Here is a 241908-nt window from a genome sequence, read left to right as displayed (position 1 = left end):
TATCTTTTAATTTGTTTATTATATTTATCAGATAGAGACAGCCAGAAATCGAGAGGCATGGGGGAGATAGAGAGGGATAGAAACAGAGAGACACCTGCAGCCCTGCTTCACCACTCACAAAGCTTTCCCTCTGCAAGTGGGGACCAGGGACTCAAACCAGAGTCCTTGTGCACTGTATTGTGTGCTCAACCTGGTCCCCCATCCCTCTCAATTTTTTTCTTTCCTTTTTCTTAGTGAAAAAGACCACAACTCTGAAGCGTCTCTCAATGCACTATGGGCTGGTCTCAGACCTCAAACCTTGACCACCTACTGAGCAAAGCAACACACTATCCCAAGAGAGCTATTTCACTGGCCTGTGTCTTTCATTTCTTATTTCCCTTAGTATAATCACCTCCAGTCCATCTGTTTTGTCCCAAATGACACAATGTTATTTTTGTAATATTCAAAACACTATATTGGGGGGGAAATGATGATGTATGAGATAGTTGCATAATGAGTAGTATAGTTTGTTAGCTCCCCATGATAAGTGAAGAAAACCTATTTTAGTCTAAGGAATTTCAAATAAAATCCTGTGTTAAGGGGAGTCGGGCGGTAGCGCAGCGGGTTAAGCTCACATGGCACAAAGCGCAAGGACTGGTGTAAGAATCCTGGTCTAAGCCCCTCCCCCCCGCTCCCCACCTGCAGGGGAGTCGCTTCACAGGCGGTGAAGCAGGTCTGCAGGTGTCTGTCTCTCTCCCTCTCTGTCTTCCCCTCCTCTCTCCATTTCTCTCTGTCCTATCCAACAATGAAGACAGACAACAATAATAACTATAACAATAAAACAACAAGGGCAACAAAAAGGGAATAAATAAATATATATTTAATAATTTTTTAAATCCTGCGTTAAAAGATAGTTTATTACATTTGAATGATTATAAAAACTTGTCTTCTTTCTTGACTGTTTTAAGAAAATAATGAACTATTTAATGTACTTTCTATTTATAAAGTTTCTGTATGTATATTTAGAACATTTGGGGGAGAAGAGCAGAAATGCATAAGACAACAGCAAATTCAATCCCTAATTATTGGATAATCCTTGCTGTTCTATGTTTAAGATAATGTTTTCTCATTTAAATGGGACATATTTGTTTTCTGTAGGAAGAGAACATATTATAATTATGGTTTGATTACACCTTCAAAAGCCATGCTAGAAAATATACAGCAATGTTAGCACTATACCACTAGTAATTTACTGTGATTTTTATTGAATAGTGACAAGAAAAAAAAAAGTCTACATGTCTGGTAGAAACATAAATATGTTGGGTCTAAGTATTGATATATAATAAAGTGAATACAGAGGGCCAACTGTATGTTCCTTAATTGGTTTTTGAGTGAAAACACATTCTACAATATTTACATCTTTTCTACCTGTTTTTATGTCTTCAGTGTAACCATGATCTGTGCCCGCTGAGGCTCATGGGAAACATTTAAGAACATTTGTGGTGGGACTGACTGGTGCCATATCAGTAAGGAACATTTATAATATTATGAGGACCTGGGTTCAAGTCCCCAGCCCCTCCCCCCACCGGCAGAGGAGAAGTTTCAGGAGAGCTGGAGCAGTGCTGGCAATGTCTCCTCCTGTCTGTCGCTCTCTGTCTCTCACCCTTATTAAAAAAAGAAAAATTGGTGACCAGGAATTGTTGAGCCATGTAGACACTGAGCTCCATAACTGGTTGTAAAACAAGCAAACATCAGTGAGAGTTATTAGAAATAGATAAAAGTGGGCTGGGGAAACACCATAATGTTTTTGGGGTTTTGTTTGTTTGTTTATTTGGTTTTTGTCTCCAGGGTTATTGCTGGGGCTCGGTGCCTGCACTATGAATCCACTGCTCCTAGAGGCTATTGTTCCCTTTTGTTGCCCTGTTGTTTATTGTTATTGCTGTCATTGTTGCTGGATAGGACAGAGAGAAATCGAGGAAGGGAAGAAAGAGAGGGGGAAAGGAAGACACCTGCAGACCTGCTTCACCGCTTGTGAAGCGACTTCTCTGTAGGTAGGGAGTCTGGGTTCAAACCGGGAGCCTTAACGCTGGTCCTTAAGCTTCGCGCCATGTGCGCTTAACCTGAGTGCTACCGCCTGGCCCCCTGTTCTTTTTTTTTAAGTTTTTAAAAAATATTTATTTATTTATCCCCTTTTGTTGCCCTTGTTTTATTGTTGTAACTATTATTGTTGTTGATGATGTCGTCGTTGTTGGATAGGACAGAGAGAAACAGAGAGAGAGAGAGAGGAGGGGAAAACAGAGAGGGAGAAAGAAAGACACCTGTAGACCTGCTTCACCGCTTGTGAAGCGACTCCCCTGCAGGTGGGGAGCCAGGGACTTGAACCGGGATCCCCACGCCGGTCCTTGTGCTTTGTCCCAAGTGTGCTTAACCCGCTGCGCTACTGCCCAACTTCCTTGGTTATTTTTTTGTTTGTTTGTTTTGCCTCAAGGGTTATCTGGGCTTGGTGCCTGGACTATGAATCCACTGCTTCTACAGCCTTTTTTTTTTTTTTTTTTTTTTTTTCGTTTTACTGGATAGGAAAGAGAGAAATTGCGGGTGGGGGGAGATAGACACCACAGGGATCCTTGAGCAGGTTCTTGTGCTTTGTACTATTTGCACTTAACCTGATGTGTTACCGCCTTCCCCCTGACAGCATGTTTTTGCAAAAGACTCATGCTTGAGGGTCCGAGGTCCCTGGTTCAGTTCCCAGCAATAAGCCAGAGCTGAGTACTGCCCTGGTCTGTCTCTATCTCTACTATTAAAATAAAAATGACTAAAATATTTTTAAAATATATTTTTAAAAGAAATACATAAAAGCACAACAGCTTCTGGCTTTAACTTTCATCCAATGTGTTCTTTTTTAAATTTTTTTATATTTATGTATGTATTTATTCCCTTTTTGTTGCCCTTGTTGTTTTATTGTTCTTGTTGGATAGGACAGAGAGAAATGGAGAGAGGAGGGGAAGACAGAGAGGGGGAGAGAAAGATAGACACCTGCAGACCTGCTTCACCGCCTGTGAAGCGACTCCCCTGCAGGTGGGGAGCCGGGGTTTAAACCGGGATCCTTATGCCGGTCCTTGTGCTTTGCGCCACCTGCACTTAACCCGCTGCGCTACTGCCGGATTCCCCATCCGATGTGTTCTTATATTCAAGCTTGTTTGATTCAATTAGGAAACTTGCTGGAAAATAAGCCAGAGTGGTGGGGCGGGAGGTGGCACACTGTGTTAAGCACACTATGTACAAAGTGCAAGGACCCACACAAGGATCCCGGTTTGAGTCCTGGGCTTCCCACCTGCAGTGGGGTTGCTTCACAAGCAGTGGAGCAGGTCTGCAGGTATCTTTGTCTCTTCCTATCTTCCCCATCCCTCATAATTTCTCTCTGTCCTAACCCCCCCCAAAAAAAAATGTAAAAAATGACCAAAGAAGCAGTGCATTTTTTTTAACCAGGAGCAGTGCATTTGTAGTGAAGGTACCAAGTCCCAGCGATAACCCTGGAGGCAAGAAAAAAAATACCCCAGAATGGTGATTTGTTGATGTAAAAACAGCTCACTACTAGCCTTGTGGGGCAAGTTATCCTTTAGTCTCTCTCAAATCTGTCATTTCTCCCTCTTGGCTCTTTGACATCTTCCAATCACTTCTACTGATTGAGGATGAGCTCACTGTTTTCTTTTTTCCTGGAACAAAAGCTTAATTGTAAATCTAAAATTTTAAAGAAAAGTAAAATCTCACATACTTTTTACTTTAATGGTTTTGCTTTGTTTCTTCAATATAAATATGACATTTTCTTTCTTTCTTTTTTTTCTTTCTTTCTTTTTTTCTTTCTTTTCTTTTCTTTTCTTTCTTTTTTTCTTTCTTTCTCTTTCTTTCTTTCTTTCTTTCTTTCTTTCTTTCTTTCTTTCTTTCTTTCTTTCTTTTCTTTCTTTTTTTTTTTTTTACCAGAGTACTGCTCAGCTCTGGTTTATGGTGGTATGGGAGACTGAGCCTGGGACTTTGGAGCCTCAGGCATGAAAGTCTCTTTGCGGGGGTCGGGCGGTGGCGCAGCGGCTTAAGCGCACGTGGCACAAAGCGCAAGGACCGGCGGAAGGATCCCGGTTCGAGCCCCCGGCTCCCCACCTGCAGGGGAGTCGCTTCACAGGTGGTGAAGCAGGTCTGCAGGTGTCTGTCTTTCTCTCCCCCCCCTCTGTCTTCCCCTCCTCTCTCCATTTCTCTCTGTCCTATCCAACAACGAACAACATCAACAATGGCAATAATAATAACCACAAAGAGGCTACAGAACCAAGGGCAACCAGGAAAAAGGGGGGGAAATGGCCTCCAGGAGCGGTGGATTCATGGTGGAGGCACCGAGAGCAGCAATAACCCTGGTGGAAAAAAAAAAAAGAAGAAAAGGAAGAAAAGAAAGTCTCTCTGCATAACCATTATGCTATGTACCCTCCACCCCAAATATGACATTGTCATATTAAGGAAGAAGAAATTGGAATTTTTTCCTAAGTATTTAGAAAGCATTTCATTTGTGTATCTGGATTGGGTTTATTTATTTTTCTTTTGGCCATCAAAATGATTACTGGAACTCTGTGTATGACAATTCTGCTGCTCCCAGTGACCTTTTTTATTTTTGTTTTCACTTTTTTCTTTTGTCTCTGTCCAGAGACAGAGAGAAATAAGGAAAGAGAGGAGAAAGAGAGATGTGCATCACTGCTCCACTACTCCTGAAGTTCCCCCCCCATGGGGACCAGGAGCTTGAACCTGGGTCCCCACATATGGTAATGTGTACTCTCTAGGGAGTGCCATATGGCCTCCAAAATGTTTCTTTTGTAAATAAAAAAGGGGGTGGACGGTAGCACATCGGGTTAAGTGCACATGGCGCAAAGTGCAAGGACCTGAGTTATGATCCAGGTTCAATCCCCCCGGCTTCCCACCTGCAGAGGAGTCGCTTCATAGGCAGTGAAGCAGGTCTGCAGGTGTCTATCTTTCTCTCCCCCTCTCTGTCTTCCCCTCCTCTCTCCATTTCTCTCTGTCCCATCCAACAACAATAACAGCAATGGCAACAATAACCATAACAACAAGGGCAGCAAAATGGGAAAAATGGTCTCCAGGAGCGGTGGATTTGTAGTGCAGGCACCAAGCCCCAGTGATAACCCTGGAGGCAAAACAAAACAAACAAACATACAAACAAAGAGTGCAAGGATCCAGCTTTTTTTGCCCCCCTGACTACCACATGGAAACACCGTGTTCCCGTGCTGTTAGAGAAGCTTACAGGTCAGGCTACTGAAATATGCACTTTACATGCAAACTCACTTAAGCAGGCAGTTATGGTAACACCAGCCTCTGTTTGTCACATATAAGATCTCATTTGATCCTTTCAACAACTTTAAGAGAGAGGTACTACTAGTACTATTCCTATTCCTGGTTCTATGATTGAGAAAGTCAAAGCTCAGAGAGATTACCTAACTTACCCATAGTCAAACTAAACTAAGCTAAGCATTTGGACCTGGGGGCATAAAGGTCAATTTAACTCCAACAGTCTGATCACAAAATTAATCATCATATATCCCACAATGGCTATTACAGGATATTAAGATAATTTAGCTGTTTGAAGAAATCAATCCCCTGCTTTAGCTATTTGATATCCTAACTATCAAATAGAGGATGATCAATGGAAACTGATCTTTGCTTATTATAGTCCTCTCCATGCCTTCAATTCCCCAATCACTCCCATTTTCCCACTCCCTTACTTCAAAGTTTCAAATTCTGTCCTTCCAAAGTTTTACAGTTAGCATACAAAACCCTGAAGTATTAATTTTCTTGCATCGTATCTTTCCAAAATGATACAGAACTTGCTGTAAACAGACACCAAGACCTCTCTGTACCTGACCTCTCTTAACCTCAGACAATCCCCAGGCAAATAAACGCTGTTTAGCTGATCACAGCATGTTTGAGGGTTTCTACTGCTCTAACGCCACTCAGCTAGAAACTTAACTGATTATCAGTATGAAATGAACACTGGAGGAGGAAGCTAGGAAAATGGAGGGTATTGTTAGCAAGGTACCAAAAAGAAGAAAAAGAACATGTTGGGTCCTGTAATGCAGTCTTGAAGTAGGCAGATCTGCAGATCCTTGACTCCACAGTGTTTTTAAATTCCAAGGCTCTTTGTAGCTTCCAGCACTGCCAAGCTAAATATGTCTGTTCCACTTCATCATAAAAACAGTAACTTGGGGGCCCGGTGGTGGCGCAGCGGGTTAAGTGCACATAGTACAAAGTACAAGGACCAGAGCAAGGATCCCGGTTTGAGCCCTCGGCTCCCCACCTGGAGAGTCGTCACTTTGCAAGTGGTGAAGCAGGTCTGCAGGTGTCTTTCTCTTCCCCTTTCTGTCTTCCCCTCCTCTCTCAGTTTCTCTCTGTCCTATCCAGCAACAACAACAATGGAAAAAAGATGGCTGCCAGGAGCAGTGGATTCCTAGTGCAGACACCGAACTCCAGAGATAATCCTGGAGGTAAATAAATAAATAAATAAATAAGAACTAATGCCACTGAGAATGGTGAAGTTATGCACGTGCTGGTTCCCAGTAGTAATACTGGTGTAAAAAAAAAAAAAAGCTTATGGGGATTAGGAAATAACTCAGCCAGTAGAGCACATGCTGTGTTGTGCATAAAGCCTTGAGTTGAATCCCTGGCACTGCCTCAGAGCAGCATGGATGGATGGCACTGGGGGAACTCCATAGTGCTAAGGTGATTCCTCACCGACCCCTCTAATTTTTGCCTCCAGTCACTGGGGCCTGGTAATGGCACTACAAAGCCACCGCTCCTGGCAACCATTTCCCCCCTCCATTTTATTAGATATGGCAGAGAGAAATTGAAAGAGATCAGGGAGACAGAGGGAGAAAGATAGACACCTGCAGACCTGCTTCACCACTCATGAAGCAGATCCCCTGCAGGTGGGGAGAGAGGGCACAAAATCAGGTCCTTAACCAGGTGCACCATCGCCCCCTTGCCCAGCCCCTCCTCTACCCTCTCTCCCCAATATTTTTATTGATTTATTATTGGATAGAGATAGAGATATATTGAGAGGGGAGGGGAAATAGAGAGTTAGAGACAGAGAGACACCTGAAGCTTTCCCCATCCAGGTGCAGACCAAGGGCTTGAACCTGGGTCCTTGCGAACAGTAATGTGTGTGCTGTGCTTAACCAGGTGCACCACTGCCTACGCCCCACCCTGCCCCACCCCGGACAGATTGACTGATTTACAGTTTAGTCTTTTTGTTATTTTTTTAAAATTTCTTTACTGGGGACTTAATGTTTTACATTTGACAGTAAATACAATAGTTTGTGCATGCATAACATTCCCCAGTTTTCCATATAACAATACAACCCCCACTAAGTCCTCTGTCATCCTTCTTGGACCTGTATTGTCCCCACGCACCCACCCCAGAGTCCTTTCCTTTGGTGCAACATGCCAATTCCAGTTCAGGTTCTACTTGTGTTTTCTCTTCTGATCTTGTTTTTCAACTTCTGCCTGAGAGTGAGATCATCCCATATTCATCCTTCTGTTACTGACTTCTTTCACCTAACATGAATTTTTCAAGGTCCATCCAAGATCGGCTGGAAACGGTGAAGTCACCATTTTTTACAGCTGAGTAGTATTCCATTGTGTATATATACCACAACTTGCTCAGCCACTCATCTGTTGTTGGACACTTGGCTTGCTTCCAGGTTTTGGCTATTATAAATTGTGCTGCTAAGAACATATATGCACACAGATCTTTTGGGATGGGTGTGTTGAGTTTCTTAGGATATATCCCCAGGAGAGGAATTGCAGGATCATAGGGTAGGACCATTTCTAGCCTTCTGAGAGTTCTCCACAGAAGTTGGAGCAATTTACATTCCCACCAGCAGCACAGGAGAGTTCCTTTGACCCCACAACCTCTCCAGCATTTGTTGCTGTTACCTTTTCTGATGTCTGACATTCTCACAGGAGTGAAGTGGTATCTCATTGTTGTCTTGATTTGCATTTCTCTGACAATCAAAGACTTGGAGCATTTTTTTTTCATGTGTTTCTCAGCCTTTTGGATCTCTTCTGTGGTGAATATTCTATCCATGTCCTCTCCCCATTTTTGGATGGGGTTATTTGTTTTCTTGTTGTTGAGTTTGGCAAGCTCTTTATATATTTTGGTTATTAAGCTCTTGTCTGATGTATGGCATGTAAAGATCTTTTCCCATTCTGTGAGGGTAGTGGGTTCTTTCACTATGCACAGTTTAATCTTGATTGTTTGTTTTTTTTAGTTTTTTTCATGGAGTTGGAGACTCACACATCAACAATTTCATTGATCCTGGGTTGATTTTGTCACTAATAGACTCAGGCTTCACTGCTCCAAGTCAATTTTTTTTTCTGATAAAGGAGAGACAGAGAGGGGCAGATGGTCATGCACCTGGTTGAGCACATACATTATAGTACACAAGGTCTAGGGTTTAAGCTCCACTCCTCACCTACCAAGGGAAGCTTGACAAGTGGTGAAGCAAGTCTGCGTATGTCTCTCTGTCTCTCCCTCTCTATCTTCCCCTTCCATCTCAACTTCTATCTTTATCCAAAATAAATAAGTGAAGGGAGTCGGGCTGTAGTGCAGCGGACTAAGCGCAGGTGGCGCAAAGCACAAGGACCAGCATAAGAATCCCGGTTCGAACCCCGGCTCCCCACCTGCAGGGGAGTCGCTTCACAGGCGGTGAAGCAGGTCTGCAGGTGTCTATCTTTCTCTCCTCCTCTCTGTCTTCCCCTCTCTCTCTCCATTTCTCTCTGTCCTATCCAACAACGACAACAACAATAATAACAACAACAATAAAACAACAAGGGCAACAAAAGGGAATAAATAAATAAAATAAATATAAAAATTTTTTAAAAATAAATAAGTAAATACCCTTTCTGCAACCTATCCCATAATACTTACTAAAAAAATAAAGAACAGGGGAGTCGGGCAGTAGCGCAGGGTGTTAAGCGCAGGTGGCGTAAAGTGCAAGGACCTGCGTAAGGATCCTGGTTCAAGCACCCGGTTCCCCACCTGCAGGGCAGTCGCTTCACAGGAGGTGAAGCAGGTCTTCAGGTGTCTGTCTTTCTCTCCCCCTCTCTGTCTTCCCCTCCTCTCTCCATTTCTCTCTGTCCTACAACAATGACATCAATAACAACAACAATAAAACAACAAGGGCAACAAAAGGGAATAAATAAATTAATAATATAAAAAAATAAAGAACAGAAAGAGGGTCCAGTAGTAGCGCACCTGGTTAAGTGCACACATGACAGTGCACAAAGACCCAGGTTCAAGCCCCTAGTCCCCACCTGCAGGGGGAAAGCTTTATGAATGCTAAAGCAGGGCTGCTGGTGTCTCTCTGTCTCTCTTCCTATCTCCCCCTCTTCTCTCAATTTCTCTCTGTCCTATACAATAAAATGGGGATGGCCACTGGGAGCCATGGATTCATAATGCCAGCACCAAGCCCCAGCAATAACCCTGGAGGCAAGAGAGAGAGAGAGAGAGAGAGAGAGACAGAGACACAGAAGGAGAGGCACCATAGTACCACTTTGTCACTCGTGAAGGTACCCCCTTGCACTTTCCTCCCATGTGTTGTCCAGGGGGCATGTCAACCACCTCTTATTGATTTATATCATATTTAAGATTAATTTGAGAGAGAGAGACCAGAGCACCTCTAAGTTCTAGTTTATGGTGATATCATCCAGGGATTGAACCTGGGACCTCTGGGGCCTCAGGCAGCGTATCCTGTGCTCTAGTCCCCATCACTGATTTTTATTGTGTGAAATCTAGAAAATGGAAAGAAAGGAGGAGGAAGAGAAGCTTTGCCACGAGCAATGATTTTGCTTCTTACTATTTCTCAGCCTTTTAAAAAAGAATATTTTATTTATATTCCAAAGAGAAAGAGAGAGAGCGAGAGAGAGGAGTCCAGAGTATTATTCACCTCTGGTTTATGGTGTTGCTGGGAATTGAACCTGGGAACTTTAAGCCTCAGAGACAAAAGTCTTCTGCAGAACCATTATACTGTCTGCCCAGCCCGTCTTATATATATATATATTTCCCCTTTTGTTGTCCTTGTTGTTTTTTTAATTGTTGTTGCAGTTATTGTTGTTGTTATTGTTATTGATGCTGTCGTTGTTAAATAGGACAGAGAAAAATGGAAAGAGGAGGGGAAGACAGAGAGGGGGAAAGAAAGATAGACACCTGCAACTTGCTTCACCGCTCATGAAGTGACTCTCCTGATGGTGGGAAGCCGGGGGCTTGAACCGGATCCTTACGTGGGTCCTTGCGCTTCGCGCCACGGGTACTTAACCTGCTGCGCTACCACCTGACTTCTTTTTTTGTTTTTTAAATTGCCACAAGGGTTATCACTGGGGCTTGGTACCTGCAGGACAAATCCACCATTTCCAACAGCCATTTTTCCTTTCTCCCCTCCTCCTTTATTTTTTTAATTTATTTTTATTTTTTAGTTTTTATTTATAAAAAGGAAACATGTCTGCTACGCCAAGGTGCTGCCGGTTGTGTGGGCAGAGCATATGGACGCCACCTACCCCTTCTGGCTGGGAAAAGATGGTCAACGTCTTAAAAGGGGTGCTAATAGAATGCGACCCCACCACGAACCAGTTCCTGTTCTACCTGGATGAGTCCAACGCCCTGGGCAAGATGTTCATTATCCAGGACCTTGATAACACGCACGCCTTGCACGTCTTAGTCATCGCCGAGCTGGTGGGTGTCCTGCAGGAGCGCGTGGGCGAGCTCATGGACCAGAACGCCTTCTGGCTCACCCAGAAGTGAGCCACCCTGTGTCCTGGGGGGCTGGCGGGGTCAGTCACGTGTAAGCCACTGTGGCCCTGGACTTCTTTTGTCACCCTGTTCTTTTTGTTCATTCTCCTCAGTATGTATGCCCTAGGATTAAAAAAAAAATTAGGGGAGTCGGGCTGTAGTACAGCGGGCTAAGCGCAGGTGGCGCAAAGCACAAAGACCGGCATAAGGATCCCAGTTCGAACCCCGGCTCCCCACCTGCAGGGGAGTCGCTTCACAGGCGGTGAAGCAGGTCTGCAGGTGTCTCTCTTTCTCTCCTCCTCTCTGTCTTCCCCTCCCTCTCTCCATTTCTCTCTGTCCTATCCAACAACAACAACAACAATAATAACTACAACAATAAAACAACAAGGGCAACAAAAGGGAAAAATAAATAAAATAAATATAAAAAAATTTTTTTAAAGGAAACACTGACAAAAACCATAACCCCTTTCTTTTTTATTAGAAAGGACAGAGAGAAATCGAGAGGAGGGAAAGATAGAGAAGGAAAGAGAAAGAGAAAGACCCCTATAGACCTACTTCACAGCTCATGAAACTCCTTCTGCCAACCCCTGCAGGTAGAGAGTCTAATTTCAAACCCCACCCCTCGCCCATAGTAAAGTGTGTGCTCAGTTGGGTGCACCAGCACAGGACCCCATTTCTCTATATTTGTACTTTTGGTCCCAGGCACCTGTTTCTGCCAAGTTGCACCACTACCGCCTGTTTGCCATGACACGAGCAGTTTAGAGATATTGCCTCTGGTTTCATCAACCAGAGGCCCAGCCCAAACAGATACAGTCCCCCGTGCTTGCTGAAAGTATCTCGCTGCCTGAATCAAGGTGCCATTGGTCCCGCTTTACGAATCCAAGAAAAATAACACAAAGCACAACTGGTTCTGTGTTTGGTGTATTGCACCAAAGTAAAGGACTCTGGTAGTGGGAGGTTCAGGTCCCAGTACACGGTAGTGGAGGAGGGCATAGGCTGGAGGTGAGAGTGTTTTGCAAAAAACTGAGGAATTTTACACATGTGCCAACAACTCTATTTACTGTTGACTGTAAATCATTAAACCCCACAATAAAGAAAAATTAATGGGGGGGGGAAGGCAGTGTTTCAGCTTGTTGAGAGCACATGTTACAGCACTCAAGGATCCAGGTGAAAGCCCCCAGGCTCCAGGATCCAGGTGAAAGCCTACAGCCACCTGTAGGAGGAAAGCTTCACAAGCAGTGAAGCAGTACTACAGGTGTCTCTCTTTCTCTCTCCCCCTCTCTTCTCTCTGCCTCTCAATTTATCTATGTCTCTATTCAATAAATTAAATTAATAATCAATTAATTAAACCAAGAAAAACAGGATTGCCTTAAAAGTACATTTTAAAGTCCTCATGTCTCCCAGTGTGGGATTCTCTTGTCTGAGACAAAAGTCTTTCCTAATCCCTCCCTTATATTAAAATAAGAGGTGACTAGGGGCCAGGGCTTGTGTGAGGATCCAAGTTCAAGCCCCTAGTTTTCACTTGCTGGAGGGAAGCTTCATGAGTGGTGAAGCAGTGCTGCAGGAGTGTCTCGTTCTCTCCCTCTCCCTCTCTCTGTCTCCAGGGTTATTTCTGGGGCTTGGTGCCAACACTTCGAATCCATTGCTCCTGGTGGCCATCTTTTTTCTATTGCTATTGTTGCTACTACTGCTGTTGATGTTGGATAGAACATAGAGAAATTGAGAGAGGAGGGGAAGACAGACACCTGCAGACCTGCTTTACGTCTTGTGAAGCGACCTTCCTGCAGGTGGGGAGCTGGGGGCTTGAACCGGGATCCTTGAGCCAGTCCTTGCACTTTGTACTATGTGCACTTAAACTGGTGTGCTACTGCCCGGCCTGTGTCTCCTATTTCTCTCCAACTCTATAAGAAAATAGAAAGAAAAATGGCACCAGGAGCAGTGCAATCATCGTCCAGGTACATGATTCCAGTCATAACTCAAGAGGCTAATAATAATAATATTAATAGGACGTGACATTAAGCTGCAGGCAGGTTGGCACTGCCTCATTTCTCCTTGCTACTCTGCTAAGTACAACCCAAATTCCTGGAAATAATACAAAAGTCTGCTGTGAAGACTCTGGTAGTGGAAAGAATGTGGGATGGCTAGGGAACTCGGGATTTAAGGAAACACAGCAGTGGTTTCTCAATAGCCTAACTGGGTGCTGAAGAACGCCACATACCTAGGATCTGCAGAGCAGACCGATGATGATGATGATGATGATGATGATGATGATGATGATGATACTGACAAGAAGCAGATCAGCAAAATAGCTCATGTGCATAGTGTGCTGCTTTGCCATATGTGAGACCCAAATTCGAACCCCTTTCCTACGGCATTGGAGGAACCCTCAGTGTTGTGGTCTCTCTCTCTCTCTCTCTCTCTCTCCTGTCTCTCTCTCTCTCTCTCTCTCTCTCTCTCACACACACACACACACACACACATTTTCCTACCTGAAAAAGTCAGACGGAAACCTCATTGGTGACCAAAAACAAAAACAAGAAATCCCCATCTCAATCTAAGCACAGAACCAGAAAAGAAGAGAAAGACCCAGTCTGGTGAGAGAAAAACTATTTTTTATTATTTGTTTTCTATTTTGTGGACAACACCTGCCTTACCCTTGAACGCCTCGAACGCCGCCGCCACCAACGCCGTGGGGTCAGCAGAGGCCGGACAAGGACTATAGACATTCAGTAGCTGCAGGTGGCTGGGAGGAAGGCTTTTCTTTTCTTCCAGGAGCACAAGCCTGTATTGAGTGGCCCTCCCGGCAGTCCCAGCTGGCTTGGGCCAGTACTTGCTCCCCCCACCCTAGCAGCACGCGCCTGCCTGCCTACCCGCTCGCTAAGAGCTGAGTGGGGGACCCTTATCAGCAGGCAGAGGCAGGGGGCAGATACCCCAGCAGGAAGCCACAGTGCAGGGGGTCCCACCCAGCTTGAACTCCCGCAAGCCTGGCATCTCTCAGACCCCCACCCAGGCTTGAGGAGGCAAAGGGTGTCCCGACCACCCTCCCCAACCACCACCACCACCAAGCAGCAGGTGGCAGGGGGGGAGGGCTGTCAGTGGAGCCCAGACATCTGCTGCTCTCCTCCCACCTGGCATCAGCAGAGCATCCACAGCCTTTTCTCCACCCCCCTCCCTGTTGCCATGTCAGTGGAGACAGCGAGGAGGCTGGACTTTCACCCTGTTTGCCAGTGGCAGCTGGCGCCCCTCACCCTCCTGATGGGAGAGCGAAGGCCGGATCATAGAGAGGAGGGAAACAGATCCACGACTGTAGCTGCAAAGTCCTCAGACCTCTGCTCAGCCGGAGACTTGCTAGACAGAGAGCCTGCAAACTTACACAACTTCAGCAATGCCATGAAGCCACAGGGTCTGATGTATAGGATGCTACAGCCAGTGAAAGCATGGCAACCTTATGGGGTTTTTTTTTACTGTTATTTGTATTGATTTTTAGTTTGTGGCATCACTGAGGGCTTCACTGCTCCCAGAGGACTTTGTCAGATAGAGAGAGACTGAAACAGATAGACAGGGAAGCCTATAGGCAGAGAGAAAGCGATCATAGCACCAAAGTTTCCTCTAAATGCCTTGGGGGCCAAGCTTAAATCTGGGTTATACACATGGCAAATCCACACACCATCCAAGAGAACTATTTCACCAGCCTTCATGTTTATTTTTTAAACTGTGTTTTAATATTTATGGAATAGTCACCAATATCTTACTCTTGGTTATGAGTTAAACAGCAATAAGATGGAATAATTGAAATCAGAGGGGTGGGGCAATGGTGCTCCCAGTTGACTGTACACATTACCATGCACAAGGACCAGGGTTCAAGCCCAGGGTCCCCACTAGCAGGGGGAAAGCAGTGCTGCAAATCTACCTCTCTCTCTCTCTCTCTCTGTCTCCCCCTTCCTTCTCTTTTTTTTTAAAAAAATATATTTTATTTATTAATGAGAGGGATAGGAAGAGAGAGAAAGAACCAGACATCACTCTGGTACTCGTGCTGCCGGGGGTCAAACTCAGGACCTTGTGCTTTAAAGCCCAATGCTTTATCCACTGTGCCACCTCCCGGACCACCTCCTTCCTTCTCGTTGTCTCTATCCAAAATAAAACGTTACAAAATAATAATTTTAAAAACTTAAAGCACAAAAAATATGTTCTCTGATCATAATGGAATCCACGACAGAAGTCAGTAGCAAGGCCAAAAGGAGAATTCCCAATCCTTGGAAACCAAATAACACATGTCTCATTCATCTGTAAGTCAAAAACGAGAAAACAAACAATGCATTTCTCACTAGCCCTTGGGTCAAACAGGAAATCCCAAGGGGAAATTAAAAAATAATAATACAGTGAAATAAATGGAAATGTCTCATAAAAATGGTGGAACACAAATAAGATAGATCTAAAGTGGGAACTTCGAGCACTAGGTGCTTATATCAGCAAAGAAGATAGGCAGGAAGATAGCTGACTTGGTCGAGTGGGGTTTGCCTTATCATAACGGAGGCCTCAACACCACATGGGAGCACCATGCACACGAGGATGCTCCATAGATGGTGGAGGGATGGTGTGGATGCTCTCCTTCTATTTATGTATCAGAATATTAAAAAAAAAAAAAATGAGGAGACCTGGTGGTAGGGCAGTGGGTTAAGCGCCCATGGTGTGAAGCGGTGAAAGGACCGGCGTAAGGATCCCGGTTCGAGCCCCCGGCTCCCCACCTGCAGGGGAATCGCTTCACAGGCAGTGAAGCAGGTCTGCAGGTGTCTATCTTTCTCTCTGCCTTCCCCTCCTCTCTCGATTTTTCTCTGTCCAACAACAATAGCAATAGCAATAATAATAATAACAACGATAAACAACAAGGGCAACAAAAGGGGAAAATAGCCTCTGGGAGCAGCGGTGGATTCATAGTGCTGGCACTGAGCCCCAGCGATAGCCCTGGAGAAAAGAAAGAATTTTTTTTTTAATGGGAAAAAAAATTGCTTGGGACAGTAGAATCGTGCATGGCAAGTCCACATGATTTTACTGGCACATTCTACTGAATACTTAAAGAATTAACATGCACACAAAAGAAGAACTAACAGCAATTATACATGATCTCTTCTGGAATACTGAAGGGGATTCTTTAATATTCACTGCATGTGTAAGGAATGAAAGAAAGAAAAGGAGGAAAGGAAGGGAAGTGAAGAAGGGAGGGAGGGAGGGAAAGAAAGAAAGAAAGAAAGAAAGAGAGAAAGAAAAGAAAGACAGAGAAAGAGAGACGTTCAGAAGGTGGTGCAGTGTTGAATTGTCAGACATGAGGTCCCACGTTTGATACCTGGCATCACATGTGTAGAGTGAGGCTCCGGTTTTCTCTCTCCTCTTCTCTGTCTCTCATTAATAAAAATAAAATAGATCTTAAAATAAAAAAGAGGGACCCAGGCGGTAGTGCACATTATGTGAAGCCCAAGGACTGGCGCAAGAATCCCGGTTTGAGAAGCAGGTCTGCGGGTGTCTATCTTTCTCTCCCCCTCTCTGTCTTCCCCTCCTCTCTCCATTTCTCTCCATTCTATCCAACAGCAGCAGCAGCACCAACAACAATGAAAAAAAACAAAAAAGATGGCCACCAGGAGCAGTGGATTATTCTTAGTGCAGGCACAGAGCCCAACAATACCCTGGACACAAGAGAAAGAAAGAAAGAAAGAAAGAAAGAAAGAAAGAAAGAAAGAAAGAAAGAAAGAAAGAAAGAAATAGAAAGAAAGAAAGAAAGGAGAAAGAAAGGAGGGAGGGAGGGAGGGATGGATGGAAAAAGAAAGAAAAGAGAAGAAAAGAAAAGAAAAGAAAAGAGAAAGGAGGTGGGGAAACTTTCAAATTAATTATGTAAGTTCTAACTTCAAGAGACTAGAAAAAAGACAAAATAGAATTTACTTAAAGTCAGCAGAAAGAAACAATAATAAAGAGCAGAAATCAATGAAATTGAAACAGGAAGACAATAGAGAGATAGGGGAGACAGCATAATGGTTCCGCAAAATATTTTCATGCCTGAGGCTCCAAGGTCCCAGGTTTAATGCCCTGTACCACCATAAGACAGAGTTGAGCAGTGCTCTGATATCTCTATCTTCACTATGCCTCTCTCTCACACAAAAATACATAAATTAAATTAACATTAAAAAATAAATCCTAGGGGGTCGGGCGGTGGCGCAGTGGGTTAAGCGCATGTGGCGCAAAGCGCAGGGACCAGTGTAAGGATCCCGGTTCGAGCCCCCGGCTCCCCACCTGCAGGGGAGTCGCTTCACGGGCGGTGAAGCAGGTCTGCAGGTGTCTATCTTTCTCTCCCCTCTCTCTCTGTCTTCCCCTCCTCTCTCCATTTCTCTCTGTCCTATCCAACAACAAAGCAACGTCAACGATGGCAATAATAACCGCAACGAGGCTGCAACAACTAGGGCAACAAAAAGGGGAAAAAATGGCCTCCAGGAGCGGTGGATTCATGGTGCAGGCACCGAGCCCAGCAATAACCCTGGAGGGAAAAAATTAAAAAATAAATAAATAAATAAATTTTTAAAAAATCCTAGCAGAACTTGGACTGGAGTTGGTGTACTGCACCAAAGTAAAAGACTCTGGGATGGGGTGGGGGGTGGGGGGCTCAGGTCCTGGAACATGATGGCAGAGGAGGACCTAGTGGGGGCTGAATTGTTATGTGGAAAACTGGGAAATGTTATGCATGTACAAACTATTCTATTTTACTGTCAACTGTAAACCATTAATCACTCAATAAAGAAATTTAATAAATAAAGCCTTAAAAATAATGAAAAAATTCAATTAAACTAAAAAAATTTTTCTGAAAAGGTTAATGGGGAGATAGCATAATGGTAGTGCAAAGAGACTTTCATGGCTGATACTCTAAGGTTCCAGGTTCGACCTCCAGAACCAACATAATAAGCCAGCGCCGAGGACTGCTCTAGGAAAAACAAACAAACAAACAAAAATGCTCAGGTGGTCCAGGAGGTGGCGCACTAGCTAAGGCACTAGACTCTCAAGCATGAGGTCCTGAGTTCAATCCCCTGCAGCACATGTACCAGAGTGATGTCTGGTTCTTTCTCTCTCTCCTCCTATCTTTCTCATTAATTAATTAATTAAAATGCTCAGTAAAAGTGCCAGGATGGAACTGGGAGCCTCAGACATGCATGTCCTGCACTCTACTAGTTGAGCTATTTCTTCAGGTGCCAGGTCCGTGTGTGTGTGTGTGTGTGTGTGTGTGTGTGTGTAGTGACAGAGAGGCAGAGATACCACAACAGCAAACAGCAAAGTTTTTGTTTGTTTATTTATTTATTTATTTATTGCCTCCAGGGTTATCGTTGAGGTTCCCTGCCTGCACTATAAATCCACTGCTCTTGGAGGCCATTTTTTCCCATTTTGTTGCCCTTGTTGTCGTCGTTATTGTTATTGTTGCCGTTGATGTTGTTGTCGGGTAGGACAGAGAGAAATTGAGAGGAGGGGAGACAGAGAGGAGGAGAGAAAGATAGACACCTGCAGACCAGCTTCACCGATTGTGAGGCAACCCCCTTGCAGATGGGGAGCCGGGGGTTCAAACTGTGATTGATCCTTACACTTGCCCTTGCGCTTTGCGACATGTGCACTTAACCCGCTGCGCTACCGCCCAACCCCCAGTCTTTTTTTTTTTTTTAATGCTGTGGGGCCTGGGCTCAAACCTGGGTCATGCACATAGCAAAGCAGCACACCATCCAAGTGAGCTATTTTTTCTTTTAAAAATAATTTATTGATTTATTCATAAAAAGATAGGATCGAGAGGAAGAACCTGGTACATGTGCTTCTAGGGATTGAACTCGGGACCTTATGGTTGAGAATCCAATGCTTTAACCACTGCACCACCTCTCAGACCATGGGAGCTATTTTTCTGACCCAGGTCAGATGGTCTTTTATTATTATTTTTGGGGAATTCTATTAAGCATTTAGAGAACTAATCCCCCCAAATATATTAATATATTTTTAATATAAATAATATCTGACATGATCTCTTCTAGAATTCCAGAGAGGATGCTAACAAATTACTGTATTAGGGAACCCCAAAACTTGCTAATTCACCAGAAGGATTCACAGAACCCAGCAGAGGGTTAGGCCCATGGCAATTGTTTATTAGGATAAATGAATACAGAGAATTATCAGCAAAAGGCAAAGTCACAGAGAGTGAAGGTCAATGAAAACCGGGCACACATCCTTCTAAGAGTCCTCTCCCACTGGAGTCACACAAAAGATACTTAAGACCGCCAGTAACGAGTGGGAACAAAACATGTGAAATGTTATCTCCCATTCTGTTACACTGCTGGTGGGAATGCAAACTGACACAGCCCTTTTGGAAAACTATATGAAAAGTCCTTAGACAAATAAAAATGGAACTACCTCATGCTCTAGCAATACCACTCTTGGGCATTTATCCAAATGACATACAAACACTAATTTGAGGGGGCACATGCACCCAAGTTTTTTTCTCCCCTCCAGGGTTATTGCTAAAGCTCAGTGCTGGCACTATGAATCCACTGCTACTGGCAGCCATTTCTTCTGTTTATTTAATTGAATAGGACAGAGAGAAATTGAGAGAAGTGGGGAAGACAGAGAGGAAGAAAGATAGACACCTGAAGACCTGCTTTACTACTCGCGAAACAACGCCCCTGCAGGTGGGGAGTTGGGGGCTCAAACCAGGATCCTTATGTGGGTCTTTGTGCTTTGTACTATGTGAGCTCAACTGGGTGTGTCACTACCCTGTACCGCCTCCCAGCAGCCCTATGTTCATAGCTGCATTGTTGACAATAGCCAAAGAGTGTGGAAGCAGCCTAAATGCCCACTGACTGGATAAAGAAGTTATGGCATATATACTCCATGTGATATTTCTCTGCAATCAAAAAACTTATATTCAGGGGCTGGGTGGTTGCACACCTGGTTAAGTGAACATATTATAACGCACAAGGACCTGAGTTCAAGCCCCCAGTCCCTAACTGCAGGAGGAATGCTTCACAAGTAGTGAAGCTGTGCTGAAGGTGTCTATCTCTCTCCCTTTTTATTTTTCCCTTCCTCTCAATTTCTGTCTCTATCCAATAAATAAAGATAATAAAAAAATTTTAAGATGATATTGTGCCCTTTGGGACAAAATGGATGGAACTGGAAGTGATTATGGTTAGTGAAATAAGTCAAGAGATGAAAGACAACTACCAGACAGTTTCACTCATATGTAGAATCTAGAGAATTTGAACACATGAGCTTAAAAAAAAATTCAGGGAGTCGGGCGGTAGTGCAGCAGGTTAAGCGCACGTGGTGCAAAGTGCAAGGGCTAGTGTAAGGATCCTGGTTCGAGCCCCCGGCTCCCCACCTGCAGGGAGTCACTTCACAAGCAGTGAAGCAGGTCTGCAGGTGTCTATCTTTCTCTCCCCTTCTCTGTCTTCCCCTCCTCTCTCCATTTCTCTCTGTCCTATCCAACAACGACAACAACAATAGTAACTACAACAACAATAAAAACAAGGGCAACAAAAAAATAAATAAATAATTTTTTTTTAAAAAAAAGGAAACATTTTAAAAAATCCAAAACATGCAAACAATTATTTGAAGGGACACATACACTCCTATATTCATAACTGTAATATTCACAATAACCAAGAGTGGAAGCAGCCTAAATGCCACGGACAGATGACTGGCTAAAAAAGTTACGGGATATATATTCCATAAACTATTATTCTGCAATCAAAAAGATGATATTGTGTCCTCTGGGACAAAATAGATGGAACTAGAGGTAATTATGCTTAGGAAAATAAGTAGAGACAAAAAAAAAAAAAAAACCTACCAGATGATTCACTCATGTGGCATCTAGAGATCTGAATCACATGAACAACAAAAACAAAAAAAGCAGCAAAACACACACATACACACACACACACACACACACACACACACACACAAACAGAAGCAAGCAAACCATTTCTAAGACTTTGTGAGAACTATTGATGGTTACTAGTGGGAGGGGTAACAAGACATTAGTAGTGGGTGCAGTGTGGTTTTACAATCTTTGAAACCACTATTAATCACAAATAAAAATATATTGGGGAACCAGGCAATGGTATGCATACATTACCATGCGCAAGGACGTGGGTTCAAGCCCCTGCTCCCCACCTATGGGGAGGTGATATTTCATGAGCAGTGAAACAGGTCTGCGGGTGTCTCTCTCTACTCTCTTTATCTCTCACTCCCCTCTCAATTTCTCTCTGTCCTATAAAAAATAGAAATAAAAAATGGCCACTGGGAGTGGTAGAATCAGAGTGCTGGCACCAAGCCCCAGAAAACACCCTGGTGGCAATAAAAATTTACACACACACACACACACACACACACACACACACACACACACACCCGATTGGGTGGTAGTACAAAGATCCCTATTTGAGCCCCTGGCTCCCCACAAGAAGTGAAGCAGATCTGCAGGTGTCTACCTATCTTTTTTTTAAAATTATTTTTATTATTGGATAGAGACAGAGAAATTGAGAGGGGAGAAGGAGATAGAGAGGGAGAGAAACAGAGAGACACCTGCAGGCCTGCTTCACCACTCATGAAGCTTTCCCCCTGCAGGTGGGGGCCAGGGGCTTGAACCTGGGTCCTTGTGCATTGTAATGTGAGCACTTAACCAGGTGCGCCATGGCCTGGCTCCCAGGTGTCTATCTTTTTCTCCTCCTCTCTGTCTTCCCCTTCTCTCTCAATTTCTTTGTCTTATCCAACAGCAATAGCAGCAATAACAATAACAGCAACAACAATACCAAAAACAACAACGGAAAAAAAAAAAGATGGCCTCCAGGAGCAGTGGATTCGTAATGTAGGCACCGAGCCCCAGCAATAACCCTAGAGGAAAAAAAATACACACACACTTGCTAATTAGAAGGAAGGAAGGAAGGAAGGAAGGAAGGAAGGAAGGAAGGAAGGAGAGAGAAAGAAAGAAAGAAAGAAAGAAAGAAAGAAAGAAAGAAAGAAAGAAAGAAAGAAGGAAGGAAGGAAGGAAAGGAAAGGAAAGGAAAGGAAGGAAGGAAGGAAGGAAGGAAGGAAGGAAGGAAGAAGGAAAATGTTGTTTCCAAGGCATTCCCCTTCACCAAACACCAGAATTCCAGACTCCCAGAAGGACAGCAGGTGTTTATCATAAACCACAATGTTTACGCAAACTGTTTAGGGACTGAGAGCCACTCTTATCAGTCCTGAGGGTGGTGGGAACAGGCCACAAATCCAGGTTTCCAGATGTCACCCAAAGACAGACCGCACACCCAGATCTTGCAAAGGACAGCAAGCTTGCGATGTTAACTCTTCTGCATGGCTTGGACGTTGAAACACCTGAATTCTAGTTGCAGCATAAAATATATTTATCCAAATGGTTTAGGTAGGGTAAACCATATTTATCACTTCTGGGAATGGTGGGAACTTTCTTGAAACCCAAGTTCCCTGCCAAGGGGTCTGCTATATTAACTCTTCTCTGTACAACTTCCCAACTCATTCTTATGAGGTCAGCTAGCTATATCAAAACCAGACATAGCCAGTCTAAGGAGGAAAAAAAAACACACAAAAAAAAACTAGGCTTATCTCTTGTGTGTTTTGACATAAAAATCTGCAACAAAATATTAGTGATGTGAAAACCAGAAAGGCATGAAAAGAATTATACCATGGTCAAGTGAGTCTTCTTCCGGCAAGGCAAGATTACTTCAAAAATCAAAATCCACTCCACAGGCTAAAGAAGAAAAATGTGATTGTGTCAATTGACACAGGAAAAAAAACAAAAAAAAAATTTGACAAAAATCAGTATTCATTTACAATAAATTGCTCAGTAGACCAGGAGCAAAAGAGTATATTTTCAACTTAAGAAGAGCATCTAAAAAGATAAAACAACAACTTCAGCTGTTTTCCTAATGGTGAAAGATGGGATATTTCCTAAGATAAGAGGAAAGTTCTAGTCATGTCATTCTTATTCAGCATGTTATTAAGAATGCTAACTGGGGCGGGGGCGGAGGGTAGATAGAATAATGGTTATGCAAACAGACTCTAATGCCTGAGGCTCCAAAGTCTCAGGTTCAATCCCCTGCACCATCATAGGCCAGAGCTGAACAGTGCTCTGGTTAAAAAAAAAAAAAAAAAAGAATGCTAACTGGGGATGTGATTCAGTGGGTAAATCACTGGACTTGCATATGAGGTCCTGGGCTTGATCTGTGACACCATATTTGCCAGCATTACTGTAAGGAAGAGCTGAACATTAATTACTCTGGTAAATAAACAAATAAATCCAGGCCTGACAAAACAGCTCACCTGGATAGTGTGCTGATTTGCCATGGCTACTTACTCAGCTTTGAGCCCACACTGAAGGAAGCTTTGGTGCTGTGATCTCTTCTCCTTTGTTGTTGTTGTTTGTCTCTTCAGGGTTATCGCTGGGGCTCGGTGCCAGCAATACAAATCCACTGCTTCTGGAGGCGATTTTTTTTTTTAATTTATTGAATAGGACAGAGAGAAATTGAGAGAGAAGGAGGAGATAGAGAGGGAGAGAAAAAGATAGACACCTGCAGACCTACTACACAACTAGTGAAACAACCCCCCTGGAGGTGGGGGTGCCAAGAGCTCCAACCAGGATCCTTACACGGGTCCTTGCGCTTTGTACTATGTGAGTTTAACCCGGTGTACCACCATCCCCCTCCATGGTCTCTTTCTCTATCTCTAAAAATTAATTAATTATAGCCTTACGATATGGCAAGTAAAGGAGACAACAGACATACAGATTAGATGGAAAGAAGTAAGACTGTCTGTATTCACAGATAGCATGATTGTGTAGAAGACTTAAAAAAAATTACAAAAGACCTAGAACTAATACATGCATTCAGCCAAAACAAAGGGATGCATTGGATCGACCTTCCCGTGGTGCATCCCGTGAGTACCCATTTATTGGGGAAACTGATGATCCTTCCTAGCCGACTGAATCCACATGGATCCCAGTCACTTTCAAAGCCAGCAACAAGCAGCTCCTGACAGCTTTCAACCTGACGCTGTTGACTGGCTACGGAAGAAGGGCAAACGCCAGAAGAAGCCAAAACAAAGAATGCGCCGTCAACACACCACACACACACACACACACACACACACACACACACACACACACACATTCCCTATTCCCACTGCTAGGAATTTATCCAAATGATAAAATAGCACTGATTTGAAGGGGTATATACAGCCCCATCTTCATAAAAGCTTTATTCGGAACAGCAAAAACTTGGAAACAACCAAAATGCCCATTGACAGATGACTGGATAAAAACTATAGAACAGTGGTCCGGAAGGTGGCTCAGTGATAAAGCTTTGGACTCTCAAGCATGAGGTCCCGAGTTCAATCCCTGGCAGCATGTGCCAGAGTGATGTCTGGTTCTTTCTCTCTCCTCCTGTCTTTCTCATAAATAAATAAAATCTTAAAAAAAAAACTTATGGAACATATACTCAATGGAATATTACTCAGCAATAAATAAAAATGATATTGTGTCCTTTGGGATAAAGTAGATGGAATTGGAGAAGAACGTGCTTAGTGACGCAAGTATGGAGGTAAAGGACAACAGAATGATTTCACTCGTGAAGAATATAGAGAATTGAACATACAAATGTGAAAAAAAAAAAAGCCAATCTATATCTAAGACTGTTATGGGTGCCGGTGGTGGCACACCCAGTTAACTGCAGTTAGTACTAAGCCCAGAGACCTGCACAAGGGTCTGAGTTTGGGCCCCTACTCTCCACCTGCTGAGCTGTCCCTTCATGAGCAGTGAAGACAGCACCCGCAGGTGTCTTTCTCTCTCCCTCTATTTCCTCCTCCTCTTTCAATTTCTCCTTTGTCCTATCCAATTTTTTTTTGCCTCGAGGGTTATCCCTGGGGCCCGGGGCCTACAATACGAATCCACTGCTCCTGGAGGCCATTTTTCCCCATTTTTGTTGCCCTTGTTGTTGTCGTTATTGTTATTGTTGCCATTGATGTTGTTGTTGGACAGGACAGAGAGAAATGGCGAAAGGAGAGGAGACAGAGAGGGGAAGAGAAAGACAGACGCCTGCAGACCTGCTTCACCGCCTGCTAAGAGACCTCCCTGCAGGTGAGGAGCTGGGGGCTTGAACTGAGATCCTTACACAGGTACTTGCACTTCGCACCGTGTGCGCTTAACCCACTGTGCTACCGCCCAACCCCCGCATGTCATATCCTATTTAAAAAAAAAAAAGGAAAAAAATAGCCGCCAGGAGCAGTGGATTCTTAGTGCAGACAACAAGCCCCCTGGAGACAAAAAAAAAAAAAAAAAAAAGGCTGTGGGAGAACTATAATGGTTAGCTATGAAGGTGGGGATGGGGACACAGACCTTCGGTGATGGGAGTGGTGATAAAAAAATTATGAAAGTGAATTTTTTAAGTTATTTTATATTTATTTTCCCTTTTGTTGCCCTTGTTTTTTTTATTGTTGTTGTAGTTATTATTGTTGTTGTTGATGTCGTCGTTGTTAGATAGGACAGAGAGAAATGGAAAGAGAAGGGGAAACAGAGGGTCAGAGAAAGACAGACATCTGCAGACCTGCTTCACCGCCTCTGAAGCGACTCCGCTGCAGGTGGGGAGCCGGGGGCTCCAACCGGGATCCTTAAGCTGGTCCCGGCGCTTTGCACCACCCGCGCTTAACCTGCTGCGCTACAGCCCAACTCCCGAATTTTTTTTTTTTTTTGCCTTCAGCATTATCGCTGCAGCTCTTTGCTAGCACTATGAATCCACTGCTCCTGAGGCAATTTTTTCGATTTTTTTTTTGCTAGGATAGAGAGAAATTGGGGGAAAGAGGCTCAGGCAGTAGCGCAGTGGGTTAAGCCCCATGGCACGAAGCGCAAGGACCGGAGTAAGGATCCTGGTTCGAGCCCCTGTCTCCCCACCTGCAGGAGGGTCTCTTCACAAGCGGTGAAGCAGGTCTGCAGGTGTCTATCTTTCTCTCCCCCTCTCTGTGTCCCCTCCTCTCTCGATTTCTCTCTGTCCTATCCATCAACAACAACAATAATAATAACTACAACAATAAACAACAGGGGCAACAAAGCCTCCAGGAGTAGTGAATTCATAGTGCAGGCACCGAGCTCCAGCAATAACCCTGGAGGCAAGAAGAAAGAAAGAAAGAAAGAAAGAAAGAAAGAAAGAAAGAAAGAAAGAGAGAAAGAGAGAGAGAAAGAAAGAAAGAAAGAAAAAAAGGAAAGGAAGAAAGAGAGAAAGAAAGAAGAGAGACAGAGAGAAAGAAAAGAAATTGAGAGGGGAGGGGAAGATAGAGAGGGAGAGAGAAGGATAGCTACCTGCAAACCTGCTTCACCGCTTGTGAAACGACCCCCCCCCCCAAGGTGGGGAGGCGATGGCTGCAATGGGATCCTTGCGTGGTTCCTAGAGCTTAGTACTGAGTATGCTTATTAACCCATTGCCCCACCGACCAGCCCCCATCAGTGGAAATCTTAAAGGGTCTTATAGGCTATAGCTCAATGTGCTTTACCACTTTGAAATAAATATAGATCCAATTTTGACATTAAAAAATATCAACTTCATTCCTATGTACTAGTCATAAACAATGAATAAGGAAAGAACTTAAAAAAACACAATTCAATTCCGAAAAAGAAATATTGAGAGGGGCAGGGGAGTGGTGCAGCAGCTAAGTGGGTTTGATCCCTGGCACTGCATAAAAACAAGAAAACAAAAACAAAAAGAAAAACCCTAAATGATAAAGCAGCATTTTGCTTTCTCTTTTTCATTAAGAAAGCAAGGAAAGAAGAAAGGGTGGGGGTAGTCAGTATAATGGTTATGGAAAGAGACTCTCATACCTGAGGCTCCAAATACCTAGCTTCAATCTTCCACAACACTATAAACCAAAGCTGAGCAGTGCTCTGGTAAAAATAAATAAGTAAACAGGAAGAAAACAAATGTATGGTATACATTCACGAAATAAGTATGGAACTGTACGCTGGAATTTTTCCAAATGCTGATGGAAGAATCAAAGAAGCTCTAAATGAATAGAGAAGCACACATGCCATATTCACAAAGTGGGTAAGTCAATATTATCGGAAAGATGTCAGTTCGACCCCCAACTGGTACATAGGCTTAACATAATTCCTACCAAAATTCCAGCAAAGTTTTTATAAATGGAAACATTCTAAAACTTAGACTACCGATTGGAAAGGAAGCTCATTTAAAAATTAGTATGGAGTGGTGGGGGAGATAGCGTAATGACTCTACAAAAAGTCTTTCAAGCCTGAGGTTCCAGAGGTTCCAGATTCAATCCCCAGCACCACCATAAACCAGAGCTGAGTAGTGCTCTGGTAAATAACAAACAAACAAACAAACAAACAAATAAAGTATGTATAAATATGTTTTTTTCCACCCAGAGTGGAGAAACCTTAAAGATGATAAAATACATACATATATATATATATATATGGTTAAGTGCAGGTGGCACAATGCACAAGGACTGGTTTAAGGATCCCGGTTCGAGCCCCCGGCTCCCCACCTGCAGGGGAGTCGCTTCACAGGCTGTGAAGCAGGTCTGCATGTGTCTGTGTTTCTCTCCCCCTCTCCGTCTTCCCCTCCTCTCTTGATTTCTCTCTGTCCTATCCCCCAACAACATCAATAACAACAATAATAATAACTACAACAATAAAACAAGGCCAACAAAAGCGAATACATAAATATTTAAATTTTTTAAAAAATTATGCACACATACATGTGATTTGTATGGCTAAAATATTTTTTAAGAAAAATAAAGTGGAGGAGTCCGGCGGTAGCGCAGCGGGTTAAGCGCGCGTGGCACAAAGCACAGGGACCAACTTAAGGATCCCGGTAGGAAACCCTGGCTCCCACCTACAGGGGAGTTGCTTTACAAGTGGTGAAGCAGGTCTGCAGGTGTCTATCTTTCTCTCCCCATCTCTGTCTTCCCCTCCTTTCTCCATAGCTCTCTGTCTTATCTAACAATGACGACATCAACAACAATAATAACTACAACAAGAATAAAAACAAGGGCAACAAAAAGGAAATAAATATTTTTTAAAAATTTATTAAAAAAAGAAAAAGTAAGCGATATTCTTCACTCTGTCCAATTTTTCTTTTCTTTTTTCTTTCTTTCTTTTTTTTTTTTTTGGTATTCACAAGGATAAACATATAAAACAGAACAGAGAACCCAGAAACAGCCTCACACAAATAGCCTGATGTGAACAACAGAGTTCGACAGAGGTGCAAAAACAATTTAATGGAATAATGTTTAGTGCTGCCCCTATGGGAAACAGCTACAAAATTCCTTTAAAAAGAAAAATGGGGAGTTGGGCGGTAGCGCAGCAGGTTAAGAGCACGTGGCGCAAAGCACAAGGACTGGTTTAAGGTTGAAGGATCCTGGTTCCAGCCCCCGGCTCCCCACCTGCAGGGGGTCGTTTCACAAGCAGTGAAGAAGGTCTGCAGGTGTCTGTCCTCCCCATCTCTCTCCATTTATCTCTGTCCTATCCAATAACAACAACAATAACTACAACAATAAAAAAAACAAGGGCAACAAAAGGGAATAAATAAATTAAAAAAACACTTTCTTTAGAAAATAAGAAAAATGGACATATTTTATAATCTTGCAATACCATTCTTAGGCAATTATCTAGAAGATACAGAGACAGTAGCTTGAAAGGATATATATATGTGTGTGTGTGTGTGTATATATATATATATATATCCATATGTTCATAGTATCATTTTTCATAATAGCCAAAATATAGAATCAACCTAAATGCCTACTGACAAACAACTGGATAGAGAAACTATTGGGTATGTACTCCATTACTTGCTAGTTAAAATTACTTGCTAGTTAAAAAAGACATCATGTCTTCCCAGACAAAAAGGATGACACTCGACGTGCTTATACTAAATGAAATAAGTAGACAGTGTAATGGTTCTGCAGAAGGGTTTCACTTTCATGTCTGAGGTTCCAAGGTACTAGGTTCAATCCCTAGGACCACCAAGGCCAGAGCTGAATGGTACTCTGGTATTTATCTCTTTAAATAAATAAACAAATAAATAAGGGGGTGGGTGGTGGTGCACATAGTGCAAAGTGCAATGACCTGCGCAAAGATCGCGGTTTGAGCCGCGGGTCCCCACCTGTAGGGGCGTCACTTCAAAAGTCCCTTTCTACCTTCCCCTTCTCTCTCAATTTCACTCTCTCTTCAAAAACAACAACAGCAGCAGCAACAATAACACAAGAACAATGGAAAAAAGATGGCCACTGGCAGGGGTAGATAGCATAATGGTTATGCAGAGACTCTCATGCCTGAGGTTCCAAAGTCCCAGGTTCAGTCCCCTACACCAGCATAAGCCAGAGCTGAGCAGTGCTCCGGTATTTCTCTCTCTCTCTCTCTCTCTCTCTATCTATCTATCTATCTATTTATCTCAAAAAATAAAATATTAAAAAAAAGAAAGAAAAAGATGGCTACCAGGAGTAGTGAATTTGTAATCCAGGCCCCAGCAATAAACCTGGAGACAATAAATAAATAAATAAATAAATAAATAAACTGAAAGTTACTAGTTATTTTTTATTCATCTATGGAGTATAAATAGCTAAAACAAATGAACTTGTTTTTTTTTTAAAAAAAAAATAACATTGACAGAATCTGTGCGAAAACTAAGGTGTTTTAGAGTAGAGGGGTCTATGGTTTCATGGCATTGAAATTTTTTTCATTTGTTTTTCCACCAGGATTATCACTGGGGCTCAGTGCTTACACCGTTTTGCTGTTCTGAGTGGTCACTTTATTTATTTATTTATTTATTTATTTATTTATTTATTTATTTAATTAGTTGTTATTATTATTATTATTTTACCAGAGCACTCCTCAGCTCAGGCCTATGGTGGTTTGGGAAATTGAACCTGGGACCTCAGAGTCTCAAGCATTAGAGTCTGTTTGTGTAACCATTATACTATCTCCCCAACCCTCCGTTGTCCTTCTTTTTGATGTAGGGTAAGAGACAGTGAGAAACAGTGACAGAGAGAAGGAGGGATATACCTGGAGCATTATTCCATTGCTCACGAAGCTCTCCCCCCACACGTGGGGTCCAGGAACTTGAATCTGTGGGGTGGGCCCCTGCACTGGAACTTCAGTGGGTGTGAAACTCTACTGCCAAAACCTCATAATATCATAGGCCAATATTAAATCGACTTTTAAAATGAAATTTAAAAATCATGTTTGAGATATCAGACACCCACAGACATAACTATGGTGCCTCCAACCTTAAGTTTCATTCAAAGGCTAATTCAAAATGCATCCTAGCTGTAAAGATAATAAAAATGAAAATACAGGGAGTCGGGCGGTAGCGCAGCGGGTTATGCGCACGTGGCGCCAAGCTCAAGGACCGGCATAAGGATCCCGGTTCAAGCCCCCGGCTCCCCACCTGCAGGGGGGTTGCTTCACAGGCGGTGAAGCAGGTCTGCAGGTGTCTGTCTCTCCCCCCCCCCCCCGTCTCCCCATCTCTCTCGATTTCTCTCTGTCCTATCCAACAACGACAACAACAACAACAATAGCTACAACAACAACAACAAGAAAAAAAGGGCAACAAAAAGGAAAATAAATATTTTAAAAAACTTAAAAAAAGGAAAATACAACTATTCAGAACACATTATGAAAGAAAACATCGGGAATTTAGGGCTAAAAAAATGCAAAAAGCATCAGACATAAAAAAGCATCAGACATAAAAGCAGATATGAGACAGGAGAGACAACATAATGAACATGCAAAAAGACTTTCATGCCTAAGGCTCCAAGGTCTCAGGTTCAATCCTCAGCACCACTATAAGCCATAGCTGAGCAATACTCTGGTATCTATCTTTTATTTAAATAAAATAAATAAAAATATTTTGCCTCCAGAGTTATTGCTGGGGCTCAGTGCCTGCACTACAAATCCACTGCTCCTGGAGGCTATTTTTTTCCTTTTGTTGCCCTTGTTGTTTATCATAGTTGTTGCTATTGCTGTTATTGTTGTTGGATAAGACTGAGAGAAATCGAGAGAGGAGGGGAAGACAGAGAGGGAGTGAGAAAGATAGACACCTGCAGACCTGCTTCACTGCTTGTGAAGCAACCCCCCTGCAAGTGGGGAACAACTGGCTTAAACCAGGATCCTTAATCCAGTCCTTGCACTGTGCTCCATGTACGCTTAACCCACTGAGCTACCGCCCGGTCCCCCAATATATACAGCCTCCAGGGTTACCATTGGGGCTCGGTGTCTGCACTACGAATCCACTGCTCCTGGAGCCCATGTTTCCCATTTTTGTTGCCCTTGTTGTTGTATTTATTGTTCTTGTTGTCATTGATGTTGTTGTTGTTGGATAGGACAGAGAGAAATCGAGAGAGGAGGGGAGACGGGGAGAGAAAAACACCTGCAGACCTGCTTCACTTCACTGCCTGTGAAACGAACCCCCTGCAGGTGGGGAGCCTGGCACTCAAGCTGAGATCCTTACGCCAGTCCTTATGCTTTGTGGCATGTGCTCTTAACCTGCTGCACTACCGCCTGACCCCCTTAAAATAGTTTTTAAAGAATCAGTGCAGATATTGACAAGTGGGACTTAATCACAATTTTGGTCATGCACCATCTCTCTTTTTCAAATTTTTTTTTAATATTTATTATTTATTTATTTATTCCCTTTTGTTGCCCTTGTTGTTTTATTGTTGTAGTTATTATTGTTGTTGTCGTTGTCGGATAGGACAGAGAGAAATGGAGAGAGGAGGGGAAGGCAGAGAGGGGGAGAGAGAGATAGACACCTGCAGACCTGCTTCACCGCCTGTGAAGCGACTCCCCTGCAGGTGGGGAGCCGGGGTTCCAACCGGGATCCTTATGCCGGTCCTTGTGTTTTGCGCCACCTGCGCTTAACCCGCTGCGCTACAGCCCGACTCCCCTTTTTCAAATTTTTTTAAAAATTTATTTATTATTGGGTAGAAACAGAGAGAAATTGAGAAGGGAAGGGGAGATAGAGAGGGAGAGAGGGTGGGGGAGATAGCATAATTGTTATGCAAACAGGCTCTCGTGTCTGAGGCTTTAAAGTCCCAGATTCAGTCTCCCACACCATCATAAACCAGAGCTAAGCAGTGCTCTGGTGTTTCTGTGTCTCTCTCTCTCTCTCTCTCTCTCTCTCTCTCTCTTTGCATCTCTCTCAAAAATAAAATAAATAAAATATTTAAAAATAGAGAGAGGGAGAGAGACAGAGAGACACCTGCAACCCTGCTTCACCACTAACAAAGCTTTCCTCCTGCAGGGGAGAGACCAGGGGCTTGAACCTGAGTCCTTGTGCACTCTAATGTGAGCACTTAACCAGGTGTGCCATCGCCTGTCCCGTCATGCACTAATCTCTTCAGAGGATTAAAAGATCAGCCACAAACTGGGAAAATATGTACAGACTACAAGTCCAACAGAACACTAGTAGTAAATGTGAATAGCAAAGAGCAAACAACAATTATAAAAATAATAATAAATCAAGTGTAAACAATACAATTAGATTATGGGCGAAAAACCGACCACAAATCTGACTGAACACTTGCAGTAGACTAGATCAAGCATTCTCAACTCTGAATAATAAACAGCAAACAAAATAAAAAAAATCAGGCATAAGCAATACAATTGGACTATGGACAAAAGATATGAGCAGATACTTCACCATAGAGAATATATATAAGGGGGCAGGGGTAGATAGCATCATGGTTATGCAAAGAGACTCTCATGTCTGAGGCTCTGAAGTCCCAGGTTCAATCCCCTGCACTACCATAAACCAAAGCTAATCAGTGCTATGGTAAATAAATATATATATTATTAATTATATTATATTATATTATATTATATCATATCATATCATATTATATCATATCATATCATATCATATTATATTATATTTATGTCACACAGGCACGACATCATTAGCTCTTAGGAAGATGCAATTTAAAGAAATGAAATATGGCCACACACCTTTCCAAATGATCAATGTAAAAGTATGGTGAGAATGCCAGATATTGGCAAATGTACAGAGATACTGGATCTTTCATCCATTGCTAGTGTGAACATAAAATGGTAGAGTCTGAAAAATGCTGACAGTTTCTTGTAACACAAAACATACACTTACCCTCCCACTTAGCAGCTGCATGCTAAGGCACCGCGAGACGAAAACTGAAGTTTACATTAAAACAACAACAACAACTCTATATGTATGTCCACTGAAGTCTTATTTATTTATTTAGGATAGAGACAGAGAAAAATTGAGAGGACAAAAAGAGAAGGAGAGGAAGAGAGACAACTAAAACACTGTTTCACTGCTTGTATAGCTTCCCCCCCCCGCAGGAGGGGGCTAGGGGCTTGAACCTTGGTCCTTACACACTGTAATGTATATGCTCTACCAGATGTACCATAGCCTGACCCCCCCAAATGTTTATTTTCTTTTTTTTTAATTTCTTTATTGGGGGAAAAATAGTCTCCAGTTGACAGTAAAATACAATAGTTTATATATGCCTAATATTTCCTTGTTTTTCACATAACAATTTAACCTCCACTAGGTTCTCCTCGGCCATCGTGTTCCAGGACCTGAACCCCCACCCCCACCCACGAGTCTTTTACTTTGGTGAAATACACCAAGTCCAGTCCATGTTCTGCTTGGTGTTTTCCCTTCTGACCTTGTTTTCAGAAGGTTTATTTTCAATAGGCAATAATATTAAACAGTCCAATGTCCTTCCATGGATGAACTGTAGTACATTCAATACTAGCAGTATAATTACCACTCAACAATGAAAAGGAATGAATTGTTCATATATGCAACAACTTGCGTGATGCTCAAGAAAAGTGTGCTGAGTGAAGAAAAGCCAATTTCCAAAAGAATGATTCCATTTAAATTTTTTTTCTTGAAATAACAAAATTATTTAAGGGTTGGGTGGTACAGCATACACATTACAAAGTGTTAGGATCCAGGTTCAAGCCTCCAATCCCCACCTGCAGGAGGGGAGCTTCACAAGTGCTGTATGCCTCTCTCTCTCTCTCTCTCTCTCTCTCTCTCTCATTATTTCTCACCCTCCATCAGAAAGAAGTATCAATAATTGTATTGTAGTCTATTTAGCCCCCCCAACAGAGTAATAATAATAATAATAATAATAATAATAATAATAGAAAGAAAGAAGGGAAAAGATCACCAGAAACAGGAACAGTGGAGTCATGCAGGTATCAAGCCCCAGCTATAATCCTTCTAATAACAACAATAATACAAACAAAACTAATTCATTATTGTTATTATTATTACAGAGGTGGAGGACATGTTAGGAAGGTTTCAGGGGTTAGAACAGGAGAAGGACAGTGACGAAACTGGGTGATAGGAGGAATCTTTATGGTGGAACAGTATTTAACTGTAGCCATTATACAGAAACTACAGATACAGACCATACTGTACACAGAAAAGTGCATGAAAAGCAAGCAAAACCAGAATAAGGCCTATGGCTTACATCAGTCTCTGTATGTTAGCTGTGTAAATTATTACAACTTGGGGAAGAATAGATGAGATTGTCCCACAGTGCTATTTATTTTAGTAGCGACATCGTGGCAGTGAGGCAGGGAAAGTGAAAGACATCACTGCACTGAAGCTTCCTTCAATGTGGTAGAGGCAGATTTAAACCTGAGATGTGCACATGTCAAAGCAACACACTAGCCACATGAGCTATTTCACTAGCCTGTAGTAATTTTATTTTTACAGGCTCCCTGAGTCTATAATTATTTCAAAATAGATATAATAAAAATGAGGTTAAGTCTGAAGGGCTGTAAATATTTTATAACGCACACAGTTGCGGATTGTGAAATAGAGTTTTATCTTTTTTTTTTCTCCCACTAAGTCATTTTATTGAGGAACGTTTATAAATTTGGGGCCTTTTTTATTGTTGTTGTAGTTATTATTGTTGATGTCATCATTGTTGGATAGAACAGAGAGGAATGGAAAGAGGAGGGGAAGACAGAGAAGGGGAGAGAAAGATACCTGGAGACCTGCTTCACGGCTGTGAAGCGACTCCCCTGCAGATGGGAAGTGGGGGCTCCAACTGGGATCCTTATGCCGGTCCTTGTGCTTTGTGCCATATGCACTTAACCCGCTGCACTACCGCCCAACTCCCCTTTATTTATATATTTTTTTCTGTGCATTTCTCTTGACCATTGATGAAGTCAATTTCCTTTATTTCCCTAGTAGTTCTTTGGTGATCTGTACTATAGGCCCTCACATGACTGGGCTTGGACACTGGCAGATGTTCTTAGATGTGAGTTCTCCACTGTGGAGGATGGGGTGAGTCTGAGTAGAATTGGAGTTCTCCCCAGTAGTTAGGGGAAAAATAAGTAGAGGCAACTGAATTGGAAAATCCGAAGCTCTCCAGCCTATGTGGAGGTGGGGTTACGACTATTGATTAGGTCTAGGGGTGTGTGAGGGCGGATCCACTTGGAAATGGCTGGAAATGGCTTGGAAGTGATAGGAAATGAAGCCCAGGCCCATGGCTATTCAGCCAGTCCTCCTCACGAGTGTTCTCAAAACCAAAACGGCAAACAATCCTGTAGTTGTTGTTTGTGTATGAAGTTGTTGTGACTGTAGTGGTAGTAACCAGGGGCTGGACTGGGTTTGGACCCCTACTCTAGTGGCGACTGCTGGATGATCTCCCTATTTGGGTGCAATGCGAGAGGCTGCTAACATACTGGAGCGAGCCTTTGGACACTGGGACCAGAAAAGCCACCAATAATAACCTCCTTCCTTACATAGCAGTTGTAAGGCACACGCTAGAGACTGAAGCCTGACCCTAGAAGTAAATATCCACCAACGTGAGCTTTGAGGTCTAGGCCCCAGAATGGGTCCAATGATGACCCCTGTTCAGGGGTTATTTAAAAAAAAATTTAATCTTTATTTATTGGGTAGAGACAGCCAGAAATAGAGAGGCGAGAGGGAGATAGAGAGTCAGAGAGACACCTGCAGCCCTGCTTCACTACTTGCATGCTTTCCCCCTGCAGGTGGGGACCAGGGGCTCGAACATGGGTCCTTGCACACTGTAACATGTGCACTGAACCAGGTGCGTCACCACCTAGCCCCTGAGCAGGATCCTGGGGGGATTGTGAAAGCCCAGGCAAAGCTGTGACCCTGCGGTAGAGACACGGATGGGTCCACAGGTTTCTCCTGAAGCAAGCAGTGGTACAGCCAGAGAAGAATGCTGAGCCTAGTTACAGTGGAGGTTTCGTGGGTGGGAAGTGGGTACACACGTCCCTCTGTAGACGTGGGAGGGTGCTGATTAGGTCTGGAGTCTTCCCACTGGTATTGTGAATCCTTCCAGGCAGCATTGTGCTAGAGACCCAGATTGGCCCACAGGTTCTCCAGGCAGCCGATCATCAGCTGGGGTTAACCTGAAGTAGAGGCTAGGAAAGGGACCACCAAATCGTCCTGTTGGCTAGGGCCTAGGGATTGATGCCAGGCCTGAACCAACTCCTTGCTAAGTACATCTCAAATGTGTAAGACACGTACGAAAGAATTTAAGTTTTGTTTCGCGTAGAACTGTAAAAGCAAATGATAATGTGGGCTCCTGTAACTGCACGTGGCACGTTTATAAAGCCAGAGAGGTAAACCGAACATCTGTATGAGTCAGGATTCCATCAGAGACGCTAACTAGTTAACAGACAGACACAGAGAATTTATGCATTCATTCACCAGAAGCTCCTGGTTTCCACAACTGTGGGGCTGACTAAGCAAATGTGAAATCTGCCGGGGACGCACCCCGAAAGCAAAGATGGGGCCACCTGGATGATTCAGAATAATCGCCGTTTCTGTGAGGTGATTAAGGGCTTCAAAGTCATCAGAAGACCTACACAATAATACCTAGACAGATATGAATTTAAATCGAACAACTGAGCAGAACCGTAGGCAAAGTACTGAGTCGTCCAAAAGCCAAGACAAGGTCGTAAACCATTTGTGCTTGCAATTGAAGCAACATATTATGCCAATTAACCACCTTGGCCTCGTTATTATAGGCGATTCCAGCACAAACAACCTAAACCAACAGTGGCCAGCAAGGAGTTTTATGCATGAGGGTCCCACTTAGAGAACTTGAGAGTTTGCAGGGTGCGGGGGGGGGGGGGCAGGAAAAGCTAAGTTTGCATTTCCACGCCGCCAAGGCGGGTCCCCGGCCCTCGCTCTTTTCTGGCACTAGGAGGAGCGGAGGGGACGGAGGGGGCGGAGGGGTGGAGGCTCCTCCCGACTGCTAGCAGCGCGCCCAACAGGAGCCCAGCGCAACCCACCTGGAGCCCAGCGCAGCGCGGGTGCGGGAGCACGAAGGTGGGCGGAGCCTCGAGGCGCGCGGCGGTGGCGACAGCGCCCAGCCCGCCAGAAGAGCGCGCGGCTGGCGGACGGCGGGGAGCCAGCCGGGTAGGGCGAGCGCGGCTGGCGGTTGCGGGCGGGTTGGGGGGAGCGAGCGGCAGGAGGGGGGTGGAAAGAAGGAAGGGGAAGAGGCGGAGCGTGGGAGCGCACAGTGTCAGGAATACAATAGTGCTCCGCGCTGTTTCAGCCGCTGCCACTGCCGCTGCCGCCGCCGCCCAACCGCCTGCCCAGCGCTGAGGCCTGACGGGCCGGCGGGGCGAGGGCCGAGAGCCGGAGCTGAGGTGCAGGGGGCGGCCCCGGCGGATCGGGCGGCCGGGGCGGGGGGGTGGGTGGGGGCGGGGGTTGGGAGGAGATTCGGGGGCAGGTGCGAGGGAGCGGAGAGAAGAAAGCGAGGCGTGAGGGGGGCGGTTACCACTCCTCCCGGACTCGCCCGGCACATTGCCTGCTGGGGGCCCGTGTGGGGAGCCGGGAAGGAGCGGCGACCTGGCTGCGCGAAGGTAGGCGCCAGTGAGACGGACGCGGCGCGAGCGGGCTCGTGGAGGGTGTCGCGCCGGCTGGGCGGCGGGAGCGGCGGCCTTGGGGGCGTGTGTGTGTGTGTGTGTGTGTGTGTGTGTGTGTGTGTGTGTGTGTGTGTGTGTGTGGAGCGGCTGGTGGGGGGTCGCAGCGGGCGAAGCGGTGCGCGGTGTCCCGGCCCAGCCGCGCCGCGCTTGGGGTCGCTCTGGCTCCACCGCGCGGGGGCCTCGGCGTCTCCGGAGCCCCGGGGCCGAGAGCGTGTGTGGGCTGAGGTAAAGTGCCCTCTGGCCGGCGCGGGGGGCGGGGGCAGACGCCGGAGCTCAGCTGCAGCCGCGGGCTCGGCTCTGGCTGCAACTGAGCGCCATTAACTGGCGTCCGTGGCCTCCGGTGCCCCCCGCCGGCGCCCCCTCCCTGCCGGCTCTCAGCTTGTGGGTAGGGGGTTCGCGGGGTTACACTCGCGGCGGGAGAACCTGCTCCGAGAGCCGCCGGGGGGCCGGATGCCCCGGGGGGCGAGGGCGCGCCCTGGCTGTTTCGATGTTTGGGGGGGTGGGGCGGGGTGGGGGGCGCGGGAAGAACCGAGCGCCAGGAGCCCAGGGCCGGGTAGTGCGGGCGACAGCGATTCCCTGGGATGAGCCGGGGTGTTCCCCGCGCTGCTCCCCGCCCCCCACCAGCCCCATTCTGGAGCAGGACCGCGGGCTGCCGAACTTTCCCTCCCCCCTCCCCGTTATTGTTCGGCCCTTGTGAGGCCGCCGATGCCGAACAACCCCTCAACCTCCAAGAGCACCAGACTATCCCTGGGAAGGTGGGAGAGCGGGAAGGTTTTTTAAAATTAATTAATTAATTAATTAATTTATTTATTTTGCCAGACTGAGGAAATTTCCCACCGCCGGGCAGAGGGAGCAAAGTTAACTTTGCTCCAGTGATCGAGTTGGTTTGATCCCCCCCCCCCCCCGCCGCCGCCATGGGGAAGACCAAAAATGAGACTTAAGGAGCAAAGCTGCCCTCTCGGGCTCGTTCGTGTGTCGTCGTGTGCTCCCCCCCTTTCCCCCCTCCCCCCCCTTCCTCGAAGTCTGGCTTTTTGAAATGGTCCAGGGCAACCTGTGTTGGTTCTTCTTCTTCACGAGGAGGGAATGGGAGTTTGAGTGAATGGCCGTCATGGTGGTGGTATGCGAAGGCATGTTTCGAAGTTGGGAGCATTGTTGTAGCCTTGGGACATAGGTAACTCTTAGGCGTTTTGCAGGAAACTCGTTTGGCCACTTCTCCAACTTTATTATTATTTTCCTGAGTTGCAAGGAAATCCATGGCTTCAAATGTGCAGGAGATTTCTTCTTTTTCTTTCTTTCTTTTTTTGTGTGTGTTTTCATTTTTGATATGAGAGCCCTTGTATCTGTGGAGCAGGAGATGAGATTCCCCCACTGCCTTCCTCCTAATGCCTTCTGATGGTATCAGAAATCAAAACCGTGCTGATGGTAATCCCAGTGCCTGGGAGGGATCCGTGAACTTCCCCCCCCCTTCATTCCAATAAAGATAACTGTTTGCTTCTCTCAGAACTTGGAAAAGACGGGAAAATAATTAAGGTGAAAACGGGTTGCACAACATTTGGGCTTCCTTTAAGCAACCCAGAAGTCACTTTCCCAGAGTCGTTCTCCTCTTAAATACCTTCTCTGCGGTCACTTCTTGCCAGCCTGGGAGTGTTAGGGAGGGGGTTGAGAGAGGAGTTGGCCTGAACAACTGAGTTGTGCTTTTTATTTAACTTAATACTTTTCATAGCATCTGTACACAATGGGAATGTGGTCCTGGCCACTGTACCCTTTCCATACTGTCATTCTTCTGCTTTTATAAAAGCATGTGACTCTGCGGATATATGAAAATATGTTTTCCTTTTTAAAAATTTATTTTCCCTTTTTTGTTGTCCTGTTTTTTTATTGTTGTAGTTATTATTGTTATTGACGTCTTCGTTGTTAGGACAGAGAGAAATGGAGAGAGGACGGGAGGACAGAGAGGGAGGAGAGAAAGATAGACACCTGCAGACCTGCTTCACCGCCTATAAAGCGACGCCTCTGCAGGTGGGGAGCCGGGGGCTCCAACCGGGATCCTTATGCGGGTCCTTGCGCTTTGTGCCACGTGTGCTTAACCCGCTGTGCTACCGCCTGACTCCCCCCCCCTTTTTTTTTAAGATGTTGTGGAGCCTAGGAGTTTTGTTTTTTGCTTCCAGGGTTGTTGCTGGGGCTTGGGCCACAAATCCACTGCTCCTGGAGGCTGTTTTTCCCCCTTTTGTTGCCCCCCCCCCGTTTTTTAAATTGTTGTGGTTATTACTATTGTTGTTATTGATGTCGTTGTTGGATAAGACAGAGAGAAATGGAGAGAGGACGGGAAGACGGGGAAAAAAAGATAGACACCTGCAGACCTGCTTCACCGCCTGTGAAGCGACCCCCCCCTTACAGGTGAGGAGCCAGGGGCTTGAACTGGGATCCTTATGCCGGTCCTTGGGCTGCGTGCGCTTAGCCTGCTGCACTACTGACCGAACTCCCCCAGGAGTATTCTAACTCCATAACCTATCATTTCTTCTCTTATTTAAAATTAATATTAGGATTTTCTTGTCTTTTTTTCTTTTTGTAATTTTACTTATTTATTTTTCCTTTTGTTGCCCTTGTCTTTTTTTTATTGTTGTTGTTATTATTGCTGTTGTTCTGATGTCATCACTGTTAGATAGGACAGAGAGAAATGGAGAGAGGACGGGAGGACAGAGAGGGAGGAGAGAAAGATAGACACCTGCAGACCTGCTTCACCGCCTATAAAGCGACGCCCCTGCAGGTGGGGAGCTGGGGGCTCGAACAGGGTCCTTGTGCTTTGTGCCACGTGCGCTTAACCCGCTGTGCTACCGCCTGACTCCCCCCCTTTTTTTTTTAAGATGTTGTGGAGCCTAGGAGTTTTGTTTTTTGCTTCCAGGGTTGTTGCTGGGGCTTGGGCCACAAATCCACTGCTCCTGGAGGCTGTTTTCCCCCCTTTTGTTGCCCCCCCCGTTTTTTAAATTGTTGTGGTTATTACTATTGTTGTTATTGATGTCGTTGTTGGATAAGACAGAGAGAAATGGAGAGAGGACGGGAAGACGGGGAAAAAAGATAGACACCTGCAGACCTGCTTCACCGCCTGTGAAGCGACCCCCCCCTTACAGGTGAGGAGCCAGGGGCTTGAACTGGGATCCTTATGCCGGTCCTTGGGCTGCGCACCATGTGCGCTTAGCCTGCTGCACTACTGACCGAACTCCCCCAGGAGTATTCTAACTCCATAACCTATCATTTCTTCTCTTATTTAAAATTAATATTAGGATTTTCTTGTCTTTTTTTTTTTTTTGTAATTTTACTTATTTTTTTTCCTTTTGTTGCCCTTGTTTTTTTGTTTTTTTTTTTTTCTTTTTTTCCTCCTCCAGGGTTATTGCTGGGCTCGGTGCCTGCACCATGAATCCACCGCTCCTGGAGGCCATTTTTTCCCCCTTTTGTTGCCCTTGTTGTAGCTTCGCTGTGGCTATTATTATTGCCCTTGTTGACGCAATTCGTTGTTGGATAGGACAGAGAGAAATGGAGAGAGGAGGGGAAGACAGAGAGGGGGAGAGAAAGATAGACACCTGCAGACCTGCTCCACCGCCTGTGAAGCGACTCCCCTGCAGGTGGGGAGCCGGGGGCTCGAGCCGGGATCCTTACGCTGGTCCCTGCGCTTTGCGCCACTTGAGCTTAACCCTCTGCGCCACCGCCCGGCCCCCGCCCTTTTTTTTTTTATTGTTGTTGTTGTTATTGCTGTTGTTCTGATGTCATCACTGTTAGATAGGACAGAGAGAAATGGAGAGAGGAGGGGAAGACAGAGAGGGGGAGAGAAAGACAGACACCTGCAGACCTGTTTCACCGCCTTGAAGGGACTCCCCTGCAGGTGGGGAGCCGGGGGCTTTAACCGGGATCCTTACGCGGGTCTTTGAGCTTTGCGCCTGCACTTAACCCGCTGCGCTACCGCCGACTCATGGGACTTGCTTGTCTTAAGGGGTGAGAGGTCTACGGGAGATCCTTGAGAAGTGGCTCTCAGTTAATGTTAGCTACCACTATTGTCACATTTTCTTCGACTGTATTCTTCACTTTGGTTTGCTGGAAAATACCACAGTCCACAGTTTTTATCTTTGAATAGTTGCTTGCCTTCATCCAGTTCTAGAATTTTCAGGAGTACAATCCCAGTTCTAGAACTCATATTCAGTGTCGCGGTGTTGCCTGTGGGATCATGTGGAACTTGGTAACAGGCAGAGAAGAGATTCCCACTCATTCTTGAAATGTTTGTGATCATCTCAGAGCCAGAAGGGATTTGAAAGCAGCCTATGTGGTGCCTGTGACCATCCTTCTGGTCTATAGGAAATTGTTTGCAGGAGCGGGACAGAAGAGGGTGTAAGGCCCTTATCACAGTTGAGTTGTTTGGGCTGGTGAAAGGTAAACTAAAGAACAAAGGATGTCGAGGGCTTGTAGGTTGGGTTTGGTCTTCCCATAATGGTTTTCTTCTGTGTTCCACCAACCCATCTTCTCCAAACTTAAGCTAACTATAATACTTTGAGACCTGACCGGAACTAGGCAAGTATTTTGTAGGATGTCAGGGAGGCACAAGTCAGCGGACTTTTGAAGACATGGCATTGCATGGGGACTTTAAAAAAAATATTTATTTTTGCTTATTTATCCCTTTTTTGCCCTTGTTGTCTTGTTGTTGTTGTTGTTAGACAGGACTGAGAGAAATGGAGAGAGGAGGGGAAGACAGAGAGGGGGAGAGAAAGACAGACACCTGCAGACCTGCTTCACCGCTTGTGAAGCGACTCCCCTGCAGGTGGGGAGCTGGGGTCTCGACCAGGATCCTTACGCCAGTCGTTGCACTTTGTGCCACCTGCGCTTAACCCTCTGCGCTACCGCCAGACTCCCGGCATGAGGACTTTTAAAAAGCCTTGGTTGGGGATACAGAGATCACACAAAAAAAGATCACACAGAGTCACAAAATAAAGTTTAACATCATCATAGGACATAATGTACATAATATACGTACTTCCTTGGGAAGTTTATACAAAACAGGAGCTGAGGAAGGAAGCGGTCATATGCCAGCTTACATGAAGAAAACCTCTCACTGGGATAAGTTACTCTGACTTTTACTACCTCACCTTAAGGGTGAGGGGTGGATGTAATGTGCCACCTATCTGGTACTCTCTTAAATGGCTAGTATGCAGACGCTTGCATGATTTACAAGTTTTTACCTGTTGTTCCAGTCACAGTGGCTGGGAAAGTTTTCTGGAGAGCGGAGGGTCTAGGATGAGTGGGTAGAAGGATGAGCAGACCAAAGATGTCTCTAGCAAGTAACTACTGCATTTTGAGTTTTCTGTTTTCTGGAATCTTTGTGACCCTCCCATTGTTATTTTTGCCTCCTCCCTATAGGTCTCCACATAAATAGTAGCAGCAGAGCCCTTACCATCGGAACTGCCTGTGCTTCTTTTGGGGGAACAACAAGATAGAAGAGTCTTGGGGAGAATTCGCCTGACCCCATAGTTCAGAACTCAAGAGGGCAGCCAGCTGAAGAAAGTAAGGGTCCTGGTGTGGGGAAGTGGTACTGGGACTTGACCAGTAGGAGTTACCTATTTGTTCCTTAATATTCTTCAAGTAGTTAGTTATTTCTGCCACAGCCCAGAAGTCATGTCTCAGCCCTGACTATCAAAGGAGCTCCTTATCGCTCTCTATTTGCCATAGGCAAGGAAACCTGAGTCTGGACTGTGGCTTTTGGAATGATTGACAAAACAAAACAAAACAAAACGAAAACATGGTACCAGCATGACCAATATCCCAGATTTTGTATATTGGAATGTCATGGTAGAAAGAATTATTTAGATTTTAAGACTTCTTATTTTTATATTTTGATTAAAAAATGCAAGACTAATACAAAGAGCTTGTGTTTCCTTTACCCAAGGTAACCATTTATGAACAGTGTACTCTGATTGGCTTTATCATTTGCTCTGTTTCTTTTTCTGAGCTATTGAGAGATTGGCATTTGTCAAGGGCATCTCATGCTGAAGGGCGGCCAAGTACTGCCACAGGTCATAGCAGAACATTGGTGGTGTTGAAGCGAGCCACCAGAGGTAGAATGAAGTCCAGCCACAATTCTGAAGCACACATTTGTAATCCCATGGAATTATATCTGGTAGTAGATATAGAAATCATTCTCAGTTATAAATGTGACTAAGAAATTCCCCTTTTTCTCATTTGTTCACTTGATCCTAACTTTGCCAAGCTTTTAATACTTTTGAAAATCCATTCCACCATTCCCCAACTTTGAGACCATAATCTACGTACTCATTCTCTTCCGTTCATTTTCATTCAATTCATTAAGCAAATGTTGTATTGAGTGCCTCCTATTTTCAGGGAGGTATAGGAAGTGAAAGATAATCATTCCCTTAGAGCTCAACACCCAGTGGAAAGGAAGTAAGGAAATGTACCATGACAGGCAGGAAGAAGAATGTTCTGCTCAAGACGTTTACCGGGGTGATGAGAACATCAGATTTACTAAGGGTCTGAAGAGTGGATAGATATCTGGTGGTAGTTGTTTGGAGTATATATGAATATGCAGATCCATTTTTCTCTCTTGAACCATTAGATGCCAAAGTTCATGAGTTAGAGAAGCTTTTGGTACCGTGCACCTAGCTAGCACTGGCTGTGGCGTCAGGCCAACTTGTATTCTAATCTGTTGCTTGATTTTCTCTAGTTATTTCGCTGTGCTCCTGTATCTTCACCTGCCAAACCACATCCCAAAGGTAATAATTAATTTAGGTAATAATTTCTCTGTAAACATTCATTTCATCTTCTCCAGATATACAATATGTAGCGAAATAGCATGCACGGTGATAGTGGTATCCAAGGAGGTGTTTCCATTTTTTTTCCTGTAGATAAACATCAAATTGCTAATTGTACAGGAACTATGATGAGCTTTACTGTATGGGATAACAGGAGCTGCAGTGATTTGCTCTGTGCCCAGGCTCTATGCTAAGTGCTCACTGCATTTTATCTTTTGAAGAGAGGTAAAGCAAAGGTAGCTGGTCCAAGCTCACAGGCAAGTAAGAATAGAATTCTTTTGTAAGGGAGAGCACCAAGGTGTTATGGAGCCTGAAAGATGAGCATTAATAAGCAAGGTAAAAGAGGGATTTCACTAAGCAAAGGGTTGTGAAGGCACTGAGATAGGAAAGAGATGTGGAAAAGATCCACAGAGGTTTGACTTGGCTAGGACCTGGGGAAAGAAATGAGGTAGGTAGGGGAAGATTGACAGGGCCTTGTGGGACCTCGTTAAGGAGCTTGTGTTTTATTCCAAGGGCTTTGGGAGATTGCTAGAAGGTGTTTTTTTTTTTACCTTTTCTTTAACCACATGATGTGTGTTTGTGTGGTGTGTGTGTGTGTGTGTATTTAATCCAGAAAATCATGTAGTGAGGTCTAGATAATAGTGGCTTAAGAAAGACATTTCCTTGCGAACTAACAAATTGTGATATGACAAAAATGAGATTAGTGGGGGGTGGGAGGCCAGAGGGCTGGAATGGCACAAAGAATCACTGGGGCATAGTGAAAAAAATCTGTTTTTATTGCACTGGTGGTACATTCACAGATGTATACAACTGCCAAAAAATTCATTGTGTTGAACTCTAAATGGTTGCAGTTTATTGTATATGCACTATCAGTAAAGCTGACTTTTAAAAATCTCATTTCTAAGCAAGATTTAGACAAAAGTATGACTAACTGCTGTGTTGTTCTCCCTACTCAAAATAAAATTGCTCCTTTACTATGTGGCATCCAGGAAAGCTTGGTTTCAAATATGTTTCTAAAAATTCATATTCACCGTCCCACTTTAGGAGTCAACAGAGGCAAACGTGTCTAATCCTAATGTGTAGCTCTTAAACAGTCTTTACTGTCCACCATTCACATAGCTAAAAATAGTTGCTGTGATGCTGGAAGGGGCTGGCCTTGTAGAATGTTTCTGTCAATAGAAAGCAGTTTAATTAAGCTCCTATAGCTGATGCTTTTTAGGCTGTGCTAAGGAATCTCTTTTAGCTTTTACCAAAGCTTGTCAAATGGGAATAAAAGGTAGAATTAGAAGAAAAAGTAATTCCTGGAAACCTGAGTAGTTGCTCAGTGTTAGAAATGGAAGTCAGGAAGAGACATTGGTTTAAATATATCATGATAACGAGGTTTCAGTGACTAAATGGAAATTTTTGTGTATTTTTTTTTTTTGGTGTGTGCCATCTGTGATGGCAGACAGCACATTTGTGAGAATCTGGGAAGACTTAAGACTTTTTTTTTTCAGTACTTATATATATTTCTTTATTCTCATCCAGGTACTACAGGTTTTTTTTTCTTGTTTGATACTTATGTACCTCGTGAACTCAACAGGAAGAAAACTGTTTTTCTCTTCCCCTTTCCATATTTATTAAACCACAGGCATATCTTTGAAGTAGCCTGTGTCAGTTCATCTTTTTTTGGTGCAGAGGGTAATTAGATAGCATCTAGATGACTCAGATGACCTTCACACCTCTGGTGGTTTGTAGGCTGGGTAGTCTAGGAGGTCTTAAACTGGAGTGGCTCATCTCTGCTCCAAGTGGTCTCTCATAGCTGACTAGTTTGAATCTATTGTGATCTCCAAGAATAGCAACCAAGAGCAAACTACTTCTCCAGCATCTTGTACCCCATTTAATAATGATGGAAGTGCTTTCATAGCCAAACCCAAGGCCTTTGTGGGAGGACACCTTACAAAAGTATGTCTGTAGGATACATAAACCTGTGGGGTTTTGTCCTGCATTCTGTCTTAATGCCTTTAAGCCACCAAGTTGCAGATGCTATCATGTTTCTACTCTGACTTCCCTGGACAGACAACCTCACCTCTCCAGAGCCCTACCCCACTAGGGAAAGATAGAAAGAAACAGGCTGGGGGTATGGATCATGTCCATGTCCAGCAGAGAATTAATTACAGAAGCCAGAACTCCCACCTTCTGCACCCCAAAAAGAATTTTGGTCCATATTCCCAGCAGGGGGAGAGGTGATAGGGGGAAGATGACCAGAGGGCTCTGAACTCCAACTCCATCAGGACTGAGAGAGAGAAGACAAAAAAAGAAAGGACATTCAGACATAGTAATAGGTGTAGATGTTACACAGAAAGGAAGAAAAGTCAGGACAATAAAAAATGGACAAATATAGACACATAGAAATAATAGTTAACTCATATCTGCAACCTTGGGAGAGGGAATGAAGATACAGAACTCTGGTGGTGGGAATGGTGTGGTATTACACCCTTGTTGAGTCACTAATAAAATAAAAAAAACACACCCTCTGGGGTCATAATTAGCATTGATTGCAGCCTCTTTTTCCCTTTGATTAACAAGATTTAGCACCCATATCTAAATAGATACAGTACATTATATTCTTGAGACTACGTAATATAACTGCACTACTTTCTCTTCTACTTAGTGTGGAGTTTCTGTAGGAGGATGTCAGAGGTTGACTGTGGCTGTGAGTGTAGATATTCTTGTGAGTGAGTGGCTTGATTGCTGTTCACTGATCTTCTGTAGCTGTCATTTAAGGAGGCTCTGAGTTTCCTAACCTCTTGTTCAAGCGTTACTACCAAAAAAAGTAGAAAACTACATTGGACTAGATATTATTTACAATCAAGCGAAAAGACAGTAGGTTGGGAATCCATCATTACCTTAAAGAAGAGAAGAATCGGGAGTCGGGCGGTAGCGCAGCAGGTTAAGTGCACATGGTGCAAAGCGCAAGGACTGACGTTAAGGAACCCTGTTCGAGCCCCCAGCTCCCCACCTGCAGGGGAGTCACTTCACAGGCAGTGAAGCAGGTCTGCAGGTGTCTGTCTTTCTCTCCCCGTCTCTGTCTTCCCCTCCTCTGTCTATTCCACTCTGTCCTATCCAACAACAATGACATCAATAACAATAACTACAATAGTAAGGAAACAAACAAACAAACAAAAAACAACCAAGGACAACAAAAGGGAAAATGAATAGATATAAAAAAAAAAAGATGAGGAGAATCTTTGCAGCTTTTTCTTAGAACCTTTGCATGCCTGATAGTCTTCACCCAATGGAAGAAATCCTCTTTTGAGCATTGTAACAGGGACAAAAGATTTTCTGTAGATAAATCACCCTGTAGTTACACTGGAGAATTCAGCATTTTGTTGGGAAGTGAGTGGCCAGTGGCCAGCAATGGTGGAGCATCAACTTTTGACTTTTGTGAAGATTTCAAAGTTTTCCCTTTTACATTAACAAAAATCAGCTTTTCAAGCAACTCATGGCCTAAATTATATTGCACAAAAATTCAGCTGGTACTTGTAAATGTGGGAAACTGAATAGAAGACTTAATTTGTACATCTTAGAAATATACATTCCAGTAGTCGGGCGGTAGCACTGTGGGTTAAGCACACGTGGCGCAAAGCGCAAGGACCGGCTTAAGGATCCTGGTTCGAGCCCCCGGCTCCCCACCTGCAGGGGGGTCACTTCACAGGCGGTGAAGCAGGTCTGCAGGTGTCTGTCTTTCTCTCCCCCTCTCTGTCTTCCCCTCCTCTCTCCAGTTCTCTCTGTCCTATCTAGCGACGATGACATCAATAACAGCAACAACTACAACAACAATAAAAAGACAACAAGGGCAACAAAAGGGAAAACAAATAAATAAATTTTAAAAAATACGCTCCTCTAGAAATTGAGCTCGTGATAGAACCTTAGTTTTTCTTTACTCTTAGTATGAAGTACTTAAAATGAGAAAACCCTGTGACTTAGAAATTGCCATCAATATTATAAATACATCTTTCATTTGACCCAGCAAACATTTCCAGGAATTTATTCAACAAATATTTGCGAATTACTTGGATATTACTTACAGTAGTAAAAAGTCGGTAATATCCTAAGTACCAGTAAAAACTTGGTTGTGCAGTGCTGTTAAAATATTATACCAATGTTGGATGATTTCTAACATATACAAAAGCAGGAAGCATCACAATGTGTATTATATGCCTCCATTTGTACAAAGTAGTGGAGCGGTAAATTGTACACTTGCTTCTAAGACATAAAGCAGTTCTGAAAGAAAATTCAATTGACTGAAGGCTTTGGGAAATTTATGACTAGGGGTAGAGGGTGAGAGAGCTCTTTGGTTCTGAGGCAGTGTGTGTATGTGTGTGTGTGTGTGTGTGTGTGTGTGTGTGTGATTTTACCACTTGGGTTACTTTTTCAGTTATGTAAATATAAAAATAAAACTATATATCTGGAGAGAGGGAGCGACGTCACAACACCAGACGTTTTCCCTGTTGCCAGAGCTTGAAAGTAGGCTGTGCACATAGCAAGGCGCACACCCTACTAGGTGAGCTATCTTACCCCTGTGATGCTTTTCACTGTATAAACCCTATCAGAGCTATCTCTTGGATCTGAAGCCATATGAACATACTACCTTTTTTTCTTTCCCCATGTCATTTCTGGAGTCTCACCAATTTGGACTGATTTCAGATAGAGACAGAGAGGCAGAGAGAAGGAAAGAGATCACAGCACAGAAGTTTCCTCCCTAGTGGTTGGGGCCAGGCTTGCCTATTTTGTTATCTACTGTTTTAAAAGTAAATATATTTCTTTCAAAAGTGATGGCATATGGCGATGCAGACTTCATGGGCCCTCCTCCAAGTTGACCTGGTCAAAACTAACAAAACCTATATCCTTGTTAAAAGAATATTCAGTCAGGGATTTCTTTTTTTTTTTTTCTTAGAAATGTCTCAGGGGACTGCAGAAATAGCTCTCTGGGTAGGGTTGCTGCCTTGCCTTGCATTTGCCCCAGATTTGAGCCTTGGCACCTCATAGGGACAGCTACCGTGGCAGTAGGGTCAGCTCAAGTAAAGTAGTGTCTCCTCTCCTTATCTGAATGGAAAAAGAAGTTGATCTGGAGTGGTGAAATCACACATATATGGGGTCCTAGTGTGCTGCAAAAGAGGAGGAAAGAATCCTCAGAAGAGTGTAATTTATTTTTCCCCCAGGGCACAGCTCTGCTATGGCTTGCAAGTGGTCCAGGGGATTGAACCTGGAACTTTAGAACCTCAGGCATGAAAGTCTGTTTGCAGAACCATTACGCTATATCTCCAACCTTGAATAGTGTAGTTTTTTTTTTTAATGATAGTCCTGCCTTTTTCAGTGTGGTATTTGAGTGGAGTCATATAAGACATGATCTTTTTAGGCATGGATTCTTTTGTTTGGCTTACCCATATTAACTGGGGAGATAGCTTAAGCCTGTTAGAGCACCAGCTTGTATGACTGTGGCCATAAAGATTAAAGGTTCCATATCCAGCACCACCTTATGCCAGAGATGAACAGTATTCTGGTTCTTTTTCTTTTCTTTCTCTCTTAATAAAATAAATACATCTTTAAAAATAAATAGATCTATCCATACTATGTGAATAAATAATTTGTTCCTCCATGATGGCAGAGGACCTGGTGGGGGTTGTATGTTATGCACATACAAACTTGTATATACTGTCGACTGTAAGAACATTAATCCCCCAATAAAGAAATTAAAAAAAAAACTTGTACCTCTTTAAAAAATACATGAGTGGAGTACTGAATCCAGGGCCTCCTACATGTGCTATATTTGAGTGGCTGTCGGGTTCGCTTTTTGATTCTTTTAGATTTTGAGAGAAAAAGAGAGGGAGAGACAGCACAGCACTATTTAATAAGCACAGTGCTTAAACTGGGGGCTCACACTCAGGATAGCACAGTACTGTTACACCGTCCATGGTGTTCCCATGTGGTGCTATTGCTTAAACTGATGGCTCACGCTCAGGAAGGTGTGTACTCACTCTGCTGGTTAAACTAGCTTCTGACCCTTTCTGGATTTTTTTTTTAAATCAGAAGAGTATTCCACTGTGTAGCTCTGCTATATTCATTTATCTACTAAAGGACAGCTTGACTCTTTCCACTGCTTGATGACTAAAAATCAGCCTTGAGGGCCAGCAGGCTAGTTCACCTGGGTGGTGCATTTGTTTTGTGTGCATGACCTAGGTTTGAGCTCAGACCTCAACACAGTGAAGGGAACTTTGATGCTTGGTGCTTTTCCTTTTCTCCCTCTGTCTTTGTTTATCTGGGGAAAAAAATGAGCTCAGATTGGCGTCATGGTAGCATCTGCAACTCCGTGGCTGAGAAAGCAAAATCAATGAAAAAAAAAAAAAAAGAGCTCGAAGTGGTGAAGCCCCAGCAACAATAAAATGAAACAAAGCTTTAATAAATAATACTGAGGTATGAAAATATAATTTACCAGTTTACTTAGATAAGTAACTAGTGGGATTGCTGAGTTTTTTTCTAAGTTTTTTATTAGTGATTTAATAATGATTGACAAGATTGTGAGATAAGAGGTGTACAATTCCATAACAGTTCCTCCCACCAGAATTCCATATCCCCTCCCCTCCATTGGAAGTTTCCCTGTTCTTTTTTTTTTAAGATTTTATTTATTTATTTATTTATTTATGAATAACATAGGAGAGAGAAAGAGCCAGACATCACTCTGGTATATGTGCTGCCGGGGGTTGAACTCAGACCTCATGCTTGAGAGTCCTATGCTTATCCAGTGCTCCCAGACCACAAAGTTTCCCTATTCTTTATCCATCTGGGAGTGTGTATCAATGATCTTTTAATGTTTTTTTTTTAATTTTGCTTTTCCCCCCTTTTGCTACCCTTGTTGTTTTATTGTTGTTATAGTTATTGTTTTTGTTATTCATGTCGTTGTTGGATAGGACAGAGAAATGGAGAGAGGAGGGGAAGACAGAGGTGGGAGAGAAAGATAGACACCTGCAGACCTGCTTCACAGCCTGTGAAGTGAACTCCCTGCAGGTGGGGAGCCGGGGGCTTGAACCGGGATCCTTATGCTGGTCCTTGCGCTTCACGCCATGTGCGCTTACCCCGCTGTGCTACCACCCAGACCCCCCCACCAATGATTTTTATGGGATGCAGAAGGTGGAAGGTCTGGCTTCTGTAATTGCTTCTCTGCTGGACATGGGTATTGGCAGGTTGATCCATACCCCCAGACTGTTTCTTTCTTTTCCTAGTGGAGTAGGGGTCTAGAGAGGTGGGGCTCCAGGACACATTGGTGAGATTGTTTGCTCAGGGAAGTCAGGTTGGCATCATGGTAACATCTGAAACTTGGTGGCTGAAAAGCACTAAGATATAAAGCCGAACAAATTGTTTAATAATCAGGAACCTAAAGGTAAGAGTATAGCAGATGGAATTTGGGGTCTTCATGTTGGAAGAAGCTAGCAAGTCTTATTTTAGGTATATTCTAAGGTTCCCATGGCTTTACTGATTTTTTTACTGAGCCCAACAGCTAACGTGCAGGTACAGGTGGGCTAGGAGTATTATCTGGAAAGATGGTGTCAGAGTTGAGGATAGGACTAGAAAGCTGGATCAGGGCAGAGAGAAGCTCCCAAATATGGGAAAAGTATATAAATACCATTAGCTGTAAACCCCAATCTGACCTCGGACCCATGTCTATTCATATTTAGCACAGAAGGCTTTGCAACCTCTGTATCGCTGTCAGTCTGAGCTGAAATTTCATGGTCACAGCTGGGAAGTTCTAGGCTGCACTCATTTCAGGACCAGTCTTCTAGTAGCAGAGTATGTTGACCCAGCCTCCCTCTGGAGAGTGGGGCAGTTTCTACCATTGTTGTTCTACATTGAGAGCAAGGTCCTGTAGAGGCCCACAAGAGGGTTTATGATGTTCTTGATGTGAGATGACTAGTGATGGTGGAGAGAGGAATCTGTTAGAAGTCTAGGCCTGTCATCTATATGGGTAACCCAGGATTCCCTAATTAGGGCCCCAGATGGGATTGCTGAGTTTTTATAAGAAACTGACTAACTTCCAGAATGACCCTATAATCTTGTATTCTTTTTTTATAAATATTTTTTTATATTTATTTTTATTTATTTATTCCCTTTTGTTGCCCTTGTTGTTTTCTTGTTGTAGTTATTATTGTTGTCATTGTTGTTGGATAGGACAGAGAGAAATGGAGAGGGGAGGGGGAAGACAGAGAGAGGGAGAGAAAGATAGACACCTGCAGACCTGTTTCAGCGCTTGTGAAGCGACACCCCTGCAGGTGGGGAGCCAGGGCTTGAACCAGGATCCTTATGTGGGTCCTTGTGCATAATCTTGTATTCTTATCATCATGAATATCAAGGTTCATTTCCCTGAATATGGATATACAGTAAGTAGTTCAAGAACTATTTGTTGAAAAGATGATCCTTTCTCCATTGAACTACATTTGGATCTCTTTTCAGTATTATGACTACTTCTGGATTCTATTCTGTTGTATTAATCTGTCTTTCATATTTCCATTAACATGATCTTGATTACTTACCTTTATAATAAGTCCTTAAAGGAGATAGTATAAGTACTTTATTTTTCTTTCTTGTCAGAATTGTAGTGGTGAGAGAGGACACCCTTATTCCAAACTTGGAAAGCATTCCATTAAGTATGTAGTTGGCTTATACAAAAAGACTCACATGCCTGAGGCTCAGGGGTCCCCAGGTTCAATCCCCATGTACCGCTATAAGCCAGAGTTGAGCAGTGTTCTAATAGGGAAAAAAACTTTGGTGTTAGCTGTAGGGTTTTAAAATGTTTGTATTGTGCTAAAAATGAGTTACCGTAGCCGGCCTGTATTAATCTTAAGAAGGTCTACTTGTAAGGTTGACCCATGACTGGCTGGTATCTAGGAAATTGCCTTTTCAGATATTTCGAAAATAAAATATTCTACCTTTATTTATTCCTTTCCAGTACTCTCCATCTCTTTATGCTAATCCAAGTTCCTGCCTTAATCATAATCTTTCTGCCAGAAGAATTTTCCTTTAACGTTTCTTCTTCTTTTTTTAATATTTATTTATTCCTTTTTGTTGCCCTTGTTGTTTTATTGTTGTTGTTATTGATGTTGTTGTTGTTGGGTAGGACAGAGAGAAATGGAGAGAGGAGGGGAAGACAGAGAGGGGGAGAGAAAGATAGACACCTGCAGACCTGCTTCACCGCTTGTGAAACGAACCCCCTGCAGGTGGGGAGCCGGGGGCTTGAACTGGGATCCTTACACCAGTCCTTGCGCTTTGCGCCAAGTACGCTTAACCTGCTGAGCTACAGCCCGACTCCCTAACGTTTCTTCTATGCCACATCTGCTGGCAGTAATCTTTTTTGTTTCAGTTTGTCTGAGAAAATTTTGTTCTTCCTTTGATTTTTTAAATTTTTATTTTTTATTGAATAGATACAGAAAGAAATTGAGAAGGGAGGGGAAGATAGAGAGGGCAAGAGACGGAGAAACACCTACAGCCATGCTTCACCACTTGTGAAGCTTTCCTCCTGCAGGTGGGGACCAGGGGCTTGAACCTAGGTCCTCGCACACTATATATAGTGTGTGTGCTTAACCAGGTGCGCCACCACCACCTGGCCCCTCCTTTGATTTTTGAATAACATTTTCATGGGATGAAATTCTAAGTTGATAATTTTTTTTTTTCTTTTAAGCATAGTACTCTAGTACTTACGTGCTTTCTTTTTTTTTTCTTTTTTTTTCTTTTTCTTTTTCTGTCACTAGGACTTTACTGCTTGGGGCTGACTTTTTTCTAGCTAGAAAGAGAGAGACACAGAGAGGAAAAGATACCACAGCACGGAAGCCTCCTCTAGTGTGGTGGAGGCTGGCACTGATTCTGGGTCACATGCATGGGAAAGCAGTCACTTTCCTAGTTGAGCTATCTCATGGATCTTTTTGTTTGTTTCGTTGAGTCAGCTATAATCCTTGTTTCATTTTGAAAAAATTTAAAATTGTATTTATTGGCTAAAGACAGCCAGAAATGGAGAGGGAAAAGGTAGGTAGAGAGAGAGAAAAACAGAGAGACACCTGCAGCACTGCTTCACTACTCGCAAAGCTTTCCCCCTGCAGATGAGGACCGGGGGCTTGAACCTGGGCCTTGTGCATTGTGACGTGTGCTCAACCAGGTTTGCCACCTCCTGGCCCCTACTCCTTTCTCTGTAGTTAATATGTCTTTTTTTTTTCCCTTCTGGCTGCCTTCAGTCTCTTTAACTTTACATAAGTTTGGTGTTTTGTTTTGTTTTTTTCCCTTTAGGTTTGGTATTTTAATTTTTCACACTTATGCTACTTTGTGTTCTCTAAGATTCTCTTTCTTATCTGTTATTCTTTTATGAATCTGTTGTCTTAGTTTTGGAAAGCTTTCAATCATTATTTCTTCAAATAAGTCTTGTATCTCATCTTTTATTTTTCTCCTTCTGGGATTATCCTAGTTACAAATATGTTATATTTGATATTTTCCCACAGTTTTTGAATATGGTATTCTATTTTTCTTTTTTTTTTAATTATTCCTTTTTGTTGCCCTTGTTTTTTTTTTTATTGTTGTTATTGATGTTGTCGTCCTTGGATAGGACAGAGAGAAATGGAGAGAGGAGGGGAAGACAGAGGGGGAGAGAAAGATAGACACCTGCAGACCTGCTTCACTGCTTGTGAAGTGACTCCCTTGCAGGTGGGGAGCTGGGGGGAGTGTTCTATTTTTCTTTCTTTCTTTCTTTACTTATTTATTCATTGCTGTTATGGTTAACACTGGGACTCCAGTCCTTGCATTACTCCACTGTTTCTGGTGGCATGGAGGGAGAGAGACAGAAAAGGAGAAACACTCCACTGCTCCTGTGTGGTAGTCTGGAACTTGAACCCAGGTCCTCAGACATGGTAATATGTGTACTCTGCCAGGTGGGCCACCTACCAGCCCCGTTTCTTAAAGCCTCAGTAAACTCATCAGTAAACTTGATTTCATACTTCCTGATTCTTTCCTTGATTTGTCAAGTCTACTGTTGAGCATGTTTATTTCACTGTGCTTTTTCTATTTTTTGTTAATTTTGGTTCTTACAGTTTCATTTTGTTGATATTATCTGATTGGTCTTAAATATTACCTAATTTTGCCTTTAGAGTCCTTAAGATAATAATCATAATTCTTTTTTTTTTTTTGCCTTTTATTGTGCCTCATAAATTGAAAGCTGAACAGGGACAAGAAATACTGAGGTAAAAATTGAAATGATGGGGGTAGGGCAGTAGTGCAGCGGGTTAAATGCACATGGCACGAAGCACAAGGACTGGAGTAAGGATCCCGGTTCGAGCCCCTGGCTCCCCACCTGCAGGTCACTCGCTTCACAAGTGGTGAAGCAGGTCTGCAGGTGTCTGTATTTCTCTCCCCCCTCTGTCTTCCCCTCCTCTCTCGATTTCTCTCTGCCCTATCCAACAACAATGACATCAATAACAACAATAGTAACCCCGACAACGATAAAACAAGGGCAACAAAAGGGGAAAAAATAGCTTCCAGGAGTAGTGGATTCGAAGTGCAGGCAACGAGCCCCAGCAATAACCCTGGTGGAAAAAAAAATTGAAATGGTTAAAGAACACAGGTTTAGGGAGTTGGGCGGTAGCGCAGCAGGTTATGTGCGCGTGGTGCAAAGCACAAGGACGGGCTTAAGGATCCCGGTTGGAGCCCTTGGCTCCCCACTTGCAGGGGAGTCGATTCACAAGTGGTGAAGTAGGTCTCCCCCGTCTTCCCCTTCTCTCTCCATTTCTCTCTGTCCTGTTTAACAGCGATGACATCCATAATAACTACAACAATAATAAAACAACAAGGTCAACAAAAGGGAAAATAAATAAATATATATGAACACAGGTTTATTTAATTTTTTCTTTTTTGCCTCCAGGTTATCTCTGGGGCTCAGTGCCTGCACTATGGATCCACTGTTCTTGGAGGCCATTTTTCCCCCTTTTTGTTGCCCTTGCTTTTTTATCATTGTTGTGGTTATTATTATTATTGTTGTTGCAGTCATTGTTATTGGATAGGACAGAGAGAAATGGAGAGAGGAGGCTTGTTAAGCAAGCCCCCTGCAGGTGGGGAGCCAGGGGTTCAAACGGAGATCCTTACTGCCAGTCCTTGCGCTTCATGCCATGTGCGCTTAACCCGCTGCTCTACTGCCCGACCCCCAAGAACACAGGTTTCTTTCTGCTATGGGAGATTTGCCTTCAAGTGGTCAGGAGTGGGCCTGTGTTAGATGTTTGTGTTTTCTTTAGGCACCTGAGATTTCTGATTCCTCTAGTGATGCCTTTTTTATTGACTCCTGCTTAGCTTTGGGTTTTTCCTTTGTGCTGTTTCCCAAGAGTTATCTCTTACAGCCTTCCCAGTTGTAACCCACTGTTACTGACTTCATCGTTGGTGTGCCAGGTGGTGGGTGGTGGTTGTGGAAACAGTTCTCTGATGGTATGATTAAGCCTCAGACTTAGATGGTCCTGGAACTTGGGTCTGCTCCTCCTCAAGCGGTGGAATTTCTTTAACTCTTTATCCCTCTCTTCCTTTGGTTCTGCACCAGAGATAAGGGAAAGGAATCTGGATGGCATTCACAGGCGGTGCTACTTTCCTCTGCCAACCAGCAGCACCATGAAAGCTTTCTCCACCTTTTCTCTGATGCTGCCGTAAGAACCTGGTAGAGATTCCTGTAGGAAGTACTTGTAAGAGCATGTGAACTCCACCCCTTGCAGAGCCCAGGTGCTCATGCTCTCATAATATATCATACTCTGACCTCTAGTAATTAGTTAGAACTTCTAGTTTAATTTCCCTACTAATTTACATGGTCAGATCTTTATCTATCTGTAGCTGACTTTCTCTGGTTGGTGGTTTGACTTTTTTTCTCGGTGGTTTGATTTTTGACCTCAGTTCTCTGATATGTCTGAAAAGAGTCATTGATACAACTTCTTTATTGTTTGAAGGGAGCATTGACTTTTTTTTAAAAGAAAAAATATTTTCCCTTTTGTTGCCCTTGTTGTTGTTGTAATTATTGTTGTCATTGATGTCATCATTGTTGTGATAGGACAGAGAGAAATGGAGAGAGGAGGGGAGACAAAGAGGGGGAGAGAAAGATAGACACCTGAAGACCTGCTTCACCGCCTGTGAAGTGACTCCCCTGCAAGTGGGGAGCCAGGGGCTCGAACCAGGATCCTTAAGCTGGTCCTGGCGCCATATGCGTTACCGCCAGACACCTAGGCTTTGACTTTTTTTATTTTATTTTATTTTTTTCCTCCTCCAGGGTTATTGCTGGGCTCGGTGCCTGCACCATGAATCCACCGTTCCTGGAGGCCATTTCCCCCCCTTTTGTTGCCCTTGTTGTAGCTTCGTTGTGGTTATTATTATTGCCCTTGTTGACACAATTCGTTGTTGGATAAGACAGAGAGAAATGGAGAGAGGAGGGGAAGACAGAGAAGGGGAGAGAAAGATAGACACCTTGCAGACCTGCTTCACCGCCTGTGAAGCGACTCCCCTGCAGGTGGGGAGCCGGGGGCTCGAACCGGGATCCTTACGCCGGTTCCTGCGCTTTGCGCCACATGCGCTTAACCCACTGCGCCACCGCCCGACCCCCAGCTTTGACTTTTTTATATGTCTAAGTTGAAACAAGAGTCTCTCAGTTTTTACATAAATGTCAAGTGTAGCACAATACCCATATAAACTCCATACAAGTTAATTCCCCCTTCTTACTCCTTAAATTTTACATTTTTAAATTTTTTTATTTTTTTATTTTAACAATTTTTAGAATCCTTTAATTTATATTTACTTGTTATTAGATAGAGACAGAGAAATTGAGAGGGGAGGGGTGATAGAGAGGGAAAGGGACAGAGGGATACCTGCAGCCCTACTTCAGCACTCATGAAGCCTTCCTCCCATAGGTGAGGACCAGGGGCTTGACCCCGGGTCTTTATGCACTGTAATGTGTATACTTAACCAGGCGTGCCACCACCTGGCCCCTGAAGTGTGTGTGTGTGTGTGTGTGTGTGTGTGTGTGTGTGTATTTAAACACTTATTTCCCCTTTTGTTGTCCTTATTTTTTTATTGTCATAGTTATTATTGTTGTTGCTATTGGTGTCATTGTTGGATAGGACAGAGAGAAATGGAGAGAGGAGGGTAAGACAGAGAGGGGGAGAGAAAGATAGACACCTGCAGACCTGCTTCACCCCTTGTGAAGCGACTCCCCTGCAGGTGGGGAGCCAGGGGCTCGAATAGGGATCCTTACACCTGTCCTTGCACTTTGCACCATGTACACTTAACCCGCTGTGCTACTGCCGGGCCCCCTGAGTATTATATTTTATAACTAGGAACTGAGGAAGAATTTATTCTGTTTAGGTTTCTGCCTGTTTTACATTTATTTATTTAATTTTTTGAATATTTATTTATTTATTCCCTTTTGTTGCCTTTGTTTTATTGTTGTAGTTATTATTGTTGTTATTGATATCGTAGTTGTTGGATAGGACAGAGAGAAATGGAGAGAGGCGGGGAAGACAGAGGGAGAGAAAGATCGACACCTGCAGACCTGCTTCACTGCCTGTGAAGTGACTCCCCTGCAGGTGGGGAGCTGAGGGCTTGAACCGAGATCCTTAAGCCAGTCCTTGTGCTTTGCGCCATCTGCACTTAAGCCACTGCGCTACCATCTGACCCCCACTTACAATTATCTTTATTGAGAAAATGCTTTTAAAAGCCTGTTGTCACTGGAATACAGTATCATATTTCCCTAAAAGATGTGTCGGCACACCTCATGCACCACCACAGTGCCATCTCCTTCCATCATAGGGCACTGGAACTCCCAGCCTCCATTTTAATGAGAATTTTTTGTTTGTCATTTGTGTTTTCCGATACTTAAGCCAGTCCTTGCGCTTTGTGCCATTATAAGTCTATGTGTTTAGGAGTATGGGTTCATACTTCCTCAAATGCTTGTTACCACAGCACACCTAATCACCAAAGTTGATTAGACTCCCTCCACTGTTTCAGGATTCCAAGTTTGCTTTTATTTGGCTTTGTTCTATTGGTTTTATTCTTTATGTTACTCACGAGTGAGATCACCTGTTAACCTGTCTTCTAATTTACCTTGCTTAGCATGATCCTCTCCAGTTCTGTGTTGTCACAAATTGAAATATTTCATATATATCTCACATCTTTTGCCCCACTCATTTATCATTAGGCACTATGATTATTTCTGTATCTTGGTCATTATAACTCAGGGACATAGGCCTGCATATATCTTGTTCCAACAAGTGGTTTCGGTTTTAATGTTTTGAGAAACCTGGGCTAGGAGATATCTCTTTGGGTAGAGCACATACTATCCTATGCCCAAGAACCCAGGTGATTATAAGCTATAAAATTAAATGGAGAAATTGAATCATCTATGTGATGTGTTTGGTAGGCAGGCCTTCAAAGCATACTGTCCTGGGTGGAAATTGTAAGTTTTTCTTAGTGAAAAAGTTCAGGAGCATAAATGTGTATGAGTCCTATATAACATCCAGAAGTTGGACCAGATGCTCAGTTTTGCAGGTTTTACTTGCCCTGTCAACATGATAGAATCATGAGTTCATCAAAAACTTAGTATATTCTATACTTGATAAAGAAATTTCAAAAAGTACCTCAAATCAACTGACATTCTTTGAATATTTGTTACATACTAAGGCCGAGTCAAAGCATTCCTCAAACATTTAAATGTGATTAACTTACCTATGAAGCAAATAATTGGCATAATCACTGTTATTTTTATACTCTTTTTTTTAAAGAGCCAACTCTTGAGGATACTGATGAGGCCTGGTATCTTGAAGCCCCCATGTTGTGAACAAACTATGACTTCTCAAATCCTGTCTTAAAAGCACATCTTTTTTATAGGAAACCTCCCAGTTTTGAAGAATATGTTGAGAGAACTGTGAAAATGCAGCATGCCCATTCATATCTCTGTAGAGCACTGTATCACTAGAAATTGCAATGGAGACCTCTTTGTTGCATAACTTCTGCATAGTATGGTCTGACTCAATCTGAGCATGTATTATTCCCTGGAGAACGTCTCCCTGCTTTATGAGATATTCACAAAGGGCTACCCTTTCACTTACAAGACAGTGGATGAATTCCAATCTGTGCAAAGAGGAAACTAAATGTTCTTTTCTTGTCTGCTTTAATTGCTTTGTAATGTTTTCTTTCACATGACACAATCCATCAGCTAGGAACATTCTTCACCTGGGATTTGAGGGGAACTTGGGTGAAACAAGAATCTTGAGCACAGTCTGGAATGTCATCTCTGAACTGTTACTCACTGTCTTCTTTCCCCCAGTAACACCAGCAACTCCACACTTGTTTACTTGGAGTCTTTCTTCATAACTGTAACTGCCTTGCCAATCCTGCCTGGGCCAATTCTTCCAAATTCCTGCAGTTTCTGTCTCAACAAGAGCCTTCCCTCCATTCCCCAAATTACTCATTTGGACACCATCCCCTACTCTCATTTTCACCCCATACTGTCTTTTCTACTTACTTTGGTACCTAATGCCATACTCTGAGGCCTATTTTGTATTTGTATTCTAGTCTGATAACTAGACTGCCACTCCCACAGTACTCGGAAATCTTCAAATTTTCTGTATCTTATCTCCTATACCTGAAAGAATTGCTACCCGCCTGATATTTAATTATCAAACCAAACATTGGTTATCATTCTCAATAAAGAAATTACACATAACAAGGTCTTTTAAAAAAAAATTTATTTATGAAAAGGAAACACTGACAAAACCATAGGATAAGAGGTTCTGCTGGCCACCTAAGACCTGTGGAAAGCAATAGTTTGGAAAAGAAGCATTTTACAGTTGTCAGATGAAAAGTGGGTGCTATGCCATTGCTGCCACAGTGGAAAGTATGACATCATATAGTCTGCCAGGACAGAGTGTAGCTTCACAATATAGATTATAGTCAAAATTGCGGGAGTCGGGTGGTAGCGCAGCGGGCTAAGCGCAGGTGGCGCAAAGCACAAGGACTGGCATAAGGATCCCTGTTTGAACCCCGGCTCCCCACCTGCAGGGGAGTCGCTTCACAGGCGATGAATCAGGTCTGCAGGTGTCTGTCTTTCTCTCCTCCTCTCTGTCTTCCCCTCCCTGTCTCCATTTCTCTCTGTCCTATCCAACAACGACAACAACAATAATAACTACAACAATAAAACAACAAGGGCAACAAAAGGGAATAAATAAATAAATATAAAAAATTTTTTTTTAAAAAAATTGCAAGTAGCTTTTCCCTGGCTTCACCATAGTTTCTATTTTTCCTTGTGATTCCTTGCCTACTTAGAATATTAAGCAGCACTAGAATTTTTTCCTTTTCAAACCAAGACCAAACTTCAGCTATAAACATTTGCATCCTACTTGTCTCCCATAAAACTTGTATCATATACATAAAGTGTGTGTGTGAGAGAGGGAGAGAGGCCTAAATTTAGCACTCTGTAGCATAGTCAATTTAAATACATGATAAACATTTTTATGCTTCTAAATCAGCTTACCTGTGAAAATTCTAGCTATACTTTTTAATCTCCTTGAAAAGGTAAACAGTCTCTAGACTGCTTTCTTGCTATGATATCTGTGACACTACACTGGACATCCAACTAAACTTTCCACCAGGCTTCTATCCATAATGGTACAAGCTCTAAAGGTCTTTTTCCTATACCAGCATCCCTGCTCCTGCCTGCCACTGACTGCTTACTGTGTAATCCGTAGTGTGTGCACTCCTGAAAGCCTAGTAGTCAACATTCTCCACATCTAATCATAGTCTTTTCCACCACCCTTACCAATCACTTCTCAAATTTTCTCTACCTTCTCCATCCAATCGTGTATTCATATAGTCTTAACATATTTTTTTAGTCATGCTGCTGTTCTGTTCATACTGCCTTTCCTTGCACTTCACATTCCTCTTGGTTTATTCTATCTTGTTTGTTCTTCAAGAACCATGCTTTTTTTTTTTTTTAGTTTTTCTTTAAATTTATTTATTTTCCCTTTTGTTGACCTTGTTACTTTTATTGTTGTGGTGGTTATTATTATTGTTGTCATCATTGTTGTTGGATAGGACAGATAGAAATGGAGAGAGGAGGGGAAGACAGAAGGGGGAAGAGAAAGCTAGACACCAGCAGACCTGCTTCACCACCTGTGAAGCGACAGCCCTGCAGGTGGGGAGCCGGGGGCTTGAGCCGGGATCCTTACTCTGGTCCTTGAGCTTCAGGCCACGTGCACTTAACCCGCTGTGCTATCGCCCGACTACTGCTTTTTTTTTTTTTTTTAAATCTCAGGGGTTCCTTCAGTCTCTGAAGACTCACAGGATTAAATGTTCTCAACACTCATTTCCCAATTTGGGATGGTATGATAGGAATGCTTAATGGCCACAAAGCTCTTTTATCTCTGTATATACGTATACCTGTTTACAGTGCGCCTTTGCAGATCTTCCTGTCAAGAGGTGGAGTCTATCTCTCTGCTTCTCTGCTCTTTGAATCTGGTGTGCTCTTGGAACTTCCTTTGCCCAGTTAAATGCAGCATGAGTAACTGCTTGACTTATGAGCATTGTTTTCAAGAAGTCTTGAAATTTTCCTCTTGCTCCCTTGAGAACTCTGAAGCAACCATATGAAGAAGCCCTAGTTAGGCTGCTGAGGGGAGGGAGATGATATGTGAAGAAAGATACCAGTCAGCAGCCAACCCTCAGACATGTGAGACCATCTTAGTTCATTCAGTCCTAGTCACGGTGCCAGAGGACTATAAATACATGAGGGATCCTAGGAAGGACCAGCAAAAAAAACATCCAGGACCAGTAAAATATCCAAGTTATGGATAGTGGATTCTTCCCCCAACCCCCATTCTTTCTATCTGGGAAAAAAAAAAAACAACCAAAAACTACCCAGTTGATCCTAGCCAAAATTGCTGAGCATATTGTGAGAAAGTAAAATTGCTTTTACTTTTAAGTCACTAACTTTTGGGGTGATTTGCTATATAGCAATAAGTAACTGAAAGGGCAGGGTTTGTACTCCTATATTCCTGGGAACTTTGGGATATGTCATGGCAGGTCTTCATTCTGATCCCATTCTGACTGATTTACACATGCTCATAGTATAGAGATTATTTAAGACAACCTGGTCCGTTAATGTAGAAAGGAAGGCCCAGATAAGAAATAATAAAAACAAGTGGTTTATTCAAAGTCACAAGATGGCAGTATCAATATCAGAACCCACATTTCATGTAGGTTATTTGCTAGTAGATTCCTTATTTGTGCTTAGTTCGTGCATGGGGAAATGTGCTTGACTGATTAGACTACCAAAGTTGTTTGGAGGTAGGCGTAGTGTCTCTTCTTTTTTTTTTTCACACTGTTTGGTTATCCTCAAAGTTCAACTAGTGATTACTGGACACATCAGCACTCAATAAATACTTGTTGATTAACTGGCATTTAAAAAACAATTATGCTTAGAACTGTTCTATATCTTGTTTGCTGGTAATTACAATTATACACATTTGTCAAAACTTGAACTGTATAGTAACAAGAGTAAATTATACTCTTGTGTAATTTTTAAAGTTAAGGTATAATTCAAAGCAATTATGCTGAAGAAATGCATTTACTTGACACACATGGTTAAATGTATAGGCAACATTTTACAATGAGAAAATATCCCTGGCCTGTTGGAAATAAATTTTCACATAATAAGCACTCAGAAATGTTAGTTTCCTTGCACATAAATGCAAGGAATTTCTAAGGAACTGCTAAAATTGCTAAAGAAAGTGTTCCCACCCTAGGATGTGGCTAGATCTCAGATGACTTCTAAGGTGCTATGATTGGCCCAGAAGGTAAATAAATTACTATTTTTTGAATGCCTGTATAAATAAAGTGAAATATGCAAGTGCTACCATACTATTCTAAAAAGCTGATCCCCTAGAACCTTATTTTTTTACTTCTAAAGACTTAGACTAGGTGGATATAAAATAAACCATTAGCCCTCTGCTAATAAATATTATATTAACCTAAAAAGAGTAGTACAAAGTAGTGACTGAATAGCTTCTTTTAAAAAACAATTTTTATTGATTTTGGATAGAGACAGAAATTGAGAGGGAAGAAATGGGGAGGGAGGGAGAGAGGGAAAGGAAGAAAGACAAGCACCTGCTGCACAGCTCCACTGCTTGTGAAACTTCACTTCTACAGGTGGAGACTGGGAGCTTGAACCTGGGTCCTTGCACACTGTACTGTGTGTGCTTTATCAGCTGCACTACCACCTGACCCCTGAATATCTTCTCATTCTCATGGTGGAGCACGAACTCAGGGGCTCACCCAAGGATTATTTAGCTCTCCAAGGGAGTCTGTCTTTATTTGGATTCATTAATGATTGGGGTACAAACTTTTTGAAGTAATGTGCTGATTTATGGATTTTTTTTCTTGTAGAGATGTAAAATAAAATCTGTTTTGTGTGATAAATAACCCCATTTTTGTCTACTTTAGCTATCTCATTCTAGCATTTTAATTTTCATACCTATATACACCAAACTGCTCAAAATCTTTTTAAAAATTTTTTTTATTTATAAAAAGGATATGCTGACAAAAACCATAGGATAAGAGGAGTACAACTCCTCACAATTCCCACCACCAGAACTCCATATCCCATCCCCTCCCCTGATAGCTTTCCTATTCTTTATCTCTCTGGGAGTATGGACCCAGGGTCATTATGGGATTCAGAAGGTTGAAGGTCTGGCTTCTGTAATTGCTTCCCCACTGAGCATGGGCGTTGGCAGGTCGATCCATACTCCCAGCCTGTCTCTTTCTCTAGTGGGGTGGGGTTCTGGGGAAGCGGGGCTCCAGGACACATTGGTGAGATTGTCTGCCCAGGGAAGTCCGGTTGGCATCATGTTATCATCTGGAACCTGGTGGCTGAAAAAAAGAGTTAACATATAGAGCCAAATTCTCTTTTAATCAGCCTTATATCTTGTACTTCTCTAGGCATGTTGTTCATTCTGTATTTATATGTGAGTCATTTTGAGTTTTGAAAATTATATTTTGACACTCCAAACATCCTACAACATTGCCTGTGGAACATGTCCCATCCTGTTCATAGTCCCTGAAACGCACTAGTGCTTGTTTGGCTGCTGGTTTTGATAACTGTACCAACCCCTTGAAATACTTTTGTAATCATGTGGGTACCTGAAGAGGTCTTCATGGAAAAAAAACTAGATGCTTCTTGCAAATGCTCAAGAACCCTGCAGAAAGACTTTCGGGAACTACTTGCGCAAAATGAGAAACTGATGTTCCTTCCTATCATGTTATTGTTCTGTCTAAGTTGAGAGGATGACATTAAGAACCTCTGTTTTACGAGATCCAGATCAAACAGACTCACACAGGCTCTTCTTTCCTGTCAAACACAATTCCTGTAATCTGCTTCTGCTAGTAATGGCCATAAAATAGCTATATTGGAGCAATAAAAATTGATAAACTACCAGCTGCCTCAAAATCCTAATAGCTTTGGCAAAATATACTGCAGTTCATTGTACTAGAGCATTCTTTTCCTTAACAGGTTCTATTTTACCATTTTCATTTATACAATACTGAATAGCATAATCAACATGTTCAGCAAATACTGTGTATTTCAGTCACTAGGCAGTGCTCAGACATGAACCCCAGATTCCCACAGTCTCTCACCCTGCATCCAGTCCCTGCTCCAACCAAGCTGTACAAGTTAACAGTGTCAGTCATTGATTTGCAGGTGTCCAGGATGAAAATGGAGAACAGAGCCTAGTAGGAGAGTTTGTAGTCTACCCTGTCAGCACCCAGAGGATTAAAATGGAATCTAGTAAAATAGTGACTTTTCATATTAATAAAAGCTTGGTCCAATTTGAGATATTCTGAGAGACAGGGCAGGTTAAAAACATGGATCGGTAACAACTGGTATTTTACAAATACTCTGAAATCAGTTTGATGAGTTTATTTAAAGAGACATACAGAGATAGAATAAAAACCCAAACTCAGAATCTGAGTTTGAAAAAAAAGTATGTTGTCTTTTCATACCAAAAAAAAAAAAAAAAAGGCTCAGCTTACTGGCTTCCTATAAATTATGGGAACCTTCTGCAGAGGAAATTTGAACCAAACTTTTTGAAATCATCATGGAGTAGAGAGGGCTAAGTGGGAATCAGGGGCAAGGGAAACATATTTAACCCACTTTCCCCTCATGGGATTATTAAAACAAAATTACTAAATTTTTAAAAATATTTATTCCCTTTTGTTGCTCTTGTTGTTTTTTTATTGTTGTAGTTATTATTGTTGTTGTTATTTATGTCGTCATTGTTGGATATGACTGAGAGAAATGGAGAGAGAAGGGGAAGACAGAGGGGGAGAGAAAGATAGACACCTGCAGACCTGCTTCACCACCTGTGAAGAGACGCCCCTGCGGGTGGGGAGCCCCCGGGGTCTCAAACCGGGATCTTTACACCAGTCCTTGCACTTTGCACCACGTGCGCTTAACCCACTGCTCCCATTATTGAATATTTTAAAGTTGAGTATTTTTGAAGAAAATCAGTTTGGCCAGTTGTTGCCCTAGGTTGTAGGGAGCTGGAAAGAGGTTGTTCTAACACTAGTAATTTTGAAAGGCCAGAGACTAAACAGATTCGTGACTTTTATCAAATCCATAGAGAGATGTATTTTTTCAAGTATTTGTTGAGAAAAGTTAATGGGTTTTGCTCATTTTTTAATTTGACATTTTTGTTTTCTTACTGTTGCACTTTTAAAACTATTCTGAGGGGGTCGGTCGGTAGCACAGCGGTTAAGCGCACGTGGTGCAAAGTGCGAGTACCAGCGTAAGGATCCCAGTTCCAGCCCCGGCTCTCCGTCTGCAGGTGTCTTTCTCTCCCCCTTTCTGTCTTCCCCATCTCTCTCCATTTCTCTCTGTCCTGTCCAACAATGAACGACATCAACAACAACAACAACAATAACCACAACAAGGCTACAACAACAAGGGCAACAAAAGGGGAAAAAAATGGCCTCCAGGAGCAGTGGATTCATGGTGCAGGCACTGAGCCCCAGCATTAACCCTGGAGGCAAAAACAAAACAAAACAAACTATTCTGAATAAAAAATTCTTTGTTGGCTGTGTGATTTACCAACAAATGTTTTCCCTCTGTCTGTGACTTGACTTTTTATCCTTTTAATGATACTTTCCATTAAGTATTTTTTTTTTACTGTGGTGTCTAGTTTATCATTTTAAAGACTCACCATACAAAACATCTATATTTCTCACGAATTTACAAAAATAGGAAAATAGAATAGCTGGATTCTATTTTTTTTTCATTTTAGAACTGCGAAATTAAAAAACTGAAACAGATTTTAAAAGAATAAAGTGGGAGAAGTCATACTAATTGATTTTAAACTTGATAGAAAGTGACAGAAATGAAGGTAGTGGTATTGGGGAAGTAATAAATAACAGAACAGTAGAACAAGAGAGAGACCAAATACTGGCCCACTTACATACAGACACCTGGCTTTTTTTTGCTAAAGTGTGAAAGCAGTTTAATTCAAAGAAGGAGGATAGTCTATTGGACAAATGGTACTGAACAGCAGAAATCTTCATGTTAAAGAGCAGATCTTCATCTACCATATTATGTACCACAAAGAATAACTCAGGGCCCGATGGCGGCTTACCTGGTTGAGGGCACATGCTATAATGCACAGGGACCTGGATTCAAGCCTCTGTCCCCCCTACAGGGGGGAAAGCCTCACAAGTGGTGAAGCAGTGCTTCAGGTGTCTCTCTGTCACTCTCCCTCTCTGTCTGTCCCCTCCTCTCAATTTCTAGCTGTCTCTATCCAATAAATAAAGATAATTTTTAAGAAAGCGACTTTCATGCCTGAGGCTCTGTGGTCAGAGGTTCAGTTCCCAGCACCACCATAAGCCAGAGCTGAGCAGTGCTCTGGTCTTCCTCTCTTTCTCTCTCATTACAATAAATAAAATATTTTTAAAAATTAGAATAACTCAAAAAGGGCATAAACCTAAATATGAGACATAACTATAATACTTTTAGAAGAAAACAAAATCTTTATGCCTTAATATTTTTATTTCTTTGTAGTTATCATAAATGCTATTTTAGATATCTTAGTTTCCAACTGTTTATTGCCACCTGTAGAAATATGATTGATTTTTATAATTAGCCTTATATCCTACTGCTTTGCTAAATAATTTTATAGGATTTTTAAAAACATAGACTCTTTGATAATTTTCTCAGCAGCAGTCATGTCATTTAAGATAGGGGTGGTTTCAGTTTTTTTTTTTTTTGTCTCAAATGCCTTTTAAATTTTTGTACCTTATTTCACCAGCTGAGAGTACCAGTATGTTTAACAGTAATAGTGAGAAAAGGCATTGTTTCCTTGTTTTATCTTTAAATATTTCACTTTTAAAAGTTAGTTCATCATCAGATTAAGGAAATGCCCTTCTATTCCTGGTTTGATTAGAGTTTCTATAATGATTGCATATTGAATTTTGACAAATGGTCTTGTCATCATCAACTGACATAATCATATCATCTTTTTTTTAGACTTCATGTGGTTGATTGCCCTGATTGATTTTGAATACTGAAGTAACTTTGCATCCCTGGAATAACCCCAATTGGTAGGACTATATATATTGTGGTTGGAATTGCTAATATTTTGTCAGACATTTGCTTCTATATTTATGCAGAATACTATTCTCTATCATATCTATATATGTATTTATAGTTTTTTTTCTGACTATATATATATATATATATATATATATATATATCATACTTCTTTGGTCTGGGTTTTATATCAGGGCTTCATAAAGTGAGTTGGGAAGGATTCCCTCCTCCTTTTTTTGGGAAGAGATCTCACAGATTTGGTGTTATTTTTTTTCCTTTAAATGTTAGCTGGAGTTTGCCAGTGAAACCATCTGGGCCTGTGCGTTTCTTTTAAAAAATATATTTTTAACTGTGAATTTAATTTTCTTAATAGCTGAAGTATCCAGGTTATCTAGTTCATGGTCAATGAATTTTTTTAAGAGCTTGTGGTTTTTGAGCAGTCTATTTGAGTTTAATTTATGTGAGTAGAATTATTCATATTATTATTTTATTACCTTTTTAAAAATATTTTTATTTATTTATCAATGAGAGGGGTAGGAAGAGAGAGGGAAAGAACCAGATGTCACTCTGATACATGTGTTGCTGGGGATCAAACTCAGGACCTCAAGCTTGAAAGTCAGTGCTTTATCCACTGTGCCACCTCCCAGACCACTTTATTATCTTTTTTATTTTAAGATTTTATATGAGTGAAAATCATTTCTGGTTAGGTATGATTGACTGTTCCTTAGGAGATGGAGAAAATTTTTTGTTCATTTTATTGGGGAAATTAAAGGTTTATAGTACAGTTGTTTACACATGGGTACAATTTCTCATCTCCCATTGATAGATTTTTTAATTACCATCAGATTTATCGTTGAACTTCAGTGTTCATTGCTCTTAGAGGTCATATCTCTCTCTCTCAGTCTCTTTTTTTCTCTCAACAGAGAGAAATTGAGAGGGAAGGAGGGATAGAGAGGGAGAAAGACTGACACTGGCAGCACTGTTTTACCACTCATAAAGCTTTCCCCCTTCTAGGTTGAGACTGGGGGCTTGAATTAAGGTCATTACACATATCAAAATGTGTGCTCTACTGGTGGGCCACTGCCTGACTCACTTTTATTATTATTATTTTAATGTCTGCTGGGTCTATAGTGATATTTTCCTCTCCTGTCTAATTTGGTAACTTAGGAATTCTATTTTTTTTTTTTTTTTGCTCAGTCTTGCTAGAGATTTATCAAGTTTTGTTGTTCTTTTTTTTTTAATGATTTTTTATCTTTTTAAAAGTTATCTTTATTTATTGGATAGAGACAGCTAGAAATTGAGAGGGAAGGGGGTGATAGAGAGGGAGAGAAATAGACACCTGCAGTCCTGCTTCACCACTTGCAAAGCTTTCCCCCTGTAGGTGGAGACTGGGGGCTGGAACCTGTGTCCTTGCACATTGTAACATGTGCACTTAACCAGGTGTGCCACCACCTGGCCCCTTTGTTGTTCTTTTCAAAGACCTGCTTTTTTCATTGATTTTTTTGTTTATCTGTTTCATTGATTTCTACTTATTTTAACTATTTCTTTAGTCTACTTGCTTTGAATTTATTTTGTCCCTTTCTAGTACCTTATGATGGAAGTATGTAGAATATATATATTTTTAATTCCCCTCCCAAAACAGCAATTGAAAATTTTCCCTCTAAACATTTATTTCAACTGTAGTCCACAGATTGGGCTATGTTATATTTCAATTTAAAATATTTCCTAGTTTCTTTTTAAAGTTTCTTTTTGATTCATAGATTACTTAGACTTATGCTAGCTAATAACCAGATGTTTAGTGTTTTTCTACTTATCTCTTTTACAGATTCTTTTATTTCCTTTAATTGTCAGGAAACATTATGATTTAAATTCTTTTACATTTGAGGTTTATGGTCCAGGTTATGGCCTGTCTTGCTGAAAGAATATGTATTCTGCTATTGTAGGTCATATATTTAAACACTTGGTTTAAAATGTTATTCAGTTCTTATATACTATTGCTGCTTTTTCTGGTAGAGACAAAAATAAAAAAATAAAAAATAAACACCACCAGAGACCAAATATATATAAAATTGTGCTCTGGGGAGTTGGGCAGTAGCACAGTGGGTTAATAAGCTCATGTGGCAGGAAGAGTAGGGAACCGCTTAAGGATCCCAGTTTGAGCCTCTGGCTCCCCACCAGTTGGGGAGTCGCTTCACAGGCGGTGAAGCAGGTCTGCAGGTGTCTATCTTTCTCTCCCCTTCTCTGACTTCCCCTCCTCTCTCCATTTCTCCCTGTCCTATCTAATAATGATAACATCAATAAAAACAACGGGCTCGGGGAGGCTGTAAAAAAAAATAACAACAATAATAATTACAACAAGGGCACAAAAGGGAAGATAAATACTAAAAAGTAAAAAAAAAAGTGCTCTATATTATTAATTACAGAGGGGTATTGAAGCCTGCAACTACAACTTTGAATTTTTCTAATTTTAGGTCTGACTGTTCTTTAAATATACTAAAACATTAGGTGTTTATGCATTTAGAATTGCCAAGTGTTTGGGGGTAAATTAATAACTTTTTCAAATTGATTTATTTTTATTGAGGAAATGTTGTTTTACAAGACTGTTGTCACAGCTGTAAAATGTCACTTTGGGTTAAGCGCAAATGGCGCAAAGCGCAAGGACAGGCTCCCCACCTGCAGGGGAATCGCTTCACAGGCGGTGAAGCAGGTCTGCAGGTGTCTGTCTTTCTCTCCCCCTCTCTGTCTTCCCCTCTTCTCTCCATTTCTCCCTGTCCTACCCAACAACCATGACAACAATAATAACTACAACAAATAAAAAACAAGGACAACAAAAGGGAATAAATAAATATAAAAAAGAAAATGTTAAAAAAAAATGTCAAATAGATATCAGCACATCTCACCGACCCCCCAAAGTGCCATCTCTTTCCACTGTTGGCCACTGGGTCCTCACACCCTTTTATTTCACACCTCCTCCCGTTTTGACTGATTAGGTTGCTGAAGTAGGCCACAGTTTGTTTATTGGTTTTATATAATGTCTCTTTGTATCCCACTTTATCCTTGTAATTTTCTTTGATCAGTGATCTTTTCTCATTTGATTATTCTCACTTTTATTCTTCATTATATTTGAAGTCATTTTCTTTTTTATGTATTTTATTTTATTTTTTCTTAATTTTTATTTTTGGTATTATCTTTATTTATTGGATAGAGACAGCCAGAAATTGAAAAAAGGATAAAATGATAAACAGTGATACCTGCAGCCCTGCTTCACCACTCTTGAAACTTTCCCCCTGCAGGGGGAGACCGGAGACTCGAACCCAGGTCTTTGCACATTGTAACATGTGTGCACAGCTAGGTGCACCACGACCTGGCCCCAGTAGCCTTGTTTTTTTAAAGTATTTTATTTATTTATTCATGAGGAAGATAGGAGAGAGAAAGAACCTGACATCACTCTGGTACATATGCTGCCAGGGATCAAACTCAGGACCTCAACCTCAGTTGAGAGTCCAATGCCTTATCCACTATACCAACTCCCAGACCACATAGCCTTGTTTTTTTTTTTTATTTTTTATGTTTATTTATTTTTCCTTTTGTTGCCCTTATTGTTATTTATTGTTGTTTTTTTATTGATGTTGTCATTGTTAGATAGGACAGGGAGAAATGGAGAGAGGAGGGGAAGACATAGGTGGGGAGGGAAAGATAGACACCTGCAGACCTGCTTCAGCGCCTGTGAAGCGACTCCCCTGCAGATGGGGAGTCAGGGGCTTGAACTAGGATCCTTACGCTGTGCTACTGCCGGACTCCCACAACTTTAGTTTTTAAGACTTTGTTTCAGAAGTGCAATTTCACATCTCTTCAAAATATGGATATATGATATACTACGGTACAGAGTAAATTCCTAATGTAAATTGTGGCCCTTGCTAATAATACTGCTTCAATATTTAGTAATTAGTTGTAACAAATGTAGCACACATTCCAAAATTTTGGGTAAAAACTGCTATAAAAATTAAAGTCTTAATTACAAACAAAACTGGAACAAGTAGTGGCCTCACCAACTAAAGTCGCCATAAAGCCTTGCCCTTTTGGTGTATTCTCTCAGTCAAGGTCACCAGGCATCCATTTACTCGAGCCAGAAACTCCAAGAGATGACCTCAATAACTTTTTATACTTACATCTGCATTTAATTAATTTGATACTTTGATCTCCTAAACCATTTTGAATTTGTTCCTTCTCTTCATTTCCTCCACTACCATCCCAACTCATCATTTCATGGACTCGGTAGTGTTCTACCAGCTTCCATCTTGACCTTCCCATTCTTCTCCATGTCTATCTGAATATATTGCTCCCTGTTTAAAAGTCTTTTTATTGCTGTTATGATTAAGACAGAGCTTCTTCACATGATGTAGTTTTAGTCAGCTCCTGCCAGCTTTTTTTAGGCTTATTCCCCATTGCTTATGTTTGGTGTTTTTGTTTTTTTTCTCCCCACTCCGGATCATTGTATATTCTGTCCCTTCCTTCTCCTTTCTCTTTACCACATGACTTCTACTTAATCCTTTAAATTCTAGGTGAGGGGAGGTGAACAGTAGCATAGCGGATTAAGTGCATGTGGCACAAAGCGCAAGGACTGGCATAAGGATCCCAGTTCAAGCCTCGGCTCCCCACCTGCAGGGGAGTCGCTTTACAGGCGGTGAAGCAAGTCTGCAGTTGTCTATCTTTCTCTCCCCCTCTCTGTCTTCCCCTCCTCTCTCCATTTCTTTCTATCCTATCCAACAACGACAACAACAGTAATAATAACTACAACAATGAGACAAAGGCGACAAAAGGGAATAAATAAATATTTAAAAAAATTCTAGGTGAATTAATCACTTCTTCAGAGATATCTCCTCTGAATTCCTAGATTGGGTCAAATCATGATACTTATGCTCCCATATGACTTGAAATTAATAGTTTGTGATTGAGTATTTTACCTGTAGACTTAAAAACTGCAAAGGGGGAGTGGCTGGTGGGTGGGTGGTGGCACACTCGGTGGAGTATGCATGTTACCATGTGCAAGGACCTGGCTTCACATACAACGCAAATGAACCTGCCATCAAAGTTCTTACACCCCACCATATCCCCCATGGCTTCTCTCAGATAACTACCATAGTTTCACACAGTCTAAGAGATATTTTGGTTACTACTATTTTTGCTGTGTTAAGGCATATAGTCTCACATCTGTAGATATATATGTATATACAACTCATCACATCCACTAGCAAACTTCTTATGCCAACACAGCAGTTAAAGCTCCATCTATCCCCCTACCTCATTCCCTCTGATAACTATTCTAGTTTTCATAGAATCTGAGCTAATGTGTCTTACAGGCAAACCTGACGCTGCTCTCCTGCAGTTTTTATGTGGTTTCTTCTTTTTTTTTTTATTGGGGAATTAATGTTTTACATCTTTCTAGTTTGTACATGCATAATATTTCCCAGTTTTCCATAAAAAAATACAACCCCCACTAGGTCCTCTGTCATGCTTTTTGAACCTATATTCTCCCCCTCACCAACCCCAGCGACTTTTACTTTGGTGCAATACGCTAATTCCAGTTCAGGTTCTACTTGTGTTTTCTCTTCTGATCTTGTTTTTCAACTTCTGCCTGAGAGTGAGATCATCCCATATTCATCCTCTGTTTCTGACTTATTTCACTCAACATGATTTTTTCAAGGTCCATCCAAGATTGGCTGAAAACGGCGAAGTAACAGTTTTTTAATAGCTGAGTAGTATTCCATTGTGTATATATACCACAACTTGTTCAACCACTCATCTGTTGTTGGACACCTGGCTTGCTTCCAGGTTTTGGCTATTACAAATTGTGCTGCTAAGAACATATGTGTACACAGATCTTTTGGGATGGGTGTGTTGGGGTCATTAGGATATAGCCCCAGGAGAGGAATTGCAGGATCATAGGGAAGGTCCATTTCTAGCCTTCTGAGAGTTCTCCACAGAGGTTGGACCAACGGACATTCGCACCAGCAGTGCAGGAGGGTTGCTTTGACTCCACAACCTCTCCAGCATTTGTTGCTGCTACCTTTTCTGCTGTATGACATTCTCACAGGAGTGAAGTGGTATCTCATTGTTGTCTTTATTTGCATTTCTCTGACAATCAAAGACTTGGAGCACTTTTTCATGTGTTTCTCAGCCTTTTGGATCTCTTCTGTGGTGAATATTCTGTCCATGTCCTCCCCCCATTTTTGGATGGGGTTATTTGTTTTCTTGTTGTTGAATTTGGCAAGCTCTTTATGTATTTTGGTTATTAAGCTCTTGTCTGATGTATGACATGTAAAGATCTTTTCCCATTCTGTGAGGGGTCTCTTGGTTTGGGTAGTGGTTTCTTTTGCTATGCAGAAGCTTTTTAATTTGATATAGTCCCATGACTATAGTCTTCTTTGTAATTGGATTTGTTTTAGTCTTAGTCTTCTTTGTAATTGGATTTGTTTCATTGAAGATGTCTTTAAAATTTATGCGGTAGAGTTGGGCTGTAGTGCAGCGGGTTAAGTGCAGGTGGCACAAAGCACAAGGACCGGGTAAGGACCCCGGATCGAGCCCCCAGCTCCCTACCTGCCGGAGGGTCGCTTCACAAGCGGTGAAGCAGGTCTGCAGCTGTCTTTCTCTCCCCCTCTCTGTCTTCCCCTCCTCTCTCCATTTCTCTCTGTCCTATCCAACAATGAAGACAGACAACAATAATAACTACAACAATAAAACAAGGGCAACAAAAAAGGGGAATAAATAAATATTAAAAGAAAACATTATCCTTTAAAAATATTTATGAGGAAAAGAGTTCTGCCAATATTTTGTTCTAAGTATCTGATATTTTCTAGTCTAACAATCAAGTCCTTGATCCACTTGGAATTTACTTTTGTATTTGGTGAAATATCGTGGTTCAGTTTCATTCTTCTGCACGTTTCAACGCATTTTTTCCAACACCATTTGTTGAAGAGACTCTGCTTTCCCCATTTAATAGTCTGGGCACCTTTGCCAAAGATTAGATGTCCATAGGTGTGGGGGCTTATTTCTGGGCTCTCAATTCTATTCCACTGGTCAATGTGTCTATTCATGTTCCAGTACTAAACAGTTTTGATGACAATGGCCTTATAATACAATTTGAGATCTGGGAGTGTAATGCCTTCAGTTCTGTTCTTTCTTCTCAAGATTGTTTTGGCAGTTCTAGGTCTTTTCTGGTTCCAGATAAACATTTGTAGCATTTGTTCTATTCTAAAAAATGTGGTTGTGAGGGGGGCCAGGTGGTGGTACACCTGGTTGAGCGGATGTATTACAATGCATACAGACCCGGGTTCAAGCCCACGGTCCCCTCCTGCAGGGGGAAAGCTTTACATGTGGTGAAGCAGTGCTGCAGGTGTCTCTCTGTCTCTCTCTCTCCCTCTCTTTCACCCCCTTCCTTCTTGATTTCTGGCTGTCTCTATGCAGTAAATAAAGATAATAATAAATTTAAATGTGGTTGGGATCTTGATGGGAATAGCATTAAATTTGTAGATGACTCTGGGTAGTATATTCATTTTGATGATGTTAATTCTTCCAACTCATGAACATGGAATATCTTTCCACTTCTTTGTGTCTTTTTCAATTTCCTTGAGTAGTGACTCATAATTTTCAGTATACAAGCCTTTCCCTTTTTTGGTTAGGTTTATTCCTAGATATTCTATTGTTTGTGTTGCTATAATAAAAGGAATTGATTTCTGGATTTCATTTTCTAACTTAGTGTTTGCATAGAAGAATGTCACTGACTTTTTAATGTTAATTTTGTAGCCTGACACCTTCCTGTATTGCCTGATGGTTTCCAAAAGCTTCTTGCTGGATTCCTTAGGTTTTTCTATGTATACTATCATGTCATCTGCAAATAGGGAGAGCTTGACTTCTTCTCTTCCAATCTGTATGCCTTTAATTCCTTGCTACTGCCTGATTGCTATGGCAAGAACTTCCAACACTATACTGAATAGTAGTGGTGAAAGTGGGCAGCCCTGTCTAGTACCTGATCTGAAGGGAAATGCTTCCAGTTTTTCACCATTGAGTATGATGTTGGCTGTAGGTTTGCTATATGTGGACTTCACTTTCTTCAGGAATTTTCCATCTTTTTCCATTTTTGTAGTGTTGTGATCATAAAGGGATGTTGTATTTTGTCAAAGGATTTCTATGCATCTGTTGATATGACCACGTGGTTTTTGGTCTTGCTTTTATTGGTGTGGTGGATCACATTGATTTATGTATATTAAACCAACCTTGCATCCCTGAGATAAACCCCACTTGGTCATGATGAACAGTCTTTTTAATATACTGCTGTATCCAGTTGGCTAGAATTTTGTTCAATATTTTCGCATCTATGTTCATCAGAGATATTGGTCTGTAGTTTTCTTTATTGGTTGTGTCCCTGTCTGCTTTTGGTATCAGAGTGATGTTGGCTTCATAGAAGCTGGAGGAGTATTCTAGTGTCTTCAATCTTTGGAAGACTTTGAAAAGTAGAGGTATTAGTTCTTCCTTGAAGGTTTTGTAGAATTCATTTGTAAAATCATCTGGTCCAGGACTTTGACTCTTCAGAAGGTTTTTGATAACTGTTTCACTTTCTTTTTTTTAATTTCTTTTTTATTTTTATTTATTTATTTATCCCTTTTGTTGTCCTTGTTTTTCACTGTTGTAGTTGTTATTGTTGTTGGATAAGACAGAGAGAAATGGAGAGAGGAGGGGAAGGTAGAGAGGGTGAGAGAAAGATAGACACCTGCAGGCCTGCTTCACCGCCTGTGAAGCGACTCCCCTGCAGGCGGGGAGCCGGGGGCTCGATCCGGGGTCCTCATGCCAGTCCTCACGCTTTGCGCCACCTGCACTTAACCCACTGCGCTACTGCCAGGCTCCCAACTTTTACTTTCATTAGCTGTGATGAGCCTGTTCGTATTGTCTCGTTCCTCTTTATTTAATTTTGGAAGTTGGTAGGTATCTAGGAAATCGTCCATTTCTTCCAGGTTCTCTAACTTGGTGGCATATAGTTGTTCATAGAAGCCTCACATGATATGTTGAATTTCTGCAGTGTCTGTTGTGATATCTCCTCTTTCATTTATGATCTGATTTATTTTGGTCTTCTCCCTTTTTTGTTTTGTGAGTCTGGCTAAAGTTTTTTCGATTTTGTTCACTGTTTCGAAGAACCAAAATTTACTTTCGTTGATTTTCTGAATGGTTTTCTTATTTTCAGTGTTACTTATATATGCCCTAACTTTAGTGATTTCTGTCCTTCTGGTTGTGTTAGGGTTCCTTTATTCTTCTTCTTCTAGGTCTTTAAGATGTGCAATCAGGTTGGTTATTTGTGCTTTTTCTTGTTTCCTACTGTGTGCTTGTATGGCTATGAACTTCCCTCTCAGTACTGCCTTAGCTGTGTCCCAAATATTTTTATAGCTTGTGTCTTCATTTTCATTGAACTCTCAAAACTTTTTGATTTCTTCCTTTACTTACTCTTTGACCCAGTAGTTGTTGAGCTTTCACATTTTGGGACTTTATCTCCTCATTTCGCTCCCTCATGTCTGTATTGATTTTCTGCCTGGGTGATCTGTCATGTTGAGAGAGTGGGGTGTTGAAGACCCCTACTATTACTGTGTTGCTGTTAATATATTGCAGTAGCTCTTTCAGTAGATGTTTGATGTATTTAGATGACTTCTCATTTGGGTGCATAGATGTTAATAATTGTTAAGTCCTCTTGCATTAAGTAGTGTCCATCCCTATCTTTTTAAATTTTATTTATTTTAAAGTATCATATCAGATATGAAAATAGCTGTTCCTGCCCTTTTTGTGAGCCATTGGCTTGTATGATAGTTTTCCATCCTTTCACTTTGAGTCTGTGTTAGTCTTACTGAGTTAGGTGGGTTTCCTGTAGACAGCATATTGTTGGGTTGTGTTTTCTGATCCATCTTCCTACTCTGCTTTTTAATAGGTGAATTCAGGCCATTGACATTTATAGATATCAATGATTGAAGGTATTTTCCTGCCATTCCTGTAGATTTTTAGAGTGTTCTGATATATGGCATATTTATGGTGGTCTGCCTGTTTATAGGAGACCTTTCAGAACTTCTTTCAGGGCAGGTTTGGTAATAGTTGATTCTTTCAGTTGATGCTAGACTGAGAAGGTTTTTATGCCTCCTTCTAGTCTGAATGACGGTCTAGCAGGATACAGTAGTCTTGGTTGAAAGCCTCTCTCATTGAGCACTCGATAGATATATATTGCCATTCTCTTCAGACCTGTAATGTTTGTGTGGAGAAGTCTGCGGCTAATCTTAGGGGTTTTCCTCTGTAGGTGACTCTTTGTTTTTCCCTTGCAGTCTTCAGGATCCTTTCTTTATCCTTATTCATTTCCATTCTAAATATGATGTGTCTTTTAAGTCTGAGTTAATTCTGTTTGGGACCCTCTGGGATTCTTGAACCTTTATGTCTTTTATCTTGTCTAGACTAGATAAGTTCTCAGCTATTATGTCCTGAAGAATGCTTTCTTCCCCTCCCTCTCTTTCTTCTTCTGGTAAGCCAATAATGCGTATATTATTTTTTTTGAAGTCATCCATAGGTCTCAATTGTTGTTTTCAGTATCTTAATCTCTTTTTGAGATCTCTTAGTTGCCTCTAATTCACATTCAGGCTTGTTAATTCTGCCTTCAGCCTCATTGAATGGTTGAAAAAAATCTAAAGAATGACATAAAAATTATATAAAGTTCAATTTTCATTGCTTATAAGTGAAGTTTAATTGGTACATGATTAACCATTTATTTGCCTATTTATGATTTTTTGGGGGGGCCAGTAGACTTTTTGCTGGGTACAACGACTCCACTGCTCCCAGTGACCATTTTAGTTTTTCCCTTTTTCTTCCTGTTTATAATAACAGAAATAGACAGGGAGCTAAAGGTAGAGTGAGAGAGAAAGATACATTTATAGCAACACTACACCACTTGTGAAACTTCCCCCTCTGCAGGTGAGGCTTGGACCTGGGTCAATATACACATAAACCTGTATGATTTACTTGGTGTACCACTGTGTGGCCCCTGTCTATAATTTCTTTTACACTAAAACAGCAAAGTTAAATAGTTAAGACGAAGACCAAATGGACTTCAAAGCAAAAACATATTTCCTGTCTGACTTCTGACCTAGTGGGAAAGTTTGCTATCTTCTGTTTTAGAATAATATACTGTCAGTTGAGTTAGAATGTCAGTAATCTGGACTCTGTGAAATTGATAGCTAGAATTCAAAATTTGCTCCTTGAACAATATCTTTGGTATAAGAAATATAGAAGATTAGAGGCTGAGTGGTGGGTGGCCCACCCAGGAGAATGCACGTTACCATGCGTGAGGACTGACCAGGTGGTTCATAGCTGTGGTCACGAGAAGTGGAGTAGTGCTACAGGTGCCTCCTACCCTCTCTCCCTCTATCTTTCTGTCTTTCCCTTTCTATAAGAAATATGACTGCCAGAAACAGTGGAGTCGTACAAGCACCAAGCCCCAGCAGTAATTCTGATGGAAAAAAAGAAGGGCTAGGTGGTGGCACACTCGGTTGAGTGTACATGTTATAATGCACAAGGACTTGGGTTCAAGCCCCCAGTCCCCTTCTGCAGGGAGGAAGCTTCACAAGTGATGAAGCAGGGCTGCAGGTGTCTCTGTCCCCTGTCTATCCCTGCCTTCATCTCAGTTTCTCTGTCTCTATTCAATAAGTGAATAAATAAATATTAAAGAAAAGAGGGGCCAGATGGTGATGCACCTAATTAAGGGCACACATTGCAGTGCACATGGGCCCAGATTCAAGCCCCTGGTCCCTGCCTGCAGGGGGAAATCCTCACGATTGGTGAAGCAGGGCTGTAAGTGTCTCTGTCTCTTTCCTTCTCTGTCTCCCAATTCCCATTCAATTTCTCTCCGTTTCTATCCAACAATAAAGAAAGGAAGGAAGGAAAGGAAAAACATAGAAGAATTTTTTGGACCAGGCAGTGGTGCACCTACGTACGTGCACATATTACAGTGAGCAAGGACCTTGGTTTAAGCCCTACCCCCCCACACCTGCAGGGGGAAAGCTTTGAGCTCTGGGAGCTTGTTTGGAGGTTCTAGTGGGGGAGCACAGTGAGCGTTGAAGCAATACTTCGGGTATCTCTTTCCCTTTTGCCAGGATAGCCTGAGGGTGATTCTTCCCGAGCAAGTGCTCTCTGGGTTGGAAAGAACTCAACTGGAGCCAACCTAGGCTGCTGCGTGGCAGGAGATACACTCTGGAACTCTCGGAGTCTGAAAGCAATTCCAAGTGTTTTAAAATAGAAGAGCAGCTATTATATATACTGCCAAGTAGGGTGGAAACAGGATGTGAGGTAGAAAGGGTGGAGCGAAAAAAGACTGGTGGAAATCAGGGTGTACTAGGAGAGGGGGCGGAGCAAAAAGACATTGTGAACCAGTGGGGATTAAACCAATGCCCTGGAGGCAGGGTGGTGCTTAGTTAACAGTGGCTTACGTAAATAGACCACAGCTTTGAGTGCGATCAACCAATGCCCTGCAGGCATGCGGGTGCTTAGTTAAGCAGGATTAGAGACAGAAGCTTTAAGCCGGGGGAGCTGGCATACTACCCAACACCTTTCTCAATTTCTGTCTATATTCAATAAATAATTTTTTAAAAACTTAACTTAGTTTTTAACTGACTTCAGTTTTAGTTTATTGAGATGTATTAAATATTTTCAAGTCTGAAACATAATTTACATTGTTATACTTTTAAAATGAACCCTTTAGGAAATTCTTTTTTGAGACAATGTGTGTGAACCTGGAGGGTATTAAACTAAATGAAATAAGCCAAGGATAAATACTGCATGGCACCATTTCTGTTGTGGAATCTTTAAAAAAGTTGAACATACAGAAACAGGGCATAGTAATGGTGTCATGTGTTGAGGATGGCAGAAATGGAAAAAAAAAAGTTAACACAAGGGCTGCAAACTTTATGCTGTGTGGTGGTGAAGTTCTATGGGTTTAATTAGAGCATGGTAACTATCATGGATAACATTGCATAATGTAATTTAATTGAAATCTGCTAATAAAGTAGATCTGAAATGTTCTTACTAAAAAAGAAACATAATCATGTGATGGGTAATGAGTGATGGATGTACTGATTAAATTGATGGTGAGGATTTTTTCACAGAGTGTGTATCAATTAATCATATTGTACACTTTAAATATATTATAATTTAATTTGTCAGTTATACCTGAGTTAAGTTGAGAATTTTTTATTTTTTTATACTGGTCCTTGAGCTTAGTGCCACCTGTGCTTAACCCGCTACACTACCGCCCGACTCTCAGATTTTTTATTTTTTTAATGCCATCAGGGTTTGAACTCAAGGTTCTGCACATGTGCAATATTGTGAAGTGTCTTTCCCTGACCAATGTTTTGTTCTTTTATAATTTTGAGAGAGGAAGACAGGAGAGACCGTGGCACTGCTCCACCATCCATGGAGCATAATCTTCCCATGTAGTGCTGGGGCTTGAACCCAGGGCTTTGTGTGTGGTAAGGAATAGGCTGCACTAGCTCAGCTGACTCCCTAGCCCAGGCAAAATTTAAAAGTCAAGTTAGTTTTTCAGATAAGGAAGGGGAAAAAATCTAGAACTGTAAGTCAGAAGGAGAAGAATTAATACCATATGACCTCACTCAGAGGTGAAAGTTAAGAAATAAAGAGGGCAGAGAATAGATAGCTTAATGGTTTTGCAAACAGACTCTCATGCCTGAAGCTCCTACCCAGGTTCAACTCTCCACACCACCATAAGCCAGAACTGAACAGTGCTCTGGTAGAAAAAAAAAGAAAAAGAAAAAAAGAAAGAAAGAAAGAGAAGCTGGGTAGTGGTACACCTACTTGAGTGCACACATTGTAGTGCACAAGGACCAAGGTTCAGATCCCTGGTCCTCACTTGCAGGTGGGAAGCTTCACAAGTAGTGAAGCAGTGCTGGTCTCCCCCGCCCTTCTCAATTTTTCTCTGTCTCTATCTAAAATAAATAAGTAGATAAGTAAATGTTTCACAAATCATTTAAAAAAAAAAAGAAACAAAGAAGGAGTCAGGTAATGGTGCAGTCCCTTGAATGTACATGTTACCATGCACAAGGACCCAGGGTCAAGCCCCCGGGTCCCTTCAGGGGGCAAGTTTCATGAGTAGTGAAGGAGTACTACAGATGTCTCTCTGTCTCCCTCCCTCCCTGTCTTCCCCTTCCCTCTCAGTTTCTCTCTGTCCTATCAAGTCAAATAAAAATTAAAGACCTATTTATGAAAGAAAGACGGACAGAAAACACAAGGTAAAACTTAGACTAGTAGTCTATTTAGGAGAGCCAAAGGAGGGAGGAAGGTGGGGACTGGACTGGGGAGGTATTGGGAACCCAGTGCTTGATAGTGGGAGTGGTGTGCAGACACTTATCATGGGGCAACAAGAAATTGTACTCATATGACAAAAACAAACTCTCTCTCTCTGTATATATATATGTGTGTGTGTGTGTGTGTGTGTATATAATTATTTTCCCCAATAAGGTGACTGGGGGCAAGGGAAGGCTAGAACTGTGTTATACTAGATATTTGAAAAAGAGGCACCTAAGACACAAATGTGAAGGGGCTTAAGGAAATTTGGATTTTTTAAAAAAAATTAATTTATCTTTTACCAGCGCTCTGGCTTACGGTGGTGTGGGAGGATTGAACCTGGAACTTTGGAGCCTCAAGCATGAAATTTTCTACATAATCATTATGCTGTTTACCCCCCTCCCCAATAAAACAGATTTGGAGGCAATACAGGCCATTATTTAAATTTTGTTTCCCTTCTCCTGAACTGTACTTTTTACCAGTCTAATCACTAATTGACTTTCTGTAGGCTTGGGCTATTTGTAACTAATGAGAGGAAGTGACTTGTCACTTTAAAATGAAGGAAAAGCCCTGCTCTGATCAGAGAAGGAGTCTTCCCTTGCCCCTCACTCTTACCCCCACAGTGAGCCTTTCCCCATGACCTGCAAGCCTGCTTTCCAGCTGGTATTAATTCATCGAGAGGTCTATGCTCTGTTTCTCCCTATCCTTTGCTTTTATCTCAAGAACCTAAGAGAGCCACACCTGTACTCTGTATTAAAGGAAGTGTTTTGGCTCAAATTAGCTTGTTACCCATCCAAATGCAGGTTTATTTTATTTATTATTTGTGATTTAATAGTGGTTTACAAAATTATAAAATAATAGGGGTATAGTTGAACACAACACCCACCTCAAAAGTTCTTTGCCCCACCCCAGCCCCAAGAGGTAACCACCATAGTTCCCCCAAGGTTTTAGGTTTTTTGTTTGTTTGTTTGTTTTTTGCAAGTTCATGTGTTTCAATTCTCTGTATTTCACATATGAGTGAAACCGTCTGAAAGAGGCATTCTTACATCATCACTTAGAACTCCCATGGAAACATTATGATACAATAGGAAGGTGTGGCTTTGGGAATCAGTTTATGGATTGAAATTTTATCTACTTGATCTCTCACTGAGGCTCCTTTTTATATAAGGTGACTGGGGGCAAGGGAAGGCTAGAACTATGTTATACTAGATATTTGAAAAAGAGGCACCTAAGACACAAATGTGAAGGGGCTTAAGGAAATTTGGATTTTATAAATGGATCATGTGTGATAGATGCAGTGAAATTGAAGTTTGTAAGTACCTACAACAGCAAAGGGTGCCCCCAAGAATATAGTCCTCCATTTCTCCCTCTCCCTCTCTCCATATATGTGCATCACATTTTCTCTTGACTGAGTTGGGTTCCAATATTACTACAGGTCCTTAAAGCTTTGTCTTTTTTAAAAAAATTGTTTTGTTGTTGTCATGGGCTTCACCACTCCCAGCTGACTTTTTCAGATATCTAGACAGAAGGAGAGAGGAAACCACAGCATCAAAGTTTACTCCAGTGTGGTCAGGGGTGGACTTAAACCTGGGTTTTAAGTGCATGACATTTTTTCTTTATTCACTGTCTCTTTTTCTAAGTAGATATAAGTAGTTTATCTATTTTCAAGTTCACTTCCTCTTCCATTCAACAAGTATTCTTCCAGTGAATTTTTAACTATGGTTTATTTTCCAGTTTAAAATTTCAATTTTTTTTTTTTTTTTTACCAGAGCACTTATCAACCCTGGCTTATGGTGATGCATGAGATTGAACCTGGGACTTCAGAGCCTCAGAATGAGAGTCTCTTTGCAGAACCATTATGCTATCTATGCCCCTCCTCCCCACATCTTTTGCTTTGCCAATACCTTTTTTTAAAACTTTTTTTAATATTTATTGATTTTCCCTTTTTGTTGCCCTTTTTTTTTTTCTTTTTCTTTTTATTAGTGGTTTAATAATGATCAACAAGATTTTGGGATAAGAGGGGTACAATTCCATACAGTTTCCACCAACAGACTTCCTTACCCCATTCCCTTCATTGGAAGCTTCCCTATTCTTGATCCCTCTGGGAGTATGGACCAAAGATCTTTATGGGGTGCCAAAGGTGGGAGATCTGGCTTCTGTAATTGCTTCTCCACTGGACATGGGCATTGACAGGTCGATCCATACTCCCAGTCTATAGGCCCTAGTAGGGCAGGGCTCTGGGGAGGTGAGACTCCAGAACACATTGATGAGGTTGTCTGCCCAGAGAAGTCAGGTTGGTGTCATGGTAACATCTGCAACTTGGTGGGGTTTGCTTTCGATCTGAATATCCAATACATCAAATATCAAATTCTATAGAAATAACATATTACACAATGAAATACTGGCTTGTTCCGTGACTCCTTCTTTCATCGTCTTTGGGGGTTTTTGTTTGTTTGTTTGTTTTTATTTTCTGTTTAGAGCACTGTTCAGCTCTGACTTATGGTAGTGCAGAGGACTGAACCTGGGAATTTTGGCGTCTCACGCATGGAGTCTCTTTGCATAACCTTAAAGCTATCTGCCTCTGCCCTTTGGGGCTTTTTTTTTTTTAATTTTTTATTTAAGAAAGGATTAGTGAACAAAAGCATAAGGTAGGAGGGGTACAACTCCACACAATTCCCAACACCCAATCCCCATAACCCACCCCCTCCCCTGATAGCTTTCCCATTCTCTATCCCTCTGGGAGCATGGACCCAGGGTCGTTGAGGGTTGCAGAAGGTAGAAGGTCTGGCTTCTGTAATTGCTTCCCCGCTGAACATGGGCGTTGACTGGTCGGTCCATACCCCCAGTCTGCCTCTCTCTTTCCCTAGTAGGGTGTGACTCTGGGGAAGCTGAGCTCCAGGACACATTGGTGGGGTCTTTGTTGCCCTTTTTTATTGTTGTTGTAGATTTTATTGTTATTGCTGTCATCATTGTTGGATAGGACAGAGAGAAATGGAGAGAGGAGAGGAAGACAGGTGGAGAGAAAGATAGACCCCTCCAGATCTGCTTCATTGCCTGTGAAGCGACCCACTGGCAGGTGGAGAGCCAGGGGTTCGAACCGGGATCCTTACGCCGGTCCTTGCACTTGGTGTCACGTGTGCTTAACCCGCTGTGCTACCACCCGACTCCCTTTAACTTTTTTCAAAGCATGTTCAAAGTCAGTGGTTGCTCGTTGAAGTAATTTTATAATCGCTGCCTTAAAGTAACTGTTAAGAAGACAGTTTCAACACATGCCATCTCCCTGTTGGTATTGTTTTTATTACTATATGAGTTGACCTTTCTGTGGTTGTGTACCGAGTAATTTTGGATTTTATACCTGACATTTTGAATATTATAGTATTAGACTTTAAATCTTGTTAACCCAGTGGAGAAGGTTGACATAATTGTCTTAGCAGTCAATTAATTGACCTGGTTAGTTTCAGACTGTTAGTTCCAAAGCTCACTTTCTGTGGGTGGTGATTCCAGTGTTAATTTCAGCATTCAGTGCCTTGTCTCTAATCTCTTCAGATCTATCCCACACAGAACACTCACTGGTCAGTCTGGCCCCGTAGCTCACTTCTCAAAGTTTTAGATCTGCTAATTAGGACCAAATTTACGTATGCACAGGTGGGGGTAGCGTAGCGATTCAAGTTGTTCATAATCAGCTTTATGAGTTTGCTTTCCTGAGTTCCTCCATCTTCATTTTTTCCCATGTATTCTGGCTTCCTAAAACTTTTCCTTTTCCACCCTGCCGTGAGAAATCACTCATTTCCAAGATACAGTGAGAAGTGGGATTTGGTTTTGTCTGTTTGGACTATATTCAGCCAGATGAAATAGGACGTTCCTGTCTATTGAGTTTTCACTCCTGCAGTCTCCCTCTGCCAGTCTGTCTTACTGCTGCCACAGGCTCCACCATGAGATTTCTGGTCTTGAGAGAAGAGAATAAAAGAAAAAAAAAAAAAGACAACACTAGGGGATTTCCCTCTAGTCTCTGAATTTAAGTTGTTCCTTTTCTCCCTCTCCCCCCAAAATCACCTGGGGCTGAGCATGTGCTCTCTTTCAAGTCTTGTGTTGAGCTTAGGCCAGAGAATAATGGAGAAAGAAAATAGTAAAGTCTTCTTATAGTTTGGTTGTACTTGGCATTTTGGTATTCTTCCCTGATCCAGGTGCTAATATATACTTGGAAGAGTCCTCTAATAGTGGTCAAGCATTGTGTACTCTGTGTGTGTGTGTGTGTACACGTACATATATATATGTACGTGTACACACACACACACACACATATTATACATTTACATTTGGTAGTCAGGTGGTTTTGTGTGTTTACTCAGTTTTACCTGGAACTAGAAGTCTTAACAGATATTTTAAGTAATTTAACCTAAGTATTTTAAGTTTTCCTTTCTCTAAAGTATTTATATCTCTGAACTGATAGTTTCAGAGATGCAGTGTTTGCTGTAATTAAGTGGACAGAAGTTTCTAAGAGTAACTTAGAAACTACACTATTGGATGAATACTTAGTGGCCTCCAGAAAAACAAACCCACTTTTCTGGAGGCATATGTGGTAATCTTATCCGGAAGCACAGTCTTTGTCCTCATGCAGCATATCATTGACCTAGATGTTTTCCTTGGCACTGCTCCCTCTCTGTCACATTCTCTTAACTTCTGTCCTGCTGCTTTCCAGTAACCTTTGCTCCCCAGGACTTGATTCAACATCAACCCGTTTCTCCTCTTTTTTCCCCTTGATTGTCTCTGGCTTGCCCCACACGCTTTCCTCATCATTAACCTTTTATCACTAGACTGTGCCTTTCAAGAATAAATAGACTACCTTGCAAGACATCTTAGAATGTAAGTGCCTACACTTGAAGGATATGAGGATGAGCAGGTAAGGAGCAAGTAATTAGCTTTTGCTCACAAATTAGGGCCGGGCTTGAATATCTGCAAGATATTATGGTGTTCTGACCAACCTCTTTTCCAGCTTATTAAGATTTTTTTTTCCTCATTAATTGTTTCCGATGGTGCAGAGCTCAAGCGTAGCCAGGTATTTGAGTCTAGAAAGAAGGTGGTATTCAAGACACACTAACCTTATTAACTTGGGAATTCATACCGGAGCCTCTGAGCTGTTTTTCTTTTCTTTTTTTTTTTTCTCTTAAGAAAAAAAAAGTTTAAGGCTGGGAAGTCACAGTAATGGTTCTGTAAAAGTAATTCTTGCCTGAGCCTTCCAGCTCCTAGGCTCAATCCCCCCAGTACCACCACAAGCCAGAACTGAGCAGTGTTCTGGTTTAAAGAAAAAAGTTTATTCATTTATTAATATTAAAAGGGGAGGAGAGAGGAGAACAAGAGAGATTAAGAACCAGAGCATCAAACTCAGGACCTCAAGCCTTAGGAATAAATTTAGGAAGAAAAAGGTATTAATAACAGCACTTTATGCAAATAAATATTTGCTATTGTTAGTTAAATGGTACCGAAACACTATAGGAAAGAAATCCTAAGTGGGCAGTGACACGTGAGCAAAGTACATGTTTTAGTACTGTAGCATGCGTTCTCAATTCTTGGGTAGAAACATACATTCCTCTCAAACCACAGTGGGCTTCCTAGGTGTCTTCTCAGATCTGTCAGGTTGCAGGCATGCCAAGCTTGCTCACCTCATAACCTCCTCCTCCTCCTTAGCATATATTAACTGTGGAGATAAGCACTTGTTGGTATAAACTATGTGTTACATTTTGAAGAAACAACCCCCAGGTACAGCTTGTTGTCTCATTTACTCCCACACATATTTAAAAAAAAAATCCATTATGTTTCTGGCTAAGAGTATGGCAACAGCAGGGAGCTGCCTGAGTTCTGACCCCACAGCCTTTATGCCAGACTGGCCCTTCTTGCACAAGAACAATAACATTCATTTTCCATTGCTAAGGCCTTTATTTTTCTTTTGGCAGTAGCCAAAGCAACTAGTTAAAAAGAAAGCACACTCATTCTTCTTACTCTTTCATTATTTAGAGAGTAATATTCATTTCAGTGGGATGTTTCTGTGGAGATCTCTTTAGCTGTGGGAGCAATTTGACTTTGGGTACTTGGGGAACAACTAATATGTTACAGAAACGGTGATTAAATAGTTAGCATTCTACAAATAATACTAACTTAATTATGTGCATAAGGTTGACTGAGACATGAGAATTGAAGCTAGATTAGTCATGGCCAATAGCCCCCTGCCAATAATAATTCACAGACCCAATTAAATGATTTATTCTTTATTGATTATGAAATAGTCCCAGATAGTGTCGTTAAAGGCTGTGTTGACTTCAGAATGTTGTATTGGGTTGTTGGAAAGGTCATGGCATATATATTTTTTTTCTATGTAGAAATGTGTCATGACTTTTCCTAAGTTTTCCAAATCCCATGAACTCGAAATGGAGAGGTTTTGGTCCAGAGTTGCTGGAGTTTTACTCGGCAGTCTTGAAGATTGTCAAGTCTAGGTACCTTCCTGGTGCAAGAATTCTCCAGTTGCTGCAGGCAGTTGTCTGGTTCTTGGCCACTCCCTCCCTCCTCAGTATATTTTTTTTCTCCTTTTTTCCCCTCTCCTTCTGCCATACCTTTGAGATTCCACTACTCCTGGAGAAATCTTATTTTGGCCCCTTTTTCCAGAGAGGAGGAGAAGAGTAAATTGGGGGGAGGACGGGAGTCCTCAGTACTACTACTCTGCTTCCCCTTTCAAATGGTTTTCCCTTGTGGCAGGTGGCTATAGACTCAAACCCGGGTCCTCAGATATGGTGACGTGTGCATTCTACTGGGTGAGATGGCTCTAGCCCTGATACCTTAGAGGAGGTACTAGGGAGTAGGGGAAGGTCTGGTGCTGTGATGTCTCTTCCGTTGTGTCTCTGCCCTTCCATCTGAATGCAAAGGCAGTCCCGAATGGTGCAACTTCACATGTGCAAGATCCCTGCTCTGGAAACAACAAGAATCTCTCTTTGTTCTGTGAAGTGGCCACTCCACTTTATATCCTCAGTTGTCATTAACAGGACGTGACTCCAGTGTTGTTTTTGTTTTTTGTTTGTTTTTGGCTAATTTGGCCTTTGATACTCAGACTTGGGACTTGGTCACCCAGTTGTCCTTCAGCTGAAGTAGATGGTATAGTTCCAGATTTAGCCCATATTGCGTATTTTCATCATGCTGTGGTATTTGCTGGAATCAAAAACTGAACCACTGTCATCCCGTATTTAGAAAACAGGTTTTGTTGGCAGTGCTAGGGGTTCACATGTGTGTAAGTGTGTAATCTTACCACTCCCAGGCCAGTTCTCTCTCTCTCTCTCTCCCTCTCTCTCTCTCTCTCTCTCTCTCTCTCTCTAAGTTGAGGGTGGAGGGGCTATCCCTACATCAGAGCTTCAGCCATACTGCACTCCCACATGGTGCTGGGCTTGAACTTGGGTTGTTACCATAGCCAGGCATGCACCCTGCTGGGTAAGAGCCGGGTGAACTAGGTGAACTATCTTTGGCCTAGAACCAGAAGTTGTTTCTTTCAGTAGTTTTGCATGCACTCTAGTTAAATTGCATCCTGTTACTATTTACCACATTAGCTTTTGAACTCTCCCCTTTCCTCTGGCAAATGTTATCCCTCCTAGGTCATTAACCCTAGTAGGTTCATCTACATTACTTATCAAAGCGGTGATAAGCACTGGGGCCAAAATCATAGTTCTGTGTCTCACCACAGGACACCTTTCAGGTTTACCTGCCTGCAGTCTGAATGCTCTGCTCCACTTCAGCAACCAGAAAATCCGGTGGTCTTTGTCAGCTGACTGCACTGCACCTACAAAAAAAAAAAAAAAGCCAGCTAGTGAATCTAGTGATGGGAAAGAAAAGGAGTCTTGAGTTAGTTAGTTTTGAGTGTTGTGATTTTAGGGAGCCTGTGTGCTGACTGCTAGTAACTGTTTCTTCTCTTTTCAAGTGCTTACCCAACCAGTGATTTATTAATCAATCTGGTGTAGATTTTAGTTTGGGATGAACTTCAAGATTTTTATTTATGGTGACTATACTACACCCCTTTGAAAACCAGGGGGATTTTATTTTTATTTATTTATTTATTTTGCTTTTCTCTGGGCTGTTAGGAAGTCTGGTTTCTGGGGCTCTTCATAAATAAGAGGAAGTAATTAATCTGTCATAGCTTCAAATATCCTTTTAGCTTGAAGACAGGAGCAAGGGTTATGACCAGCCAGGGTGTCTCTTCTCCTTATACCAGAGTAAACCATTATACGATGCCCTAGACCAGTAGTTCAGGTTGTTACACTTTAGGATTTCTTTCATTTCTCTAATTCTTTGGTACCAACTACATGTCAAAGCCCAGTTATTTGGTTTTAGGGCATTAGGGAATAAAATCAGCACCTAGTGGTTAGCCACCCTGACCCAACTTTTTCATTCTTTATTATTTAGAGCAGGGATGGGGAATGTCAGGCCAGTGGGCTATAAAATCATTTGGTCTCATCCTGCCAAGGCAACAGGAGCTTTCTTCATAACAGCATTGAGTGTTCCTCCCTCTCTCCTTCCTTCCCTCCCTCCCTCTTTTCCTTCCTTCCTGCTTCCCTCCCTTCCTCCCTCCCTTCCTCCCTTCCATGATTAATAGTGGGTTACAAGATTATAGGATTTCAGCACCCACCACCAAGGTTCTGTGTATCCCCACCCTTCCACCTCCCAAAGATAACCACCATAGTGCTAATTGTTAAGTTGATAATTTTGTATGACCTGCAAATGATGTTATACGTATCCAAATGGATGTTGGCAGAAAAAAAAAACAAAACACTTGTGATTTAGAGAAAGGGAGAGAGGAGAAACACAACAGCACTAATCCCCCATCCATGGAGCTCCCCCAATGCTAATTATGTTGTCAAGCTTAAACCCAGGGCCTCACACAGAAAGTTATCTGTTCTACCAGGTGGGCTAGTCTCCAGGCCCCCATTACTAAATTTGTATAAGGATTCTCAAGTACATATGTTAGAACCCTAGCTCAAAGTAGTCTGACGAGCAAAAAGAAAGCTTACTAGTAAATTAATAGCCTGCACACTGCTGCCTTTAAAATGGCTATATTTTCTGGTGGGAATTATATAGAAATGTACCCCTCTTATCCTATAGTCTTGTCAATATTTTCATTTTATAAATTAAAAAAAAGAATGGCTGTATTCTCATTACAGCCCTGAATCTTCTCTCATTTTGTGTTCCTTTGAGTTATTTTCACTCAGGAGGCTAGCTGCAGCAGATGTAGTGTATCACTTCCAGTATTTCTGCCAAAACCCTTGGATGACTTGTTGATCTAATCTGGCCCACGTGCCTTAGCCCTAGGAGGTATGCATTTTTGGGGGTGGTGGTAGCAGAGATTGCCCTTGTCCAGAGCACTTAGATTGAGAGTAAACCCCCATTCATGTATTTGCCATGTACCTGCTTATATGATGATGTTGAGCAAATCAGCAAGAAGACACTGTTAGTTTTTAAGGATTATCATAGTGTATAACACATGAAGTCTCTGCTTTCTGCTTTTTTGAAGTGTATGAGCACGGAAAAATGGGCTTTAGTGTGTTTACATTGGTAAAGGATTAGTCAGTGGTGCTGAAAATGATGGGTTCTGACTGTTCTGGGGGCAGGTGCGGTGTTTAAATAGAAATCTGACATGAGAAGGAGTTCATGTCGCTTGAAGTAGGTGGGTAACAACAAGCAAGAAGGAGGGACTGTAAAATGGTATATGCAGAGCCTCGGAGGCAGAAGGGAGCATATTCCAGGCACTGAAAGCAGGCTAGGACGCTCATAGAGTTAACAGCTAGGACTGAAGGACTAGGTTGGTACCACCTCAAGCAGGACTGCATGACTGCACAATTTTAGATTGCTAGCCCTGGTGCCTATGAGTGATTCACTTCCTGTGCTACAGCCTTAGCCTAGTTAATTGACTAGCAAGGGGCACCCACATGGTTGGGATGTAAATCTGGCCACCCCACAGTGTCTGTTATGTGTCAGCCCGATTCAGACATTGCCTCTCCCAGGAAGCAGGCCTCATAACCCATCTTTCCTGCCGCTGTGAGAGACTGGATGTTCCTCCATTCCTAGCCCCTTAGTACCCTGCTTAGATAACTCTTGTGGATTTGTTCACTTTATCCAGGTCTGGAAAGAGTATATGGGGGCCTGGCCAGGCAAATGACTGGCATCTGTGGGGAAAAAAGAGTGTTACCATTACCAGGTCTGACTCTAACTCTTCTCTCTCTCTCTCTCTCCACCGTTGACCCCCTGAACTTGTGCTCTCTTCTCCATATAAACTGACCTTGAAAGGAGTCTGTTAGCATTGGAGAGTGATTTTATACTCAATGTCGCGATCAGAATTGCTTTTGGGCAAGAAAAATGTCCAAGAATCATTAGGAATATTTGCTACACCGGGGGAGTTTGCTTTAGCAATTTAAAAATTACTGCAAAGCTACTATAATAAAAGTAGTGTGGTAATGCACTAGAAATTTGACTCAGGTTTCCAAAATTCCAGTCCCTTCATCATTTTTTAAAATTAAGATGTATTTTTTTTAAAAAAAATTATTATCTTTATTTGTCTATTGGATAGAGACAGCCAGAAATTGAGAGGAAGGGGGAGGGAGAGAAGCAGAGAGACGACTGCAGCATTGCTTCACCAATCTCTAAGCTTTTCCCCTGCAGGTGGAGACTGGGGGCTTGAGTCTCAGTCCTTGCACATTGTAACATGTGAGCTCAACCAGGTGTGCCACCACCCAGCCCCCCTTCATCAGATATATATTTTTTCCCTTTTGTTGCCCTTGTTGCCTTGTTGTTTTTATTGTTGTTGTAGTTATTATTGTTGCTGTTATTGATGTCACTGTTGTTGGATAGGACAGAGAGAAATGGAGAGAGGAGGGGAAGACAGAGAGCGGGGAGAGGAAGACAGACACCTACAGACCTGCTTCACCACCTGTGAAGTGACTCCCCTGCAGGTGGGGAGCCTGGGCTGGAACCCGGATGCTTAAGTCTATCCTTGTGCTTCATGCCATGTGCACTTAACCCGCTGAGCTGCCGCCTGACTCCCAGATTCTTTTACTGAGTTTTTTAATGGTCCTGTAAGAGTGAACATAAGACTCAGCTCCTCCCCTCCCCTTTCTTCCTCCTCACCCTCCCCTCCCTCCCCTCCCCTTCCTTCCTCCCCACCCTCCCCTCCCTCCCCTCCCCTTTCTTCCTCCTCACCCTCCCCTCCCTCCCCTCCCCTTCCTTCCTCCCCACCCTCCCCTCCCTCCCCCCCTTCCTTCCCCTCCCCTTCCTTCCCTCCCCTCCTTCCCTCCCTTCCTCCCCTCCCTCCCTCCCTTCCTCCTTCCCTCCCCCCCTTCTCCTCCCCCCTCCTCCCCTCCCCTTCCTTCTTTCCTCAAGGTTATTGCTAGGGCTCAGTACTTGCACAGTGAACCTATAGTTCCCAGTGGCCATCTTTTCCTTTTTTTTTTTTGGAAAGGACAGAAGTTGAGAGGGAGAGAGAACGATAGCTACCTGCAGATCTGCTTTACCACTTGTGAAGCATACCCCTTATAGGTGGGAGCGGGGGCTCAAACCTGGGTCCTTGTGCTTGGTATAAGACTTAATTTTTTATCTTCTGAGGTAGGTGTAAAATAAGCATCATTCATACCATTTACAAAAGAGCCCTCTGAACATGTTTTTAAGTGGCTGTAATGTTATCGGCTGTTAAGTAGGAATGTGGGGTTCTAAATTCAGACTCTGGGAAAAACAGTAAACATTTTTTTCATATCCTGTGAATTGGTGATATTTAAAATCACAGTAGATTGATAGCTTTGGGACAATTTTGACACTTAAGTTTTTGTAGTTTTCCATTGGTGAAAATGAAAAGTCAATCTGCCACTGTTGACTTGTGTTTCTTTGCATGTCATTGTTGATATTTCCTAGAGGAAAGATTAATTAGACCATGAAATAATCCTCTTACTAGAAAGATAATGAAATAATTATTAAAAAGATAGTATGCACTAGATATAGAAAGAAGTTGTTACAATATACTGGATGAGAGGTCTTATTAAAAGATTTTTTTTTCAAGCAAGGAAAACATCCTGTACTTGAGGAAACAGAGGCAGGATGATGGAGTTTTGCTGACCCTGTTTTGCATTTCTAACAGTAAACTTGAAAGCACAGGATCTTCTGACCATTGAAGCTGAAATTATGTATGCAGTGTTTTTCATGAAATAACATTTACCATTTAAAAGTTTGTATTTATTCTTATCTTGGATAATTCTAAAAATTTCTAAGCAGAAAGTTTAAAAAATGTACCAGCTCAAGATCCACATAAGCACACAAGCATTACATTGATTCCATGTCTGTGTATTGGCTGGTTCCTGAAATGGTGTCTCAGAAGGATTAAAACTGACTCTGTGTTCTGAGCACGTGGTGTTAATTGTGGCCTGGGAGTGTGCCAGTTAGCAGTAGCACCTGCGCCCACCTGACAGTGTCTTGTTGAGGTTGCCCAGGAAGATGGAGCGGAACTCTGCCTCACTCTGCCAGTCACATACGCAGAGCCATGAATCCTACCTATGAGGCTTCTGCTCTGGCCAACAAGAGACCCAGAGATAATAGTCTAGCTAGCTAACTGGATCCCTGGGACAGAAGCAAAAGAAAGAAAAAGTGGATCCTCCCGAAGCCCAAGCTGACAACAATGATCAGATGCCTTTTTGTCAACCTCCTCTTACATTAAGCAGCATTCAGGCATCCTGGGTGTGATGGCCTATTTGTAGTGTGCAAATGGAACATAGGAAAGAAGGTTCTCAGATTTGACCTAGAAATTTGAGATGTAGGTGAAGAGACCTAATACTCCACTAGGGACTTACAAGCCAATTACCTTGAGTCTATTAAGTGGAATACAACTCCTAAAGGAAACAAGGTTCTTCCTCCTCCACCTCCTCCTCCTCCTCCTGCTCCTCCTCCTCCTCCTCCTCCTCCTCCTGCTCCTCCTCCTCCTCCTCCTCCTGCTCCTCCTCCTCCTCCTCCTCCTCCACCTCTTCTCCTCCTCCTCCTCCTCTTCTTCTCCTTCCCCTCCTCTTCTTCTCCTCCTCCTCCTCTTCCTCCTTTTCTTCTCCTCCTCCTCCTTCTCCTCCTTCTAATTCTACTTCTAATTCTTCTTCTCCTCCTCCTCCTTCTCCTCTTCCTCCTCCTCCTTTTTTGAAACAGCATTTTGAACTAAAAAAATGGGGCAGGGATAGATAGCATAATGGTTATGCAAACAGTCTCTCATGCCTGAGGTTCCAAAGTCCCAGGTTCAATCCCCTGTAACACCATAAGCCAGAGCTGAGCAGTGCTCTGGTTAAAAAAAATAAATTAATTAAATTAAAAAAACAATGTGTAGGAAGGGCTTCATAATATATTTCTTTGTTGATTAGAAGTACTCAAAATTTCATAGGAATTTAGATTCTCCAGAGCCAGTGAGACTTTTTAGACAAAGGAATCTCTTTTTAATTTTTTTTTCACTTATTTTTGTTTGTGGGAAAAATTAACAGTGCTGTGTTGAACACATGAAATTGCTAATGTGTGAGCATTTACCCTACAGCGATGAAAATTTCTTATGATCCAACCTAGTATATATTAATTTCAACACACAAATGCTTTGAAAATATTCTCAGTTTATTATTATATTAAGCCTAGCTTCATTAGAGTAAGGAACTCACAAATTAGAATCTTTTATTCTTTTTACTATTTTGTAGTGTAGCCACCACTTATTAAATGAGTATTTTAACAGCTCTGTTCAGGTATAGTTGATATATACAAACTCCACATACTCGTTGCATATGCTTTGATGGGTTTGAACATACTTGTGTGCCCATGAAGCTATCATCATAGTCAAGCTAATAGACATACCTATAACCTCCAAAGTTGCCTTGTATATGTGTGGTGAGAACATTTAATATGAAATATTACCATCCTAAAATTTTGCATGAATAATACAGTATTGCTAATAGTCTCTATTATTGTATAACAGATCTCTAGAGTTTATACATCTTGTGTTAATGACACTTTATGCTATTAGACAACAACTTCCCACTTCCCACTCCTCCCAGCCTCAGGCAACTACCATTCTATTCTCTGCTTCTACAAGTTTGTCTGTTTTAGATATTCATATAAGTGAAAGTATACAGTCTTTCTTTGACTGGCTTATTTCACTTAAGTTCCCCAGTTTATCCAGTGTGGCAAATAACAGTATTCCCTGTCTGTGTGTATGTGTCACATTGTCTTTATTCATTCACCTGTAGATGAGTATTTGGGTTGTTTCCACATGTTGGCTATTTTTGAACAATGCTAAAATGAACAAGGGAATGCACATAGCAGCTCAAGATCCTGATTTAAATTATTTCATACCTATATGTATATGAACATGTATATGAAACATATACATGTATATGAAAAGGTGCTTAACATTACTAATCATCAGGGGAATGAATATAAATCAAAACCACAATGCGCCATCACTTCATACCTGCTAGGATAGTTAGTATTTGGGAAGAATTGGCAAAAGAAATGACAAAATAGCTCACTCAGTGTGCTGCTTTGCCATGTATTCAGTCCAGCTGCAAGCCTCGCTCCTCCTGCACTGCAGCATGGAGCTCCTCAAGAAATTAAAACAAGAGCTACTTTGATCCAGCAACATCACTTTTGAGAGTATATATCCAAATATAGTGTTTGCTTTTAACTTGGATGTTCTTGAAAGAATATCCAATAAAATATCCATTTTGGGGGGGGCGTGGAAGGGGGGGAAAAACAACCAAGACCCACTGTCATATACAGTAGTCTTGTGATCCATGACTTAGGTAGACTGGAGTAGTCTGAATTTTTAGTTTGTTTCTTCTTCAGTGCCTGATTCACTCGGCCTTAGGTGGTCACTAGGGCATGCTTGCAAAGCAGATGCTATCCCACCATTATGTAAACTCATCCTCACATTGTATATCAGAAGCTAGCTACTTATCCTTCTTGCTCAGTGTGTTTTTGAATTTCTCCTTTTGGGAATTACCTTCAGAACCAATTTCTAAAGCACTCTAGAAATGAATTCATTTGGCAAGTATTTACTTGTATCATGTGTAGTACAAAGAGCACTATGTTTTACTGAAGCAGATGAGGGAAGATGGTCCCAAAGGAAGAACCTGAATAGGTATATTTATGCAAGAAAGTCCCAGACTTGTGAGTGGGGAGCAATGAGGGATTCAGCTTCCCTAGAGAAAGAGACTGTGCAAGGAAAATGAAACTGGAAGGGTGAGCTGTGACCACATTATGGAGTTGACTTGGATGCAAGGTCTGGGAGTTTGAAATTTGTGCTTCAAGCCATTGGGAGTTTTTGTACTTTTAGAGTTTTAATCTGCCAGCTAGCAGCAGTAAAATTGGAATTTAGTGCAATTTATCAATATTTTCCTAGCTTGTTACTAAAACTGGTTTCACACACTCAACTGCACCTTTATTTGAATGGTTTTTGAATCACTGTTTTCAAAAGTTAAATTGATGATTGTTTTCAAAAATTAAATTCAATGTCAAAGGAAAAATGCTCCCATCGACTTTATTGAAAGAAATATTGAGCTGTCGGAAAAGTCATGACACATTTTTGCATAGAAAAATATGTTAAGAACTTTTCCAACCACTACCCAGTATATGACAAAGAAGCAGAAAGGAAATCCAAGTAAAAAAAATGTCCTAAGCATTTTGGAAAGTTTCATTAATGGAATAAATATTTGCTACTTTAAAGAGTCTCTTGGAATTCATCCTATAAATGGATGTGTGAATTCTGACATATTTTTAATTACTTCATAAATCTTTTGAGTTGGTATCTGCCTTGCCTTTCTGAAGTGTACTGAAAAGTAAAACTGGTATAAATAAAGAAGACGGGATTATAGCTAAGGAGAGCAGGGATTTTTTTTTTCCTCCAGAGCACCGTTCGGCTCTGGTTTATGGCACTATGGGGGAATTTGGGAGAACAGGGATTCTAATAGCAGTGTTGCATTCTCTTCAGGTGAGGTATTAGGGTTGTAGGATGTGTTATTCTGGCATTCCAGTTAACTGCTGCTTGCAGTTGTCACCTCTGGTAGGAGGGGGGAGTTCCTTATGGTTGTTTTGGCATCTGATAGGATGAAGGATGGACTGATTTGAAGTGTCATTTGCTATTTATATGGTATGACTGATATTACACATTTGGAGTGGGGGTTTTAGATATTTGACCCCTCTCTGATCCTAGCTAGGCTTAATGCAGCATGCTTTGGAGGGCTACTCAGTGTTTAAATTATGCAATGTCATGGGACCAAGTTGTATGATAAAATTTCCATTCTACAGGTAACCATTAAAAAAAAGTACCGTATAAATTCTTTCAGTTATTACTCCTCCACTTCAACAGTTATAGCTCAAAGTTGTCATTATTGAGTTCATTATTGTATGACTTGACCATATGGGTTGAATTCAACTGAATGGCTCTGCTGCTCTTAGCTGGTCTCGCTTAGAGCTGTGGTCAGCTGTAGGTCATCAGAGAGCTCTGTTTCTGAGATTGAATGGCTGTTAATTGAAGCAGTGGGAGCAGACGGACACCCCAGGCAGGATATCTCTTTATCGTGTTCCCAGGTTCACTTTCCTGGTAGCTGCACAGTTGTCAGGAAGTAAGTAGAAGCAGCATGCTGTCTGGAGGTATTGCCTCAGAATTGGTACACTATCACCTCTGCTTCAACTTGTTGCCCAAAGTAGGTCAAGTGTGAAAGGTGACTTCAAATTCACCTTGAAAATTCATAGGTACAGAAAAGGGTAGAGTGGTCCAGGAGGTGGCACAGTGGATAAAACATTGGACTCTCAAGCATGAGGTCCTGAGTTCAATCCCTGGCAGCACATGTACCAGAGTGATGTCTGGTTCTTTCTCTCTCCTCCTATGTTTCTCATCAATCAGTCAATCAATCAATAAGAAAAGGGTAGAGAATTGGGCCATATTTGCTATCTATTACGTTGCCGGAAAAGCCATAACACAAATATAGATTACTCTCAATCTTGTTACTCATGTAATATCTAAAATGTTTTGTTTTATTCCGACTTCAAACTATTCTGCAAAGCTATTTTAATCACAACAGTGTGCTGTTGGAACAAAAACAGATACACAGTTCATCAGAATAAAATTGAGAGCCCAGAAATAAAAGCTCCTATCTTCATTTATATGTGGACAGTTGACCTATGACAAAGGAACCAATAACATAAAATGGGCAAAGGAAAGTCTCTCCAATAAATTCTATTGGGGACTGGAGAGAGAACAAGAGAACGCACCAGATAGGCTGCCCATCTTTCTATATGTGTAATCCAGGTTAGTTCTAGTACCACCTCAACATTGTAGGAAGTGCCTCAGCACTGGGGGAAGCTCTGATGCTGTGCTGTCTCTGTCTCTCTCTCCATATCTGTCTGTCTGTCTTCCCTGTCTGTCTATCTGAGTCAAAAAGAAACCTAGAAGCAGTAAAATTGACCACCTGTGAGGCTCACTTATATTTTCTGGAGATGTGAAATTGCACCTGAGGCAACAATAGACCCGGAAAACAACATCTCTTCACTAAACATTTTAAAAAGCAAAAACTCCTGTGTTCTGTATGTTCAAGAAGGAAAAGACTCATCAAAAACAATTAGGGATTATTAAAATTATTCACTGTTCAGGGTCGTGATGATAGTTCTTTTGTTAAACTGGATTATTTTGATATTTGGATGATCTGATACCTGAGAGAGCCTCCCATTTGAAGTCATTAATTCTGTATTCTTGTTACTAATTGACATGGAGATCACAAATAGAGATTTGACAGTACTCACACCAGGAGGAAGGGTTATGTCCCCTTCCAGTTAAATCTAGGTAGACTTGTAACTGCTTCAAACAGATAGACTCCTGAGACCAAGTCATAAAAAGCTATGCAGCTTCTTCCTTCTGCTTTAGAACATTCATACTGAATTCCTGAACTAACTAACTGCCTGCCTGCCTGCCTGCCTGCCTGCCTGCCTGCCTGCCTGCCTGGAGACCGTCTCTGCTAATCACATCATCCCATGTCGGAATGAGTGTTAAAATCTTTCCAGCCAGGGCTGGTGAAATAACTTGCCTGGATAGTACATTCTCAGAGCCAGGTTTGAGCCCAGCCCTCACCACATGAGAAGAAATGTTGATGCTTTGATGTTTTTCTCTCTCTGCATCTTTGTCTTTCTTTCTGGAAAAAGTCAGAACAGTGAAGTTCTGGTGACAACAACAAAATTTCTCTACCTGAGGTCTGGTGTTTTTAGAGTAGAAAAAAGCCCACCCCTACTGTGCTTTATCAGGATTTCTGACCCTCAGAATTGGTGAGATGATAAAATGCTGGTTGCTTCACACCGCTATATTTTGTAGAAACTCATTATACAGCAGTTCACAAATGGAATAGCATAAATGAATAGGCCTGGCTGTAGTTCAATAAAACTTTATTAGCACTGAAATAAGAATTTTACATGTCACAGAGTGTTTATCTTTCTCTTTACCATCTGAGCTATTATTACACAACCACAAAATACTTTTTCTTCATTTGATTTTTTTTTCAACTGTTTAAAAATGTAAAACACCCATGAACTCTACAGCAAAAGTGAATTAGATTTGGCCCAGGAGCTAGAGTTTGCTGAGCCTTGATCTAAAAGCTTATATATAATAATTAGAATTTTTTTCTTCTCCCCTCCCCAATAATTGTAAAATTTAAACCTACAAGCTTCTGGTCATACTTTGAACTCATGTCTCCCTTCTAAGTAAAATGATAATAAAAGATTAGAAAGACATATCTGTGATCAAGAAAAGATAAACTCTGGGCCAGAGACAGATCAAACAATAAGTGGAGATTGTTAGTCATGGTCCTTTAGTTAAAAGGTAAAGGTGGCCAGGAATCGTATGTCTGTAGATAATAAGGGATCAAAAACACTCACTGAATGGAGGAAATGATCCCTGACTGTGTGAAGTCAAAAGGATTGAACATGAACAGAAACAGAAAAAGATGCTACTTTTATTCAGATGCTACTTTTTATTCAGAAAAAGAAAATATATATTACCAGCTTACTGTTTAAATCTGTATTTTTCTCTTTGCTGGTAAGTTGAGACTGAGAATCTGGGGAGGAAGCTGCTGTCAGTGGTGAGGGATAATGAAGGAGGAGGGAAATAAATTTTCTCAAGGTTAGACTACAAACTGAGATTTCAAAGTGGGGATAGTTGTCAAAGTTAGAAACCAGCAAGTAAATTAACTCCGATTGAGAATAATTTTAGAATGACTCTGAAGATTAATATTTTCAGAGAAGTAGAGGAAATATAACATCCATCACCACTCTTATTTGATTTAATCATCTCTGGGGCTTCACTGTTTCCTGTCAATTTTTTCAAATGGAAAGACAGAGACAGAGGAAAAGAGGGAAAGATGCCACAGCACTGAAGCTGCCTCCAGTGCACTTTTAAAACTCAGCCCATACTAAGCTTGTAGAAACTTGTATTTTAGTAGAATGTTCACAATGTTTATCAGTACTGATAAAATAGTTTTTTTAGGGGTAGTGCCACACATAGACCACTCTGAAAGCATGCTGTTGTTGGCACTGTCAAGGCAAGGATGAATCAGACAAAGGAGTTTGTCTAGAAGAGGTGAGGTCTGCTGAGCCTTAGAAGAATGAGCATACATGTTTTCAAAGCGAGACGAGGGCCTTCCAAGCAGGAGGGATGGTATGATTGTATAAAGTATGGGGTGGGAAGCAGCAGGAGATAGACAACTACAGAGGGTGAACATTGTCAGAACATACCACCAGGGCATTTCGTGTGGAATAAATCTGGAGAAGAACCACTTGATTGTGGGAAGCCTTTTTTTTTTTTTTTCTCCCCACCAGGGCACTACTCAGCTCTGGTTTATGGTGGTGCAGGGGATTGAACCTGGGACTTTGGAGCCTCAGGCATGGGATTCTGTATAACCATTATGCTATCTACTCCTTCCCTTTTGTGGGAAGCCTTAAGACCTAGGAGCAAGGAAAGCCATTTAAGTCCTTGCATAGAAGGAACATGTCCAGTGGTGTTTCTGGCAGTTGTATAGAGAATGAATTTGAGGGCAGTAAGAGCAGGGGTCCTAACAGCAGTTAGGAAACTGCAGCCTTAGCTTTCCATTTCAGGAGATGATTGAGGTTACAAAATAGAATAAAGGCTAAAATGGAGGGCTGGGCGGTGGTATACCCAGTAGAATGCACACACATCACCATGTGTAAGGACCCAGCTTCAAGCCCTCCAGGCCCCACCTGCAGGGGGGAAAACTTCATGAGCTGCAGGTGCCTATCTTTCTCTCCTCCCAATTCCTTCTCAATTTTCTCTGTCTCTATATATTAAAAAAAAAAAAGGTTGTTGCAAGTAGTAGGTTTATAGTGCAGGCTCCAAGCCCTAGAGTTAGCCCTGGTGGCAATAAAGGGCTAAAATGGGATCGGAATATTGATACAGACACTTATTTCAGAGGTATCAGAATTTGAGGACTACATGTTTCCGTGTGAAAGGAAAGCAGTAAGAGATTTGGGGACTACATAAAAGAAAGTCCCAAATGAAACAACTAGAAAATGAATCATTGGAAAAGAAGAGATAGTAGGGGCCAAGTGGTGGTGCACCTGGTTAAGTGCACACACTACAGTGTTCAAGGACCCAAGTTCAAGCCCCTGGTCCCTACCTGCAGGGAGAAAGCTTCACAAGTGGTGAAGTAGAGCTGCAGCTGTCTCTCTGTCTAATCTCCCTCTCTTTCTACCCCATCCCCTCTCAATTTCTCTCTGTCTCTATCCAATAATAAATAAATGAAATTATTTTTTAAAAAGGTGGCCAAGAGGAGATAGTGACCACGTTGACTGACAGGGACTAAAGTTTTTCCCTTTTATTTTTCCTTCCCTCTTCTCCCCCCCCTCCCTTTTCCTATTCTGGGAGCTATGGGTAGTGTGTAGTGTAATAGGGAAACACACACCATCACCAACAAGATGGTTAGAGGGAGAAAATGGTATTAGAAAGCAACACAGAGTCCAGAAAAATCCTTTGAATTTTTAATTTTGGTTTATTTTCCAGTTTAAAATTTCAATTTGGTTATTCTTCACATTTTTTTTTTTTTACCAGAGCACTTATCAGCGCTGGCTTATGGTGGTACAGGAGATTGAGCCTGGGACTTCAGAGCCTCAGAATGAGTCTCTTTGCAGAACCATTATGCTATCTGTGATCCCCCCCATACACACATTTTTTCTTTGCCTTGCCAATACCTTTTTTTTTTTTTAACTTTTTTCAAAGCATGTTCAAAGTCAGTGGTTGCTCGTTGAAGTAATTTTATAATCGCTGCCTTAAAGTAACTGTTAAGACAGTTTCAACACATGCCATCTCCCTGTTGGTATTGTTTTTATTATTATATGAGTTGACCTTTCTGTGGTTGTGTACTGAGTAATTTTGGATTTTATACCTGACATTTTGAATATTATAGTATTAGACTTTAAATCTTGTTAACCCAGTGGAGAGGGTTGACATAATTGTCTTAGCAGTCAATTAATTGACCTGGTTAGTTTCAGACTGTTAGTTCCAAAGCTCACTTTCTGTGGGTGGTGATTCCAGTGTTAATTTCAGCATTCAGTGCCTTGTCTCTAATCTCTTCAGATCTATCCCACATAGAACACCCACTGGTCAGTCTGGCCCCTTAGCTCAGTTCTTTATGTTGGCTTTTTTTTAGGTCTTTCTACTTGCTTGCTCCACTTACTGACTCACTGCAAACTGTTGTGCACTTTTTCTTTAAGGTCTATATATTTCCCCTAACTTATGGATGCATGTGTACTCATGCCCTATCTCATGGGCCCTGGTCTGTATCTCGGTTCTAAGGCTTTGTTAGGAAATGCACCACCCAAAATGGAATGAAGGAGTCCTATGAACTAGGAAAGGTCTCACCAGGGTAAAGAAGCTGGATGGTTGACATTCCACACCTGATGTCTCTGGACACAGTCCAAAGTGAAACATGCTGAGTCGGTACTTGTTGCATTGATTAGGTTGGGATTAGCTGGTATGAATTGAGAGAAGCATGCAGGAAAGTGAGCCCTACCCCAGAGGTTCTAGGACTGGGAGAAATATGGGTTTTATAGCGAATGGGGAAGATTCCTACTGTCTTAGGGTTTAAGAAGGCCATAGATAGTTATTGTTATAACCATATTATTTGGAAATTTGGTTTACTTTGAAAATCCCATTGTTATGATTTGCTGTATCATACAAAACCTCACCGTAATTTATGTCCTTTAATGCTATTTACATGTAGCTATTCTATATTATAGATGATTTAATATTTCAGAAAAAAAGTCACCATTAGAAATGTATTAACAATCTGAGCCCACTGTTAAAATTCAATCAGATTACTAATGTGAAGTCCTAAGTGCTTAGATTGAAGGAATATATATTCAGAACTCTGGTCTATGCGTCAAAAACTTAGAGATACTCAATCCTTTCCCCCCTTCTCATCTTGATTAAATAGTGATTTGTAAGGCTATAAGTCAATAGGAATTTTTATTAACACCATTCCTGCCACCAAAGGATTGTGTCTTTCTCCCATCCCCCCCCCCCAGGCTACCTTTTGAGGAGTTGTCATGAAAAGGATTAGAATAGAGAAGAATGGTGTAGAGTGAAGAGATAACTGTGGGGATAAAGATAGGAGGAGATAAGAACTTATTTGCAGGTATAAGTTTATTATAAAAGCTGAATTAGTGAAAAGACAGACCTTTTTTCTGTCTGTAGATTTTTTTTTCATTTAGAGCTGTCTAAAAATTGGAGTACATTGTCTGGTTAGATACTAAGCTCCATGTCGCTAGGATGGTCAAGTAAAGATGAGGTGTTTTCTGGTTATCTTTACAGGAAAATATATCAGTGTGTGTGTTATAGGGTGTTTTAGCACTTGTTCAGTTTTCAACAATTTGCTCAAAGTTATTTTAAGCATTATAACCTAGTGGTTTATTCTGTGAAACTGCCTTTCTGGCATCTCTCCAGATTTAGCAAGTCAATGGAGCAAGTTAATTTGTGCCTTTGATCATGAAGGATGAAATTAAACTGTGGATTCACAGGAAAACATTATGGCTTAGTGTCCAGGCAAGTTTCTTCACTGTGATAATCAATTATAGTCTGGGCTCATGGAGGATTTTGACAAGGTAGTCAACTTTCTATACATATACAGCCACAATGTGTGTCTCCAGTTTTTTGAGTTGTATCTGTCCATTACTTTTGTCAAGCACTGTAACTTAAGAATGATTAAAACCTCACTGAGATATGGTAGAAGATATGGATAGAAAGAAAAATCTTTTTCATTCTTTTTTTTTCTATGGATCATATTCCTATATGAATGTTTTCCATTTACATGGAAGTTTGGTTTCAAAGGTCAAGAGAATTTAGTTTCCAACAACTATGGGGTAACCTTTTTGCTGTTTTGTCTCAAATGATTGCTTACCTGTTTTCAAATCTAGCTTCTTGGAGGTATTGAAGCATGAACAACATGAATGACTGAATTCAGCTAATTCTCAGAAAGCCACATTTCATCTCAGTACTTTCCAATGTTATCGTAATTTCTTTTACAGAAATAGCAAGTGGTGTAACTTTTTTTTTAACAGCTCTAGGGCCTCATGCATATGCAATGCCACTACTCAAGAAGCCTACCCAGGGTCAATTTTCTCATTCATGGGAGAGAGAGAGAGAGAGAGAGAGAGAGAGAGGAGAGGGAGAGGGAGAGGGAATGCAACAGTTCCCCACTATCCATGTTGTCCATGGTACTCCATGTGGTATTTAGACTTAGTCCCAGAACCCCCCTCACCCCACCCCACCCCCAGCCCACACACATATGATAAGGCTTGAATTCTTCTCAGTGAACTATCTCCCAGTCCTGATATAACTAAATAATTAGGGTTGTATTTCTTCACAAGTTACATATTTTAAGTTCTTTCTGCTAACCTTTTGAAAATGCTAATGTGTCATAAAACAACTAAAATCCAGACAGAGAAACTAGGCAGTGTCAGTACTGGAAAAACCGCTCCCTACCTTCAAAGAAAAACCAGGAGCACTAAGTATGGTGAATATTTATTTCCTAAGGAAAAATGAGATGCATGCTTGTCACCAACTGGCTTTTCTTTCATGGTCTACAGATAGGGGATCAGCTTTCCAATAACCCCTCAAGTCTCTAAGTTTTACCTCTATCTTAGCCAGTTTGTTTCCTTGCTCTGTGAGAAGGTCAGTAAGGGAAAAGTTGACAAGTCCACAACTTCTTTTTCTTTAATTTAATGATCTTCAGGTATGTTGAGAATATGCATAAAAATGTCTTTTTAAATCATATATTTATTTTTAACAGATAAGTTTATTTGATTATTTTTATTTTTAACCAGAGACAGGAAGGCAGGGAGATAACAACACCTAAGTTTCCATCACTGCAGTGGAGGTTGGACTCAAACCTGCGTCACATGCATGCTAAAGCAGCACGCTACCCAAGTGATGGTATTCCCAGCCAGAGATAATTTTCATTTGAAAATAAGATATTTTTGAGATAGTATGACTCAATTTAAAGAGGCGTTACAAAAACAGCACAGAAAGCAAACGCCTCCCTGACAAGGTGGTATGTGGTAATAATGGATAGCTTAAAGTGAGTAGGAAAAGATAGAGAAAAAAAAAAAAAAGATGTGGTCTTAAATTGATGCAAACACCAATCAAAAGACAGCTGGAGTGACTATACTATTATCAGGTAATTTAGACATCACAGCAAAGAAAATTACCAAGGACAAAGACAAGCTCTGATTTACAGTGTCAGTATACTCAGAAGACACTGCTTCTCAAATGTGTATGTACCAAATAACAACTTCAAAGTATATGAAGCAAACCTCAACATAACTGAATTTAGAAATAGACAAATTCATAATTGTAGTTGGCAATTGCTATACCTCTCTTTCGGTAATTGATAGAACTCGTTGACAGGAAGTCAGCAAGGATATAGACGAAACAATGCCATCAATCAAGCAAGTCTAATTTTCATAGATTACTTCACCTGACAACAGTGTAATATGCTTCTTTTTCAGGTTCGTCTCAAGTCCTAAAACAAACCAACAAATATAAATTGAAATCATACATAGTATATTCTCTGCTCATAGTGGACTCACTTCTCATTAATCCATGGTTCAAGGAGAAAGTCTCAAAGGAAATAGAAAACACATTCACCTTGAGACTGGGGAGGTGGATTAGCAGTAGAGTAGAGGACTTGCATGTGTGACTGTGAGGTCCTGAGTTCGATCCCTGGCACTGCTTATGCTACAGTAATGCTCTGGTTCTTATTCACATCCTCTCTCTCTCTCTCTCTCTCTCTCTCTCATTAATAATTAATATGTCATTAAAATACATTAACCAGAATGAAAATAAAAACACAGCATATCAAAACTTCTGGGATGTAGTTAAACCAAATCTTTCCTGGAGTCCAGGAAAGAGCAAGGTAGCTAAAAGGAATAATAAAAGAAAAACTAGTGTAATTGAAAACACAATATAGAAAAACAACGAAGCTACTTCTCTGAGAGTCTGACTTAGTTGGTAATGGCTGTAGTTTGGCCATTGGGAGTTTTACAGAATTCTCAAATGACTCCAGTGTGTGAAGGAATTGAGAATCTCTGCTAGGAAGGTCAGTTGTATTTTCTAGGGGTTTACCCTGTGCCGGCACCTATGACCCAGCCCTTTGATTTCTTCTGAGAGAAATTTGTAGTCATTTTTATTTCCCCTCATGTTTGTTGCCCTCAGAGTCAACACTGTCACTTATCTTTTGTATGTTAACTTCTCTGTCTGACTACTCCTTTGCCATGGAACCCTGCTTTGATGAGAGGCAAGTGTTCAACAGGCAACCTCTCTTCACTTCACATGCATCCGGTCTTGATTGATTTGGGGATTAACTCTGCACCCCCACACACCCCCATTGATTTGTCACACATCATTGGTTAAGCAGTTTTAGGCTGTGATCACCCAAGCCCTAGTAACAACGTGTCTAGTGCACCTGGTCCTGTGACCCCGGCTCTGAAGGAGCTAGAGGGTTTGGTTTCTCAGTTCTGGTGCATTGCCTGCCCTCTGTGAACATGGTGGTGGACAGTGGATTGGAACTTTCTCAGTAAGTTTGGGATTGTTTCTGTTTAAACTTGTATGTGTGACTTAGGTGCCTGTTGTTAACTAAGACCTGAGACAAAGGTTTTCCTGATAAATTCTAACGGTTACTTTAAATCAGGAAGATGTTGATATAAACATATTACAGGGGTGAGGGTGAGTAACAATTTCATTGCAGAAAACAATTCACATCAAATAAGACAAAGGAAATCATTATTTTTGGAAAAGTACTTAATTTTCTATCAGGAAAAAGAATTAGTCCTTTCATAGTAATAGCTATTGTTGGTATACTTTGAAGGGATCTTTTTTGGCCAATGGCATTATGTCTTTTTTTAAAAATTTATTTCTGTTACTTAATTATCTATGAGAGGCTTTCACATCAGAGAGAGAGAAAGAGAGAGAGAGAGATATGCCAGAGCATCGTTCCAGTACATGTAGTGCTGGGAATCAAACCAGAAACCTCAGCTGTGTAATTTCAGCACTCTACCAGTTGAGCCATATCCCCAGCCATGTGGTATCATGTCTTAGAATAATGTTTTATAAGGTATCATTTTTATTATGATGATATCAAACCTACTTAGTTATCTATGTAGTTCAAATTGTTGTGTACATACATTTAAAGAAAATGTACTACTGATTTTTAAAAAGTAACTGAAACTGGAGCATTTTTCCTTAAAAGGCATGAAACTGATTTTAATCTATAAAGGGCTAGAACCATTCATATCTGTCATGATAATACCACAGGGTAAAACCTTCCTTCTACTGAGGTCTTATATCAGGCTGAGGAGATTGGAAGAGGGTGTGTGTGTGTGTGTGTGTGTGTGTGTGTGTGTGTGTAGTTAGGAGAGTGATGATTTAATTATTTGTTTCCAGTTTTCAGTATTTATATTCATTAAAAGATTTCTTGCTGTTTACACTCAAGGTTGGAAAGTGATGGCCTGTGAGCCAGATCTCGATGTTCACCTGTTTCTGTGTGGACTGCAAGCTAAGAATGTTTTTTTGTTTGTTTGTTTACATTTTCAATGGCTGAAAAACAACATTTTATAATGTGAGAATTATGTTAAATTCTCATTTTAGTATAAGAAACTCTTATTAGAATGTAGAACTCATTTGGTCATGCATTGTCTATAGCTCCTCTCATGCTACAAGATGAGTTTTAAGTATTTGCAACAGACACCATATGATCTATAAAGCCAGAAATATTTGCTACTTAGTCCTTTTCAGAAAAAGTTACCAAATGCTAATTCGCACTCACCTCCCAAACTGGGCCACCCCTTGCAAGATGATTTCTTCTTAAGGGGTTTGAAATTCCTAAATAACTTACTAAACAGTCTGTATACTAAAGAGGGTAAGCTTCACAACAGAGATAAATGTGGTTGACAAGGAAATACTTGTTTGAGTCTCAGAGATCTACCTAGGCAAAAGAAAAAAAGAAAATTTTTTTCTCTTTTTAATGATTTTTTTTTTGAGAATTTGGGGAAAGAGTTGTTCTCAAAGCATTTCATCTGATCACAGGGGACTTATGAGTCACATGATATGCCTTATTATTTTTTAATGATCAGGGTGAAGGGAGTCTTCTGTAAAAGAACAGAAAAATTCATCTACTTCTATTTCTGGAGTCCTTATTTTAGGCAGAGATTTGCTGAAGGTGAGGAAATGCAGTAAAATGTGTGGGATCCATTCTTGTTTTGATGGTTTTGGTTTATTCAGCCTCCAGGTAGATGAAAGACTTTTATTAACTTGTGCGCTCGACCAGGTGTGCCACCACGCATCCTCCAATAAAAGACTTTTATAGGGAGTCAGGCTGTAGCGCAGCGGGTTAAGCCCAAGTGGCGCAAAGCGCAAGGACCGGCATAAGGATCCTGGTTCGAGCCCTCGGCTCCCCACCTGCAGGGGAGTCGCTTCACAGGTGGTAAAGCAGGTCTGCAGGTGTCTATCTTTCTCTCCCCCTCTCCGTCTTCCCCTCCTCTCTCCATTTCTCTCTGACCTATCCCAACAACGATGACATCAATAACAACAACAATAACAGTAACTACAACAATAAAACAGCAAGGGCAACAAAAGGGAATAAATAAATATTTTAAAAGACTTTTTATAAACTACTGAAACATAGTAAAGTTGACAGATGTGTAAGGTGAATAGGTCTGAAGGGAATTTTTGTTTCTGCAGCATTTAAACAGTGGTTATTTCCTAGATAGAGTGTAGGCAGTGCGCTCAACATGGTGGTGTTTACCCTAGAATAGAAGTAATCAACTCAAGAAATATAGTTATAGTACTCACCATTTCTATTTCTAAAGAATAGTTTGAGAGGCTTTTTGCCCATTTAAGCAGCAATGGACTCTTCAGAATATGAGAACAGTAGAGAATACACATTATCATGTGTAGGTACTCAATTCAAGCCCTCCATCCCCATATACAGAGAGGAAGCTTCAGAAGTAGTGGGGCAGTGTTGCAGGTGTCTTTCCCATCTGTCTCTGTCTCTTTCCCTCTATCAAGAAAGAAAGAAAATACCACCAGAACTGGGATTCGGGTGATAGCGCAGCGGGTTAAAGTGCAGGTGGCACAAAGCACAAGGACCGGCGTAAGGATCCCGGTTCGAGACCCCAGCTCCTCACCTGCAGGGGAGTCGCTTCACAGGTGGTGAAGCAGGTCTGCAGGTGTCTATCTTTCTCTCCCCCTCTCTGTCTTCCCCTCCTCTCTCCATTTCTCTCTGTCCTATCCAACAACGACGACATCAATAACTATAATAACAACAAAGTCAACAAAAGGGAAAATACACACACACACACACACACACACATATGAAACTTCTTTTTTTAAAAAAGAATACCACCAGAACTGAGAGTGGTGCAGGCATCAAGTTTCAGTGATGACCCTGATGGCAAAAAGAAAGAAGGGAATGAATGTAAGAAGATAAGTGTGATGCTCTGGTCTGACCAGAGACTTAACTCGTTGCCTATCGCAGTTAATGGCTCTGAATGGTATTTTCCTGAAAACCTAAGGGAACTGGTCTTTCAGATGTTTCTTCTTTATCTGGTTCCTGCTTCCACATACCGTCCTGGATCTTATCCTCCCTGATTTTATCTCAAGTCCTTGAACCTGTTTATATTTTCATCCTCTTCCACTTCTTGAGCTGATGAGCTCTCTAAGTTCACTTAAGCGTTGCTCACAGTTCTGCTTTCTTTCTGATAAGATTGTCTTTAGAGTTCAGGGTAGTACTTTTTAAACTTTTAACTCGTGAATAAGCCCTAGTCAGTCGTTTCTACACAATTCTTGATTTTTATCTTGTCTTCTGCTTTAAGGTTTTAGAGCAGAATGTTTCAACCTTGGCAGTATTGACATTTGGGCCAGATAAATGTATTCTTTGTGGGGGCTGTGTGTTATATGATCCTTACCAATCTCCCTGGTCTTTACCCTAGATGCCAGTACTATCCCCTTCCCATTCGTGACAACAAAAATGTCTCCCGATACCACCATGTGTCTCCTGGAAGACAAAAATTGCCTTAATTTAGGAATCACTGCCTTAGATGTCTGTATTTTCCAAACTGCAAAGTTTTGTGCTTTTTGGACCATCTTTATGATATGGACACATCTCTAGTCCATTGATTGTATTGTACTTTTCTGGGGTTTTCAACTCTGGTTAATGTCCATCTTGAATGACAGTGACAGTTTCAGTTTTTCTGGTCACTTTCATCATTTGTGGGTTGGTGTGGGAGGACAGATACCTTGAAATATTAATTTCTAGTTATAAATGCCCTTATTGGGTCCTATAAAAGTGAAAATGACTAAAATAAATAAACATGCAAAAAAAAAAAAAAAAAAGGACCTAGATGGTCTCTTGCTCTTTGAAAGAACTGTAGGGTAGGCACAGAACTTTGATGGAGGGTGTGGTAGCTTAAACACACCAGGTAAATTATACCCCTAAAATCTTATAATTTTATAAAACACTGTTAAATCACTAATAAAAAAATTAAAAGATAATGGGAAATGTGGAAAGTATGCTTTTATCATCCAAAAATCAGTCACCTCAGTGTTACTAAAGCAACGTTAGTAAAATGGTTGATGACTTTCATCTATTTCTTTCATAAGGTGTAATGTTGCTATAAAATAATTTTATGCTGTTATTTCCACTTAACAGTTTGAATATTCCCCTGTACATTGTGTTTAAATGATTGAATTAAATACTTTGTATTTTAATTATAAAGCATAAAACATACTTTATCCCTCTTGCTTGATAGCTAGGTTTATTTTTTTAGGAGTCTTAATGACTTTTTATATATAGATTTTTCTGTATTTTGGATTATTTTTTTAAGATGGATGTTGGAGGTAGAATTCCTGGGTTAAGAAGGGCTGTGACAATCTTTAAGCAAAGCCTTTGAATGACCCTACAGAAAACAGTTAATAGGATCTTCTTGCACTGACCGTGCATTTCACAAGTATGTCTTACGGATGAATAGAAGGGAAGGAAAAGGGCCTTTTTTCAGTTTAATCACTTTTCCTTGCCTGTCTGCTCTTCTGTGGGAAGTGTAATAGGGAATCAAGTAGCTACCAAACCACAGACTTAGATTCTAGTCCCAAGTAATACCAATTGAGTTTACTTCTAAATAGAATTCCTTTAAAATGGTGTCACCTAAGGAATTTGCTTTTTTAAATTTTTACACCTTTTTTCTTCTTTTTTAAATGATTTTTTAATTATCTTCATTTACTTACTGGATAGAGACAGCCAAAAGTCAAGAGGGGAGGAAGAGAGACACCTGTAGCATGGTTTCACCATTCTTAAAGCTTTCCCCCTGCAGGTGGAGACTGGGGTCTTGAACTCGGGTCCTTAGGCATTGTAACATGTGCACTCAACCAGGTGCGCCACTACCTGGCCCTGGGAAGACATTTACTTTATAAATACATTGGTAATTCGCCTGACTTACAGTCACTGTTAAAATAAATCCGCATCTGCTGTTCCAGAGTCGTACGTGTTAATATTCATACAGACTGTAAGCTGCAATGAAAACAAACTCCAAGTACTTGTTATATTGTGAGCTTTCCATGAGACCATGCAAAGGAGGGTGAGGGACTTAGAGCATCCAGATGAGAACCTCAGCACTGTCAGTCTCGTTGGACAGATAGCCGAGCTTCTGTGTGTGCTCAGTCTATGCCCTTCAATGCCTGGCGCTTAGTAGGTGCTCAGTGAGAATTACTGATTATGGAAAAAATAAGTCTTCACACTGGTAACCATATTGGTAGAAATTATAGGAAGAAGATCTAGAAACAAAATAGTTACCCAGAGATACAAAATGCCAGATGGGGTATATTTGATTTTTTTCATTAGTGATTTAATAATGATTGACAAGATTATGATAAGAGCGGTGCAATTCATTTCTGTTTGTTTGTTTTGCCCCCAGGGTTATTGCTGCGGCTCTGTGCCTGCACCATGAATCTGCTGCTCCTGGAGTCTTTTTTTTTTCTTCCCTTTTTGGCCCCCTTTGCGTTTTATCGGTGTTGTGGTTATTATTGTTGTTATTGATGTCGTTGTTGTTGGATGGGACAGAGAGAAATCCAGAGAGGGGGAGAGAAAGAAAGACACCTGCAGACCTGCTTTACCACTTGTGAAGCCCCTCCCCCTCTGGCAGGTGGGGAGTTAGGGGCTCCAACCGGGATTTTTGCGCTTTGCACCACGTGCACTTAACCCACTGCCAGACGACCCGACCCCCCTGATTTTCTTTTTAAATTACCACCAGGGTTATTGCTGGGGCTCAGTGCTGGCACTACGAATCCACTGCTCCCACTGGCCATTTTTTTTCTTTCCTTCTCCCTCCACTCCCCCTTCCTTCCCCCATCTCCTCCCTTACCCCCTCCCTTCCCCTTCCTCAGCCCCCCCTTCCCTCCCCTTCCCCTTCTTCATCCCCCCCTTCCCTCCCCTTCCCCCCTCCCTTTGTTTCTGTTTTATTGGATAAAACAGAAAAAAAATTGAAAGGGGGTGGAGAGATAGAGAGGGAGAAAGATAAACACCTGCAGACCTGCTTCACTGCTCATGGAAGCTTCTTCCCCACTACAGGTGGGAGCAGAGGCTCAAACCCAGGTCCTTCCTCATGGTAACATGTGCATTTAACTCGGTGCACCACATCCCAGCCCTCGCCCCGTTTTTTGTTTTTTTTCTCCCACCAAAACAAAAGAACACTCTGAGAGATTAAGGAAGAAAAGATGCTTTTCTAAAGCTTGCACCTTGAATAGAGGGCTGACAAGTAGCTAAATAAGATTTCTAAATGTAAATACACTGGGCCACACCATGAAATTACTTTTAAACTAACTGTACTAATTTATGGTTTTGCTTAACAAGAAAAATGTTAATTACTTATGACGTATCCCTTTAATAACGATTCATGTGCTGTCTTTAGTAGGGGTGCCTAAAAGCAGAGCGTGAGGCAATATTTGAACTTGCATGATTTATTGAGGGAGTGCTCTCAGAAGAAACCCATAAGGGGGTGAATACAAGAGGGCAGAGAAAAAGGAAGAACCAGAGTAAGGTCTTTGGGAAGTCTAGCATTAGCCTGTGTTGGTTAGTGGATTTGGAGGCTGCTTGCAACCCTTGGGAGGGACACAATATAATCTCCCTGACAAGACTCCAGTGTTTGAGGAGAGGGAAATTGTGAGCCATTAGCAAGTAGCTGAGAGACTTAGCTAACTACTTAAAGGGAATCTAGGTGGGATTCCAGAGCATCTGTTACTCTTTTGCATGTTTACATGACACTGCCAAGATCTGGGAATTAGAGATGGATATGACTTAGTCCCTGCTTTCAAGATGGTTACAGTCCAATGGCAGGACTGACTGTAAAGCATATTTACAGTTTAGGTAAGGTGCTTTTTTTTTTCCCCCGGAGGCACAGGCTTGGGTAGAAAAGCAAAGGTGGGGGGCTGGGTGGTAGCACAGCAGGTTAAGCGCACATGGTGCAAAGAACAAGGACCTGTGTAAGGATCCCGGTTCAAGACAATGGCTCCCCACTTGCAAGGTATCGCTTCACAGACGGTGAAGCAGGTCTGCAGGTGTCTATCCTTCTCTTCCCCATCTCTCTCAATTTGTTTCTGTCCTTTCCAACAACAACGACAACAATGACAACAACAATAACAACAACAATGATAAAACAACAAGGGCAACAAAAGGGAAACAGTGGCCTCCAGGAGCAGTGGATTCGCAGTGTAGTGCAGGCACTGAGCCCCAGCGATAACCTTGGAGGCAGAAAAAGAAAAGAAAAGAATAAAAAGGCAAAGGTGTGACTACTTGTGGGAGAAGAGATCTGGGGAACTTCATTGAGATTTGACAAACGAGTAGGTCCAGCTTGGAGGGGGGCGGGGTTGGTAAGGTAAAAAGGGAGGGAACCATGGGTCCAGGGAAGAAAGTAGTGGAATTGGGCAAATAAATGTGTTTATTGAATCACGGGGAGTGGGGGGGAGGGCAAAATAATTAGTGAGGCCTGACCACTTGGAGCTAGAATACTGTATGCCTCAAAGCATTCTGGGAAGGCTGGACATAAGAGGACAGCATTCCTGCTGTCATTTCCCCAGCCTACCTCAGGTCTAAAGTCAGCTTTCAGTGCCAATTTCCAATTGCCAGCTCAGCCTTTTGGTGACCATGTGACTTCAAGTATATTGCTTCCACAGTTCTTCTGGGTCCCAGTTTACTCATCTATAAAATGGCTGGGATGATATTTATAGAACCATGCTGTGATTAGAAATAATAAAGGTAACTAAAGGTGTAACACTGTGGAATCATCCTATTAGTATTGACTGATCTTTGCCATTTTTTCTATAGTAATTAAAACAATAGTGTGGTCACAGAAATGAACAGATCAGTGGGCTGTAACAGGCCAAATCCCCAAATTAACACTGCATTTTTCCTAAAAATCTTTAGCAATCTAGATTCTTATTCTTCAGGACTGGTTATTATTGGTGATATATTACCTGTCTCCTGTATTCTTTTCTGATAATTGCAAGATAATTATTGTTAATCTAGTGTTTTTTAGAACACCCAAATTTTACAGGTTTCTTAAAATACATATTACCTTCAGTCATAGTCTAGTGACTCTCTTAAAGGTCAAAATATTATAGTAAACGGTGAAAACTGTTTTAGCTGAAGTTCCAGAACTTAAGATGAGAGGAGATAGATTTCACAAGACGTCTTCAAGTCTTCTGAAATTCTTAGGGGAGTGAAGAGAGAGGACCCATGTTCACTTGGATTTTTTTAAAAAGAGAATAATGGTATTTCTTCTATGGCATTTGATACATTTAGCCCCACCATGAATCATCCATATGGAGGCTATGACCAACAGACACAGAACTTTGTTAAATTTTTATTTTATTAGTGATTTACAAAATAATAAAATAGTAGGGGTATAATTCCACACCATTCCCACCACCAGAGTTCTTTATCCTCACCCCCCTCCAGTGGAAACTTCAATACTTCTCCCGAGGTCACCTTATATATGTCTATCTGTCTGTCTGTCTATATCTGTCCCCCCCCTTTTTTTCTAAGGTCCTGCCTTCACCTCCTTTCTAAGTCACACTTATACCTATTACTACTTCTGAGTATCCTTTGAAGGCTTTTTCCTCTTCTTTCTCAGAGTAGGGAAACAGTGCCTAACTTCGAGTGTTTTCCAGATTTGCCTCCCTTTCAGTCACAGACACAGAACTTTTCTGTTCTTGCTTTTCTTGATTCTACCTAAAATACTCTCATTGGTAAAATATTACAATAATTTCAAAAGTTTTTGAAAGCTGAATTGAGGCAGAATTTACATACTATCAAATCACTCCATTAAAAGTATAAAATTCACCGGATTTTTAGTAAATTTGCAGTTTTGCAGTTATCACCACTATCCAGCTTTAGAACAATTGTCACTCCCAGAAGAATGTTGATACTCATTTGTAGTCAGTCCACATTGCCAACCCTAAGCAACCACTTACATGCTTCCCATAGGAATGCCAACTCTGAGCATTTCATATAAGTGGAATCATAGGATGAATGATCTTCCACTTATGACTTCTTTCCCTAAGCATAGTATTCTTGCTAAGTGTATTTTTATGTTTTTTTACAATTATTTTACATGTTATAATCATGTAACATAAATGCTTAGCTCATTTTTATATGGCACTGGGATTTTGTGCATACACAGTGCTATATCCCAGTCTTCTCTCTCTCTCTCTCTCTCTCTCTCTCTCTCTGTCTCTCTGTGTGTTTTCCTTTTTTCATTATTTTAGATAAGGGACAAATACCATGGCACCAGTACACCATCTATGGAGCTCCTTCATTGCCAACCAAGATTGCCCCTGGGGCCTTGTGCATGCTGTGTACTCTACTGATTGAGCTGTGCACTTGCCCTCCCTTCCTCTCTCCCTCTTTCTCTCTCTCCTTCACTAAAGCTCAGCTCTGGCTTTTTTGGTATTGTGTAGGATTGAACCTGGACCTTCAGAGCCTCAGGCCTGAGAGTCTCTTTGCAGAACCATCATGCTATCTACTCCTGCCCTCCCACTTTTGTTTCTTTGTATTGCTGAGTAGTGTTGAGATTATTTAACCTGCTGAAAAATATCTGGTTTATTTCTAGTTTTGTTTTGCTTTTTGTTGTGAAGAAAACATCTATTGGCTTGTCAGGGAAATCATGACATATTTTTCTATGCAAAACCACATCATGACTTTTCTGACAGCCCCATATAAACATTTGTGTAATGGATTTTTTTGTATATGAACATAGATTTTAATTTGTCTAAAATAAAACCCCAGAAATGTAATTACTGGGTTTTATGGCAGTTGCTTATTTACTTTGTTTCAGCCACTGTGGTTTCTATTTCATTTTCCCTAATGATTAATTATATTGGACGTCTTTCATGTGTTTATTCGTCATTTGTATTGTTTTGGGTGAAATATCTATTCAAGTCTTGCCAATTTTTAAGTGAATCATATGTTATCTTACTATTGAGTTCTTGAGAGTTCTATTCATACTCTAGATATAAATTGATTGTTAGATATATTATTTGTAAATATTTGTGCCCCTCCTAGAGCTGTTTTTTCCCCGGGGGGGGGGGAACACACACATCTTCTTAGCAGACTTTACAGAGCAAGTTTTTAATTTTGAAGGTGAAATTTCCCTTTAAAAATTATGATTTTGATATCAAGTCTGGGAACTTTTTACTTAGTCCAAAATTCCCAAGATTTTCTCCCATGCTTTTTCTAATAGTTTCATCTTTTTGTTGTTCTGGTTGTTTAATAGTTTTAAGGTAACTTTGGTTTACAAGCCAATAAATGCTTTAGAAATATAATGCACCACCGCCAAAGCACCAATATCGCTTGACCAAATTTGATTGGATCTCTTTTTCCCTCCTCCACCTCCCCAGTCCCCTTTGTTAACTTCAGCTCCACAGTTTGAGTCCATAGTCTTCATTGGGCTTTGCTTGTGAAATATTAAGACAGAAGCAAAGTCAGAAAGGTGCAGTGTTGCTGTCTTTGAGGAAGATGGCCAGATGTGAGGAATGTGAGTGACCTCTAGAACACGGGAAAGGCAAACAAATTGATTGTCTCCAAAAACCTTTTCAAAAGGAACATAGGAATGTTCAACACTTTAATTTTAGACCAGTGAGACCTATGTCAGACTTCTGACACATGAAACTGTAAGATAATAAACTTGTGTAGTTTTTTAAATTATATTTTATTTTAATGAGAGAGATATTAAGAACACTACTTAGCTCTGACCTACAGTGGTGCTGATGTCTGAACTTGCAACATTGAGGCCTGGGGCATGAAAGTCTTTTACAGAACCAATATGCTGTCTCTCTGACCCCAAAGTAGTACAGTTTTGTTTTTTTTTAACTTTAAAAAAATATTTTATTTCAATTTTGAGAGAGATTCAGAGAGAGAGAGACACACACACACACAGAGAGAGAAACACCAGAGCACTGCTCAGCTCTGGCTTATATGGTGGTGGTGGGGGGGGGGTTGAACCTGGGATTTAGGAGCCTCAGGCATGAGAGTCTGTTTGCATAACCGTTATGCTAGCTCCCCCTCCAGTACTACAGTTTTAAGCCACTGAGTTAATGGTGATTTGTTACTGCAATTATATGATACTTTTATACTAATAAGTATTTAGAAGACCCCCAAAGATTCTGAGAAAGCTCACCTTTGCAGTGCTAGGCACCAACCTAAAAAGCCTTCATGCTTGAGGGATTTGGGGGAAAAGAAAAGAGTTGTCATTTCAGGAAATGTAAGTGCTACCTTCTTCAGGAAGTAAGGTGGAGGAGTGTACGTTCATAAATTTAAGAAAGCTGGTCTAGGCTGTGACTTACAGTTTAGTTGTCTCTTGATTTCTGGACTAGGCAGCTCTGCAGGACCGCAATGTAGTGTCACCTCCATAGACCAGATTCTCCCTGCAAGCCTTTATCAAAACTAGTCTACATTTTACCTGCAAGGGTCCCTCTCACAAAATGATTCCTTTTGTCTAAGACATATGTTGGGGGGGGGGCAGATTTTTTTTTTTTTTTACTCTACTGCAATGGTGTCAGGGAGAAAAGGCAGGTGAAAGCAGTGTGGTAGTGGACCAGGAAGTAGTTCACCAGATAGAACACGCATATTACCACAGGCAAGGACCCCAGGCTTGGAGCCTCTAGCCACCACATGAGAGCATACCTATAAAGGGAATAGGGACTTCTCAAGTGGTAGTACAGTGCTGCAGTATGTCTCCATCTCTCTCTCAAAAAGTTCGCAGAAGTGGTGGAGTGGTGCAAGTGCAAAGTTCCAGCTATAGCCCAGGTGGCAGAGTAAACAAACACCACAGCAGTGTGATTGTGCTTTTAGAGGCAGGGCATGCCTGCTAGTTGTTTCTTAACCCTTCCTCCTTACCTTTCAGCCTTGACCCTTGTCTACAGCATCTTTGTGGCTTCTTTTCCTTTTGCTACTCCTCACTTATTGGGGATACCTGACTCTTGACTGGCTGTGTAGCTGTCGTCCAATTTATATGGGAGGACAGTCAGTGGTCATGTGGCCTTACCTGAGGCTCCAGTCAACCGTATACCATTCATCCTCTGCTGCTTAGTTTCTCTCTTACGTTTCGGTATAACCTCTCCCATCACTCTAGCTCATTCTGGTATTTTCCTGAAATCATTTTATTTGCTTGTTGCAGCTGCTTGGAGTCTACAGGACATTGTTAACTCTCCTTTGAGATGGCTTTATATATGGTTACTGTTTTTTAGAGATTTATTTATTTATGATAGAGGTGAGAGAGAGGGAGAGGAAGAGGGAGAGAGAGAGAGAGAGAGAGAGAGAGAGAGAGAGAGAGAGAGAGAGGGAGGGAGGGAGGGAGAGAGAGAGAGAAGGGCATCACTTTGGCATATGAAATGCCACGTGTTGAAGTCTGGACCTCATTCTTGTAGGCCCATCACTCTAGCCACTTTGCCACCCCTTAAGTCTCATGTGTTTACTGTCTTATTCATTGTTGTTCTCTTTTCCAGGATGCTCCAGGATGAAACGCCAGAGAACTCTAAGCAGTAGTGACAGTTCAGATGAATGTAAGTAGACCCAGTCAACAGCTGGTATTTTATCTGTACTCCCTGAGAATTTGTTCTTTGCCTTGATGCCAAATTGTTTTGTGTATCCTTCGATGGTGAAAATAAATATCCCTAGGGAAGGAAAGCATAGGTCTATTCTTATTTAAATTTCATTAGAAATAGACAGGTGAGAGAATTGGTTTTGTGTGGAATATAGCATATAGTTTGTTGGGGTTTTTTAAATTTTAAATTTTATTAATGAGAAAGATAGGAGAGGAGAGAGAAAGAACCAGACATCACTCTGGTACATGTGCTGCTGGGGATTGAACTCAGGACCTCATGCTTGAGAGTCCAATGGTTTATCCATTGTGCCACCTCCCAGACCACAGCGTATAGTTTTTTTACTTTTCACTTACTCAGACAACAAAAATCAAATCTAATAATGACTGAACAGTGGTTTCCTGGAAAGGAAGAGAAGTATGAAACCATAAGTTATAAGGCCTACGATTCTAATTATAGTTCAAGTACTACATATTTGGACAAATCATCATTTGTAACAGACAGCAGCCTTATTAACAGTTGGATTTGGGGAAATGCTAAAGGATATACAGCTCGGTATTCTTAGTTTTCGAGTCGCTTTTGCAGAGACTTTTTTCATCAGGTGGAATATGAATTATTATTGTATGACCACTATAAGGTATGATTCCACTAAATTGAATCTCTTTTAGCATTAGCATTGTTGAAGCCTTTATAAATTGTGAAGTCACCTGTAAATGTCGTCGTTCACTTGTGACTCTTTCTAGGGTTCAGCTTAACTATTTTCTTTAGTGGATTGAGATCATTGTGCTCTTCTCCATTATGTCTTTCATATTCTCCTGGGTAATGTTTAGTTATATGACAGTTACATTGGCAAAACTGAGTATCAATAGTTTTTCTAATTATCTTTTGCAGGTCCGTCCACTTCATTTACTCCTAGTTCAGTGTATAGGAGTAGATCAAAGATCCCAAATGAACGCAAGAAATCTGCTGAGGTGAGCTAGATAATTTTTAGACTTAAAAATGTGATTGTTACCTTTGTCTCCATGTATTGCCTATAGTAGCAAGATCTTGGAGCTGTGATGAGTAAACTGTATAACAAACTATGACTTAATTTCTGATTAACCATTTTTTTCCCCAAGAAAGATTTCATTTTTTCCCCTTTGGGAAATTGTAATCTTCCACTCATTTCAAGGTAACTGGCTTTAGGATATAAAGCCTCCCCTACCCAGTAAGTCAGAAGAAGGCACACTTTGGAAATCTGGACTCCCCGAAGGTCTGACCTATGATTGGAAAGAGCTAAGTTGACAAATGAGAGACACTAGAGGAAGGGCTAGACTAGGTCGAGAACTGATGGTGAGCTGTGATGCATCTTCAGGGTCTTCAGAGTACTGCCAGCCTGAGAAAAATGAATCATCCCTTGTGAGGCTGGTCATCTTCTACCCCAAGTATAGCATAGTGCTGAAATAGTGCTTGAACTTGGTAGTGATTTACGGGACCATACAAGGTTCTCTGTGGTAATGAAATGATGAGAAACTCGCTAATACTCTGAAGACCCTGAGGATGCCTCATAGCTCATCATTACTGTATCTTCATTTCCCACCCAAGTGTACTTGCTGGCTGCAAAGGAAAAGAAACCGTATTAGCAAACTACTGCTGCACTGCAGATTATCACAAAATTGGTGATTTCAATCAGTACGCAGTTATTATCTTGGTTTTTCTGTGGGTTAGGGGTCTGGCCATAGCAGGATTAGGATCAAGATATTTCTCTCTCCTCCTCCCCTCAATTGTTGGAATCTACTGCATGGTAGATGGTTTGTTTTAAGGTCTCAGAAAGTGTTGTTGTTGTTGTTGTTGTTGTTGTTTTATGGTTGTTTTAACCAGAGTACTGTTCCACTCTGGCTTACACTGGTGATAGGAATTGAACCTGGGACCTTCTAGCCTCAGGCATGAAAGTCTTTTGCATAACCACTATGCTGTCTCCCAGCCCCAAGGGTCAAGATATTTCAGGACTGCACTTAAGTGTGCTGACTGACTTTTTATTGCCATTTGAAGGTTTGATTAGAAAAGGATTTGCTTCCAGACTCATTATGCTGCTGACCAAATTTCTCTCTTTGTAGCAATTAGTAAGGTCCTCATCTCCTTGCTGAATTTAGTGGAGGACCACCACCTCTCCTAAAAGTTCTTGTAGTTCCCCACCATGTGGTATTATTCTCCATAGATTCTCTCAAAACATGGCAACTCATCCTCCCTCCTTCCCTCCCTCCCTCCATGTCTCTGTCTCTGTCTCTCTCCTTCTTTCAAGATTAATAGGGAGTGTCTTTTATTCTATTCCGGTATGACTGAGTCCCATATAACATAACATAAACTTGGGAATGAAACACATCACTTTTGCCAAACATAGGGAGTGTGTGTGTACATATTCTATTGGTTAGAAGCAAGCCACCTTTGTCAGGGTTTGTTTTATGGCTTGTTTTATCTTTGTGAATGTCTAAAGAGTTATAGTTTACCACTGTTGTGTTGATAGTGTTCTTATTGTCTCTGATTTTCTGCCTAGTATTAAACTGTCCAGAAAAGGCTATGAAGGTATCCAACGGTAATTGTGGATTTGTCTATTTCTGTTCTGAATCCTATCAATTTTGTTTCATGTTGTTAGGTGAATACTTGTCTTCTTGATGAATTTATCATCATGTATATCTTTCTTTGTCTTTAGTAATTTTCTTTTTTCTTTTTTTAATTTTTTTACTATCTTTATTTATTGGAAAGAGACAACCAGAAATCGAGAGGGTAGAGGAAATAGAGAGGAAGAGAGAAGGAAAGACACCTGCAGCACTGCTTCACCACTTGCAAAGCTTTACCTCTGCAGATGAGAACTGGGGACTTGAACCTGGCTCCTTGAGCACTGTAACATGTGCTCACCACCCAGTCCCATAATTTTATTTTTTCTGAAATCAGTACTAATATTCGTTTCTGACTTTGTTCTTATCCATATAAGAAAGTACATTAATTTTACATCTCTATATAGTATATATAGAGACGTGATAGATATGATTATAATTTAAATGAGTTCCCTACATAGTTGGGACATTTTTATCCACTCTGCCAATTTCTTTTAACTGACATATTAAACCATGATATTTCATGTGGCTTTTAACATGTTTTGGTTTTAATGTTTTGATTTAATTTTTTTCCTGCCCTATTCTCTTTGAGGTTTGATTCTGTTTCATTTTCTGTCCTTATGTGGATATGTTGAACATTTTTTAATTATATATTGATTTTTGAACATGCAACCGTCTGATCTGGAGTCAGACATGCCATTGCACCACAAGGCCTTACCCATGTTGATATTTATATAGTGATTTTGAGTGTTTTGTCTTTTGTATAAATTTTTAGTGGTTCCTTTTGGAGAGTAACCTTTAAAAGGGAGAGTCTAAGTTGTTAACCTACTGGTCTCTACATTTTAGGTTATCTCTACTGATAGTAACCTTGAGAAGTACATTTCAAGTGAAGTATAGAAGCCTTACCACTCTTGCCAACCTTATCCACCCCGCCACACACTTTTATAATATAATTGTCTTAAATATTTAAAATATTTTCTCCACACAAATTGAGAATCACATTAAGTAATATCATAATGTTTTCTTCAACTGTCGAATATTTATTAAATTCAAGAGAAGAAAGATAAGCCCAGCAAAGTAGCTCAACCCAGGTTTGACATCCCTCTTCCTTTATTTTTAATATTTTTATTTATTTATTATTGATGGAGACAGAAATTGAGAGGAATGAGGACATAGAGAGGGAAGGAGACCAGTTTTCCACATAACACTGGAGTCCCCCACCTAGGTCCTCCTTCGCCATCATGTTTCAGGACTTGACTGCCCCCCCCCCCCAACTCTAGAGTCCTTTACTTTGGTGCAATACACCAAATCCAGTCCAAATTCTGCTTTGCTCACTTTTTCTTTCAGTATATATTTTTTCTGTTGATATGATTAGTAGTTTTTCTTGTTCATTGATTCTTTATTCTGTTAATTTCATCCTTCTATTATCCTGTCTCATAAGTTTATTCTTTCGATTATTATTCCATTTGAGATTTCCTGTTAGGTTATTCTTACTATTCTTAATTTTGTTTGCTGAATCTCTACGTTTATTTCTTTCAAATTGGTTTATATGATTCCTTATTGAAGTATTTTTATGATGGATGCGTTAAACCTTTTTCAGATAATTCCATTATCTGTATCATCTCTAATGTTGGTGCCTGTTGGTTATCTCTTCTCATTCCCAGGTCATATTTTGATGAGTAATACTCTTTTGCATCCTGAACCTTGTATTATATTATCAGACACTTAAGCCTTATTTATCAGGTCTCCTTAATAACCAGGCCAGTAGGGAAGAAGGATGCTGACTCTTTACTGGGTGGTTGAGGAATTCCCAGATGTCATTCTGTTTCTGTTATCTATAGGAAAAGTAGTTCTGTTATCTCTATGGAAGGAGAGAAGGGTGTTTCATTACTACTCTGTGGGGATAGAAATCTCTACCCTGTGCCTGCATTGATAGCAGGGAGTGTAATAGGATTAAGAGGTATTACTGATCCTTATTGCTGCTAGGGTATTGATATACATTCCTGAGAGGTGGTGTTGGAGTTCAGACACTCTACCCAGTCTCTGCTAATACCACACCGAGGATGGCAGGGGACATCAAGACCTACCTATCAGGTGATGTCTCTGATGCCACAACAGTCCTTTTTTTTTTTTTTTTTTAAGTATTTCAGACATTTAGTGAAATACAGTCCTCATACCATACAACCCATCTACTTAAAGTGTACAATAAAGTGGGCTTTAGTTTATTCATAGAGCTGTGTAACTGTTACCATAATCTAAATTTAGAACATATTCATCACTCCCAGAAAGCAGCAGTTATTCCCCAAGCCCCTACTCCTAGCCGGTGACAACTTCTAATCTGATTTCTGTCTCTATGGATTTGTCCATTTTTGGAAATTTCATATGAATGAAATCAGACAAAATAGGGCCTTTTGTGTCTGGTTTCTTTCACTACGTATGTTTTCAAGACTTACTGATACAGCATTTAGCAGTACTTCCTTACTATTTTTGACTGCTATTTCATTGCATGCCACATGCCATTTTGTTTATAATCTTGCCATATATATATATATATATATATATACTTGTGTGCCACCTAACCATTTGAAGACCTTTCCATTGGAGAGTCATCTTTTTATAGTCCTACCAGCAGTGCATGAGACTGTTTTAAATTATTTGTTGTTTCTATGTGTATCCAAGATTTCTGGTTCCCTAGTGAACTGGTTTTTGTCTCCTCTCTTGGCTTAGAATCTTCCCTTTGTGCTTATCTTCAGAGGGAATCTTTCACTTGCAACTCTCATAGTTACAGATGAATGGTATTATCACTGGAGGCTTTTTGGTAATGTGGTATAGAAGTCGAGCAATGTTTTCTTCCTTTTTACTTTATCAGAGCACTGCTCAGCTCTGGCTTAAGGTGGTACTGGTCATTGAACCTGGGATCTCTGCTACCTCAGACATGAAAGTCTTTTTTGCTGTATCATTATGCTATCTCCCCAGGCCCAAGCAGTGTTTTCTTATCTTCTGATGACTTGTCAGCCTTTGAAATGCATAGGAGTCCTGTATTTGCGGCTGGAGTGGAAGAGGTGGCCTTCAGGAGTAGACTTTTTTTTTTGTCCCTGTCCTTATTCCCCCCACCTGCCTGCAGCAGGTGTGCTTTAGTGTTCTGTGTCTTTGAGGTCCTCCTTTCTGTAGATTAAGACTTCAAACCGCTTAGATAACACAGGGTGGCTGGGGTTGGGTGCTTCTCCCACCCCCAATATAAGTGAAATTACACCAGTACCCTCACTTGATATCCTCCACCTCCTTCCCCTGTGGATGAAGCCTTTTGTTCAGTAAAGGAACTTGGACCCTGAGCAGTAGGGACAAAGGCAACACTACTGAGTAGCTTTCTCCAGGTTCCCCATACCCACCCCACCTTTTTTTTTTTTTTTATGAGCCTAGTTTGGTTTCTAAAGAAAATGCTTACAAGAAGGTGGAAAATCCCTATTCTTAAAGTCCTCAAGATCTTTATATTCTCATAGTAGTTACTACGTGATCTCCCCCCCACACACAATAATTCAGAAAAGTTTCTAATTTAATGTTCCTACTGCTGCTTCTGTTTCTGCCTGTCTGCCTACAGACATGCCTGTCTCCGAGTTGGTCCTTTATCCTGTGATTCATTTTTTATGATGGCTTCACAGAAACTTGTTAATTTGCTGCTTATCCTATCTTTGCTTTTTTAAAAAAATATATTTATTTCCTTTTGTTGCCCTTGTTGTTTTATTCTTGTAGTTATGATTAATGTCGTCATTGTTGGATAGGACAGAGAGAAATGGAGAGAGGAGGGGAAGACAGAGAGGGGGAGAGAAAGATAGACACCTGCAGACCTGCTTCACTGCCTGTGAAGCGACTCCCCTGCAGGTGGGGAGCCAGGGGCTCAAACCGGGGTCCTTATGCCTGTCCTTGCGCTTTGCGCCATGTTCACTTAACCCGCTGCGCTACCGCCTGACTTCCCCTATCCTATCTTTTCTTGTATGGATGAGAATTTCTATTTTCTAACTCTGAGTAGGTCCACACTAAAACCTTAAATTATTGCTGGAAATTAATTGTTGAAATGTGATACAAATTTTCACTGAGACTTAATTGGCTTCATTAATAGACACATATTTTCTGTGATGTTTAGCTTCTCACTGAGATTCCAATACATATATACAGCTTCTTGGTTTATCCTTTAGAAAAGTGTTTTTCTAAGGGTATGTGAGTCTCACATATGGCTCAGAGATTTTGGTACTTTCTGAAAATTGTATATAGACTTTTAAGGGCATATTTTTACTGTGTAATTTTTCCTGTACTAATAGCCTTTATCTGGCTCTTAGAATGGATTATGCTCTTATTTTACATCAGTTGTATCATTGGGTAAATTGTTCAATGGGTAGAAAACGGGATTAATCCCTGGCATTGCATATATTCTCTCATTCTCATAAAACAAATCACATCTTTCAAATAATAATAAAGCTAATTACCCTATTAAAAAAGAGGACACTGTACTAGATAACCAATTTAAGTGTATTGGAAAATCTTTTCTGGGTCCTGGCAATAGCTCATCTGGTAGGGTACATACCTTGCTGTATGTGAGGCCCTGGATTTGTGCCCTGATACCACAAGGGAGCACAATTTATGCTCTAGTGTCTCTCCTCTCCTCAAAAAATATAGAAATAAACTGGAGTGGGGAGACTACTCATTAGTATCGTGCATGCATAGGGCCATGGGTTCATTCCCCCATGCCACATAGAAGTAAATATTAAAAGTCTTCCACTCATCCTCAAAACCCAGGATAATGTTACCTAAAGTTAATTTGACTGGTCTATAAAACATATCAACCTCTGTCTTAGAGACTGACCATATATCATCTGTATATCTTGAATTTCATTTATATTATCCATTATAGTAATGTCATAACAACAGCTCACAAGTTTTTTTTAATATTTATTTATTCATTTTCCCTTTTTGTTGCCCTTGTTTTTATTGTAGTTCTTCTTGTTGTTGTTGTAGTTGTTGGATAGGACAGAGAAATGGAGAGAGGAGGGGAAGACAGAGAGGGGGAGAGAAAGATAGACACCTGCAGACTTGCTTCACCACTTGTGAAGGGACTCCCCTGCAGGTGGGGAGCCGGGGGCTTGAACCAGGATCCTTGTGCTGGTCCTTGTGCTTTGCGCCACGTGCGCATAACCCACTGCACTACCGCCCGACTCCCAGCTCACAAGTTTTAACCCAGCAGAAGACTACTTGCCCTCAAGTAGAGCCTGGTTATACCACTTACCTGTTTTCTAAGTGTAATTTGGTTTTCTGACGCATCACAGATTAAAAAGTACTAAATTTACAAATGCAAGCTTACTGCACCAAATAGAATATTGAGGAATGGAGTGTAATTTTGCAAAGTAAATGCTACCTGTCACTTTTTCTGTGAAAATTGCCCAGATCTCTGAGTTGCTTCCCACTATTATCAGAATGTGTTCACTTCTATTTGATGTGAGGTAAACTATCACAAACCCGACTTAAGCAACCCAAGAGTGCATTGTATTATGGCGTTCCAGTGGATGCTAGCCCACAGCCATCAGAAATATAGTTTATTCTTTTTAGTTCTTTTTAAAAATATATTTATTTATTTTCCCTTTTGTTGCCCTTGTTTTTTATTATCGTTGTAGTTTTATTATTGTTGTTATTGATGTCATCATTGTTAGAAAGGACAGAGAGAAATGGAGAGAGGCGGGGAAGACAGAGAGGGAGAGAGAAAGATAGACACCTACAGACCTACTTCACTGCCTGTGAAGTGACTCCCCTGCAGGTGGGGAAGCCGGGGGCTTGAACCGGGATCCTTACATCAGTCCTTGCACTTGGCGCCCATGTGCACTTAAACCACTGTGCTACCGCCCGACTTCCTAGTTTATTCTTTATAAAAGCCTGCGGCTTATTTTAAACTATCCAACCAGCACTTCCATGAAAAAATAGTTATGTTATTTTAAAATCTTAGACATAGAAAGTGAATAAGCTTTACTTCATTGGAAAAATCAACGTGGAAACGCATTGTCTTCGCAATACTGGCTGCCTTTATTATCATAAATATTATCTTACATTCTTTATGAGGTTTTCTCTGCTTTGATTCTTCTAGATAACCCCAAAATCTTTCCTTAAAATCAAATAAGTCTGAGAAAGTTACTTATCGTTAATTCTTTCAATTAAATAATAGTCAGCATGTTTGCAGTTGCTTTCTGTAGACTTTTTTTTGTGCTTAGAGCGTGGCTCATCTGTTATGATTAGTTATATACAATTTCATATTTAAGTGACTGAATCAAAACTGGTAAATCTCTGCCTCATACAGTGGACCAGACAATATTCCCCTTTGTGTCATACAAGAGATAAATGTTTCAGGTTTTCCTTTCAAAAGTATTTCATAGCTGGAGAAATATCTGAAGCCTGTGACCGCACCAACCTGCATACATAAAACTACAGAGACCAAAGATTCAGTACCTGGTACCGCCTTAAGTCAGAGCTCAATAGTGCTCTGGTCCTCTCTCACTCTCTCTCATAATAAATAAATACTTTTTAAAAGGCATCACAGAAATATTCAGATTAACTGTACTATAAGAACTTACCCACTGGACTCTTCACACTGTCTGTCTATAGATGTTCAGTAATGTATTTTGAAACATGGTGCCCTGGAAGGTGATCTTATAATGCAGGATTATTTTTCTCACCCTGGTCAGGAATGGAAGGTGGCATTCATGTTATTGCTTACTGTTTAGAACAAAATACTTTTAAGACCAGGGAAATAGCTCAGCTCATTGGTGCACAGGGCATGCATGCCTGAGACCACAAGTTTGATTCTGTCACTACCATTTGCCAGAGCTAAACAGGACAATAGGGCTCTGGTCTTTCTCAAATGGATAGATGGAACTCTTTTTTTTTTTTTTAATTACAGAATATGTTTAAACTTTGACTACTGTATTTGATAGTACTAAGAGTATATGGTAGAACAAAACATTACCTGTCTTTTCACTGATTTTTTATTATATCAATCCTAGTTATTTATATTTTAATTTCTAAACACCATAGCATGAGTATGTTTATTCCTAATACCTTTTATATTTTTTAATTTTTATTTATTAATTTAGGTAAAGACAGAGAGAAATAGAGAAGGTAGAGGGAGATAGATAGGGAGAGAGACAGTGAGACACTTGCAGCTCTGCTTCACCACTTGTGAAATTTTCCCCCTGCAGGTGGGAGCCGGGTACTTGAACGAACCCAGGTCTTTGTGTGTTCAACCAGGTTCGTCACCACCCGGCCCCTTACCTTTTATTTTTCACTTATTATCTGTAAAGTTTACAGTGTCCATCCTTGTAGGCAAGGTCAGCCTAAATACTTAATGTATAAGATTCTTATAATCGTGTTCTTCCATCTCTTCCCTTTTCTTCCCATGCAGTGTTTTTGTCATGTTTTTATAACTGTATATTTCAAAGAACCACAGCGCACTGTTACTATTTCTGCATTATCTTTTAAAGCAGTAAGAATTTGAAGGGAAAAATCTATTTTTATTATTATTTATACCTTTAAAAATTGTCCCGCTTAGAAATGTTAATGAGAGCAATAAAAGTCAGTGCTTCCCATGAAGAACATTTTCATTGTGGCATAAGTAGGTTGGTATTCTGACTGAATTCACAGTGAGGCCCCCTTTGTTTTTGCAAGCATCTGAATGGCCTAGATGTACATGCACTGTTGGACTTGGCATAGCTTCTGGGCTGTATGTTAGTTAGTCTGTGAATCCCCTCTTTGACCATAAATGAGCAGCTATCTGCTAAGTACAGAACCTTTTTGTTTCAGGAACTTTTGGGGAAACTACCAGTGCATATAAACTAGGTACATAATTATGAAGTTATACAACTTCTCAACTGCACTACCTATATCACTGTCAACATCCAGATCTCTCACTTAACAATCTTTAATTTAGCAACAAATGGCCATGTATATTTTGTGAAGCGTATGCATTACTTTTTGACTTCTAGAATTGTGTGGAGTTGTACCCCTCCTACCTTATGTTTTTGTTCACTAATCCTTTCTTAAATAAAAAATTAAAAAAAAAAGTTATTGATGGGAGTCTTGCTTGGGAGTCCAGTCTTTGATTGCCAGACCATGCATGTTTTCTTTTAAAATATTTATTCACTTATTTATTTTCCCTTTTGTTGCCCTTGTTGTTTTTTATTGTTGTTGTAGTTATTGTTGTCTATCTTCGTTGTTGGATAGGACAGAGAGAAATGGGGAGAGGAGGGGAAGACAAAGGGGAGGAGAGAAAGACAACACACCTGCAGACCTGCTGCACCGCTTGTGAAGTGACTTCCCTGCAGGTGGGGAACCGGGGGCTCGAACCGGGATCCTTACACGGGTCCTTGTGCTTCACGCCACCTGCGCTTAACCTGCTGTGCTACCCTATGTTTTCTTTTTATCTTTATCTTTTTTTTTTAATAAGCCAGAGACCTGTTCAGCTTTGGCTATTGATAGCATTGCTGGGGATCAAACCTGGGGGACCTCTTGCATACCAGTTCTGCACAACTATTATGCTAACTCCCCACCACACATTTCAGTGGAGCATAAACTCATATCTCATTTGCCCTACTGACAATTGTTTTTTGAACTAGATAGGAGAAATGAGCTAGATACTTTTTCCTGCTTTTAGAAATAAATATGAGAGACTATGATGATGATTATAAAATAATTGCAACTGGAATTTACTTAGCGGTTTTCATGAACCCGATATCATGCAGTGCACTTTCTATAAATTCACCCATTTAATACTTACAACAGCCCCTATGAGGTAAGCATTATTATCCCCATTTTACAGATGAGTAAATTGAAACAGAGAATTTAGATAACTTGCCCCAAACTACCAAGCGGTAAAATCGGTAGACTAATCCAGGTAGTCTGTTTCTGAACTTATATTCTTTTCCTTAACTTTTTTTTTTTTTTAATTTGGGGAGTCAAAATGCGGTTCACCCAGGAATCGGGCGGTAGCGCAGCGGGTTAAGCGCACGTGGCGCAAAGCATAAGGACCGGCTTAAGGATCCCAGTTCGAGCCCCCGGCTCCCCACCTGCAGGGGAATCACGGGGTGAAGCAGGTCTGCAGGTGTGTTATCTTTCTCTCCCCCTCTCTGTCTTCCCCTCCTCTCTCCATTTTTCTCTGTCCTATCTAACGACGACGACATCAACAACAACAATAATAACTACAGCAACAATGAAAATCAATAAGGACAACAAAAAGGAAAAATAAGTACATATAAAAAAATTTTTTTTTAAAAAAATGTGGTTCACCCAAGTATAGCACACATGTTCTCATGCACAAGAACCTGGGCTTGAGTCCCAGACACCCACCACAAGAAAGCACCTGCAGAAGCTTCACAAGCAGTGCAGTGGTGCTTCAGAGTATCTGTCTCTCTCCCTTCCCCCGTATCTATAAAATAAAAGACCACCAAGAACAGTAGAGTCGTGCAGGTAGGTGCAGAGCCCTACTGATAACCCTGGTGACAAAAAGAATTATTTTGACTTCATTTAATTTATAGCTAAAGATTTTAGTTTTTTAAAGTTGGTACATAGTGAGAGAGGTGGGGAGAGTAGCAGAGCATCACCCTGGCACGTGTGATACCAGGGATCACACTCAGGACCTCATACTTCAAAAAGAGCCCGACGCTTCAGCTACTGCTCCAGCTCCTGTACTACTCTTCTTTTTAAAATATGTTTCTTAGCTGCCAGTACTATTCCATCTTTTTTTTTTTTAAGTTAGAAGGTGAAAAACAGAAAAGGAGAGAGATAGAGACAGGTATGGAGAAGCACCACAACACTGCTTCACCATTCACGAAACTTCCTCATGCGCATGTCCCCCATACGCATGGGGGTCTCAAACCCTGGCTCTCACACCTGGTCAAGTACGTCCTCTACCAGGTGAACCATCTCCCAGCCCCAAGGTTTCCTTTTCTTTTCCTTCTACCATCTTCCACCCTTTTTTATTAGTAATTTACCAATTTGAAAAATGATGGGTGCAATTCCATACCATTCGCACCACCAGAGTTCTGTATAGATTGTCTTTCCTAATCTGAAGCAAATTTATGTTATAGGAAAAGTCATGATTTGCATAGAAAACATAGGTAAGGGCACCAGGTTGCCGGGATAGCCTGAGGGTACTTCTTCCCGAGCCGGTGCTCTCTGGGTTGGAGAGAACTCAACTGGAGCTGATCTAGGCTGCTGTGTGGGAGAGGGATCAGGAACGCGTGCTGTACCAACTTCCGCAGGAGATACACTCTGGAACTCTCGGAGCCGGAAAGCAATTTCCAAGTGTCTTTAATCAGAAGAGCAGCTGTTTTTATACTCTCCAAGTAGGGTGGAAACAGGATGTGATATAGAGAGGGTGGAGAGAAAAGTGACTGGTGAAAATCAGAGTGTGACAAGGAGGGGGCGGAACAGGCGAGAATCCTATAACTGAACCACCAATGCCCTGGAGTGCTTTATGTAAAAGTGATTTATGTAAATAGACCAAACCTTTGGATCAGTAAATCCCTATATAGCCATATGGATAAGAAGAAGCCAGGGGGAGATGGCAACTACCCAACATCTCCCCCTTTCTTTTTAACTTTTTGCCATAGTATCAGGAGTGTGGGGCACTTTGTGAGGCAGGGAGACTGATAAGAGGCACACCTTTTTTGGGGTTCTACTGTCCCTCCTTGCTCAACCTCTCCGTGGAGAGAGAGACTAACAGGATTGACACACCCCTCAGGCTCAAGCCCTTCCAAGCTCAACCATATCCTCACAATTCCCCAACATCTTCCTCTTACTTAATGGCCATATATAACTGGGTCAATGTCTGTAAAAGGCTTCATCTCTGTCAGGGGAATAGCAGTGTAGGGGTGAACGGAAACCTGTTGGGAAGAAAGCAGAATGATAGTGTGTAAGTGTCTTCAAAAATAACTAGCACAAGACAGGGAGGGATAAGTAAGAGTAGCAAGAGACAGAGTGAGCCTGATGGGTGGAGGAGTGGGGGCCTGATAAGCCGAGGGGCTAGAGGGGTGATCTGGCATTGCAAAATCCCGAGTCAGCCTGCTACAGTCATTCTTCAAGAAGTCCAGGAGTATAAAAGGAGTGTCCAGCAAGTTCTATAGAAGCATCAGTCCAATGTCAACGGCCAGGAAATAAATGCCACACATCTATCTTGATGGAGGAGGACGGCCACCGGAACTTTTCTTCTCTGTAGAGAGTGACCTGGAACCGCCAAAACATGATGGGCGAAACAGAAGCAGGAAGAGCAGACACCGATGGTTGAGAGAAAGGCAGTAGGAAAGTCTTGTCCTTTGGAGTCTGTGAATCAGGTTCTCCAGATCGTGTCAGGTCACATCATGGGTTTCTGGGGATGGCTGTAATTGTGGGTGATGTCAGAGGTCAGGGGTCCAAGATGGATTTCTGGGGATTCTATATGAGCAGATGCTTCTTTATGCGAAGGCTTGTAGTCAATTACTTATGAAAAAACTTTGTAACAAATTAGAAGTTTACTACAATTGATAACTCAATGATTATAACTGGTTTAGGTATCTTTATAATTTTGTGTAAAGGTCATCTTACGTGACCTCATGTAGCAGTCTTTATATAGCAAAGTTTTCATACCGAGTTTAAGTTACATATATTGATTCTTGACTATTTTTACATTGGGTTTTTAAGCAAACTCAGGTTACTAGAGTTAACACATTTTAGTGACAATTTTTTTTTTTTTGGTACATTTACAATATCAGATTGATGCCAAATTTGTTGTGGATTAATTTCCACAAGATAGCTTACAGGACATTTTTGGGGGCCCTCCAAAAATGTCCTGTATAGAGAATTTGTATTTTAACTTAGGAGATGATGAATTGTCACATTGAATATTTAGAGTTTTACCTTAAACACTCAGTTACTTAAATGAATTGATTTTACCTCTTCTCGTAAAAATGTAACTTCGAAGTTACGATTTAACTGTCAAGTTAATGTTTACCAAACTTGAAACACGCATATTAAATATATAGTTTATAACACACAGGAGGAGAAAAACTTGTAAATAAGATATATCATTTCAAATGTGAATTTAGAACTACTGTCATAGTTGAACCATCTTTACTCACACAGTTTAAGACTAAACATTTCATATTGATATCAAGACGTAAAAAAGAAATCAAAAGGGGGAATGAACAATTTTTGGACTGTTTCTGGACGTCTCCAGAAACCATGGCTGCGTCCAGCCGTTTGATATAAAGTCAGTTAACTTTCAGAGTACTCTGAGCACAATGGGTCATACAAAAATTTTGGTCACTCAACTCACTCAATTTTTTTTTTTCACTCACTCACTCACAAAACACAACTGGCCAGTCATAGCATAAGACATTCATTCGGGGGGGGGGGGAGAGTTCTGTGAATCAGATTTTTTTTTTTTTTGATTCTGCCATGCTGTATTATGGATCCTGGGGTGCATCCTGTAGCCAGTCCTCTTGCAGCCAGTCTTCTTGCAGTGTTTCTTGTTCTTCAGGGATATCAGCACCATCTTGTGGGTATTGCCGGACATGGCGGGCAGGAACCCAAACAGGCTTGGAGTAATTTTGTGGAAAAATACATGCGAAACCCCTCCCCATAGTCAACAGGGGGTCAGGTCCTTTCCAAATTTTATCAAGTGGGTCTTTCCATTTGACTTTAATAGCTGGGAGGGTGGGTGGTGTTTGCCAATGAAGAATTATAGGAGGTTGGTCAGAGTTTTTGTAAATATTAAAGAGATTTAATGTAGTTAAGGCTTTTGCCAGCTGGATATTAGGGGGGTACATTTCCCCTTTTTCTTTATTTAATTGAGCCTTAAGAGTTTGATGGGCCCTCTCAACAATGCCTTGTCCCTGTGGATTATACGGAATGCCTGTAGTATGAGTAATGTTCCAGAGGGAACAAAAATCTTTAAATTGTTTGCTGGTAAAAGCAGGTCCATTATCCGTTTTAAGTTGAAGAGGTAAGCCCATTACAGCAAAACAGGAGAGCATATGGCTTATAAGCTTTTTTGAGTTTTCTCCAGTCTGAGCTGTAGCCCACATAAACTTAGAGAAGGTATCAATTGAGACGAACACATATTTTTGTTTGCCAAAGTTAGGTATGTGGGTAACATCAATTTGCCAAAGAGCGTTGGCTTTTAAACCTCGAGGATTATCCCCCAGAGTCTGAATAGCAGGTGTTTTGATTAGACCTGCACAGGAGGAACATGTAGCAAGAATACGTTTTAACTGTGGCAGAGGAATATCAGGAAATCGAGCTCGAAGACCTTTAAGATTAACATGGGTTAGGGAATGAAAGTCAGCAGGATTAGAGACAGAGGCTAGGAGAATTCCTGTGGAGGCAAGGCGGTCAGCTGCAGCATTCCCTTCGGACAGGGGACCAGGAAGAGGGCTGTGGGAACGTAGGTGCTGAACATACAGTGGATGGGTTCGAGAACAGAGCATAGAGGCAATTTGAATTAAAAGAGGAGAAAGTGGGTTGTCATCAATTCTTACATAAGATCGAGCAAGCCATGGAAGTAAGTTAACAGTATACACACTGTCAGAAAAAAGGTTGAAGGATTCTGGTACAGCTTTTAATGCAAGGAAAACAGCATAAAGTTCTTTGTACTGAGGGGAATTATCAGGAAGTTCAGTAAAGAGAGGTTTGGGGTATTGCTGGTCTGGATAATATATAAGGGCAGCAGCTCCCTTTTTTCCACCATCAGTGAACACTGTAGGAGCAGAGGGGATGGGATCTCGAGAGAAAAGTTTAGGTACTAGTAGAGGCAACAGAGGTAAAGAAGCTATCAAATTATTAGAGGGAAAATGATTATCTAATTGTCCTGGAAAACCCATTAAACTTATGGCAAAACGAGAATGGTGGCGTATGAGCCATTCTGTATCAGTGAGAGAAAAGGGAAGAATGATTGAATCTGGTTCCCTTCCTAAGACCTGAACCGATCTGTTTCTTCCTTGGCGAACCATAAATGCTAAGGCATCAATCTCGGTAAGTAGTCTTGGAGCTCCGCCTACTGGCGTATGAAGCCATTCGAGAACGCCATGTTTCTGCCACAATGCCCCCACTACCGTGGGGGTGGAGTTAAAGATTAGAAGATTTACTGGAGAGGAGGGGGAGAATCGAACGAGGTGCATGTCCTGGAGAGCCTGGTTAACTTTTTCCAGAGCCAAGGATGCTTCGGGGGTTAACATACGCTTTGAGGAGGGCTGTTTGTTTCCTTTTAACAGATCGAACAGTGGTTGCAGGCAGCTCGTAGGCAGATAAAAATACTGCCTAAGCCAATTCAAATTTCCAAGAAAACTTTGTAAAGAAGCAAGAGTGAGATTAGAAGGAAAAGTAACACAAGGTTTTAAAGGACGAATCTGCGTTAGGGAAATCTCTGAGCCTAAGAAAGATATTGGAGGGATTAGCTGTATCTTCTCAGGAGCTACATTAAGTCCACTTCTCTTTAAGGCAGGGATTAGAAAATCACGTAGGGCGGAGAGATCTGTATCTAATTCTCCCCATATTAACACGTCATCCATATAATGAAAAACCTTAAGGCCCTTATGAATATATGGAAAAAGGGCAGATTTAACAACCTCTTGACAAATAGTAGGACTATTAGCCATGCCCTGGGGCAGTACCACCCATTCAAATCTATCGGCAGGGCTGGCATTATTAATAGAAGGAACAGAGAAAGCAAAACGTTTACAATCTTGTGGGTGTAAGGGAATAGAGAAAAAACAATCCTGTATATCAATAGCTATGATTGGAATTCCTGTGGGAATTGCGGAAGCAAGAGGCAAACCCCTTTGGGGGGAGCCCCAAACCTGCATGGTTTTATTAACTGCACGAAGATCTTGGAGGAGGCGCCATTTTCCTGAGCGCTTTTTAATTACAAAGACTGGAGTATTCCATGGGCTCCGAGAATGACGAATGTGTCCCAACGATAACTGCTCTTGGACGAGTTTTTTAAAAATTTCTAGCTTCTCCCTAGGCAAAGGCCACTGTTCCACCCAGACAGGCTCATTAGAAAGCCAATCTAAGCGGGGAGTTCTGTTACGAACAGTGGCAGTTAGTATTGGGGGTGCTGGTTGGGTCTAGCAGTCTCACAGGAGTGAGTGTGGTGTCCTGCAGAGGTGTCTGAGGATATCACTACATCTAAAGATTCCAGCAAGTCTCTTCCCAATAAATTGGTGCTTATATCAGCTATTAAAGGCTGAAAGCGTCCGGTAGTCCCTTCTGGATCTTCCCACACAAGGGAATCTCGTGTGCGGAATGCCTGAGTCAATCCTCCAACACCATGTAAGCGTGGTCCTGGGAGGAGTTCCCAACTCTGGGGAACCTCTGCTTGTCTTAATATTGTCTTATCTGCTCCTGTGTCAATCAAACACTTAAAAGGAATATTACCAATCTTTACTGTCATAGTTGGGTGACCCCTTTCTAAAACAGGGGTGGTCCATAAAATCTCAGGCTCTGAATTCGAGCTGTTCTCTTGCTCCAGCCGGTTATTTCTATGCTGGAAGTTCCCACATACCACGGGTTCCTCCTTCTGCTCACCCTCTGTTATTGTTACTTGGCGTGGTGGGTATAGCGATGGATTGGGTCCCAAGCTGGGCTTCTGTTTGTGGAAGAAGGGCACAGCACCAAGCGGGCGACCTGCTTCCTTCCCTCTTGGGGGCGGGGCTAAGGGAAGCCCCATACCTAGTTTAAATCCCTGTTTACATTTGGCAGAGGCGTGCCGTTCCTATGGAACCTTGACCAACAATCTCTCCTCCAGTGAAATCCTTTCTGGCATCTGGGACAAGGCATTCGTGGTCTCTGATTCCCTGTCTGGAGGCGGGGTTGCCCTGATTGGAGGCGGGGTTGCCCTGATTGGAGGTGGGGTCGCCCTGACTGGAGGTGGGGTCGCCCTGACTGGAGGCGGGGTCGCGGTCTATTTTCTGGACATTGGTTACGCCAATGCCCTTGGCGACCGCACTGAAAGCAAGCTCCTTTTTGCTTATGTAAGGTAGCTGCATAGGCCTGTAACATAGGTCCTTGAAAAGAGCTTGATCTGAGATCCTGTGTAGCTAGAATCCAAGTATCTGGGTGTTCATTTTTAAGAGTGATACAGGCCTGTTGAAAATGCGGAAGCATTCCATCCCAGACTATGGATCGCAGTAGGAGAAAACGAGCGTCAGGATTATAAATCTTCCTTTCCAAACTCGACTGGACCCTGGCAATGAATTTAGCGAGGGATTCATCAGGTTCTTGTTGCAGGGAGAGAATGGGGGCTGAGGCTGCTCCCATGGGTGGTGTTAATCGCTCCCATGCTTTTAATGCACACAGGCGTACTTGATCAAAATACCCCGCTGGAAACTTGGCTTCCGCCTGTTGAATCCCTGTTTCTAATTGGCCTGTTCCAAACAATGCATCAAAATTACCCTCTGGCTGATTTTGAATATTTTTCCGCGATTGTTGTAAACATTCATCGCGAAAGAATGCCTCCCATTGCAGGAAGAGGGGGCCTGGGAGCGTAGCACGAGTCACATCTCTCCAATCTTGAGGGGTATTAAGGTTCTGAAGCAGGCCTTGTAAAATGGACCTGGTCCATGGGGCATGAACACCGTCATCTTTGATAGCCTGGCGTAGTTCCTTCAGGTCTGTGGCGGAATATGGATACCAGGCCTGAGGTTTTTGTCTATTGGGGGCAACATTGACTGGAAATGTGTGGACTTCCTCTGATAAGTGTGTAGCGGTAGGAGGAGTCACTGAAGTGGAAGCTTCTGGACAAGTGGCCAAAGAAGTGGTTTTGGAGGCTACAGGAGAATTCGGACATGTGTCTATCAAAACAGGGTGGGGTGAAGAAGCAGCCGTGGAGGCAGCAGGAGGTTCCGGACACGTTTCTGCCAAAGTGGGGGTGGCCGAAGAAGTGGCTGTGGAGTCCAAAGGAGAATTCGGACACGTGTCTGCCAAAATAGGGGCCTCAGGGCAAGATGCCAAAATAGGGGCCTCAGGGCAAGATGCAGAGGAATTAGGGTGGGTCAAGATCACGACAGGCCTTTGCTTCTTCTTGTTTTTAAGGTGCTGGTTAAGTTCTATGATTACTTCCTTTATCTCTTGGACCTCAGCCTCTAGTTTCTTAAGCCTTTTGAGAGGTTGCCCTATATATCCCTTAAAAGCTGCTATGATGATCAACAGGATATAAGGTGAAGCCCCGAGAAAAATGTCCCAGATATATAAAAATTGTATACTGGAAAAAGAATGCAGGATTTGGAAAAGATTTTCCATGGTGGAAAGATCTCCGGAAAACAATAAAAAAGAAAAAAAAATCACAGTGCCTTAACACAATATTGCAGATACCCAAAAGGTGTGTACTTATCTAAGATGTCTTCTTGTAAATCTGCTGCTTACGGGTCCCTGTTCCGGGCGCCAGATGCCGGGATAGCCTGAGGGTACTTCTTCCCGAGCCGGTGCTCTCTGGGTTGGAGAGAACTCAACTGGAGCTGATCTAGGCTGCTGTGTGGGAGAGGGATCAGGAACGCGTGCTGCACCAACTTCCGCAGGAGATACACTCTGGAACTCTCGGAGCCGGAAAGCAATTTCCAAGTGTCTTTAATCAGAAGAGCAGCTGTTTTTATACTCTCCAAGTAGGGTGGAAACAGGATGTGATATAGAGAGGGTGGAGAGAAAAGTGACTGGTGAAAATCAGAGTGTGACGAGGGGGCGGAACAGGCGAGAATCCTATAACTGAACCACCAATGCCCTGGAGTGCTTTATGTAAAAGTGATTTATGTAAATAGACCAAACCTTTGGATCAGTAAATCCCTATATAGCCATATGGATAAGAAGAAGCCAGGGGGAGATGGCAACTACCCAACACCAGGTGGTGATGCACCTGGTTGAGTGCACTTCTTCTTTTTCTTCTAGCGTTTGCCCTTCTTCCGTAGCCAGTCAACAGCATCAGGTTGAGCCTGATGTAAAGTTTCGAGACCTCCTTTGAATCTGGAGAGGTGGCAGTCGTTGACCATGTGGGTCATAGTCTGTCTGGAGCCGCAGGGGCAGTTCGGGTCGTCTCTGGCTCCCCAGCGATGGAACATATAGGCGCACCGGCCATGGCCTGTTCGATAGCGATTGAGGAGGGCCCAGTCATAACGTGCTAGGTCAAAGCCGGGTTGACGCTTGCAGGGGTCTGCGATGAGGGGTTTGTTCTTTACCTCAGCTGACTGCCAACTCTGTTTCCAAGATTCTGGAATAGAGAAGTTCAGTGTAGGCGTAGGGGACCAGATTGGGTGACGAGACGTCAAGTGTTGGACAGGGTGGGCGAAGATATCCGCGTATATTGGCAGGTCCGGTCGAGCGTAGACGTGGGAAATGAACTTAGATGATGCCGCATCCCAACGAATATCTGGCGGGGCGATGTTGCTAAGAACTGGCAGCCATGGAACCGGGGTGGAACGGATGGTTCCAGAAATTATCCTCATGGAGGAATATAATTTGGAATCGACCAAGTGGACATGGGGGCTACGGAACCATTCTGGGGCACAGGATTCTGCAGTGGAATAGCATAATGCCAGAGAGGATGATCGTAGTGTGGAAGCGCTCGCGCCCCATGAGGAGCTGGCCAGTCTTGCAATGATGTGATTCCTCGCACCCACCTTTGCTGCAGTTTTTATGAGATGTTTGTGAAATGACAGAGTGCGATTGAGAGTAACGCCAAGATAGACTGGCTGGGCTTCATGCCGGATTCTCGTATCGCCAAGCTGCACATTAAGCTCACGTGAGGCCGAGGCATGGTGTAGATGGAAAACAGATGATACCGTTTTTGCAGTGCTAGGGATTAGTCGCCATTTTTTACAGTAATCAGATATCAGAGACATGTCTTTCGTGAGTGTTTCCTCGAGGATGTCGAACTTGGATGCCTGAGTTGCACAGCAGATGTCATCGGCGTAGATGAACTTCCTTGAAGAAGTTTCTGGGAGGTCATTGATGTAAATATTAAATAGCGTAGGAGCCAGAACAAAGCCCTGGGGGAGGCCACTTGATACAAGTCTCCATCTGCTAGACTTGTCACCCAGATGTACCCGGAATCTTCTGTTTTGGAGAAGAAACGATATAGTGTTGGCCACCCATGGAGGCAGGCATCTTGAGATCTTGACCAGGAGACCACGGTGCCAGACCGTGTCATAGGCTGCTGTGAGATCAACAAAGACAGCACCCGTCTTTAAATTCTTCTGGAATCCATTTTCAGTGTAAGTTGAGAGGGCCAGGGCTTGTTCGCAGGTAGATCTTCCTGGGCGGAAACCAGCCTGGGCGAGTGATAGGAATTTCTCTGTAAGATGAGAAATACGTGACAGAAGCAGCCTCTCAAGGAGTTTGTAACACACGGAGAGGAGAGAAATTGGTCTATAGCTGGCGGCCAGTGTTGGGTCTTTCTTTGGTTTCAAAACCGCTATAATCTTCGCACGACGCCAAACTTTGGGCATAGACTCAGATTCCAAGATGTGGGACAGGAATGAAGCGAGCCACTTCTTTGCTGCGGGGCCCAGGTTAAGAATGAGTTCTGGGGTGATGTTATCATAGCCAGCAGCTGTTCCCGGTTTAACCCTCTTCAAAGCGTCTTCCAGTTCAGACAGTGTAAAGGGAGAGAGTTTTGGAGATGGACAAGATACCCGGAAGTGGGGTGACCACTCATGGGAAATTTCTCTTTTCCAGACTGGGTCGATCTTAGCACGTCCAACTTGAGTTAGGTGACTGGCCACTGAGTTTGGAGATACGGGAGGATGGGAGACGGGAGGGGGTTGGCTACCGGCACCCAGACTGTGAAGAAGCTTCCAGGCCTTCCTACTTGAGTGGGTGAAGTTGAGACTTTCCGTGAGTTGTTGCCAGCGGGCTTGGCGTGCTGCATCCAGGGAGGCAATGAGATGGTCAGCCACATCTGGGTCGCCCGACTCATCATACTGCTTTAGTAGTTGCTCGCATTCAGCATCAAGACAAGGCGTATAGTTAGCACGTCTCCCACGAGGAATGGCTTGGGAAGCTGCTTTGAAGATGGCTTGGCGGATGCGCCTGTAGGAATCTTCAGAGGGGATAGAGTTAATTGGAATTGCAGGAATAGATTTGTTGGTAAGATCACTGAACAGACGCCAGTTTGCTTTCCGAAAGTTCCATCTTAGTTTCTCCGAGCACAGAATCAGTGGGAGCTGGAGACCAATGTGGATGATAGCTGGGCGGTGATGACTGTGCGGGAAGATCTTGAGAACTTGTCTTGTAGCGGGAAAGGCTTGGCCGTTGACTGTGCTGATCCAGCACAGGTCTGGTGACGAGTCTTTATTCCATCTAGCACTGTGAAAAGAGCCTGGTTGTTTGGGATCATATAATAGGGAGAGGTCATTCGCTGAAGCCCAGTCGGCTAAGATAGAGCCGTCAGCACGAGTGGAGGAATATCCCCAGTCTTGGTGATGACTATTAAAGTCTCCAACGTAAACGGCTGGGTGATTCAGGCTAGGCAGGACCTCGTTATCCCATGAGGCACTGGGAGGCTTATATACGTTGACGAGCTGAATAGATCCAACAGTAATGGAGTCGTAGAAGGTTGAGTGCACTTGTTACATACAATGCACAAGGACCTGGGTTCAAGCCCCTGGTCCCCATCTGTGGAGGAAGTTTCACAAGTGGTGAAGCTCTTTCTCTGTCCCTCTCTATCTCTTTTTCCCTCTCAAGTTCAGTCTCTATCCAATAAATAAATAATAAAAAAATTAAAAAGATATATAGACAAATACATCATGACATCAAAGTAATATTTCACTTTACTAATACCTGCCTGGGAACTGAACTTATATTCTGATAGTAAAAAATTAAAAAGATATATAGACAAATACATCATGACATCAAAGTAATATTTCACTTTGCTAATACCTGCCTGGGAACTGAACTTATATTCTGATCACCTCTTCATTTTTATGTTTTATGCCTCATGCTTCAGGTGTTTACCTCCTATGACTAAATAATACATATGCTTGCATTTTTCCTTGAATAAAAATGTTTCCCAGGAGTCTGGCAGTAGCGCAACGGGTTAAGCGCACGTGGCACAAAGCGCAAGGACCGGTGTTATGATCCCGGGTTCGAGCCCCCAGCCCCCCACCTGCAGGGAAGTCATTTCACAGGCAGTGAAGTAGGTCTGCAGGTGTCTGTCTTTCTCTCCCCCTCTCTGTCTTCCCCTCCTCTCTCCATTTCTCTCTGTTCTATCCAACAACGACGACAACAATAATAACTACAACAACAATGGTAGCAAAGGGAATAAATAAATATATATTTTTTAAAGTTTCCCTATAGCTCACTTGGACAGTGTGCTGCTTTGACCTTTGTGTAACCCAACTTTGAACCCAGCCCCCACCACATTGGAGGAAACTTCCTGTGCGGTGGTCTCTCTCCCTCTCCTACCTCCTTCCCTCTTTGTCTCACTCTTTCCTGTCTTAAAAAGTTTTTAAAAATTAAGTTTCCTTATGGATCAGGAGGTAGCTCACCTGGTAGTGAGCACATTACCAGGAGAGTCGCTTCACAGGCGGTGAAGCAGGTCTGCAGGTGTCTATCTTTCTCTCCCCCTCTCTGTCTTCCCCGCCTCTCTCCATTTCTCTCTGTCCTATCCAACAATGACATCAGTAACAACAACAATAATAACTACAACAACAATGAAAAACAACAAGGGCAACAAAAGGGAAAATAAATAAATAAATATAAAAAATAGGACTTTGCTTGGGGACATATTATAATGGTCATGTAAAAAGCCTTTTGTGCCTGAGGTACCAAAAGTCCCAGGTTCAATCCCCCACATTACCATAAGCCAGAAATGAGCAGTGGTTTAAAAAAAAAAAAAAAGGAATTCTTATACAAGTCTGGAGGATAGACATCCATAATCCACCATGCTGCGCTCCCTCTGGAGACTATAGTGGCCGTTCCCATTCCATTCTTTGCCTCTTACAGGCTCTGATGTCTGTTAGCATTTATTGATTTATGGATCAATGAATTACTCCAATCTTTGATTCCTCTGTCACAGATTTTTCGTTTCAAATCTCCCTTTGTCTTTTCTTGTAAAGAGGTTTGTGTTGGATTTAAGGCCCATCAGGATATTCCAAGATGATCTTTTTGTTTCAGAATTTTTAAATTAATTATATCTGCAAACATCCCCTTGTTCTAGAAATTAGAATGTTTAAGGACCTATCCAGTCAACTCACTAGAGAATGTTTCTAGGCTACTTAGGAAACTATACAGAACAGGTTTTCCTTTTTCTTTCTTTTTTTATATGACTTCTGTATTACTTTATTTAAATAAATGTTGATTTGCAGGATACTTACTATCACAGAATTATGTCTGCACATTTGCCCAAGATGTCGGTACGCCTCCACCAAAATCTTCATCCATCTCCACCATAGAGCTTTAAACCCTCAAGTCCCCCTTAGTACTCCCCACCCCCTCTTCTCAGTCCCTAGAGCTGCTGCTGTAGACCACAGTCCATTAAGGTTTCACCCTGTATTATTCCTGGCTTTGCTTCTTAGGTCCCACCTCTGGTTTATTTCAGTCAACGCAATTCCCTCCACTTTTCATATGCAGTTATAACAGCTATAAAAATGGCTTATGTTGGCGGTCAGGCGGTAGTGCAGCGGGTTAGTTAAGCACAGGTGGTGCAAAGTGCAAGGACTGGTGTAAGGATCTCGGTTCAAGCCCCCGGCTCCCCACCTGCAGGGGAGTCACTTCACAGGTGGTGAAGCAGATCTGCAGGTCAGTCTCTCTCTCTCTCTCTCTCTCTCTCTCTCTCTCCCCCTCTCCCTCCCCCTCTCCCTCTCCCTCTCCCTCTCCCTCTCCCTCTCCCTCTCCCTCTCCCTCTCCCTCTCCCTCTCCCTCTCTGTCTTCCCCTCCTCTCTCGATTTCTTTCTGTCCTATTCAACAATAAACGACATCAGCAACCACTATAATAACCACAACAGCAAGTCTACAACAACAAGGGCAACAAAAGGGGGGGGGGATGGCCTCAGGAGCAGTGGATTCATGGTGCAGGCACTGAACCCCAGCAATTACCCTGGAGGCAAAAAAAAAAGGCTTTATGGTATGTTGATAGATGGTGTGGCATTATTAAACCCAGGTCATGATTTTGTAATCAACAAGATTTTACTTTGTGAGGTGTGTCATATCAAAACTAGGTTGAAAAAAAATAATAGCTCAGCTCTAGTAGTCTTTGCAGATCTAAGATAGTGTCTCCCATGACACTGTCTTTCTTAGAGACAGTTAGTGTAGCACAGTTGTAAATCCCATCACTGTTTATCCAATACTACATTAAAGTCATTCTTGTCATTTATAGTAATAGATTAGAGTGTTCAACAAAAATGGTGATTTAGTGTCTCCCATTAACCACCCAGAACACTAAGTTTTGCGCAAAACACATCTTTTCTGACCCCCCCCCATTGTAGAAAGCATGTTGTAATAAATTACCATTTTTCCCCTGTATACTTAGCTTTGTCCCTAACAGCATCCAATTAACTATAAATGGCTAGGGTTGGTGGTAGGTGGGTCATTTTTGTTGCTACCTGGCCATCCACTTATTTAGAGTAGGTTTGCTTCTCCACTTTGCTCATCTCATGTTAATTCTCTCTACATCGTCCCTAAGTGAAACCAACCTCAACATTTGCAGAAATGTCCCTGCAGAGTAAAAAAAAAAAAAAATGAAATGAGCCCTTATTTAAATGGAATCATTTGATTGTTTAATGCTATACTTTGTGAGTAATTGCTTTACTGAATCGTATTCTGTATGCCTCTACTTTCATGTTACACAGAACTTCAATGTTGTTTCTCCTCAGAGAACCTTTGTTATCATTAGAGATTATGATTTTTACTTGATAACATCTTTCTTTGATCTTCCAAGGAATGTAGACATATATATATATATTGCCAGCCTGCAAAGTAGTTTTTTTTAAGTCTTTTCAGAAGTAGAAATTACTAGGTGAAGTATAGACCAATGTATGTAACATTCTCTCATAGCTTGGATGTTAACTGGGCCTTCCAACACTGAAATCATTACCAGGTTAGCTTAAGAACTCATGGAATGCTTTTTTCCCTAATGATAAAAAAGGAAGAATCACAAAGTGTAGGCTGGCATAACCATTTAAGTCATGTTTTCAGGTTGATGAGCACATTTCTATGCCTCTTAGTTACTGAAGGCCCACTTGTAATCTGGTCACTTTATTAAGAGTAAATGTTGATTTATATAATTCTTGGCACAGGAGTACATTTCCACATCTCCCCAAGATGGGTGTCAGCACACCTCACCACCCACCCAACCATTTTCCTCCTGCAGCTGAGGGCACTGTATCCCCAACCTCCACTGACTCCATCCACCCACTCACCCAGAGCCCTTTCAACCAGAGGATAACAGTACGTCAACTAAAGATGAATCCCTGTTATGATGTTGTCAGTACTCAATTACACTTAGGTTGAAGTATGAAGATTCTCTTTGTTTCCATAAGTCCCGATATAACTACTGTGTCATTATTCCCTACCTCTAGCCTAAAGTTTCCACACAGCTAGGGCTCCTTTGCCAGGGTAGAATGGATTCACACAGGGCACCTCTTTACTGATGGAGTAAACATAATTCCTACCCTTCTCACTACTGAGGAATTGAGTAAGACTGACAAAAACCAGTAATGCAGATAGTAAAAAATTAAAGAGAGAGAGAGAGAGAAAAGGAGAAATTATAGATCTTTCTGGAAGAAGTAAGTACAAATATAATAACTAGAGGGGCCAGGGAGTTAGAGAATACTTTCAAGTACCTTTCAGTATCAGACAGATTAAACAAACAAAACGAAAAAAAAAAAAAGAGATAGAGAAAGTAGAAGAACTAAGCAATATAGATAGTACAGTAAATCTGATGAATATATCACATTCTACAACTTGATATTAGAAATAATACAGTAGGTTGGGGGGTAGTGCACCTGGTTAAGCACACATGTTACTATGCACAAGCACCCAGATTGAAGCCCCCATTCCCCACCTGCAGTGGGGAGGCTTCACAAGTGGTGGAGCAGCGCTGCAGTTTCTCTCGTTCTTTCTCCTCTCCCCTTTCCCTCTCAATTTCTATCTGTCCTATAAAAAAGAAATTAAAATAATATGAAATACACTTCTCAATTTTTCCTACATACACAAAATATGATTATTTAGTTAGAAAGCATCAATAATTTCCACTAAGGAGTATAAGCAACACTGATCACAGTGCATTAAGATCAGAAAGTACTTATGAAAAACAGAAAGGTCTCTCCATATGAAAATGAAAAACCAAAAACCAAAAACTTCCAAACAACTTTTGGGTAAAATAAGGAAATATAAAGTGAATTTTAGATCACTTAAAATAGCAGTATAGGGTGAGTCGGGCGGTAGCGCAGAAGGTTAAGCGCATGTGGCGCAAAGTGCAAGGACAGGCATAAGGATCCCAGTTCGAGCCCCCGGCTCCCCACCTGTAGGGGGGGGGTCCCTTCACAGGTGGTGAAGCAGGTCTGCAGGTGTCTCTTTCTCTCCCCCTCTCTGTCTTCCCCTCCTCTCTCCATTTCTCTCTGTCCTATCTAACAATGATGGCATCATCATCAACAACAACAATAACCACAACAACAAGGGCAACAAAAGAGAAAATAAATATTTTTTAAAAATAGCAGTATAGGGGGCCAGGTGTTGGCACACCTGGCTGAATGCACACGTTACAATGTGCAGGGACCCGAGTTCAAGCGCCAGTCCCCACCTGCAGGGAAAGCTTTATGAGTGGTGAAACAGGGCTGCAGGTGTCTCTCCCCCTTTGTGTCTCCCTTCCCTGTCAGTTTCTAGCTGTCTCTATCCAATACATAAATAAAGATAATAAAATTTTTTTAAATAGCAGTATAAAAACATTTCATCTCAGATGCTTATTCCTCACCATGAGTTAAATAAGACAAAGGAGTCCAGCACTGCTCTACCTTTTCTTGATAACCTTTTTTTTTTTTTTTTTACAAAAAAGTAAAACAGAGCACTTTGTCTCAATATTTTTAATGTATACTTACATTCTATTAAATATTAATAAGTAAGACCATATTTAATATTTTGACTGCAATGTTAAATGATTTTAAATATTAATGAGACAGATAGGTGAGGGAAAAACAGAGCATCACTCTAATACTTGCACTCACTCCCAAGGATCTGATGCTTCACTGTGTCATATTCCCAATTGTGCCCTATTAACTTCTTTCTAAAAATATTTACTCTTCTTTATTTATTGGGTATATAGAGAGAGAAATCAAGAGGGGAGGGGAGGGGAGATATAGAGAGAGACACCTGCATCCCTACTCTTCCTGCTCAGGAAGCCTCCCCCTCTCCACATAGGTGGGGACAGCGGGCATAAAATTCAACCAGGATTTCTCCAGAAACTCACTAAGTCACAGCCACCAAGTTACAGATGCTACTATGATTTCATCCTGCGCTCCTTGGGCAGACGACCTCATCAATGTGTCCTGGAACCTCACCTCTCCAGAGCCCCTGCCTCACCAGGGCAAGATAGAAACAAGCTGGGGGTTTGGATCAACCTGCCAATGTTCATGCCCAGCAGAAAAGCAATTACAGAAGCCAGACCTTCCACCTTCTGCACCCAGAACATAATTCTGGTCCATACTCCCAGAGGGGAAAATATTAGGGGAAGATGACCAGAGGGTTCTGAACTCTTAATTCCATCAGGACCAGAAGAGAGAAAGAGGGGGGGGGGCAGAAGTGTGGGGGGAAGGACACTCAGAAGTAGTAGTAAGAGTGACCCAGAAATAATAGCTGTATCTGTGATCTTAGGAGAACTAATGCAGTTTCCAATTGAGGGAATGGGGACACAGAATTCTGGTGGTGGGAAAGATGTGGAATTATATACCCTTGTTATCTTATAACTTTGTAAGTCAGTATTAAATCACTAATAAAAAACTTTAAGAAAGAAAAGACTAAGGGAAATAGGAACTGTAAAATACCTTAAAATATGCATACTGTAGTCCTCCAACTAGTATCTCATTTAATAAGGAAACACTATAGTTATTTCTGCTAGTCTCTGAAAGAATTATCTTGAAGTGTCCCACTATTCTTGTTACTATTCCAAATATTAGTAAAGGTGTTAGCCAGTTCAGTTAACTAAGAGAAAGCATTAGAAACATAAAACTAAAAAAAGAACATAGAAAACCATGGAACAATTAATGATAAAAATAACTCCCAAAGAATTCAGTAGTATGTATATGAAGTTAGCATATAAATAGAATTGGTAGCTTTTATGAGCAGTCAGAAGACAAAAACTTGATAGGTCAGGTAGTAATGTTAGAAATGAAGGAAATGTTCGAAAATTATGGGAGACAGCAAGACATCTTACAAATTTGAGCCTACATGTGGGCATTATGGGCCTGAGGGAAATTTGGCGCTCTGGTCTCTCTCTTTCCCTCCCTCTTTCACTTACTCTCTATCTGAAAAAGTCTGCCCAGAGCAGTGAAACTGTGCATGTCCAAGATCCTGGAGATACAAAATAAATGTTCAGTAAAATAACAATATATAACAAACCCACAACCCACATTATACTCACTGGTGAAAAACTGAAAGCGTACCCTCTTAGATCAGGAGTCGACCTATTAAACTTAGTCCTGGAAGTTCTAGTCATAGCAGTTAAACAAGAGGAATGATAAATAATAATAAAGGGAATCCAAGTTGGAAGAGAAGAAGTAAAACTCGCTATTTGTAGAGTCCGGATATTTTAATAATCTCAATGTATCTCCTCTAAGGTACTAATTAATTATAAATAGAATCAGACATCCCTGATATAATGGGATGAGTAGGGCAGAACATCATTTTGTGGTATTCTTGCAAGAAATGAATAACTTCATTGTTCTCACAAAAAAACATTAGGTAAAATATATGGCTAGTATTCGTCAAAAGTGTCAAAATCATAAGAGGCAATAAAAGCCTGAGAAACTATTACTAATTGAAGGACATTAAGGTGAAAATTAATATAATTTGAATAGTCTATGAAATAATTAATAGCATTGTAGGTAATTGTACTCAGATTATTATATAAGATGTTAACATGACAAGAATACAATAACTGTACTCCTTTTGTAAGTTTTCTGTAAGAAAATTATTTCTAAATAAGATAATGATCATGGGGTATGTGTTCTTTAATTTGAGAGAGTTATGGATTGTTTTCTATTTTTTAATTTTTTTATCTTTATTTATCGGATAGAGACAGCCAGAAATCAAGAGGGATGGGGAAGACAGAGGGGCAGAGAGACACTTACAGCCCTGCTTCACCACTCACAAGACTTTCCCCCTGCAGGTGGGGATCAGGGGCTCAAACCTGCGTCCTTGAGCACTGTAATGCGCACTCAACCCAGTGCGCCACTACCGGTCCCAGGATTGTTTTCTTTATATAATTTTCAGAGTGACCAGTATTGATTTAAATTTAAGGAGTCCAAGAAAATAAGTTAGGAAGGTCTCCTTTACTAAATTCAAAACAAGCTGGCTTCTCTATCAATACTTCAAATATTTCCTGACTCTATAGGCAGTTAGAGACGTTTTTCTTGTTCTAAGTGTGAAATAAGATGGTCCTTTCAAAAGGAAAACATTACCCTGAGACAACAACAGTCTTGAAAATCAGTATTTCCCCCAGTAAAAACCAAAAGTTAAAGGTACATTAAAAGATAATAAAAAGGAGAACATCAAATGCAGTTAGTTCCACAGTTGGTAGTCTTCTCAAGGTGTATGTAATATCTTCCCAGGTATTCCGAAAGGATCTCATCAGTGCTATGAAACTTCCAGATTCTCACCACATTAATCCTGACAGTTATTATCTCTTTGCGGATACTTGGAAGGAAGAATGGGAAAAAGGAGTTCAAGTGCCAGCCAATCCAGACACTCTTCCGCAACCCTCTCTCAGGTATTTGCATACTTCCCACCTTTGACTTAGGGAATGAATGTTCCTATCATTGTCTGTATTGCTGCTTATCGAGAGACTTTGAAGGGCTAATATATAATACAGAATCACATGCCGTGTCCACCAATTCACTGGGCCTGGTGGGAAATTATACCAGACTAGGATAGATGAGTAGTTAAGGTCAAGCTTGCTTGTTTATGATATAATGTGTGCCCATTCACAGTATAAAATTGAAGTCCAGTGTGAAATTATGCTCAGATTTTGGGGATCAGGGTTTCTTTTTTATTTATTTATTTATTTTATTTTTTTATTTTAAAAAGATTTTATTTATTGATTCATGAGAGATGATAGGAGAGAGAGAAAGAACCAGACATCACTCTGGTACATGTGCTGCTGGGGATCGAACTTAGGACCTCATGCTTGAGAGCCCAGTGCCTTATTCACTGCACCACCTCCTGGACCACGAGATCAGGATTTCTAAGTCTGGCTTGAGTATTCAGTAGCATTTATTAGTCTTTGAAGAAAAACAAAGCACTCATTACATAACCTCATAAATGTCCCGTTAGTGTATAACCCCATAAGAAGTTGTTTTGTTCTAATAGAGGCCTCAGAATGACAGTATCTATAAAATAAGAACATACAGAATTTGTAAAACAAACCGAAGTGAAAGGAGATAGATAACTGGATGAATTAGTTTGTTCATTTACAGATATGTAGGAAGAAAGTTTAGTAAGTAGAAGATTTTGGAGAAGACTTCTCTGCCAGAGGAAGTAATAAGTTCAGCTCAAACATAATAACTAATTTTGGAAAGCACTTTTTTTCTTATTTGTCTTTGTAACTGGTTTTGGAAGACACTTTTTCTTTCTTGTCTTTGTATAGAAGGAATAGAAAGTAGAATGTCATACAGAGGGCCTCGTGAAACCTTCTGATTACTGTGGAAAAATTTGCACATCTATTTTACAGTGTACGTTAAGTTCTTAAAGAGTAGATATCTGTCCTTGAATTTTTCTGCCCACCCCCAGCATCAGATTCATAAGGTTCTAAGTCATGCTCTAAAAATACACATGGAGTTACTTATTCTAAAAACACTGGCCCAGGCTGTCCCGCCTACAGAGACTTTCTGTGATCTGTTAAGTGAAGTTTTATTGTCTTGTCCAGCGCATGTCCTGCATTTCACTAGCTTGTTATCATTGAGACCACCTCCTACTTCTAAAAAATTAGAAGAGCATCATGAATGAGTATAAGAATTGGACACTTAGGAGTCGGGCGGTAGCGCAGCAGATTAAGCGCACGTGGCGTGAAATGCAAGGACTGGTGTAAGGATCCCAGTTCCAGCCCCTGGCTCCCCACCTGCAGGGGAGTCACCTCACAGGCGGTGAAGCAGGTCTGCAGGTGTCTATCTTTCTCTCCCCCTCTCTTTCTTCCCCTCCTCTTTCCATTTCTGTCTGTCCTATCCAACAATGACGACATCAATAACTACAACAATGTTAAACAACAAGGGCAACAAAAGGGAAAATAAATAAAGAAATAAATATTTTTTTTAAAAAATACCAAAGAAATGACCTTAAAAAAAAAAGTCTGGTACTTTCATACCCTTGCTGTCAGTATTTTCCTCTACAGTGAGGAGCCAAGACTTCTACCTCAACTCCTCAGTAATGATGCATACCTTCCCCACTTAGCTAGGCTGATACCAGAGTAGACAGCAGAAAGCCAGGACTTCTGTCACTGCTCAGCAGTAATATGGACACCTCCACCCCTGTGCTGTCAATGGATGCCACATAGGGAACAGTAGGGAGCCAGAGTTTCCCCTCTTGGATGTCAACAGAGACCAAATGGTGAAGTAGGGCTTCTGCAACAACCTAGCAGTAAGGAAGTAGTAGCACCTCTCCACCATCAGCCCAATAGTCCATCAGAGCAATACCAGAAGAAAACAGCTAAAACACAACTTGAAAAAACCCCGAGTGCACATGTTACACTGCACAAGGACGTGGGTTCAAGCCCCCAGCCCCCACCTACAGGGGGAAAGCTTTGCAAGTGGTGAAGCAGGACTGCAGGTCTCTCTCTCTGTCTCCCTCTCCCTCCCCCTCCTCCTCTCCCTCCCCCACCCTCTCCCTCCCTCCCTCCCTCCCTCTCCCCTCTTCATTTCTGGCTGTCTCTCTCCAATAAATAAAGATCATTTTTTTAAAAACCGAGTATCATAATACCTAAAATGTCTAGGTTTCATTAAAAAAAAAAAAAAAGTACTTCTATCAAGAACTAGGATCAGTTTGATCATAGATAGTTAATAAATGCCAGAACCAATGTGACTGAGATACTAGAGTTTTCTAATAAAAATATTAAGGGCAACCATCAGAAAAATGCTTCAGTGGGCAATTATAAACATATTTGAGAGGGCCAGACAGTGGCACACTGGATAAAGGGCATGCATTACCATGTGCAAGGACCTGGGTTCGAGCCCCCTGCTCCCCACCTACAGTGGGGCGCTTCACAAATGGTGAAGCAGGTCTGCAGGTGTCTTTCTCTCTCTGTCTTCCCTACCATCTCATTTTCTTTCTGTCCTGTCCAAGAAAATAGAAAGAAAAAAATGACCACCAGAATTGGTGGATTCATAGTACTAGCACCAAGCCCCAGCAATAACCCTGTTGGCAAATAAAGAAATACACATTTGAAACAGTTGGAACAATCCTGTCCCCCCCATTCCTGATAATGGACTTTTTTTTTTTTAATTTGTAGATAAATCTGCTTTTATTAATGTCAAGGTAATAGCTGTCTAATTTATCAGCTTTCTCAGGTAGATTTTTTTTTACCCTCTCTTCTCTCTCTGGGTCCTGATGGAATTGGAGTTCATCTCCCCCTAACATTTATTTTCCTAGTGGGGTAGGGGCTCTGGAGAGTTGAGGTTCCAGGACACATTGGTGAGGTCATCTGCCCAGGGAGCATAGGATGAAATAATAGTACCATCTGCAACTTAGTGACTGTGGCTTAGTGAGTTTCTAGAGAGATCCTGGTTGTATTTTGTTGAGTTATCAGGTTAATAATGGATTTTTAATCTCCTTTCTCCCTTGGTACAGGTTGGTCTATTTTTTAATCATACACAGAATCACCTTTTTCATTATTTTTTAATTTGATTCATTTGTCTCTTATTTCAGTCCTTCTACTCACTTTGGGTTGATTTTTATTTTTTATTTAATTTTTTGAGGTCCTAGCTTCATGAGTTGGAAGCTAAGTTTATGTGTTATGTTTTGATTTTCATTCATTCCAATATAATTTCCCCATTTCACCTATAGATTATTTATGTGTGGGTTTTATTCTCTTTGTTTTTAAGTATTTAGAGGTGTTCTTTACTATCTTTCTGTGGACTTTTTGTATAGTTTGGATTGGATTCCATTGTGATCAGAGAACATATTTGTATGATTCCAATTTGTGGGAATTTGCTGAGGATGATTTCTGTGTTTGTGTGGAACTGGAGTCTCTTGCACTGCAGGAGTCTATTGCTCTGGGACACTTCTTTTTTCATTCACATAGGAAGATACACAGAGAAAGAGGGAAAGACACCACAGACACCACAGAACTCTGACTCCTTACTGGTAGGTGATGCTGAGAGCTCTGGCTCTCTGGCTCTTTATTAGACCTCCACTCTGTGGTACCAGAGTTCAAAACTAGACCATGTACATAGCAATGCCTGGTGAGCTACCTGATTATGACCCAGAATATTGTCTGTCTTAGTATTTGATCTGTGAGTTTATGAAAATAATGCATAGGATACTGTTGCTAGGTACTTGGTCTATCTATAGTTGCACATACAGTGTTTTCTAATCTGTGACTTTGCCTTTTTTTTTCTTTCTGTCTTGATAAACAGGTTTTTTTTTTCATTTCTTCTTTTATGGTTAATGTCTTTTGTGTTTTAGTTTAAATATTTGCCTATCCTAGGATCATGAAAATACTTCCCTTTGCTCTCTTCTAGAAACTTGAGAGATTCTATTTTAATTCTAGAACCTGTTCCACATAGAATTTAAGACTTTTTTTTTCTTTCTGCCACCAGGGTTATCACGGACTCGGTGCCTGTACTGCTATTCTGCTGTTTGTGCTTCAGCCATTTTTTCTCATAGAGATAGAAATAAAGAGGGAGAGAGAAAGACACTTGTGGTTCTGCCCCGCCACTCATGCAACTTCCTCCTTACAGATGGGGACCAGGGGCCTGAACCTTGGTGCTAGTGCATGGTAGCATGTGCACTGTACTGAGTGCACCACCACCTCACCCCAAGACAATGACGTGGATAATTAACAAAATACTCCTTTTAGAAAAAGATGGATGTGGGCTGATGAAATAGCTCACTTGGATAGTATGCTACTTTGCAATGTGTTGCGACCCAGGTTCAAGTCTGGCCCCCATCACACTGATGGAAGCTTTAGTGTTGTGATCTCTCTCACTCTCTGTCTCTGTCTCTAAAAGGAGAGGAGGCAGAAGGGAGATGAATCTTTGAAAATGAAAACACGGGAGTCCGGCTGTAGCACAAAGCCCAAGGACCAGCGTAAAGATCCCAGTTCGAGCCCCTGGCTCCCCACCTGCAGGGGAGATGCTTCACAAGCGGTGAAGCAGGTCTGCAGGTGTCTGTCTTTCTCTCTATCTTCCCCTCCTCTCTCCATTTCTCTCTGTCCTATCCAACAACGACAGCATCAATAACAACAATAATAACTATAACAATAAAACAGCAAGGGCAACTAAAGGGAATAAGTAAATAAATAAGAAAATGAAAACCCATTTTGTGATTGCATCAAAGGCTACATACAATAGAACCATAGGATATTTGAATGAGTATTTAATCTCATAGTCTGGAATATTTTTTTATTTAGTTAGAGGCAGAGAGAGTGAAAGAGATCACAAGACTGAAGCTTCCTTCAATGAAATGATAGCCTGAATCAAGCCTAGGTTGTACATATGGCAAAGCAGCACACTATCCAAGTAAGCTATTTTGACGACCTTCTAGAAAAATTTTTTAGTATTTATTTACTAATTTATGGAGAGAGAATACCAAAGCGTCACTCTGGCACATATGATGCTTGCTTAGGATCCAACTCAGGACCTCATGCTGAGGTTGAGATCATGATTGAGAGTCCAGTCGTTTATATACTATACTATTTCCCAGGGAGAGAGAGAGACATAGAGACATACCTGGAAAATTTTATATGTATGTCTTATCCTTTTCAGTTGGGCTCATTTCACTTGTAAGCAGGCCTTTGATAGCAGTGCCTAAATGTTTGGATTCAATTAATATTTTAGGTTTCTGCTGTTCCCCTCAAATATTTATTGCCTTTGGGTTTAAAAACTTCCATATGGTAGAAAAATTAAAGTTTTGCAAATGTGTGTACTTGTTAACTTTATTCACTATACATAAGCTTTTAGAAAAAAACACTTAGGAATATTTACTCAATTTTTATAGGGTGGACTGTGCCTATATGTTTATGTGTATTCATATGAATGTGTTTTCTTCTATGGGACTTCTTCCACATATATAGCTAATCTAAAGAAACAGGCTCTAGGACCTGGGAGATAGCTCACCAAGTAGTAAATTGCACAACTAATAAAGCTCAAGACCCCAGGCTGGAGCCTTGTCACCACATGTGAGCACTGAGCACCAAGGGAAGCTCCTTCATGGTAGGATGGTGCTGTGGTGTCTTTCCCTCCCTCTTGATCCCTGAAGTTACAAAAAAAAAAAAGGAAGGAAGGAAGGAAGGAAGGAAGGAAGGAAGGAAGGAAGGAAGGAAGGGGGGGAAGGAGGGGAGTCGGGCAGTAGTGCAGCTGGCTAAGCGCAGCTTAGTGGTGCAAAGTGCAAGGACCGGCGTAAGGATCCAGGTTCAAGCCCCCGGCTCCCCACCTGCAGGGGAGTCGCTTCACAGGCAGTGAAGCAGGTCTACAGCTGTCTTTCTCTCCCCCTCTGTCTTCCCCTCCTCTCTCCATTTCTCTCTATCCTATCTAACAACAACGTAAATAACAGCAACAATAATAACTACAACAACAATAAAAAACAAGGGCAACAAAAGGGAAAATAAATAAATATAAAGAATTTTAAAGAAAGAAAGAGGAAAGGCCCAAGAGCAATGAAATTACATATGCAGGAGGCCTGGGAAGGACCTTCCAGAGGAACTATTATTTGTTTGTTTGTTTGTTTGTTTGTTTATTGCCACCAGGGTTGTTTCTAGGGCTCAGTGCCTAAATGACTCCACTGTTCCTAGTAGCCATCCCCCTCCACCTTTTTTATTCCTGACAATATTGGGACAAGAAAGATCTAGAGACATCTGCTGCTTGTGTATTTTTATAATGACATACATATTTTTAGATGACCCGTTCTATTCTTTAAAATCACCAGGAAATAGTAATCTGTGTTTCTTCTTGGTTTTTTTTTTTTTTCTTCTGATGTTTCATGCCTTGTTTCCTTGTTTAAAACATCAGTTGTAGAGTAAGTCAATGGTATGACTTTTTCCCTTTTCTTTTATGAAGCCAGTGCCAGCCACACACATGTTCAGTTTCACCATTCCAAGGGTCAGAGAGAGACGTGGGCCAGGGAAGAGAGACTCCCGCACCAGCACCTCCCTCTGGTGCCATGGCACTCCCACGCACTGTCAGATCTCGAACCTAGGCCTAATGCAAAGGCGCGCGCATCCTCCTCAGTGAGCAGTTTCTCCAACCCAGGAACTTCTGTTTCTTCATATACTTGGTTTCCCCCTAAATTCTTGTCTTGGGATCTCAGTGTCAGTAGGGATGAGGGGGACTATGGGTTTGCTCAGACCTGCTGGAGAAGTTAGGAGCACTGGTTATCTTTTAATCCGTCATGTTTTCCTGGCTCAGACTTAAGAGTTGTTACTATTATCTTTCATGGTTGGGAAAATGCTTGGTTTGTAGAATTCTGTGGCCTCTTGGCTTTAACTTATTTACATAAATAGTGAAAATAATGGGAAATGACATTATAAAAATGGGTTTTGAAATATAAGCCATGTTAAAACTTTGGCATAGGGCTGGGCAGGGGGGGTGTGGAACTCACTTGGACAGTGTGCTACTTTGCCATGTGTGCTTCCCAGGTTCAAGCCCTACCCAACCTGCACTTAAGGAAGCTGTGGTGCTATGATTTTTTTTTGTCAATTTTATTGGGTGGGGTAGTGGTTTGCAGTACAGTTGTTGTCACATGGGTAGCATTCCTCATCTTACCATAAGGGCTGTCTGCTAAACAAAACAACTGTCACTCCCAACTTGGGTCCTTTTCCACCGTCATAATGCTTTGATCTCTTGTACACACTCTCTCTCTGCCTCTCTCTGTCTCTATCGAAAAATAACAAAGCAAAACTATCTGGTATAATTGTCATAACAGCCCTACAGGATTGATACTATTTTATCATATTTTATTGATACTTTTCCTTATATTTTAGCTAAGAAAACTGAGCCTTACAGAAATTGTTACTGTCGGGTGGAGGTAGATAGTGTAATGGTTATGCAAAAAGACTCTCATGCCTGCTCCCAGGTCCAATCCCCTGCACCACCATAAGCCAGAGCTGATTAGTGCTGTAGTAAAAAGGAAGGAAGGAAGGAAGGAAGGAAGGAAGGAAGGAAGGAAGGAAGGAAGGAAGGAAGGAATTGTTAATGTCCAGGATTACCATGTGAATGACTGGCAGAAAAAAAGTGTTGTAGTTTGTGTCCCTTTTTTATTTTCCTTCTTTGTGGGGGATCATCACTGGGACATCATTGCTCTAGGCTGCCCTTTCCAGCTAAACAGAAAAAAAAAAAAAGTTGGAGAAAGAAAAACACCACATTCTCAAAGCTTCCTGCGGTGGAGGCTAGGTTTGACCCTGGGCCATGTACATGACAAAGCAAGCACCCTTCCAGGTGAGCTGTCATGCTGACCCACTCGTGCTCTTTTTAAAACGATCCAGTATTTTCTACGTAACAGAAAATCAGGAGTTTGACTGAAACCTGTCTCTGACATGGGATCTGGCTATGCATTTTTACAGATATCACCCTTCCAAGTACCCTTCTAAGTAAATTTGGTAACTGTTGCACTAAGAACACAAAATAATGTGAAAACATTTTTTTTTTAGATGTATGGTAGTAGGGTCCCAGGAGCCATGAGGGTAAATGAAGCATTTTGTTAGCAGTCAGAATGTTCACAGAGGTAATAAATCTGAATTTGTAGAACCATTTGTTTTCTAGAAAGATATCTGCCATAACTCCCAATTGGCAGAGCAGAGAAATTTCCCCAGGGTGGAAAGGAGAGCATTTTTCAACTCCAATAAGTGACCTGAGTGCTGTTAGGCCCATCCAGCCAGTGCCTGGAATCTGCCATTTGTGATCGTTATCAGTGACTTTCTTTTGCTTTCCTAGGGTTATGTCAGAGAAGGTAAAGGATGTTTTGTATGTCCGACCCCGGAAGTATATTCATTGTTCCACCCCAGAGACCGCAGAGCCTGGCTACATCAACATCATGGAGTTGGCCGCATCTGTGTGCCGTTATGACCTCGATGATATGGACATCTTTTGGCTCCAGGAACTTAACGAAATCCTTATAGAAATGGGTAAGTTGTTTTCTCACAGGTCAAGTGTCTTGTCTTTTAACTCATGATTTTTTTTTTTTAAGTTGTCAGGACCATTTAATTTGTTTTCAGCTTCTGGCTTCCTTTTTCTGACCTTTTCATTTATTTTTCTGTTTGATCTTAATGAGGCCTTTCCAAAAAACATGTTGGAACAGCAACAGCATTTAAATCTGGCAGCTGGGAAAGTAGGGGCAGGACTTAAACATGTGTGAAAATTGATACCAGTAGCACCATATATGCCAGGGAAATGCTCTGATCTCCTTTCTCTCTCTCTCTCTCTCTCTCTCTGAATAAATAATATTTAAAAAAATCATTTAAACCAGACCCTTTCTGTCCTTGCCCATAGTGTGCTATTGCACAAATCAGAGGTGGCATACAGGTTTTCCAATTCTTCAGTCGTGGCTGGTTGGAATTCTGGTTGAGAAGGATGCTAAGACTGGTTCCTGAGTCAACTCTAAAAAGCAGTCTGAACAGTAAGCAGAGCCATGCTAAGCAGTGCCTCCACCATCCACCTCTGCCTCCTGGCACACCACCCTAACTGGTACTGGTCAATATGATCAGCATACCTTAATATAGAATTTGACTGCCCTGAACAAATAATGTCAAGTCAATGGCAAAACATCCCCAAAACTACTTGTCACACCAGTGACTTCTACAGTTTTCACACAATTCTTTAAAAAAAAATTCTCAAAAAATAAAATCAGGGAGTCAAGAGTAGCGCAGCGGAAAGCGCAAGGACTGGCGTAAGGATCCTGGTTTGAGCCCCCAGCTCCCCACCTGCAGGGGAGTCGCTTCATAGGCAGTGAAGCAGGTCTGCATGTGTCTGTCTTTCTCTCCCCCTCTCTGTCTTCCCCTCCTCTCTCCATTGCTCTCTGTCCTATCCAACAATGACGACATCAACAACAATAACTACAACAATAAAATAACAAGAGGCAACAAAAGGGAATAAATAAATAGATATATTTTTTAAAAAGTGCAAGGATCCTTGTTCAAGCCCCCAGCTCCCCACCTGCAAGGGGGTTGCTTCACAAGTGGGGAAGCAGATCTACAGGTGTCTTTTTCTCTGCCTCTCTGTATCCCCCTCTCCTCTCAGTTTCTCTCTATCCTATCCAATAAAAAAATAATAAAACGGAAAAAATAGCTGCCAGGAGCCCCAGCAATAAGCCTGAAGGCAAAAGTAAATTAATAAATAGAGAATATCAAAGAATATGATGAATGCATTTCTCCTTTCATATGTCAGATGCTAATATGTGACAATAAGTAAGTATTAGAATATCTCTAGTAAAAAAAAGTCCTTAAAGTCAGGTTTTTTAAGACCCAGGGATAGATGGTTTTATCCTTTTAAATTCCTCCGACACTTGCACTGAGCTTGTAGTAGGTAAGAGGTGGGAAACATCCTGACCATGGGCCGTGTGTGTGTGTGTGTGTGTGTGTGTGCGCGCGCGCGTGTGTGCGCGTGCTGCAAAATCATTTGTTTGGGCCCTGCTAAATTAAAAGCTGACAGAGCTGGAAATTCAATAAATCTAGGAGTGTTTTTTTTTTCCTTCAAAGCAGCATTAAATGTTAATTCTTAAGCTGAAATATTTGTATGGCCTTCAGATACTGTTATAAATATCCAAATGGCCCTTGGCAGAAACTGATACTCCACCCCTGCAGTAGGTGATTTAGAAATACCAGCTGACTGACGGATTGGTTGATTGTATTTCTTTCTTTTCCCCCCTTTCTTTCTTTCTCTCTTCCTTCCTTTCATTCTTTGATTGTTTGTATTTCTGTGCAGGTTGTAATCGGGTGGATGAAGATCTTATGGAGAAAACAATAGAAGTTCTGGAACGCCAGTGCCATGAAAACATGAACCATGCTATTGAGACAGAAGAAGGACTAGGTATAGAGTATGATGAAGATGTCATCTGTGATGTTTGCCGCTCTCCAGATAGTGAAGAAGGCAACGACATGGTATTCTGTGATAAATGTAACATCTGTGTACATCAGGTTAGTGAGAGTAGAGATTGCCACCCACCCACAGCCAGCCCTTGTGAAGTTCAGTAATGATTTCCAGCATATCTGGGTAGTAGCTTGTGTTAAAAGGGGGAAAAAATACAGAAGCCAGACCTTCTACCTTCGGCACCCCATAATGACCCTGGGTCCATACTCCCAGAAGGATAAAGAATAGGAAAGCTACCAGGGGAGGGGATGGAATGGGGAGTTCTGGTGGTGGGAATTGTGTGGAGTTGTACCCCCTCCTATCCTATGGTTTTTGTCAGTGTTTCCTTTTTATAAATAAAAAAAAAATCTTAAAAAAAATTGTTGATAATAAAGGTTTCATTAAATGCCATTTACCCAATTAATTTTTTAAAAAAGATTTGACCTAGCTATTTGCCAGTAATTCCTTTAGAAATGATATTGTTACCCTCTGAGAGGCCACTTACTGATGTTACCCAGAGGACTAAAGACCAGGTCTTTCTTTCTTTCTTGTACCACTTCATGCCCATACCATTGAGAGTGCCTTGTTGAGATTGCCTTGTTCAGTTTTTACAGTTCCCTGGGGAGCCCCCTTGCTGCCTACCTGGGAATCTCTCCTCTGCCTTCAAATTCCCGTAACATCCTCAGGTTATACCCATGGTTATTAACCTTTGTGAGTTTATACATTCCTCAGCTAGAATTCTGGACTCCTGATATCCAGGCATCCAAAAAGCCTTTCCCAGCTCCCAAATATAACACTCCCAAAACATTAGGTCCAGTCCATTTTAAAGCTCATAGCCTTTTAAGATGGTAAAAGGCTATCTCACTTCTCATTTTTTTAAATTTTGTTTTATTGTCTTTATTGGATAGAGACAACCAGAAACTGAGAGGGAAGGGGTTGATAGAGAGATACAGAGAGACACCTGCAGCCCTGCTTCACCACTTGTGAAGCTTTTCCCCCTGCAGGTGGGGACCAGAGGCTTGAACCTGGGTCCTTGCGCATTGTAACGTGTGCTCAACCAGGTGCACCACCACCCTGCTTCCTCACTTCTCATTTTTACATGTAATAATACCAGAGAAATGAGATGACTTTATCCAAACTGCTAGTTTCTATTCCTTCTATAATATCACACTGCTTTTTTAAATGTAGTACTAATGACAATTTTAACATTTTTTTCTGCTCTTTCCTTTTCTATAACCACAAGCCCAGTGTTTCTACAAAATAAAATTTCTCAAAGGGACATTGATAAATATTACTGATTCTATCCTATCTCCATCTTTCAGTCATATCCCAACTTAAAGTGCTTTCTTCCACCTCTACTATCAGAACTTGTCTTTGAAGATCTATTTCAAATCCTTTGTTGAATTCCCTCCTCTCCTCTTAAATGACTTGTCACTCTCTGAACCTGTTAGGTTTCATTCATTTCATTAATGTCTAGCAAATAAGTTCACAACGCTATCCTTGTGCTGCATGCTGAAGACACAGTGATGAAGAGGCAAACTCTTCATCTCCAGGGAGAGCAAAATTAGATGTAAGAATTGCAAGGGAACTGTCTTTTTAGCACAGTATGCCAAGTGTTTTGTAGGTAGAAGTCCCTGCTTCTGTGAACCTGGAAAGGTTGAAGGTCAGGGACGCAAGAGGTGGGGCATTCAAGCTGAATCTTACTAGCCAAAAAAAAGGGTACCAGGTAAAATGTCAGTGTCTGTTCAGGTAAAGAGAGCAGGTTCAGATGGGAGTAGTGAGGGTGGATAAAGCATGTCGAACGCAACTCTAAACAGTTGAACACTGTAGAGGAGCAGTGCGGTGCAGTCGGGGAGGCATGGAGAATGAGGACAGAGAGGGCACAAAGGACGCATTGTGAAGGCCCTTCTCTAACAAACTACAGAGACTCTGGTTATGCCCTGCCAACCCTATAAGGATACTGTTTGTATTTTAGAAAGATTATCTGGCTACGAAAAATGACACAATCATTAACCTAACACAAGGGGTAAAAATCAAGACTTAAAGCTATTATCTGAACCATTTAAGAAGATAATCAAAATTATTATGTGGCCACTCAAGTCTTTATCTTCATTGTAATTATGTTCTTAAAAAGTGTGATTCTGAAAATGTATCTACATCCTACCAGTTACTGCCACTTAAGCCATACCTCTTCTCCTTCTCCTCCTTCTCCTTCTCCTCTTCCTCCTCCTCTTCCGCCTCCTCCTCCTTCTCCTTCTCCTTCCCCTTCCCCTTCTTCCCCTCCCCACCAGGACTTCACTGCGGTTTCATGCCTGCATAATTCTACTGGTTCCAGCAGACTTTTTTTTTTCTCTTCAGATAGAGGGTGGAAGGTGGGGGGGGGGTTGAGGGAGAAGGGAGACACTACAGCACTACTTTACCAATTATAAAGCTTCTGCTTTGTGTGGTGCTCCCATGTGGTGACTAAGGGCTCACATATGGCAGTGTGTGCTCTATCTGGTAAGCTGTCTCCTGACTCTTAAATAATACCTTTAGAGAGAAAGAAAATCTTTACCATTTAAGTGTGAATTTAAATTATCTGACAATATAGGTTCATGTTCTCTGCAATTGTAAAATTCTAAAGCTCTGAAAAGTACAAGTTTGACACCAAAACTTACTTGAGGCCAATACTAGAACTCACCCAATATGAGGCTATATAGTGTCTTTTTTATTTTTATTATCTTTATTTTATTTACTGGTTAAAGACAGCCAGAAGGGGGTCAGGCGGTAGTGCCGTGGGTTAAGCGCACGTGGCACAAAGCGCAAGGACTGGCTTAAGGATCCCGGTTCGAGTCCCCCGGCTCCCCACCTGCAGGAGAGTCGCTTCACAGGCGGTGAAGCAGGTCTGCACATGTCTGTCTTTCTCTCCCCCTCTCTGTCTTCCCCTCCTCTCTCCATTTCTCTCTGTCCTATCCAACAACAATGACAGCAATATGAACAACAGTAACAACAACAACAAAGATAAACAACAAGGGCAACAAAAAATAGCCTCCAGAAGTAGTGGATTTGTATTGCAGGTACTGAGCCCCAGCAATAACTCTGAAGGCAAAAAGAAAAAGCCAGAAATCTAGAAGGAAGAGGGTGATAGAGAGGGAGAGACAGAGACACCTGCAATGCTGCTTGACCAACACTTACAAAACTTTCCCCCTGCAGATGGGGACTGGGGCCTCAAACCTGGGTCTTTGCTATATAGTGTCTTTATCCTAGTTTGTGTAAATACTCATTTGTCTTGTTAGAGAAATATCGGTGTATTTGACAACATAGGTTAGGTAGTATTCAGTAGCATATCATGCATGTATTTGAACAAATCTTTTGAGTTTTCTGTTTATTACCCTGGGGGTTGTATATCTGTAGTAGTCTTGCAGGCAATAGTGTAGATGTTACACACACGTTCTACAGTTGTCAAGTGACAAAACAGTCAAAATGATTTCCAAGTTTTTTTTTCTTTCAAACTGGGAATGTAGCATAATAATTCTCCATAAAGATAATGTGTTTTGAAACCATACCCTGTAATAACTATAAAAGATGGCCTTGCCTCACGTAGAAATAGATGACAATAGCACATAACCAGGCTTTACAGAATACAACCTGTAATGTATAAAAATTGGATGTTGGTGCCATAGAAGAGAAGCTTCCAAAAAATGTTCGCTTCAATTCTAAAGAAATTCTTGTGTTAGAGCTCCCTCTAATGACTGAAAAATACTTTGGACGATTTCATTTACTCAAGATAATCGGGGACATGTTGGCATCGATGTTTTTAAACATGGTTTAAGATATGAGCTCAAAGTTTTATATATATATATATATTTTTTTTCTTGGCGCTGAGTACTCACAACACATATGCCCTTCTGTGTATGCATTTTTCTCAAGAACATGTACAGCCTTTATCATTTTATAATCTAGAACAAATTGAAACTCACTGCTACAAAATACAAGCTTCTCTAATTTTATGGCCACAAATAAGTCCTCACAGGGGTTCAGTAAAATATTTTTTTCCCCAGTAGAATGGCCAAAGGATAAAAGGTATTCCTAGAACCAACAAGTGGTTTTTCTTCTGGTCTGAAAGAGGCTCCTTTTTTTTTTTTTTTTGGTGCCTCCAGGGTTATTGCTGGGGCTCCCATGAATCCACTGCTCCTGGAGGCTATTTTTTTCCCTTTTGTTACCCTTTTTGTTTAACGTTGTTGTGGTTATTGTTGTTGTTGTTGGATAGGAAAGAGAGAAATCGAGAGAGGAAGGGGAGAGAAAGATAGACACCTGCAGACCTGCTTCACCGCCTGTGAAGTGACTCCCCTGCAGGTGGGGAGCCAGGGACTTAAACCAGGATCCCTAGGCTGGTCCTTGCGCTTCGAGCCAAAAACGCTTAACCCATTGTGCTACGGCCTAACCCCCGAGACTCCGTTTTTGAAGGAAGCTTGCTTTTATTTCCTAGAAAACTTCTTGTACCTCAGAAAAGAAAAAAAAAAATCAAGGTTGAAAGCTTTAAAAAAATGTGCTATACTGTTGTCTGAATGCCTGGGTAGAGTTTAGCTTCAGTTCTTGAGTTGGATTTTTTTTTTTTTAATCAAGCCACCTACTCAAGTTCAGCAGAGAATATTCCAGATAAATTGCTGGTAAAAGACTTCTTTACAGTCTTACTGAGGAGATGAACATAGTAGAGAAATATACAATGCTGACCACAGACCTGGTGAAGAAAACCACACTGAGTAGAGGACAGGGATTAGAAAGTGGAGCAGACACCGGAAACTAGAGTGACCTGAGAAGTGTGTAAGGAGCAGTAGGCTTTAGGTCAGTAGCCAGGTAGGCTGTTGTGAAGATCAAGATTAGGACCCCATACAATCCCTGTTATATATCCTTTTTTTTTTCCTTTTGAAATATGAGAATATTCTTAGTTTGCTGTCCTTATAAAACAGACCTCACGTGGTAGTTTGCCAAGGCCTGGTTTAATTGGGTATGGGAGTGAAAGCGGGAGCAATTTCTTGAAAGTCGGTTGCTGTACAGTAGCATGAATTTTTTATTCTATTCCATAGTACGATGACTATGGTAGCCAAATAGGGAAAAACACTGGAAGTGTGAAGGGGAGAAGATGAATTTAGAAAGAAATAATTTCAGGCATGATATGAGCCATTGTGGTGGGATAGTGAAGAAAGTTAGAATCTAGAGAAAGCCAGCAAGACTCAGGGGACACGTGGTTGAAGGAAAGTGGACAATGTGAGTCTAAGAACTTGTATCTGGAAACTGGAAGCATGGTAATGACACAGATAGAGTTTTCAAATGGAGTCAGTGAAGGGCTAACACAGTGGTAACTACTGTGACTTGAATCTGAGCTCCTGAAGCAGGCAGAAATTTCTAAAGTGTCCAGGCCACATGGGGAGCCAAAGGACACCGGTGTTAAGTCCCTAATGAAGAGAGCAGAGCAAAGGAGAGAAAATGGGTAAAACTGGAAGTAGATGAAAGGGAAACTAGAATGTTTTCCAAATGAATCTCCCACTTCCCTTCCCAACTAATTCATCTGCTTATTTGTCCAGCTTCATTTCATTATGAATTTAAAACAGCTTCCAGAACTCATTATGGAGTATTATGATGAATCTAATATTTTGTTGGACCTAAACAAATAATTGGTATGATCTCCTAAAAGCTGTTAACGTACTCGGTACAGTTAGGCTCTTTATAACCACTTGCTAATTTGCTCCTCAGAAGTGTCATTCTGTTTACTTTCTGACATTTTTGTCTTGGTCACAGGAATGCACGATGTCTGCAAGTTGTTCAAAACTGGAGAGAGAGAGAGAGAGAGAGAGGGAGAGGCGCCTGTTAAGAGTGCCAGCTTGTATATCTGAGTCCTTAGAAGACACAAGTTTAATATCTGTTACCACTTGGTGCCAAAGCTGAGCAGTGTGCATGTCCCTTCTCTCTCCTCCTCCTCCCCATTACCTCTCTCCCTCCCTCTTTCATAATACATAAATTTTTAAATACAAAAAAAGTTGTTCATTAAGTACTTGACTATCATATAAAATCATTGGAGAAACTTAAAAAACTGAGCTAAAAATGAAAAAAAAAAAAAAACCCAAATCTCAGATAACAGGGTCTAGCCTCTGGGTGTATATCCTTCTGGTCTTATTCTACCATCATTGGATCATTGGAGTCATTTCTCATAAACAGACATGCTGAGCACAGAGCAGATAATGGAAGTTATCTTTGTTAGTCTTTTTTTTTTTTTTTTTTGCCTCTAGGGTTATTGCTTTGGCTCTGTGTCTGCACTATGAATCCACTGCTCCTGGAGGCTATTTTTTCCCTTTTGTTGCCCTTGTTTATCGTTGTTGTTGTTATTGCTGTCCTTGTTGTTAGATAGGACAGAAATGGAGAGAGGAGGGGAAGACAGAGGGGGAGAGAAAGACAGACACTGCAGACCTGCTTCACCGCTTGTGAAGCAAACCCCCTGCAGGTGGGGGAATCCAGGGGCTCGAACCAGGATCCTATGCCTTGCGCTTTACGCCATGTGCACTTAACCTGCTGCACTGCTCCCCCACCCCACCCCATCTTTGTTATTCTGACATATGTTAAAATTACAACATCCTGTATGGCACCGTTCACCCTTATTTGCCTCTTTAACTTTAAAGCAAAGGATCTTCTGTGACTGCACCAAAGCAGACATTGATCCTGGGAAGAAAATGCTAAACATTTCTCCTTTTCCTCCTTATACCTCCAGGCCTGTTATGGCATCCTCAAAGTCCCAGAGGGTAGCTGGTTATGTCGTTCCTGTGTCATGGGCATTCATCCACAATGTCTGTTATGTCCAAAGAAAGGTGGAGCCATGAAGACTACCAGGACAGGTACCAAATGGGCTCATGTCAGCTGTGCCCTGTGGATTCCAGAGGTAAGACTTTATCTAGACCTATGAGGCCATTGGTTCAGTATGCTATTTCCTACGATATCATACACAGAGACACCTTATTCGTACCTCTGTTTCCATCCTTCCACATACATCCTTTTACATCCTTGAATGCGAGTGAGCATGTAACTCCATGCTGAGTCATTTATTACTGATGGTACTATTCAATGATATTAGACAGATTTGTATGAGAGGAGACCACACAAAAAAAAAAGACATAATATCAGCAACAGATTTTTAAAGCAAAAGTTAGCTTCAAATTCTGTTCTTAAGTGTAGACTTTCATGAGAGAGAGGCTAGAGCAGTGCTCTTGCATATGCAGTGCCTGGGATTAAACCAGGGCCATACACATACAGATCCCCATTTTCTACCGCTGAACCACCTCCTCAACTGCTATTTATTTATTTTAATCCCTCAGTATTTGTCAGGTTTTTAAAAAAAATATTTTTATTTATCAATGAGAGAGATAGAAAGAGAGAGGGAAAGAACCAGATGTCACTCTGGTACATGTGCTGCTGGGGATCAAACTCAGGACCACATGCTTGAAAGTCCAATGTGTTATCCACTGTGCCACCTCCTGGACCACTCAGTTGTTTTTTTTTTTTTTTTTCTTTAAGATTTTACTTATTTATTCATGAAAAAGATAGGAGGAGAGAAAGGACCAGACATCACTCTGGTACATGTGCTGCCAGGGATTGAACTCGGGACCTCATGCTTGAGAGCTCAACAGTCTATCCACTGTACCACCTCCTGGACAACTCAACTGCTATTTCTAATTTTACACTATTACAGCTAAAGAGAACAACAACTCTCCCCCCGTGTGATAGCTGTCTTTGATTTTTGAAGTTTTTCAGAGCTTGGATTCAATATTTGTCTAAGAATTTTTTCCTCAATGCCATGTTTTATTATTGAATCTGATATTTCCTAAAGGGCTACTATGTCTTCACTGAGGTGATTATAAAAAGATTTTCTAAACATTGGTTCTCCCTCCTCCTTCTCCTCCTCATCCTCCTTTATCTTCTTCCTCCTCTTCTTCTCCTTTTCCTACTCTTTCTCTTTTTTTTCTTGGATAGAGACAGAAATTGGGAGGGTGTAAAGAAGGAGAGAGAAAGGAGGGACATGAGACACCTGCAGCACTGCTTCACCACTTGTGAAACTTTCAAGTACACATACCCACACACTCAGGATTGAATCCAGACTTTTGGGCATGGTAATGTGTGCTCTAATGGGTATATTATCACCTGGTCCCCTCTCCTACTTCTTATAGTTCCTTTTTTAACCTTTGTGAAAATCATTGTATTCATATACTCTCTCCCTAACCCCTGTTCAAGCCAGCAAGTTTGTCAGGCAGTTTAACTGTAAGACAAGAGAGAGTATAGAATGAAGTTCTTGGGGGATTGATATCATATGGTTAATTCACTTTCCTTTAAAACACTCTTGACTTATTATCTTGTTAACATCATTTTCTTATTTGCTCTCTTAACAGTCTAACTCAGTAAGTTAAACTGAAAGTCTTAGCTACATGTTCTGTATTCCCTTGCTCCCTCCCTCCAGTTTTTATAAAACTATGTTTTTGTTGTTTTGTTTTGTTTTTAATTTACTGGGCCAGGCAGTGGTGTACGTGGCTAAAGGCATATGTTACCATATGCAAGGACCCAGCTTCAAGCCCTTGGTCCCCACCTGTAAGAGAAAAACTTCCCAAGCAGTGAAGCAGTGCTTCAGTTGTCTTTCTGGCTCTTTCCCTTTCTATTCCCTTTCCCTCTCAACTTCTTTGTCCTGTCAAATTAAATTAATTAATTAAAATATATATTATTTATTTTTAATGAGATACGGGGGAGGGGAGGAGACCGAGACCAGAGCACTACTTAGCTCTGGTTTATGGTAGTGCTGGGGATTAAACCTCAGAGCCTCAGACATGAAAGTCTTTTGCACAATCACTGTGTTGTCTCCCTAGCCCCATACTTTGTAATCTTATGGGTATAGAAGTTGTTATTTAAAAGATGTGACTAGTGTGTTGTTGTTGTTGTTGTTGTTGTTGTTGTTGTTGTTGTGGATAAAGACCGAAATCAGGTGGGAAGGAGAAGTTAGGGCTGGGGAGAGAAAAACACCTGCAGCACTGTTTCACCACTTGTAAAGCCGCCGCTCCCCCCCTCGCTCCCCCCCTCGCTCCCCGCAGGTGGGCACCAAAGGCTTGAATCCAAATCCTCGCATATTGTAACGTGCACTCAACTGGGTGTGCCACTGCTCAGCCCCAGTAGTAGTTTCTTTCCTTACTGAAAACATCCACTCTGTAGGCGTGTGGAATGCACCATCAGGTTTGCTGAACTAGTGTGCAACAGCTAACGGGGCAGCTTTTCCGAGCATATAAATGTTGGAACGTGATGTAGGAAGAGTTCTTTTGAAAGTAAGATCTTTATAGCCTGTTGATATTCTCTAAGGTTGTTTCTAGTACCTTTTGGAATGTTCAAAATCTCTCTGATCTTTCTGCTGAAAGTTTTCTGGTGTGGGTAGAGCTAGTGCAAGTTGAATATTCCTATTCAACAGTAATTCACTTTCTAAAGCTGTGTTTCTTAGAATTTCATGCACATATTTGTGTAAAGAAAGGAAATTTTTTTCCCCAGAAACTGCTTGACCCCTTATTTACATAGGGGATTTTTTAAATATAATTTTTAACCTGTTCTTTCCAGCACTCCTATAGGGACTAATTTCACTTTGATGCTAAGAGAGTAGAGTAGGCTAATGATAGCTTTGTGATTTTAAAGAATTTAGTTGAAAATTATTGTCCTCACCCTTTCTGATTATGACTGTGATCTCTTTATTGCACAAACTGCTGCTACTTTCCAGAAATACCACTCTTTGGAAATCTGATCAAAAGATTTTTTTTCTTTTTTTACATTTATTTATGTTTCCCTTTTGTTGCCCTTGTTGTAATTCATTGTTGTTGTAGTTATTGTTGTAGTTATTGATGTCATTGTTGTTGGATAAGACAGAGAGAAATGGAGAGAGGAAGGGAAGACAGAGGGGGAGAGAAAGACAGACACCTCAGACCTGCTTTACCGCCTGTGAAGTGACTCCCCTGCAGGTGGGGAGCCGGGGACTCGAACCGGGATCCTTACACCGGTCCTTGAGCTTTGTGCCATGTGCGCTTAACCCGCTGCGCTACCGCCCGACTCCCAGATTTTGTTTTAATGCCACCAGGGTATCGCTGGTACTCGACGCCAGCACTATGAATCCATGGCTCCTGGCAGCCATTTTTTCCTTTTTCTTTCTTTTTAAAAATATTTTTATATTTATTTATTCATTTTCCCTTGTTTTTAATTGTTGTTGTAGTTATTATTGTTATTGTTATTTATGCCATCATTGTTAGATTGGCCAGAGAGAAATAGAGAGAGAGGAGGGGAAGACAGAGAGGGGGAGAGAAAGATAGATACCTGCAGACCTGCTTCACCATCTGTGAATCGACTCCCCTGCAGGTGGGGAGCCAGGGGCTCAAACCGGGATCCTTATGCTGGTTTTTGTGCTTCACGCCACATGCGCTTAACCCGCTGCACTACTGCCCAACTCCCTTCTTTTTTTTTTTTTTTTGTGCACCAATATATTTTTTAATCCCTATGTTTATCAATAGTTACTTGATTAAATAACCAAAACAGTATATTGATACCTTCTTGATTGGTGTTAGATTTTGTGAATTTTAGGTCTTTTCCTTAGTAGCTTCCTTTGGTTCCTAAGTAAAAATGTAGATATCCTTGATTCATTCAGGTAACTTTGCCTTGTCTTTACTGCCCTGTCATCCTGTGAGTCATCTCGCAAGACTGGAAATGATTAAAGGTCTAAATAATGCCTAGAGACAGGATTTATTTATTCTTTGTTCTATAGTAACTTAAGGAGACGTGAATCATCTCATTGTTTTGATATTCCCAAATACACATATGTTTGTAAAAGGAACTTCTGGAATGCTTCATTGCTTCATCTTATGGTGGTGTTTTATTTATAGGTTAGCATTGCCTGTCCCGAAAGGATGGAACCAATCACAAAGATCTCACACATCCCACCCAGCCGTTGGGCATTGGTTTGCAGTCTGTGCAAAGTGAAGACAGGAGCTTGTATTCAAGTAAGTCACCATGAGAAGGTTGAGGGAGCCAGCACATAATTGACCAGACTTGCCCTTCTAGTGGGATCACTGTTCACTAAAAGTCACTCCGACATCCAGTTGGTATAGGTGAAGCCATGACAGTGTAGTCACCAGCAAGTCATGCTCCCCTAAAATAGCTATTAAAAATAATAATAGTGAAAAACGACCAGAGCATATCCAGCTTGCCGTGGAAGATTCATCATCCTGTGTAGGAGGAATAAACAAACATGTCAGGGCAAAAAAAAAAAAAAAAAAGTTGGCACTCTCTAGCCACACTAGTAGCATGTGTTGCAGCCTGGAGAAAGAGAACTGTGGGCTCTTAAGCCCAGGTCTCAGGGAACTAGCTTTCCAAGTGGCCAACTTATAATTGCCCACAAGCTGAGTGAATTGACTACAACTCAGTTCTGGGACAGAAAAGTAAATCATTTAATACTAGAAACTGAGGCCAGTTGAATCAGTTTGGCAAAGTCCCCCTCCTCTATTGGAGAACACTGAGCACAAACAGCCACAGGCAGAATTGAGTGATTTCCCTGTACACAAGTCTAGAAACTAAGGGACACTCTGCCACTTTAACTGCCCTGGAGGCTGGGAAAATCAAGATACACAGTGAAAGTCTCTTGCTGGACTGTGCACCTTCCAACTCTCCTTGGGCAACGTCAGGTACCATTGCCTTTCCCATCAATGGAGAATTCACCACTACAGCCATGACACTGCCTGCTAGGAAGACATTAGAGCAGTCCTAGGTGCACAGCGTAGTAAACTAATACTGTAATTCAGTGAGGTTGGGCTTTTGGGTTTTTTTTTTTTTTTAGGAAGTTTTTTTAAAAGTATTTTATTTGCTTTATTTTTGAGAGAGATGCAGAGAGAAATAACAGAGCACTGCACAGCTCTGGCTTTTGGTGGTGCGAGGGATTGAACCTGGGACTTCACAGCCTCAGGCATAAGAGTCTCTTTGCATAACGCCTGCCTGAGGTCAAGTTTTATTGGAACCATTGGAGGTTCATCTAAGAGTCTTTATATTTATTTTTTATATTTATTATTTTATTTATATTTATTTTTATATTTATCTTGGGTATTTTGCTTTAAAATGCCATATTAAAAACTTCTTATCTGAATTGTTTGTACTTTATATCCCCCAACAGTAGAAATACCCACATCTCTTCTTTTAAGGACGGAATCTAACCCTAGTTGCAGGTTTGGGATCTAGACCAGTCTCTCTCTATATGTGGGGGCTATCATCTTTCTCAGCTTGATGGCTTTTGATGATCCTGTAACAGATCATAAAAGACTGAGTTCAAAGCAGATACACCAGCCAACTCTGGATTTTGATTAGATCTTGGGCGTAGTTCCACTAATTACTAGTTTTCCAGAATTCCCATACTGTTCTTATCTCTCTCTCTCTCTCTATCTCTCTGTCTCTCTCTCTCTCTCTCCCCCTTCCTGCCCCCCTTCCCCCCCTAATGTATTTATCAGTGATAGCACCAAAGCATCACTCTGGCACATGCAGTACTAGAGATCAGACTTGGGACTTCATGCTTGTAAGTCCATCACTCTAACTTCTGTGCTACCTCTCAGGCTGCTATATATATATTTTTTTTTTTCATGCTCCATCCAACCTAGATTACAGTTGCACCAGACTTCACCTGAATACTAAGAACAACAGTGGTTAAGAATTGGCCTTTAAAGCTAGAGTTCTGCTTGTTTCTTGAGGAAGTCTTGGAGAAGCTGTCTGTCTGTGCCTCAGTTTCACATCTATAAGTACAAATAATAATTAATAAATAAATGTAAATAAATCGATAAATAACACAGTGCCTAACAATACTCAGTAAATGTTGTTAGTGCTGATAGTAGTACTTGTTGCTATTATTGCCTGAATTCAGTCTCACTTTACTGATGGAAAGTCCTAGCTCTCATCCAGCCAAATAGAATAGAATCATTAAACATTTGCAACTGGGGTAGGTGCCTCTTTTGACAGTCAAGGTATGTGGACATACCTGAAGTCACAAGTATATTAAAGTGAGGATAAATCAGTAGGTCACCATTGGTTTACTATTACATTGATATGAGTTTGACTGTGAGGGGAAGAAACTAAAAAACAAATGGGCCGGTGCAAGATTGTGACACACCCAAATGTGCGTGCCCATGTAACCACGCACAAGGACCTAGATTCAAGTCCCTATTCCCTACCTGCAGGGGGGATGCTTCACGAGCGGTGATGCAAGTCTGCGGGTGTCTTATCTTTCTCCCTCTCCCCCCTCTCAATTTCTGTCTGTCCTATCACATAAAAATGGGGGAAAAAATGGCCACTGGGAACGATGGATTTGTAGTGCTGGCGCCAAGCCCCAGCAATAACCCTGGTGTCAAGTAAAAAACTTTTTTTTTTTAATGTGCTGCTTTGCCATGTGAATGACTCAGATTTGAGCCCAACCCTTACTACATTGAAGGAGAGTTTGATGTTCTGGTGTCTCTCCATCTCTATCTAAAAAATTAATAATAATAAAAAGGAAAAATCTTTAACAATAGGGGAAATGGTAACTTAGCAACTATTAGACTATTACAGATGGGGCTAACAGAAGAAAACTAAATATTGGCATAAAAGGACACCTCCAAAATTCAGACTTAGTCACCACAGATTGCTCTTGTTCTAAAACATTTCTGGCCTCTGTCTTAGGAGCTTTCAGTCTGTTAAGAGGCCAGATAATAGATCTCACAGATCTTTAGGGATGTAAGATCAGAAGGACTAGTAGCTACTGGTGCTGGAGTTTAAGTATACAAAGGCTGATAAAAGTTTCATAGGCTGATTTGAACATTATAGGGCATTTTAATGAGCAGTTTTTAAGAAAACTGCTTTGACACTACCCATTTTTCTGTTCATGGATTATGGGGCATCATTAAGGGCAACTAAATAGCCACTATGCTGCAACAGGACAAGAACTCCTGAGGGCGTATACACCAAGTGCTGGCTATTCTAAAGAGATGTTGTCTACTTTTGAAGAGGATTTATTTTCTTTGGGGATGGAGTGACAAAATTGGTCTTAATTTTATGCAGTATAAGAGAATGAACCTAGGACTTCATGTATGTGCAATGTTTCTGAATAACCTGGCCTTTTTCTTCTTCTTCTTCTTCTTCTTCTTCTTCTTCTTCTTCTTCTTCTTCTTCTTCTTCTTCTTCTTCTTCTTCTTCTTCTTCTTTTTTTGGCCTCCTGGGTTACTGCTAGGGCTTGATACCTGCACTACTAATCCACTGCTCCTGAAGCCTTTTTTATCATTGTTGTTGTTATTGTTATTGTTATTGCTGTCATTGTTGGATAGGACAACAGAAATAGAGAGAAATGGAGAGAGGAAGTGGGGGAAGACAGAGAGGGAGAGAAAGATAGACACTTGCAGACCTGCTTCACCGCTTGTGAAGCGACCCCCCCCCCTACAGGTGAGGAGCTAGGGGCTCAAACCAGGATCCTTGTGCTTTGCGCCATGTGCGCTTAACCCACTGCACTACCGCCCACCACTCCCCCCCCATTTTTCTTCTTCATTTTATATAGAGAGGGAGAAATAGAGAACACAGCACCACTCTGTCATCCACAGAATTCCCCCTCATGCTGTCTCTGGTAATTAATTCCCTGAGATGCCTGGGCTTGGACCCAGGATCTCACAAACAGCAACAGGTATGCTCTACCAGGTATACCATCTCTCTGCCCAAAATAATTATTTAGAAACAAGAAGCACTCGTCTCTGGTGTGATATGCCAGAGTATTGCCAGTCAGAAGAGCTCACCCAACCCTTGCAGTTGAGCTGAACAGATAGACAAGGCTGACCACCTGCATGGTTGACCTTAGTCTCTGTGCCCCGCAGAGGTTAAGCTGATATTACATAATCCAAAGTCTCCACAGTAAATCTTTGTTAGCACAGACTATCAGACATGGCTCAAGGCCTACTCTGGGCAAACAAACACTCTTATCAGTCAGGACATGTCAAGGGCTTTGAGGTTAACTCTTAGGAGCTGTGGGCAAAGGCCAAACCTTTCTTTGGACAGGTTAATCCTTTATTGCACATTGCCAAAGAGAAGTGAAAACGTGTCCACACAAAAGATGTATACAGAAAGGTTCACAGCAGCATTATTTCATAATAGCCCCAAACTGAAAACAACCCCAAAAGTTCATCAAATGATGTGATGTAGCCATACAGTAGAATAGTAGAATAGCCACACACAGAGAAAGAGAGAATGTGTGACGGGAAGGTCCTCAAACGTGTCATTTCATGCTGTGGGTCACTTTTTTATTCAGATAAGAAAAAGAAGGAGGCCAGGCAGTGGCGCACCCAGTTAAGTGCACATATCAGATAAGAAAAAGTGGGAGTGGGGAGTCGGGTGGTAGCGCAATGGGTTAAGCGCACGTGGCGCTAAGTGTTAATGGACCAGCGTAAGGATCCCCCGGCTCCCCGCCTGCAGAGGGGTCGCTTCACAGGTGGTGAAGCAGGTCTGCAGGTGTCTTGTCTTTCTCTCCTCCTCTCTCTTCCCCTCCTCTCTCCATTTCTCTTTCCTATCTAACCACAACAACATCAATAACAACAATAATTACTACAACAGTAAAATAAAAAAAAAAAAAAAAGAAAAAGAGGGAGAGACACCATACCACCAGAGCTTCTTCCAGCACCATAGAACCTCCCATGTGGTATGGTGGGGCTTGAACCTGGGTCTCGTGCATAGCTATAGAGGTGCCTTCCCGTCCAGCTATCTCCAGCCCTGTCTGTGGCCATAGTTTTTAAAGAATAAAATTCTCATACATGCTACAATATGGATAAACCTTTGAAAACATGCTAACGGGAGGAAGCCAGATAGAAATGGCCACATCTTGTATGATTCCACTTACATGAACTGCCCAGAAGAGGCAAATTTACAGAAATACAGAGTAGATAGATTAGTGTTTGCTTGGAACTGGCGTTGGAAGCAGGAAGTGACTGCAAAAACACATTATATTTATTTGGCAGGGAGTGCTAAAAATGTAGGGTAATTATGTAGTGGTTGTGACTGCACAACTCTGTAAATATATTTTCTACCAGCCTTCATGGTATGAACATTTGATCTCATGAAAACTGCTTTGTCTCTTGTTGGCTTTTGTGCTGTACATGGAGACAAACAGATCTTTGTACTTATGCAGTCCTGCTGAGCCACCTCCCTGGCCCAAGTTTGATTCTGTATTTTGAGAGAGAGGGCAGGTCACCAAAGTAACACTCCATCATCTATGGACCGCCACCTGTTCCCTTCCTTGACGATCTCAAGTGGTGCCAGAGTGAACCCCAGGCCTCATACGGAAGGCTCAGTCACATCCCAGCTGGGGTGTCACCCCATCACTATCATTAAGCCACCTCCTTGACTAGCTCTTTTTTTCTTTCTTTCTGTTTTAAGAATGAGAGAGAAAATCACCCACTTCATCATTTAAGAAGTTCCTACTGCTCCCATGTGCTGGGGATCAAACCCATAGCTTCATGTATATAAGGCACACCTGATATTTTAATGGGCATAATCATACTTCCCCCTAAAAGTTTTAATGGTTGCAGGAGAAATATATGAGAGGCATTCAAAAAAATTTTGTCTAGTAGACTGTGCCAAGTATATGTAAATAGACATTTGACACCAAAATCTGTTTAACAGTCTTCCATTACTACTAAATTATATAGCCCTCTAATTATAAGCTCCATAGAATGACTTTCTTTGAAACTAGATGGATTTTATGACAGGTTTTTTTCCTAAGGACATTCCATTTTTCCATTTAAGTATCTGATTTTTATTTGTGGGTTATCTTTTTTTTTTTTTTGCCTCCAGGGTTATTGCTGGGGTTCAGTGCCTGCATCATGAATCCACTGCTCCTGGAGGCCTTTTTTTTTTTTTTCTCCTTTCCTCGCCCTTGTTGTTGTAGCCTTGTTGTGGTAGCCTTGTTGTAGCCATTCGTTGTTGGATAGGACAGAGAGAAATGGAGAGAGGAGAGTAAGACAGAGAGGGGGAAAGAAGATAGACACCTGCAGACCTGCTTCACCGCCTGTGAAGCGACTCCCATGCAGGTGGGGAGCCGGGGGCTCGAACCTGGGTCCTTACACCGGTCCTTGCGCCGGTCTTTCCACTTTGCACCACATGCGCCTAACCCGCTGCGCTACCGCCCCACCCCCGTGGGTTATCTTTTATTTTGAGTGATTTATGTTTGTCACTACCACCTATAAATTTGACCTGAGAAATAGTATCTGCTTTGAGAAGCAATTATAGAAGCCAGAATTTCTTCCTTCTGCACCCCAAAAAAGAATTTTGGTTCATATTTCCAAGAGGGAGAAGTATTAAGGGAAGATGACTAAATGGCTCTGAACCACAGTTTCACTAGGACCCGGAACTTCTATGAAATAGAACTTTCATTTTTGCACTGTCGCTGAGAGGGAAGAGCTTCTGGTGAACACCTGAGGAAGTCAGGTGCTATTTCACTTATCTGAGAGGGAAGAGGAAAAATGAAGAACAACTATGGGATGATTTCACTCATAAATGGAATGTAGAGAATTGAAACACGAACTTGAAAAGAAAAATACATATATATATACTCATCCCATAACTGTGATCCTTGGGAGAGCTATGGTGGTAATCGCTGGTGGGGACACAGAAATTTGGTGTGTAATTATATTGCTATTACCTTACAATCTTGTAAGTCATTATTAAATCACTGATACACAATAAAAAAGAAAGATTATCTGCTTTTAGCTTCCCACTACTAGCAACTATAAGTCACATTCATCCCCTTGAATAGGAAATAATCCATTGGCTTTATCTTCCTGTATTTATATCATAAACCAAAAAAGTAGGATTCCCTAATACTTTTCATCTTTTGTTAAAGAACGTCTCTTTTGAGAGCAGTTTATGTATTACCTAGTAGAGCACACATGTTGTGCAAGGACCCAGGTTCGAATCCCCGGTCCCCACCTGCAGGGGGAAGCTTCATGAGTGGTGAAGCAGTGCTACAGGTGTCTCTCTGTCTCTCTCTCTCTCTATCCCCCATTCCCTCTCAATTTCTGGATGTCTCTATCCAATAAATAAAGATAATTAAAAAATTAAAAAATAAAAGAATCCAGGTTTGAGCCCTTGCAGCACCATGTAAAAGGGAAGTTTCTTTTTTTTTCCTTTAAATATTTTATTTATTTATGAGAAAAACAGGAGGAGAGAGAAAGAACCAGCCATCACTCTGGTACATGTGCTGCTGGGGATTGAACTCGGGACCTCATGCTTGAGAGTCCAAAGCTTTATCACTGCGCCATCTCCCGGATCATGAAGGGGAAGTTTCATAAGCAGTGAAGCTGTGATGAGTGTCTTGCCTTCTCTGTCTCTCTTTATATGTCTCTCATTCTCTATCTGGAAAAAAAGAAGCAAAAGTTTGGCAGTAGTGATGGTTTGAGGCTTCAGCAAAGCCCTGGCAGAGGAAGGAAGGAAGGGAAGGAGGTGGGAAGGAAGGAAGCCAGTCTTTTGATACTTGTCTTTGAAATAACTTAGCTGATTATTATTGTTGGTTTACTAATGGCTGAGAAGTTCATAAGATTGCAGGAGTATAGTTCCACACAGCATTCACCCCACATTTCTGTGCCTATTTTTCCTTCTCCCTCCTCAACAATAGTTCTCATAAAATCTCAGAGGCAGTTTGACTACTTCTTTCTATTTCTTCCTTTCTTCCCCCCCTTTCTTTTTTTTCCCTACAAGCCCATGTATTTCAGTTCTCTGCATTCCACTTGAGTGAAGCTATCTGGTAGTTGCCTTTCACCTCCTTCCTTGCTTCATTAAGCATTATCACCTCCATTTCCATCCATTTAGTCCTGAAGGACACAGTTGATCTTTTTAAATTGCAGAGTGATATTTCATTGAAAATATATCCCACAACATCTTTATCCAGTCATCTGTTGATGGGTATTGAGACTGCTTGGCTGTTGTGAATGATGCCAGATTAGTTTCTTAGCCAAGTGTTAGTGTATATCTATGTAATAGTACTTTTTTTTGGCTCTCAGCTTCATTTTCATTTTCATGAAGTCTTCCAAATGTGTAGAAGTTTTTAGATAGGGAATTCAGTGTAATATAACTGTTCCGATAGCACTGTTCAAAGGGATGAGGAGCACTCCATTAGATTAGCACTTAATTAAAAAGTAAAAAAGAGTTTGGGAGGGAGGGTAATGGAGGAAGAAAGTCAGATACACTAAAGGAAATATAAGCAATAAATGTGAGGTGCTGAGTAGGATCCTATTAGAAATATACTTCGGGAGTCAGGCAGTAGCGCAGCGGGTTAAGCACACTTGGCGCAAAGCACAAGGACCGGCATAAGGATCCCAGTTCGAGCCCCTGGCTCCCCACCTGCAGGAGGTTCGCTTCACAGGCAGGGAAGCAGGTCTACAGGTTTCTGTCTTTCTCTCCCCCTCTCTGTCTTCCCCTCCTCTCTCCATTTCTCTCTGTCCTATCCAACAACAAAAACAGACAACAATAATAACTACAACAGTAAAACAACAACAAAAGGGAATCATAAAAATATATATATTTCATCCCTAGAATTCTTTTCCTGTGAAAGTAGTTTAGATAGAATCTGTCTCATTAAAGTTTTGATGGTTGCCAAGTGTCCACTTCGAGGATAAAAAATTAGAAAGAAAAGAAAATAGACTTTCTTAGCCTATTTTAAGGGAACCTGCCAGGGTTTGCACTCTTTTAGTCTCCACTTAGACCCATGGTCATTCTCTGTATTTAATTATCAAAACCACAACATGTACCCTCCCCACACAGACTTCCAAGAGTTGAAATCTAATCTTACGTATGAGAATTCCAAGAGCTGAAATCTGATCTTATATATGCGAATTCCTGCTAACTTAGCAACAAATCTTCTACTGCTTTCATTCACTCCCCTGTATATGGAAAGTTGTAAGATGGTGGCCATGACAAACAGTAGTTGAGACTAACTGAAGAGTAGTAGTACAGCAGTCATGGGCCAAGTTTGCCTTCTGTCCTGCCTCCCTGTAATTCTTAGTGTGTGCTAATAATCCTTAACAAATGTGTTGCATCTACGAATGGCTATTATTAACTCAAGTTCAGATGATCTAATCATGCTGTTCAGTATAACTTAGCATGATGATAGAAATTTGTGTTGTGGGTGGGGGTATAGCATAATGGTTATGCAAAGAGACTTTCATGCCTGAGGCTCTCAAGTCCCAGGTTCAATCCCCCACACCGCCATAAGCCAGAGCTGAGCAGTGCTCTGGTAAAAAAAAAAAAAAAAAAAAAGAAAGAAAGAAAGAAAGAAATTTGTGTTGCCCGGTATGATTGATGTGTACCTACTATGCATGAGGAGCTGTATTTTTTTTAAATTAGGATTAATGGTTTACAGTAAATACATTTGTTGTTGGTACATGTGGAAAATTTCTTAGTTTTCGGCAAAACACTCACGCCCCAGCCTAGGTTCTCCTCCATCATGCACCAGGACTTGAAAGTCCCGCTGCCTCATCCCCCCACCCCAAGTCCTTTACTTGGGTGCAATATAGGAGCTGAATTTTCAGTTGTATATAATTTAATTGTTGGGTTGTCGGAAAAGTCATGACACATTTTTGCACAGAAACATATGTCATCTGGAGTTGGTGTACTGCACCAAAGTAAAAGACACTGGGGTAGGGGCAGGGGAGAATACAGGTCCTGGATAAGGTTAACAGAGGACCTAGTGGGGGTTGTATTGTTATGTGGAAAACTGAGAAATGTTATGCATGTACAGACTATTGTACTCACTGTCTATTGTAAAACATTAATCCCCCAGTAAAGGAAAAAGAAAAAGAAACATATGTCATGATCTTTTCAACAACCCAATATATTAAATTTGAAAAATTACTTATAACTTAGAAATATATTGGTCAGCACAGCTCTTTGAAAGGACATTTCAAGAAGTTAGGTTCCTTAGATATTGGTGTTCCTCTGACTTTTTAAATTAATTAATTAATTACTTTTTTTTTAAACCAGAGCACTGCTCATCTCTGGATTACATTGGTGCTGGGGATTGAACCTGGGACCTCAGAACCTCGGGCATCAAAGTATTTTTGCAGAACCACTATGCTACTTCCCTGGCCTCCTATGGATTTTTTAGAGCCAGTAGATGCTCTAATAATACTCCTGACTTTGATTTTCCTTTCATATGTTGAAAGTTTTTTCTTTATTTGAGGAACTGGGGTTTCTCTGATGTTCAGTTTCACTGCTCAGGCTTGCTTTTTTTTTCCCCCAAAAAGACAAGGGGAGACACCATAACACCGGAGCTTCCTCCAGTGGTGTAGCACCTCCCATGTAGTGCTAGGGTTCAAATCTGGGCTGCACACATGGCTAGATATATGCCCTGCCCTGTGAGCTCTCTCTCCAGCCCCTCCAAAGTATGTCTTGAGCATCTGTTTTATTCAGTAGCTGGTAAGAGTGTAAAAATGAATGGTATAATTCTGTTTTAGGGCTATGACTAGGTATTTGGCATTTATCACATATAGGCTCAGTGTGAGAAATAACATAGAAACATATAATGAAGTGGAATGGGAGGCACCGAGAAAGCACAGAATGGTTTTTATAGGGGTTGTGAAAAACCTAATGGACTGAAAACCTTAAAGGGAAGCCTGATTTTTTTTTTTTTTTGGGGGGGGCTTAGTTTTTTCTGGATTATTTGTAATGCTTCTGTCATAGGCCAACTCTCTGTCTTCTGTTTGCTTTCTATGAGCTCTCAGGTCAGACCCAGGGATGTAAGACTTCCCCTTTACCCCAGCCCTGCTTGCTGCCTTAACACATCTCTTCTTCCCTACAGTGCTCAGTCAAGAGCTGTATCACCGCATTCCATGTTACCTGTGCCTTTGAGCACAACCTAGAGATGAAGACCATCCTCGATGAAGTAGATGAAGTGAAATTCAAGTCATACTGCCTGAAGCACAGCCAAAATAGGCAGAAACTTGGAGAGGCTGAATATGCCCTGCACAGGGCTACAGAGCAGAACCAGGCCAAAAATGAAAAGACCAGCCTACGGGCACAAAAACTCCGAGAGCTGGAAGAAGAATTCTACTCCCATGTCCATGTGGAAGATGTAGCCAGAGAACTTGGACTGCCCGCTCTAGTTGTTGACTTTATCTATAACTACTGGAAACTGAAGCGAAAGAGTAACTTCAATAAGCCATTATTTCCTCCAAAGGTGGAAGAAGAAAATGGCCTGGTGCAACCGAAAGAGGAGAGTATCCATACTCGAATGAGAATGTTTATGCATCTACGGCAGGACCTAGAGAGGGTAAAATGACCACCTATGTGATTAGTGTTGGGGGTCTTGGTCTGCACAGAAATAGAGATCCAGGGGCCACGTGACAGCGCACCTGGTTTAGCGCACATGTTATTTTGTACAAGGAAGCAGGTTCAAGGCCCAGTCCCCACCTACCAGGGGAAAACTTCACAAGCATTGATGCAGATGTCTCAATTTCTCTCTGTCTCTATCAAATAAAATAAGTTTATTTTTTTTAAAAAAGTGAAAAAAAGAAATAGAGATCCCACCCTTTTATGCCACCTGGATTATTGCTGGGGCTTGGTGCCTACATAACTGTCCAGCTGCTCCTGGTGGTTTTTTTTCTATGATAGAGACAGAGACATAGAGGGCAAATAGGAGAGAAGAGAAGGAAATAGGTGTAGCCTACTCCACTACTCATGAAGCCTCCACCCTCCCCCACAGGCGGTGATGACGGCTTGAATGTGTGCTTTACTTTGTGCGCCACTGCCTGGCCCTTCCGATTTATTTTAATGTCAGCTCGTCTATGGTGTAGGCTTCTGTTTCCCTTGCTTGTCTTCTGATTTCATTGGAGCCATTGGACTCTGTTTAAATTTGGCAGACACATGCAAGGAATTGAAAAGTGAATACTTTCCATTCACTGTTGAGCCTAAATTAATTCATCTATACTTCACTGCCACACTGTGAACTGAAGAAAGAATTGAAACTGTGAACTGAGGGAAGAATTGATTTTCTTTAGGAAAGCACAGGATCGGAGTTACTCAAATAGCATTATTGACATTTTTGCACTGGACAGTTCTGTGTTGGAGGAGACTGTCCTTCATTAGAAGGGAATTTATAAGATATTTTGCAATAACTTTGGCATAGACTAGCTACCAGCCACATATCCACTTGAGACAAACAAAATGTTTTCAGATTGATGTATGAACCCTGGGAGTCAAAAGTGTCCCAAGTTGAGAGCCACTACACAATATGTATATTACAATGAAATATAACTATAGAGATGGCTTGGGTCTTTTTTTCCCTGCCACCAGAATTTGAAAGAATACTAATAGGTTTTTTTTTAAGTGGTAATATTTTATTTTGATTTTATTTTTCTAAGATTTATTTAAACTAGAAAGGGAAGAGTCAAGAGAGAACCATCAGAGCATCGCTCTAGCATGTGATGTCAGGGATCAAACTCAGGACCTCATACTCAAGAGCTCAGTGCTTTATCCACTGTGCCTCCTCCCAATCACTTGCTTTTATTTTCTGTTGAGGAAATGTTTTACAAATCTGTTGTCTCAGGGAATTCAGATTTATACATCCCCATGTTTTGGGGATGTATAAATCAAATCAACTTTGACTCACTTTAGAAATTTTGGCATGCATATAAAACTGTGTGCCAACACCTTTCTAAGCATTTTGTAATGTTGACTCATTTAATTCTAAAATGCCTATGAAGAAAGTACTATTATTATCCCTATTTACACATGAAAAAATGTTGGATACGTTAATTTGTCCAAGTGAAGGAGATGCTGAAATACCTCTGTGGCTACAGAAACATGGTTGAGCTGAAAATGAGCCGTCTTTCCAGCCAGTCTTTCCCCAGACTTAATCAGGAAATCATACTTGATCAGTCATTGCCATCACTTGAACTTGGGGATCTGAAAAGAAGGCTAAAATACTAACTCACCAGTTGGGTCTTTCCAGCCTGGCTGTGGAAATAAATATCAAGCGCATGGTCCTGTAAGGAGAGTGATTTCAGGAGGTCACTTTGGAGCATTTCGCTTGTGCTGCTGATTGATATGGGAACTCTGATCCCTTGACTGGCCACTCTCCTGGAGTAACTTTCATGTAGCTCTTCATCCATCTGACTGTAATTGTCTTAATTTTAGTTGACCAATTTCAATGATTTGCGTAGCCTGATAAAAATCTCTTCTTTTCTCGGACTTGGGCTTTCAGGTCCGAAATCTATGCTACATGATAAGCAGGCGAGAGAAGTTGAAATTGTCCCAAACCAAAATGCAGGAACAGATCTTCAGCTTGCAGGTTCAGCTGAACAACCAGGAAATTGCCGCAGGTAACCTCTATAATAAAATTATCCTAACAAACTTATATACTCTGGATATGCCCCAGAATCCAGTTTAAAGTGTACATTGGTTGTGTCACTTAAGTCTCCAAAATTCTCATCCAGTATCACATTCGCTCTGATCCCATCCAGATATACTATGGCCCCATTCACTGTCAAGAAATCCCAGGGTGGGGTTGGGAGAACTGCAGATCTAGGGCAGATAATCTAGGTCTCAGACAGCTACCAGAGGCCTTCAGTTAAATGTATGACATTGTTCTGTAACCACTCCAAAAAATACTTCATTTCAGATCTTAATGGTAAGACTATTACTAAAGCAAATCCTGAGCCAGAGATAGGAGATCCGAGTTCAGATATTTGCTGAGTAGTCAGCAAGGCAGCATCCCTGCCTGTAGCATATGCTGCCTACTCAGTGAGAGAAACAGGTGAGCACACTGACAGTCACATCCATTTATATCCTCCCTGTGCCTCATTTAACACAGAGGTTGGTGCCAGAGCTGGGGAAACCAGGAGTCACTGCAGAATCCAGCTCCTGCCAAGCACTAGTCATAGACAGACAAGAAATGGGAAAACATAGGACAGCAGGGAGAATCCCCTACATGGCAAAAAAAAAGACTTTTAGATCATGTGGTGTATTACTAGTGGGAGTCAGGCTCACTACGATTTGCGGCAGATACACACATACTCTTTATCCACCAACACCTGTGTGCTGTAGAAAGGGTGAGAGAGATGGGAAGGGGGAGTCTGAAGTATCTATATTCAAGGCATGTCCGAAGTCCTGTGTAGTACCCACACCTGCACCCACAAAGACATAGGCAAACACAAATAGAGAAACCTTGTTCTACACTACTGCTAGTGACATTACTTCTAGAAATGGAAGAGTAGAGATAGGGACCTAGGAGGCAGTACATTAATCTCGGTGAGCATTATACAGACTGGGAGAGAAGTGAAGGGGCTGGGAGTCACACAGTGTTAGACATTGGGAAGAGTGGGTATGTAAACTTAGTCTGCTGGGAGGTCGAGTGGTAGTGCAGGGGGGTAAGCGCACATGGCGCAAAGCGCAAGGACCAGCGTAAGGATCCGTAAGTTTGAGCCCCCGTCTCCCTACCTGCCAGGGAGGGGGGTCGCTTCACAAGTGGTAACGCATGTCCGCAGATGTCTATCTTTCTCTCCCCCTCCCTGTCTTCCCATCCTCTCTCCATTTCTCTCTGTCCTATCCAACAACAATGACATCAATAACAACAATAATAACCACAATGAGAAAACAAGGGCAACAAAAGGGGGGGGGTGGCCTCCAGGAGCAGTGGGTTTGTGGTAAAAAAAAAAAGTTAAACAGTTTGCTATAACCATGTATACTATTATGTAATGCAGTTTCTAAAATGAACCTCTCTCTCTCTCTTTTTGTTTTTTTAACTACAGGACTTCCATTAACAAATCCAGCAAATCCAGTAGAAAATACATTGTTCAGTCCACCGCCAAGAATAACCTTAAAGTTAAAAATGCCCAAATCAACCTCAGAAGAAAGCAAAAACAGCTCCGCTGAGCCTGATTATGGACTCCTTTCTCCTAGCAGTAGTTCCCCTGCCCAGAATGTAAGGAGCAAACAGGAGTCACTAGAAATAAAAATGAAACCATATCCAAGGTATCCACTTGAGAGTAAGAATAACTGCCTGTTGGCTAGTCTAAGCCATTCCAGGAGTGAAGCAAAGGATGCTAGTCCTGCTTGGAGAACTGTATCTCCAGAGTTCTATCATGAGCAGTCCCTGGGCAAACCTCTGGTCCTCCAGGCTGCCCTGCATGGACAGTCTTCCATTGGGAATGGGAAAAGCCAGCCTACTTCCAAGTTTGCCAAATCCAATGGCCTGGATGGGAGCTGGTCAGGAGACGTGAGCCAGAAAGACAACCCAAAAGAGATGTTTGGTGACCGGGAGCCTGTGCTCAGCCCCCAGCTAGCCAGTCAGGGCAGTTTTCGAAAATCTACTGTGGATCATTTTAGCAAGTCCTTTAAAGAGGCCACTAACCGGTGGGTGAGGAGCACAGAGGAGCTCCAGTGCTGTGTAAAGCCAACTAAGAATGTGAGCCCCAAAGAGCAGCTTTGGGGTAAGCAGCTTGTCAGGAGGTCTGCAGGGAGAGCTCCGTATCCAGAAAATGATGGCTATTGCCCCGATTTGGAGCTGAGTGATTCTGAACCAGAAAGTGATGGGAATAAAGAGAAAGTCAGGGTAAGGAGAGATAGCTCAGACAGGGAAAACCCACCCCATGATTCCAGGCGTGAATGCCGTAGTAAAAGCAAACCGCATCCCCTTTCCCACAGTTCAATGCAGAGGTGATTAAAAAATGCCCAAGAATAGCTCAGCCTTTGCCTTTGCCTCATATACCGGGGAAAACCCCAGAGCCAAAAGGATTCTAGCATATGTTAGGAGAAATTACAGTGAGAAGGATGAAAATTTGCCACAGTACATTGACTTGCAGTTTCTGAAATGATTTCAAGTTTAGTTTTCACAAGCACACTATATGGACTGTAGACTGTCAGAAGGTCTTTTTTTTTTTTTTTTTTTTTTTTTTGCTAGAGGCTATTGAGAACAGCTGAGCCCAGAGTATTTGCTCAGTTAATACTTAGGGACATTGACAAGCGTATGTATTAGGCATTCTTGCATTGTTAGTGAATTTGCAAGAGACCATAATTACCAGACACTAAAACGACTTACCTTTTGAAACTACGGCATGTGACTCTCAGAGCTCCTGCCTGTAGGAAGTTTCTAATTCCACTGGTATCTGGAAACCCTCTGTAGGGAGAGACCAGGAACCAACATCTCAGATACTGTCAAACTCACTACCCTCTTCCTTTGCTCTACACAAGGTTGAGTTCCTATCACAGTATCGAAACTTACTGAGTCAATACTCCTAATGTTTGTAAGTGTCCAGTGCCTGTTCCTATACTTGCTTGTTGGGGACGCACTTGTAACTATTTCACCCAACTAACAAGCATAAAAAGGCTTAACTTGTGGATAGTGTTTACAAAAGTACAAAAGTACTACTTCTAAGGAAAATGCTCTGATTCTCTCAGTTTAAGACATTTGCGAAGGATCCCAGAGCCTTTCCCAAAGTGAGACCATTTCTGGGGGATTTGTACCAGGTCAGGGTTTTGTTGTTGTTGTTGTTGTTGTTGTTGTTGTTGTTGTTGTTTTCAAATAAGTTTGACTTAATAAGTTTGGCTGACAGTTTTTGTATACCTGCTTTAATGTTTATAAAATTTTTATTGAGGTATAATTAAAATATAGTAAAATGCACAGAGGTTAAGTATTCTTACCTGCTTTAATTTTGAAAATAGATTTTTTTATTGTCAAACAGAATTTGAAAGCATGTGTTTAACACATGAATATAATTTAGCTTTGTACCAACTTTGAATCCTTGGCAATTTGCCAAACAAAAAGGCTGGAGCCATTTTTTTTTCTCGGAAGTTGCTCATACCCAGTTCCCAAACTATCAGCATTGATTAATATTAGGGAGGAAGAGAATAATTATATTTGGGTAGGGATACAACATGTCTGCTTCCCATTTAAAGAAGGGGAAAATGTTACAGTTTTTAAAATGTGAAGCTGACTACAACTCCCTGCTCTCGTTTCTTCTTAGCCTTAAATCAATATTCTCTTTCTTCTAGTTTGGGAAAAGAATAAGTTGGAGTTATCAGACAAACAAAAAGGCCATTTAGATTAGATTTTTTTTTAAGTTTGGTTATCAGTGAAACAGCCCAGCTACAGTAGGCACCAGTCAATAACAGCGGGGGGCCCACTCTTCTCCATCAAGATGGGGAACAAAGTAGTTCTCCCCTCCCAGCCTTTGTTCTTCTAACCTTGTTAATGAGTTCCCTTGCTTTTGTTTCTACCCTCCTTTTCTGAAAACTTCTGTATTTTGCCTCTACCGTGGCCATATCTTCACGTTTCTTCTGTGCCTGTCTCCATGTATGAACATGCTACATAGCATGTGTGGTAGCCACCCCATGTTTTGTTTGGATGGAAACAGCTATGGGTTATCCAAAATGAAGAAGGCAATCTCTCTATTTCTGCACTAGATTTCTGTGCTTTCTCTTTGAGTTCAGTTAACACTGTTACAGTAGTAAAAGTTTAATGGAGCTGTGTGGTGAATCCCTTCTGTTACAGGCTAGTGCCGTAGCCTCCATCCCTTCATGCCTTTCAATTCTGAGTGAGTGGGAGGAAAAGCAAACATTGCAAAAAGTGCTTCAGCCAAATTCCACGTGTAAAATGCCATTGGGAAGAGAGTATTGACGAAAATAATTTCAGTCAGGGAAATATAGTTGTAATATTTTTACAGAATTTTCCTAGGTAAATGAAGGAGCCTTCAGTTGTATACATTTCAATTGCCCCAAAATGTATTTGCTACATTTTGCTGTTGTTTGAAGTATTACCTCTTAACCTTCTTTGTTATTTTTTTTCATTTTGTCTTATATAGTCCAGTTTTCCAAGAACTCAGTCTTTTTTCAAATGTCACCTTTTTACCAATACTTTTTCATTAAATTATGAAAACTGTTAACAGCTGTCAGTGTGGTGTTTTGTTTTCTTTTTCTTTTGGCATATATGGGTTTTAGAAAATCTTACAGGGCCTGGGTGGTGGTGCACCTGATAGAGCGTACATGTTACAGTGCACAGGGACCCAGGATCAAGCCCCCGGTCCCCACTTGCAGGGGGAAAGCTTCACAAGTGGTGCAGCAGGGCTGCAGGTGTCTCTTTGTCTCTCTCTCCCTCTCTATCTCCTCCTTCCCTCTTGACTTGTGGCTGTATCTAGCCAATAAATATAGATAATAAAAAAATTAAAAAGGGAAATATTGCATATTCCTTTTGTATTAAATGGAGTAGGGGGAAGAAAGGAAAAATGGAATGTTTAGAAGCACAAACTCATTATTCATGCCAGTGCCAGAAACCAAAGAGAACACTAGAGACTTGGACCTTACCCAGAAATCATTATCTCACCAGGCTAGGACAAAACCTCAGGGACATAATACAAATCACCAGGGAAGTGGGTCCGATCTAAAGTCCCAAAGTTTGAAATGCACAGAATAGGCATCACTTAAATATATGTTCTTTACTCTTATCTGAAGGGTTATGTTGTGTCAAGGGGTACTTGCCAAAAGCTACTGGGCAAACCAGTAATATAGTCAGATGAGGGGCCAGATGGTGGCACACCTAGTAAAGCACACATACTATTATATGACATTTTCAAAAACCATTCCTTAAAAAAAAACAACTCCGGCTTATGGTGGTGCTGGGGATTGAAACTGGGACCTTTGGTTCCTCAGGCAGTAAAAGTCTTTTTTTCTTTTTTTTTGCATAACCACTACGCTACTATCTCCCCAGCCAAAAGATAGATATTGTTTTCAAAACCTTAATGCAGTTGTTCTCACTTTTTATGGAAAGCAGAAATCATGTGTGTTCTTAAATTTTTTTTTAATTAGTAAAGATCTACCCTAAAAGGCTGTCACTCACTCCTATACGGGGAACAAATAAATACTGAGACAATTCAGGGGTAGTCTGTGAATTCAGATAGTTTTGCTTCACAGATTGAAGCAAACCAGATATGACATGAAGCCATATGCAGATACGCTAACATTCCAGACTAGTAGCCTCTGCTTTACCCAGTTACTGACAAATTCTTTGAACGGCTTTTCCCTAAACAACACCCTCAGTGCTCACCATCTCTCATCTTGCTCATCTTGCTCATCTTGCTCATCTTGCTCATCTTGCTCATCTTGCTCATCTTGCTCAGGTGGGTTTGGGTGTAAGCCTTCTAACCTAAAAAACCTGGACAGCCCAAGTTTTACATTTCCTTCCCTTCCACTCAGTATTCCCATGTCACCTTTATAATACCATCTGGTCTGGCTGGATGTCAGATTACAAACCAGCTGGAAAGGTGGTCTGAGAGATGGAGCGGTAGATAAAGCATTGGACTCTCAAGCATGAGGTCCCATAAAGTATGGTGGGTTCAAGAAAGAAAAAAACTGTAAGGGACTGAGTGGAGGCACACCCAACTGCATGCATATATTAACATGTACAAGGAGACTCAGGTTCAGGCAGGGGTAGACAGCATAATGGTTATGCAAAAAGACTCCCATGCCTAAAGCTCCAAAGTCCCAGGTTCAATCCCTCGCACTACCATAAGCCAGAGTTGAGCAGTGCTCTGGTTAAAAAAAAAGGGGGGGGGAGTAGGTGGTGGCGCACCTGGTTAAGTGCATTGCAGTGCACAAGGACCCAGGTTCAAGCCCATGGTCCCCACCTGCAAGGGGAAAGCTTTGCAAGTGGTTAAGTAGTGTTGCAAGTGTGTCTCTCCCTCTCTATCACCCCCTTCCCTCTTGATTTCTGGCTGTTTCTATTAAAATAAAGATAATAAAAAAATTTTTTAAGTTAATATTCCCTGCCTACACCCATGTCCAGCAGAGAAGCAATTACGGAAGCCAGAACTCCCACCGTCTGCACCCATAAAGAAGTTTGGTCCATACTCCCAGAGGGGGAGAAATGTTAGGGGAAGATGACCAAAGGGCTTTGGATTCCAATTCCATCAGGACCCAGAGAAAGAAGAGGAAAAAAGAAAGGACATTCAGAAGTAGTGATAGGTGTAGGTATGACTCAGAAAGGAAGAGAAGGCAGGATCATAGAAAAAGGGGGTAAAATATTTAAATATAGATAGTTAGAGAAATAATAGTCAAGCCACACCTGTGACCTTTGAAGAACTAATGCACTTTCCAGTAGAGGGAATAAGGTCACAGAACTCTGGTGGTGGGAACGGTGTGGAATTATACCCTTGTTATCTCATAATTTTGAAAATCGGTCTTAAGTAATAAAATTACAACATTATTTCAGCAACCTAATTGTCTTTCTTTAAATATTTTTCTGAGCAGTAGCACACCTAGCTGCGTGTACACATTACAGTGTGCAAAGACACAGGTTCAGGCCCCCAGTCCCCACCTCCAGGAGGGGAGCTTTCATGAGCAGTGAAGCAGGGCTGTGAGAGTATCTAATCTATTTATCTATCTATCTATCTATCTATCTATCTATGTATCTTCCCCCTTACCTGTCAGTTTCTATCAAATAAATTAATTAAATTAAAAAATAAACAAAAAAATACTTCGTTTATTTTAGAAAAGAGATAGAAATTGAGAAGAGGGTGTTAGAGCCCGAGAAAGAAAGAGAGCCACGTGTGGCACTGCCTCACTGTTTGTGACGCTTCTCCTCTGCAGGTAAGGGCCAGGGCTTTGAACCTGGGTCCTTATGCACTGTGATGTGTGCAATCAACCAGGTGTTCCACCATTGGGCACCTAGGTGATTTTTTAAAAATAAGATTTATATGGTCCAGACAGTGGTGCACCTGATTGAAAACACACATTACTACATGTAGGGAGCTGAGTTCAAGCCCCCAGTCCACATCTGCAGGGAGGAGGCTTCATGACTGGTGAAGCAGGCCTGCAAATGTCTATCTCCCCTCACCTCTCAATTTCTCTCTGTCCTACCAAATAAAATGAGAGAAAGAGGGGGTCGGGCAGTAGCGCAGTGGGTTAAGCACACGTGGCACAAAGCGGAAGGATGGGTATAAGGCTCCTGGTTCGAGCCCCTGGCTCCCCACCTGCAGGGGAGTTGCTTCACAGGCGGTGAAGCGGGTCTACAGGTGTCAATCTTTCTCTCCCTCTCTCTGCCTTCCCCTCCTCTGTCCTATCCAACAACAATGACATCAGTGACAGCAACAATAATAACCACAACAATGATAAAAACAACCAGGATAACAAAAGGGAAAAAATGGTCTCCAGGAGTAGTGGATTCGTGGTGCAGGCACTGAGCCCAGGCAATAACCCTGGAGAGAAAAGAGAGAGAGAGAGAGAGAGAGAGATGGAAAGCAGGGAGGGAATGTCTGCTGGAAGCAGTGGATTCATAGTGCTGGCACCAAGCTCCAGTGATTATACTAGTGAAAAAAAAAAAGGTTTATTTATTAATGGGAGGGAGAGGGGGAGGAGAGCTACACCCTGTTCCACTTCTCCTGAAGCTCCAACTGCATGTGGGGACCAGGGGTTGGAACCCAGGTTACCCAAATTCAAGCATGGTAACTTGTGTGGCTTACTGTCTTCACAGTCCACCCAGGTATTATCATCATCCTCACCATCGTTGTTGTTGTTGTTATTTTAACAGAACACTGCTCAACTCTGGCTTATGGTGGTGCTAGGGGTTGAACCTGGGACCTCAGAGTCAGTCACAGGCATGAGAGACTTTTGCAGGACCACTATGCTGTCTCTCCTGCCTAGAGTGACTTTTAATTCTGTTTCTAGAGGCAAACAAGTATCCAAAAACTGACAAGACCTTTGGTTGTCTTAAAATAGTCTAAGCTCTTAATCATCCTCCACCTCCCCCCTACTAGCACAAGGGGTGTGGGAATCTCCAATCTACCTGAGCTAAATCAGAGCTCTATATAGACTGGGCTCTGACCTCTGCTCATTATGTGATTGATTTTGATTTTCAAAGCATCTTTTGTTAACAAGGAAGTGGGCCAGTGAAATAGCTCACTTGAATAGTGTGCTGCCCTGCCATGTGCCCGGCCTAGATTCCAACCCAGCTCCCACCACATTCGAGGGAACGTTGTTGCTGTGGGCTCTGCCTCGCTGTGTCTCTGTCTCTCTATCTAAACATAACAAAATAGGGCTGGCAAAACAGCTCACTTAGATAGTGCATGACTCAGGTTTGAGCCCAGTCACCACAAGACTGAAAGAAGATGGTCTGGGAGGTGGTGCAGTGATAAAGCTTTGGACTCTCAAGCATGAGGTCCTGAGTTCGATCCCCGACAACACATGTGCCAGAGTGATGTCTGGTCCTTTCTCTCTCCTCCTATCTTTCTCATTAATAAATAAATAAATAAATAAATAAAATATTAAAAAAAAAAAAGAAAGGAGCAATGGGTCTGTCTTTACCTCTTCCTATACCACTCTATCTAAAAAAAGAGAAAGAAAGAAAAGAAAGAAAATTTTAAAAGGGTGGGGGGGCTAGGGAGATAACTTAATGGTTATGCCAAAGACTTTCATGCCTGAGGCACCAATCCCAGGTTCAATCCTCAGCATCACCATAAGACAGAGCTGAGCAGTGCTCTGGTTGAATAAAAAAAGTGTATGTATGTAATTAATAATAAATAAGGCCAGAGTGGTGACATACCTGGTTGAGCGCACATGTTACAATGAGCAAGGACCTGGGTTCCAGTTTCCGGTTCCCACCTGCAGGGGGAAAGCTTTCCAAGTGGTGAAGCAGTGTTGCAGGTGTCTCTCTGTCTCTCTCCCTATCACCCCCTTTCCTCTCGATTTCTGGCTGTCTCTGTCCAATAAAGAAATAATGAAGGCTGGTGGTGTAGTGGATAGAGCATTGAATTCTCAAGCATGAGGTTTTGGGTTAGATTCCCAGCAGCACATGTTCTGGAGTAATGTCTGTTTCTTCCTCTCTCTCTCTCTCTCTCTCTCTCTCTCTCTCCTCCTCCTCCTCCTATCTTTCTCACTAATAAATAAATAAAATCTTTTTTTTAAAAAAAAGAGGAAGTCGGGCAGTAGCGCAGCGGGTTAAGCGCTGCATGTGGTGCAAAGCACAAGGACCGGCATAAGGATCCCGGTTCAAGCCCCTGGCTCCCCATCTGCAGGGGAGTCGCTTCACAGGCGGTGAAGCAGGTCTGCAGGTGTCTATCTTTCTCTCACCCTCTCTGTCTTCCCCTCCTCTCTCCATTTCTCTCTGTCCTATCCAACAACGACAGCAATGATAACTACAACAATAAAACAAGGACAACAAAAGGGAATGAATAAATAAATATAAAAAAATTAGAAAAAAAGAAGAAATAATGAAGAAATAAAGGACCTATGTAAAACCTGGTGAATTTCATTTTCAAAGATGTGTTGCTTTTAGTATATGTAGGAGGCAGAGTTGCACAGCAGAATGAGAGAGAGAGAGAGAGAGAGAGAGAGAGAGAAGAGGAACAGGTCAGAACACCATGCTGGAGCCTGGGGCACGCAAAGCCTAGACTCTGCCAACCAAGCCAGATACCCCCCCCCCCATTGCGTCCGGCCCCAAGCCGCCTTGCAGAGCATTTCAACAGCTCCTCGCTTTCACGTGATCAGTGAGCTGTGGCCAAACTCCAAAGCTTGGGTTTATCGAGCGCCCAAACCCTCTGCCAGGGGGGGGCTCTGCAGGAATGTTCCAGCAGTGGTGGAGGGGGTGGGGGGCAGCGTTGAGGACTTGCCTGGCCCCGCGACCCATACCTGACCAGCTGCAGCGACTCCCCGCCTCCCAGCCCCCGTGGGCAGAACTCTGAGCGGCCCTGGAGTCACCAGTTTGGGTGAGTGTCCCGGCCTCCCCTCTCCCTCCCCAGAGGGGACCGATCTGGCGACAGCCAGCGTACTGGCACGTGGTCTCTTGGTACTGAGCCAGAGAAGTCAAGCCAGAGACCAAGTCCTCAGCGTCGACCAGATCTTGAAGGTATCCCCAGCCTAAGCCCCACTCCCTCCTCTTCCCTGCCCAGCCCCCCTCGGCACCTCACTCTCTAGAGCTGGGGCGGAAAAGAGGACATTTGCCAGACCCTGGGTTACCCAACGGAGCATGGGGTCAAAAGCTGTGTTGCACAAAGCCTGCGTCTGATCTCGGACCTTTATAGAAAGTGGGTGGCTCAGAGGCCTTTGAAACCCAAGCCAGTTGTTAGTGATGATGCCAGTTCTAAATGCTGTCGCTTCCAAATGCTGCGACCTGGCTGTATATCTAGGCTGATTAAAAAAAAAATTATCTGCCCCCTCCCCCTCCCCCTCCCCCTCTCCCTCTCCTTTCTCTTCTTTCTTTCTCTCTCTCTCTCTCTCTCTCTCTCTCTCTCTCCCTAGCTTATTGCAGGACTTATTAGACCAAAGGTGAGGGGTCAGACAGTGGTGCACCTGGTTGAGGCCACACCTTTCCATGCATAAGGACTTGGGTTCAAATCCTTGAATGGAGAGAAGCTTCATAAGCAGTGAAGCAGGTCTGCAGGAGTCTCTCTATATATCCATATCTATTTCTATCTCTATCTCCATCTCCCTCTCTCTATTCCCCTCCACTCTCAATTTCTCTCTGTCTTCTCAAATAGAAATCAATCAATCTGAGGGGCTGAGCAAGTTGTGGTCTATATACACAATGGAATACTACTCAGCTATTAAAAAATGGTGACTTCACCATTTTCAGCCGATCTTGGATGGACCTTGAAAAATTCATGTTAAGTGAAGTAAGTAAGAAACAAAAGGATGAATATGGGATGATCTAACTCTCAGGTAGAAGTTGAAAAACAAGATCAGAAGAGAAGACACAGGCAGAACCTGAACTGGAGTTGGTTTATTGCACCAAGGTGAAGGACTCTGGGGTGTGTGTGTGTGGGAGATTACAGGTCCTACAGAGGGCCTAGTGGGGGTTGTATTGTTGTATGGAAAACAGAGATGTTATACATGTACAAACTATTGTATTTACTGTTGAATGTAAAACATTAATTCCCCAATAAAGAAATTTTAAAAATAATAAAAAATAATAAAATAATACAATAAAAATAAAAAAATAAAAGAAATCAATCAATCAACCTAAGGTGATTCTATTGAGATTTGTATTTGCCCACTCATGTGTAGAGTCACTTCAAAGAGAGAAGAGACACCCCTGCCCCAGAACAATGGGGTGGCAGGATGGGGTTGGTGGAAGGAGAGAAGACTCTGGATAATTATTTTTGTTTCCATTCTCACATGGATTTCTTTGCTAAGACACACACACACACACACACACACACTTCACCTTTTCTATTTCTTCACCAAGTGTCAACTGGTGCAGCCTTAATAGCTAACAAGAACTAACTGGGGGCGGGGGAGGGGGGAGGCTGTGCGCTCTACCAGGAGTGCCCTATGATGTCCTGGGGAGTGGTGAAGCTTCCTGTGGCTGTTGTTTCTGCTTTAGCCCAGCAATGCCCCATTTATTTAACACTTAGGAGAATGATTTTCTGAAAATAAGACTCAGAGCTGTGCAGGGCATATAGGCGTGAAAGCATCCTCCTGAGATCGGGTAAGAGTGTAAAACGATGTTAGATTACTGGGGGTGGGGGGTGGGGGGTGGGGGCGGCACTACAGAGCAGCAGCAGCGGGTCTCTGGCCTTTGAGCCCTCAGCTGGAGGCTTGCACCTGTGAGGCACCTGCCTGCCCAAGCCAGGCGGGGACTGAAATGGGGCTTAAAAGGCAGAGCTCCCGCCTCTGAACAGCCAAGTTCCTGAGAACAGCACTAACGCTAAGGTATGGATTCTCTCTCTCTCTCTGTGTGTGTGTGTGTGTGTGTGTGTGTGTGTGTGTGTGTGTGTGTGTGTGTGTGTGTTTGTGTGTGTGTGTGTCTAAGATAGCCTGTGGTGGGGGTGGGGATACAGTGGTAAAACGACTAAAGGTATCTGGTATTCTCATCCACTGACTTCATCTAGTACCTGCCTCCTACCTTATCACACATCAGCTTCTGATCCGAGGAAAGTGTGGCCAGCCTTTCCAAATTCTTTTTTAAAAAACTTTTTCTTTTTTTAAATATTTATTTTACTTATTTATTTCCTTTTGTTGCCCTTGTTGTTTTGTTGTTGTAGTTATTATCGTTGTCATTATTGTTGGATAGGACAGAGAGAAATGGAGAGAGGAGAGGAAGACAGACAGGGGGAGAGAAAGACACCTGCAGACCTGCTTCACCGCCTGTGAAGCGACTCCCCTGCAGGTAGGGAGCCGGGGCTCAAACCGGGATCCTTATGCCGGTCCTTGAGCTTCGTGCCATGTGTGCTTAACCCACTGCACTACCGCCTGACTCCCAGTTTGACCCAAATTCTAATTAAAAGGAAAAAAAAAAACAAAACTAAGTAGGTGGGGTGGGGCTGAAATAGCTTAAGTGGATAGTGTTGCCGTGTGTGGGACACGGGTTCGAGCCTGGCCTCCACAGTTTTGAAGAAAGCTTTGGGTGCTGTGGTCGGTCTCTCTCTCTCTCTCTCTCTCTCTCTTTCCCTCTCTCTCTGAAAACAAACAACATCAACAAAGCACCTTAATCTGCCTTGGGATCTGACCAGGTTCTTGTGCCAGCCATGTTGGCACAAGATGTTGGGTGCCTTTTGTTCTTGGCCATGACAATTGCTGCTCTCTCCGTTTCCTTCAGTGACTCACCCCGCCGCTGCCACCACCACCACCACCACCATCACCATGTCTTCCATTAAGATCGAGTGTGTTCTGCCAGAGAACTGCCGGTGCGGAGAGTCTCCTGTGTGGGAGGCAGCGACCAACTCTCTGCTCTTTGTAGACATCCCAGCAAGGAAGGTTGGCCGCTGGGATTCGCTCAGCAAGCGAGTGCAGTACGTGACTGTGGGTAAGGTCAGCGGGTCTGCCCACATAGGAGACCTATCTCGAGAGAGGGGCAAACACAGTGTCACGTTATTCCCCCCTCCCCACTGGCTGGTTCAAATGTACTGAAGATGTCTTGAAACTTATTTTCTTGTTTATTTGTTTATTATTAATGAGAGAGGGGGTGGGGGAGAGAGAAGCAGAGCATCACTTTAGCACATGCAGTGCCAGGAATCAAACTCAGGACCTCATGTGTGAGAGTCTAACGCCTTATCCACTATGCCATCTGCTGGGCCTCTCCATTAAAACTGTTGGACCATCATGTACTCTGGGTTCTCCCACTTCGACTGGGGAGTAAAGTCTGGGTCATCAATACTTCCCTGGTTAGGGGTAACAAAAATTCTTGATTTTGTCTGAAGAAGATACTGTAGGGACTTCTCTCAGCACTTCCGGATGTCAGCCTTAGCTGTTGGAGACCTAGTTCATGATACTGCAAAACTTGTGTGCCTTGGGTCAGGCTGACTTGTTTTTTTATCTCATTTTTTAATTTTGGTGTCCATTCTTCAGATCATTTTATGGGGGGGGTCTTAATGGTTTATACATACAGTTGTTGGTACCTAGATACCTAGATACAGTCTCTCATGCTGAATTGTTTCTTGGTCAGAAAACGAAACAAAACATAGGCAGTGATAGAAAAGAATCACAGTGGGAGTCGGGCGGTAGCACAGTGGGTTAAGCACACGTGGCACGAAGCTTAAGGATCCCGGTTCAAGCCCCCGGCTCCCCACCCGCAGGGGAGTTGCTTCACAGGCAGTGAAGCAGGTCTGCGGGTGTCTATCTTTTTTTTAAATTTTTTATTTATAAAAAGGAAACATTGACTAAACTATAGGATAAGTGGGGTACAACTCCACACAATTCCCACCACCAGAACTCCGTATCCCATCCCTTCCCCTGCTAGCTGTCCTATTCTTTAACCCTCTGGGAGTATGGACCCAAGGTCATTGTGGGATGCAGAAGGTGCAAGGTCTGGCTTCTGTAATTGCTTCCCTGCTGAACATGGGCATTGACAAGTGGATCCATACTCCCAGCCTGTCTCTCTCTTCCCCTAGTGGGGCAGGGCTCTGGGGAATCAGAGCTCCAGGACACATTGGTGGGGTCGTCTGTCCAGGGAAGTCTGGTCGGCATCATACTAGGATCTGGAACCTGGCGGTTGAAAAGAGAGTTAACAAGGTGTCTATCTTTCTCTCCCCCCTCTGTCTTCCCCTCCTCTCTCCATTTCTCTCTGTCCTAACAACGACATCAGTAACAACAATAATAATAACTACAACAATAATTTAAAAAACAAGGGCCACAAAAGGGAAAATAAATAAATATTTAAAAATTTAAAAAAGGAAAAAAAAAGAATCACAGTGAGTTTCAAATGCATTCAAGTGTGGTGATGTTTATAGCCTGGTGACTTTACGCGGGTCCTTGCACTTTGCGCCACCTGCGCTTAACCTGAGGCACTACCGCCCGACTCCCATATTTTTCTTTTTTAAAGTATTTTATTTATTTATTATTGGACAGAGACAGAGATAAATTGAGAGGGTGACTTTCAGAAGCGGCTCCCATCTTCTGTGGTGTAGGGTTCGGACTTGATTAGCAAAGAGAAAGACATTTCTTGTTTTTATTCTTGGGTTCCTGCCATGAGACAAAAACCAGGAATTCTTGGGTTCTCCTGTCCACTCTCTCTACCCAGAACCGAGAACTTCAGACATTTTTAAAATATGAGATAAACTTTTTTTTTTTCTCTTCAAGATTATCACTGGGACTTGGTACCTGCACTAGGAATCCACTGCTCCTGTGGCCATTTTTTCTTTCTCTCTTACTTCCCTTTTTTTTTTTTTTTTTGGACAGAAAGAAATTGAGAGGGGAAGGGAAGATAGAGAGGGAGAGAGAAAGATAGATACCTGCAGACGTGCTTCACCACTTGTGAAGCGACCCCTTGGCAGATGGGGAGGCCAGGGGGTCTAACCGGGATCCCTTCACGGGTCCTTGCACTTTGTGCAATGTGCTCTTAACCTGGTGTGCCACCGCGCGGGCCCCCAGAGAACAATTTTTCCATACTCCCTGAAGGTATGGCTGAAGATGAAATGACTGAGCATACTCAAGTCGGGATGAAGGAAGAGGCCGGCCTACCCCATGCTGGCTGTCACAGCACACTCACTCTGGGGGTGGGGGGTCTACTCGTACCCCTAACCTGCAAACCCCATCTGAAACTATATAGAGGGCCTGTGGGGTCAGCAGCAGCTTAGAAAGGTAACAGAGGGTGTCTTTGGAGATGGTGCAGTGGATAAAACTTTGGACTCTCAAGCGTAAGGTCCTGAGTTGATCCCCGGCATCAAATATGCCGGAGTGATGCTCTGGTTCTCTCACTCTCTTTTTTTACTCTCTCTCTTTTTTTCTCTCTCTAATAAATAAATACACAAATAAATCTTTGGGGGGAGAGTTGGAAGGGGGGCAATGGCACACCTGGTCGAGCGCTCACATTACAGTGTGCAAGGACCTGGGTTCAAGTCCTCAGTTTCCACTTGCAGGGGGGAAGCTTCACAAGCAATGAAACTGAGCTGCAGGTGTCTCTCTTTCTCTCTCCCCTTTCTCTCCTCCTCCTCTCTCAATTTCTCTCTGTCTTTATCCAAAATAAATAAAAGTATGAGGTGGGGAAGAGGAACAGGGTTCTCAAATCCACACCCTGGGACCCCCAGTGAGAATGTGACCCTTTTAATAGGGTTCTCAAGTCCACATTCCCTGGGACCCTCAATGGTTTGACTCAACATCTGAGAGGGCTTTTGGTTAAGAGCTGTTCTCAGAGCACCCAATCAAATAAGTGATTAGGAAATTTTTGCAAAATAAATTCTGTTTGCTGTGACTGCTCACAACAGCCTTCATTCTCTCTAACCTAAAGAAGAAATTGGGGCTGGGTCATGGTGCACCCGGTAGAGTACACACATTACCCAGGTTCCAGTCCTCAGTCCCCATCTTTAGGTAGAAAAGCTTCATGAGCTGTGGGGCAGTGCTGCAGGTGTCTTTCTCTCTCCCTCTCTATCTCATTCTCTATCAAAAGAAAAAATGGTGGTGAGGGGAAGGAATAGCTACCAGGAATGGTGTAGTCCTCTTGCAAACACTGAGCTCCAGCAATAACCCTGATGGCAAATTAATTAATTAATTAATCAAAAAAGGAAAATACATTTTTCATTGTTAAAAAATATTTATTCCCTTTTGTTGCCCTTGTTGTTTTTATCATTGTGGTTATTATTGTTGTTGTTACTGATGTTGTCACTGTTGGATAAGACAGAGAGAAATTGAGAGGGGAGGGGAGGGAAAGACAGAGAGTGGGAGAGAAAGATAGATACCTACAGACCTACTTCACTTGTGAAGCAACTCCCCTGCAGATGGGGAGTCGGGGGCTCAAACTGGGATCCTTACGCCAGTCTTTGCACTTTGCGCCACCTGCGCTTAACCTGATGCACTACCGCCCGACTCCCATATTTTTCTTTTTAAAAGTATCTTATTTATTTATTATTGGACAGAGACAGAGAGAAATTGAGGGGGAAGGAGTAGATAGAGAGAGAGATAGACACCTACAACACTGTTTCACCACTCGTAAAGCTTTCTTCCTTCAGGTAAGGGCTAGGAGCTTGAACCTGGGTCCTTGTGCACTGTAATGTGTGCGCTTAACCAGGTGTGCCACCACCTGGCCCCCTAAAAATACATTTTCTATACACGGAAAGCTACTGAACCCAGATAGCCTAAAGATACAAAACATACTAATCTACTAAAGGCTTGTGGCTGTTTTCTTAAGGAATCTACATTTGTGACTATTGGTTATTTTTATCTTGCTTACTTTCAGAAGAGATTCATGAAGCAGTCTCCATTAAAAAAAATGGAAGGGCAGGGGTAGATAGTATAATGGTTATGCGAAGAGACTCTAATGTCTGAGGCTCTGAAGTCCCAGGTTCAATCTTTTGCGCCACTGTAAACCAAAGCTGATCAGTGCTTTGGTTAAAAAAAGGGGGGCTGGGCGGTAGCAGAGTAGGTTAAGCACACATGGGGCAAAGCGCAAGGGCCCGCTCAATGATCCCAGTTCAAGCCTCCATCTCCCCACCTGGGGGGGGTCACTTCACAAGTGGTGAAGCAGGTCTGCAGGTGTCTATCTTTCTTTTCTTTTTTAAAAGTATTTTAAAATATTTATTTAGTTATTCCCTTTTGTTGCCCTTGTTATTTTATTGTTGTCGTTGTTGGATAGGACAGGGAGAAATGGAGAGAGGAGGGGAAGACAGAGAGGGGGAGAGAAAGATAGACACCTGCAGACCTGCTTCATCGCCTGTGAAGCGACTCCCCTGCAGGCAGGGAGCCGGGGCTTGAACCGGGATCCTTATGCCGGTCCTTGTGCTTCGCGCCACGTGCGCTTAACCTGCTGCGCTACCGTCCAACTCCCAGGTGTCTGTCTTTCTCTCCTCCTCTCTGTCTCCCCGCCTCTCTCGTTTTCTCTCTGTCCTATCCAGCAACAACAGGCACAAGGGCACCAAACCCCAGTGATAACCCTGGAGGCAAAAACAACAACAACAACAACAACAACATGGAAAATAGGGGATCCCCCCATACAATGCAAGGAGGGAAGTTGGAGAAATGCTACAGAACCTACTTGCAAGAAGAATTTTTGTCTCTGGATTTTCTGGAAGTCGAGCCAATTGAGTTTCACTTGCCCTGTGACCTCTGCTCTGTTAGCCATCCTCCACCGCTCGCTACCTTTTTGGGATCCCTCCTCTGATGGGTCCTTGCTCCAAAATATGGAGGCTGCTGTGCTCTGACATTTTTGTCTCCCACACTAGACTGAGGGCCCTCAGAAGAGCTGAACTGTGTTCACTTTTTCTACCCTATACTCAACGCGCTCACGCGCGCGCACACACACAGAGAAACACATGCGCGCTCACATAAATGCTTTGGGAATAGACTTGTTGTTGTTTTGTTTTGCTAACAGGGTTATCACTGAGGTTCAGTGCTTGCACAGCTTCACTTTCCCAGTAGTCATTTTTGTCCTTTTTCTTTTTTTCTTTCTTTCTTTCTTTCTGACAGAGGATGAGAGATAGGAAGAAGGAGAAATGCCTGTAGCCCTGCTCCACTGCTTGTGAAGCTTCTTCCCCACCTCACACTGGTGGGGGCTATGGGCTCAAACCTAGGTTCATGCTCGTGGTAACATGTGCGCTCTAGCTGGTGCATTACTGCCCCTGGAATACACTCACTTATATATGTGTGCTGTGCTCTGCTGCTTTTGCCTCTGCAGATGCCCCGGTCAGCTCTGTGGCCATTCGCAAGTCTGGAGGCTATGTTGCCACGATTGGAACCAAGTTTTGTGCTTTGAACTGGGACAATCATTCAACAGCCATCTTGGCCACAGTAGACACAGATAAGAAGAACAATCGATTCAATGATGGGAAGGTGGATCCTGCTGGGAGATACTTTGCAGGTATGGTCTATCTGCAATACCTTCTTTCTTTCTTTCTTTCTTTCTTTCTTTCTTTCTTTCTTTCTTTCTTTCTTATTAGTTTTACAATAGAAACAGAGGGACAGAGTGAGTTAAAGAGACCATAGCACTGAACTTTCCTCCAGTGTGCTGGGAGCTGGGTTCGAACCTGGGCCCCACACATGGCAAAGCAATGCACTACCCAAGGGAGCTATTTCACCATCCCTTGACCTACTTTCTTTTTTTAAAAAAAAATTTATTTATTAAGATTTTATGGGGGCCAGGTGGTGGCACACCTGGTTAAGCACACACATTATAGTGCACAAGGACCCAGGTTCAAGCCCCTGGTCCCCACATGTAGGGGGAAAGCTTCATGAGTGGTGAAGCAGGGCTGCAGGTGTCTCTCTGTCTCTTTCCCTCTCTATCTACCCCTCCCCCTCTCAATTTTTATCTGTCTCTATCCAATAATAAATAAATTAAATTTTTTTTACTTATTGGGGCCGGGTGGTGGCCCACCTGGTTGAGCGCACACATTCCAGTGTGCAAGGACCCGGGTTCGAGCCCCTGCCCCTACCTGCAAGGGTAAAGCTTTATAAGTGGTGAAACATTGTTGCAGGTGTCTCTCTGTCTCTCTTCCTCTCTGTTACCCCCTTCCTTCTTGATTTCTGGCTGTCTCTATCAAATCAAATAAATATAATTTTTTTAATTTTACTTTTTTGTAATGAGAAAGTTAGGAGGAGAGAGAGAGAGAGAGAGAGAGAACCAGACATCACTCTGATACATGGGCTGCTGGGGATTGAACTTGGGGCCTCATGCTTGAAAGTCCAGTGCTTTATCCATTGTGCCACCTACCCACCACTGTATTTATTTATTGAGGAGAGAGAGAGAGAGAGAGAGAGAGAGAATGAGAACCAGATATCACGCTGGTACATATGCTGCTGGGTACTGAACTCAGAACCTCATGGCTGAGAGTCCAGTGCTTTATCCATAGCTCCACCTACCGGACTGCCATCCTGCTTCCTATTAGTTGCTATTAGAATGTGTTCCCCACCTGTGTAGCACTCACTCACTCTTCTGTCTAAAGCTGAGGAGGCAGTCTGTCCATTTGACCCACTCTCCAAGTATTTGGAATGTTAATTAGAGCCAGACTCAAGCACATGCAAGTAGGTGAGGAGTGGGGGGAGGTGTCGGGTCATAAACAGCTTCATGGGGTTGCATTCCTGAACCTCAGAACTGATGTGCTTGCTCCCAAGTGGCGAGGGTTAGATTCCTTCTGAAAGGTGCAAGCATTGTCTTATAAGGCATCTAGTGCATTCAAGGACTCTGCATTACTTTCTCTTTCTTTTCCTTTTTCCTTTTTTTTTTTCTTGCCTCCAGGATTATCGCTGGGGCTTGATGCTGGCACTATACACCCACTGTCGCTGGTGGCCATTTTTTCTATTTTTTTTTAATTGGATAAGATAGAGAGAAACTGAGAGAGGAGGGGGGAAATAGAGAGGGAGAAAGAAAGATAGACACACCGGGAGTCAGGTGGTAGCGCAGCGGGTTAAGCGCACATGACACGAAGTGCAAGGACCAGCATAAGGATCCCGGTTCAAGCCCCCGGCTCCCCACCTGCAGGGGAGTCGCTTCACAGGCGGTGAAGGAGGTCTGCAAGTGTCTATCTTTCTCTCCCCCTCTCTGTCTTCACCTCCTCTCTCCATTTCTCTCTGTCCTATCTAATAGCGACGACATCAATAACAACAACAATAACCACAATAAAAAACAAGGGCAACAAAAGGGAAAATAAATACATGAAGCGTCCCCCTTGCAGGTGGGGAGCCGGGATCTTGAACCCGGATCCTTGCACGAGTCCTTGTACTTAGTACTATGTGCGCATAAATGAGCCCATCATCACCTGGCCCCTCTACATTTCTTTCTTAAACCAAAAAAAAAAAAAAAAAAAAGAGAGAGAAAGAAAGACAGATCTATTTCTTAACGAAAGAGAAAACCTGGTTGAGCACATATGTTACAATGCTCAAGGACCTGGGTTCAAGGTCCTGCAAGGAAAAAGCTTCACAAGCAGGGAAGCGATACTGCAGAGATCTCTCTCCCCCTCCCTCCCCTCTCCCTCTTTTCCTCTCAACTTCTCTCTGTCTCTATCCAATAAATAAAGTCTTTAAAACATTTTTAATTAATTTATTTTCCTCTTTGTTGCCCTTGTTGTTTTTATCATTGTGGTGGTTATAATTATTGTTGTTATTTTTAAAAAATATTTATTTATGCCCTTTTGTTGCCCTTGTTGTTTTATTGTTGTAGTTATTATTGTTGTCATTACTGATATTGTCGTTGTTAGATAGGACAGAGAGAAATGGAGAGAGGAGGGGAAGACAGAGAGGGAGAGAGAAAGATAGACACCTGCAGACCTGCTTCACCGTCTGTGAAGCGACTCCCCTGCAGGTAGGGAGCCGGGGGCTCGAACCGGGATCCTTATGCCGGTCCTTGCACTTTGCACCACCTGCGCTTAACCTGCTGCGCTACCACCCGAGCCCCTTATTGTTGTTACTGATGTTTTGCCAGATAGGACAGAGAGAAATGGAGAGAGGAGGGGAAGACAGAGACCGGGAGAGAAAGATAGACACATGCAGACCTGCTTCACCGCTTGTGAAGCGACCCCCCCCCCCTCCGCCGGGCGCTCGAACCGAGATTCTTACACTAGTCCTCAGGAATTGCGCGACGTGAGCTTAACCCGATGCGCTACAGCCCAACCCCTAATAAAATATTTAAAAAGAGAGTTCAGGGGGAAGTCGAGTGGTAGTGCAGCGGGTTAAGCGCACATGGCACTAAGCGCAAGGACTGGTGTAAGGATCCCGGTTCAAGCCCCCATCTCCCCACCTGCAAGGGAGTCGCTTCACAGGCAGTGAAGCAGGTCTGCAGGTGTCTGTCTTTCTCTTCCCCTCTCTGACTTCTCCTCTCTCCATTTCTCTGTCCTATGCAACAGCAATGACATCAATAACAACAACAATAACTACAACAATAAAGCAAGGGCAACAAAAGGGAAAATAAATAAATAAGCAGCGGGTTAAGCGCACATGGCTCAAAGCAGAAGGACCAGTGTAAGGATCCTGGTTCAAGCACCCAGCTCCCCACCTCCAGGGGGCTGCTTCACTAAGCAGGTCTGCAGATGTCTGTCTTTCTCTCCTCCTGTCTTCCCCTCCTCTCTTGATTTCTCTCTGTCCTAACCAACAACAACAATAATAACAGCCACAACAAGGGCAACAAAGATGGAGAAAATAGCCTCCAGGAGCAGTGGATTCGTAGTGCTGGCACCGAGTACCAGTGATAACCCTGGAAACAGAGAGAGAGAGAGAGAGAGAGAGAGAGAGAAAGAGAGAGGAGAGAGTTCGATACCTTATCCACAATAACACATCCCAACCCACAGTGCTGAGGCTCGAACCTAGGCTCCTGCACATTTGCCCAGGTGAGTCATGTGGTCTCCTGGTCCTGTGTTTCTTTACTGCTAAGGACTGAACCAGGGCCTGAGACCTATGAAGCATGAGCTGGACCACTGAGCCTCTCCACTCACCCTTATCCTCACAGTTCCAGAGAGAAAGAAAGAAAGAAAGAAAGAAAGAAAGAAAGAAAGACCTCTAACAACCCAAGAGATGGCACGGTGGACAAAGTATTGGATTCGCAAGCATGAGGTCCTGGATTTGGTCCCCAGCATTGCATGTGTCAGAGTGATGCTCTGGTTCTTTCTTTCTCCCCCCCAATAAATAAATAAATCTTAAAGGGGGAGGGGCCATGTGGTGACACACCAAGTTAAGTGCACACTTAAGGTACAAGGAACTGGGTTCGAGCACCTGCTTCCCACCTGCAGGGGCTAAGCTTCATACGTGGTGAAGTAGGTCTTCAGGTGTCTCTCTTTCTCTTTCCCTCTCTCTTTCCCCCTCCTCTCTCAATTTCTCTCAGTCCGATCAAAGAAATAAAATATATAAAGGCAAAAAATGGCCACCAGGAGTAGTGGATTTGTAGCGCCAGCACCAAGCCCCAGCAGTAACCCTGGTGGCAATAGCAAAGAAGTCCGTAATCAAGCCCCAGCATCACACGGGAGGGAGAACTTGCATTTACTCTCTAACGTTGCATTTAAAAAAGAAAACAAAAATAGTCAGGCGGTAGCGCAGCGGGTTAAGCGCACATTGCGCAAAGCGCAAGGACCAGCATAAGGATCCCAATTTGAGCCCTCAGCTCCCCACTTGCAGGGGAGTCGCTTCACAGGTCGTGAAGCAGGTCTGCAGGTGTCTATCTTTCTCTCCCCCTCTCTGTCTTCCCCTCCTCTCTCCATTTCTCTCTGCCCTATCCAACAATGACGACATCAATAACAACAACAATAATTACAATATAACAAGGGCAACAAAAGAGAATAAGTAAATAAATATTTTTTAAAAATCAAAGACAATCAGATGGGCTGGGTGGTGGATCACCTGGAAGAGTGCACACAGTACCGTGCTTGCTTGAGGATCCAGGTTTGAGCCCAGCTCACTTACATAGGTGGGAAGCTTCAGGAGTCATGGAGTGGTACTGTGGGCTCTCCCTGTCCCTCTCCCTCTCTATCTATCTCTGTCTCTCACCCTATATCTTTAAAAAAACTGAAAAGGTGGGCAGGAGTAGATAGCATAATGTTTATGCGAAGAGACTTTTATGCCTGTGGCTCTAAAGTCCCAGGTTCCATCCCCCACACCACCATAAGCCAGATGAGCAGTGCTTTGGTAAATAAAATAAAAAGTAAAAAATTGGGGCCGGGTGATGGTGCACCTGGTTGAGTGCACATGTTACAATGAGCAAGGACCTGGGTTCGAGCCCCCAGTCCCCACCTGCTGGGGGAAAGCTTCACAAGTGGTGAAGCAGTGCTGCAGGTGTCTCTCTGTCTCTCACCCTCTCTGTCCCTCCCTCCCCTCTCGATTTCTGACTGTCTCTATCCAATCAATCAATAAAGATAATAAAAATTTTTTTAAGTAAAAAACTAAGTGATCACCAGGAGGGGGTTGGAGAGTGGAGCACCGGGTTAAGTACACATAGTACGAAGTACAAGGATCCCAGTTCAAACCCCCGGCTCCCCACCTGCAGGGGGTTAGCTTCAGAAGTGGTGAAGCAGGTCTGCAGGTGTCTATCTTTCTTTCCCTCTCTCTATCTACCCTCCCCTCTCAATTTCTCTCTGTCTTGTCTGATTTAAAAAAAAGTCTTCCAGAAACAGTAGATTTGTAGTGCCAGCACTGAACCACATCAACTGGAGGCAGGGAAAAAAGTTACCAGGAGCAATAGAGTCATGCAATCATTGAGCCCCAGCAATAATCCTGGTGGTCAAGGAGAGAGGAGAGAGAGAGAGCGAGAGAGAAAAGTAAGGAAGAAAAATAGGAGTTGTAAGTGGTAGAGAAAATCTTTGATGTCTCATAAATGAAACAAATAAAACATATACAGGGGTCCAGCTAACAGCTCATTTGAATAGTATGCTGCTTTGCCATGCACACAGTGCAGGTTCAATCCCAGCCGCCACCACATTGAAGGAAGCTTCAATGTTGTGGTCTTAGTTCTCCCCCCTTTTTCTGCCTCTATAAAGAAAACATATACAAGATTCAGCTTGGGATTCTATAAGAATCTCTCTGATTTAAGCACAGGTAAATATCCTTGGTAAGAAAGGTAGTTTATATACCCGTTACAGATTACACTTTGAATCTTGTTAAACAGTATGAAATTACAAAGTAAAAAAAAATGTTATTTTAGGGAGCCGGGCGGTAGCACAGCGGGTTAAGCGCAAATGGCGCAAAGCCCAAGGACTGGCGTAAGGCTCCTGGTTCGAGTCCCCAGGGAGTCGCTTCACAGGCGGTGAAACAGGTCTGCAGGTGTCTGTCTTTCTCTTCCCCTCCTCTCTCCATTTCTCTCTCTCCTATCCAACAACAACAACAATAATAACTACAACAATAAAACAAGGGCAACAAAGGGAAATAAATATTTAAAAAATGTTATTTTAAAGATGGTGTAATGTACAGGATTGCACAATAGGAGGCAGGGATGAGCTCTTTGCTTTGGCTTCCGCAGGAACCATGGCCGAAGAAACGGCTCCTGCAGTTCTAGAGCGGCACCAAGGCGCCCTGTATTCCCTCTTTCCCAACCACCATGTGGAAAAGTACTTCGACCAGGTGGATATCTCCAACGGTTTGGATTGGTCCCTGGACCACAAGATTTTCTATTACATTGACAGCCTGTCCTACTCGGTGGATGCCTTTGACTATGACCTGCAGACAGGGAAGATCGGTATGTACTTGTTCCTCGTTTTCCCGAATGCTGCTGAGATTTATAGGTGGAGATTACTATCAGGTTGACTCTGGAGACTTCAACCCATAGGAAACGTTCTTTACTTAAGCTGGGGAGAGCACGCAGCGGTAGCACACAGAACTTGCACGGGTTCAATTCTGGCACCAGCAATAGCCAGAGCTAAATACTGACTTTGTCAACACACCACACCACATACACACACACACACACACACACACACACACACACACACACGGAAAGGGAGAGGGAGAGGGATAGAGGGAGAGGGAGAGGGATAGAGGGAGAGGGAGAGAAAGTGAGAGAACTTAATGTGCATAGATCCTTAATCCTTTTTCTTGCCACTATTACTAGGAACAAGTTTACTATTAAATCCACCCAGAGCTGGGGAAATAGCATTAACAGTCATACAAAAAAAAAAAAAAGAGAGAGAGAGAGAGAGAGACTCTCCTGCCTGAGGCACCAAGATCCCAGATTCAATCTCTAGTACCACCAGAAGCCAGAGTTGAACAGTGCTCTGGTCTCTGTCTCTCTCTCATTAAAATAAATAAAGTATTTTTTTAAATAATAAATTGACTCTGTGTGGCCTGGAAGGTAGCACAGTAGATAAACTGTTGAATTCTCAGGCATGCGTTCCAGAGTTCTGTCCTTAGTATTGCATGTGTCAGAGTGATGTTCTGGTTCTCACTCATTAATTAATTAATTAATTAATTTAAAAAAACACAAATGGTTGTGGTACCATGGATAAAGTGTTGGACTCTCAAGCATGAGGTTTTTAGTTTGATCCCTGGTATTGACTATATATATATATATATATATATATATATATATATATATATATTAAGAAATCTAGGAAAATTATTTATTTATTATTGGATAGAAACAGAGAAATTGAGAAGAGTGGGGAAGATAGAGAGGAAAGAGACAGAGGGCAGGATAGATAGCATAATGGTTATGCAAAGAAACTCTCATGCCTGAGATTCCAAAATCCCAGGTTAAATACCCTGCACCACTATAAATCAGAGCTGAGAAGTTCTCTGATAGAAAAAAAAAAGTGGTCTGGGAGGTAGCACAATGGATAAAGCATTGGACTCTCAAGCATGAGGTCCCGAGTTCAATCCCCAGCAGCACATGTACCAGAATGATGCCTGATTCTTTCTCTTCCTATCTTTCTCATTAATAAATAAATAAATAAATTTTTTTTTTAAAAAAAGAGAAAGATACCTGCGGCCCTGCTTCACCACTTGTGAAGCTTTCCCCCTGCAGGTGGGGATCGTGGGCTTGAACCTGGGTCCTTGCACACTGAAATGTGTACACTTAACCAAGTGCACCACCGCCTGGCTCCCTGGCTCTCTTTCTTTAAAAAAAAAATTATTTTTAATGGCTTGTGTTCTTTTTTATTTATTATATTTATTCATGAGAAATGACAGGAAAGAGAGCGAGAACCAGAAATCACTCTGGTACATTTGCTTCTGGGGAATTGAACTCGTGACCTTATGCTTGAGAGTCCAATGCCTTCTCCACTGTGCCACCTCCCAGAACACAATGGCTTGTGTTCTTTCAGGAGGTGACTAAAGGAAAAAAAATATACAGCAGAATGGGATAAGAGGACTAGAAGAGGCCAGCAAGATAGCTCATTTGGATATGACGCTGCTTTGCCGTGAGCACAACCCAGGTTCTAGCCTGGTCCCCGCTGCGTTGAAAGAAGCTTTGTTGCTGTGAGATCTCTCTCTCTCCCTCTCTCTCTCTCTCTCTCTCTCTTTCTCTCTGACTCTATCTAAAATAAATATGAAACTAAATGAATCTTTACCAAAAAGGACAGGAATGTGGAGTTTGGGCTTGACATAACTCTATTAATGGGCTCTGAATGAGACCTAGATAGAATCTAGAAGGGAATAAATGAGAAAAGAACATTTCAAACTTTCTCATAAAAGGTGCTGGCAAACGCTAGAAGAAGAATAAAAGGTGCTGAGCCACAAAGGAAAAATCAATAATAGAAATGACTCATGGGAAAAGAAGAAGACCCTTGTGAAGATTTAACTGTGGACAAAATGTTCATTATACAGGTTTTCCTTGAAATATGAAGTGCAGGGATCAGTCCGTGGCTCACCTGGTTGAGTGCCTGTTAGCATGCACAGGGCTCCCCATCTGCAGTGGGGGAAGCTTCACAAGCGGTGAAGTAGGTCTGCAGGTGTCTCTTTCTCTGTCCCTCTCTATCTCCCCCTCCTTATTCATTTTCTCTCTGTCCCATCAAATAAAATAGAAAAGAAGTGTAAGGGGGGGAGGAGGAGGGAGGTCGGGCGGTAGCTCAGTGGATTAAGCGCACGTGGCATGAAGCGCAAGGACCAGCTTAAGTATCCTGGTTCGAGCCCCTGGCTCCCCACCTGCAGGGGAGTCGCTTCACAGGCGGTGAAGCAGGTCTGCAGGTGTCTGTCTTTCTCTCCCCCTCTCTGTCTTCCCCTCCTCTCTCCATTTCTCTCTGTCCTATCTAACAATGACGACATCAACAACAACAGTAATAACTACAACAACAATAAAAAACAACAAGGGCAACAAAAGGGAAAATAAATAAAATAAAATAAACAGGGAAAAAATGGTCTCTGACAGCAGCGGATTCGTTATGCAGGTACTGAGCCCCCACAATAACCCTGGTGGCAATAAAGAGAGAGACAGAGACAGAGATGCCACAGAACCAAAGTTTCTGTCAATGAGATGGGGACTGAGTTCAAACCTGGGTCTCACACATGACAAAGCAGGTATTCTACCCATGTGGGCTATTTCGCCAGCACATAGCACTTTTTTTTTCTTTTTAATTTTCCCTTTTGGTGTCATTGCTCTTGGATAGGACAGAGAGAAATGGAGAGAGGAGGGGAAGACAGAGAGGGGGAGAGAAAGCTAGACACCTGCAGACCTGCTTCACCACTTGTGAAGCGACGCCCCTGCAGGCGGGGAGCCGGGGGCTCAAACCCGGATCTTTACGCAGGTCCTAGCGCTTTGCGCCACGTGCACTTAACCCACTGCGCCACCACCGGACTCCCAGCACTTTTTTTTTTAAATGACTGATTTTACCCATTTCTTACTGGCACATTTTTTAAAGTTTTTTTTTTTTAAATTGGGGAATTGGTGTTTTACGCTTGACAGTAAATACAATAGTTTGTATATGCATAACACTTTTCCACATAACAATACAACCCCTACTGGGTCCTCTGACTGGCTTTTTTTTCCCCTCCAGTGTTATTGCTGGGGCTTGGTGCCTGCACTATGAATTTACCGCTCCTGGAGTCCAGTTTTCCCATTTTGTTGCCCTTCTTGCTACCCTTGTTGTTGTCATTATTATTATTGTTGTCATTGTTGTTGTTGTTACTGGATAGGACAGAGAGAAACAGAGAGAGGAAGGGAGACAGAGAGGGGGAGAGAAAGACAGAAACCTGCAGACCTGCTTCACTGGCTGTGAAGGGTCCCCCCCGCAGGTGGGGGGCAGGGGGCTCAAACCGGGATCTTTATGACAGTCCCTGCGCTTTGTGCCCTGTGCACTTAACTCGCTGCGCTTCCGCCCACCTCCCTATATCACTCTTTTTTTATATATTTATTTTTCCCTTTTGTTGCCCTTGTTTTTTATTGTTGTTGTAGTTATTGATGTCATTGTTGTTGGATAGGACAGAGAGAAATGGAGAGAGGAGGGGAAGACAGAGAGGGAGAGAGAAATACACACCTGCAGACCTGCTTCACCGCCTGTGAAGTGACTCCTCTGCAGGTGGGGAGCCCGGAGCTCGAACCAGGATCCTTACGCCGGTCCTTACCCCTTGTACAACATGCGCTTAACCCACTGCACTACCGCCCGACTCCCTGTATCAATCTTTCTATATGAAAAGTTATCCCAGGACAGTGAAGGCCCAGAGATGACAACACACACACTCATGTCCTATCCAACAACAGTGACATCAATAACAACAACAATAAAAAGGGCAACAAAAGAGAATAGATAAATAAATAAATATTTTTAAAAAAGAGAGAAAGAGTGATACAATGAGGGGGAGACAGCATAATGGTTCTGCAAAAAAAAAAATATTTTCCTGCCTGAGGCTCTGAGGTCCCAGGTTCAATCCCCAACACTACCATAAGTCACAGATGAACAGTGCTCTGGTCTTTCTCTCTGTATCCTTCTCTCTGTATCACTCTCATTAAAATAAATGAACAGTGGTCTGGGAGGTGGTGCAGTGGCTAAGGAACTAGACTCTCAAGCATGAGGTCCTGAGTTTAATCCCTGGCAGCACATGTACCAGAGTGATGTCTGGATTTTTCTCTCTCTCCTCCTATCTTTCTTACTAATAAATAAAATCTTTAAAAATAAATAAATAACATATTTTTAAAAGAGTGAGACAGAGAGGCCAAGAGAAAGAGATCATAGGACAGCGCACTGTCCAAGTGAGCTATTTTGCCAAGTGTGTGTGTGTGTGTGTGTGTGTGTGTGTGTGTATTTTCAACTTAGCCAACCGCAGAAGTGTCTACAAGCTGGAGAAAGAAGAACAAATTCCAGACGGGATGTGTATTGATGTGGAGGGCAAGCTCTGGGTGGCCTGCTACAATGGAGGCAGAGTGATTCGTCTGGATCCCGAGACAGGTAAGGTTCCCAGGAGAACGGAAACGTCATGCCGGGCCTGGAGAGCAGCAGCCCCTTGGAGCTGAAGACATTCGCTTACTAGTCAAAGACATAGTCCCAAAATGATAGTTAAAAGTTCTTTTGCTCAGACGTTAAGCCTCTCTGGTCAAAATCAATTTTTAGGGGTCTGGGTAGACAGCATAATGGTTCTGCAAAAGACTCTTGTACCTGAGACTCCAAGATCCCAGGTTCAATTCCTAACACCATCCATAAGCCAAAGCTGAGTAGTGTTTTCTCTCTCTCACTGTCTCATTCATTATATGTTATCTCTCTCATTAAAATAATATATTTAAAAAAATTTTATTATCTTTATTTATTTATTGGATAGAGATAGCCAGAAATTGAGAGGAAGGAGGAGAAGAGAGGGAGAGGGACAGAGAGACACCTGCAGCCCTGCTTCACCACTCGTGAAGCTTTCCCCCTGCAGGTAGGGACCAGGGCTTGAACCTGGGTTCTTGTGCATTGTAACATATGCACTCAATCAATTTGCCACCACACTGGCTCTGAAATAAAATATTTATTTATTTATTTATTTTTGCCTCCAGGGTTATTGCTAGGACTCAGTGCCTGCCCTACGAATCCACTGCTCCTGGATTTTTTCCCTTTTGTTGCCCTTGTTGTTTATCGATGTTGTAGTAGTTGTTATTATTATTGCTGTCATTGTTGTTGGCTAGGACAGAGAAAAGTGGAGAGAGGAGGGGAAGACAGAGAGGAGGAGAGAAACATAGACACCTGCAGACCCACTTCACCGCTTGTGAAGCGAACCCCTGAAGGTGGGGAGCAGGGGACTTGATCTGGATCCTTACACGGGTCCTTGCACTTTGAGCCATGTGTGCTTAACCTGCTGCCCCTCCCCAATAAAATATTTTTAAAGACCAATTACCAGAGAAGGTACATCCACTATGCTGGAAGTCCAACCTCCATTATTTTCTTTGCACTTGCCTATTATTCCATAAGAGTTTCCAAATGTTGCAGCTGGTTGGAACTTTTACTATCAATAGAACTAACTGTGAAATAAAATGTCTGGTGACTTAGGAAAACGGCTCCAAACGGTGAAGTTGCCCGTTGAAAACACAACATCATGCTGCTTTGGAGGGAAAGATTATTCGGAAATGTTTGTGACCACTGCTCAGGATGGACTGACCTCTGAGTGCGTAATGAAGCAGCCTGAAGCTGGTGGGATTTTCAAGGTAATCTGGCCGTTTCTTTAATTTTGAGAATGGAGGTGGGAGAACCTTAGTTAAGTAACTAGGGGGTTAGTGCTTTTCTTTCTTTCCTTTTTTTTTCTTTAGTCTTTTTATTTTATTTTATTTTATTTTATTTTTGTTAATGATATTTATTAATGAGAGAGACAGAAGGAGAGAGAAAGAAAGAGAACCAGAGTATCACTCTAGTACAGGTACTGCCGGGGATTGAACTCTGGGCCCCATGCTTGGGAGTTCAATGATTTATTCACTGTCCTTCCTTCAAGACCAAAGGAACTAATGCTTTTTATACTTCTAAATAAATGATTCTGTTTTGTACTTGTAAGCATTTTTTTGAGAGAGAGAGAGAGAGAAAGAGAGAGAAGAAATACCAGAGCATCTCTTTGGCACATGTAATTCCGGGGATCAAACTCAGGGCCACATGCTTGAGAGTCCAGTGCTTTATTCACTGTGCTACCTCCTAGGCCACTCTATTTTGCATTTAAGTTCACCATGCTAGACTGTAAAACACTTTATTTAGACGTTCTAGACTATAAGTGACTGGAAATCCAGAACAATATGTCTAGCCCTCTTCAGACAACACCTAACAGTTCAATAACTATACAACAAGAATTGTACAGTGGGCGGGGGAGACAGCATAATGGTTATGCAAACAGACTCTCATGCCTGAGGCTCCTAAGTCCCAGGTTCAATCCCCCGCACCACCATAAGCCTGAGCTGAGCAGTGCTCTGGTGTTTCTCTCCTCTCTCTTCTCTCTCTCTCCATCTCTCTCTAAAAAACAATTAAAAAAATAAAAAGAATTGTACAACACTGTGAATATCCTCCATCCCAAAGAAAGAAAATCCTGACAGTCCCCAGTCACCTAATCATGCTCTTCAGGAATGGGAATTCCTCTGCCTGTATTGGAGAGAGGCAGACAAAAAGCTAGCCTTTCCATTTCATTTTGTGGTGAAGACAACTGCTCTTATAGAACAGATGCTGTGCCTGCAGGGGGTCCTGGGGTTGCAAATTTTCATAGTAAATTTAGACCCCGTGGAACCACGTGTCAACCCGATTTTGCCTACTTAGTGTTTCGCTTCTGCCTTGACAGGTTTGAAATGAAAGTCATCCACGGTAATAACAGATGTCGAGTGTCATCACTTGCTAAATGCAGCCAGAGCAGAACTGTTGCTCTCCACTTTACTCCTTCCCGCCCCATCCCCATCTCCCCCCAAAAAAAATTATTGTGAGGGTCAGGGAGACAGCATGATGGTTCTGCAAAAGACTTTCATGCTGGGAGTCGGGCAGTAGCACAGCAGGTTAAGTGCACATGGCGCAAAGCGCAAGAACCAATGTAAGGATATCGGTTAGAGCCCTTGGCTCCCCACCTGCAGGGGAGTCGCTTCACAGGCGGTGAAGCAGGTCTGCAGGTGTCTCCCCCTCTCTGACTTCCCCTCCTCTCTCCATTACTCTCTATCCTATCCAACAACGAAGACAGACAACAATAATAACTACAACAATAAAACAACAAGGGCAACAAAAAGGGAATAAATAAATAAATAAATATTTATATATAAAAAAAAGACTTTCATGCCCGAGGCTGAGGTCAAAGGTTCAATTCCTAGCACCCCCATCAGCCAGAGCCGGGTAGTGAGTGCTCTGGTAAAAACCACCACCATCACCAACAATAATAATAACAATAAATCAGCTTTATAATCTCTCAATTTAAAACCATGTGATTCTTGGAACAATTCCATTTCAACTTCAACTATACAACCTTGTAGGATTTCATTCTTCCCTTCCTCCCTCCCTTTCTTTTTTTTTTCCTTTTCCTTTTTTTTTTTTTTTGTTCTGCTTCCAGGCTTATTGCTCAGTGCCTGCACTATGAATCCACTGCTCCTAGAAGCTACTTGTTGTTTATCATTGTTGTTGGGTAGGACAGAGAGAAATCGAGAGAGGAGGAGAAGACAGATGGGGTGGGGGAATAGACACCTGCAGACCTGCTTCACTGCCTGTGAAACAACCTCCTCTGCAGGCGGGGAGCCAAAGGCTCTACCCGGGATTCTCAACTCTGGTCATTGTGTTTCGTGCCATGTGTGCTTAACCCGCTGCGCTACCGCCCAGCCCCCATTTTGTTTGTTTGTTTTGCCTCCAGAGTTATCACTGGGGCTCAGTGCCTGCACTACGAATCCACTGCTCCTGGTGGCCATCTTTTCTCCATTGTTGTTGTTGCTGCTGTGTGGGAGAGAACAGAGAGAAATTGAGAGAGAGAGAAAGGAGAGAAAGATACCTGCAGACCTGCTTCACCACTTGTGAAGTGACCCCCCCTGCAGGTGGGGAGCAAGAGACTAGAACTGGGATCCTTATGCCAGTCCCTGAGCTTCACACCATGTGTGCTTAACCCAGTGTGCTACCGCTGGCCCCCTGTTTTGTTTTGTTTTGTTTTGTTTTGTTTTGTTTTACCAACACACTGCTCAGTTTATGGTGGTGTTTGAACCTGGGACATCCAAGCCTCAGACAAAAAAAAAATTCTCTTCACAGAACTATTATGCCATCTCCACAGCCCTAGTATCTTATTTATAGTTTTAGCTCTTGGCCTAATCAGTTTTGTTGAACATGGGACTTCGGAGCCTCAGACATGAGAGTCTCTTTGCAGAGCCATTATGCTGTCTCCCCCTCCCTTGAATCTGTTTTAAATCTTCCGTGAATTGACTCTGTTGGAGAGATAGGAAACAATCTAGGAAGTAAAGCATTTGCTGCCAGCAAACTGTCAGGAGCCTCCTGAGGGGGAGGTGGAGTGTCAGGCCATCCTTGCTATGCCATCTCCTCATGGTGAAAATAAAACAAAGGGATTCTCACTGGAGACCAGAGTTTTGTTTCTGATTGCAGTCCTGAGCCTGGGAGGAAGTTTGGGTTAGCTGGCACGTTGCTCCAGCCATACGCCTGTGGATGAGATTCTGGATCTCAATGAAAGTGTTTAGGAAACCCATCCTGCTGATCAGCTACTTCTTTGTACTTCTTCTGGCAACTCAACCTGACTTTTGTTTGGCTTGTAGTGTGGTCACCTTCCATGCCCATTTGAGAACTATAGCAAAGTCACCCCCCCACCCGTGTCTTTTCCTCAGGGATACATAATCCCATCTCTTGAAGTCATTCCTCATAGCTCTTATTTTCCATGGCTTAATAATTCCTTTAATATGGGAGTCAGGCTGTAGCACAACAGGCTAAATGCAAGGACTGGCATAAGGATCCCGGTTCGAGCCCCCGGCTCCCCACCTGCAGGGGAGTCGCTTCACAAGCGGTGAAGCAGGTCTGCAGGTGTCTGTCTTTCCCCCTCTCTGTATTCCCCCTCCTCTCTCCATTTCTCTCTGTCCTATCCAACAACGACGACAACAATAACTAAAACAACAAGGGCAACAAAAGGGAATAAATAGATATTTAATAAAAATAATAATTCCTTTAATATTAAATTTTTTTTTGCCTCCAGAGTTATTCACTGGGGCTCTGTGCCTGCACAGCAAATCCACTGCTCCTGGAGGCCATTTTTCCCCACTCCCCCCCTCATTTTGTTGCCCTTGTGGTTGTCATTATTATTGTTGTCACTGCTGTTGTTGCTGTTGGATAGGACAGATAGAAATGGAGAGAGGGGGAGTTGGGCGGTAGCGCAGCTGGTTAAGCACACATAGACTTTATGTGTCTGGTTTCCCTTACTGTCCACAAATCTAATGGACACTTTTAAAAAAATTGATGCACTGCCTATATTCCTTTTGAAGATTATTAATCTTTTTTTTTTCTCCAGGCTTATCGCTGGGACTCAGTGTCGGCCCAATGAATCCACTGCTCCTGGCAGTGATTTCTTCCCGTTTTTATTGGATAGGACAGAGAGAAATTGAGAGAGGAGGAGGTGATAGAGAGGGAGAGACAAAGATAGATACTTGCAGACCTGCTTCCCCTGCAGGTAGGGAGCGGGGGCTCAAACCGGCATCCTTGTGGCTTAGTACTATTTGTTTTCAACGAGGTACACTGCTGCCTGGCCCGGCCCCTAAATTTATTTATTTATTTTATTTATTTATCTATTTATTTATTTGCCTCCAGGGTTATTGCTGAGGCTCGGTGCTTACACTATGAATCCACTGCTCCTGGAGGCTATTTTTCCCCTTTTTTTATTTGCCCTTGTTTATTGTTGTTGTTGTTATTGTTGTTATGGCTGTTGTTGTTGGATAGGACAGGGAGAAATGGAGAGAGGAGGAGAAGGCAGAGAGGGTGAGGAGAAAGACACACCTGCAGACCTGCTTTACTGCTTGGGAAGCGACTACCCTGCAGGTGGGGAGCCAGGGCTCGAACAGGGATCCTTACGCCGGTCCTTGTGCTTTGCACCATGTACACTTAACCCACTGCGCTACCACCCGGGCCCCCTGAATTTATTTTTGATGATCCTCAGTCATATGAGTCCTCCCCGCCCCTACTGTGGCCAAATACTTGGTGTTTATTCGTGTGTGTGTGTGTGTGTGTGTGTGTGTGTGTATGTGTAGACAAAGACAGAAAAAGAAGAGAGAGGGGGAAAGAGAGAGAGACAGAAAGGAACCACAGCACCAAAGCTTCTTTCAGTGTAGTGAAGCCAGGTTAGAACTAGGGATCGAGCAGAGAGCTGGGCAGTAGGGCAGCGGGTTAAGCACAGATGGCAAGTTAAGCGCAAGGACCGGCACACTATTCAAGTAAGCTTATTTTGCAGGCCCAGCTGCTCATGTTATTCCTGAGCTTCTTCAGGGCTGACTCTTGTGTTCTGAGTGGTGATTGCCCCTCCCTCCCAATTTTGGATTCTATTTTTATGTCTCTAGAGAGTGCCTTGAATTCATGAATCACAAGAGTATTAAATGGTGCAGACTTCACTGTAACTGCCCTGGAAGTAGACAGCATCTGCTGAGGGCTAATTTGTTAAGAGGTCAAGTGATGATCTCGTGGGACTTGGAGTCAATTGCCATCCCTCCTCGCTGATTGGTTTCTTTCTGAAATCCTGCTGGGACCAAAGCTTTTCTGTTTTCTGCAAGGAGCCTTTTCTGTTTTCCAAAGGCCTGGAGTCATGGTGAAGTAGAGCTGCAGCCATCTCTTTTTCTCTCCCTCCCTGTTGTCCCACTCCCTCTCGATGTCTCTCTGTGTCTATCTGATAAATACATTTTTAAAATCTTTTAATTTTTTTCCCCAGTGATTGAAGATTGTTTTTATAGTGGTCCAGTAGGTGGCGCAGTGGGTAAAGAACTGAGTTCTCAAAAATCAATCCCCAGCAGTACATGTACCAGAGTGCTGTCTGGTTTTTCTTTCTTTCTTTTTTTAAGATTTTATTTATTTATGAGAAAGATAGGAGGAGAGAGAAAGAACCAGATGTCACTATGGCACATGTGCTGCCGGGGATCGAACTTGGGACCTCATGCTTGAGCGTCCAAAGCTTTACCACTGGGCCACTCTTTTTTTTTAATATTTATTTATTTATTCCCTTTTGTTGCCCTTGTTGTTTAACATTGTTGTAGTTATTACTGATGTCGTTGTTGTTGGATAGGACAGAGAGAAATGGAGAGAGGCGGGGAAGACAGAGAGAGGGAGAGAAAGACACCTGCAGACCTGCTTCACCACCTATGAGGCGACTCCCCTGCAGATGGGGAGCCGGGGGCTCAAACCAGGATCCTTACTGCGGTCCATTTGCTTTGCACCACATGCGCTTAACCCACTGTGCTACCGCCCAACTCCCAAGAAAATGTCTCCCTTCCTCTCAATTTCTCTCTGCCTCTATTCAATAATAAATAAATAAAAAAGAAAACCAGAGGTACATTCCTCTGGTAATATATATCTTTAACATCAACAGAAAAGTTTTCTCAATATTTATTTATTTCTTCCCTTTTGTTGCCCTTGTTGTTTTATTGTTGTTGATGTTGTCGTTGTTGTATAGAACAGAGAGAAATGGAGAGGGGAGGGGAAGACAGAGAGGGAGAGAGAAAGATAGACACCTGCAGACCTGTTTCACCGCCTGTGAAGCTACTCCCCTGCAGGTGGGGGACCAGGGATTCAAACCGGTCTCCTTACTCCAGTCCTTATACTTTGGGCCACCTGCACTTAACCCACTGCGCTACCGCCCAACTCCCAATTTTTTTTTTTTATAAAACGATCAGATTTCAGGTCTTTCTTTTTCTCTGTCTCTCTTGTTTTTTTTCCTTTATTGAGGGATTAATGTTTTACATTCAACAATAAATACAATAGTTTGGACATGCATAACATTTCTCAGTTTTCTTTTTTAAGACATAATTTTATCCTATCTAACAACAACGACATCAATAATGACTACAACAATAAAAAACAGCAAGGGCAACAAAAGGGAATAAATAAATAATATTTTTAAAAGATATAATTTTATATTTTATTTTAATACTATTTACCACTTCATGATTGTACATGTGCAATGCTTACAATTTCTTATTTTAAATATTATATTTGTGGAGTCCCAATCCACTAAGTCTTACAAGTGCAAAAATTAAGCACAATATTAAAATTCTCAGCACTTAGTGAAATTTAGTGATAATATTTGAATTGAAGATAACTTCAGTTTAATAATTTACATAGACTCACAAATTCTCATAAAAATTAAATAAAAGCTATCATTATTTGAAAAATGAGGCATTGAATAGTAAGCAATTATGGAAAGTAAGGATAATAGCATGCTTTGACTTATCAATTCCACATATTAAATATTATTAGAATCTTCCCCCAAAAAATTAGTTGTAAATTTAATTACTTGTCATTACAAAAGCATGTATGATTACTCTAATTGTAAATACACAGATCCAATGTTTGTTTTCTTACGGTTTTCCAAGTATGTTGTTTTGATAGTAGTATATTGCTTTAAATATTTGTTTTGATAGTATTATTTTTTCAGTACATAATTACAGAGACCATTCTCAATTATTTTTCACTATTAGAACTGTAGTAATTTCATTGTTAAAAAATGTATTCCATGGGAGTTCGGCGGTAGCTCAGTGGCTTAGGCGCAGGTGGCGCAAAGTGCAAGAACCAGCGTAAGGATCCCGGTTCAAGCCCCCGGCTCCCCACCTGCAGGGGCATCGCTTCACAGGCGGTGAAGCAGGTCTGCAGGTGTCTATCTTTCTCTCCCCCTCTCTGTCTTCCCCTCCTCTCTCCATTTCTCTCTGTCCTATCTAACAATGATGACTTCAATAACAACAACAACAATAACTACAACAATAAAAAACAAGGGCAACAAAAGGGAATAAAGAAAATTTTTTTTAAAAAATATTAGTGAGCAATATTGTTGATTTCAATTTGCAGGCTATAGATTATTTAGATAGGCCTCCATGTGTTATTGTCACTAATTGACTCACACAACCATGGCAATAGAGGTCGCTTCACAGGAAGTGAAGCCGGTCTGCAGGTGTCTATCTTTCTCTCCCCCTCTCGGTCTTCCCCTCCTCTCTCCATTTCTCTCTATCACTGTGTTATCTCCTGGACCACCTGTAAATAGTTTCTTTTTTTTCTTTTTCTTTCTTTTATTTATTATTGGACACACAGAGAGAGAAATTGAGAGGGGAGAAGGAGCTAGAGAGTGAGACAGACACCTGCAGACCTGCTTTGCCACTCAGGAAGCTTTTCCCCTGCAGGTGGGGAGCAGGGGCTTACACCCAGGTCCTTACACACTGTAATGTGTGTGCTTAACCAGGTGCGCCACCACGCAGCCCCTTCACCTGTAAATAGTTTCTAACTGGATTATTATCTACATGAATAATTTGAATTGGGACATAAATACCAGATAAGTGATTCCTTTACATGATCAGAAAGAAAAGAAGGATAATCAGTGGCCAAATATATTATTATGAATCATACAAATGCTCTCAAAGTGAGTGACCTGTAAGTGAATTCCCTTTAATCACAATTTCTCTTTTCTCTTTAACAGATAACGGGCTTGGGGGTCAAAGGGATTCCTCCCTACCCCTATGCAGGGTGAGTGAGGGGTCTTCTGTTCTACTGGAGGAACTTCTGGAAGCAACTCGAAAATTCTGGAGCTGACATTTTAATGTAGTTACCAAGTAATGAAGCAAAGATATTTTTAGCAGAGTTAGCTTTTTATCTCCATTTTTAGTAGAGCATTTTGAACAAAGGGTGGCAGGTGGTTTGATTACACACTTCTGTAAAATAATGGAAATGATTCTTCAGTCGTCAATCAGTGTCTTGAGTCTTTGCAAACCGCTGGCAGAGGAAGTCTAGGGAAGGGAGCATAGATGCTTACTATTCTCCACCCTAATCTTCTTATATCTAGAGCTTAAAAGGGAATAAACCGGGAGTTGGGCGGTAGCACAGCAGGTTAAGCGCACATGGCACAAAGCGCAAGGACTGGCACAAAGATCCCTGTTTGAGCCCCCTGGCTCCCCACCTGCAGGGGAGTCGCTTCACAAGCGGTAAAGCAGGTCTACAGGTGTCTGTCTTTCTCTCCCCCTCTTTGTCTTCCCCTCCTCTCTCCATTTCTCTCTGTCCTATCCAACAACGACAACATCAATAACTACAACAATAAAACAACAAGGGCAACAAAAGGGAATAAATAAATAAATAATTTTTTTAGAAAAAAAAAAAAAGGAATAAACCAGGGCTGGCAAAACAGCTTGCTTGCTTGGACAATGAGCTGATATGTCATGTGTGCGACCCAAGTCCTAGGACTCCCACCACATTGAAGGAAGCTGTGTTCTCTCTCTCTCTCTCTCCCTTTCTCCCTGCCTCTCTGTCTCTACCTATAATAATCATAAAAGAAAAATGAAGATTTATCTTAAAGTAAAAATAAATTGTAACTGATAATGGCTTGTCACAGTTATGTTCATTTTATATTCATCGTAATATTATAAAATACACCATGACATGAATTTCATATTAATATTCCTATATATCGAGAGTCAGGCAGTAGCACAGCGGGTTAAGCGCACGTGGCGCAAAGCTCAAGAACCAGTGTAAGGATCCCGGTTCGAGCCCCTGGCTCCCCACCGGTAGGGGAGTCGCTTCACAGGCGGTGAAGCAGGTCTGCAGGTGTCTGTCTTTCTCTCCCCCTCTCTGTCTTCTCCTCCTCTCTCCATTTCTCTCTATGCTATCTAACAACGATGACATCAACAACAATAACTACTACAACAATGAAAAACAACAAGGGCAACAAAAAGGGAAAATAAATAAATATTAAAAAATTAAATATTTCTACATGTCATTTTTTAAACTGAAATATTGCTCTACGACAGGAATTGAATGCCCTAGCCAAATCCATGGTTTCACCTGCTACCTAACAGATGTAAATATATATAATATTATAATAATAGATACTATCTATTATATTAATAATAAAAAAATATATGTTACCTAACAGATGTGTGTATATATACATAGATATAGTTTTTTGAAGGAATACATTTAACATTGTTTTATTGACTTATGGCTGACACACACCTATTCAAAGTGTACAATATATTTCACATTTTTGACATTTAATTATTTTAATTATTTTTTATTGTTGTTATTGATGTCGCCGTTGTTAGATAGGACAGAGAGAAATGGAGAGAGGAGAGGAAGACAGAGGAGAGAAAGATAGACAGACCTGCTTCACCTCCTGTGAAGCGACTCCCCTGCAGGTGGAGAACCGGGGCTCAACCCGGGATCCTTGCGCCAATCCTTGAGCTTTGCGCCACGTGGGCTTTAACCCGCTGCGCTACCGCCCGACTCCCTATTTTTATTTGTTATTGAAGGGTATTAAAGGTTTACAGTAGGTACAGTCATTGGTACATGTGTAAAATTTCTCAGTTTTCTGCAAAAAACTCTCACCCCCTGCCTAGGTCTTCCTCCACCAGTATGCACCAGGACTTGAGAGTCCTAACTCCCCTCATAACCCTTTACTTTGGTGAAATACACCAAACCCAGTTTAAGTTCTGTTTGTGACATTTATTTATGTTTCTTTCTTTCTTTATGACAGAGGATGAAAGAGAGAGAGAGAGAGAGACCCCTATAGCATTGCTCCAACGCTTGTGAAGTTTCTACTCTGCAAGGTGAGGAAGGGAGGTAGTATAATGGTTAGGCAAACAGACTCTCATACCTGAGGCGCCAAAGTCCCCAGGTTCAATTCCCCTGCACCACCATAAGCCAAAGCTGAGCAGTGCTCTGGTGTTAAAAAGGAAAAAAATAAACTTCGACCCTGCAGGTAGGGACAGAGGACTTGAACCTGGGTATTTGAGCATGGTAGCATGTGTGCTTTACTGTCTTCTAGTCAATTTACTGAGTGGTTTTACAATTATTAGGAGAAGGGGGTTGGTCGGTGGTGCACTGGCTTAAGTGCACATAGTACAAAGCGCCAGGGCCCGCACATGGATGCCAGTCCGAGCCCCTGGCTCCCCCCATGCAAGAGGGTTGTTTCACAAGTGGCGAAGCAGGTCTGCAGGTGTCTCTCTTTCTCTCCCCCTCTCTACCCTCCCCTCCCCTCTCAATGTCTTCTGTCCTACCCAATAAAACAGAAAAAAATGGCCACAGGAGCAGTAGATTTATAGTGCAGGCACCGAGCCCCAGCGATAACCCTGGAGGGGAAGAAAAAAAAAAAAAGCAGCGATACAAGCAGGAAAAAAGTTCCAAGATAAAAGAACAAGAAAATGGGGTCAGGTGGTTTTTCACCCGTAGAATGCCCACATTACTATGCTTGAGGGACAGGGTTCAAGCCCCTGGTCCTCACCTGCAGAGAGGAAGGTTCAAGAGTGGTGGAGCGGTACTGCAGGTCAGGTGTCTTTCCTGCTTTCTGCCTGTCTCTCCCTCACTCTGTCTCTGTCTCTATAAATAAATGGCCACAGGGAACAGTGGAGTCATGCAGGCACTAAGCTCCAATGATAGCCCTGGTAACAAAGTAAATAAATAAATAAATAAATAAGGCTGGGCGATAGCATAATTATTACTCAAAATTATGTTCATGCCTGAGGCACCAATCCCCATCACCACCATAAGCTAGAGCCCAGTGCTCTGGTTAATAATAATAATAATAGCAGTAGTAGTAGTAGTGGTGGTGGTAGCAGTAGTAATAACAATAATAATGAATGGCATTGGAAGATATGGGGTGTATATTATGTGAATTTGGAGATTTTTTTGTTATTTTATTTTGTAGGCTAGAGAAGAATTGAGAGGGAAGGGGGCTAGAAAGGTAAACAGGGACACAGAGACACCTGCAGCACTGCTTCACTGCTTGTGAAGCTTCCCCTCTGAAGGCAGGGACTGGAGGTTTGAATTATCTTTGCATAATCCTTATGCTATCTACCCCCACCCTAAATATTTTGTGGATTTTATATTATTGAGAGAGATACAGAGAGTAACACCATAGCACTGCTCTGCTCTGGCTTACAAAGGTGGTGGGGATTGAACCTGGAACCTCAGAATCTCAGGCATGAAGGTCTTTTGCAGAACCATTACGCTGTCTCCTCAGCCCCACCACAAGTTTTTTTCTGTGATACACTGGGATCAGGATCTGTGCACTTCTGTAGGCTTCCCCCCCAATATAGACAATGACACACACACACACACACACACACACACACACACACACACACACACACACACACGGGAGTGGGCGAGAGAGAGAGAGAGAATAGATAACATGATGGTTATGCAACTAGACTCCAAAGTCCCAGATTCAATCCCCCCAGCACCACCATCATAAATCAGAATTGAACAGTGCTCTGGTTAAAAGAGAGAGAGAGAGAGGAGTTGGGCGGTAGCACCGCGGGTTAAGCACATGTGCCGCAAAGAGCAAGGACCGACATAAGGATCCCAGTTCAAGCCCCCAGCTCCTCACCTGCAGGGGAGTTGCTTCATTTTATGCAGAAGGGTGGCTAATGGTTTACAGGACACTTGTTGATACATGGTTACAATTTCTCATCTCCCATGATAGGTGTCTGCAGAACACTGTCACCTACCCAAACTAGGTTCTTTCCCACCATCATGCACAAAGCTGAGATTGTTAGCCCCAGGCGAGATAGATTTCAGTAATTTGTCCCAAGTCATGCTGCTCGTATATTGCTAGGCCACAAAGTAATCCAAGTCTAGGTGGTTCTCCCAAACCAGGCATATCCTCTCTCCCTCTCTCTCCCTCTCCCCCCCCCCTCTCTCTCTTCCTCCAGGGTTATCACTGGGGCTCGGTTCCTGCCGTATGAATCCACTGCTCCTACTCCTGTGGCTATTTATCCAAATTTTTGGATAGGACAGAGAGAAATTGAGAGGGGAGGGGAAGATAGAGAGGGAGAGAGAAAGATAAACACCCGCAGACGTGCTTAGCCACTTGTGAAGCGACCCCTGCAAGTGGGGAACCGGGGAGCTTGAATTGGGATCCTTCTGAGGGGTCCTTGCACTTCACACTATGTGCTCTTAACCTGGTGTGCCACCGCTCAGCCCCCCAGGCTCATTCTCAATGCTTATTCTAGAGCCTTCTATATCGGTTTGTTTGTTCTTTTGCCACCAGGGTTGAACCTAGGGCCTGGGGCCTGTATGACCACCATTCTGGGTAACCATTTATTTCTTTTATTTATTTTAATTGCCATCTAGGTTAGGACCCTGCTCCACCACTCATGAAGGACCCTCCTCCCACCCTTGCCCATAGGTGGGGACCAGAGACTTGAACCTGGGCCCCTGCACACGGTGACCTGTGCCCTAACGAGTGTACTACCTCCTAGGCAACTCTAGGGCCTTCTATGTCTAGGTCTTTCTGTGAGAAAGCCCATCTGTCAAGGAGCTTGTGCTTCTTTGGATTTAAACCACAGACCTCCACTCTCCCAGGTGAGCAGAGTCCCAGCTGAGTAGATTCATGTGGAATCAGAAGTTAAGGTGACATCTAGGCTCTTCCACAGCCTGACCTCTGCCTTTTCCTCCTGCCACTCATCTCAGCACCTGAAGCCCGGTACCTCTTCAAGAAAATGTTCAAGGTGATGGTTCACCTGAGAGAGCGCACACATTACTATGTTTGAGGATCAGGGTTCAAGACCCTTGCCCCCAGCTGCAGAGGGGAGCTTCACAAGTGTTGGAGCAGTGCTACAGGTGTCTCTCCTCTCACTCCCTCTATGTAAAAAAAAAAATGGCTGCTGGAAATTGTGGAATCCTGCAAGCACCGAGCTCCAGTGATCACCCTGGTAGTAGGAAGGAAGAACAGAAGAAAGGGGGGCTGAGTGGTGGCGCACCTGGTTGAACACATGTTACAATACCCAATGACTCAGGTTCAAGCACCTGTTCCCCACCTGCAAGAGGAAAGCTTCACAAGTGGTGAAGCAGGGCTGCAGGTGTCACTCTGCCTCTCTTCCTATCTCCCCCTTCCTTCTCTATTTCTGGCTCTCTCTCTCTCCCCCAATAAATAAATAAATAAATAAATAAATATAAAATTTTAAAAGGAAGAAAGGTAGGTAAGTATTCAGGTCCTGTCAAAGACCTACTCAAAACTGTCAGATGGTTTGGAGTGAGTTGGAAGAGAGAAACACCTCTTCCTTCCTACCCTGTTTTCAAATATGGGTCTCTATTTTCATACCATGTCACTGTCATGCTTCTTCACTTTAGTGACTTGATTTTTTTTTTGTTATTGGATAGAGATGGAGAGAAATTGTGAGAGAAGGAGGAGATAGAGAAGAAGAGAGACAGAGAGACACCTGCAGACCTGCTTCACCGCCTGTGAAGTGACTCTCCTGCAGGTGGGGAGCCGGGGGGATCGAACTGGGATCCTAAGCAGTCCTTGCACTTTGTGCCACGTGTGCTTAACCTGCTGTGCTACCGCCCGACTCCCCACTTCAGTGACTTAAAAGTGCCCTGATTTGTTCAATAATCCTTTTTTAAATAAAAAATTTAAAAAAAAGAAAAAAATCCAAAAAAAAGAATATGTTAATTTTAAAATGCTTTCTTGGGGAGGGAAAAATAAAATAAAATGCTTTCTTTAATCAAAAAAAAAAGTGCCCTGAGATTCTTCTCTCTGAACTCACATTTTCTTTCTCCTTCTCCTGTCACTGTTTCTTCTTAAGAGAATTTAACATAATTTGCCAGTGAAACCATCTGAAATTGGAAATTTCTTTTCCAGAAAGTTGGTCAACTTCCCTTGGTTGTTATAAAGTTAGTCAGGTTATTTAATCTGTGTCTACTTCCCCTACACCAGTATTTTAATTCTTTTAGTATCAGACTGAGACAAAGAGAGCAACAATGTTTAGTTGTTTATTTTTTAAAATATTTTATTTGTTTATTGACGAGAAAGATAGGAGAGAGAGAAAGAACCAGACATCACTCTAGTACATGTACTGCCGGGGCTTGAACACAGGACCTCATACTTGAGAGTCCAGTGCTTTATCCACTGTGCCACCTCCCGGACCACTATTTGTTTAATTTTAAGAATTATTTTCGGGAGTCGGGCTGTAGCGCAGCGGGTTAAGCGCAGGTGGCGCAAAGCACAAGGACCGGCATAAGGATCCCGGTTCGAACCCCGGCTCCCCACCTGCAGGGGAGTCGCTTCACAAGCGGTGAAGCAGGTCTGCAGGTGTCTATCTTTCTCTCCTCCTCTCTGTCTTCCCCTCCTCTCTCCATTTCTCTCTGTCCTATCCAACAATGACAACAGAAATAATAATAACTACAACAATAAAACAACAAGGGCAACAAAAGGGAATTAAAAAAAAAAAAACTTTCAAAAAAAGAATTATTTTCTCCAAGAAGGCATTTTATGCTATAAGTTATGCTCTCAACAGTTTTTTCCCCTACTTTCCACAAACCCAAATGTTGAATTTTCAGTTTTGCTAAATTCTAATCTCCTTGGAGCCTTTTTCTCTGAGTGTGTTAATTTCCAAATGATTGGAGATTTTGTTGCTACTTTATGATATTGACTTCAGATTTAATTCTATTATGATTAGAAAGCATACATTTGTGGCTTCAAGTACTTAAAATTCACTAAAGTCCTGATTTTTACATTTTTATATTTATTTATTTTTTCCTTTTGTTGCCCTTGTTGTTTAACATTGTTGTAGTTATTGATGTTGTTGTTGGATAGGACAGAGAGAAATGGAGAGAGGAGGGGAAGACAGAGAGGAGTAGAGAAAGACAGACACCTGCAGACCTGCTTCACCGCCTGTGAAGCAACTCCCCTGCAGGTGGGGAGCGGGGGGCTTGAACCAGATCCCTATGCCGGTCCTTGCGCTTTGTGCCACGTGTGCTTAACCCTCTGCGCCACCGCCCGACTCCTTAAAATCCTGAATTATGATCCAAATGTAGTCCATAAGTTCTAGAGTGCTAATATACATCATTAGCTATAGTGAATAGTACCATATAGTATAGTCAAAACTTACTAAGGGAGCTTTTTCAGAGGCACTTGCCATGCCCATAAATTTTATATGTGAGGAAATGGATATGTGTTAATTAACTTGTCTAGCAATCATTTCACTGTATACATATCTATTTTATATAAAAAAGTTTTATCTATTAATAAGAAGAGTAAAAAGAATCAGAGCATCATTCTAGTACATACAATGCTGGGGATTGAACTCAGGACCTTGTGCTTGGGTGCTTAATGCCTTATCCAATGGGCCACCTCCCAGGTAGATGGAGATAGTGTGTGTGTGGGTGTGTGTGCGTGTGTGTGTGTGTGCGTTTGCATTCTATGTCTATGGAACTCCAAGAGGGCAAAGACTATCTCATTCACACCTGAATTTTTAGTGCTTCAGATATATAGCAGCTGGCTAAGTCTTTATTTCTTATTCAAGAAGTATCTTCTGGAGCCAGAATAATTGCTTGCTAGGTAGGGCACCTGTTCAGGTCAGGTTCAAGTCCTGGCACCGCATGACAGTGCCATATTACTGGAAGCAGCTCTAGTGCTGTAGAGTCTCTCTCTCTCTCTCTCTTCTCAATGAAAAACCACCCTTGGAGTAGTGAAATAGCACACATGTGAGGCCTCAGGTTATCAAACAGAAAAAAAAAAGGAAGGAGAAGAGGAAGAGGAAGTGGGGACAACAGCAGCAATATCTTCTAGAAAGGTGCAGGGACAAGATGGCAGTGTAGGGAGAATCTGTGTTTACCTCTTTCCTCAATAACAACAGATCTACATCTACACCAATACAGGGAACAATCTGCCCAGAAACAAAGCTTAGATCAAGACAAACAATGTTCCACAGCAAGGGAGAAAAAGTCAGCATCCAGGCAGTGAGGACACAGAGGGATGCCCTCACAGAGAAAGAAATCCCACTGTGCAACAACAAATTGCAATCAGTTAAAAGTCTCTAAGGCATGGAACTTTAAACTGGAAAGCAGGAGGGTAGAGCTCCCAGCACTGGAACAGGAAGCATGAATCTATAGGCTATACATTAGGTGAGAGTCTCAGCAACCACCTGTATGATGGCTTCTACAGCCTGGCTCAGAGCAATGCTGGTGGATGCCATATTGGATTCAATTTCCCTAGTACAAGACCCTGTGGGGCATTTCTGGAAGGAAAGCTCCACCCATACATAGCAAAGGGTGTAAGCTTGGGCAAACAGACCTGACCCTAGCTAGCCCACAACCTGACTGCTAGCAAACAAATTGCATCCTCACTGTCAAGGAAGGATCTTGGCTCTTTGGTACTAAGTGGCCTGTAGGGACATATTTTTAAAAGGTGTAGAATTGGGGGCCAGGTGGTGGCACATCTGGCTAAGCACACACATTACAGTGTGCAAGGATGCAGGTTCAAGCCCCTGGTCCCCACCTGTGGGGAGGGGGAAGTTTCACAACCGGTGAAGCAGAACAGCAGGTGTCTCCTTCTCTCCCTCTCTGTCTCCCCTTCCCCTCTCCATTTATTCCTGTTTCTATCCAATAATAAATAAGTAAATAATATTTTTAAAAGAAAATGTAAAAAAAAGAAAATGTATAGAATTGTACTTCTGATATATATATATATATATATATATATATGTATATACTCTTGTAAATAAAGCTTATCTAAAAAACAAAATTATTATAAAAATCTATACTTGTGGGGAGTTGGGTGGTAGCACAGCAGGTTAAGCGCAGATGGCGGAAAGCGCAAGGACTGGCCTAAGGATCCTGGTTCGAGCCCCTGGCTCCCCACCTACAGGGGAGTCACTTCACAAGTGGTGAAGCAGATCTGCAGGTGTCTGTCTTTCTCTCCCCCCTCTGTCTTCCCCTCTTCTATCCATTTCTCTCTGTCCTATCCAACAACAAGGACATCAGTAACAACAATAATAACTACAACAATGAAACAACAAGGGCAACAAAAAGTAATAAATAAATAAATTTAAAAAAAAATCCATACTTGTGGTCCGGGAGGTGGTGCAGTGGATAAAGCACTGGACCTCTCAAGTGTGAGATCCAGAGTTAAATCCCTAGCAGCGGATGTACCAGAGTGGTGTCTGGTTCTTTCTCTTCATCTTTCTCATGAATAAATAAATGAAATCTTTACAGATATATACTGGAGGCTGGGCAGGGGTGCATCCAGTTGAACCCCTGCTCCTCACCTGTTGGGGGGGAAGTTTCATGAATGCTGCAGCAGGTCTGCAGGTGTCTCTCTTTCTCTCTCCTTTATCTATCTCTCCCCTGTCAATTTCTCTCTGTCCTATCAAATAAAATGAAAAGAAAAAAGGAGGGGTGACCACTGGGAGCCATAGTGTCAGCACCAAACCTCATCGATAATCGTGGTGGCAACAAAAAAAAAAAATCTATGTTGCCTCCTGTGGCCTGGGAGATGCTGTCCTGGCTAAAGCATTAAACATTCAAGCATGAAGTCCTGAGTTTGAGCCTTAGCATCACATGTGTAAGAGTGATGCTCTGGTTCTCTCTCTCCCTCTCTCTTACTGATGAAATAACCAAAATAAATATAGGACCAGCAAAATAGCTCACTAGGATAGTGTATTGCTTTGCCATACATGTGACCAGATTCTAGTCTGGCCCCCACCACAATGAAGGAACTTTGGTGCTGGGGTCTCTCACTGTTTTTCTGCCTTTCTAACTCTCTGTCTCTATCTTTTTTATTATTGTTATCTTTATTTATTGGTGGGGACCAGGGGCTCAAACCCAGGTTCTTGTGCATTACGACATGTGCTCTCAACCGCTGCTCCTGGTGGTTTTTTTTTTTCATTTTTTATTAGATAGGAAAGAGAGAAATTGAGAGGGAAGGGGGAGATAGAGAGGGCGGGAGAGAGAGAGAGAGAGAGAGACCTGCAAACCTGTTTCACCACTTGTGGAGCCACCCCCCTGCAAGTGGGGAGCCTGGGGCTCTAAATGGGACCCTTGGCGGGTCCTTGCACTTTGTACTATGTGCACTTAACCTGCTGCAACACTGCCTTATTCCCTAGTCTTTTCTTTTGAAAAAAATGTTTATTTATTTATTTTTTTAAAAAAATATTTATTTTATTTATTTATTCCCTTTTGTTGCCCTTGTTGTTTTATTGTTGTAGTTATTATTGTTGTTGTTGTTGTTGGATAGGACAGAGAGAAATGGAGAGAGGAGGGGAAGACAGAGAGGAGGAGAGAAAGATAGACACCTGCAGACCTGCTTCACCGCCTGTGAAGCGACTCCCCTGCAGGTGGGGAGCCGGGGTTGGAACTGGGATCCTTATGCCGGTCCTTGTGCTTTGCGCCACCTGCGCTTAACCCGCTGCGCTACAGCCCGACTCCCATGTTTTATTTATTTATTGGACAGAGACAGGAAGAAATCAAGAAGGGAGTTGGGAGAAAGACAAAGAGACACCTGCAGCACTGCTTCATCATTTTTCAAAGCCTCCCCCTGTAGGTGGGAACTGGGAACTTGAACCCAGGTCCTTGCACATTGTAACATGTGTGCTCAACCAGGTGCGCCACTGCCTGGCCCCTAGCACACTGTAGTCTTATAATTTTGTAAACCACTATATGTAAACCACTAGTAACCACAACTAAAAAATAATTGGGAGGGCATTGGGTGGTAGTGCAGCGGGTTAAGCATACATGGTGCAAAGCGGAAGGACCGGCGTAAGCATCCCGGTTTGAGCCCCCGGCCCCCCACCTGCATGGGGGGGTCACTTCGCAAGCGGTGAAGCGGGTCTGCAGGTGTCTATCTTTCTCTCCCCTTCTCTGTCTTCCCCATCTCTCTCGATTTCTCTCTGTCCTATCCAAATATAGCAATAACAACAACAGCAATAATAACAACAACAAGGGCAACAAAAGGGAAAGCCTCCAGGAGCAGTGGATTCTTAATGCAGGTACTGAGCCCCAGCAGTAACCCTGGAGGCAAAATAATAATAACAATAATAGTAATTTGGAAGAGAAAGAGAGAGGAAGACTCCACAGCACTGAAACTTTCTTCAGTTCTGTGGGGGCTGAGCTCAAACCTGGGTCACATAAAGGGCAAAGCAACACACTATCCAAGTGAGCTATCTTGGCAGGCCCTCGTGTTCTAATGTCTCACATGCAGTTCCAATTATGTGCTGACTGCTTATTAACATGCTGCTAGGGACCACTTCTATTTTCAGCCGCTAGCCACCCAGCCTTTCCCAAGATCTGTTTTCTTCTTCAAATGCTAATGCCAACCTCTAGAGATGCCAGAATTACTCCAAGCAACTGGCCCCAGGCCTGACATCAGCCACAGCTGAGCTCCTCCACTTCAGAACATCTGGTAGCACAGAAGCAGATGCACTTGCAGAGAAGCACTCAACCCATCCCAGCCTCTCTGCATCTGCCTGTTCGTTTCAAGTGTGCAGAATCTGTATATGTAAATACATATGTTAGAGACAGAACAAAAGGGTGAAGGAGACCACAGCACTGAAACCAAGACCACAGCATTAAAACTTTCTTCAATGCGGTGGAGACCAGGCTTGAATTCTGATTTACAGAGGTGCCTGAAGGGGGTGGTGTAGATAGCATAATGGTTATGCAAAGATACTCTCATACCTGAGGCTCCTAAGTCCCAGGTTCAATCCCCCTCATCACCATAAACCAGAGTTGAGCAGGGCTCTGGTAAACAAAACAAAACAAAAGTGCCTGGAATTGAACTCGGGAACCTCTGAGCCTCAGGCAGGAATGTCTGTTACAGAATCAATATGCTATCTTTCAGCCCTTCTGCAAGTCCTTTTAAGGTATCGTGTTTGGTGCCCTGTCTTAAGTGAAAAGGCAACCACAGGGCAGCTTCAATTTTCCTGACTTCTTGTGCCCAGTGGTACCAGATTTTGCCCAATGGTATTGCCAAAAACAAATTGGGGGGAGGGTTGCCCATACCACATTCTAAAATCAACTCAGTATGGGGGAGACAGCATAATGGTTCTGCAGAAGTCTTTCATGCCTGAGATTCTTAAGTCCCAGCTTCAGTCCCTCATACCACCATAAGCCAGAGCTGAGCAGTGCTCTGGTAAACAAACAAATAAAATCAACTCAGCTCAAGGATTCTTGGGTATTCAAGTTGAGCGTGTATTTCATGCAGATGCCCCCGCCCCCGCCCCACACACACACCACCACCACCACCACCACCACCACCACCACCAGTGAAATTTCAGTTAATGTTACTGGAAGAAAGTCTGGTGCTCAGTGCTCAAAGGACCAATTAAAGAAGAAGCAAGGGTTGATGTAAGGCAAAATCTTTGTTGCCTAGGAGGTAATGTGGTGCATAAAGTGTTGGACCCTTGAGCATGAGGTCCCGAGCTCGATCTCCAGCATCACATGTACTGGAGTGATGCTCTCGTTCTCTCACTTTCTCTCTCACAAATCCTTATTTATTTATTTATTTATTTAATTTATTTGCCTCCAGGGTTATTGCTGGGGCTTGGTGCCTGCACCACGAATACACTGCTCCTGGCAGCCATCTTTTCTCCATTATTGTTATTTTTTCTGTTATTGTTGTTGTTGTTGCTGCTGCTGCTGCTGTTGTTGAATAGGACAGAGAGAAATTGAGAGAGGAAGGGAAGACATAGAGAGGGAGAGAAAGGTAGACACCTGCAGATCTGCTTCACCACTTGTGAAGCGACCCCCCTGCAGGTAGGAATCTGGGGGCTCAAACCAGGATCCTTGGGCTGGTCCTTGCAATCTGCAGTATATGTGTTTAATCTGTGTGCTACCTCCCTGTCCCCAAATAAATGCTTTTAAAAAATTGTATTTGGGGGGGGGCTGGGTAGTAGCGCAGCAGGTTAAGCGCACATGGCATGAAGTGCAAAGACTAGCATAAGGATCCCACTTGGAGCCTCTGGCTCCCCACCTTCAGAGGGGTTGCTTCACAGGTGGTGAAGCAGGTCTGCAGATGTCTTTCTCTCCCCCTCTCTGTCTTCCCCTCCTCTCTCCATTTCTCTCTGTTCTATCCAACAACAACGACAGCAATAACAGCAACAATGATAAACAACAATGACAACAAAAGGAAAAAAAGTAGCCTCCACTGCCACAGAGCAGTGCATTCGTAGTGCAGGCACCGCGTAGTGCACGCACCAAGCCCCAGCAATAACCTTGGAGACAAAAAAAAAATTATTTTGTTTATTTATTTATTTTGGTTAAAAACAGAAAAATTGAGAGGAGGAAAGGGAAATAGGGAGAGAAAGACGCCTGCAGTACTGCTTCCCGGCTTATGAAGCTTCTCTCAAGGACTCAAAATCATCTCTTTCAATTGAAGAGTAGTATTCCCTTGAACATATCCCATAATAGCTCTATCCAGTTATCTCTTGATGGGCATTTAAGTTGCTTCCATTCTTTGGCTATTGTGAATAAAGCAGCTGTGAGCAGAGGGGTACATATGACCCTTTGAATTAGTGTTTTCATGTTCTTTGAATAAACACGTAGGAGTGGTATTGCTGTGAAATGGGAAAACCAGTAGACGGCGGAACACCGCATTTGTGGTGGGCCTCCACTCCCCAATTCCTATAGACTGAAAGGGAACCACCCCATTTGTAGCGAGCTTCCAGTTTCACGTTTCCAGCCCTTGACTATTACCCACGTCCCAGTTTAAAGTTCCCGCCGCATTCGCTTCTGTCCAGTCCATTTGCACTATGAATTCTGAATGTCAAGCCCCCTTTGTAAAACCAAAAAGTAGTCAAA

General features: G+C 42.1%; 3 protein-coding genes across 15 annotated transcripts; all 3 read left to right on the top strand.

Moving 5' to 3' along the window:
- Nucleotides 1-10501: 10501 nt before the first annotated feature.
- LOC103119363 (general transcription factor IIH subunit 5-like) lies at nucleotides 10502-10876 on the top strand. Its single transcript, XM_060183210.1, has one exon. It carries the CDS (start codon nucleotides 10520-10522, stop codon nucleotides 10820-10822), a length of 303 nt encoding a protein of 100 aa, XP_060039193.1. The 5' UTR covers nucleotides 10502-10519; the 3' UTR covers nucleotides 10823-10876.
- A 26320-nt stretch (nucleotides 10877-37196) lies between these two features.
- On the top strand, nucleotides 37197-193386 carry JADE3 (jade family PHD finger 3). Of its 12 annotated transcripts, none has more exons than XM_060182470.1 (15): nucleotides 37197-37290; nucleotides 43203-43346; nucleotides 44521-44569; nucleotides 64438-64488; nucleotides 69204-69277; nucleotides 122269-122325; nucleotides 123256-123335; nucleotides 153776-153933; nucleotides 162302-162492; nucleotides 164288-164499; nucleotides 171174-171341; nucleotides 175351-175467; nucleotides 186306-186776; nucleotides 188709-188826; nucleotides 190255-193386. In XM_060182470.1, exons 6-15 carry the CDS (start codon nucleotides 122280-122282, stop codon nucleotides 191163-191165), a joined length of 2472 nt encoding a protein of 823 aa, XP_060038453.1. In that variant the 5' UTR covers nucleotides 37197-37290; nucleotides 43203-43346; nucleotides 44521-44569; nucleotides 64438-64488; nucleotides 69204-69277; nucleotides 122269-122279; the 3' UTR covers nucleotides 191166-193386. The 12 variants fall into 12 exon arrangements, with proteins under 12 accessions (XP_060038453.1, XP_060038455.1, XP_007529693.1 ...); XM_060182469.1 differs by lacking the exon at nucleotides 37197-37290 and adding an exon at nucleotides 37374-37523; XM_060182468.1 differs by lacking the exon at nucleotides 37197-37290 and adding an exon at nucleotides 37603-37739.
- Nucleotides 193387-202043: 8657 nt separating this feature from the next.
- Nucleotides 202044-228711, top strand: RGN (regucalcin). Of its 2 annotated transcripts, none has more exons than XM_007529632.3 (6): nucleotides 202044-202235; nucleotides 207534-207716; nucleotides 213789-214004; nucleotides 218512-218643; nucleotides 219718-219872; nucleotides 227819-228711. In XM_007529632.3, exons 1-6 carry the CDS (start codon nucleotides 202073-202075, stop codon nucleotides 227867-227869), a joined length of 900 nt encoding a protein of 299 aa, XP_007529694.1. In that variant the 5' UTR covers nucleotides 202044-202072; the 3' UTR covers nucleotides 227870-228711. The 2 variants fall into 2 exon arrangements, with proteins under 2 accessions (XP_007529694.1, XP_060038467.1); XM_060182484.1 differs by lacking the exon at nucleotides 227819-228711 and adding an exon at nucleotides 220979-221216.
- The last annotated feature ends 13197 nt before the right edge of the window (nucleotides 228712-241908 follow it).

The sequence above is a fragment of the Erinaceus europaeus genome, chromosome X (genome assembly GCF_950295315.1).
Source record: "Erinaceus europaeus chromosome X, mEriEur2.1, whole genome shotgun sequence".
In the NCBI taxonomy this organism is placed as follows: domain Eukaryota; kingdom Metazoa; phylum Chordata; class Mammalia; order Eulipotyphla; family Erinaceidae; genus Erinaceus; species Erinaceus europaeus.
This window is presented reverse-complemented; position numbering and strand designations above follow the sequence as displayed.

Coding starts and splice junctions, on each gene's coding strand:
- RGN (XM_007529632.3), top strand. CDS start 202,073: ATGTCTTCCATTAAGATCGAGTGTGTTCTGCCAGAGAACTGCCGGTGC. Junction 202,236..207,533: donor AGTGCAGTACGTGACTGTGG/GTAAGGTCAGCG, acceptor TTGCCTCTGCAG/ATGCCCCGGTCAGCTCTGTG. Junction 207,717..213,788: donor TGCTGGGAGATACTTTGCAG/GTATGGTCTATC, acceptor TGGCTTCCGCAG/GAACCATGGCCGAAGAAACG.
- JADE3 (XM_060182470.1), top strand. CDS start 122,280: ATGAAACGCCAGAGAACTCTAAGCAGTAGTGACAGTTCAGATGAAT. Junction 164,500..171,173: donor GTAACATCTGTGTACATCAG/GTTAGTGAGAGT, acceptor TTATACCTCCAG/GCCTGTTATGGCATCCTCAA. Junction 175,468..186,305: donor AGACAGGAGCTTGTATTCAA/GTAAGTCACCAT, acceptor TCTTCCCTACAG/TGCTCAGTCAAGAGCTGTAT.
- LOC103119363 (XM_060183210.1), top strand. CDS start 10,520: ATGTCTGCTACGCCAAGGTGCTGCCGGTTGTGTGGGCAGAGCATATGG.